The sequence below is a fragment of the Chlorocebus sabaeus genome, chromosome 9 (genome assembly GCF_047675955.1).
Source record: "Chlorocebus sabaeus isolate Y175 chromosome 9, mChlSab1.0.hap1, whole genome shotgun sequence".
Classification (NCBI taxonomy): domain Eukaryota; kingdom Metazoa; phylum Chordata; class Mammalia; order Primates; family Cercopithecidae; genus Chlorocebus; species Chlorocebus sabaeus.
Window position 1 is genome coordinate 119,863,747 of NC_132912.1, and position 275,283 is coordinate 120,139,029.

At 43.1% G+C, this 275,283-nt stretch overlaps 2 protein-coding genes across 2 annotated transcripts; one reads left to right on the forward strand and one right to left on the reverse strand.

Moving 5' to 3' along the window:
- Positions 1-28,002: 28,002 nt before the first annotated feature.
- Positions 28,003-69,021, forward strand: SLC18A2 (solute carrier family 18 member A2). The gene is made up of 16 exons (XM_007964222.3): positions 28,003-28,158; positions 28,609-28,744; positions 30,912-31,263; positions 40,343-40,401; positions 40,980-41,063; positions 41,337-41,429; positions 42,186-42,275; positions 42,389-42,432; positions 42,507-42,567; positions 44,763-44,858; positions 54,442-54,520; positions 54,693-54,744; positions 55,392-55,455; positions 57,701-57,820; positions 57,961-58,094; positions 64,784-69,021. Exons 2-16 carry the CDS (start codon positions 28,624-28,626, stop codon positions 64,886-64,888), a joined length of 1,554 nt encoding a protein of 517 aa, XP_007962413.3. The 5' UTR covers positions 28,003-28,158; positions 28,609-28,623; the 3' UTR covers positions 64,889-69,021.
- On the reverse strand, positions 65,066-172,439 carry PDZD8 (PDZ domain containing 8). Its single transcript, XM_007964223.3, has 5 exons — positions 171,354-172,439; positions 137,980-138,102; positions 112,608-112,710; positions 77,798-77,960; positions 65,066-73,124 (listed from the first exon to the last, which is right to left on the reverse strand). The coding sequence occupies exons 1-5, from the start codon at positions 172,223-172,225 to the stop codon at positions 70,921-70,923; spliced, it is 3,465 nt and encodes a 1,154-aa protein (XP_007962414.1). The 5' UTR covers positions 172,226-172,439; the 3' UTR covers positions 65,066-70,920.
- Positions 172,440-275,283: the final 102,844 nt, after the last annotated feature.

A 275,283-nucleotide genomic window follows, 5' to 3' on the forward strand; every position in this document is an offset into this window, starting at 1 on the left:
ATAATTCTGTGGCATGTTCACTACTGATACTGTCTCCCCAAGTTCCCCAGTGGACCTGAGCCCCAGTTGCTCATCAGCACACCCTGTATTGACCCCCCTTCATCTCCCTGTCTCACTTCTTCACTGCTTTACTGGGGCTTCATGAGAGCACCTCCAAAAGAACCACTCACTCATATCCTTGTCTCAGGGTCACTCCTGGGGACCCCAGACTGGGAGAGGATGTAAACAAGTCAGTATGTAAACTGGTTGGCACACACATGGAATAGCACAAGTCTTTTACTATTTCCCTTGTTGGTTATCAGAAATTTTGTTTTGTTTGCTTTGAGATGGAGTCTCGCTTTGTCACCCAGGCTGGGTGCAATGGTGCAATCTCAGCTCACTGTAACCTCCCTATCCCAGGTTCAAGCTATTCTCCTTGCCTCAGCCTCCCAAGTAGCTGGGATTACAGGTGTGTGCCACCACACCCGGCTAATTTGTGTATGTGTGTATTTATGCATGTGTGTGTGTGTGTGTATTTACATATATATGCATATATTTTTATATATATTCACATATTTACATATATATGTGTATATATATATATTTTTTGAGACAAAGTCTCACTCTTGTCCCCCAGGCTGGAGTGCAAATGGCACGATCTCAGCTCACCGCAACCTCCACCTCCCGGGTTCAAGCAATTCTCCTGCCTCAGCCTCCCGAGTAGCTGCGATTACAGGCACCTGCCACCACACCCGGCTAATTTTTATATTTTTAGTAGAGATGGGGTTTCACCATGCTGGCCAGGCTGGTCTCAAAGTCTTGACCTCAGGCTATCAGCCCACCTTGGCCTCTCAAAGTGCTGGGATTACAGGCATGAGCCACCCACCACGTCCAGCCTAATTTTTGTATTTTTAGTAGAGGTTTCACCATGTTGGCCAGCCTGGTCTCAGACTACTGACCTCAGATGATCTGCCTGCTTCAGCCTCCCAAAGTGCTGGGATTATAGGCATGAGCCACTGCGCCCAGCCTAGAAATGTTTTATGATCTTGCTTGGAAGAATCTTGCAAAAATCACTCTGTGTTCTATGATTAGCAAAATCAATCAGTTCCTGGGTAAATGGTGAACACTGCTACAGGGCATAGTATACAAACTGCAAGAACCAAGAAGAAAATGCCAGGAGGTTCCCATTTGAAAATAAAATAAGTACCTGTCTTTTAAGTCTTCTTTATTTGTCTTAGGTCTTGGCCAATGCCAAGGCTATCTCTCAGAGGGGTCTTTCTGGATCTTTCCCCTCTTCCCTACAACTAGCAGGCTTTCTGCCCCTCCAACCCTTGAAGACCTACCTCTGACAATGGAATTGACAAGGTATAGGCAGGAACCGGTGAAAGACACAAAGCACCAACAGTGGGATTTCAGGGAGTAGTCATAGGCACTAGGGTTTCTGTGGAGTTTCTCGACATCCCTCAGACCACATTAGCCCAATTAAGGTACAGAAAAAACTTGAACCCAAATGCAATCAACACTGGTCACTCAAGTAGGAGCCCATGATCACACTGAAGGGCTGTTCTTTCAGTTGAAACATTCACTGAATACTGGCTATTTTCCAGGCTCAGAGTGTCCGAAGATGAATCAGCAGCATCCTCAGAAACACAGAGGTAAATTCATTACAAGTTGTACTGGACCTCTCAGCCACTCCCTTCTTGAGGCAATAGCAAGTGCTGTTCAAATGCAAACATGGTGGTTGTCAGGGGTCCACATTATGCAAATTAAAGGTCATGATTGTTTGCTTATTTGCTAGTTGGAATTCTTCCATGGTTCTGAGGAAACGGTCCACTGTGCCCCCCTGCCCCTTGTTTCTTGCACCTGCTTGAGCTGTTTACTTCTGGGACCCTGTGCAGACATATGAATTTGTTTCTTCAAGCCTTTGCTCAGTGGTTCTCAACCTTGCCTGCACACTGACACCTGGGGAGTGTCAGACATTTCATGTCATTCCCCTCCCTGCCATCTCAGTGAGTGCAGGCTGCTCTAACAAATTACCATAGACTGGGTGACTTCAAAAACTACAATGTATTCCTCATGGTTCTGGGGACTGGAAGTCTGAGGTCAGAAAGCAAGAATAATTGGATTATTGGTGAGGGTCCTCTTCCTGGGACATGCACAGAGACAGAGTGAGACAGAGGGAAAAAGGCGGAGAGAGACAGGCGGAGAGAGACAGGCGGAGAGAGACAGGCGGAGAGAGACAGGCGGAGAGAGACAGACAGGCAGAGACAGGCAGAGACAGGCAGAGACAGGCAGAGACAGGCAGATCTTGTGGCTCTTTCTCTTTTTATAAGGGCATTAATCCTATTATGAGGGTTCCAACCTCATGACCTCATCTACAGCTAATCATCTACCAAAAGTCCTACCTTCTCATACCATCACATTGGGGTTAGGGTTTTAACATATAAATTTTGGGGAGACAGACATTTAGCCCAAAGCACCCTCCAGGATTCAGACATTCTTCATCTGGGGTGTCACTTGGACACTGGGGTTTTAAAAGGTCTCCCAGGTGACCCAACATGTGGTCAGAATTGAGAACCAGGGCACTAGTGGCTCTCCCAGCCTGAGGTATCCTTCTCCCTTCTGGAACGAATGAAGTCGTACCTTCCAGGCTCGGTTCACATGTCACCTCCACTAGGTGGCATCCCCTGACTCCTGAAAGCAATCACCCTTGTGTGCTCCATGCTCCCACTCCATCCCCTGCTACCCCTTCCTGTTACAGGATAACAAGGTTCTCACCTGTCCTCTCCTCTCCAGACTCTGAGCTGCCCAAATAAAATGATCGTGCGTTTTTCATCCTTATTGCTTTTTTTCCCTTTTAATCCTCAAATCTCTACTCTGAAGCATCTCCCACGTGGAGAAGGACCCTGGGTGGGACTTAGGCGCACAGAAAAACCAAGGAGAGCAGCCAGCGTTTGCTGCACACCTACTTTGCACCAGGCCCTGGGCTGAGTCCTGCGTGTGCCTCTCATCCAATGCTCCCTGCAGCCTCCCGGTGGGGACAGTTTGTAAGGACAGCAGCCTGGGGGAGGTATGAGGGCTTGGGTCCTGGGCAGGGATGCTGAAGCGGGTAAGGCCCTCCAGCCAGCGAGGCCTCCCTCAGACTGGAACTGATCCTGTCTTATTAAGAGGTAGTATTTCGTCTTCTCCAAACTCAGGGTTTCTCTTGGTGATCCCAGGAGACTGCTTCTGGACTCCACTTGGGGGATCACCGTCAACTGTTCAGCAGCACCCGGCTCCATGGGAGGGCCTGCGGGGTCTCAGGTTGGCTAAAGTCCACCTCCGGAAATTGGGGGTCCTGGAAATCGCCCTGGAAACTCCCGGACTCAGGAGGGGAGGGAATTTTGACGGTCACGCGCTGCATCTCCTACTCACGGGTGCAGAAGTGCCCTGCCCCGCTTGCACATCTCATCTCCAGCCTCCCGGTACCTGGACCAAAGCCTTCGGTGCGACTCACCCGGCCGCTGTGTTGGTCGTCCCGTTCAGTGGTCCACCAGCCCTGCATGCCGTATTGTTAGTGCCCTCCCCCACCTTTAAAATACGAAGAAACTGAAGATCAGGGCCAGTAAGAGATTTGTTCAAGATGACACAGCCAAAGAGATGCGGCGGGGGCGGTAGAGGAGGAAGAGGAGTCCCTCGGGGGAGGCCCAATCCCCGGGGACTATAGGAGCTGCGAGAGTGGGCGCTGCCAGAAGAGGGGCAGCTAGTCCAGGCCAGGCGCCCCAGGATGAGGTCGTGACTCGAAGGTCGCGGGGTGCTGGAGCTGATGGAGGAACCCTTCTGCACACGCCCGCGGTCCCTCGGCTCCCGCGGCCCAGTGGGCTCAGGAGAGGTCGTGAGGCCGGGCTGCGCTTTCCCAAGCGGCCACCAGGTGGCGCGGCCAGACCGTGCGGGCCCCGAGCTTTGCGCCAGCAGGTGGCGCGTCCCACACTCCCCGCCTTCGCCGCCCACGACACGAGGAAGGGTCTTCCCGGGAGAGGACATCTCCTGCCGCGGTCCCCGGGGAGGGCTCCCCCCTCCGACTCCAACCTTCCACCGTGGACCCCTGAGAGGGGACGCCTCGGACTCTTGTTCTCACCTCCGTCCCCAGGAGGGGCGCTTCGCACCGCTGTCTCCCCAAGCCCAACTCCTGCCAAACTCATCGCAGCACCCCCACTAGCTTCACCCTGGCCGCCTCCTTCGCGACCCCCCAGCCTCTCTGCGGGCCTGTGGTTTCTCTTGGAGCAGCTCGCAAGCGACACCTGGCAGCTCCTCGTGTCCGGATGTCGCGTCCCACCTGGAGCCCCCTGCCTCAGGCGGTCAGGAGCCAGGTCTAAGAATGGCCGGGATGCTGGGGCGGGGGCTTTGCTTCCCGTCTCCAGCACTGCGGTGATTCTCAGCTGGGGTCGAGATCCCCTGCCTTCACCGGAGCGCTGGGGCCAGGCGAGCCCAGACAGGAAGGGGACTGGAAGGGCCTCGCGCTTCCTAAGAGGGCCAGTGAGAGAGGAGTCACTCGGACGCAGGAGACCTGGCCGTGCCCCTGCCCTGCTGGGTAACCTCACACAAGTGGAGTCTGCTTCTGGGTCTGTCCGGGGTTGGGGAGGGGATGGGCCAAGGCAGTCCCTATGGTCCTGCCTTGTCACCAAAGGGCAGCTGCTACTTTCATGGGTGGGAAGTGGGTGTGGCCTGTCCTCCTAGGGCACTGGCATGTGGGCTGCTGAATGCACTGCTCTGTGCTGGGCGCTGCCTCTGCGTAGCAGGGTGCCTGGCAAATGGGAGGACGGGAAGGAAGCCAACATTTAATGAACTACTAGTATGTGCAGGCTGTGTACCCACGTCACACATTTAAACCTTCTCAGCAGTGCCTGTGTGGTTCTCAGTGCTCTGCCCCTCGCTCTGGCACCGTGCTGGCATGCGGTGGGGGGGGGGGGGGCACTCAGTCAACAACGGTGCACGAATGAATCCCCGTCACCAATCTCCGGAGTAGGTTAATATTGCTGCCTGGGTCAGAGGCTTTGCCCCTGAAGACTTGTGCTGGAGCCCTGCTCAGAACTGCAGGAAACTTCCCTGACACTGTCCCTTCCCCAGTTCAGGTGGGCCAGGCTAAACTCCTGAAGGTGGTGCTTTAGAGAGTCCCTGTGGTCCTGCCTGGTCACCAAAAGAGTAGCTGCTACTTTCATGGGTGGGAAGTAGGGGGTGATCTGACCTTCCAGGGCAGAGATGTCCATTGACTCCCAGCAAGGGAGCTGTTAAGGGCAGAGATTATTTCTGATTACTGGGAAGCTGAGGCAGCTTAAGCTCAGAGTTCCTTGCTTACTTGAAACCTCAGGACCGGGAGAAGCCCTGGCAACACGCTCGCATGATTGTATGTTTCTGTATTTGTTGGCATTGTGAAGTGTGTAGTTTGTTATTTCTCATTCTAAATGAATATTAATGTTCATACCTAATTTTGAATGGGCAACTTCGTAGTTTCTTTTTTTCCTTAAAGAGAGCCCCTCACATTGCATAGGCGGCCACCAGACCTGACCCACTCCCGGCCAAGAGGCATTAAACAGGAAGAAATGCTGTCCCAGAGACAGTCCCTTAAGCCAGCTTCCTGTTGCCTTTTCCAACGTCCTCCCCAGATGGAGGTCCAGCCACATTTCCATCGGGCACCAGGCACCCTCCTGCCACATCAGCCCATCCCCACCTGGTAGAATTAATTTTAGTGTTACCGGATGGAGAGTCTTGACTGAGTTGTCCAGGTTCTTGGTGCGTCCAACAAAGCAACAAGGGAAGGAAGCAGCCAAGGCGCAGGGAGCAAGCTGGAGCAAGCGGCTCAAGATGCCTGATTACGATGGTTGTTAGGGTTTTTATTAAGCTAGAAGAATTTGGTAACACCCCTACCTGCCCCTTAGAGGTTTCCAATTGGTTACACCCTGTGAAGGATTGGCCCTCGACCAATCAGAGGCTGAAGTGAAGACTTTGGCCTTGTTATCAGAGTGAGCACGTGGCCTGGATGCTGCCTAATCTTGCCCAGAACTGGCTGCACCTGCTGTTCTCTTGTTTCTGCCTTAACCCTTGGTTACCTTAATTCCCTATTCTCCTGCCTTATTAGCATGGAGTCACAAACTAACAAGGGCTAGAAAGTGGGCTTGACAGGGATACAGCAAAACTCCATGCCCTGGTTTCTACCATGGGCACAGCTGCCCCGTGTCCAGAGGTATCCAGAGCACAGGTACCTGGTGGATGGGTCAAGCGGAAGGAAGTCAATGGCCAGTCCAGAAGCTTCTCCCAGAGCATCCCTTGATATTGTGCTGACCGGGAAGTGGTGTTGTGCCCTGGTGGTCAAGACCTTTGCCTGTGGAGACAGGCTGCCTGGCCAGCCTCGATGCTCGGCAGGTTTCTTGACCGAGATGTAAGTGAAGTAGATAGTACCTACCTCAAAGGGTGGTTGTGAGGCCCAAATGAGGTAATACATGTAAATCCTGTGGCAGTGAGCCCAGCTGTGCAAGATCTTAAAAAACAAACAAAAAAACAAGCCATCCCCATTAGTATGTTTTTGTTTGTTTTTGAAACTGGGTCTCACTCTGTCACCAGGCTGGAGTGCAGTGGTGTGATCATGGCTTACTGCAGCCTTGACCTCCTGGGTTCAGACGATCCTCCTGCCTCAGCCTCCTCAGTAGCTGGGACTACAGGCATGCCTGGCTAATTTTTTAAATTTTTTGTAGAGACAGGGTCCCATTATGTTGCCCAGGCTGATCTAAAACTCCTGGGTACAAGGGATCCTCCCACCTCAGCCTCCCTAGTAGCTGGGAATACAGGTGTGCACCACCATGTCTGGCTAATGTTTGTATTTTTTGTAGAGATGGAGGTCTCGTTATGTTGCTCAGGCTGATCTTGAACTCCTGGGTTCAAGTGATCCTCTTGCCTCGGCCTTTCAAAGTGCTGGGATTACAGGTGTGAGCCACTGCACCTGGCCCCCATTACTGTTTAGGAGGCAGATAATGGGACGGCTTAGCTTTCTCCAGCACTCAGCTCATTGCCTGTGACGGGGAAAGAAGAGGTAAATTTCAAGGTAAGAACCTCAGGCCTGGTGTACTGAGGAGTGGTTCGCGAGATACTCTCAGTGTGGCCCCCACTGAGGCCCCAGTCTTTGGGAACAGGTAGTCTAGGCAGCCCCCACCCAGGTGGGGCATGCACAGCAACCGGCAGTCACCACATGTTGGATGGGAGACTTTCTTCTGCAGCTTCCGCCTCAATGTTCTGGGCACGACTATCTTTCTTCCCCAGCCTGCGCTTGTCATGTTCTCCTGGCTTTCCAGGCACCACATTTGCCTGGTGCTCACTCTCATCTCCATCACCTGCCCCTTCTTGTTGGCCCGAGTGTTCCACGGCTTATACCTTGGACACTCGGTCTCTTGCTCCTTGATATGGTTCGACTGTGTCTCCCTACCCAAATCTCATCTTGAATTGTAGCGCCCATAATTCCCCCATGCTGTAGCAGGGACCCGGTGGGAGATGATTGAATCATGGGGCTGGTGTCCCCCATACTGTTCTAGTGATAGCGAATAAGTCTCACGAGATCAGATGGTTTTATAAGGAGAATCCCGGCCGGGCGCGGTGGCTCACACCTGTAATCCCAGCACTTTGGGAGGCCGAGGCGGGCAGATCACGAGGTCAGGATATTGAGACCATCCTGGCTAACACGGTGAAACCCCATCTCTACTAAAAGTACAAAAAATTAGCCAGGCCTAGTGGCGGGTGCCTGTAGTCCCAGCTACTCAGGAGGCTGAGGCAGGAGAATGGCGTGAACCTGGGAGGCGGAGCTTGCAGTGAGCTGAGATCGCACCACTGCACTCCAGCCTGAGTGACAGAGCGAGATTCTGTCTCAGAAAAAAAAAACAAAAGAGAAACCCCTTTTGCTTGTTTCTCATTCTCTCTCTTGCCTTCTGCCATGATTGCGAGGCCTTCCCAGCCACTTAGACCTGTGAGTCCATTAAACATCTTTTTCTTTACAAATTACCCAGTCTCGGGTATGTCTTTATCAGCAGCGTGAAAATGGACGAATACATCTGTCTCCACACCCTCACCATGGTCTTATCACTCTGGTGGATAAAAAGGCTGCCTCCCTCCCTGAGTTCTCTCTAGAACTCTGGACTCCCAAATGCCTCCTGGCACCTCTAACCCGACACATCGCAAACCGAGCGCCCCTCCTGCCATCTCCGTGAGTGGCAGCTCCAGCGGCCCCACCCGGACTGTCTCCCTTCAGCTTTCTCCTCCTGCTCTAACTTGAGGAGCACGTGTGCACCTGTAGCCCCCCAGTCTTGCCTGTGCCTCCCAGAGATGCTGATGCAGCCAGTTTCAGGTGGTGGAGCTGGGCATTTCTTTATTTTAGAAGCTCCCAGGGGACTCTGCTCATGATTTCATTCATTAACTCATTCACAAGCCTTTGTTCAGCGACAACTAGTGCCAGGCACTAGAGTGTATCTCTAAGGAGTGACCCGATGCACAGGCCCCCGGTGGCTACTAATGCGTGTTTGCAGGATGACAGTGCAGCCAATTGAGGTGCTGACCCAGACCCCTCTCCCCGCAGACAGAGAGCCAATAAGACATCCTGGATGAAGGCTGGCCAGGCTGAGCAGTGGCCCCTGTGTTCTCTGCCCCACCCAGCTTTCCAAAAGCCAGGCACATGCTGTGGCTGGCAGAGGGCTGGCTGGGGTCCAGTGGCCTGGGCAGATTGGTGGTTGCCATGGTGACTGATGTGCATCTCCGTGCAGCAGAAAACTTTGAAGTTGACTTGGATGTGAGACAACAAAGGGCACTTCCATCTTGGATGCAAATTGTGGCTCCTTTTCATCCTCCCTGGCCCTTTACTCCTCTGCTTTTATTCTTGCCATTAGACCAGGGAATTAAAACCTTTCAAATGCTGTACATTCCAAACATAGGCAATTACAGACCCTGTCTCAGAGGCAAGTCCCTCCTTTAGTCTCTTCAAAAAGTAGTTGCATTTGTAGAAAAACAGAGATGACTGTGCAAAGGCCATCAGCATTGCCTGTGTGTCTCTTCCAACAAATATCATTTATCCAAAAAATATATGTTGATCCAACAAATCTGTATCTGTCCAACAAATATTTATTGAGCATCTATTATGTGCCAGGACTGACTGAGGTGGATGCTGGGGATTCAGTGTGCTGTAAGACCAACCAGGTCTTTGCTCTCTCGTAGCGTATGGTCAGGACTGTCGCTCTGTGCCTCAGTTTCTCCAGTGTACAAGCCGGTGGAAGTAGCCTAGGCATTTTCATGTGGCATTTTCTAAAACCCATGTGCAGATCGGAGTCTCTTATCCCTGATTTGGTCTGAGTAGCTTTGCTTTGCTATGTTTTATATTTGGCTTCCTATAATGTTTTGTTTGAAAAAAGAAGTCCATAATTAAAGACAGAAAGGGTGGGGTAGAACTGAATACCACTGACCAAGGATTCCCTAAAATTTTCCCAGGTGGAATGTTCTGTGATGTTGCCAGCTAAGGGGACTGTAGTTCTCCGGGCTGTTAGGCCACAACACAGGGGCTGATACATGGGACCGGGTCAGTTGCATTTAGGATGTAAACCTGCTTGAGATGGTTGACATCTGCCTTCACTTTAAATAATTCAACAAGAGAGCAAATACTGCCATGGTTCTCACTGAAGTGACCAAGGGTTTCATTTCCAAAGGCATCTGCCTTCTCACGCTCTGGATCCTACCTGGGCCTCAAGGCCCCACCATCACCCCTTCCTCCCGGAGCTCCTTCAGGACCAGCAGCCTTCAGGGACAGCGCCCTTTTCCGGGATGCCCCCCACCCCAGCTGCTCTTGATGCACCTGCTCTGTGATGATGTGGGGTCCTGGCCTCTTTCTCCAGCTGGGCTGCGTGTTCTTCAAGTGTGGTGCTTGTTGAAGGGATGTTAGGTGAGGTACCGGATGGTCTTCCTTACTCACTGAATTGCAGGCGGGAGAGGCTAGTGGCAGCCCACTGGACCAGCCCTCTGCCTCCTTTCCCTCCCTTCTCAGCACCCTCCCTCCTTCCTTCTCAACAAGTGACTGAGGGACACCAGGCTCTGATGACAAAGGCATCCTGACTCTTTTCCAAAAGCCGCATACACTGTCTGGGTGGGGAAACAAGAAGTGGGACCGTGCATTTTGTGGATGATCTTTGGTTTTGAAAGCTTCAGCAAAGCTCTTATTGACACAGGCAAATCAGACAACTGTCATGTGTGGCCTGCCATTGCTGCCTGGGCCTGCTCCAGGTCCCAGCTGTCACTCTCTCCTAGGCTGAGCCGTCTTGTGTTTGTTTCTTTGGGATGCACATTCCTTCTCTCCCTGAAGGCCAAATTCATGCAGAGAGCAAGGAAAGCTTCGGCGCTGCAGAGCAGCTTGTATCAAAACAGCCTGAGCTGTCTGAAGCCTCCCTCTGGTCATCATGGGGCCCACACAGAGATCAGAGGCACCCTGGGAGCCAAGGCTGTGTCTTCTACTGCATTCCACAAGGCCCTTCAGGCTCTCTGTAACTCGCCCATCTAAGAGGTGAATGGCCCCCATTCTCCAGAATCATGGAGGAATCCCGGCTGACAGTGAGGACCACACAGACAGCCTTCCAGGGGTCTGGACAGCTGGGCTCACTGCAAGGTGGCTGGTTGCTGGCCTTCTGAGGTGGGTGGCTACTGATGTCCCTGGCCTTCAAGTGGCCTGAAGATGCCAGCCCCATTTTGCTCAGAACCTGAGGCCTCAAAATTCCCTCTTTGTACCCCTCCTTTGAGTCCACTCCTGTCCTCTTTGAGCCTGAGCTGTTTTGTCTGAGCTGTTTCTCCCTCTTCAGCTCCAACCCACCTACCTCTGCCACGTGATGCAGCCCTCCATGGCTTTAATGTCCCACCCCCGACATGGAGGCCTCTGTCTTGCCCCCAGAGTATGGCGGAGCTCTGTGGACTTGAACGAGCGATTTTTTCCAGCTCTAATTGCATGTTGATTAGTACCCAGTCCCCATGCAGTGTTAGCTCCACGAGGCAGGATGACTGATTGACTCACCACTGTGACCTCAGAGCCTAGCACAACTCCTGGCGCATAATAGGTGATCAACAAAAATGAATGCATGAACAGCAGATGGCTCAAAATGAGCCTTAATTATGTGGTAGGACTACAGGATATAGAAGGCCTTCTAGAGCCCCCTGGTGCTGGGCTGGAAAGCTGAGCCTGGGTCTGATTCTGAAAGGACTCACCATTCACCTGGGAAAAGACCTGGGCAAGGTGAGCCTGGAGGAGAGAGGAGATGAGTCAGAACAGCCTTCGCTCTGTGCTAGTCACTTTACTATGGTCCTTACATCCTTGAATCACCACAAAACATACAAAGGAGGTGCTATTCACAAAACATACAAGGGAGGTGCTATTATGATCCCCAGGACTGAGAGGTGAAGTGACTTGCCCGGAGTTCCCTGGTCAATAAGTGGTAAAACCAGAAAGAGATCCAAATGAGGAAGTTTTCCTCCAGAGCTTGGCTCTTACTTGACCACCCGTCACATGCACTGTGCAGTCTTCAGGTGACTCTTGGTTTTGGCTGCTGTCATACCAAGAAGGGGCCGAACACCTGTCTCCTTACAGTGGGCAATGGATATGTCTGTCATTGCTGTGTTACTGTTGCCTCCTTTCAGAAATAAAGAAAAGTGTTCTTGGCCGGGTGTGGTGGCTCATGCCTGTAATCCCAGCACTCTGAGAGGCTGAGGCAAGCAGATTATCTGAGGTCAGGAGTTAAAGACTAGCGTGGCCAACATGGTGAAACCCCATCTTTACAAAAAGTATAAAAATTAGCCAAGTGTGGGGGCATGCATCTGTAATCCCAGCTACTCGGGAGGCTGAGGCAGGAGAATCGCTTGAACCTGGGAGGCAGAGGTTGCAGGGGGCCGAGATCATGCCACTGCACTCCATTCTGGGTGACAGAGTGAGACTCTATCTCAAAAAAAAAAAGTTCTTGCTGGCTCAACTGCACATGCCACTGGGCCCTTGCCTGGCTAGAGTGTCAACCCCATATGGGCAGGGCCATGGCCTGCACTATCGATGCCCATAGCGACAGGCACCGAGGCCAGCACATGGTAGGCCCTAAGTTAAGATTTGCTGATGGAGACTCAGCCTCCCTAGAAGTTAGAGGGACTGGAAATGCCCTTTCCCCACCTGTTGACATCCCCACCTGCTGCCTGGGGACCAGCAGGATCCTGCCATGAGTCCAGGGATCAGAGGCCTAGGTTGATTGGCACCTACCAACCCTACTCTGGCCAGGCTTTGAGGGTGTGTTGGAGCAGGCCTCCTGGCATTCCAGATGGAGCGCTGGTGTGAAAAAGCATCTCTCCCCCTGCTCACTCCCTTAGCATTCTCTCCCCACTGTAGGTTTCAAACTAGCGAAAATGAAAGTGTGCCCTGGGGACCAGATCAATGTAAGTGTGCAATTGTTTTCTGTCCTCAACAGGATAAGGTGCTTGCACCTGAACATCAGTCAGTTATATCCCCAAGCACACTGTTTAGTGCAGCAGGCAGTTTTTTTGGTAGCAAGCCTTTCTTGATGAAGAATGCAGTGCGTTAACAATTGTTAAAGAAAAAGTTATTCTGACCCCTGTTCAAACAGCAAGGAAGACTTTATTCTGGACTACGCTGATAGGTGTCAAGACTAGCACAACAGGGGAGCGAGATCAAGCTCAACTCAGAATACAGCAAAGACAGCTGGGGACTTCAGAATCTTGCTGAAGGCAGGTCAGGGAGATCAGATAACAAGAGTGGAGAGAGACTCTCAATAAGCTGACTTAGGAGAATTCTTGCTACAACTGAACTAGGGAGGCTGAAGACAGGGCCCCAGGGTGACACCTAGTCAGAAACAGGGCTCCCAGGGGCCAGTCTAAAGTTTGCTCAAAGAGAGTCTTTGCCAAGCTCTCTATCCCATCATGTGCCTAGAATGAGCAGTTGGCCAACTGGCCACTTTGAGGAGTGTTATGGTTGGAATGTCCAAAGTCATGCTGAAATTTAATTGCCATTTTGATGGTATTAAGAAGTGAAACCTTTAAGGAATGATTAGGTCTTGAGAGAGCTCCTCTCATGAATGGATTAATGCTGTTATCACAGGACTGGGTTGTTATCTGGGAGTCTGGCCTCCTTTTACATTGCCACATGTGCCTGCTCACCACGTGATGCCTTCCATCTTCAAACATGGAATGTCTCTTGCCAGATGCTGGGGCCATGATCTGGAACTTTCCAGCCTCCATAACTGTGAGCTACCTAAACTTCTATTCTTGATAAATTATCCAGTCTGTGGTGTTGTTATAGCAGCAGAAAACGGACTAAGACGAGTAACACTGCTCTGAACAATCTCATCCTCATTTCTTTCTTCAAAAGTTTTCTTCCCTTGGTTTGCCTAGAGAAACTTCTAGAAGAATATTGGAAGCTGTTTAATTGGAGCAAGATTCAATGGACAATAGTAAAGAAAAATACAGATTTCTGCCTGAGAATAACAAGACTGAATTAAAACCTTTTTTTTTTTTTTTTTTTTAAGATCGAGTCTCATTACGTTGCTCAGGCTGGCTATGAACTCCTGGGTTCAAGCGATCCTCCTGCCTCAGCCTTCTGAGTATCTGGGACCACAGGCGCAGGCTACTACACCCAGCTAAGACTGAATTTTAAAAAGGAAGAAGAGTTATTTCCTAGGGAAACAAGGGTGTTCAGGACCAGGAGCTGAGCCTGTGAGGCACACTGGACATGCTCCCTGGGGGTTCTTTTGTACACCCCTGGCAGGTTATGGTGTTGGAGACATGACTGGGTGGGAGAGGAGAGACAAGAAGTGGACGGAGGAGAATTCTACATCTACAGTTTCTATTTACCCAGTGTTCTTCTAGAATCTTCAAGGCTATGCTGACCAAGACTCTGGCCAGGATGAACCCAAGGCAGGAACCACCCCTACAGCTGTGAGGCTCCCAGGGCTTCTCCATTCATTGTACCACGTGAGGCAGGAGGGGTGAGAGTCATCTCTTCAGTGGAGGAAACCCTGAAGCTCAGGGGATGAGGGGAGTGACCCTGGTCTTACAGCCAATGAAGGGAAGAAGGGATTCCAGCCAGCATTTCCCCAAGCACCCCCAGCCACTGGGCTGTGCTGCTCTCTAGAAGAAAACAGTCATGAAATACGGGGAAATAGGTTTTTGAAATGGGCTCTATCCACAATGGAAAATTTCCCACTCTTCATCCAACTGTGCCACCACTGGGAATTTCCAAAGGTGATCATTGCATAGGTGTGAAAGATGTGATCATAGAGATTGTTCCCTGTGGCATTATTCATCATGGACAATGGCATTATTCATCATGGACAATAGCATTATTTATCAAACACAAACAAGGCAGATGTCCACTGAAAAAGAACAATTCGATAAAATCTTGTGCATTCACATGCTGAGCTCCTTCGAACGACTGAAAGCAAAGCTTATTTGCAATCTACATAGTTTTGTAGTAAGGCAATCATACAATAAAAGATATATTTTTTTAATTATTGGAATAGTTTGCCAGAAAAGGATATCATTATCAAAAGTAAACTCAATGAGCAATAATTGTGCACAGCTCTGTTTGTGTGCAAAACCTTGTGCTTAGGTCTGTGGAGGGATCAACGTTTAGTGACACCCAATCTTGTCCTCTGAGGATTCACATTTGGAGAAAGCTGGGACAGGGCTCTCCCTCTCATCTGGGAGAGGCAGCGCAAAGCCTTCTGGGGAAAGGCAAGGGTTCACATGGGCTTGGGTTCAAGTTCTTAGGTAGGGGGAGATCAAGGTAAAAACAAAGGCCATACAGTGTACCAGTTGCTGGGATGCCGGTGTCTTCAGTCCGTTCAAGCTGCTGTAACAAAGCACCACGGCCTGTGTGCCTGAGAAATGGCAGACATTACTCACCTGCCTGGAGGCAGGAAGTCCAAGATTAGGACGCCAGGAGGGTCAGGTTCTGGTCTGGTGACCCTCCTGGCGTCCTAATCTTGGACTGGTGAGAGCCCTTTTCTGGAGAGCCCTCCTCACTGTATCCTAACATGATGGAAAGAGGGCTAGAGAGCTCTCTGGGGTCCCTTTAATAAGGGCATGAATCCCACTCATGAGGGCTCCACCCTCATGACCTGACTACTCTTGAAGGCCCCACCTTCTAATACCATCACACTGGGGGTTAGGATTTTAACATACAAACAGGGGGAACTCAAATATTCAGTCCATTGTATAGAAAGTGCACATAGGGGAGAAGTCAGTGGTGGTGATGTTACTTGAAGGAGGGCTTCTTCCCTCTCTTCCTTCCCTCCCTCTTTCCCTTCCTCCCTTCCTTCTTCCTTTCCCCTTCCCTTCCTCCCTTCCTCCCTTCTTCCCTCCTTCCCTTCCTTCCTTCCTCCTTCCCTCCCTCCCTCTTTCCTTCCCTTCCTTCCTCCCTCCTTCCTTCCCTTCCTGCCCATCTTCCTCCCTCTCTCCCTCCTTCCCTTCCTCCTCCTTCCCTCTCTTCTTCCCTTCCTCCCTCCCTCCTTCTCCTCTTCCTTTTCTCCCTCTCTCCCTCCCTCTTTCTCTCCTTGCCTTCCTCCCTTCCTCTCTCTCTCCTTCCTTTCCTATTTCCTTTCCTTTATCCTTCACTCCCTTCTTTCCTCCCTCTGTCTTTCCCTTCCTCACTCAGGAAGCCAAAGAACCTGGAGTCTGATGTCTAAAGGCAGGAGGAGAAAAGAAGCCTGCTCCAAAAGGGAGAGAGGAAGTAGAGAGAGTGAACCCCCTCCTCCACCTGCTTTTTTTTTTGAGACGGAGTCTCACTCTGTTCCCCAGGCTGGAGTGCAATAGCATGATCAGAGCTCACTGCAGCCTCGACCTCCTAGGCTCAGGCCATCCTCCCACCTCAGCTTCCTGAGTAGATGGGGCTACAGGCATGCACCACCATGCCAGGCTAATTTATTATTATTATTATTTTTTATAGAGACAAGGTCTCACTATATTGCCCAGGCTGGTCTTGAACTCCTGATCTCACAATCTTCTCCCCTCAGCTTCCCAAAGTGCTGGGATTATTTTGCTTCTGGCTGGGCTCCCCCAGCCAGGGGCAGGAACAACATCCTAGGAAGACAATCTGTCTAAGCAAACACTCAGCATCAGGAATGAGCAGAGGTTGGGGCATGGGGGGATGGCCACAGCGAATGCTGGGAAAGGAGGGGACATAAATGATTCTATTATTGTAGCTTTAATGAGCAGAGACAGTATTCCCTTGTTGCATCATAAATTGCCTGGGTTTCATGGTCACTCAGTAATTGATGGTGGGGAAAATGTTTTCCAAGCCCAACCCCTCTAGGTGGAAGTCTTTGTCTCAGCTGGGCCCCAGCTGATTGGATGGTGGCCCCCACATTGAAGACAGGTCTTCCTCCCTCAGTCCACTGATTCACATGCTAATCTCCCTTGGAAACACCTCACAGACACCTAGGGCTCCATCAGCCACCCAGGCCTCCAGCCATCAAGTCAAGTCAACGTGTAAAATTAACCATCACAGAACTTGTGGTGAATAAAACTTCAAAAAAATCTGGGTGGGCATACGTTTACAACTGGGAAGTGAAAAATCTTCACCCTGGTAAACTCTCCCCTCCCCATGATTTTTATTCCCTGGAACTAATTCTTGTCAACACCATGGTGGGTTGAACAACTTCCATTCAGAACTGGTCTGTCAGCATTTGGCCCGGACACATGTATTACAGTCTTTTGAAGAAATTTATTTGTTTACCTAAATTGGATCATCCCAGACATGCTGTTCTGTGAGCTTTGGTTTCACTGAAGAATAATATGTCTTCCATATATTTTCCCATGGTAAACACTGAGTTAATGTTCTCCAGTGGTCACGTGGTGTTCCACTGTTCAGGTGGACGTCGCTTAGCTTTGCAGGTCCCTGTGGGCAGGATTCTGGAGGTTTACCAGGTTTTTCCCATTGCGATTCTGAAGGCTACTCAGGAGGCTGAGGGAGGAGACTCACTTGCACCTGGGAGGCAGAAGTTGTAGTGAGCTGAGACTGCACCATCACGCTCCAGCCTGGGCAACAGAGTGAGACTCCATTTCAAAAAAGAAAAAATGACTTGATATTTGATATGGATTGACTCTGTGTCCCCATCCAAATCTCATCTTGTAGCTCCCATAATTCCCCTGTGTTGTGGCACAGTCCTGCTGGGAGATAATTGGATCATGGGTGCAGGTCTTTCCCATGGTGTTCTTGTGATAGTGAATAAGTGTCATGAGATCTGATGGTTTTAAAAATGGGAGTTTCCCTGCACAAGCTCTCTCTTTGCCTGCCGCCATCCATGTAAGCTCTGACTTGCTCCTCCTTGCCTTCCACCATTATTGTGAGGCTTCCTCAGCTATGTCGAACTGTGAGTCCAGTTAAACCTCTCTCTTTTGTAAATTGCCCAGCCTTGGGTATGTCTTTATCAGCAGCATGAAAACGGACTAATACAACATTCAAATATCTTAACCAGTTGTTGAAAGGTTTCTCACCCTGAAGTATTTTCTCCTATTCAGGGTGGGGATTGTCAAATGCCTGGAGTTGGAGGAGGCATTCAGTCCCTCCATGCTGCCTTTGAAAGAGATTCATGCTCTGCTCTGCCCATCTAGAACTTCCAAAGTGAGACCCAGGAAATCACCCTATCAATCACATCTCCGGCCGCCTGTGAGAAAAGTGTAAACCAGAACCTTCCCAAAAGTCTCCTAGGAAAGAAAAAAACCTGTGTGTCTCTGTGAGTGTGTTTCCCTGTGGTATTCAAACAACAGTTTTGCAGGGATTCAATATCATCTACATCAAGCCAACAGTCAATATAAATCCAATTGGACCTAATGACTGGATTTCTCTCCCCTCTCAGCAATGGTGACAGTGATTTCTCAGACGCCTTTTAGTTACAGACAAGTTTCTGAACAACATAATTAGGTTTGGGTCTTTGCAGCCTGCCCTATCAGACTATTGATTATCCACTAAAATCTTCTGCCCTGCGGATGTCTGGATGTGCAGTCGGCATGGCAAGTGGGCGAGGACAGCTTTGAGCAGGGGGGTGTGGGAGCCTCCACAGGTCTGTGTTCCGAGTCTGTGGTCCCTTCCAATGTCCTCTGCTGTGAAGGACCACCTGTCGGTGCCCACCTATCGGCCCCAACAGTGTCAGACATCATCTGCCCCCAAACCACCAAGGTTCAAGAAGCAGAGCTCCAGTTCTCACCACCCTGCACTTACACGGGTGTGACCTTGGGCAAGGCACTGTCCCTCTCTGGGTCTGCTTTTCTGTGTGTCAAAGGCAGCCACTAGACTTAATAGCCTCAAAGATCCCTTGCAGCGTATAGTTGCTACCTGGTGCCATCTCACACAAATAGTTAACTTACAACTTTCTCTCAACCACATTTTAAAAAGCACAAACAAACAAACAGATACAAAACCCAGATGAAATTAGTTCGGTTGAGCCCAGGAGGTCAAGGCTGCAGTGAGTTGTGATCATGCCACTGCATTCCAGTCTGGGCAATAGAGCTATTCCCTTTCTCTTAAAAAAAAAAAAAAAAAGAAGAAGAAGAATGAGCCCAGATGAACCTACTGGAACATGGACACGGCAGAGGCCTGTAAATACTTTCTCAGGGCTTTATGTGTTCTTATAGGTCGAAGCCCAGGAAGGCTGTGATGACCATGTAAAGCTCAACATTTACAGCAGACAGAGGACTTGAGTTGGGCTGTGGGCTAGGAATAGGATTGGAAACGGTGGAGGGATGAGGCAAATAGCATGACTGATAACTGTTTCTGGGGCATGGAGGGGCCAGTGTGATTCAAGCAGAGGTAGGAGTGAGGGGTGGCGTGGGGTGGGTTGTGGATGATCTTGGGAGCCAGGTGGGAGAGTGTAGATGTGAGGTATTAGGGAGCTATCTTAGGCACCTGAACAGGGGAGGAGTTTGTTGGAAGAAAGTGGTGGTACATGGAGACCTACAGAGTCACAGATAGACTGGAGGCAGCACATGCTGCCGGGTGGGGCAGAGAGGAGGCTTGTGGGATAGGAGTTGGTGGCAGGGACAGGAGTGGGGATGAAGAGGGAACAGGAACCATTCAATAGAGAATTGGAGGGTTCCTGTGCCATGCTGTGGGTCTTCAGCTTTGATGGCACAGCTGGGATCATGGGAGGACATCTGGGCATTTTGCTTCTGGCTGGGCTCCCCAGGCTGCGGTAGGAACGACATCCTAGGAAAACGATCTGCCTAAGCAAAGACTCAGCACCAGGGATGAGCAGAGGTTGGGGCATGGGGGGATGGCCACAGGGAATGCTGGGGAAGGAGGGGACATAAATGATTCTATTGATGTTAATGAGCAGAGACAACATTCCTTTGTTGCATCATAAATTTCCTGGGTTTCACGGTCACTCAGTAATTGACGGTGGGGAAGAGTTTTCCAAGCCAAACCAGGTAGGAAGAGGTGAGGGCTTGGACAGGTAGAAGAAAGGGAGTGGATGTTCCAGGTGGAGGAAGTTACTTAGGCAAAGGCATGGAAGCTGGCCTGAGCAACAGCAGATCACTGGACCCACAAGGAGACAGCCAGCGAGGGCTTAGCCTCCTGCGTAGTGGGTGCCTGATGGCATTGGTGAGTTGCCTGGGATGGTGAACTCACTTCATAAGTGATCAGGGAACTTGGATCAGCCACAGCATTTACTGAACTCTTACTCTGTGCCAGGCTCTGGGGACGCAGGGGTGAATAAGACACTGAAGCCCCTGACCTCACTGAGCTCCCAGGGAGAGGGACCCAGAAGCCCAACATTAATGACAGTCATATTAGTAACTTTGTGATTATGATGAGAAATACCAGGACTGGAAGGTTTTGGGATCTATCAATATGGCATAGAGGACATATGCTCTGGTGTCAGGGAAGGCTTCCCTGGGAAGAAATACCTTCCCATCCATTGACTTTCAACCTACCTGTGTTTTGACCTAGGATGTAAAGGCCAAGGGAGAATTAATGAGATGAAGGTAGAAGAGGAAAGGACATTTTGGGCAGTAGGAATGGCCTGAGCAAAGGCCCTGGGGTAGGAGGGAACATTGGGTATATGAGCAGATGAGAGGCTAGGAATGCAAACAAGATAATCAGACGAAAAGGGAGAAGAGCTCCCCAGGCAGAAGGAACAGAGAGCAGAAAGGCCCTGAGGCAGAGTGCACTTACTGAAAAGAGCCCAGTGTAGCTGGGTGGGGAAAGGGAGGGCAAGAGGGAAGGCCATGGGCAAGTGGTATAAGAGGAGAGGAGCTCCCAGGCCAGTGCTTCTCAGGCTGGAATTCTGGGGCCCTGCAGATACACAAAGACATCTGAAGCCATGCAAGAGCCCAGAGAATCATAAGGGAATCTGATTTGAGATAGACAGCAAGGACAAATTAAGATGGAAAGAGTGGGCAGGGCTGGACCAGGCGTGTCCCATTGGGCCACATGGAAAACTTTGGACATTATCCCAAGTGAGAGGCCATTGAAGAGTTTTAGACAAGGAAGTGGTGTGACCATGTTGTTTTTTTGCAGCTGTCTCTGGCTGGGGAGGCAGGTAGACTGTATGAGGCCTGGGCATGCTGGGAGCTGACATGGGGGTAGGAGTGGGAGAGGGGCAATAGTCCAAATGAGAGTGGAGGATCAAGGCATGAAGCGAATGAAAACCTGCTCTTCACAGCCAGCTGGCTCCTCTGCAGCCTTCAATGACAGCAAATGTCCTCAGACAGGTTAGTGATTCTATTAAAGTAGCCAAACCTGGAGACCCTCATTTACAGATAATGCCACATGAAGCCAGTTAATTCAGTGATTGAATTATTAAGTTAGAGCATCTATGACCTAATGTCATTGGTAGTCAGGGAGGCATCCTTCAAGTAAATTGACATTTGCCTTCCCATTCCCTCTTAAAATCAGAAGAGTCGATTTGGTTAAATTTTATACAGAAAATGTTCTTTTGCAGCTGCCTACGCAGAAAACCTCAGAAATGCGTGAGAATGAAATATATTCTTTTTCTAATCATAGTCTCATTATTTACCTGTATGCTAAACAACTGATTGAGTTGGCGTCAAGTAGAAAACAACTCTCCACCTGAATGAGACCGATCTTGGAGGAGACGTTCCATGTATTCTTGAAAACAATGTGAAGTCTGCTGCTGTTTGGTGTAAATAAATACCAATTAAGCCAAGGTGGCTGCTGCTATTGTTTTGATCTTCTATGGCTGGTGATTTTTTTGTTCAGCTGTTCTATCAATTGTTGAGAAAGGGTGTTCAATTTCCCCACTTTGATTATAGAAATGTCTATTTCTCCCTTTCATTCTGTCCATTTTTGTTTCATAGATTTGGGGTCTTATTATTGGATGCATATACATTATGACTTCTATATCTTCCTGTTGATTGACTCCTTGTCTCATAATGAAAGCTCCTTTTTAGATCTCTGTTTCAAGTTTTGTTTTTGAAATCTATTTTATCTGAAATTAATACACTCACTTCATCCTTCTTAGGCTTACAGTGTACATGCATTGTATTTTTTTCATCCATTTACTTTCAACTGATCTGTGTCTTTATATTTAAAGTGTCTCTTATAGACAACATAGAGTTGAGACTCTTTAAAATCATTTCTGACAACGACTTTCTTTTATTTGTAGTGTTCATTAATGTTTAATGTAATTCTTGATTTAGCTGGGTTTCCTCTATCATTTTATTTTTGTTTTCTGCCTGACTCCTCTGGTTTTTGTTCATCTGTTCCTCCTTCCCCTTCTTTTAAAATGACTTGAATACTTTTTCTTAGAATGCATTTAGTTTTAATTTTTCTGTTAGCTGTTTAGCGATTCTTTGCATTATTTTTGACAGTGGTCGTCCTAGGATTCCATCATACATCCTTAACTTTTTACAGTCCATTTACAGTTAATCACAGGTCCTTCACATAAAGTATGGAAATATAGTCTCATTATAGCCCCAGAACCACCCCCATCCCTTAATAACGGTTGTTGTAAGTAATACATCTGCTTACGTCATGAGTCCCTCAAGATGATGTTATGATTTTAATTTTAAACAGTTAAAGGTTTATAAAGGAAGTTAGAGGGAAAAGGCAAAAAACAAAACCACAAAACAAAAAAGAATCCATCCAAGAGTCTTTTGCCTTGAGCCAGACTTAGCCCTTTTCCGATGTTTTGCCATTGTTTTCTGGGGAAGGAAGTTTCCATCTGCTATCACTGCCCTTCAGTCTGGCTTGAGACAGCACATGGCCCTGCCTGCTCCCCAGGAGGCATCTCCCTGCATGGCCTGTGTGTTCAGTGCAGCCAACGCTACATTGAAAGTGTTTGCCTTTTCTAAGTGTCTATGGTGACAGCCTCTTTATCACCAACATATCCTTTTGGCAGGGGTGGCAGTGGTGGGGTACCTTATGTACAGAGAGGTGAGTTGATCCTCTGCCCGGTTCTGAGCAGACTGTGGTGCCCGTTTCTTGGTTTCTTTTCACTTATTTCCACTTCATCCTAGATCCCCACTCCTCGCCCCCTCCCAGAGAAGGGGATCCACTTCCAATGTACTTGATTCATACCCTTGGATGGGAACGAAGCCTCCAAAAATGTAATGGTGCCTATGTGCTTGTCATGTACCCACTTGGAATTATGCTATAGAACTTACTCTCCTCCTCCTCCCAAGACCCAAGGCCTCCTAAAATCTGCCTGTGGAGATGTGTGCAATGCAGTGCACAGCTTCCATGGCTCCATGGTACTCTACAGTCGCGTCCTCCACATTTCACCTACATCTTCCCTAGCGAGGGAAACCCAGGTTGCCTCAATTCCCCACTGCTGCACACGACATGGCAATGACCATCCTTGTCCATGCCCCTTAGGTTCTGAGTAGGGATTTCTCAGAGACGAACAGGACAGAGAGAGACAGAGAGACAGAGAGAGAGAGAGAGAGAGAGAGAGACTGACTGCAGCCTACCTTCAGGTCCCTGTTCTGGGCCCTCTCACTTCCTACTCTCCAGCCACAGCGTGGGGAGCAGGCAGACCCTCCCTTAAGCCACGTAGTAATCCTCCCACTAGCACCTTGTCTTTGCTCTCCTAGGAGGAGATTGGCAAGGAGCTCTTGAGGGTCTTGCCCAAAAGGCACTAGCTCTACCCAGTCTGAAGATGATGCAAACAAATCATGTCTAGATGGAGCCCTCCTAGGAAAGTTCAGTTGAAGCTGCCAGCCCTGGAGATTCAGGGGACTGAGATACAGGCCATGGGAACCACCTGGGGCTATGTACAAATGGGATGGAATTTCCCACAATGCGCAGTGGTAACTGTCTCAGCGACTTCCCTGGTGTGCCCTGAAACCTACAATGTATCCTACATTTACCCAGCTCTTCCTGGGAACAGCTCTTTGTGCAGGGGCTCTTCTGTGGGTAGCCTCTGGGGGGCTTTTACATCTGGCTTCTTGGTTTGAACAGAAGGTGGCAGAGAGAGAACTCTGGATCAGAGGGTGGGCACTTACTTAATTCCACCAAAAAGTTCCTGATTGCTCTCCAGAAAGGCTGCACCAGTCCCCATGCACCCCAAGGAAAGTACCCTTGTTTCCCTATATTTTCACCAACAAATGGCCTCACCCAACTTCCTATTGTTGCCAGTGCTCCTGGTGTAGGGCTGCATCTCGACCTCATTTTAATAGGCATTTCTCTGATTACTAGTGTGTGAGTGTCTCTTCATGAGCTTGGTAGCTATTTGGTCTCCCCCTTCTGTGACCTATCTGTTCCAATCCTGTGCCAGCTTGCTGGCTCCTGCCTGGCTACTCTACTCTCCCTTCCTTCCCTGTCTGTGTGATAACTAGTATGCCAGGTTGGGCTAGCCTAGGAACCATTGAGTCTCTTGGGATGGCCTTGTTCGTTTCTGCTCTGACCCATTACTTGCATGTCACAGCTTAATGCCCAGGAGTTGAGGGTACTATCCTTGTTTCCAGGTTCTCTGATGGGGGAGCACCTGAGGATTTTTTCCCCAGGAAACACCTACACCTTCCCTGTATCCAGCACTTCCCATTTTCCAGTAACAGAGAACACCTAATGGATATCAGGTACTAGGCAAGGCCCATCCCACTTTCTCTCTATAACTACGCTGGGAGGGAGGGACTGTTAACCTGCTGGAAAGACAGATAAGAAACTGAGGTGTGTAAAGGTCAAGCAGCATGACCAAGGTCATGTAACTTGTAAGGGACCCCACTAGGATGCTGTCTACAGCTTAAACTCCTGTTAGTGTATCTCCAGTAATGTCTATTTCAAATAACTGCTATGTCCCAGGTGGCTACTTCCTAAATAGAATTTAGAAATTATCATTCCCAAATATTGAAATGTAATGAAAAAGTCAATCCTGGTACCACCTTTGTACCTCCCCAGTCTCCAGTGTCTAAAAAAGGTGCAAGTGAGTGGAGGGAGAGGAGGGAGAGTTACTTCCCTCTAGAGAGGAAGTAACTCTAGAGGAAGTAATGCTTCTTTGAGGGTTACTCAAAGGAGGAAGTGAAGTAAAAAGAAGTAACACCTTCATGAGGGTTTGTAAGGGAGGGGCCTGTCTGATGCTGGACCGCATGCTTTCCTCCAGGAAGCGATGCTGGGACTGATAGAGGAAATAACTAGAAAAGAAGAGGAAGAGGAAGGAAAATGTGCAAAGGCCCTGCGGCAGAGAAATGCTGAGAGGAACCACTGTGGCCAGAGGGGGAAGGCAAGGGCTGAGAGGTATCAGAAGTGGCTGTGGAGGCTCTTCAGCCTGGAATGGCAGGACACTGAGTGTATATGAAGATGTCCCAAGCTTTTGAGACCCTCAGTTTTCATGTCTTCCATTTTAAAGCTCATCTGGCTGAGATGGACCTGCGTGGGGACATGCACATGTTCCTGCATGGCCTCCCCTCTCCACAGTCTCCCATCTTCCCCTGGGCAAAGAAAGACTCCCTTCCTATCTAACCTGAGTCTGACCCCCTTCCTATGTACAGTGTCCTGAGGCACAAAAACATCCTCGGCACCAAACAGAGACTTTTGGTGTCTCTTTCATCAAGGCTCCAAAAATCCCCTCCCTATGCGTCTCTTAAGTAATGCACTTTTAATACAATTTTCCTTTTTATGTTTAATAATTATTTATCAAAATGCATATTTGTGTATGATGTCTTGATCATTTAAATACCATTAATCATTGGTATAATCAGACAATCCTAAAGAGAATTTTAGAGCCTTATGGCCATAAGAAAATATTTATTTATTTATTTATTTTTGAGGTAGGGTCTTGCTGTGTTGCCCAGGCTAGAGTGCAGTGGTGTGATCATGGCTTACTGCAGCCTTGACTTCCTGGGCTCAAGTGGTCCTCCCAACCCAGCCTTCCAAGTAACTGGGACCACAGGTGTGTACCCACGCTCGACTAATTCTTAATTTTTTTTGTAGAGGGTCTCACTATCTTGCCCAGGTTGGTCTTGAACTCCTGGCCTCAAAAGATCCTCCTACCTCAGCCTCCCAAAATGCTGGGATTACAGGCATGAGTCACTGTGCCTAAACTTTTTTTTATAGTTTCAACTTTTGTTTGGGGATTCAGTGGGTACATGTGCAGGGTTGTTACATGGGTGTATTGAGTGATGCTGAGGTTTGGGGTATAATCGATCCTGTACCCCTGGTAGTGAGCATAGTACCCAAGAGTTAGTTTTTCAACCTTTTCCTCCCTCCCTCCCTCTCCCCTTTAGTAGTCTCCAGTGTCTATTGTTGCCATATTTATGTCCATATGTAGAAAATTTTGAAAAGCTAATGCATAGTCACATATTTGTCATAGTTCACATAATAGATAATGTGATGAACACAGATTTTAAACGATAAAAGCATAGGATAAAAATATGTTGGAAACAGAATGGAAATATACTTTAAAGGGGTAAAGGACACAATGTAAATATTTTGACTATTAAAGGGTTACTTGTTTATATTTTTAAGTATAACATGGCGGTTTTGTGTTCTTATATAAATTCCTTTGGGTATATTTAAAAGAGAGTTATAATAGTTTTATATATAAAGGTCAATAAATACAATATGCCCTATTTAAATATATGATTAAAAAACTCATTTTAGATGCCAACTTGAAAATGTATAAGGCAAACATATTGTTAAACATTTTTTAGAGGGTTTCAACAAAAAGTCTGAAGACCCTGTTATAGGCCATACTGTTCTAGGGGTAGTGGCAGTGATCAGGACGTGGGAATGCTGGGCTGGCATTGTCCTTGGAGCCATCTACATCCAGCTGTCTGGGCTGGAGTTTGGTGTGGCTTCCAGTGTTCACTGCTATGATGCTGCTATCAGGTCAGAATGTCAGCAGGGATTTGTCTGGACTTTTACTGTCTCCCCAGCATTAACCACAGTGCCTGGCACATAGTAAGAACTCAACACATATTCACCGCATGAATGAGGGGCCGGCACTTACAGAGCTCTCACTTTGTGCCAGGCACTGTGCTAAGAGCTGTCTATGCATTCCCGTGGAATTCTCACAACCACGCTGCAGTAGGTCTGGTGAGTATCGCCATTCCAGAGATGGTGAAACTAAGCCCGAAGAGGATACATAACCAGCCCAAGGCCACCAGTCAAGGAAGTAGCAGACTGGGACCTGGGCATGTTGGTAGGCACCCTTTACCATGATGCTTCTCTGTCCCCATGGTGCCTAGGGTAGAGTCTGCATCTTAGGTTCTGAAACTCCAGAGCAAGCACTCTGGGGCACTCCGTGAGTGATACCCTCCTGCCATCTTAAACGGCTCTCTGCCATCTGCTTCCTCCTCCTAAGTGGTTTTCCTTCTGTCCTCCCTGTTTAATATTTAAGTTGCGTACATCCTGCGACATCCTGGAGACCCATGTTCCTGACCTACTTACCTGTTCAACCATTTCTTCTCACACATGGGGTAGCAATGGGAAACACAGGGGGTCTCTGCAACGGAGTAGGGAGGCGGAGAGAGCGGGGACAGCCACACACCACACTGCTGTTCTCAGTGGCCTCCTGCTGACAAGCTAACATTAATAAAACAAGGCCACTCTTCTGCTAAGAGACTGTGACAGGGTAACATTTATTCTAGGTGGCTTTCCAAGAAAACAGCTCCTGCTCCCATGGTCCCCTCGGAGGGCCTGCTGAGCTCCAGCGATGTCAGAGGGCATCTGTGCAGGCCCTTAGCCCTTGGCAGTGAGGATGACAGCTCTGCACCAGCTACACACAGGCCCCTGGCTCTAGGAACTACCTCTCACCCAGACGCCCAGGCACAGGACCGAGGGGCAAGAGTACAGGACACAGGGCCTAAGCCTGCTGCCCCACCCACAACCCACCCTCTAGCCCTTTCTCAGAGGCCAGGGGCACTCACCTAGCCTCCAGGGTCCCCTGCTCAAGTGGCCCCAGAGGCCCAAACCCACTGCTCCCACTTTCTGAGACCTGGGACCCTCACCTCCTCAGCTCCCACCGTAGGGCGACACTGAAAGGTATCCCCTTTTTCCCCTGTCACCAACTTGAGGATGCCCAAGACTCAAAGGCTCCTCCGAGTGGCACCCCCGCATCGGGGCTGCAGAGGAAGGAGAGGGGAGGGAATGGTGGGTACAAAGCGTGGCTTTCTCAGGAAAGAGAAGCCTGTGCCTGGCTCCCAGCACCTGTCACCCCTGGCGATCTTACCCCACGGCCATCATTCCCGTCCTCAAGGCCCATTTCAGGGACACTGAGGCTCAAAGAGCCACCTGATTTATTCAAAGCAGCTCGTGCCACTACTTGGACCCACAAGAAAGCCTTGTCTCCTCGCCTTGGTCCCTGGCCCTTTACCCTTCGTCCAGGGTCTCTGACCTCTTTCCCTCTGCGCCCCTGCCGCTTCCCCAGGCCCGGGTCCCCAAGGCAGTCGGCCACGCGCAGGGTCCGGAGAAGAGGCGCGGCCGCGGCCGAGGCGGGGACAGGGAGGCGGCGGCCCCTCCTGCGCAGCGACGGCGCGGGCGGGCGGAGACCGGGGCGCCCCAGCCCCCCGCCCCCACTCCCTCCGGCCGTGACGTCAGAGTCGGAAGGGGTAAACTGAGCGGCGGCGGAGGGGCGCTGGGGCGGAGACTGCGACCCGGAGCCGCCCGGACTGACGGAGCCCACTGCGCTGCGGGCGGTGGCGCGGGCACGGAGGACTCGGGCAGGCATAGCAGGCGACCCCGAGGTAACGCGGCCCCGGCTCCCTGCTCGCAGGGCGCGGAGCCGGAGGGGAGCGGGGCCGGAGGAGGCAGGGAGGCAGGGAGGCCCCCAGAGCTACGCGGGCGGGGCTACGGGGACCCCGGGGCAGCCCGGGCGCAGGGCGTAAGGTGCACGGAGCCGAGCGTGCAGTTTGGGAAGTGGCACAGTTGGGGGCGGCGGGGATCCGGGCAGCGTCCTGGGGGTTCCAGGTTGGGTCCCCAGATTGGGTCTCCGACGGCGCTCGCGGGCGCTGTTTCCAGGGAGCGCAGGCGCTCGTGGGGACGTGCTCCAGGCAGGTGAGCCCAGGCTGGGGCGCCCGGGGGTGTCCCCGGATGCCGGTGCGTGCGGCTCCCTGACTCTCCCTTCCGCGGCCTGGGGGGCGGGAGAATGGGGGTCCCCGGCCGCCTTGGGTCCTCACCGCGCGCCGCGCCCGCAGCGGAGCCCCGGAGACATGGCCCTGAGCGAGCTGGCGCTGGTCCGCTGGCTGCAGGAGAGCCGCCGCTCGCGGAAGCTCATCCTGTTCATCGTGTTCCTGGCGCTGCTGCTGGACAACATGCTGCTCACCGTCGTGGGTACGTGCGGACAGGGCACCCCTGCCCCGGCTACCCAGTCCCAGCGCCCCTTCCCCGGCACTCCGCTTACCCCAGCGCGGTCCCGGAGCTCAGCCAAGCCCTGGGAAAGTTGGAGAACTCGCTTTGCGAAAAAGACATCCCCTCTAGGCTGCCGCGCCCGGGCTAGGAGGAGCCGCTTTGGTGGCTTCGCTTTCCTGATGCTCGGGTCAAAAACTGTGACATCCGATAAGACCCAGAACTTATGTTTCCCCCTGATAATTTCCCGCATCCTCTTGCCTGCTTTCACTGCGATGAAAAAGATTTCTGTTCCAGAAGAGAAATTCCTAAAGTTCAAAATTACGTGTTAGAATAATTATTGGGCTACTCGAAAATGCAGGTTAATAATTTGGTGTAGTACCTAAAAGAGCAAGTTTCGATCCCTAACTCCAAAAAAAAAGACATTCAGGTATATTGTATTAGTGAATGACTTGAGATGGAAATATTTCAGGAACCATTGCAAGAGCGATTTGAACAATGTTGGTTTTATTCTTTTTCCTATAATGGAATTTTGAAAAATTAAGTAATTGAAATTCAGATCTCTTAATTAAGCCCATTAACAGAGAAGGATTTGGTATGCATTTCCTTAAAAAAAAAATCCCAGTTTTTAATGAATGAAAAAAAATCACGACTCATTTAGACTGTAAGTGGTGGGAGCTGTTTCCTTTCTCTCCATTTGCAGGTTTTCTCACAGCGGTTTTGAGAGCATCTGATAGGTTTCATCTTAAGGAGTTATCAGAGCCGTGGAGCTCATCCCTGTTCAGTACCAAGGGTATTAGTTCTGCTTAGGCTGGAATGCTCCATTGGACACATGTGCTCACAGCTTCGATTATATGTTTCACAATTTAATTGGTATTTTTTTTGTTGTTGTTTTTTGTTTTGTTTTTTTTTGTTTTTTGAAACGGAGCCTCACTCTGTTGCCCAGGCTGGAGGGCAGTGGCACAATCTTGGCTCACTGCAACCTTCACCTCCCGGGTTCAAGTGATTCTCCTGCCTTAGCCTCCTGAGTAGCTGGGTTACAGGCCTGCGCCACCAAAGCTGTCTAAGTTTTGTATTTTTGTTAGAGACAGGGTTTTGCCATGTTGGCCAGGCTGGTCTTGAACTTGTGACCTCAGGTGATCTACCCGCCTCGACCTCCCAAAGTGCTGGGATTACAGGCGTGAGCCACCAAGCCTGGCCTGTGTCACAGTTTTGCTTTTTCCTTGTGAAAGTCTTAGGAATTCTTAAATCTTACAAGTTGTAGGAAAAATTGCAGATTCCCACTCACATAATGGAAGGATGAAGTGGGCTTGTTGCAGAATTTCCAAGTTATTACTTCCTGCAGGTTAATTTTTTTCTAAGACACATAATGAAATGTAGTTTTCTGTTTCCTTGATTCATTCATTTGAAAGTCTTTTGGGCCTCTCTTTCTTAGAAGCACCGGTTGACCCCAGGTCAATACTGTGTTGACATCAGACCACATTTTGCTTTTCTGAAATATTCCTTGAAGGAACAATGTGGAAGAAACCCACAAATGACAGAATCTGTGGGAGCAGTCAGTTCAGCACAGCAGCTGCCTTTGAGAGGAGACAGTCAGGGCCGCTGGGGGCTTGGTTCTTTCTAGTGAGCTAAGGAAAGTGAACTTGCTGCAATGTCATTGTAGACATCTGGCACAGGGCTCCTGTTTTTGGGGTAGACCTGCAACCTCTCTGGATCTCTTCTGGCATTTGACACAACCATAGTTTTGTTGTTGTTGTTGTTGTTGTTGTTTTGTTTGTTTGTTTGAGACAGAGTCTCACTCTGTCGCCCAGGCTGGAGTGCAGTGGTGCGATCTTGGCTCACTGCAATGTCCACCTCCCAGGTTCAAGCGATCCTCCTGCCTCAGCCTCCCAAGGAGCTGGGATTACAGGCGGGTGCCACCATGCCCAGCTAATTTTTGTATTTTTAGTAGAGAGAGGGGTTCTCCATGTTGGCCAGGCTGGTCTCGATCTCCTGACCTCAGGTGATCCACCCGCCTCAGCCTCCCAAAGTCCTGGAATTACAGGTGTGAGCCACTGCTCCTGGCCGATGCAACCGTAGTTTTTTGCTGACTTTTTTTCCTGGAGAGGGTTTCAGTGTGATCACCACCTTGCCATTCTGCTCTCATCCCCAGTCCCCATCATCCCAAGTTATCTGTACAGCATTAAGCATGAGAAGAATGCTACAGAAATCCAGACGGCCAGGCCAGTGCACACGGCCTCCAGCTCAGACAGCTTCCGGAGCATCTTCTCCTATTATGACAACTCGACCATGGTCACTGGGAACGCTACCAGAGACCTGCAGGAAGGGCTGCTTCATCAGACCACCACACAGCACATGGTGACCAACGCATCTGCTGTCCCTTCTGACTGTCCCAGTGAAGACAAAGACCTCCTGAATGAAAACGTGCAAGTTGGTCTGTTGTTTGCCTCGAAAGCCACTGTCCAGCTCATCACCAACCCTTTCATAGGACTGCTGACCAACAGGTAGGGCAGACGACTTGAGTCAAAGAGTTTGATATTTGTATCAGTCCTAGCTTATGTCCTTCCTGGAATTCTACCTCTTATTCATTGGTGAGAGTCGGAAAATCCATGGTGGGTGAGCTGGGGAAAACCCAGTCTCCTTCTCCTATGTCTCTGTTCCCAGGTAACCACAATTTCCTATTCTATTCTCCCTTCTGTTGCTCAACAAGTAAGAAAATATTAAAGAAGACAGAATAAAGAGAGCCTCTTTTACCGAGTGGGAGGACTTTGGCCAGTCTAAATGCCAGGTTTCATAAGGTGCGTTTGTCAGAATCGCCCTTGGCAGCGAGGAACTCTGCAGCCGCCATGGCTGTCATCCTGTTTTAGGAGCCATGTGGCCTCCTCTTGCCTTCTACCTCAGGCCATGAACTTCTTTGTAGAGAGTCAAGGTGTCTTCTTTTGGAGCTGGCATGTTAAAGGCTCTCATAGATACTGGGTAGGGAGTGTGGGAAAAGGTCGGACGCACTGCTGCATAGTTTGGACTCCAAGCTGAGGCCAAGGTCACGGGCTGTGTTCTTCCCTTCTGGTGGTTACATAGCCATGTCCACGTGCATGAGAGGAAGAGAAATGAGGCTATTGTCTGGATAATCCAAGCTGCCTAAACTAGCTTCAGATGAATCAGGCTGTTCTAGATTTTTTTGAACCCACATTGTTTGGAATAACTGTTTACTTCTCCACTGTTGGTGAAGTGTTTGTTCTTCTACAGCTGAGGTGGACCAGTTCTGCCTGGTCTGTGGGCGCTCAAAGCTCAGGACAAGGGCCTTGCAGCTGAGAGGAGGAGGCAGGCCCCCAAGGTGTCAGTGCAAGGAGCGGGAGCTGGTACAGTTGAGTGTTGGTGGTGGGCTGCCAAGTGCACAGTGTAGCTACCTAGGTGGAAATGATACGTGTGAGGCATACCTATTGTTAAACGTCAGAAATGGTGGGGAGGGGCGTGCCCAGAATCCTACCTGCAGACCAGGCCCAGAAGCAGGAACAAAGACTAGACTAGAAATGGAGGAGATGGTGGTGAGGAGAGGGCGGAACTAAGGAGACAGGGGAAACCAGGGCTGGGCTAGGCTGTAAGAGGCCCCAAGTGCTGGGCTGAGAAAGGAGTGGGATTCTACGTGGGGCAGTTGGGAGCCATTACAGATACCAAAGCCAAAGAGAATGAGTGAATCAAGCACAATGTTAAGCAGGGTAAGTGGGCAGGGAGCAGGGAGAACTTCGCATTTCCTCTGCCTTTGGCATGGGGAGTGGGGCGCGGACTGGCTACATAATTTGTGGGGTTTAGTGCAAAATGAAAATGTGTGCCCCACATTCAAATATTATGAAACACTTCAAGGTGGCAACAGAGCGTTAAAGCGACCAAGCTCTGAGAGCAGATCCCTGTGCGACTCTAGGGTTAGGGGCACTGGGAGCTGAGGAAGCCTAGGGTGGTGGCTGGGGCTCAGGGAGGGGACGACAGATCTGGCCTTCCACCAGCACAAGTTGCCCTTGGACACATGGAGCTTGAGTCGGACAGGAGCACTTTCTCAACATCTGCAGTTTGATTTTCTGGAACGAAGGGTGCCATTGAATTGATTTCAACAATCTCAAGCCACGTCCAGCCCTCCAGTCTGTGCAGTGCAATATTCTAAGGTTGCTACATAAAATATGCTAAGCAAATTAACCCAGCAAAGGACTGACTGTGAGCCCATTAAGAAGGTGACATTCAGTGGCTCCTCTGTTCTCAGGAGAAAAACCAAACAGACCTCAGTAGTTGCAGGATTGTTTTCTTTCCTTTTTTCAAGACTAAGAACGCTTCTTAAAATGCATCTGGTATAATTACAGAAAATAGCTCAGGGTTTTGTATTCTGAGAAAGCAAACAGCTCAAATACTGTATGTGAAAATTGAGGACATTATCGTAATAATGCCTTGCCAATCACTTGGGTGGAACGTTGCTAGCTGTACAGTGTAATACTTAGAAATTCGGCTGAAATGATGTGAGTACTCCAATCTTCCAAACGCAAATGGCAAATGAAAAGCTTTTTGAAAAATCCCATTCTTACTTTTAATTCATTGCTTCTGTCATGGGGAAGAAGCTTGTCTAAAACCAGTGAGCCCTTTCCCCTGTTAAATACTCCAAAGGCTTTGAGGCTGTAGCCACACCAGGCTCATGTTCGGGACTTCAAAAACATTGCCTTCCATTTTGTGACTTGTGAAATTTAGTCTATTCTCATGGTGAGTAATCCACTTTGAAAGTTATCTGGAGCAAAATTGTAATCCTCAACTGTTTTGCCCAGCTACCCAGCAAATTTGAAAATGATTTTCTAGTACTGCCTGGTAATATGGAAGGGCAATTTTTTTTTTTTCTTTTCTTTTGAGATAGAGTCTTGCTCTGTCACCCAGGCTGGAGTGCAGTGGTGTGATCTTGGCTCACTGCCACCTCCTGGGTTCAAGCAATTCACGTGTCTCAGCCTCTTGAGTAGCTGGGATTACAGGCGTGCACCACCATGCCTGGCTATTTTTTGTATTTTTTGGTAGAGATGAGGTTTCACCGTGTTGGCCAGGCTGGTGTCGGACTCCTGACCTCAGGTGATCTGCCCACCTCGGCCTCCCAAAGTGCTGGGATTACAGACATGAGCCACTGTGCCCAGCGAGCAAACACATTTTCATATTGTGATCCTGATTTGTGATTTGTCTCATAATTTCCAAGCCCGATAGCTATGAATTTGGGGACTGGGCAGCTCTTCTGGACACTCCAAGATTCTACTTCCCACCACAGTTCAGATGGAAGCAGAGAAGGGACAAATGCATTCCATTTGCCTTTAATCGTCTTCAAGGAGTTAACCTGTGAGCCATTGCAAACAGTCTTTTGGTGTAAACTGTGCCAATCACATCCTCCATGAGCAAGATGTATGACTCAAGTCTTCAGTGTTGTAAACAAATGTGTTTAAAAGCTTTTTAAAATTGGTTAATATGTTTCTGATTAAAGAGTAGTTTAAAATATGGAGCATCAGCACTTGCAGAGACTTTTCCTGAAAGCTTTTGGGCCAGTCCTAGCATTTTATAGGCAAAGGAGTTTGCAGTTGAGGAGGAGAAAGCATTTACCACGACAGTGGCGGGACTGCAGCCACATGTCCTGACTGTCCGGTTTCAAGCTTTGTTCTTCCCCACTTCCTGTTCTTTCCACCTGCTTACAATTATACAGCTTGTACTTTTAGCTACTAGAAATAAAGAATGCAGTTCAAAATCCGTCTTTCTTGCACTGACTTGGGCTCTTCCTGGTTGTACCAGGCAGAACTGCTGAAGACCCAGTGAGTTGCTGATTCCTATTTTTAATCAATGAGCAGAGAGTTTAGAAAAGATCAGTCTGATTCCTGTGGACATGGACCCTCCCTGGTCCCAGAAATTTTCAGTCTTTTTCCAGTCCCTGGTGTGAACTGGTCCAGCCTCGTGCATCCCTAAAGATGTGTGGGAAAGCTGCCTGTAGCCAGGCTGGGCAGAGCTATTCTTTTCCAAAGCTGCTTGTTTCAGAAGTGGGACCCACTCTGAATCGAGACGTTCTACAGCACACCACACCATACTTGGACTCCCCTATTCACAGTCATGATGGTGCCATGCGAGTGGCTTTTGTGGGTAGGAGACACAAAAGGTAGGCTGCCTGTTTGTTTATTTATTTATTTATTGAGACAGACTCTCGCTCTGTTGCCCAGGCTGGAGTGCAGTGGGGCTATCTCGGCTCACTGCAACCTCTGCCTCCCAGGTTCAAGCAATTCTCCTGCTTCAGCCTCCCGAATAGCTGAGACTACAGGTGCATGCCACCACGCCTGGCTAATTTTTTTTGTATTTTAATATAGAGATGGGGTTTCACCATTTGGCCAGGCTTGTCTCGAACTCCTGACCTCAAGTGATCCTCCCGCCTCAGCCTCCCAAAGTGCTGAGATTACAGGCGTCAGCCACCACGCCTGGCCACATCTGTTGTTTTTAAATATTTGATAAGTTCTCACACCAAACCTTGAAAATACAGAGTAACAATTTTTGGGTTCATTTAGCTGCTAATAGGATGCACATTCTTCCTGTTTCATTTGTTATTCAGATACTATATTTCTACTGAAAATAGATGATCAGATAGGTGGCAAAAAACCTTTGATCTGGGTGTGTGTAGTGATCACCTGGCCAATAGCACACTTTCCAACAAAGCCTGAGGATGCTGGGTTGACCTGATTTCCATGTTGGAGCCTCTTGCCTCTCATTTTATAATTCTGGCTGAACTATTCATTTCATGAGTGCAGTTGTGTGCAGGTGGTAGCAGAAGTTATACTAGTGATGCTTGGTCATCATTTGGTCTAAGAAGCAAATTTTAGATATATATGTACATAAGAGGAATGTTCCAGGCAAATGAACAATGGAACAACACGTTTACATTTCTCTCTTCCCTCAGTCAGGTAATGATGTGACGTTGTGGTCTTGCTTAGCATAAGGTTTAAATAAGAGTTGCATCTTCAGAACCGAAAGATATTCCACACCGAACGACTGGCTTGGGAAAGAGTTAACTTCATTGCTGGGGACCGTTTCCCTTGGCTTCCTCCTTAGCTTGTCATTGTCTCGGTGGTCTGCTTTTTATCAAGCCAGCGTCAGTGGCTTAATTTATTTCCATAGTTACTTAGTATATTTGAAAGCAGTTCTTTTTCCTTGCAAATCTTAGCTAACATCTGAACGACAAGGAGGAAGCCACAGGGCATGAAATCTCTACGAAATCTATGGTTTTATTTTATTTTTTTTTGCTAGCTTCAGCCAGTGGGTCTGAAGTGGGCTTTGTAGGAATAAGCAGTGACCTTTTCAGCTTCTCTATGGACAGGGAAACCAGTTGTTCCGAGAAGGGATCTCCCATCCTGGATGTGGTTAGGATGGTAGGCAGGGTTTGATGAGTCTTTGCTTCTGAAATCAGAGGAAACTGGCTGTGGAATTAGAACATTCCTAGGAGAAGCAAAGCCTCCGTTAAGCTGTGTGTCAGAGAACAGGGCTCACGCCCAGGAAAGAGAGAAGTACATGCCCCCTGGAACTCTCCGGTAGCTGAAAAAGACAAGCAGGACCTAAGAATTTTGACAAGCGAAATCGAAGAATTTTGTTTTATCTACTAAATGATTGACACACCTCCTACTATATCCAGGCAAATTGAAAATATCAGTCCATTTACTGACATTCATTTACTGCACACCTTTTAGGAGTGTGTAGGGATCACCGGAAGGGAGCTGTTGTCTCTTGTTGCATCTGGTGATAGTTTGCACCCTTCGGGGCTCCGTAGTCTGTATCCTTTTGTAATTTACCATGGTAGAGGAAACTATGGTTTTAACAATCGTGAGAAGAGAGCTTGCATTAGTCTCCATGGCAAGGATAAGCTAATTATTAACACTAGAGAAGTATTGTCCTCACTGACCATTTCGGGACAGATGGGGTTTCTGCACTGACTAAGTATATATAATTAACATAACTTTTATTGTTTTACATGTTGTTCTAGGGATTCAATATATGATTTTTAGTCTTACTCAAATTGGATTAACTGCTTCGTGATTCTCTGTAGAGGATGACCATGGGTCAGGATGACATTTGGCTAAAGGTTTGTCGAATCAGATCTAGCTCTGCTTAGCAATACTTTGAGATGGCCCTGAATTGAGACAAGGGGGGCAACTCAGACACAGATTGTGACTATTGTCAGTTGAGTTTCTGTCTGTTTAGGAGATACTGTGGGGAAGCAGAAAGGGTTTGGTCCTTCTGCCCACCACTCAATGACTAGGGGCACTGGACAACCCTCCTCTATGGTGGGTGCTCGAGGGGCCAGAAGAGTTTGAGGGCGGAGACCCAGGAGCTTCCCAGGGTGTCTTCTTTGCCTTGAAGCCGAGCTCTGGGGAAACATGATGCCCAGCGCTTACCACTGAGCAGCCCCTGCAGTGGCTTGGCCTGTGTTGAAAGTGCAGGCACAGGTGTGTCCGGTACCGAGAAGGCGGCAACATGAGCCTGGTTGTATCTGAAGCCATCGGCTTGCTCTGCAGCCAAGGGCGAGCCACTCTGTCTCTGAACCTCAGCTTTCTCATCTAAGGTGAGGGTTTGGACTGGCTAGCCCCTGAGTTTCCTTCTAGCTTTGATGTTCGTTTATTCCATACATGCATTGTTAAAATCCCAAAGAAAATTAGAAAGAAAAACAGTAACTGCAGTGTTTCTAAAGGAAACACAGCACCTCAGATGGTAAAAAAGAACCCTCTGTGGGCACAAACCCTGTGGTTTTCAGTGAAACTGTGCACCCTCCATCCCATGTGCTCTGGTGTCCCCACCCAGGTGCACATCAGCAGGGCCCAGCACATGTTACCACACTCAAGGTATGCCCGTAGCCTTGGATTTGGGGTAAGTAATTCACCTCCCCAAGCCTCAGTGTTGATCATCTGAAAAATGGATAAAACCAGCTACCCTCCCTTGGAATCTCAGGCCACCCAGCATGTTGGTTGGTTCCCTGCTTACAGTCGTGGGAATGTCTGAGTCTTCAGGTAGGGAGGGACCTCAGTAGCTTCCAGCCCACCCCAGCTGTGCCCTGATGGGTGACCTGGCTGGATTGAACAGTGGGCACAGTACGGCTGGTGGTTTGGGGGTCACAGCCAGGGGTTGTCACATTTTATTGAGTTTTGTCCTGAAACCACCCATTGCTTCTGCCTACAGTCTGGGAAAGGGCCACAGATGCCTTATTTGGCTTCAGGGATGTCCCTGCAGTCTGAAAGGTTCCATATTAGAGCCTTAAAAATAGCCAAAATGAAGAACTGGTGAAAGAAGAGTGAGGCCCTAATTCCAACAACTTTGACACGTATTGGTACTTCAATGACTAGATTTTCCAAATATATGTTGAACGGTGGGAGAAGCCTGTGTTTATTCCAGGACAGTCAAGAAGATTGTCATATGCCTGTTCTTTCGTGGGACAAACTGTAGTTACTGAAAATAAACTGCCTGTGAGTTCTCCTCTCTGCGCCTCCTGGACATTTCCTGATTCAGTATCCCACAGTGCCATGTGAGCCCCTGGCGCTGGGTTTCTTTTGTCCATATAAATAAGGGGCACAGAGAATCAGCTCTGGGTGGGCTGAGACAGGAGAAGCTGCCACCCAATGGCCATCTGAACTGCAGGTCAGAATCCTGGCATCTTCTCTGGTTTACCCAATTTGCTTGGAGCCCCACTTTGTGAATTACAAGCTCACCTCTGTTCACAGCAGGGGAATCTTTGCATGGTTTGTGGGAGGGGCCTGACTCTCTGGGAATCTGTCATGCTTGTGAGTTACTCTCTGTATTTTTGGTATTTGGTTTCTGGATACAGGGGAAGCAGTTAAAAAATATTTGAGTATGGTCAAGAAAACTTTTGGAAAGATTCTATTTAATGCTGTTTGGGTACCAGAGGAAGTGGTATAGTTTACAAGGAAAAGCCATGTGGGAATGGCCCAAGTGAAATTAGTCTGATGACGTCTGATAAGTAATGACAGATGTCATAATGTCATGCCTCAGTTTCCTCATCTGTAACATAGGGAGGTGAAATAGGGCCCTTATTAAATCATGACTAAATCTGGCGGGTGTAAGTGCTGGGATAACTGAGTTTAAACTTTAAATGAAGGCGATATGATTATGATTTTTTTTTTTTTTTTTTTTGAGACAGAATCTCACTCTGTCACCCAGGCTGGAGTGCAGTGGTGCGATCTCAGCTCACTATGACCTCCCCTTCCTAGGTTCAAGCAATTCTCATGCCTTAGCCTCCCAAGTAGTTGGGATTGCAGGTGTGCACCACCGTGTCTACTCATTTTTTTGTATTATTATTTTTTTAGTAGAGACAGGGTTTTGCCATGTTGCCCAGGCTGGTCTCGACCTCCTGAGCTCAGGCGATCCACCCACCTTGGCCTCCCAAAGTGCTAGGATTACAGGCATGAGCCATCATGCTCAGCCGATTACAATTTTTTTTTTGTTAAAGCCTAGAATGGAAGAACCCTTCCAGGCTGTGCCCGGAGCTCAGGATGCTTGGCCCTTCTGCCTTCCTGGATTCATTTGATTCCTCTCCAGGTTCCTGAGGGTCCAGAGCTAGAGACAGAAGAGACTTAGAGATGTCAGGCTCTTCTGGGTTGGAGCAAACCTGCAATTGGACAAGAGCTCAGCCACCGTTGGCTTCCTCTCAAGGCAGAGGGGCTGGGAAGCTGCCGGTACCCTCATGCCCCACCCACAGAGCAGGGACCCAGCTGTCTGCTTGATTCAGCAGAAACAGAGGACAAAGAAGGAAGAGAATGAGGGAGGAGATGACATTTCTTAGGCACCTTCTATGCTGTAGGCACTGGTGTTAACAGTTTAACATCCATATCTCTTTCCGTACTCTAGTACTGGGAGGTGGGCGGTGGTCTCTCCGAGGGGCTGAGAGGAGACCTCCCTAGATTAAGTGGCAGGGTCACGTGTCCAGCCAGACATGGCATAGGGAAATGCCAGGGTCTTTCCACCGGCCCTGTTGAGCTGGCGCCAGAGCCCTAGGTGAGCAGTGGTTTTGTGGAGCAATTTGGAGTTTGAAATTTTGCACAGAAAATGAGACTTTGTCTTTGTAGGTTGGCCTCATGGGGTCAACAGGAAGGAAGATCTTAACATCTTGCTTCCTAATGCCTCTTAGACATACTGCAGTCTGCCAGTTGAATCACTTGATGGCCTTTTACCCGAATCATTTGATTGCAGTGGCTCCTTTGGGAGAGCTCTAGCAAAGACTATAATTAAAGGAATCATTTTTTAAAAATGACAGAAATAGGGGCCATGTATTTTGGATGTGTTCTGAGTTACTTGCCAATATTGTGTTAACATTTATTCCGGAGAAATTTCTGTTCACAGTGGCAGTCCATAAATGTATTCACGTTCTAAGACAAATACAAAAAGGTCACATAGGAAGCACCGAGTATATGAATTTTCAGAAAAGTCCACCAAACACTTATCTGTCTAATCCCAAAGGGTAGCCAGGAGAAAATCAATATAAAGCCTTAAAAAAATAGCCTGCAGTCACCAGATTTGTGTGATGTTTGTGTTTTGCAGAATTGGCTATCCAATTCCCATATTTGCGGGATTCTGCATTATGTTTGTCTCAACAATTAGTAAGTGTCTGGTGTTTTCCTTCTGAGTGTGGGTCTCATCAGGGTGGGCGTGGATGCCCATGAGCTGGGAATTAAGAATACAACCTGGGGACGGGGTGCGGTTGGCTCATGCCTGTAATCCCAGCACTTTGGGAGGCGGAGGCGGGCGGATCACCTGAGGTCAGGACTTAGAGACAAGCCTGGCCAACATGGCAAAACCCCGTCTGTACTAAAAATACAAAAAGTAGCTGGGTGTGGTGGCATGCACCTATAGTCCCAGCTACTGGGGAGGCTGAGGCAGGAGAATCACTTGAACCCAGAAGACGGAGGTTGTAGTGAGCCGAGATTGCACCACTGCACTGCAGCCTGGGCGACAGAGCAAGACTCCGTCTCAAAAAAAAGAATATGGCCTGGGAGGTTTGTGTACTGGCGACAATTGCGGAAAGGAATTGATAGAGAGCTTTTTATGGAACAAAAGCACAAGGTGGCTAACATGCAAATGCTCCACCGGGTTAAGGGGGGCTCCTGAAATGTCCCTGTTTGGGACGGTTGCGTCCCAGTAGCACTGATGTGCGGTCTTGGACCCCTTCTCTCGGCAGTGTTTGCCTTCTCCAGCAGCTATGCCTTCCTGCTGATCGCCAGGTCGCTGCAGGGCATCGGCTCGTCCTGCTCCTCTGTGGCTGGTAGGTGTGGAACGCCTGAGTGAGTTCGTGAGGGGCCCCTTGCAGAGTGAGCTGGACTCATTCAGGGAATTCGGGTATTGGTGGTGGTTGGAGTGCTGGGGATTCTTGGAGAAGGTACCCACTTTCCTCTTGGGTTCTGCTTGGTCTTACATTTTAGTGAATCTGACAGGTTTGGGAAGATCACAAGGCTGGCTGGAGAGGGAAGGCAAGTCACGCATTATTCTTTTGCTGTTCCCCAGAGCTGGCCTGTTGACCATTTCTTTCCGTGTGTAGGGATGGGCATGCTTGCCAGCGTCTACACAGATGATGAAGAAAGAGGCAACGTCATGGGAATCGCCTTGGGAGGCCTGGCCATGGGGGTCTTAGGTGGGTAAGGCCCCTGTGTAGGCGAACTGGCAAGAGGGGCTTGCCTGGTGCTGGACAGCGGCAGTCCTCATCCCATGACCCTGTCGAAATTTGCGCTGACACAGAAATTCCCTTTTTATTTCTTCCTTTCCTGCTTTCATGAAGACTTTGAAAAATGGTAGGAAGAGCCCTGAGCTGGGGGTGGAGGGGATCAGGATTACCGCTACCTCTGCCCCAAACCTCCCTGGGCGCAGATGGAAAACCAAAGGTTGAACAGGATGGTCTGCCAGACCTTTTCCTCGGGAACATTCAGTGAGTTGTAATCAGGGAGAACCTTGCCTTCTGGGTCTGCCTCCCCCACCTGCCCTGGCTGACTTCCCAGACCAGGGGGCAAACATCTTCCCTGAGAGGGATTCAGAGCCTTTCCCTTCCTCTCCCGATTGCCTGTGCTGTACAAGGAGCGAAGTCCCTGTTTACACATTTTCTTGTGCAGAAAGAGTGCAGTGGAAGCAGCCCAGCCCTGGGCCTGGATCTTGTTTCTCTCGGGCCTTTGCTTTCAGGGTGACCTTTATAGACTCTTGCCCATTTCTTAGGAAAAGTCACTTGGAGGAAGTTACCAAGACAACTGAACTCTAACTGAACAGAACAATAGGGCAGACACCCCAAAACCTTATTGGAACAAAGTAGAGGGAGAAACACAAGAGTCAAAGAGATGGTTCTAGTACGGGCAGAGGGCGTGTGTCCCAGGGGCGGTGTCCCCACTTTCTCTCCCTGCAGTGGGCCCCCCCTTCGGGAGTGTGCTGTATGAGTTTGTGGGGAAGACGGCTCCGTTCCTGGTGCTGGCTGCCTTGGTGCTCTTGGATGGAGGTGAGTGAGTCCATGTGGGCACCTTGCCGTGACCTTGGCATCCGTGCCGGCACGCGCTTGGGCCACACCTGCTTTCTGAAGAGGGGCTTGTCTTTTTTATTTTTATTTTTTAGCTATTCAGCTCTTTGTGCTCCAGCCGTCCCGGGTGCAGCCAGAGGTGAGCGGCCGGGAATGAGGGCCCTGGGGGAGGAGGCACGGTCATGCTTCTGACGTGTGCTTTTTTCTTGACAGAGTCAGAAGGGGACACCCCTAACCACGCTGCTGAAGGACCCGTACATCCTCATTGCTGCAGGTGGGGCTCTGTGGGTTTTCTCCGTCAGGGCAATGCGAGGTGATGGCCGCGTGCTGGAGGCAGGGGTGGATGGCCGGGGCTGATTTTCGTTTTGCTGCTAGAAATGTTGGGCCATAGAAAAACAGAAAAGGCAAAGAGGCTACAAGTCAAAGGAAATGGTTTTCTTCCACCATTGCTTTCTGACACTCAGCCAAGGCCCTTTTTGTCTTATTTGGGGAACATCGAAATGGTGTATGCTGGGCTCTGCAGAGCTGCCTGGGTCCCCGGGGACGCCTGGCTGGGTTTGTTTGGAGCTAAGCTTGCCTACTGTGTTTGCATGGAAGGCCATCATTGTTTGACCTTGAACTTTCTGGAAGGAGTCCTTGGCCTCATGGCAAGGGTCCCAGGTGGGCAGTCTGACTCACTTTGGTGTGTATGAATAGAAACTGACAGCAGAGCCCCTCAGGGACCAGAGGGGCTCCCTTCTTGCAGAGAGCATCCCTGCCGAGCAGCAGGGAGGCCGCTCAAACACCCTTTGGCTAAAGGACATGCTTCAGCCTAGAGGGGCTAAAAGAAAGCACTGGGGTTTTGTGACTCTTGGGAAGGATAATGGTCTGCATCTACCCAAGGGACTGTTCCCCAAGACTGTCCCAGTGGCAGGAGGCTGCCTGCTTTGGCAGGCCCTGGGCTGCCTAACCAGGGACCAGCCTTGTGAAGGTGCTGCTGGGCCTGAGTACCGAGGTAAGCAGACCCTTGGGGTCAGGCCAGGAGAAGGTCTGGCCGCATGCTGACGTGTTGGTTTCTGGGGCAGCCTGCACTATAGCACTGGACCCAGTTAGGGTTAGATGTGTCTAAGCAGGGCTCCCTAACACAGGTAGGCTGGAGGGTGCCTGGGAGAACTGGGCACCAGTAGTTAAGTTCAGCCTTTGTCAACCCTCAGGCTGGTTGTGTTTAACCCTTCTGCTGCTGGATTTGATTAGGGCAGCAGGTATGTAACCCTGGCCAAGACCCTGTCTATCATGCTTGTTGGCCAAAGGGATATGGAGCTGGCATGGTGACTTCTTCATGCAGTGAAGTCTGCAAGATGCAGGGGCATCCCAGAGCTCAGATGCTTCTGGAACCCTGGCATCCAAGGTAGGGACGAGGAGGTATGGTAAGGGATGGGGGCTCCAGAAATGTGACTCCCTGAACCTTGGGCACATCTGGGCAGGGCTTTGCAGCCTGGGCCTGTCCTGTCTTGGGCTTCCCTGGAACCTCACTGTCTAGTCCTTGCTTACAGGAGACACAAAGGTGCTACGCAGCACTCCTGGACTGTCATCGATACTTCCAGGCAGCCTCGACTGGGGGAGGGAGTTGAGAGCCAAACTCCCTCCCCCAGTGTGTGGGAGGGGAGTCCTGCCATTGATATGCTCTGCCTTTAAATGTCACATCGAATGAACAGATCTTTCTTCATTATATGTGCACCTTCATCACGATTGCACAATATTCTTTGAATTTGTTGTAGCAAATTAGAGGTTCCAAGAGGCACAACACAGGAAGTTCCCAGAATGATGGAGAACAGTTCTGTGGGTCTTTTTCCAGATAGTTCTATATTTACAAAGGGTTCTGGTTAACAGAGTGATCACGAATATTTGCGTAGATACCGTTGTATACAGCTGACTTTTGAAAAATCCCCCGATGGCATGCCTATACTGAATGCACCTGATCCTGCTTCGAAAAATCCCCCGACGGCATGCCTAGACGGAATCCACCTGATCTTGCTTGGATTTTCTGGCGTTTCAGGGTATCATTAGAAATGCCCATGTTTATTGCACAGTAAAACACAGATGTGAGAGCCTCAGGTTGCCCCTAGACTGTGTGTGGTCTGGAAGTGGCCTGGCTGCTGGGTGGCCCCAAGCAAGCTACTTCATTAATAAACTGTGCTCCCTTTCTTCATTGATAAAACCATAATTGGGTAGGTTAAACCAAAGGATCTCTAGGGCTGCCTCCAGTCCAAACTTTGTCTCTGGGATTCTAGCTGTTTTAAATAAGGATGACGACGATGGTGATGATGATTATGGTTAACAACCTTTGCTGTCCTCTTGATACGCGATTTATCCTTTACTTAATGGAAGTAGAAGTTGCAGTTATCTGAGCTGTAGGTGCATGGAGTCTAACTGTGTCTGGAAATGAGAGAGGAGGCAGAAGCCACTACAAAGCCCTTCCCTCCCTTACAGGCTCCATCTGCTTTGCAAACATGGGCATCGCCATGCTGGAGCCGGCCCTGCCCATCTGGATGATGGAGACCATGTGTTCCCGAAAGTGGCAGCTGGGTAAGGACTGGGGTGGGCTCTTCTGATTCAAAAGTGTTTGTCCTCAGGGCATCCCTGCTGAGTTGCCCTTATGGGGATGATAAAGTGATTGCTTCTGTTTGACTCTTAATGGGGTCATTGCTTAGGGCAGCCTTGGGGTCTGTTTGTTCTCTGGTTTATCCATCATCCCTGAGGGGTGCAGAACTCACACAGACACATCAGATCTGGGCAGAAATGAGAGGAAAAGTACAGTTGTCATCTTCCCCTGTTTTGGAACTGGACTAACTGTACAGCCATAAAATTTATGTGAAAAGACTAACAACAAACCAATTGTTAAAAGGATTAATTCCTAAAAAGTGTTTTTAATTTCGAAAAGTAATACATGCTTATTATAACAAAATCAAAGTATGCTGATTGAGGAAGTAAAACATTTTTAAATTTCATACTCATCTTTCCCCCTCCCCCAGCCCATCCCCTGTGATATTCATTGTTAACAGTTCTGTGTCTTTTTCTAGATGGTTCTGTGTTTACCACCCTATTGCATGAAATGCCTAAAAATCCAACCAAGTAAATTTTGCCATTTACATCACTGTGTGACCTCTTGTTTTTCCTTCATGCAATTTTGTGGCTGTGTTTCCATGTCAGAACACGTAGATTTGCTTTTTAAAATTAATTAAATTTTATTTTTTTATCAAAGTTACACATGTACATAATTGTAAGTCAAAGATAAAAGAATTATAAGGAAAAACAGCTGTCTTTTTCCCACACCTCTTGATCCCCAAAGCCCTTCAGATTCCATCACCTTCAACTCTTTTAGATCTTTCTTCTGCTGATGCCATTATATCTCTTAATAATATGTGTACACCCCTGACTTTTTTTTTTTTTTTTTGAGACAGAGTCTCACTCTGTCACCCAGGCTGGAGTGCAGTGGCACGATCTCCACTCACTGCAACCTCCGTCTCCCGGGTTCAAGTGATTCTCCTGCCTCAGCCTCCCGAGTAGCTGGGATTACAGGCACCTGCCACCACACCTGGCTAATTACACCCCCTTTTAAAAATTTTTCCAATTTCTGACATTGTCCACCAGCTTCCTAATACAGTAGATGGGGATTATTTAATGCCGTTGCAGCGCCATATGAAAATATCAGACAACCAGCTCACACATTTTCCCACCTTCTGTCCTCCCCGAATAATTCGAATAATTGCATTACAGCTTCTTGTTAGACTGGCATTCAGCACTGACATTAGTGTGACTGGGTAATTATTGTTCGCAGCTGACTGAGCTATTTAGGGGACTGTGATTAATTTCCTTTCTTTTTGCAAATTTAATTTTCCTGGAGTTAGTTGTTGCCTTGTCCTTTCATTTTCTTAATGTTTTATGTAGTGTTTATGAATATATCCACCAAAGTTTCGGGCAAAGATGAAAAGTTCTCCAAATGCAGTCAAGTGTTGGCAAACCTGACCTTTCTGTGTATTGGCTCGTTTGTGGATGTCTGTCCTAGGTCTTCGGTCTAGACTTTCCTTTCCCATCACCCCAGCATCTTCTGTGCCTCTCTTCTGTTTCCCGTATTCCTTGCCCTTGACTGACTTCCTCATTATTGTAGAGCACAGCCTCCCACAGCTTCCTGAGAGTGTGCGTGGCAGGTGAAGGTCTCTGAGACCCTGCATAGTTGCAGATATTTTACCCTCATCCTACACTTGGTTGACTTTGTCTGCATGTATAATTCTTAGTTGGAAATCATTTTCCTTGGGAGTTTTCAGGCCACTGTCTGTTGTCTTCTAGTGTCCAGGGTTGCTGTGGGGGAGGCCAGTGTTGCCCTCATTCCTGAGCCTCTGTAGGATCCCGAGGGACCTTTACTTCTTCTCTACATTATAAAAGTCCGCGTTGATGAATCGCAGTGGGGTCTGTTTTCCTCCTCTGGGCTGAATACTTGCTTAATCAGCCCTTTCACTTGGGGAACCCCATGTTACAATTCCAGGGAGACTCTTCGTATTATTACTTTCATGAATCCCCCTATTTTCTCTCCTCTTTTACTCCAGTTGGCTGAATGTTAGACTCCCTACTTTTATTCTTGTAATTTCTTGTCTTTCCCCCCTTCCATTGAGTTATTCCTCTTCATCTTTTAAACTGCCTATTGAGTTTTTAAAATTGGTGCTATCATATCTTAAATTTAAAGAGCCGTTTGTGTATACCCTGAGTGTTTGGGGTTTTTTGGTGAGGTCGTTGTTATTGCAATAACACCCTCACACCACTTTCCTGTTTCAGCCTCTTTTGTTGCCCCTGGTTGCCATGCTGCCTGGGGTCCCTGAACCATTCTGGTTAATTTCTCTAGAGAAACTGTCTCCTGCCAGGGTGAAGGCTGGAGTGCTGGGGGTCCCACTGCTCTTAACACAACCTCTCCTCCTGCTTTTGTGTTGACAGCCCCTTCTCTCAGCCCCACCTTCACAGTACCTGAAGCTTCAGTTCCTTTCTGGATGTGAGGCACAAAGGCTCTTGCCTTTTTCTGGCCTCACCATGTGCAGATGGAAGATTCCAGCATTCTCTGTGGTGGCCTCTGCTCGCTTCTTCCTCGTACTGTCCCTTCTCCTCTCCCACACTGTTTGTCCTCAGGAAGGTTTGTCCGCGGGAGGAGGGTGGGCTGTGTGTCTAGAATTTTCTCTTATTTCGTTGCTAGCATTTAAATGGACTTTGGGGTGGGAGTGGAGAAAAACCTATAGATTCAATCTGCCGTGTTTAACTGGAAACGCTTTATTCTTTTTAATGGTTGCATATTGTTTTATTGTTAAAATAGAACAACATATAACTATTGAAATCCTGAGTCAGTCCCTATTATTGGGCATTTGGGCTCATTCTGTTGCCAGAAAAGGGGTCTCAATCCAGACCCCAAGATAAAGTTTTTGGAAATCACTCAGGAAGGAATTCAAGGCATGTCACAGAACACAGTAAAAGAGACAAGTTTATTAGAAACAACTCTGTTAGAGCAGGGCGTCTTCAGAAAGCACATCTGGACTTTCTGCTGTTGTAGGAGAGTGTCCTTGTACATTATCTTTAGGCTGTTTCCTTAACCTCTAAACATCTCATGACTATGGGTCATAACTGGCAAGGAATGTGCTTTGCTAGTTGTAAGATGGAGCTGAGCTTAAAATGGCGTAACTTCTGCTTCCCTAACAGTTCCAGTTTTTGCCATTAGAAACCATGTGGCAGGCTGGGTGCGGTGGCTTATGCCTGTCCCAAAGCGCTGGGATTATAGGCATGAGCCACCGCACCCAGCCCTCACTTTAATTTATTTTTACAAATTCTTTTTTTTTTTTTTTTGAGACAGAGTCTCACTTTCTCGCCCAGGCTGGAGTGCAGTAGTGCGATCTTGGTTCACTGCAACCTCCGCCTCCTGGGTTCAAGTGATTCTCGTGGCCTCAGCTTCCCCAGTAGCTAGAACTATAGGTGCGTGCCACCACACCTGGCTAATTTTTGTATTTTTAGTAGATACGGGGTTTTGCCATGTTGGCCAGGGTAGTCTCAAACTCCTGACCTCAGGTGATCCACCTGCCTTGGCCTCCCAAATTGTTGGGCATACAGGTATGAGCCACCACGCCCAGCCACAAATTCTTTATGAGTGAAATCGAGCATGTTTTCATATGTGTATTAGCCATGTGTATTTCTTTTACCATGAATTTCTTATGAATATACTCTGCCCATTTTTCTATGGAGTTATTTGTCCTTACGGATTTTATGTGTTCTTTATGTATTAAGATAATAATCTATTACCACATGTTTTATAGATATTGCCCTCATATTGTTCTATGTCTTTTGACTTTATGGATTTTTCTTGAATGGATTTTTTTTTTTTAGCCAGTCAAATATTTAAAATGCCACTAGTCAGGTTTAGCAGGCTTCCTTTTAATGTCATTGTCATATCAAGTCAAGCTCAGAAAGGCCTTTCCCATGCGAAGCTTATTTTTTTAATCGCCCATGTTTTCCCTTAATACATTTCTGATTTGTTTTTCACATTAAAATCTTGAACCTATATGGAATTTATTTTGTCCCAAGACATGTGTAGGAACCTAGTAGTTTTGTTCCCTGTATGGCCAGCCAGTTGTCCTAGGACCATTTCTGAAGTAGTGGATCTGATTCTTCCCATTCTCATCATTTTCTTAAGGACCACAAGTTCTTGGCTCTCTTTCTGGATTCCCTCTTTCATCCCATTGATTCATTTGCCATTCCTGTTTAGTTACTGTAGCTTTAGAATGTGGTTGCATATCTGGAGGGCTAGTCCTCCCCCACACACCTTTTTCTTTAAGAATTTATTGACGGTCCTTCCTAGAGATTTATGTTCTTTTTATAGTTCTTTCAAGGTACGTGTGGATAGCTTCAGATGGAGACTCTCAGTTCTGAATCAAGCAGACATTTTCAGTGTCCCCAACCCTTCTTCAGGTGACCTTACTCTCACAGGCATCCAGCCCTGGGGAAGGGTGGTGTCTTGCCAGAAGCTGCCCCCTGGCTTAGACTTTCCCTGTTCTGCCTGCCTCCCTGCAGTTGACCTGGCCTGAGTACCAGTGTCTTTGGGTTCTACATTGAGTTGCTATGCTGTTTCATTGAACAATACCTAAAAAGTTCCAAATGGCCGGGGGAGAGGGGGTGAGGATGCAGAGAAACTGCTAATGGGGTGTGAGGTTTCTTTGTGGGATGGTGACAATGTTCTGTAATCAGATGGTGATGATGGTTGCACAACTCTGTGAATACACTAAACATCACTGAACCGTGCACTGTCAAAAGTTGAATTTTCCTTTTTTTTTTTTTTTTTGAGATGGAGTCTCAGTCTGTTGCCCAGGCTGGAGTGCAGTGGCACGATCTCAGCTCACTGCAACCTCTGCTGCCCGGGTTCAAGCAATTCTCCTGCCTCAGCCTCCCGAGTAGCTGGGATTACAGGTGCCTGCCAGTGCACCCAGCTAATTTTGTGTTTGTAGTAGAGACGGGGTTTCACCATCTTGGCCAGGCTGGTCTTGAACTCCTGACTTCATGATCCACTCGCCTCGGCCTCCCAAAGTGCTGGGATTATAGGGGTGAGCCACTGCATCCAGCCCAAATGGTGAATTTTTAAACCATGTGAATTGTGTCGTAAAACAAAACCCAAACCAAGCCTGACATCAGAAGAGGTATTCAGTGAAGGAGGAAGGATTCTTGGAACTAAACAAGAATGTTTCTTAGGCAGAAAATTTAGCTCTGAACTCCCTAGCAGCCAAGATAAAAGAGGAAGCCCAAAGACCTTCAGAGCTCCTAAAGAAGGCCTGCCGCTCAGCAGGAGGGGTGGACTTGGATCTGACACCGAGTCAGCAAATAGCAGATGAGAAGACACCCTCCGGCCTTGTTGCTCATACCCACGGCTGACGCTGGAGAGACCGTTTCCCAGCTTTTCTTCCCTCTGGTCCTTGACGTGATATGGGTCTCTCAGTGTTTTCAGGAGGTGCCCGCTGTCCAGGTGGGGTGTGCGCTGCTGAGTTGAGCTGCTGTGTTGACTTTGCATGCACTCTTGAGCTGAGAAGCTCTTATTTGTTCATTTATTTTTAGAGATAGGGTCTCGTCCTGTCGCCCAGGCTGGAGTGCACTGATGTAATCATGGCTCACTGTAGCCTCGACCTCCTGGGCTCAAGCTGTCCTCCTGCCTCAGCCTCCCAAAGTGTGGGGATTACAGGTGTGAACTGGGTCTCTCAGTCACCTAGCTGAATTCTCATCCTCTTTGAATGTGTCCTGGCCATGTGCAGGACACTTAAGATGTTTTGTGCTCATCGTCTTCAGACAAAGCCTGAGGCTCTCTTTATAAAATCTTTAAAGTCAGCCAGAAGCTGTGGGCCATCAGGGCCAGATAGCAGAGTGCAGGCTGCCTGGATCTCATCAGATTGCTGTGTGGGGCTTATCACCAGTGCCAGACATCCACTCAACCAGCTTGCTGCACATTTCCACCACCGAGGTTCCTCCTTTCACTGGCCCCAGAGATAGACATGTCTGTCTTCAAAAGAATCGGGTTTCTCTACCTGCCTCCTGTGTCAGCACCAGCAGGAGGGAAATACCCCGCCTTCCCTAGGTCTCTGTAGCTTTCATCTCATGGCTCCCTGAGCCTGGGGATGGGGTACTGTGAGCGACGCAGTGCAGAGGACCCAGTGCTGAGGGCGGGGAGCTGCCCCTGCAGCCCAGCCTCTGGTGTTCAGGAATCTTCTGTGAGCCCACTCCAGTCCAGGGTGAAAGGGAGGCTGTTCTGCCTTTATGCTTCCCCTCACTGTTTCTGGAGAAAAACTATGATATTTGAAGTCAGGGCAAACAATCTGATTAGCTGCACGGGTGACGCAGGATTGCTCTTGCTGAAGGTATTGTTTTTGGCCACATTTTTAGGGGCGGTAAAGATGGCAGCCCACCCATCTTCCATGTGGCTCCCTTGCCAGCCTGCCCCCCCCAGTTCCTCATCTGCCGCTTGAGGGGAAGCCCTGGGCTTGAGTGGGTGGAGAAAGAATAATTTCATGGTGTTTTCTCTATACCTGAGTTCTAGGTCAGATGGCCTCTCTGGACACCTTGAGACTTAGGGACTTAGAGTTCGGGGTGAGGCCTACAAGCCCCCAGAGGGAAGCTGAGGCCCTGGGCACAGGCCTCAGACAAGGATGGAGCCATACTCTTGTCTTCTGGTTCTTCCAGCCCCTTTGTCTTTAGTGAGCTGTGGGGATGTGAAGTGGGATGGAGGGTAGGAAACAGGTCTGTACCAGAAGACAAGAGGGAATGCCAGCCTTTGGTGGCTGTGGGATGCGACGACTCAGGATCCTCCTAAGCCTGCCATAGGACAGGGAAGACCATTGCCCCTATTCTGGTTCTAGGCCGAGCCCTTGGCCTTCATTCAGGGAAGGGTCATCTGGAGCTTGGAGGAAACCCAAGGACTCATTTTCACCTTCGCTTCCGGGGCTGGACGGCCAGTTCAGCTCCCCGCAGGCTTCGTGATGACCAGAGCCTCTCCCTCACTGGCTGGCCAAGGCCGTGGCTGAAGCCAGGTTGTACCAGAATCACAAGGGGTGATAGAAGCTCTCCCTTCGGTGAACTTTCTGGTGTGAGCAGAGATATGCGAAGAGCATTGCCCCGCAGAAGGGAGGGTTCCTGCCATGGCCCAGGGCACTGTTGCAGGCCAGTCCCAGCCAACACTTTTCTCACTGAGTCGGGAGAAGCCCTAGAAAGAATTCTTGCTCAGACTGGGTGCATGGATCATGCCTGTAATCCTAGCACTTTGGGAGGCTGAGGCAGGTGGATCACTTGAGCCCAAGAAGCGGAGGTCGCGGTGAACCAAGATCGTGCCATTGCACTCCAGCCTAGGCAACAGAGCCACTGACATTCAGCCTCCATTGAGACTCCATTTTAAAAAACAAACAGGATCTTCCAGTACTGGAACTGCAGTCCCTCAGGGGAGTGAATAGCCACAGAGAGTGGCGTCTGCCTTCTAGATGGAGTCTGGGCCTTCTGGGTCGCCACAGACCTCTCTTCCCTCCATTTTTCATTTTCTTTCTCTGACACTGAGGCTGAATGTCAGTGGCTGTTTATCATGGTATCTGCACTGTTATTTTTGCTTGCAATTTGCTTGTTTTATTCATTTATACCTACCTGGCCCTCAGGGATTCTTATCATGAGACAAAGGTTGTCATGATATCTTACTATCCGGACTAACAGTCTCTAGAGCTGGTAGGAAGTACTACGACACAGCTTTTGAGGCCAGGTTTAAATACCATCTGCTCTGCGGAGCTTGGCCAGACGCAGTTCCAGGTCCCCAGAGTATGGCACCTGGGTTTTTGTTATGTGCCTCACTTGGCCAGGTCACAGTTTAAACGTCATCTGCTTCTTTCCTTCAAAACACTTGCATCAGGACGAGAATCACGTTGTCATTGTCTTTGCTGCAGGCCAGTGCTGTGCTGGGCACATGGCTGTCAGTAAATGTTTGCTCAATCAGATTACACTGAACAATTATTTGACCACCATATATTGCTAAACATGACAGAAATAATTCCCTGGAAAATGAAATGAGATTGCTCTTTATTAGTGTTTCCCAGAACCCCCATGTCTAGAATGATCTGGTTTTGGATTTAGCTCATGGAGCCGTTTATTTGGAAGTCCCTGCTGTGTTGGAAGACTCAGCCTGTTTCTGGGTTTGATGGTAGACAGTCGTGCTTTATCCTAAAGAGACAAGATCACACTTGCCCATGAGTGTGTGGCCAGCTGCTGGGATGAGAAGGACCTCCAGGCCCCATGCATTTTGAGTGTAGCAGACACTCCGTCATCTGATATCTACCTGCATGTCTCACTTATGCAGTCCTCTGACTGAGAGCAAAGTAAGTTTTACTATGTGTGAGCAAGGCTTGGAATCAAGTCTAGTATATCTGATTTCAAGGAAAAAATACTAAAATCACTAGGAGTTTGAAAAGCAGTCTCTCATAAAGAGATTGTCCTGTGGTTCTAATAATGGATGAGGATCAGACAGAGCTGATGTGGACAATTCTCCTGGTAGCCAAGCTGGGTCTGATATGGCTAGAACTTTCTGTTCAATGCGGAGGAGATGTTCAAGGCCACTGCTGCCACCACCAGCAGGAAATCACCCTGGGCACATCAGAACCTGGGGGATGCAGGTGCCCTCTATGGGGAGAGCATTAAAACTTGGATAGGAGGCCAGGCGTGGAGGCTCATGCCTGTAATCCCAGCACTTTGGGAGGCTGAGGCCGGTGGATCACCTGAGGTCAGGAGTTTGAGACCAGCCTGGCCAACATGTTGAAACTCAGTCTCTTCTAAAAATACAAAAATTAACCAGGCATGGTGGTGCATACCTCTCATCCCACCTACTTGGGAGGCTGAGGCAGGAGAATCACTTGAACCTGGGAGGCAGAGGTTGCCAAGATCGTGCCACTACACTCTAGCCTGGGCGACAGAGCGAGACTCCATCTCAAAAAAAAAAAAAAAAAAAAAAGGTCTGACTTAACCACAAAAAATGACCAGGTAGACATTTATGTTTCTGACATAGAAAAATGTTTGTAAAGCTAAGTGAAACAAGCAGGATAGAGTATAATCCCTTTTTTTAAAAAAATCAAAACACACATAAATATGTTTGTATATGTAAATAAACTTACAGGGGAAAATGACTGTGGTGATTAGCTGAGTAATGGATGGGGTTTGGGGTAATTTTAACTTTTTTCTTTTTGATTATCTCATGGTTCCCTAATTCTTTCAATAACTGCGTCTTACTTCTGTGGGATGAAATCACACATAAGGTTGCAGGTGCTGAGCTCCCAGGCAGGAGCTGTTCGTATCAGCCCACGTGTGAAGCCCACCACCAGCCAGAGATGGAGGCGAGATGAAGGAGTTGATAGAGAAAGGACTTTCATTTCTGGAGTGTCTCAGCAGCTTTGTGTGGAGGAGAAGCCACGTGGATCGAGACCGGATCCGGCAGGCGCCGGATATTAGCTGCTGGGGTGTGGGCCCCGGAGCTTCATTTCATCTGCTCTAATCAACGTTGTGGTGTCTACAGTTATTAGTTTTTCTAACATATGACTGATACCAGCACTGATAAGCTCTTCTTTTCATAAATTTACAGGCGTTGCTTTCTTGCCAGCTAGTATCTCTTATCTCATTGGAACCAATATTTTTGGGATACTTGCACACAAAATGGGGAGGTAAGATGATATGAAAACAACACTCATTCTGTTATAATAATGTAGTTCTTTCCAAAAATTCTAAGTTGTTTCTGCCTTCGCTGTTACAAGTAATTGTTTTGATTTCCACTGAAAATTTGGACTGGAAAAAAATCAAATGATCATTTCTTAATGGTGCTTTTTCTTTTGATAGGTGGCTTTGTGCTCTTCTAGGAATGATAATTGTGGGAGTCAGCATTTTATGTGTGAGTAAAAGATGGCATTCGACAAGTAGGAACGATCCTTGAATAAAACTTGGGCTTTGGGCAAGAATCACCAAGAAACATTTTACGTTTGAGTTTGTTGATATTTTATTACAGCTTTCATTTTATTCTAATTTTTTATCATCTTAAAAATGTTTGGACAAGACTTTCCAAGGAGTGTATTTTCATTTTATGTCAGAAATTATTTAAAATGTTTTATTTCACGCTTTATGTTTAACTTTCCCCTGCATCATCTTCAGCTTGACAGTGTCTTAAACACTTCAGGACAACCAACCTGAAACAATAGCAAAAAAAGATGTTTTTCTAGAATAAAATCTCTTCCACCAATAGCCAATAGCCGTCCCTCATGAGGCCTACTTGTTCTTGTCAAAACTTGAGGGTGGAGTGGGCTGATCATTCACATATACTGGTGACAAGTTTTTCCTGGTGGCCATAAAACTTGTCTCAAGCTTTGACTTTTAAAGATTTGGAGCGTCCGGTTCTTCACAAACCCCACCCCTCTTCCTCCTCTTTTCTTCAGAAGGGAACAGGCGTACCATGCCCAGAGAAAAAACAAGTTCAGGGCTTTCCGAGATGATTTAGAGTTGGAACTCTTGTTATTTTAGCGTAACATTTATTTTCTCTTACAGATTCCATTTGCGAAAAACATTTATGGACTCATAGCTCCGAACTTTGGAGTTGGTTTTGCAATTGGTAAGTCACACGAGCCTTGTGCCTACATTGGAAACCGCTTTTCCACTGGGAAGGGCTCTTCTTCCTCTGGTAGACTGTAGTTTCTCAACCTAAATTTCTGGAATCTTGGAAGGAAGGCTGCAGGCAGCTTAGCTAAATTACAGCCTGTCGATTCTCCGTGTAAAGACATCTGCTTCTATGCATTGGTCGTTTATTTCCTGAAAACCAGTATTCTTTAAAAGCTGATATTACAGAAGGAAACTGATGCTCCACTGCTGGGGCTGGGAAAACAAGTGAATCCCTTGCACAGAGCTCATATGTGTGGACTCCTCCCTATGAGCAGGTCTTCTCATGAGACTGGGGGCAAAGGCTTCACATATATGTTTTGAAGAGGTTTTAGTACAGACAAAGCAGACTAATGTGTTGATGACCACCTGTGCTGCAGGAATTTCCATAGGCAAGGAGATGGGCTTTTGTAATGTTAAGAAGATAATATGTTAGGAAAAACCTTGTCACTATTTTGAGTGAATGGTATACTTTTATCTCTTATTTATAATATACCAATTGATCATGATAAAAGTAAGTGCTCAGTCCACCCCTGTAGAGGCAGGAACGTAACCTTTGAGTGGGTACAGTAGCACAGCACAGCTTTCACTGAGGACAGATGGTAGAAGGCTGCCGAGGCTGGGGTAGAACCCAGTATGGTATTCCAGGTCCTTCTCAGGTGACTGTTTGCCTGTCCTCTACCTTGCCTCCCCTTGTCCTCCACTGTCTGGATGGCCCATCTTTTTGGGGAGGGTGCCCAGTCCTCTGGCAGCTCCCCTTGCCATTCTGCAGGCCTGGCAGAATGGGCCCCTGGCCTGTGTCTTTTGGTGCTTTCCTGCTTTGCTGTTTTCTGGTTCACTTGTCCCTCGCCACTAAGCACACCTGCATGCCTGACCCACCTCCTGCTGGTCACACCTGGGCCACACGCTTAGACTATGAGTGTTTCTAAGGTGGAGAATAATAGGGGGGACCAGAACGCCCCAGAAGTCCAAGGAGTCTGAGAGATCATCTGGCACTGATCAGAAGTTATGTGTGTGTATGTGTGTTTATGTGGGGGTGTATGTGTGTATGTGTGTGTGTATGCATGTGTGTCTGTGTCTGTGTTGTATGAGTGTGTATGTGTGTGTTGTGTGTGTATGAGTGTGTGAACTGAAAGAAGTTAGCTAAAACACATATACATACACACACATACACACATATAACACACACATACACATTCATACACACACACACCACACACACTGACAGTCATACACACACACATACACCCCCACATGAACATACACATACACACAAATATACATGCACACATATGCATACATACACACATACACATACACCCACCCACATACATATACACACACACCTACACACATATATACACATACACAGACATACACAAATACAAGTACATACACACATACATACATACACATACATACACAGATACATATATACACATAAACACATACACATAAACATGCAAAAACACACACACACATACATACACACATACATATATACATATACATACATACACATAAATACACACACACACACACACACATATATACACAGACATATACCCCAGCAACAACCATGACCAGCATTAGAATCTCATCTCTTGAATAGTGGGGAGCAGCTAGTGTAAAGAGGGTGTGTGTTCAGAGTTCCTGGCTCAGACTCCCCGGGCTCAGTGAGTGTGGTCAAGCCTCGCCTGTCTGAATATTGGTTTCCTCATCTGTAAAATGGGGATGCTCATGATTGGCTGCTGTGAGCCAGTGTCTGTGAACACACTGGCAGGGACTCAGAGGTTGGTGCCCTCCCCTCCACATGTGTCAGTGGCAGGCAGATGAGGAAAATTTCTTTCATCGAAATGGTGCTTGCGGCTTCCTAAAATGTACAAGTGCTGGGGATATGGGTGAACAAAACCAACAGAAGAGTTGGGCATTTAGCAAAGAATTGAAGAATGAATGACAATTGAGATGACGCTGTGAGAGAACATCTGTGTGCGAGGGGAACCTGACCTCCTCTGGGGGGTCAGAAAAGGCTTCCTTTGTTCTTTCTACTCAAAGATTAGTATCACCCCAAGACTTGCAGGTGGTGATAACAGAAGGGGAAGAGCTGGCAGGGTTGTGAGTTTAAGGCACAGTCCCTGATATTCAGCCCATTTTGGGTTTACATCTGTTTGCTATACACTGTGTTCCCTGACTGTCCTCAGGAATGGTGGATTCGTCAATGATGCCCATCATGGGCTACCTCGTCGACCTGCGGCACGTGTCCGTCTATGGGAGTGTGTATGCCATTGCAGATGTGGCATTTTGTATGGGGTATGCTATAGGTAAGGACATTGACTTTTCATAACAACCTTTTCCCTCAATACACAATGGATAATGTCTACTAAAATTATTTCAATCTTTGCATCTTTCAGTCTACAAGACATTTGGAAAGAACTTTATCTAATTCTCTGTTTTTTGAAAGGTCCTTCTGCTGGTGGTGCTATTGCAAAGGCAATTGGATTTCCGTGGCTCATGACAATTATTGGGATCATTGATATTCTTTTTGCCCCTCTCTGCTTTTTTCTTCGAAGTCCACCTGCCAAAGAAGAAAAAATGGTAAGAAAAATTTAGGATGCAGTGAGCATTTCTTGGTAATTTTAGCATGGCTTTCCTGATAGCTTCCTTGTGGTTTCATTCTAAAGCCTCCAAACAAAAATGGTGAGAATTCCTTTTTAGTTTGTATCACATAGAGCAGTTACTTCTTTTATTTTGTTATTACTGTGAGAGTTATTTCTTTCAAGCTTATGTTTATAAACTGGGAGAATGAAATTATTTTTGTACATAGATGAGCATCAGTGTTGCTCTTTTGTTGACCAAGCATAAACCTAGAATCATTCAATTTGATTTTCTATGGTTCTTGAACATCTTGGACACAATCTTTCTGCCTCCTGTACTTATGCCCAAGGTTAGCCATTTGTGGTGCTGTTGCTTTTCTCATAACCTTTACAGCATTCAGTAATAGTTGCTGTCTTGTCTTTACTGTAGGTAGGATTTTGAAGATGATTTTATGATTTTTATGGAAAAATCATTGTGTGTGCACTTTGGGGTATATGTGAACATATAGAACCATTTAGTTTATAACTTTATGACCAAAATTACAGCCATAGGCAAGATGTAGAGTATAAAGCATCCCTCTTTTGAAAAAGTTCAAATTAATTGGTTCAAAATTTGAATTTTGAAATGAGTCATTTTAACCTTTCTAAGGTATTTACCTTACCCAGCAAGGAGAAGCTCAGTGTTTCTGATCATCTTTCTTATCTGGCTTTGCCAGTTTTTAAAACAGCAAATGCTGATAGGTACTTGTCCAGGGGAAAGGAGAGTGTCTTGGATTAAGGATGAATGAGGTGAACAAGAGGACATGCATTTTTGTGTTTGTGAATAGATGTGAGGTTTGTTTGTAATGTTCTCTTGGAAGTACATCAGAAGGTCTTTCTGACAGTGGAACTGAATGCATCTTAATGCTTTGGCATTTCCTGAACTGCCCTTTGATGGTTTTCCCCAAAAGGAGATTTAAAGACAAACCTTAAAATAAGGTTATGTGCAGCCTGTGTTTGTCTTGGGTGTTTTTTTACATTCATTAATTCATTCCACATATTTTAAAATATATCAAGCACTGGGCACTGGCCTTGTGCCCTTTATTTTAAATAGGATTTAACTAGACACTTTTGAGTAATGCATGGCCCATCTGACTCATGGAAAAGGTATGGAAGGTGCTGTGGAAATAACTCAGGAGCCATCCCCTTGTCCTTCCTTCCGCTTGCTTAAATGCTTTCCCAGCTCTGAAAGCCACATCACTTTCTCAGACCTGTCTTAGAAGACACCTGCTTTCCAGCTTGGGTGTGTAAATTCCAGATGCATCTTTGCTTGGCTGACCCTAGCAATACCTTGCTCAAATGGAGTCAGAAAATTCTCAGCACAACTGCAAACTGCCATTCTGTTGCCACGATATCAGTTTAAGGTTGAATGGAGGTTACGCTCAATGTTTTTGACCAAAAAAAAGTAGATATGTGTGTATACGTGTATGTGCGCACGTGTATAAAATCACCTACAAATCCTCCTGTAGCCCAGGAGACTGAAGACTCCTGGGAGATAGTTAGGGCTAGCGTGGACCTGGGAGCCAAACTGGCCCCACCATGTAGAGGCTTATGAGTCTTGGTTTCCTTCTCTGTTGCATGGAAAAATGATAATGTCTACCTCATAGGATTGTGAGGATTAAATGGAAGAATCCCAACAGAGTGATTGGCCCTGTGGCTCAAAAAATGTGTTCCTATTTCCAATATCACCCAACTCTTTCCTGCTTATCTAACTCTCTGGCTTCCCCTGTCAGTCCAGCAATACCTGAATTTTCTCCCTTTTTCCTCCTCTGTGATGTGAGAGTTTCCTTTTGCTATACAGACCCCAAAACAGATGAATGGGCTCCCTTTGCCAAGCCGGCCAACATCAGTGGCTGTTGTGATGTCAGTTTGCGAATAGCAGCCTGATGGCTTATCTGTGGCCGTGGGAAATGAATGAGGTCAGAGGACGAGCAGGGAAGGTGCTTGCCCAGCCACTGTGTTCTGCAGAAGGACTAGCAGAAGGCGGGCCTCAATACCCCTCCTCTTTCCCAATTTAAACAAATACTTTAGTTCATTTTTTTAAAAAAAATGCTGAAGGAAGTGGAAGAGACGGTCCTGAAAGGCAAAACAGTAAGAATTATAGGTTTCCAGAAAGCCACTTTCATTGCAAGATGTTACAATCCTTAATAAGCACCTAGCAAGATAAATCATTAAAAACTTGAGAAGGCGTGCATCTCGCTGCCCATCAATGATGCCCATAATTGAAGGCATCACGTCGGATGCCATTCGACTGGCCTAATGGTGACATTTGAGAGTGGTGACTAGCAGCTGCTGCCTACTCATTGTGTAAGCAGAGCAGGAAGCCAGCGGTGGCGGCCGACAACACCTAATGATAAGGGGGCATGCAGGCAGGACAGCAGTGTGTGAGGGAGGAGGAAGAATCAATGACCATGCAGTTGAGAAACCCCAGAGCAGACAAGTGCTGGCGTTCAGGATGAGCAGTTGCCAAATGCTGGGGGATGTGAGGGCCAGAAGGCATATGACCCTTAGCAAATCATTCTTCCATTAGACAGCATCCTTATAACAAGGTGTTTGGACTTAAGCTGTTTTATATTGTAAGGTATAATGCTGTTTTAATGGATCGCCAGGGATAGAATCAGGAACTAGTTTATGAGCATGTGAGTTTGTCTTCCATTTGGTTTACTGGATTTCCATTGTTTATAATCAGCATTATCAGTATAGGTGGAGAAAAAAACCTGTTACTCAAGTCCCTCTGCATACAGGAAATATCAACATCACCATTTGAGGAAAATTGTGTTATAAGACAGTTACATGGTAGCGCTTCACTCTCAAAGTTCCCAGTTGAGAAGAGCTGTATTGTGGATTTTTTTTTTTCCAGGTTGAAGAATTATTTTTAAAGACAAGGCACGCTTCTTAATTTTACTCTTGAAGTTTCTAATTGTTGCCAAGACAAGAAATTAGGTGGTTTGAGGATTGCAGCTTTCTTTTCCTGGATGGCTCTGATAGTTGTTCCATAAAGCCCTTCCAGCAACAGCTCTGTTTTCTGGATGCCATGGGTGGGGCAAGGATGGGGTAGCCGGAGGCTGCTGAGATAGACCACATTCTGCATATTATAAGTTGTTTATGGAATTTGCCCCTTTGCAGGCATTTAAATAGTGGGTGCAAAACCATCATTGCTTTTCTAGTTATGTTAAAGAGAATAAAACTTGCCTACTCAGAGGGCCTGGTACCTATCAAAATCTCAAAGACTGGCACTCTTATCTTTTAATAGCTTTTATGGGTTCACTACCCCAGCTTTGTATTTATATTACTTTTACTTTTTATTTGGTCCACCATGTTTGTTTGTTTGTTTGTTTTTACCACTTAGGAGATCCTAATTCATGAAAGGGGCATTTGGAGGGGCTGGGGCTCACCTCTCAGTAAGTGGGCTTTGCTCTGAATTCAAATGCCAATCCCCTCCTATTGATTTTCTCTTCGGTTGCGAGTCAAACACACCTTCCTCACCACAGCAGTGTGTGGAGAGCAGGTTTAATTTACCTGCCTGCATTGTGTCCACCCTGCTTGTTCCCCGGGCACCTGACTGACCCGCTTGATGCTGTTCATGCCTTTCTTCATGGCACTTTTGAAACATTACGTGCCACCTGGCTTATTTAATTGTGTATTTCTTTAAAAAAGTACAATTATTGCACAATAAATCTTTCAAGAGAGGTTTGGAAGCCAGCGAGCTAGGTTTTAAAGGCTACAGAACGTTTAAAGGAAGAAAACTTTACCTGAAACAGGCTGTTAATAAATATGGTTTGGGTGAATTGACAAATGCTGGTCAGTTAAGCCTGCATGATGCCAAATAATCGGTCTGACTGAACTGCTTTTCCTGCAGTGCAGTTTTTTGGTTGTGTTCATATCATGTGCCCAGTCCTAGGTTCTGGGGTCCTTAAAATGACATATTCATACATTCAGGTCTAATGTGGATGAGCCAAGAGATGGAAGGCAATTAGGAATAAGGTAGTGATGACCGTTCTTTATAAGGTGACCTGCCTGCCTGGGGGCCATGCAAGGATCGAGGCCCCATGCCCTGCATTCCAGTTGGGTGTCCCAACTGGTATCTCACGGTGCCTCCTCAGCAGACGTCTGTGGTGGCCAGGGTGGCTTGCTTAGTGTCCTGCTTGGTAAATAACTCGTTTTACTCATTGTCACCTCCCTTGCTGTCCAAATCTTTTCCATCTTTCAAAGTTTACCTCAACTCCCGCCTCTACAGGATAGCTTTCCCTGGGCACTGAACCAGAAGTGAGCACTCCACCCGGGACCCTGGAGTCCCTGTTCTTGCCCGTGCAGGGAGGTAACTAAGATGCTGGGATAGGACCTTAAGGGCACTGACATGCAACACCTAATAGGTGTCCCATCAGCTGTTGTCAGCCAGATGACAGTGCTATAGTCTTAGATAATGCCATGTAACTAGGGCAGTGTTTCTCAGTTTGTTGACACCATTGTCACGAGAGGACCATTGTCAAATTTCATGTTTTAACCTGCTCCATCTCTCCACCCCTACATTTCCTCGAGAATCATTAATCTTGGGGTGATGAGACATCTATTGTTAGGGGGGTTAAACCTTTGTGTTACGTGGGGAGAACAGTCCTGGTGTACCAAGTCTAATGCCGCCATTATTTTAAAAATTGAGCTCTTTATTGAATACAAGTATCAATTCATTTGGCAAGCAGCATAAAAAGAAACAGTTAAGTTAGAAGCTGACAGGTTGAGCTGGCAGCCTAACTTAGAGGGTCAAGGAAGTCCTTATCTTCACATGTTACACAGATCACTGGAGAATGTCTTGGGAAATGATCAATGGGTTAAGCACTGAGTGGAGTCTTATCTGGGGACAAGAGCTGGGAGTAATAGCTAACAGACAAGATGGGTTGCAATAGGCCAACATCAGATACATTTTTATCTATTTAGATTTGCAAACTGCAAAAAGAAAATATTGGGGGAGTAGTTCACATGGAGAGAAACTCAAGACATACCTGATAATTTATTTTAGTTGCACATGACGCCCCCTTGCTGTCCTCTGTGCTCGTCTAACTACCATGGAGTGCTGCGACTCCTGTCTGCCCCATCCTAGCTGTACACCCCTTGGTCAAATTCTTTAACTGCTCCGTGCCTGTTTTCTCACCTCCCACAGAGGGTTATTGTGATGCATTTTCTCTAAAATGCTTAGCATGCTCTTGGCATGATAAATGCCAGCTGTGTTATCAAATATAAGCAAATACTTATTTGACAATCTGGTTTGAAAGCAGAGCAGCACGTTTTTGTCACAGTTTTTAAATTTTCAGTAACAATAAAGGAGGGCATGAGAGTTTCATGCTCATAAGAAGAGGATTTTTAAAAAATCATATATTTAAGCTAGAGGAAAGCTAGGATTGGGGAGAGGTGGTCTGGAAATCACATGTGTGAAAAAAGAATAGCTCTAGCATGTTTGGCCTGAGAAAAAAATCTAACGGGCCATGATAATATGGTCTTAAAAGATTGGGGGCAGGCATGGTCACTTGCACCTGTAATCCTACCACTTTGGGAAGTTGAGGCAGGAAGATCACTTGAGCCCAGGAGTTTGAGCAACCTGGGCAATATAGTGAGATCTCATCCCTACCAAAAAAAAAAAAAAAAAAAAAAAAAAATTGAAAATTAGCCAGGCTTGGTGGCATATGCATGTAGTCACAGCTACTCAGGAGTCTGAGGTGGAAAGATGGCTTGAGCCCGGGAAGCAGCAGTGAGCTGAGATTGCACCAGTGCACTATGGCATGAGTGAGACTCTGTCTCAAAACAACAACAAAAGATTGTAAGGGCAGCCTGTGAAGATATCAGAACTGGCCAGGTGCAGTGGCTCATGTCTGTAGTCCCAGCACTTTGGGAGGCTGAGGAGGGAGATCACTTGAAGTCAGGAGTTTAAGACCAGCCTGGCCAACATGATGAAACCCTGACTCTACTAGAAATACAAAAAAAGTAGCTGGGCGTGATGGTGCACACCTGTAATATCAGCTACTTAGGAGGCTGAGGTGGGAGGATTGCTTGAACCCAGGAGGTATAGGTTGCAGTGAGCCAAGATCATAACACCACGATCCAGCCTGGCTGATGAAGCAAGACTTCGTTTCAAACAAAAAAAGAAAAAAAAGAAAAAGATATCAGAACCAGATTCATGAATGCAAACAATGGAAACGGGTTGTTCCAGACTTAGGTACATTTCTCACACGTGAGGGCTTCTTTCGTTAAGGAGAGAGCAAATCTTTTCAAGGTGTGTTGCCACAATGATGTCTGTAAACAGAAGTTGGACTGGGTGACCTCCAGGATCCCCATTCCCCAATTCCAAGATTCTAAGTATAACAAACCTAACCTGCCTATCCCTTGCTTCATAGAGTATAAGTTCCCACAGTGGACTTATGGCCCCTGACAGATATAATGAAAATACTGCAGGGACCACTTCTGCTGTCTCCAATTGCCTGGAATTTTTAGAGTGTAGAACTACAGGTCTTTTAGGTCAGGCATCTGGCAATTGCTCCAAATGACTGGTAGCAAGTAATACTACATAGCTTTCAAATTAATAATCCTTAAAAACAGTAGGTTAAAACCATCTTATCTTTATGAAACAAGAAGTTAATATACTTGCACTTTGCTCTCTTTTAGGCTATTCTCATGGATCACAACTGCCCTATTAAAACAAAAATGTACACTCAGAATAATATCCAGTCCTATCCAATAGGTGATGATGAAGAATCTGAAAGTGACTGAGACCCTCAGAAATCGTCCAAGTGTTTAATTGTATAAAACAGTGTTTCCAGTGACACGACTCATCCAGAACTGTCTTAGTCATACCATCCATCCCTGGTGAAAGAGTAAAACCAAAGGTTATTATTTCTTTTCCATGGTTATGGTCGATTGCCAACAGCCTTATAAAGAAAAAGAAGCTTTTCTAGGGGTTTGTATAAATAGTGTTGAAACTTTATTTTATGTATTTGATTTTATTAAATATCATACAATATATTTTGATGAAATAGGTATTGTGTAAATCTATAAATATTTGAATCCAAACCAAATATAATTTTTTAACTTACATTAGCAAACATTTGGGCAAAAATCATATTGGTAATGAGTGTTTAAAATTAAAGCACACATTATCTCTGAGACTCTTCTAACAAAGAGAAACTAGAATGAAGTCTGAAAAACAGAATCAAGTAAGACAGCAAGTTATATAGTGACACTGCATGAGTGTTATTTAACTTGTAGTTACTATCAATATATTTATGAGTTAAAGAGCTAGTTCTCTCAAGTGTAGAGGACAAGAACTTGTGTCAGTTATCTTTTGAATCCATAAATCTTAGCTGGCGTTAGTTTCTTATGTAATCACCTACCTAGAAGAGAGTTGTAAATTGTATGTTAACACGTTATCTGGTTGGCAGCAGACACTAAAGCCAATAAGGGGAAAATAGTAAATGTTCTGAAAGCAGAGAAAAGCAACCAAACATATTGTTATGAACTAAAAGCTTTCCCTTTAAGATGCATACTTGTCTTACTGGATGAAAGAAAATTGAGGGTACATGTACCTTACACTGTCAAGGTTGTTTAAACATGATAAGGTTAATCGCCATCTACTTCAAGTTTTAGAAAAAGAAACGAGGCTAAAAACAGATGCTCTGACTTCAATATCTGACTGTATCTTTGATCTGTGTGCAGATCATCCAAGTGTTTTCTAGGAATATGTTTATTTTAGGTTGTCTGAAACTATGATTTTTTAGACTCCTGAAAGTTGTTCACATCAATGTGAAGACAACTTTTAAATGAAAATGAGGAATGAAATTATGTCTTGAATCATATATTAAGAAGTAAAAATAATAGTGATCAGGCAGAAAAGAAAAATGGAACATCTAAAAATGTATGTGCTAACTATATCATCCAGTGTTCAGTGTCGTGTATTTTTCTAAGCATGACAACATTGATGTGCCTTTTCAGTGTAACAGCAAATACTGTTAGTGAACATTGTCAATTTATGTCGTTTTGTTAAGAGATACGACTGGAGTGTGCAGTGTGGAATGTCTCTAATAATAGTTGTTAATCCTGCAGTTCCATAATCATAAACAAAAATTACTTAGTTTTGTTAAGCTAAGATTGTGTTTGTGTTAACTTGGACATCAAGGAGCAAAGAACTTTAGAACAAAGACTCCTCAATCTTGTGACTTTCTTATTCTCTAGGAAAGTAACACTTCCTTTGTTTCATGAAGCTTTTCTGTGGGGCTTCGATTATTTCAAGTCTGGTTTCCAACTGCAGTGCGTTTGAAGCAAACAAACTTCCAAGTCACTTATTTGGCATTGGTCAACTTGGCCAAGTCTGCTACTTTGGAAGATGGCTCTGGAGGAAATTCTCATGTGGCTAAAAAGGCAGGCTAGTTTCTTACCTCTACAGGGGTAGAGCCTTAAAAAAGAACGTGTTACAAATTGGTTCTCTTTGAGGGTTTCTGGTTCTCCCTGCCCCCAATACCGTATACTTTATTGCAATTTTATTTTTGCCTTTATGGCTCTGTGTCTTTCTGCAAGAAGGCCTGGCAAAGGTATGCCTGCTGTTGGTCCCTCAAGATAAGATAAAATATAAATAAAACCTTCAGAACTGCTTTGGGAGCAAAAGATAGGTTGTACTTGGGGGAAAAAATTATAAGTCATAGAATAGAATATGACTAATATTCTTGGTTAGCAAGACTGAAAATTTTTTTTTTTTTAAATGTATGTACCAGAACAAATAACATACAGTTCTCTGAACATTTATTTTTTGAACAGAGGTGGTTTTTATGTTCGTACCCGGTAATACAGATACAAAAACCTGAATGAGGTAGCAATGAATATTCAGCTGTTTGACTGCTAAGTGCATCTGTCCATATTTTAGCAAGTTTACTTAATAAATCTTCTGAATCATGTTTTGTGCCTGTTTGTATTCCTTTATAAACCAAATGTTGTTGGAATAAAATACATAAGGTATCATTTTGACTGTGGATATTTAATTAAAAACTATTCTTCTGTGCTTGTAGGAATCAGGTAAAAGCCACTCCGGGTTAGCTTGACCATACTTTTTTGGCTTCCCACAATTTATTTTAAATTGAGATATGTAACTAGACACATTCAATGTGGAAAAAAACCAGTAAGTTATCCTTGCATCTATAAACACTGTTGTCCTGTTGGTTGTCAACAAATAACCATACCTGATGAAAACAGCTATAATATCCACCCATTTGACATAAACCCAGGGGAGTTCCGTAAAACCCTTGAAATCTGATACATTTTGAATGGTGTGCCAATGGGTATCTTCCTGTGGTGAAAGTCCACATCTTTAATCAGATCTTAAAAGGGGATCTATGGCCCAAAAGGAATTAGGGGAACCTCTCCCCTTTTTTTGGTAAGAAAAGCTGTTATGTCAATTTAGAAGTTAAGGAATATTTTTAAAAGTAGGTATTTAAAATTTATTCACTTTTAGGGAACTTAAGATTTTATTATTTATCTCATTAGTAAGAGCCAAATATTTCCAAATTGCTTTAAAAAAATTAAGCTATACATTTAGAACTTGATAGTACCCCTCAAAATTTTTAGGTTGTTTTCTCCTCCCAGCATCACAAAATAGCCACTTATTTCAAGTACTTCTGATACTGAATGTAAGGCTTGATATGAAGAAATATAGCCTATTATGATTGCTAATAATGCTAAAACGTTGCTCAGTTTGTCTAAACCATTCATTCAGCTAACACTAACGTAGAAAATGTTTAAAGTCTAATAGTCAAAGAAAACCCATAAACTTGATAATCCATAAGGAAACAATAGTAAAAAAATATTTTGGGGCAGTCTGCAAAACAGTAATTTTGTTTAGGAAAAGTGGACTTTGTTATGCTTTTCTGCATGGCCAAATTATACCATAAGATAATTCCATAGAGATGCAGCAATCACCTTTTTTAAAGATGTCATTAAATGAAGATATTCTTGTTTTCTGTGGTAGTCTTTATTATTATTTTTTAGCTATTGATACATAGCATGGCAGCAAGATTACATCAGTAATGTAATATAATACAGCTTTTTTCATTGAAGCTTTATACCTTACTATACTCTAGGCTATTTGGAGTGTTCCCCCGCTTGCACTAAAGTACAACTATGATGTCTCTACTGCCTCTCCCAGTGAAATATAAAAATATTGCACTACATTACAGATATAGTTTACAAACGTCATTAGCAGCATCACTGAGCTTTCTATAATTGTGGTCTACGTAGTTAAATACTTTTAAAACATGAGTAGATTCTTATAAAACCAAAGTTCTGCATTATTTCAACAGCTCTTTCAAATGCATCAGTTTCAGCAACATGCTTGGGTATCATGAAAACTTCCATGGTTTAATCAGTAAACACCAGCCACTTACAAGTAGTCCACCTTCCAGGTTATCAATGGTAAGTTATTTTTTATAAAATCAGTTGTGGTTACACACTGAGCAGACTGCTTCAAGTGTAAGTTATAGAACAATACTTTAGCTTTCAGGGAATCTGGTGTGTAAATTCTTCTATAGCAGTGTTCTTTTAAAATAAGATCATGTGGCCGGGCACAGTGGCTCACGCCTGTAATCCCAGCACTTTGGGAGGCCGAGGTGGGTGGATTACGAGGTCAGGGGATCGAGACCATCCTGGCTAACACGGTGAAACCCCGTCTCTACTAAAAATACAAAAAATTAGCCGCAACTGTAGTCCCAGCCACTCGGGAGGCTGAGGCAGGAGAATGGCGTGAACCCGGGAGGCGGAGCTTGCTGTGAGCCGAGATCACGCCACTGCACTCCAGCCTGGGAGACAGCGAGACACCATCTCAAAAAAAAAAAAAAAAAAAAAAAGAAAGAAAGAAAGAAAAAGAGATCACGCTTAAATAAGTAATGAAGTATACTGGATGTTTTTGTTATAAACTTGGCTAAGAAAGGTATTTAGTACCTGAAATTTTCACTTCCTAAAGTAACAAAAGGCATGAGACTTGGCTATTGATTTTTAAAGTCGAATAACTTTTCTACCCTCAAAAATGTCTTTCTCACTCATATAAATAATGCCTTTTACTTGTATATCTTTTTACTGTTCAAAGCACTTTTGCAGTTATGCTATTGTTTTCCTCACAACAATACTGTGAGGGAGGGAAAGTAGTATTATTCCCATTTTAGAGATGGGTAAACTGTGGGATGGAGTCCTTTTGTAACTGCCTATGCTTGCACAGTTCGTTAATGGAAGGGCTTGAACTTAAACTCTTTTATGGAGTCCTGGACTCTAGACCTGGGCCCCAATCCTTAATATTACACCATGCTTTTTCCTGCCAGCAATAAAAGCTGCTCCATCTAGTTTTAAACTCATGTCAGTTTCACTATATAGCAATCATCATAGCAGTTACCTACAAAAGGGATAAACATATACTTGTCTATTTTATAGATATATAACAGACCGAAACTATTAAGGTACCCCAACAGCAGTCAAGCCTACTTGTTTTCCCTCAGTCATGTGTTACTGGAATCCATAAAATGGACCCAGTATGAGTATATCTTCATTTTTAGAGAACTGGTCCCAATTCCTATGTATGAATACTGTCTGTTTTTCTCATTCTTTTCTTAATGAATACTTACACAGAAGTATTCAGAATGATCACCATTCCTTTACAACTGTGAGATGCCAAAGCAATAAGTATATTTTGCATGATTCCTTTCCTTCACAGAATACTCCTACATTAAAATGTTTCTAAAACAAAACCAGCCCAAACTAGTTATCAACACAGTCATTTTAAAAAGAGTCCTCCAAAACTTTAAATACCCTTTCACATGCTTTATTTCCTATGGGAGAACTGATAAGGAAAATTATCATAGATGTTTAAACTTTTAATCATAAAATTTAAATTTCCATTTAAAAGGAAAGCATCAATATTTTAAAAGATTATATTTAAAAATGCTATGTGACTGTTTTTCAGTAATTAAGTCTTGTTATCCTCTACAAAATTCTTGACCAACTGCATTCTACATTTATTTCCTATTACATTGTCTTTCAGTGTAAGCTCTTCAAATTAATCACCATGTTTACCATACAGCTGCACAAAAGCTTTAGAAAAAAATTTCACAGAAGTATTGAAAGCAAGCAATATATGTAAAAAAGTTTTTTTTTTTTTTTTTTAACTAAATCAGCATAACAGACTAAAGCTGCAGCATCTGCTTTCATGTTATGTTTGGCAAAAACAAAACAAAAAGCACCCCCAAACCCCCAATATAACAAAAATCTCAAGCAAGTAGAGACGATAAACTTCCTAACACAAAAGATTCAAAAACCTGTTCCCTCAATGATTGCTGTTGTCAATTTGGGCATGCAGCAAATTTGTTATAACCATGATGGAAATGAAAATATTTTAAGAATCTAGACAGTATTCTATTTAACACTAATTCAAAAACCAAGAGGAAGGAAAATAACACAAGGGGACACTATACATACATAAACATGAAAAGTTAGCTTATATAATTACATAATTAGAAAAGTTAAAAATAAATTAGTAAAAATAAATTCCCAGTATAAACCCAAAAAAGCATAGCTATAAATGCAATCCAAAACAACCAATTAGTAAGCTGGTCATGTTTTTACTGGAAAACAACCTTTTTCATTTTTGTTCTTACACAAGCAAGTAACTGGAGAAGCAGGCCAGAGTGCATAAGAGGATTTAAACATGGTTGTATCTGTGGTACTTTAGATGCAACTTTACCCCGTTGATTTGAAAGTTTAAATAGACCTGTCTGCTACACAGACTCGGATGGGCCAAATAAGTCATCTGATATGCTGCTGAATGGCTGAGAGTCTATTAGTTGGCTTATTTCATTATCAAGGTCTTCTTCTGTATCATCTGCGTACTTGCTTATTTTTTTGGAGTGTTGGTCTAAAGACAGACTTTCTAAAGTTTCTATATCTTCAATGCCTGCTCTGTAGTGGATCATAAGAAGTGTTAGAGCTTGTAGCCTTTCACCTGATTTTGCTAAGGCAGCAGAAAGAAGTGATTTTTTCCTCGTATCAGTTGTCTCTTTTTCTTCTCTAACAAGGGAATTATTGTGTTCCAACTCCTGATCAATTTCATTCTGTAGCTTATCCAACATGAACTCTAGTTTCTGGATCCTTTCCTCTGTAGGCAAGCCCCTGTACAGATCACGACCAATTTCTTTAACTGCAATGAAAACACTGTCATCCAGACCACCCTCTTTTCTCACTAACTTTATTCCTGTGCTGTTTCCCCGTTTAGAAGGACTGTTTGGACCACAGACCTCCGTGTCACTGCCTTCGTTGTCTGACGTGTTGGGTGTGTGTTTTGGTGAAGGTTCTACGAGATCAGTTCCTGGTTCAGAAAGGCGAGTTTTAGAGACTTGACGCAAATTTAATAAACGAGAACTAGTATTGATAATATGCCTTGTCAAACCTGTTGTTTTATTGACTGACTTGCTAGCTTCAGCATCAACACGAGGAGGCAGGCCTAAGAGGGTTTCCTGTCCTTCAAGCCTAAGGTTTTTCAGGGTCCTGTCTATTCGCCTATCAGTTGCTCCACAAACAGAAGTCTCAGCTAGACACTTTTCTTGACATTTTTTATGGCAAACATAAGCACAAAACATACACTGGGAAGCTGCTTTAGTCCAAACTTTTTTCTTACAGTAGTCACACCATGTTGGGTTCTGGAATTGAGTATCCTGGAAACTGTGTTTGTTTTCTGTTAAACCCATCTGTCCAACAAATTGCTCCTCTTTAGGGAGAACAGAAACTTCTTCAACCAAATGGGGTTCTTTTTCTTTCTCTACGTTAGTAACTACATGGTGGTCTGATTCTCCTTCTTTCAAATATTTGAAGTGAACAGTAATGTCACCATAGCAAAATTTGTCATTGAATCCCTTTTGCATACTCAGATTACGCAGAGCAGTTCTAGTGACTATTGCCTTAGGTGAGGGGGCTTCCAGTCTCAATTTGGAAAGGTATTCCATGTTTGATGTAGCTAGGCATCCTAAAGCCACATCTTCAAGTTTTAAACTAACATGCCCCAAACAGATGAGACCTCCCAACTTAAAAGGATCCCTGCACCACAGTGCAATGTTTAGGTACCTGTGACAGGCTTCTATGTCAAACAAACAGGATGCTCTGGTTCTTGTCCATTTTCCTAGCTTATTACGATAAAGAATTTCTGATGATTCCCATGTTTGACGGTCATCCGAACTGTCCTTAGTAGGGCAGGAAGTTTCTGAAGTGACATCTTTGGCCACTTCTTGCTTTGCTAAAAATTGCTTAGATGCAGCTGCATCATCTATGGGATCCACATTTTTTGCTTGCTTTTCAGCAGATTTATCTACAAGAGGAGGCGGCGGCACCTTCTCTGGCTTTTCAACAAGAACATCTGGTTCTGCCTGATTTGGAGCATCAGTGGAAGGCAAAGGAACTTTCACTTGTGGTCGTGGTGGCACGGGTGGTTTGAAAGTGGATCCTTGGGTGGGTTTTGACACTTGTGCTGGGTCTGTTATCTCAGAAGTTTTTAGGGGTGGATGTTTATTTCCATCTTTGGACTGAATTTTTGGTGGTAGTGGGTGACTTCCTACAGCTAATTTACGGTTTAAAACTGGTGATATAGCTCCAAGGGGTTTAATAGAAAGTGTTGTTGGAGTACGTTTGGGACTGTGACTTAATGATTGTGCCTCATCTTTGAACTCATTTTGTGCTCTGACATCACTTGCCAAGTCTTCAAATTCAGAATCCAGCTCTCTGCTTTCAGTATCTACTGTCAACCCGGCAGCTTCCTCTTCGTAACCTGATTGGCATGAGCTTGACAAAAAGTTTTCTTCCAACTGGCCAAAGTTATCTTGCAGCACTGCACCTTGATTACTCTGGCCAACAGGCCTTTCATAGTACACCAGGACTCGGTCACCAGCCTGCTTGATAAGTTTCAATACTTGCAGTGTTGATGTAATTTTCACACCTGGTTTAAGATTTTAAAAGGGAAAACATGTAAATTACTGCAATAGAAATTACATTTGTTAAATATATTTAATTAAATATATATAATTGCCATTACCTCTGGTTATTTAACTAATAGAAGAGTAATAGGAAAACCTCAACAATATCTTATTTAGCTTTTTGATGAATTGGTGTGCTAATTCTCAAACCCTGAATGTGCTGATATCCTGGAGATGTTTATCTTTTCAAACCAGATGATGACACAGGATCCCTAAAAGAGTGCCACGATGCTAATTCCTAATTGCTTTTTATCTCTTCATAGGTTAGATGACATCTCTCAGTTTGAACTGAAGAAGTGAACAGAGGGAGATCTATTTAAAGGCTTCTATTAATGGCTATATCAGACTTAGGGAAAGCTGTGATTCCACTGAAGGAAATTCTAAAATACTCCAGGGATTACAAGACCTATAATGAATGATTCAAATTAAGAGACTAGTGCTTGAAAATAATGTAGCAAAATACTATACTATGAATAACATACTTTTACAGATTCTTTTTATCAACTCTATCCATCACATTCATCTTTTTCAAAACCAGAAAGAACAAGTAAGGGACAAACTGCTTTGAAGTTAAACAAGTTGGTTACTATCTGTATCTGTAATATCTATGTTAAGTTTTGATTTTTCTAACTTTTTAATTGTTACACGTAGTTTAAAATTCGAAAGGTATAAAAAGATGTACAGTAAAAAATATTCTTTCCACTTCTATCTCCCAGACATACTGTCCCTTCCCTGACCTTAGTAGCTTCTAGTGTATTCTTCTATAGATATTCTAGGTGTGTTAGCACTGAAAGGTGCTACTTGTTTCCTGTCACTCTTCCCACACTCTCTAAAACAGCACTTGCCCAAGCTATCCCTTTATGTAGAACTTAGAGAAAGAATAAGAAGGCTCTTTGTTTTCCAAAGATCTTAGGGCCATCCTAAATAAATCTAAGTAATACCACCCCCTTCTCATAACTTGACTTCAGGGTTCCTCAACCTGTGTCCTCTTACATTAGCTGTCTGGGAAGATCAGCCTTTAGACTTGGTCATCACTTGGAACTTGTCCACATCAAAGATCTTTCATTTTCAATTACTCTCTGATCACAATCTCCTATTTTTCACCTCTTACAATCCTGTCTGCTTACTACTTCTAGGCAACTTCCCGGCCCAATCATTCCTCTTTTCTTCTCATGGTCCTGTTGGTCTCCTGATACCACTTGCTCTTCTATCAAACCCTATGTCTCAAGATTACAGTGATATTCTTACCAATATTTTATTGTCTTGTCCTCGTGTTTTTTGATCCCTAGCTTTACTAGCCCCACTATTGCCCTTTCCTGCTCTTGAGCTTGCCACCTGGATCTGCATGAAGTTAGCCATCCATCTTTGGTAAGGTGTTCAGGGCTGCTTAGCATTCTTTTGATTGGTCTCTAAACAACTAAGTCTCTCAAATATCAGCTGCAAACCTTTCCTGTTTCCCTAGAGTCTACTCTCCCTACTCTCTTTTACTCTGTGGATGATATCACCTTATTTGCCAAAAAGATCATGAAGCTACCTTTTTTCCCTACCAATCATTTTTAGTATTATCTTCAGAGGAGAAAGTATCCCTGTATTTGTATACTTACTTTGGATCCAATCCTATCTCCTTCCTGACTTTGCTCTATCAATTATCCTTATACTTTTTCTTCCTTCCTGCTTTTTCTTTAAAATTTTTCTTTTTCTTTGTTTCCACAACACTTTACACAATTGGTTCTGATCATCTCTCCTCTAGTTTCTTTTTCTCCACCTATACCACGTGCACCTTATATGCAACTGTTACCAAAGTTTGGCACTAGTTCTCTCACCCTTTTTTGCTTTCTCCCTGGTAAATTACAGCTACTCCAGTAGTTTCAAAAACTATCAACTTTTTCTTTGGTTTCCCTTCTTCACTCTAGTTCTACATTCCCAACTACTGGACTTCACCACCTGGACGTTCCTTTGGGACTAAATTTTCAGCAGAGCTAAAATCTTTCTTTGACTGTCTCTCTGTCCTCACTACTATCAATCAACTTGCCACTCCCAGTTAACTTAATCTGAATCCTAGGGATAGCTGACTCCCTAGAAACATTCAGCTGTCAACTCAAACTTGTGATTTCAGCCGATTTTCCTTCCCTCTTCAGATCCTCCTGATAACTGGCCTTCACTTTAGCAATAAACAGCCCTTTACTGCAATCTCTCACTCAGACCTTCCCTACTTCAAACACCAAACATATTGCTACCAAATTTTCCTAAAGCGTTTGCCCTTTTAGCCTACAAACTTATCACATGGAAATTCAGAGCTTTCTAATATGGTGCTTCATTATTTATCTAGCGTTAAGTTCTACTATGTCCTTCTAACTACACTATGTCTCAGCAAAATTATAGTTTGACATATGCATAAATGAAAAATGAGTCCATCTAATGATCTACAGTAGGCAAAAACTTCAACTCAATCTGAACTCATTTTTTATGACTAAAAATCTGCCCTCGTCTCATCTATTCCTCAGTCATCAGGTGTTTTGTGGAGATGGCCATGGCAACTCTCTCTCAGGAATACACTATTCAAGTCTGGATTTTTCTTTTGGAATATTTCAAACATACTCAAAAGTTGAGGAAACAGTAAAATGAATTCCATTTTGAGTTTCAAATATAATATTCTGCCAATCTTATTTCAATTATCACCAATTATATACCCATATAAATGAATCAAAGCTATATAAAAATGTTTTGAAAAATATCTGTTGACATGGGCAAAGTTTACAACACGCTGAAAGAAATAAAGACTATTACAAAAATGCAGTTTAGAAATTTTTGTTTCCTAAACAAAAACTGGGAAAGGCATATATTTATGTACAGAAAAAAACAAAAAACAAGAGACATACAAAAGTTTTTCTGTTATGTCCCCAGGTTTCAAAAAAAAAAATTGTATATTGTATCTGCCCTTCATCTTAATAAATATTATTATTATTATTATTTGAGATGGAGTTTCACTCTTGTTGCCCAGGCTGGAGTGCTGCAATGGTATGATCTCAGCTCACTGTAACCTCTGCCTTCCAGGTTCAGGCAATTCTCCTGCCTCAGCCTCCTGAGTAGCTGGGATTACAGGCACCCACCACCACACCCAGCTAATTTTTGTATTTTCAGTAGAGACAGGTTTCACCATGTTGGCCAGGCTGGTCTCGAACTCCTGACCTCAGGTGATCCGCCCGCCTCAGCCTCTCAAAGTGCTGGGATTACAGGCGTGAGCCACCGAGCCCGGCCTATTGTTATCATTATTAACAAATGTTAGATGTCAAGGGATGACTTTTGCTTTTTCATTCTGTATACATTTATATCGCTTAGGTTAATTAATTTATTTTTGATAATAGGTATTTACTACTTGTGTAATTGAAACACAACCCCCAAAAAAGACCAAAAAAATTAATTCTATCCTGTAGGTAAAACCAAAATATTAAATATTAATATAATGAATGATGTCTATTTTATGCCTCCCTAAGAGTTTATGCATGAGCATCATCATTTGGGAGGAGTTTGTGAGAAATGCAGAATCTTGGGCCCCACTACAGGTCTCCTGATTCAGAATGCACATTTTAACATCAGGTCTGGGTGACTGGCATACATGGGAAAGTTTGAGAAGCACTGATTATGCCATGATCAGAGAGATTCCATGTGAAAATATTAACTTAATTGGGCTCCCAGGTATGCAACTAAATAATTTTCATTATTTTATTGTCAAGATGGATTTGAATCAAAGGCAGAGTTTCTTTGACATGTAACTAAGGACAACTGCACCTTGATTTGGGAACTGTTCTAACTTATTTATTGTCTAAGCTGCGAAAAAAAATATCACATTGCCCTGAGAAGATCAACTGTGACCAACCATATGTTCAAGAAATCTCTCAACAAGCCTAGAATAGATGGGACAGGTACTACAAAGGTTGAAAAGGCTTGGACTTTCCCTCCACTGCTGTGCACAGTGAGTCCTACTGCTTAGACATTTATATACAAACAAATAATCTGCTAACTTTGGAGAGTTTTTACTGTTAACAATCCAAGTGATAGGAAGGCATGTAAGTGACACATTTTTCCACCAGTGATTTGGGCTGAATTCTGAGCAACAACATACTAACAAATGGCTGGCCATTCAGATGACACAGGGTCACAGGACAGTTCAGATGTGCCCTCCTGGAAAAGGAATGTTAGTTCCTCTGCTGCTCATTATCTAGTGCTAAGTGATGGGGGCAGTAGTGCTAATATTACCAATTTTAGGTTCAGAGTAGAAATGGTGGTAGTCATACAGAAAGATAACCTAACTGTTTATTTGTCCTTACTTTCACATTCAAGAAAAAATATAGTAGTAGAAGGTGGGAAGGGAAGGAATAGAGTGGTTATATAAAAGTGGTCTAAATAAAGTATTTTAAAGATTTATACATTAGAACTAAAATGGCATGTATGTTTTAAATGTATTTTGAAGGCCTCCTTCGAATGTTTATTTATAATAAAGTTTATTACTTTATTTCATTATAAAAGTAATATATGCATATTATAGAAACAAGGAAAAAGGAAGGGAGGAAAAACCTCACACCTACTTTGCAGTTTATCTGTAAAGGTAAAGTATAATGCATATTAGCATAATTACCTCCAATGGCGATAAGTCGATCTCCCCGCTGAAGATCTGCAATTGCAGCAGGTGAGTTTGGAGCCACAGTTTCAATGATGACGTGCCCAGCATACCCATCAGTTGACTGGACGAGACGAAGTGTAAGTCCAACACTTTGTAAATTCCCTTTTATTAATTCAACCTTTGATAAAGGGGAAAAAACGAAAACGGATTCAATGGATTCCTAGAAATAGAGGAAGAAAACAGTAACAGACTGTTCTGTGCAGAGAGCACCATGGCTGGATGCTGACTTCTGTATCATGGTGACTATTATTAAAGACAAATAAAGGAGAAAATCTTTACTGTAACAATATAAATTAACTATCCTTAGACTACACATTTAAATCATATAAAAAAAATTAAACACTTTATCTTCAATGTGTTTTATTATTACTCCTTGCTCCATGCTCATTGTAGAAAATTGGGAAATAAACAGAAAGGCAAAATAAAAAGAAAACCATTCCTAATTATACAATCTAGAACTATCCTATGTATTTTCTAATATATATTTAACACAAAATTGAGACTTGTCTCAATAAAACTGAGACATGAATCATGAATATAATTCTGAATCTTGCTTTTTTCAAATATAATGAAAATGATCTATGCCATTCATTATATGTGCTTTGGAAAATCCATTTTTTATGCTGTATCCTTTTCTTTTTTTCTTTCTTTTTTTTGAGACAGGGTCTCACTCTGTCACCTAGGCTGGAATGCAGTGGCACAACCCTGGCTCACTGCAACCTCCACCTCCAAGGTGCAAGCTATTCTCTCACCTCAGCCTCCCAAGCAGCTGGGACTACAGTTGTGCACAACTACGCCCAGCAAATTTTTGTATTTTTTGTATAGAGATGGGGTTTTGCCATTGTTGCCCACGCTGGTCTCAAAACTCCTGGGCTCAAGTGATCCGTCCACCTCAGCCTCCCAAAGTGTCAGGATTAAAGGCGTGAGCCACCACCCCTGGCCAGTGTATTCTTAAAGTTTCTTTTTTGGGAAGAGGCAAAGGAAAAGAGTTTACATTTATAATTTAATAAGAGTTATCGGCCGGGCGCGGTGGTTCATGCAGGTAATCCCAGGACTTGGGAAGCTGAGGTGGGCAGATCACGAGGTCAGGAGATTGAGACCATCCCGGCTAACATCAATGAGGAGATTGAGATTGAAACCCTGTCTCTACTAAAAATACAAAAAATTAGCCAGGTGTGGTGGCAGTGTCTGTAGTCCCAGCTACTCGGGAGGCTGAGGCAGGAGAATGGCATGAACCCAGGAGGCGGAGGTTGGAGTGAGCTGAGATTGCACCACTGCACTCCAGCCTGGGTAACAAAGCGAGACTCCACCTCAGAAAAAAAAAAAAAAGGAGTTATCATGTGGTGGGGATGGTGGTGCACACCTGTAATCCCAGCTACTCAGGAGGGCTCAGGTGGGAGGACCATTTGAGCCCAGGAGTTCAAGACCAACCTGGGCAACACAGTGAGACCCCATCTTTAATTTTAAAAAAAAAGTTACATTGTTAATGAGATGTCCTGTTCTAACCCATCAAGATCATTTTGTTTTCTAAATAAACCTGCCATCCAATTTTCAGGAATGTGGATACCAGATTAACATCATCTGTGAATTAACGTCATCATCATCATACTATTTGTCCTCATTCAAACAACTGATTTAAAAAAAAAAAACAGGCAGAGTGCTACATCCCAGCTGATGACAAGAATTCAATTAGTGTTTATGGCGCTCAATTACAAATCAGTCTAATTGTATTATTCTGCAGTCCACATTTCTTAAGTCCTATTCTTCAAGGATATCTCATGAGGGACTTTGCCAAATACCCTAACATCCAAATATATCACTGGCTGTATTGCTTTAATATATAAATCCCACTTGGACAGAAATTCAATTTTCCTACCTAATGATACTGGCTGGTAAAAGAACCCTCACTGGAAGTTGTTCTTTAATTTGGGTGTTAACAAATTTTGTAAAGTTGTTATTTTAAGGAAAATCTTAATCATACTGTGCTCAAAAAATGGGATAGGTGGTCAAATTCTGAATTACCTAAAGGTTTACAAAACACAAAGCCCCTCCAAAACACGTAATTTGTGTTTAAATCTCCCAAGACATTTGTCCAATCCCTGCCTTATGACACAGCAATTAATCACCTTACAATGTAAAGTGCTGTACACGATTAAGGCTTTTAACAAAACCCTTAAGAACATATTCTCTCAAATCCAGGAAAATAAATACATTCCTAATATACAGATTGCCAAAGCTGAAATTTGGAATGTAAGTTTTTCTAACTGCAGGAAGCTAATGATAGCAAATGGGTACAAAACCTAAACAGCGTAAGTCTGAGTACTGTAAAGTTTAAAAATTAACACCTGCATTTGGAATGTGTTTTTTTGTGATTTACTCTGCTTTTAAAAGTACAATGGAGATTCAGGGGGTAGGGTTAGGAAGTGAATTGAGGCTAGTGTAAGGTATTAGTGTAATTTAGTTTCTTAATTTATTTTCTATCTATAAATCAGAGCTTTCCCTTTGGTTTTCTTAATTCAAATGATACCTGAAGTAAACATTCTAGATGCAAAAAAAAAAAAAAAAAAAAAAAAAAAAAAAGAAAAAAAAAAGATAGGGTTTTCAGTAGGAATAATTAGGGCCAATATTACATTACCTCACTTTCTCCCCAATTTTTACTCATTATTAGTAAATACTCTTAATTTCAAGTATATACAGGGAACAGAACATTAAGACACTGTTTCTTTAACTTCTTGTTTGTTAAAAGCTGGTTTTTGTTTCCTTTTAAGCCTGCACACCACTGACCTAATTTTAGATTGTAATTTCAGCATTCCCTGAAATGAAAATTATCACCTTAATTTAAGTTCTGCATGATTCAGGAGTTTCAGAATATAAAAACACCTCTTGAAAACCTGACAAAACAAAGCATTTAAAAACAAGTATTGCATAAAAACACTGTTATTTTAATATAAAATTTAAGATAAGGTTCAAGACCATCCAATGATACATAACTTTTGGAATAAAACTGATTTTCCATGAGGGTAAAACTACTATTTTAAAACCAGAATAGTAAAATAACATATAATATATAATTCTCTCCCATATGTATGCATCTATATTTTAAAATTATTTATGACTATTGGATATGCCTTGCCCTACAAAACATATGCCAAAATAGAACTTTTAAAATGACAATGTAAAAAATAAACATAAATAGAAATCCTAAATATTTTTCCTGTATACGGTGAAGCATGCTGTGGCTTCAACATGCATTCCCTGGAATATAATATCACCTGAGAGGGTTTGGTTTTTAAGATTTTATTACAGAAAATTTCTAATATATACAAAAGTACAGAGAACAGTAAAATGAACTTAGTGGTAGACCATAAAACATGGTAACAAATTCCTCCTATCCTTACAAGCGTTATCTCTTTGCAATGTAACTTTACTAAAGCTGCTGCTAGAGGTATAACTTGCTTTCTTCATCCCTCTCTCAGCAACCAATATAACCAGAAAAAATAAGTGGAGGCACAGGCAACCTCAACATCATCAACCTTGATTTAACTGACACTTATAGAACATTACACTCAACTATGGCAAACTACATTCTTTTCAAGTATACATGATTATATCAATTATATAGATTAAATTCATAATTATAAGCCTTGCTTTCCAACACACAAAAACCTCCCTCTCCCAGTTGGGCTTCATTGGTGAATTCTGAAAGAAAAAAATAAAACAAGGCAAACATAAAACAAGAAAATAGAAGTACAGACTAATCTCTCTAATGTTCAAAAAGATACAAAATTTAACAAAATTTTAGGAAATTCAACCCAGCAATATATTAAAAAAGATAATAATCATAATGAAGTGAATCAATGTAATTTATCATATTAACAAAACAATGGAGAAAGCCATATTTCAATAACTGCAAAAAAATTAACAAAATCCAATATTCATTAATGGTAAAAGCCCTCAACAAACTAGAAGTATAAGAGAACTTCCTAAACCTGATTAGACATCTACAAAAATCTACAAATAACACAAAACTCAAAGATGAAAGATTTTGTTTTATAACTCAGATCAGTAACAAGGCAAGGATTTCTGCTCTTACCACTTCAACACTGTACTAGAAGTTAAAATCAGTGTAATGAAAAAAAAAGGAAAGTGTAAAGATCGGAAGGCAGGAAAAAACTGTCTTTATTTGCAGATACTATGATCCTATACATAGAAAATTCCAAGATATCTACAAAACTACTATTAGAGCTATTAAGTGAAATTAAGTCACAAACTACAAGGTCAATATTCGAAAGTCAAATGAGTGTCTATATATCAGAAAATTATTACAATTACAATTATAAATTATAGAATATATGGAATTATAAAGAGAAAAATTAAAAAAACCCCAATCTATTACAATAGTATTAAAAATATTTAAGATTAAGTTTAGTGAAAGATGTCTAAGACCTATATGCTGCAAATTACAATATACTGCATTATCATGAGAATTTTAAGGGAAATTAAAGAAGACTTAAATAAATGGAGAAGATACCATGGTTCATATATAAGATTCATTATTGTAAATATGCCAGTTCTTCCCAAATTTATCTACAGATTCAACACAATCCCAGTCAAAATCTTTGCAGGCGTTTAGAGAAGAAATGGACCAAGAACAGCCAAAACACTCTTTAAATATAACAAGGTTGGAGGTCTTACACTACCTGATTTCAAGGCTTGCTATATGTTAGATAAATCAAGACAGCGTGGTATTGGTCTAATGACAGACACATGAAATAATGGAATGATAGTCCACAAACAGAACAACACTTATATGGTCAATTTATGTTTGACACAGGTGCTAGATTAATTAATAGGGAAAAAGGTATGAGACAAGTGGATGTCTGAATAGGGAAAAAAGTGAACCTCAACTCACACACTATATAAAAATTTATGAGAAAAGGAAAATGAACCTAAACTTAAGGACTAAAACGATTAAATTTTTTTTTTTTTTGAGACGGAGTCTCGCTCTGTCGCCCAGGCTGGAGTGCAGTGGCCGGATTTCAGCTGACTGCAAGCTCCGCCTCCCGGGTTTACGCTATTCTCCTGCCTCAGCCTCCCGTGTAGCTAGGACAATAGGCGCCTGCCACCTCGCCCAGCTAGTTTTTTGTATATTTTTTAGTAGAGATGGGGTTTCACCGTGTTAGCCAGGATGGTCTCGATCTCCTGACCTCGTGATCCACCCGTCTCGGCCTCCCAAAGTGCTGGGATTACAGTCTTGAGCCACCGCGCCCAGCCAACTATTAAATTTATAGATGAAAATACAGGAGAAAATCTTTATGACATTGAGTTGGGCAAAGATTTCTTAAACAGGACAGAAACAGTATAAATCTATATAAGAAAAAGGTTATAAAATGGATTTCATAAAATTAATGACTTTTGCTCTCTGAAAGACAGTTAAGAAAATGAAATGATTAAGCCACAGATTAGGAGAAAATATTTGAAAAACATTCATCTGAGAAAGGACCTTGATCCATGAATATACAACTCTTACAACTAAACAAGAAAAAGCCCAATAAAAAGTGGGCAAAATATTTGAATAGATACTTCACAAAAGAAGATACATGAATGGCCAACAAGCATATTAAAAGATGTTCAATTAGTCATTAGGAAAATACAAATTCAAACCATGAGATATTACATACCTACTAGAATGACTAAATTAAAGATGGACAATACCAAGTGTTGCTGAGGATGTGAAGCAACTGAAATTCTCCGATGTTGCTGGTGGGAATATAAAATGGTAGAGCTACTTTGGAAAGCAGTTTGTTTTCAAGTTAAACATACCCAGCAATCCTACTTTTAGATATTTACCAAAGAGAAATGAAAACATGTCCACACACAGACTTGCATGCCAATATTCACAGAGCATCATTGGTAAGAGCCAAGAACTGGTCAAATGATGAGGTGAACTCTAACACAAGTAGCAGATGGTCCCTGACTTATGAGGGTTAGACTTACGATTTTTTGACTTTACGACGTGGGAAAGCAATACACTTTCATGTGCTCCTCAATTTATTACGGGGATACATCCGGATAAGCCCATAAATTGAAAATATTGTTAAGTAAAAAACACACTATTTTCAATTTACAACAATGGGTTTATCTGGATGTAACCCCAATGTAAGTTGAGGAACATCTGTAATGGATGAGGTGATAAAATCATTCTCTATCTTGACTAAGGTATAGGTTACACGATTGTATACAATTACGAAAATTCACTGTACTCTTAGTAAATTTTATTGTTTAAATTACACCTCAAAATAAAGCTACTAAAAGTAAAGCAAAAACAAAACCTTAAATATGCCAATTTTTGTCCTAAGATGCTTAAATATGCAAATCACTAATTCAGATAACCTTTAGTTTTCCAATTTACCTAATTTAATAAAAGACAACTTGGTATGAATTTAGATGACCCTTAAGTTAATAAGGAAGAAACGTAATATATATGGTTTTTTTCATTCAGCTTATGTCAATCAAATGTATACTGACTCTGACCTACACATAACTGGAATTACTGGGCTGTATATACAGAATGAAACCAGATATAAGAAGCAAGAACAGTGTGTCTGAAAGAAAAAAATGTAACTCAAGTTTTTATTGCTATTAAAAAGAATCAGAACTTGTAATTATCAAATATTTGCATGTGGTTAAAAAATCAAATATAGAAAAATAATGTAAGAGCAATAGTCCTGTCTCCTCAAGTCCCCGTTACCCCATCCTCACACCATAGCAATTGCTTTTAAACTCTTTGATTTTAGTTGTTTTGGGGGTTACCTTTTTTCTCTAGATAATATGCATACATAGTCATTTCTTAATATACCAAATTTTAGACAATGTTGTCTAAATATAATATACCAACTTTTAGAAAAAAGTTGACTTCCTACTATTACAGACAAGGAGGCTACTCATCTTTCCCCCAAATTATAGGAATTACAGCACTGTTTTTAGTTCTACATAACTTCTTTGTAACTATCATCAATAGAGTTATACCCCTATATTTCTTATTTATCAACTACAGACAATATCTATTTGATATCAGGACTTTATATTCTTCCCTCCTTCTCTCCTCCTTATACTTCTACCTTCTAAACTCTACTATCAAAGTTGACAACTATTACATTCCTTTCGTAACTATAGTGAAGCTACAAGGTTGATTGGTTCCAAAAGTAAAAATCACCATATTATAATGTTTACGATATTGTGACTACATATTGTTTACTGCAAAGCTGGGCATCATTACATTCTGTCTTGAACAGCCTTTTTCTTGAAAGTTTCTTTTCTTTCAACATAGCTTTAACAGTCGGCCCTCCATATCCACAAGGGTTCCAGGACCCCACTCGAGGATAACAAAATCGGTGTATGTTCAGATACATATGCAATGAGGCATATAATGAGGCCTTATACAAAATGAGGCAGTACAATCAGCCCTCTGTATCCATCACAGTCCTCACAGTCCTAATCCACAGCTACTGGGTTTCAGTCCATAGTTGGCTGAATCCTGAGATGTAAATCTGGGTGCTTCCCTATTCCAAAACATAACCCACAATTAAGAAAAAGTTAACATCTATACAAGTTTTCACTCAAAATCTTCATAGATGGTGAAAGTTTGCCACCATTTACAAATTTAGTAGTTTTAATTCTCTTTCAGAAAACAAAGAAAATCTGATCCTTCACCATCCACGGTTGGGTTTCAATCCACAGTTGACTGAATCTGGGGATATAAATCCATGGATACAGAGGGCTGACTGTACTTTAATTGTAGAATTTATATATAAGTACTGCTTTCGTGATTAGCTAGTAAATGAATCTATTCATTCATCACATATTATTTAGCACCCAGTTGAAGGGAAGTTTTACTTTACCTCCACTCCTGCTAAAAAGAAGCCATTTAACAAATGCAGAAGGAATGATCAGATAAGAACAATTAGTACACCCCACCCCTCCCAAAAGGTAAAGGGATTATGTATTTTAGATTTTAAAAAACACAAGATGTAATAATTCAAGGTAACTTTTTTTTTTTTTTTTTTTTTTTTAAAGACAGAGTCTCATTGCCAGGCTGCAGTGCAGTGGCATGATCTTGGCTCACTGCAACCTCCGCCTCCTAAGTTCAAGTGATTCTCCTACCTCAGCCTCCCAAGTAGCTGGGGTTACAGGCATGCGCCACCACGCCTGGCTAATTTTTTGTATTTTTAGTAGAGATGGGGTTTCACCATGTTGGCCAGGCTGGTCTCGAAGTCCTGACCTTGAGTGATCCACCCGCCTTGGCTTCCCAAAGTGCTGGATAACAGGTGTGAGCCACTGCGCCCCAGCAGGTAACATATGAATCCTGATCATATCCTAGGTTTTTTTTTTTTTTTTTTTTTTAGTACAAAAACATTTATAGGACATTTTAAAATGGCTGAAAATGAGGTGAAATTAGGGAATTATTAGCTTTTTTGTCTTGTAATTGTTATTGTGGGTATGTAAACTTTTTATTTTCAGAAGCTTCAAACTGAAATACTCAGGGTAAGATATGATGTCTACAAGAATGCTTACCTATGACTTTAGGCAAATGTTAACCTCTCTGAACTTCATTTATGAAATGGAATAATACCTATCTCAGATGGGGAGGCTATGAAAAGGCTCAGTACTTATTATTACTGTTATTAGTACAACTTAGCACTACTAGTAAACAATGGGACTGCAAAAGGAAATTTTTTAAAAAATCAGTACGCTGTGAATAAATTATCTGGCTGTGGAAACAAGGCAAACATATTATGAAATGGACATCAATGCAAGACATTAGAATTTTCAGACTGTGTTATAGTATTCAAAGATTATTTTTATAGGTTCAAGATTCCAAAACTAAAACCATTTTACAATTATTTGATTTTTAAAAATCTGTCTTATTAGAAGAGACAAAGATGGTGACTTAAATTTCAACATTTAATAAGCGGAAAACAACCCATTCAAACCCACTAGAAATAATTATTTCCAAAAAGCAGAAATTACACCGATCATAGTAGATATCTACTTTTTCAGAAAGTTGTAACTTTCATCCCATCGAAAAGTTCCCTCTATGCAGGAGACTAAAGAAGTATCATATTTAGATATAAATGAAAGGAAGGGGGAAAAGGAATAGCAGGAAGAAAAAATTCTATTTCTTATAGCCACTTATCCAAATAAAAATAGAGGGAAGAAAAAATGAACACGGAACAATATAATACTGTCCTTTAAACTGCTGATCAGAATATCTTTATTTAAAAAGAGCAAAGGGGGTGAACGTAGAGAGAAAGTATCTGTGATATTATTACAAATACAGATTATGGAAGAGACCCTTGATCAGTTCCAACAATGATCAGTAATAGCTTTTCCTTTCTTATGGGAAGCCAACTGGCTGTTTCTAAGTTCTATAAAAATCTGGGTGCTCCTCTATTCCAAAAGATAAGCTACAATTAAGGAAAAGTTAACATCTATAGAACTTCTCACTCAAAATCTTTATAGCTGGTAAAAGTTTGCTTTCTGTGTTTCTTTCAGAAAACAAAGAAAACCTGATCCCTCACCGTCAAGATTCCTGTGATGAGGGAGGTAATAAATGGGGTCATGGCACTTCTCCCCTTTGAATAGTCATCTGGTTACATCCATGGAATTTGTCTGGAAGTTTCAGGCCAAACCCTGCAAGTCCGAATCTGTGGTGATGTAACCCATATAAACTCCAAGGTCCTGAAGCTGTTCAGATCACAAAGACCCTACCTTTTGAGACCGATATCTAAATATTGGTTACCAAGATTTTAGAAAGTATCTAAGCTATACTCTAAGACTAAAGCTTATCGTGCCACAAGACATGTATGGATAAGGTACAATAGGAATACAGGAGAGGCAAACACTGCCTCTGGGTGAGTGGTCTGGGAAAGCCTTCCTGTAAGGGTATGACATTTAGGTTATGTCTTAAAGCATGAGAAAAATTTCAACAGTCTAGGAGTTGGGGTGGGACATGTGGGATGACTTGAGAGAGGCTATCATTCTGGGCCACAGTAGCATTGTTAGAGCAAAGAGATGGAGGAACATCAAGAAATTAAGGCTGTTCATGGTTTAATGTCAGAGCTTTAGGAAGCTGAGGTCGGAGGGGCGTGGTTCGAGACCAGCCTGGCCAATAATAGCAAGGCCTTGTCTCCACACACACACAAAAATTTAGTTGGGTGTGGTGGCATGTGCCTGAAGTCCCAGCTACTTGGGAGGCTGAGGTGGGAGGATAGCTTGAGTCCAGGAGGAGTCTGAGGCTGCAGTGAGTTATGATCACACCACTGTACTCCCACCACTGTACTCCAGCCTGGACAACAGAGTGAAACCCCATCTCAAAAAAAAAAAAAAAGAAAAAGAAAGAAAAAAAGAAATTAAAACCATCCTGATGATATCAAGTGAGATTTAACAGAAAACTCCTACGCTAGTTAGAACATGTTTTACTAAGAAAAAGCAGCAGCATTTCATGTAACATATCATAAAATCCTACATATTCTGATTATCTAATAAAGGTCCTATGTTATCTTGCAATAAATATGTATGGAATTTACAAGACCTATTAATATCTATTTGCTAAAATACGTTCTTGAAACCTGTACTTTGTGGCATAATACTTTGTAAGAAAAAGAGGAAATAAAATTAACAATGCTTATTAAATATTTACTATATGCTCAAGTAAAATATACACCAATGTTTGCCAAGCCCTTCCCCAGCTTTGGGACTATTTCTGCAACCCTCTAATTCCATATATGGTAATAGTAGGAACAGCCAGGCTTATATAACATGGTTCCATTGCCCTGCCTCATTAGATAGTCCAGGGGTACACACTAGACCCAAGCAGGACCAGATTTCCTTCCTGGATGTTTGAAATTCAGATTCAGAGCTTCCTTGAATCGAATAAAAACACTGTAGCTGAGCTGTCTTGTGTGTGTATTCATGGACTGGGAAATGGAGAGTGCCAGTCTCCAGAGTGAAGAATAAAGCACACAAACAGCCAGGAGCAGAGAGGAAACAGAGGGACTAGCCTAACAGTGGTTTAGTTTCTCATTCTAGATTGTTTCTAAGGCCTGGCTGTACTACTGCTTAAAGTTGTGCAGAGGCTAACCCACACAACCATGAATAGTGGCCCTGATGCTTGCCTGCCCTTGGGGTCCAGGAAACAACCTAATATCCTTAGAATAAGTACCTTTTTTTGGCTTAACTTTAGTGAGTATCTGTTTCTCTCTAACATGTTCTAGCTTACCAGGCATTGTGTTAAAGACACAAATACATTATATTCAATATCTCATTAAGCTCAAAGTGCTATATATATATTACAAATACATTATAAAGGTAGGTTGTACTTTCTGTGGTTTATCTTGTACCAATAGGCTTCAATTTTGTTGAAATCAAGAAGATTTCTGTGGGAAGAGAAATACTGTTTCTACAACATAAAAAAGTTTTTATCAATTGTCAACAATTGCCGACAAGCCAGGTATGGTGGCACATGCCTATAGTCCCAGCTGCTTGGGAGGCTGAGGTGGGAGGAATGGCTGAGCCCAAGAGTTCGAGGCCAGCCTGGGTAACAGAGTGACACCATTTCAAAAAGAAAGGAAAAGAAAAAGAATTGCTGACACATGCTAACAGCAATTACATGAGTTGAATCACAGGGGTCAATACCTACAAGATTACAGACAGCCTGCATTTAACTTCACCAATAATGTCAGTCACAGGTTAAAAAATTCTAGCCGTATGTGCATCTCTCTTGTAGACAGCAATTTACTAACAACATCAGGATAGTCTTTAAGAGCTCTCACACTCTGACATCCTTTCAGCCCTTTGTAGACCCAGCTGAGGCACATTTTCTCCTGGGGGAAAAAATACTGATTTTTAAATCCCTTCCTAACATGGACATAATTTTATGTAATAGAGAAGAACAAGTTATATTTAAATAACATCAATATAAGTCATTTATTTTACAAACTGTTCTTTCCTACACACAGTTCTAACATTGAGTAAAACCCCCAAATCCGAAAGTAAAAAGATCACTAAGTGAAGATCCTAAATTACTGTGACAGGTATATTTTGAACATTCTTCCATCAGCTGGTTTTCTGAAAAAGACATAATGATAACTAGTTCTAGCTTTTTTTGTTTTTTTGTAGGGTTGTGGGGCAGGGAAGAAAGAAATGTGACATAAGACACAATAATCAGCACATGTATGTACAAGATAAAAATATAAAATTGATTTTTCCGTGTGTGTGTGTGTGTGTGTGTGTGTATGTGTGTGACAAAGTCTTGCTTTATTGCCCAGGCTGGAGTGTAGTGGTATAATCCTGGCTCACTGCAAGCTCTGCCTCCTGGGCTCAAGCCATCCTTTCACCTCAGCCTCCTGAGTAGCTGGGAATGCAGGCATGTGCCACCATGCCTGGCTAATTTTTTTGTAGTTTTTGGAGAGACAGGGTATCCCTATGTTGCCCAGGTTGGTTTCAAATTCCTGGGCTCAAGCGATCCGCCTGCCTTGGCCTCTCAAGTGCTGGGATTAGAGAGAGACGTGAGCCACGACGCCCAGCCTAACACTGAACTTTTACAGCAGGCTTTAAATGGAGATAACCATTCACAGTCCTGGCCCATACTGTAAACCAATACCTATTCTAAGAGAATTCTCACTCTATTACAATTTTAAAAAAGATGTCCATGATATTCAGAAATATCAGTGTATTATTCTGTAACGGTCTGTCTTCTAAGTGGAAATAGTGGTAATTATTTTCCACTTAGAAAAATCACTAATGTTGACCTAAGAAACACATGTTTAACAAAACCTTTAGCAAAGCTACTAAGGAAGAAAAGCAATGGAAGGAAATGCACTAGTTGGAAGATGGTGGATAGGAGACAGGGCTAACATGTAGCTCCCATATGCATGGACAAAACAGCGTGAAGAGACTCACACTGTGATCTTTTGCTTCAAGAACCACCACGGGAACGAACCGGCAAAACCGAAAGAGTTCACAGATCCTTTGAAAGAAGTGGGCACGCCACTGCAAATTCCTCAAAGCAGGTAAAAAACTATGAGTTCTCAAAGTGTGAGGGGGGAAAACCTACCTCGGAACACACATCCCTACTGGGGAATCTGAAAATCCAGATGACAGGAGAAGGATTTAACCTTCCCTAGGGCTGAAATGGGTTTAGGAAGTCATGAGAAATATAAAAGTACAAGTAGCAGTGGGAAGTGCCTTGAAAGCAATCTCAGTCTCCAGCTTGAGCCCCAGGAAGCCATCTGTGACTATATCTCACAGGGTCGCTCAGGGAAGGCAGCTAGATGAACTGGGGAGGGGTCATGGGGCAAAGGAAGCTCTCAACTGAAATTCGTAGTGGGTTCAACCGGGCACAAATTTTCTTAAGAGTCTGGAGGACAAGCAGGAGCTGCTGTGGATACAAGTGAGTAAGCGAGGGCAGAACACATGAGCCCCCACTGACCCAGTGGGCAGATGGGGAGGGGTGAGGTCCAAAAGCCGTAGCAGGGTAGCTCACGGCCTGTGGCAAGGTTTGAGCAGGGCATTACAGGAGTGAGACTGGCTTCGCCAACTGCCTGAGAGCTGGGTGAAGCCTCTCACTACTGACTATCTGCCACTTCCCTGGCAAACTATATAACACAGTAGAGGCAGTGAAGATCCCCTCTGGAACATAATCCCATTGGCCTGAGAACCACCACCTGCCCCCTACAGTGGCTGTGGCAAGCCCCACCCAAGGAGAGTCTGAGCCCAGATTTACCTAAACCAAACCCATCTGATAGTATTTCCCTACCCACCCTGGTAGCCAAACACAAACACAGAAACTCTTGGGAACTTTATGGCCCCACCCATCACTGGAGAAACCAAAATACTTACCCTGGCCATCTCAGCACAAGGCTTGGATGGAGCCACCTACTAGTACCAAAGCTGACGCTGTCCTGAAAGTGCCACTTCCTGGCTGGAGGCCAACCAACTCAGGCCATTACAGCAACCCAGGACAGAATAACCCTGATCCCAAGAAGGAGAAGACAATACCTAATTCCACTGTCTGCAACATCCTGGCTAACCAGAGGTCCTGAGGGTGTCCAAGTGACAACTTCATTGCTAGCATAACCAGCATTCAAGAAAGCTAGCACACTAAACATACCTACAACCAAGGACTCTTACAGAGTCTACTTTACTTTTCTGCCACCTCTCCCAGAGCAGGTGCTGGTATCCATGGCTGGGAGACCTAAAGATGGATTACATCACTGGATTCTTTGCAGACATCCCCCAGCACTAGCTTGGAGCCTGGTAGCCCCACCAGGTGGCTAGACTCAGAAGAGCAATAACAATCACTGCAGTCCAGCTTCAGGAAGCCCCAACAATCCCCCTTGGGGAAGGAGGAGAGTGCCAAATCAAAGGATCGCCCCATCGGACAAGAGTTTCAGACCTCTCAATTAGTCTACCCAAATGAGAAGGAACCAGAAAAGTAATTCTGGTGATATGACAAAAGAGGGTTCCATAACACCCCCAAAAGATCACACCAGCAATAGATCCAAACCAAGAAGAAATCTCTGAATTGCCAGATAAAGAATTGAGGTTGATATTAAGCTATTCAAGGAATACCAAAGAAAGGTGAAAATCAACTAAAAGAAATTAGAAAAAAAAAAAAAATAGGATATGGATGAAAAATTCTCCAGAGAGATAGGTATCATAAAGAAAAGGCAACCACAATTTCTGGAAATGAAAGACACACTTAGATAAATACAAAATGCAGTGGAAAGGTTCAACAACAGACTACAACAAGTAGAAGAAAGAACTTCAGAGCTGGAAGACAAGGCTTTTGAATTAATCCGATCAGAAAAAGACGAAGAAAAAAGAATAAAACAAATAAACAAAGCTTCTAAGAAATTTGGTATTATGTTGAATGGAAAAACCTACAAATCACTGGTGTCCCTGAGGAAGAAGAGAAATCTACAAGTCTGGAAAACTTATTTGAGGGAATAACTGAGGAAAACTTCCCTGGCCTTGCTAGAGATTTAGGCATCCAAATAAAAGAAGTTCAAAGAACACCTGGGTAATTCTTTGCAAAAAGATCATTACCTAGGCACATAGCCATCAGGTAATCTAAAGGCAAGATGAGGGAAAGGATCTGAGGCGCTATAACAAGAAAGTTTACTGCAGGAGGGTTCTTTTTTGAGAAGCATGGTGATAAAAGATGGTGGACGAAGGGCATCTGGCTGTAGAAGAGGGGAACCTTGAGGAAGAATTTCTTTTAGTTGATTTTCACCTTTCTTTGGTATCTCCTTGAATAGCTTAATAATCAGCCCCCTGAATTCTTTATCTGGAATTCAAAGATTTCTTCTTGGTTTGGATCGATTGCTGTGTGATCTTTTGGGGGTTTATAGAACTTTGAGGAAGATATTTCTTACTCAGTGCAGGACTCCTGTTTTATTCAATTACTATTGCACTTGTGGGCAGTGATCTTGTTGCCCACATTTTAAAAATAATGGAACCATCTCTTCTTTCAGCTATTACATGGGTTTTTGTAGACTGGCCAGGGAACCTACATGTTAGCACAGGTTATATGAGAAACCCCACCATGTTTCTCTCAAATCAACACCTCTACCCTCTCCTCCTGCAGGTCTCTTTTCAGTACCAGGCCAGTTCTCTAATTTCACCTGTTTTCTCACAGGTTAAAAAAATTTGTCCTGCTTTTGCCTCATTTTAAAAAGTTGCCACCAGTTAGGGTTTGTTCTGGCTTCCTAATTCCTATTATTCCAGAAAAATGCAATATTTTTGTTTCATGGCCCTCTGGCTGGATAAACATCCTAAATAAGCAGGAGTAGAATTAGACTAATAAGTACACAGACTCTTAAAAAATTTGCTTATAGAAATCAAAGTTTTGGAAAACATGTCTGAAAGTAAAAATATTTGTTGATGCCAATCAAATACTCTGAATATTCTGGGATTATTCAAATTTTAAAATGGTCTTCAAAAGCCATTCTATAATGTAGCATCCAAACATTTCTGTCACAAAGTCTCTTAAGTTTATAAAATTTAGTCCTTCTGCTCATGAGAATATAAAAAAGCTCCTTTGGTAGAAGGAACCAAAACTCTACATGCTACAAATCTTCCAAAGGCGACTGCTATGAACTGAATATATGTGTTCCCCCATCCCCAACCTTCTACCAATTTATATGTGAAATCCCAACCCCCCCAACATGATTGTGTTAGGAGATGGGGTCTTCAGGAGATGATTAGGTCATGAGGGTGGAGCCCTCTTTTATTAGTACCCTTATAAAAGAAGCCTGAGAGAACACCCTTGTGCCTTCTGCCACGTGATGACATAGGGAAAAGATAGCCAGCTATGAATCAAGAAGCCAGCAGACAGTGAATCTGCTGGTGCCCTGATCTTGGACTTCCCAGCCTCCCAAACTGTGAGGAATACATTTCTGTTGTTTACGAGCCACTCCGTTTGTTATTTTTGTTACAGCAGTCCAAAGGGACTAAGGCAGTGACTAAAAATCATTTTTTTTTTTTCCTTTTTTGAGGCAGTCATGCTCTGTCATCTAGGCTGGAGTGCAGTGGCACAATCTTGGCTCACTGCAACCTCCGCCTCCCAGGTTCAAAGAATTCTCATACCTCAGCCATCAGAGTAGCTGGGATTACAGGCACATGCCACCACGCCTGGCTAATTTTTGTATTTTTAGTAGAGACAGGGTTTCACCATGTTGGCCAGGCTGGTCTTGAATTGGCCTCAAGTAATCCGCCCACCTCAGCCTCCCAAAGTGCTGGGATTACAGGTGTGAGCCACTGCGCCTGGCCAAAAAAATCATCATTTTTGAGGGACCAGTGTACAAATCACCTTTGTTTGGCTTGCTTTTGGCACTTGGCAATTGAATTCTGAATATCAGGAACCTGGGCCATTATGATTAAAGTATCAGAGAATTATTTCCAAATTTTCAATTACAATTGAGAGGTCAAGATTTCTAAAACTAAAACGATTTTTATATTAAATAAGTTACTCAGCTGTTTACAAGGTGAACTTCTATGTACAACATACTTGGCAGAAAATGTGTTAGAAATGTAACTTTGGTTACATTTTCTGAATGAGCAACTCTGGTTATTTCAGTAAATACCAGATGTCAGATTAATTTGTTTATGGTTAAAGGACACAATTTACTGCCAGGTGAGGGACTACCAGCTTACTGTCCATCCCAATTAGAAGGAGCAAGAAAGCTGTTGAATATCTAGGGCTAAATTTCCTATTATACCAACCATCACCTTTAAAAATCACAACCATAATTGATGATCCCAACTAACTCCATTAGTATTAGGCTAAACAGAAAGAGACACACATATGTTCTTGTTCATTTTCGTTCTCTCCTCCCTCCCTTTTTCCTCTCATACCTGCTTCTCTACCTCCCCTGACAGCCCCCACAAACACCCTTGAGTCTAAGGTAACTCAAGTAACATTTGGTTCAATTTAGAAGTGACTAAGTTAGAACTAGAGTACTATTACTCAATTTCTGTTTATAAAGCATATTTCAGTAAACTGTAATTCTGAAAAGTTAATAAAACAATTTCTAGGTTCTAGAATAAAACAAAGAAAACACATGAAAAGAAATAAAACACTGAGCTTCTGAAGGGTCCTTCTGGTATCAATCTAATTTACTTCTAAGCCAGGCAGTTTTAACAGCACAAAAGATATAAACTGAAATACTTCATGGGACCCTCAACTACTTGGAAACGACATACCTTGTTCCAAGGAACCCACTATATTCTCAATCATTTTCCACTTAGTTCCATCACTTTAACAGAAAAAAAAGGAGATACCACATTTACCAGGTGTCATCTTTGAAACTGTCTTACCAGCAAAGAGGATTCACAATTTGGATGCACACAATCACACCATCTTTTTCAAAGTAAGTATAACTCTTTGCAACAGACATATGGCAAATGCCTTGTTTTTATCTCTCGGCATAAAAATTACTATCAACTTCCACAAAACTTTTCAAAAGACCTGTCACTATATTTAAACAATTCATAAAGGTATAAAATCAGAAAAGTTCTTAAACTCATAAGCCAGATAAATGGAAAAGAATCTATCAACTAAAGAGAAATGCTGTATCTCAATTATGACAAAAATTATATATACAGTTGTGCCTTGGTATCTGATACGGTTTGGCTGTGTCCCCACCCAAATCTCAGCATGAATTGTATCTCCCAGAATTCCCATGTGTTGTGGGAGGGACCCAGGGGGATGTAACTGAATCATGAGGGCCAGTCTTTCCTGTGCTATTCTCGTGATAGTGAATTAAGTCTCATGAGATCCGATGGGTTTATCAGGGGTTTCTGCTTTTGCTTCTTCCTCATTTTTCTCTTGCTGCTGCCATGTAAGAAGTGCCTTTTGCCTCCCGCCATGATTCTGAGGCCTCCCCAGCCATGTGGAACTGTAAGTCCCATTAAACCTCTTTCTTTTGTAAAACGCCCAGTCTCAGGTATGTCTTTATCAGAAGCATGAAAATGGACTAACATAGTAAGTTGGTACCAGTAGAGTGGGGCGTTGCTGCAAAGATACCTGAAAATGTGGAAGCGACTTTGGAACTGGGTAACAGGCAGAGGCTGGAACAGTTTGGAGGGCTCAAAAGAAGACAAGAAAATGTGGGAAAGTTTGGAACTTCCTAGAAACTTGTCGAATGGCTTTGCCCAAAATGCTGACAGCGACATGGACAATAAGGTCCAGGCCTACGTGGTCTCAGATGGAGATGAGGAACTTGCTGGGAACTAGAGTAAAGATGACTCTTCTTATATTTTAGCAAAGAGACTGGCGGCATTTTACCCCTGCCCTGGAGATCTGTGGAACTTTGAACTTGAGAAAGATGATTTAGGGTATCTGGTAAAAGAAATTTCTAAGCAGCAAAGCATTCAAGAGGTGACCTGGGTGCTGTTAAAAACATTTGGTTTCATTAGGGAAGCAGAGAATAAAAGTTTGGAAAATTTGCAGCCTGACTATGCGTCAGAAAGAAAAACCCATTCTCTGGGGAGAAATTCAAGCCGGCTGCAGCAATTTGCATAAGTAGCAAGGAGCCTAATGTTAAATCCCAAGACCATGGGAAAAATGTCTCCAAGCCATATTGAGACCTTCAAGGCAGCCCCTCCCATCACATGCCTAGAGGCCCAGGAAGAAAAAACGGTTTCGTGGGCTGGGTACAGGGTCCCTTTGCTGTGTGTAGCCTAGGGACTTGGTGCCCTGTGTCTCAGGCACTCCAGCTGTGGCTAAAAGAGGCCATCGTATAGCTTGGGCTGTGGCTTTAGAGGGTGGAAGCCCCCAAGCCTTGTTGAGCCTGTGGGTGCATAGATGTCAAGAATCGAGGTTTGAGAACGTGCGCCTAGATTTCATAAAACATAAGGAAATGCCTAGATGCCCAGGCAAAAGTTGATTGCAGGGTTGGGGCCCTCATGGAGAACCTCTGCTAGGGCAGTGTCAAAGGGAAATGTGGGGTCAGAGTCCACCACACAGAGTCTCTACTGGGGCACTGCCTAGTGGAGCTGTGAGAAGAGGGCCACCATCCTCCAGACCTCAGAACGGTAGATCCACCGACAGCTTGTACCATAAGCCTGGAAAAGCTTTAGACACTCAATGCCAGCCTGTGAAAACAGCTGGGAGGGAGACTGTACCCTGTAAAGCCACAGGGGTGGAGCTAAGACCATGGGAACCCAGTTCTTGCATCAGTGTGACCTGGATGTGAGACCTGGAGTCAAAGGAAATCATTTTGGAGCTTTAAAATTTGACTGCCCTTCTGGATTTCGGACTTGCATGGGCCCTGTAACCCTTTGTTTTGGCCAACTTCTCTTATTTGGAATGGCTGTGTTTACCCAATACCTGTACCCCCATTGTATCTAGGAAGTAACTAGCTTGCTTTTGATTTTACAGGCTCATAGGTGGAAGGGACTTGCCTTGTCTCAGATGAGACTTTGGATTGTGGGCTTTTGGGTTAATGCTGAAATGAGTTAAGACTTTTGGGGGACTGTTGGGAAGGCATGATTGGTTTTGAAACGTGAGGACATGAGATTTGGAGGGGCCAGGGGCGAATGATATGGTTTGGCTGTGCCTCCACCCAATTCTCATCTTGAATTGTATCTCCAAGAATTCCCATGTGTTGTGGGAGGGACCCAGGGGGAGGTAATTGAATCATGGGGGCTGGTCTTTCCCATGCTATTCTCATGATAGCGAATTGTCTCAAGAGATCTGATGGGTTTATCAGGGGTTTCTTCTTTTGCTTCTTCCTCATTTTTCTCTTGCTGCCGCCATGTAAGAAGTGCCTTTCACCTCTTGCCATGATTCTGAGGCCTCCCCAGTCATGTGGAATTGTAAGACCAAATAAACCTCTTTTTGTTCCCAGTTTCAGGTATGTCTTTATCAGCAGTGTGAAAACAGACTAATACAGTATCTGTAGAAAACTGATTCCAGGACCCCTGTGGACACTGGGTCTGCTGATGCTCAAGTCTTACAGTCAGTCCTGTGGAACTCATAGATACAAAAAGTCATCCATGTCTGTGGGTTCTGTATCTGACAAATACTGTATTTTTCATCAGCTGTTGATAGAATACAAAGATGCAGAACTCTCAGATATAGGGCATCAACTGTATATTTTAAAAAATATTCTTGGCTGGGCGTGGTGGCTCATGCCTGTAATCCCAGCATTTTGGGAGGCCGAGGTGGGCAGATCACCTGAGGTCAGGAGTTCGAGACCAGCCTGGCCAACATAATGAAACCCTGTCTCTACTAAAAATACAAAAATTAGCCAGCATGGTGGCATGTGACCATAATCCCACCTACTTGGGAGGCTAAGGCACGAGAACTGCTTGAACCCGGGAGGCAAGAGGATGCAGTGAGCAGAGATTACACCACTGCACTCCAGCCTGGGCAACAGAGCAAGACTCTGTCTCAAAAACAAAAAACAAAACAAAACAAACATAAACACACATATATACACAAACACACACACACATACACATATATATATAGAGAGAGAGAGAAAGAGAAAGAGAGAGAGAGAGAGAGAGAAATTCTTAAATGGGTTCATTTGAATAGTACAAGGAATGAATCCTAAATTATTTCACATGTTGAAGACCCCAAATCTGGAAATCTGAAATCTGAAATATTCCAATGAGCATTTCCTTTAAGTGTCATGTCGGTGAGAAGAAGTTTCAGATTTCAGAGCGTTTCAGATTTTTGGATTTGGAATGCTCAACTTGTATAATGCCTACATTTTCAGAAATTAACATTTAATGGAAAGCTAAGAAGCCGCTGAAGTCAACCTCTCATAAGAACTAGGGCAGATTTAAAATTAGTTTTTGAAGAAAAACTTCAATGTCATCTAGCATGGCTTTGTTCTAAGAGTTGGGTTTGAGTTCTGGCTCTAACATTTACTAGTTTTGTCACCTTAGGCAAGTGATTTAGCCCCTGAGAGTCTTAACCATACAACGGTGACACCTGATATCTACCACACTGGGTTGTTTTCAACATTAAATGAAACTGTTGGCATAAACATCTGGCGCAATCTAGGTACAGGTACTTCTGTTATCTCCGCTCATATTTCTTTCTGGATGAAAATACAAGTGACCCCCCCTCAGTCTTCAAAATAGAATGCCAGCTTGGCCATTGGATAACTTGGTTTCTAAAGCAACTGGATGGTAAATCAGGAATGCATCCATTGGTCACCTCATCTACGAGACAACAAAGATTTAGAAGTATAATATGAAAAAGTAAACTGTATTATACAAATATAATCAATCTAAGAGATCTAAGGAATAAAAATGATCCTCTGCTCAGGTTCAAAAGGCTGTTAGGAAAATAATTACATCCTACTGATTACCTTGCAATATACTTAAGGTTTCTTCTTTTCTCTCTCTTTTAAAATGATTGATGTTTTGATTGGAAATAAATTTAAATTTTATAAAACCATTCCAGTAAAAGTTCAGAAAAACATGCAAAGGCCGCCGGGCGCGGTGGCTCAAGCCTGTAATCCCAGCACTTTGGGAGGCCGAGACGGGTGGATCACGAGGTCAGGAGATCGAGACCATCCTGGCTAACACGGTGAAACCCCGTCTCTACTAAAAAAATACAAAAAACTAGCCGGGCGAGGTGGCAGGCGCCTATAGTCCCAGCTACTCGGGAGGCTGAGGCAGGAGAATGGCGTGAACCCGGGAGGCGGAGCTTGCAGTGAGCTGAGATCCGGCCACTGCACTCCAGCCTGGGCGACAGAGCAAGACTCCGTCTCAAAACAAAAAAAAAAAACAAAAAAAAAAACATGCAAAGGCCGAGGTTGTCAGATGAACAATAGAGTAGAATGCTCTTGTCTTTTTTAATTCCTCTGTTAAATAATATCACTCTACTTCTGCAGGTGACTTACATCTTACTAAGGAAGTGTGAGAGCCTTAGGTACAGATAGGGTTTTTTGTTTTTTTGTTTTTTTTTAATAAATAAGTTTTTTTAAATAACTTTTTTATCTTGAAATAATTTCAACCTTACAGAAACGCTGCAAAACCAGTAAAGAATTCTCATTTATCCTAAACCCAGATTTTCTGATTATTAACATTTTGCCACATTTGTTTCTCTCTGCATATTATTTTTCTGAACTATTTGAAAATAAGTTACACATATGATGTCATTAACTTCTAATTACTTAAGTGTGTATTTCCTAACAAGGACATTCTCTCACATAACCACGGTACAATTACCAGAGTTAGAAAGCTAACATTGGGATACTATTATTATCTAATCTACAGACCTTATTCCAGCTGAAATATTATTTGAAATATGAATCAATAGCCTTTTATTTTTGCATAATCTTTGACCAAGGGATTACTTACATAAGTAGTAAACGATTGCCTGTTGGCTACTTATGCTTTAAGAACACACAAGCATATTTGTATGTGAATAATGGGTGTATGTGTATATTTATAAAGTTTTTCTAAAAAGTTATAACAGTGATCTCTCTGGGTAGTGGAATTATGGTTGACTTTTGTAGTCTTCTTTATAGGTGTCTAATTTTTTTTAAATGGGGGAAAATTGCCCATACCAATTTCTAAACATATATAACTTATCTTACACAGGTTGATTTTGTTAAAATATGCAAGTTTCTGCACACAAATCAGTGTATCATCAGAAAAATTAAAAATCTGCTTCATACTTCCTTTTGCTCAATGGCTTCCTACTTAAACTTCTGACAACACTCTCAGTATTGATCAACTTACAAAAGATAATTCACACATCATTCATTTAGGAAAAAAGTAATCTGTCCATACTCTAAGAATTACCAGATAATTCTTTAAAAATACTTTAAAAATAAATAAAAATACTTTTAAAAAATACAATGAATTATCCAGAAGTAGTCTTATTTACAGTGGTTAATAAAACATCCTTATCTCTTCCAGCATAGGGTACATTGTTTATATATAAACAACTTTCAAATATAACCACCTATTTCTCTAGTACAATCCAATATCAATGTAAACCAACATGCTTACAAATGGGAAACACAGCTGTTCCCAAATTGACTTTAAACTCTACTCATGTTCAATATTTAAGTTGAGAAATATATAACCTATGAAAATACTACAAAGACAGGTTTAACAAGACACACAAATTAAGTGTTGCTGTTGCCACCCCTTTCCACTTACCTGTTTGAAGGCGAAAACAAAAATTTTAACCTAGTTTTACTTTTAGCTTATTCATTTTAAAGTACCTTCATTTAGTACATTATAGAACTTTACATTTAAAGAAAATGCAAACAGGTGAAAGCTAGAGATCTCAAACAGTGTAGTATCATGAACTACTTCCTAAAGGTTTTAAAACTTTCTGTTATTAATTACAAATATCTGGAAGCACTAACACCCATGCTATGATATTAATATTCTTTATTCCTAAAAAGTTCTTAATCTCTTATCTTAAATACTCCTGATGAAATATAAATGTTTGCCCATATTTTATCCTCAGTTGAGATGGGCAGCAGCTATTGATCTCCATCCTCCTTATAACAGCTCTTAATAAACTTGCTGATATTCTCAAGTCATTATTTGAGAACACAATCTTCAACAACAACAACAACACTATCTCATGACTGAGGAGGATACTCTCCCTGCCCTCCTCACATTGTTACAGGAAGGATTTAAAAGGGTCTTATAAACTTGTACAAGAAAAAATAAATAAATAAAATAAAAGAGAGTATGTGTAGGGGACTTATAAGGACATACAAAATATATCCACTAAAACCACAGGAACAAAAGAGGTCAATCAGGTCAAGTTCAATAATAATAGATATTAAGTGCCAGGTATTACACTAAGTGTTTTACATATATTTAACCTTTACATCCTATAAGGCAGTTACTATTACCTCTACCGTAGAGATTATGAAATACCTTGCTCATAGTCACAGAGCTAGAGTGGAAAAAGCTAGATCTGAACCCAGGCCTATAGGACACGATTTGTGGAAATGATATAGTACCAGTTAAGAACATCAGCTGTGGAATCATACTGCCTAGGTTTGCAGACTGTTTTTACTGCCAGCAAGCTGGGTGATTTGGATAAATTACTTCTGTCCTTGTATCTCAATTTCCTCATATATAAAGTTGAGATAATAATAGTGCCTATTATCATGGTATTATTAAATGAGGATTAAATGGTTAATGCATGTAAAATCTTAAAACTGTGACTGGCACAGAAAAATTGCAGAAACATTGTAATTGCTGACTACCACTGGACTGAATATATGTGGATAGGGAGTTGAATGCTACTGCCAGATCTCTCATATACTTTTCTAAAGTATTTCCCATCTCTCTAATACTTTCCTAAAGTGTTTATGTCCTAGTTCTGCAACCGTGTATGGCTCAGAAAATCAGTTATTTGGCTAAGTGGATTTTTACAGGAAGGTGCTACTGTGCCCTGAAAAGGATGTTTTAGCTAGTGAGAATGTATGGACTGTGTGAATCAGGTTTATTTGAATCACAGTAAACTGCAGGATTCTGAGAAACAGAACCTAAAAATAATGTTTAAATTTTATGACTGTTACCTCCTTTAACTTGCTCTTTAAAAAAAAAAAAATTTAGATTCTTACTACAATACTGTGAAACTACTTTGCTTTTCTTTATCCTATATATTAAAAAAGAGAGCTTAAAAACATAGCATAAACCCCAAATAAAGCATTCAACTTACTAGTTAAAATACTAGAAGTTGAAATAACAGCAGTGAAAATTTAAAAAAAAAAAACAAAAAACCAAAAAACATATCTACACGAAAAACATTCCATCTCTAGCCTGGCCTTTGATAGTCACTATACCTCAAACAGCTTGTACAGAATGAGATCCTCTTTCTCCTTTTCCTTCTCCCTCCTCATAGCTCATCTTTCTGACTTCCTTGCTCACTCCAAAACCCCCTCCATTCCCAGTGGTATCCAAGCCACACAGACTCTATTTTCCATTTCCATTGCTACCTTTCTAGTTCAGACTTTCATTACCCTTCACCTCTTCTTTTTCAGGCCTTTACCCTATCAAATCATCCTTGATTTTATCCACTGCTGCCAGATTCAATAAACATATTATTGACGACTATGTGCTAAATACTGTGCTAGACATTTTAATATATATAATCTCAATTAACCCTCATACAACCATATGAAGCATCAGTCCCATTTTATAGAATAAAGTACTTGTGGATGAAATGGGTTTGGGGACTCTTGACTAAGGTCATGTTGGAAAAAGTGGCCTAGCTGAGACTCAAATCCAACTCTAAGTCTGCCTGAAGAAAGATTCTGATATCACTTGCATTCTAAAAGCCTCCAGAGGTCCAACAGTCTTGGAAAGTAACAGCCAAACTTCTTAGTGTGGTATTTAAAGTACTCTATAATGTGGTCCATTCTTTTTATTCTTGTTTTGCATAACTTCCTATGCTACCATATTCTTTAGCCAACTTGAACAACTCACTCTATCTCAAAGATACTCAAATAGTCTCACTCTTAACTGGGGATTTTGTTATGTCCTCTTCTTGAAATGGCCTCTCTGCCATCTCAAAATCCTATATATACTATGAGGTTTGGTTCAAATGTCACTGCCTTAATACATTCTTTTCTTGTTTTCCCAAAAGAATGTTACTTCTCTCTCACTGGAACCTCACAGTACTACTGATACTCATAGTACTGTTGATCTTATTTCCCTACTACTTATTTTCCTTGAAGGGAAAGATGATACAAGGCCTTAACACCTCATATTCAGTTTCCTGTTCTCATACTCATAGTGCCTTCCACTGATTTGATATGGAGAGTTTATGTTTGTATATTTTAACGTAACTTCCTATTCTTTTCCCAGCATCTTAGAATCATAGTAAACATACTTAGAAAATCTAAGACAGAGAACTACATCCCTTATTTTTAATCAAGATGAACTTTAAGAGAAGAAATGTTCCATAGGATTTACTTTTAAAGCTCAAAGGCATTTAGTTTATTTAAAGAAGCCAAACTATAGAACATTATATATGGTTAAAATTTCATTGATCCCTACTGTATTCACAAGTATTATCAAACTGAACTAAACCTGAGTTTTCATAAAAACTGACATTTTGAAAAAGGCTTTATTTGCTTTAATCTTTCTCTTCCTTTTGATAAGATTAAGACTGTAAATGGCAAATGGTTAAATAGGAGTGCCAAAATGCTATCTGCAAGGCATCTGGCCTTAAAAAACACACCAAATGCCAACTCTGAGACATCTGGCCTAACATTATTTGTAAGTTTGTCTGTCTCAAATGTTCTTACTTGAGATCACAGTTCTTTAGGAAGCTCTTTTATACTCTTTGTATGTACATTCAACAATACATGATACAGCTGGACTTTGCAGATGCATTCAATTTCATTCAGCAAGACTTCTAAAACTCTCCAAAACTGAAGGGAAGTACGGCAAGTAAAATTTTAGATTATACCTAGACATTTTATTTAGGCTACATTAAACTGTACACAGAGTAAGAAACGTTTTTGATGTTTTCAGTAACGCCAGAAATAAAATACTATTAGCACCACATCTGTAAACGAAAATCCTCACTCTAAAAATCAGGCTTTTCACAAAATTAATATTGAGCAATAAATCTCTCATTTTGTGGAGTTCTTTACCCTCAACATTTTTATTTGGTTAAAACATACATCAGGAATAGTCTTGAAGATGGAAAGGAAACAGAAGTGTGACTAAAAGTCACGCTAAAACTTTGAAGGTCTGGAAGAAGGGTTGAGGTTGAATGAAGGCTCATGGTCAGACAGCCAGCCTTAGTCATACCAAAAACATTTACTGAATACCCACTGAATGCCACGTGCTATGAGCAAAACAATCATGGTACATGCTGATACGGAAGATTGGTGGAGACAATACTGATCACATTATCATAGAAATATAAATGCAAAATCCCAACTGTGATAAGCATTACCAAGGAGTTTCATGATAGTTAGGAAAGGTTTCCAGAGGAAATGATGATTACTGTTTTATTAATAGGCTCTAAGAAAACAGAAAACTGAGTATTTAATATGGAAGGCCTTTAAACCAGAGGATGGCTACTTGGTGACAGAAGAACTGAGTACCAAACAGGAGACAGTGAGGAAACTCAGATACGAGTAACAGTTCCAAGAAATTACTATCAACCTTTGGCTGGAAGGAAGAGGGGTGGGGAGGAAGAGTTGGTATTAGTAGAGGCCAGAGACTACAGTATCAAGCAGAAGCTGGAAGTATGGTGGGCCTGTCCTGCCAGAAGCATGGCACCACGAAGGAGAAAGAATGGCTGTCAGACACATTGTCCAATGCAGAGGGGAAGAGGAAGAAAACTCTGGCTTTCCGAGTTCAGTCCCATTTCCCATCGGTGCTTTACATTGGTCAAACCTAGCTGAAATACAGCCTGCAAAGGTCAGCCCTCTCATGGCATACAGCAGGGAAGGGACCAAGAATGTATCTGAGGGCAAACAAGCTAAGGTCTAACACAAGCACAGATCTGACGTATGGGTTAACCAAGGTTTGTATGGGAAGAAATGAGTTGGGGGAAGGGTGTACATGTACCATGGCCGTGTAGAGGACAGAGAGTATGGCAAGTATGGAGGAGTGAAAGATGGCCAGTGTGGTTAAACTGGAGAATGGCAGGGGAGAACGGAGGGCTGGAGAAATAGATAGGGACCAGGCCTGTGAGGGCTGGAATTTGTCATCCTACAATATGCAATCAGAAACCACTGAGGCAGGCAACTGATAAAATCAGATTTGTATCTCAAAAGTTCATCCTCCCCTTTTCCTCCCAGGGCATTCACTAAACTGCAACAAGCCAGAAATTCTACCAGGTGCAGGATACATAGCATAAATACAATACAGCATGTTTGCGCTCTGTGAAGTCTACCAGCAAGTGTTTAGCATGCTGGATTATCGGAGACCTTTTAAGTATTATTTTAGCAAGAATCATTTGATTATCATCAGGAACATGAGATTTATCTTCATTGCTCCACAGATTTAGTTCCAGTAAAGTTGCTGATTATCCTTATTGTTTACTTTTTGTACTTATATGCTTCTATTAGTCATTTACCCACCTTTGTCTTTTTGGCTGAAGAACACTAATTTTTTTTCCCATCCATTTATCATTATATGGTTGTCTCATTTCCATATTAATTTTAATTATTTGTTCTTGCCCTATCCAGTTCTGTTTTAAATTCCTTGTATTATAGCAACCATAAATGCACAAATAATTTATTCCCAGAGAATTTCACAGTTTTAAAATAAGTATATAAAAAGATTTCATTTTGTGACATCGCTCATGAAAAGTCAAATTTCTTGTTTTGGAAGCACAGTGACATATTGACTACTTCTTTTAAGAAACCTAGATCTCATATTTTAAAGTAGAGTTTGGATTTCTTTCTTACATACTTGTCCTGAGAGCTCTTCTTTCATATTTCACCTCTTAACTTGGCACTTCTCAGCTTAGTGCCATGTGTAAATCTGAAGATTATACTGTACATTCCTTCTTCTAGATCTGTGCTGTCCAATATGGTACCCACTAGTCACATGCAACTTCTTAGCACTTGGAATGTAGCTGAAATTTAACCTACGCTATAATTATAAAATATATACCAGATTTCAAAGACTTTGTGTAAGGAAAGAAAGTAAAATATCTCATTGATTTTTATGTTGATTACATGTCAAAATGACCAGATTTGGGATATATGGGTCAAATAAAACATTACTAAAATTAATTTCACCTGCTTGTTTTTTACGTGTCCACTAGAAAATCTAAAATTACGTAGGAGCCACATATTATATTTCTATTAATGCTGTTTTAAATCATTTATGAAAACTGATCAAAGTCTCGGACTCAATCATTCAGGACACTTATACCTGATCATCCTTACCCTGTTTCTCACATCTTTAAGCCAGATCTAATTGTGACAAAATAGTCTCCTAGGAATTAGATGTTGGGAAACTTTGGTATGGATCTTCATCAAAAGCTTTCTGAAAGTTGAAAATGCATTTACTGTTTTCATTTCTTCTATATGCTCCTTTAGCATCTTCATATTAGATAGGAATGATTTCCCTAAATACTGTTTTCTCTCCCAACTGATTACTTTTCCTTTACACTAAGTCTTTCCTGTATTCAACTGCCCTAATCATTACTCTGGAAGTAAACAAAGACTCACTGGGCTCTATAATAAGCCAGACTGTCTCTGAATCAGGCTTAATCTTACGCAAGTGAACATGGCTGATCGTATTTTGAAGGCCCTTGTATTCAAATCCCATCTCCCCATACTTTCAGATCTCTTCTTAACTCTGTTCTAAAATGATTCCATTATCATCACTAATTTTTTGAATACCATTCAGAGTCCAGTTTTTGTTAGAGGTAGTGGGATTTAATCAAACAAGTAGAGATCTAATAGTCAGAAGACTTTAGCTCTTTATATATGGGAAAACTATTTCATAGATTCTAAAGTGCTACATATGTTAGATTTTTTGCTTGCATATCTTGTTTCTTACCCTGGCAGGTCTTAGAAAATAGGTATCATCTCCTCAAATATCTCTTTAATTGTATGGGTATGTTTAAAAATTGATGGGAGCTTGATATCATGATTTACCTTATCAGATTAGGCTTTGACGAGAAAACAATAGCTTTCTTTTCTAAAGAGAAGAAAAAATACCATTCAAGTCAAACAGAAAGAAAAAGTCCAAAATCTAGGAGGTGAATTCTTCAGGCTTCCCAATTTTAGATAAGGCTGACCTATCTAAAGCCCTTCTTATAATGGTTGCCAGTTAATACCATGAAACACTCAGAAAGAATACACTGTTCTGATTAAGAACTCCCATATATCACTTACAGATTCTCCCCAACTGTTAGCTGAATGCTTTTTCAGGGATGCATCACTTCTTGCTTTTTAGGTAGATCTGAAGTAGCATGTCATCTCCTAATGCCTTTAACCACAGTTCTCTCCGGTACCTGCATACTGGGCTACAAAAGGTATGAAGTATTTCTACTCTTTTATTTATACTGAACAAATGATTGTTCTCTTTTCTGCCCATCTACTCTAAATAAGGAGACCCAAAAGCTTCTTGTATAATTTCCTCTCCATTTCAAAACAGGAAAAAATTCATATTCATCTTTCCTTTCTGATAGTAACACATTTATATACCAATATTGTTTGGATTTTCAACCTCGTGTCTCTAATTGCAAAACGAAATACTTGGTCTCTTATGAAAGGCAACTGCTGTCAAGTACCTGAATGCAGAGTGTGGTAGGTTGAAGGAAGATGGAGAGTAGGGTTAGCATCAGAAAATGTACATAAAAGCTTATTTCTAAAAATCAGAACTCTTTATATGCTTTTATTCAGAATGAAAGAATAGGTGGGTGTTTGTACTAGCCCCTACTGGCTTTTCCTCTACACCAGAATTGCCAGATTCAGAAGTCCCAGAGCCCATTTCTATGGTGCCTTCTCTTTTCCCAGTGGCCTCAAACATTCCAAGTTGGAAGAATAGAGTTGGAAAAGAACAACCTATTTGAAGAATCAAGTAAGTCAGTGTGGATAAATGATGAAGAGACGATACAGAAGGCACAGGCAGACTAGCTAAAATAGGGAGAGAGAGGGAAAGAGAACAAAATTTTTATTAATAATCTATTTTGTGTCTGAGGTTGGGCACAGTGGCTTATGCCCATAATTCAAACACTGTGGGGGGCCGAGGCAGGTGGATCACCTGAGACCAGGAGTTCGAGACCAACCTGGCCAACATGGCAAAACCCCATCTCTACTAAAGATACGACAATTAGCTGGGTGCAGTGGTGTACGCCCGTAGTCCCAGCTACTCAGGAGGCTGAGGCAGGAGAATTGCTCCGGGAGGCAGAGGTTGCAGTGAGTTGAGACTGCACCACTGCACTCCAGTCTAGGTGACAGAGCTAGACTCTGCCTCAAAAACAAAAACAATAATCTATTTTGTGTCTGGAACTAGGGGTAAAGCAACTGGGTGGTCAGTGGCAAGAAAACTCCAATTCTGGGAGGGTAAAACTTAGGATCTCTCTCTTTCAAACAATGTGTGCTAATGTGACATTTATGTGTTCTGTGGCGCTAACCAGGCACATAATAATGATTCACATGTGCTTTAATGTATGTCACATTAATTCATTGTGAATTTTGTTTGTAAGCACTATACATTCTACAGATATTTATAGATCGTTTTTATAGTTTATTACTAAAATATCATGGCCTGAAACTTTTTAAAATCTGAAACTCCTTAAATTTCTTTCTTGATGAAAGTTAAGCAAAGTATGATCACCAAACCTGAATACTGCAATGGACCCGAAATAAATCACAAATTGCACTGTCTCTTTCTGGTGTGGTAAAGAAATTTTTAGTATTTTCTCTGTCATCTCTTGTAAGATAATCCCCTAATTTTTGTTTAAGCCTAATATCTAATTTACTTATACCTCAGCTATCTTGGCTCATAGGATTCTCAAGAGGAATCTTTACTATTTTCAAAGAACAAACACAACCACAAGGTACCTAATTTATCCTGTGAGTTCTTTTATTGTACGAATGAGCTAAGCAGGGCACTGGTCTGAGTGACTTTGCTCCAAACTTTTCTTGGATTTCTAATAAGGTATTTCTAAAATGGGCTTTATGTAGGCTATTTGCTAAATTATTCTTTGTAATTTCTCCCTTATATCCCAATTTATTAAAAATTCCCTTAAAAATAACAAGTCATGGCCAGGTGTGACAGCTAGTCCCTTTAATCCCAGCACTTTGGGAGGCTAAAGTGGGAGGACTACTTGAGGACAGGAGTTCAAGATCAGCCTGGCTAAGACAGAAAGACCCTGTCTTTAACGAAAATTAAAAAATAAAAATAAATAGATGAGTGTAGTGGTGCACACCTGCAGTCCCAGCTACTCGGGAGGTGGAAGCTGATGTGGGAGGATAACTTGATCCCAGGAGCTGGAGGCTGCAGTGAGCCGTGATTGTGCCACTGCACTCTAGCCTGGGTGACAGAGCGAGACTGCCTCTAAAAAAAAAAAAAAAAAATCAAAAGGTCATCAAATAGATTTGAGTTGTTTTCTTGTGGACTGGCTACATAAAAGCCATTTATAACTCCTGTTTCTCCCTTGCCTTCCACTTCTAAAAAGGCAGAAAAATTAAAATGGCTTCTCATACTGTACTTTCTTGCTGCTGAGGAGGCCATATGACTCACTTCTGGCCGATGAGATATAAGTGGAAATCCCTGGGAGGAACTTCCAGGAAAGTTTTAAAAAGAACATGGCTGACATGTGCTTTTGGCCAGCTTTGGACCACACCCTTTTTCTTGAAAGGTAAAATCCTAAGGATGCATTAGACATCTTGCAACCATGAGGGCAAAAATCACATGCTAAGGAAGATGAAGGAGGAAGCTATGTTCCTAGATTACAGTGTTATACTCCTTTAAAAACTCAAGGCACATTAAAAGTATGACAGGAATTAAGTTTCTTTTGTTCTGCATATTCATTATAATTAGTGACTAACTTCACTGAACAAATTTCAACATTAAATACTGTTTTAAACCTAGATTGTATTTACACAAAGATAGCATCCTAAACTCATCAAATAATTTAGCGTAATTGTTTTTAATGATGTTCTAGTTTCTACTCATATTTGTAATGTATTACAAATTATCGAATCCTACTCCCTGATGTTTTATGTTGTCTTAAAGAACATAATAATTCTCCTCCCTAGGAATATTAAATTCAGACATTCATAATTTAATGCCTATAGACACTGTTGCTGACATTTTCAACATCAGATATAATTAATAACCTAGAATTCTTTCCTCAAAACTACTTATGACATATGCTAAGATCTAAAATAATGACAAGATTAAAGTCTTAACAACTTTCGCTATAAAATATTAGAACTGTCTAATCTCATATCTTTGCAAATATAATAAAGGATATTGAAAACGCCAACAGCAATGGCAAGTTATGACCAAGTCAAAGTAAAGGCAAAAATTTAGCTGGACAAAACAATAATGCTTCTTCAGGTAGTTATGTATTTCAAAACAAATTCTAATGCTACTTCCTTCATTCTTCTGAGGAATTGCTTCAAATTGTTTGAGATATAACTTAAAGAAGGTTGGGGCAAGAACAGCCACCAAAGAAAGGGGAAACCTTCCATGAAACCTCTATTTTGACCATGTCATTACCATGCTCAAAATCTTCAACAGCTCCCCACTGCTTTCATAAATCCAAACTCTGTGGGCCAACCATCCTCCCTTTCCAGTTTTACTTGTCTCTCCTTCTCCATTCTGATCAATTACCCTCTTTCTTCCAAAATAATTTCATACTGCCTAATTTTTATATAAGGATGTTCACAACAGTTAATACATAAATAAATCAGAAACAATTTAAAAGTCAAAGGAATATCCATAAAAATACTACATAGTTATCCATTAAAGACTTAGCAGGATTTCGACTGTTAAACCCGTAGTACTGGTTACATGCTTCTACTAAAATCATTATTCACTGTTTATCTGAAATTTAGATTTAACTGGGTGTCCTCTATTTTCTCTGGTAAGCCTGCTCCAGTGTCATCTCTTTAGAGTCCTATTATCAACAGATGTAAAGATTCTCCTTTATCATAACTTACAATTTCTCTGTCATATGCCTATTTTCTTCACAGCACCTGTGAATCTTTGGGAATAGCTTCGTTCACTTTTTCTGTTTACCATTTGTTACTGAGTTCTATCTTTACCCTATAAAACGTAGATCACCTCCTCCCTCTTCCAATCCCCACACCACAAATCTACCCCATGTTAGTATCACAAGAATAGGGGCTTTTATTGTCTTGAACAGTTTCTCTTCAATCTAAAACAGTTCCCACCACAAAGTAAGTGCTCATAAAATATCTGTCCAATGAATGAATAATGAATACTCTGATTTCACATGTACTTGAAGGTGTAAAATTAGTTCCTTCTAATTTTATAATTGAAGCAATCTAAACGTTCTGAAAGGAACGCTAGTCAGATTAGGTTTCTTATGCAGGTAACATGAATACTAACTATAGTTTCATGTGATTTACTTTATCAGTGTAGTTGTATTGTAACAAGACAAATAAATAAGAACTGTTCATAGCTATTTGCACATGACCAAAAATAACTCTGGGAATATAGAAATAGTAATAAACGCATGCTTATAAAATAGAACTTTATACAGATATAAATCACTACAAATCCATTTTACCGTCTTAATAGAACTCCTCTGTTTTTCTTCCCAAACACTACTGCTTAACTCAAGTGTGCAATGAACATTTGCCTCTCTGTCATAGGATCCAAAAATGAGTAACCTGCAGAATAAAACAAAACAAGGGAGAGTATCATACCTGTTATGTTCATTAAAATTTTTATTTCTGATTAATACAACAAGAAACAGTACATTACTCCATTACTATCATAGCTTTAGTAACAGAAAAAAAATTAAGTCAAATATTTTATACACCCTCTAGTGGAAACATGAAGTAAAGCTAAATTTGGTGAGATTCCAGGATATGCTGTTTTTCAGTGGCTAAGTCAAACAAATACAAAGTGTTATCTACTCATTAGGTAGAGAAATTGACCAAATATTTATATGTAGCAGCAAGAGCTATACATCTTCAAAACAGACTGTTGAATTTAAAAACAAACAAGATGCAGAATAATGCTAGTATACCATCAACTCTGTAAAACACACACACACACAAAAGTGCAATATAATTGCTTATAAACACACACACACACCATCTACTAATGTGACCTCAGGCAAATTATTTAACTTCTCTAAGCTAAGCCCACCTCCTCCTCTGGAAACTCTGGGCAAAAATAGTACTTACCTCTGAGAACTGCTGTGAGTAAAAGGCAATGTACACGAGGCATTTAGCACAGTGCCTAGCAAACACTAAGTGCTCAATAAATGTTATCTCTATTATTGTCTTGAAAACAACTGTCAAGGAATATTGGCATCATGTAATTTTACTATTTAATATTTAGATCTAAAAAAGATATATGAGGTCCAATCATGAGATTATATAATATAGTTTTTAATGCTGAAGAAAAAAGGTTACTCATGTGTCCAACTTCTGTATTATCTATCCTCAAAATCAGAATGTAAATCTGCCAACTTGTTTCAGGAGTAAGTTTGAGAACAGCTTTAACACTAACGAACATGTTGACTGTTACTCTATTACTTTACCTCCCTATGAAGATCATGAGGTAGTAGCGAATACTGAAAAAGTGGATAAAACACATAAGAGAAATTTTTAAAAAACTGTGTCTGCAAGTTAAAGGCCTCAAGCAAATCATGTCCATACTCCACAAACTAGACTCACAAACAGAAGCCTGAACAAACTCATGGTGAAAAATCAAACCAAAACAAAAATAAACCCCTAAAATTCTAAGCTCTAAACAATTCTTAAATACTCTTAAAAGGAACGTTAAACTTAGTGCCTAACAACCTATTATCAAAAAGAAGGCAGTCCAAATACATACAGGATTCTTAAAACATAAAATACTAAGTTTAGGGAAAAAAAATGAGAATCTACATTCATTAAAGCTCTGCTGCCACCAACTGTTCAAAGAGTAAACTACCTAAGGGCCTTTACTATCTTGCAGAGAAAAATGCACCAGCTAGTGTCCCCAAATTCCTGACAGGTATTAATCTTCAGAACTCAGGAATGAAAAAGCAAAATTCTCAGTAATTCTCCCCTGTAATCATAAGTTATTCCATATTTTTCACAGCACTTTAAAAATGCTTTCAGAAAGAGTAATAAAAAATTTAACAAAAATTAACTCAAAATGGGTCACAGACCTGAATATAAAAGCTAAAACTATAAAATCCTTAGAAGAAAACATAAAAGCAAATCTTTTTGACCTTGGACTAGGCAATGGTTTCTTAAATCCAACACCAAAAGCATAAGTACCAAAAGAAAAGTAGATAAATCGGACTTCACCAAAGTTAAAAATTTTTTAAAGTAAATGAGAAGACAACCCACAGAATGGGAGAAAATGTTTGCAAATCCAGTAATTGATAAGGGCCTAGTATCCAGAAAACATATGAATTCTTTACAGCTCAACAATAAAAAGACAAATAATGCAATTTTAAAATGGGCAAGAAATTCAAATAGGCACATCTCCAAAGATGCACAAATGGTCAACAAGCATATGAAAAGATGCTCAACATCATTAGCCATTGAAGAAGGGCAAATCAAAATGACTTTTTATCCACTAGATTGGCTATAATAAAAGAGACAATAACGAGTATTGGTGAGGATATGGAGAAATTAGAATCCTCATACATCATTGATGGGAATGTAAAATGATATAGTCACTTTGGAAAACAATTTGACAGTTACCTAAAAAATTAACACAGAGTTAACAAATAGTTCAGTAATTTCACTCCTAGGTGTGTAAGCAAGAGAAATGAAAGCATATATTCACACAACATGCATGCAAATGTTCACAGCAGCATTATTCATACTTAATAGCCAAAAAGTGGAAACAAGCCAAATATCCATCAAATGATGAGTGGGAGAAATAAAATGTGTCATATCCACATAATGAAGTATTATTCTACAATAAATGAAACGAAGTATTAATACATGCTACATACACTATGAATGAACCTTGAAAAAAATTCTAAGTGAAATAAGCCAGTCACAAAAGACTGCATATTGTATGATTCCATTCATATAAAATATCTTGAAAAGGCAAATTTATACAGACAGAAAGTTATTTAGGGTTGCAGGAGGAGTACTAGAGGAAAATGGGGATTACTGATAATGGATAAAGAATTTCTTTGAGGCGGATGAAAATATTCTAATATTAAACTCTGACGGTGGTTATACAGTCCTGTAAATATATTAAAAAAGTTACTTGTATACTTTAAATGGGTGAATTGCATGGTATATTAATTACATCTCAATAAAACAATTTAAAGAAAAAATGAATGATCATAACAATAAATAATGAATCATTTTTCTGTGGAAAGGTTACATTTAAAGTTTCAAAGGTTTTTTTAAAAAAGATGTAATAATAAATGATTGGTTTATTACGGTTATAAGTCAATATATTGTGACAAGATTATAAACTTCAATAAAATGTAAAACTGCTCTTTATTTGATACAGATATTTGATAACAGAAAACATAAAAAGGGTACTTTGAAACCAAATAAATTAAAAAAATTATTAATTGTGAAAAATAACCATATATATTAATAATATTCTTAACAATAAAAATTTAAAGCATATAAAGCATTATTTGCCCTATTCAAACTCTTCATTTTTGTTTTGTGACAAATATCACAGAAAAAGTTTTTGTTTTGAATTGTTATTGATTCGTTCAATTGTAATGAGTATTTCCAAAATCATCTCCAGGTTGGGTGCACTAAACAAACATTATGGGAGGCCATTATACTGAGCTCCTGCACTAGATCCTAGTAAGAACAAACCGAATAAGAGGCCCAAACAGACTTATAACTGAATTTGTTGTAGTTTTGTCTTTTGACAGTTCTGGTGGCCCTATGAAGGGACATGAAGGAGATTTCTGATGACCCATGACCCAGAGACCTCTTGAGGAACATGGCAAAGGTGCTGCTGAGCCCCCTTTTGGGTCCTCTGTCTTCCTCAGGAAGCCCTGAAAATTGTTAAGTTTCTCACAAGCTTTGCTTTCTTTTGCCCTGAGTTCCCTGGTCTCTGTGGTTTGGGGTTAATCTGTGCTGTGAGAAGGCACTTGACTTTTGGATTTGCAGTAGCTGAGGAGTCACTGGCAAGAGCTGCAGTTTTAAAGGTAACTGACAGTGGTTGAACTAAGTGGTTATTACTGCAGGGGGTACGAACTCTAGTTTTCAGAATTTGCAGTTACGTTGGTTCTATATTCTTCATTTTTCTTGTACACTCAGGTAATAGAGGCCTCAGGTGTCTGGTTCACAGAGAAATGGGAAAATCTTTGGCTAGGTTGATGATCAGTGGAATGTCAGAGCCAAAGCCATAACCTGACTGGTGGACCTGGGTGAAGGCACGTAAGAGCTATTAGAGCAACCCATCACTAAAAAATAAGACTACCATGAGAAGATAAGCGTGGTCAGGGAATGGGTCAGTTAACATAAAGTTGCCCAGCAGCCACAAGAAAATATCCATGCAATGAAGCACACTGTAGAAGCATTACAGGACTCAAACTCATGGCATATCCCTCTTAGGTTTTTATCTTGGCTCTGGGAGACCCAAGACTCAATGTAAAAATAGGATCCTTAATTTCTGAAGAGCTGAGTACTCGGTCTTCTGGCTACACCCGACTTTCACATGTATGAGTATTAAGCCTGAAAGCTGCATATACTTACAGAAGTGGCAAAATCTTATTAAAGATAATTCAGAATTACAATGGTCATATGAAGACCGCTCCAGAAGAACAAGACCATTCATCTAAGAAATGTACTTGAATTCCAAGCCTCCCAATTAATTGGTAGAGAGAATGGGATTCTCCTTTTAATTGGTATTCAGAAGCCTTAAAGAAACAACAGGATTCAAAAATAGCTTTTACAAAAGATTCACTGCAAAAAGCTAATGAAAAGCTAAAAATGCAAGATAATCCTCATATACCAAGGACAGTAAGACTGGCCTGACTACTATTGCTCCTCTCTATCCTACTTTGCCTGGATATTAAGTCTACTAACAGTTTGAACTACATTTCTTTTCTGAAAAAGCAGTTAAACAGCTTTTTTATAAAATAAAACCCCCTGAAAATTCCAAAATGATCCCCCAGTAACTTATACCTCCTGGACAAAAGCATAGAGAATTTTCTAAATCCAGGGAAGAACTTCAAAATTTTTCTGAAGAATTCATGGTCTTAATTGGAACCTATGACCTGTTATTACTGACCTCTACCAACTAATACACTTTGTCGAAAGGGACCTGAGGAAGCACAAAAATGAATGGAAGAGGCAGAACAGTATTCTCCTGAGAATGGTATCAGTGGCCCAACAAGCCCTACCTGGATCTACTTACGGGCAAGGCAGAGCCCCCAAAACTGCAAATGACTTTCTGAAAGCCATTCCTAAAGTGTTTCCCCATTTGCACTATGTGGTCTATCGTCCAGACCTGCATGCTAAAGAAATATGAAGCTGTTACTGACTTGAAAATTCACTTGGAAGCCCTTTTGGTAAGGCATTCCAGCTTCCCCCAACTTGATGCAGGCTCATAAAAAAGACAAAAGACAGGCTGGGAGCAGTAGCTCTCACCTGTAACCCCAGCACTTTGGGAGGCCAAGATGGGTGGATCACTTGAGCCCAGGAGTTTGAGACCAGCCTGGCCAACGTGGTGAAACCCTGTCTCTACTAAAAATACAAAAATTAGCCGGATGTGGTGGCGCACACCTGTAATCTAAGCTACTCAGGAGGCTGAGACAGGAGAACTGCTTGAATGCGGGAGGCTGAGGTTGCAGTGAGCCAAGATAGCCCAGCGTGAGCAAGATTCCATCTCAAAAAAAAAAAAAAAAAAAAAGAGACAAGAGGCTACAGGACCGAGCTAAACTAGTAATCACAGCAGAACATTTCAAGAGGACCTTAGAGCAAAATAAGAAACAAATGACTTCCAAATTACGGCCTTCCAATTACAGGAGCAACCAACAACCCAGAATGACCTTTGGGCCTGTCCGTAGGGTGCTTCTACAATAAAGGAACCCTACTGTCGCAGTTTCCAAAGAAACACTGCCACTTGTGCAAACAACCAAGACAGTATAAAAAGGGTTGCTCAAAAAAATTTCTAGGGAAGTCCCTAAGAACAAGCTTCTGAATTTTCTCCTAGGTTCATCTGTGTACTTCCTTGTAAAATTCTATAGTGAATTACTATAATTCACCATCTACATCTCATCTACGTGACACACCTGAATCAGTCTAGGTTCTCCTAGAGAGTGTCTATTTTGAAAAGCCTGTCAGGGTAGGGCTAGAGTTCAGTGCCACTCTCTAGAGAGAAATCTCAAGAAAAAATCAGGGGAAAATGAAACAAATTCAGTTCTGGCAGATATATACTTTGTTCATCCAGATGAGACTTGGAGATACTCAGATTTAAAATGTAGTTCATCTGACAAATCGACCTCTGATAATAGGCAACATGCTCTAAGCTCATTCTTATAAAAATTTGCATTCTTTCTCCATGCCTCTGAGATAAAAAATTTCTATAATGTTTTACCTAAGAATCATCCCTTGGAAGTGCAAATTTAGGGTTGCCAGGTTAACAACTGCTTAGGGGAATGGAACAGGTAACTGAAAGACTGATAGTTTACAGGGGGGAAAAAAACCATGTGGAAATTGTCAAATGAAAAATTTTGAAAGCTGTAGAATCTGCAAGAAACAAGCAATATGTGTTTTTGGTAAGAAAAGTTACAGAATTTTCTTGGAGGACTGATCTGTTCTTAATAGGAAATAGTGAAAGATTTTTCTTTGCTTTTTAAATAATTGCCTAGGAAACAAAGATTTTGTGTTTTATCAGGATAATTGTTAGTGCTTCATGTTATCTTTTACTAGGTATTTAATTACTTGAGTCTTCTCAATATTAAAAGAGTTAAGTTTTTGTTGACAACTGTATAACCCGTACTTGTCTTTAAAATCTTTCTCGATTAAATACATAACAAGATCATATTTAGTTAAGGTTTAAAACATTTTGATATTTTTGACAAACTTACCAAAACCAAATTCTAAATTAAGCCTCTTTGACCTTAATTTAATTTTGGAATTTCCTAGTTGGGCCCCTGAAAACCCAAAGACTGTGTTTCTCACCTTGTGAAAGAGAGATAACTAATTAGGCTTATGTGATGAAATTATATGGGAAGCATTGTCAAATAATAAGTGATATTAAACCTTCTTTATATTATGTTAACGGGTATGTTATTGATACGAGTATTCTAAAATTTGTATGAGATTACTAGAAATCTAATAGTTATCAGTCATAATTTTTGATTATGTTAAATGTTACAATGCTATAGCAATAACCAAATTTGTCAATTGCTGATTATAGCACTAAAACTAAAACTCTCATCAGATTTTTAGCCATGGCCATTCTAACTCTCGATCATCCACAGACAACAGTTTTGGTTCTTCCCTAAAAGCATGTGCAGTCAGTTACAGTCCAAAATTGCTTATTCGTCAAGATTCATTACAAGTACTCTGGAATACAAGTTTCTGATAACTTTAAGATCATACCATTGGCCTGGGTAAGAATTTATAAAACTCTAATGAAGAAACTGATGGCTTCATGAAACTGCTACCAAGATCTGGCAGAATAAGAATAAATTACACGGAACTGAATAAACTGATGAGAATTTTTTTTAATGATTTTTTTATTTTAAATATTGCTGATTCTTCAGTGTTTTGTTTTCCAGATTTAAAGCAACTGTTTTTTTCTTTTAATCTATAGCTTATAGCAGTGTGGTAAAGTTCGCTTTTGTGAGCAAAATTTGAAACCTTTACTTTTTCATTCCATTTGATCCCTACAGATTTTGGAAACTATTAGTGAGTATTCTTAATTTTATGGCAATATAATCATTTACATATGTTTCTTAAGAATCTGTTCTCCTTGTAAAAGGACACAGTTGGCAATGGTACCAAGCTTTGACTGGAATCTCATATTTTCAGATATGACCAGACAACTCCAAGGAATTAAAGTTGACTTTATGGCACCATTAACACCTCTGTCACCCCTTTCCCCAACTGCCACTATGGAAAAACTGGTCTGGTACCTTGAATACAACAGCTCAGCTGGTGGTCTTATAGGAGGGATGAAGAATGTCGCTTCCTGACAGGCCCAGGAAACTCAGGATATTTTTGGGACCTCAAGGAGACACCCATAATCTATTACGTACTATAAGTGACATTTAATGGTGAGTCCTGGGTTTGGCTTCACAGCCTTCAGAGTCTTGTAAGTCTTATTTGAAATTACCTATAAAAAGTTCCAGAAAAGCAAACTTTTTTTTTTTTTGAGACAGAGTCTAGCTCTGTCACCTAAGCTGGAGTGCAGTGGTGCAATCTCAGCTCACTAGAACCTCCACCTCCTGGGTTCAAGCAATTCTTGTGCCTGAGCCTCCCAAGTAGCTGGGATTACAGGCACATGCCACCATGCCTGGCTAACTTTTGTATTTTTAGTAGAGATGGGGTTCCATCATATTGGCCAGGCTGGGCTCAAACTCCTGGCCTCAAGCGATCTGCCCGTCTCAGCCTCCCAAAGTGCTGAGATTACAGGTGTGAGCCACCATGCCCAGCCAAAACTATGGAAAAAAAAGCCACACTTTATCTGTTAGATTGTAGCTCAGTTCATTTGTAAGTTTTTATTATCTTCCTATAGACTGAACTAGATCCTGGATTCTAGTTTCCTCCTGATATGGTTTGGCTCTGTCTCTCCACCCAAATCTCACCTTGAACTGTAATCCCTATAATCCCTATGTGTCAAGGGTGGGACCAGGTGAAGGTAATTGAATCGTGGGGATGGTTTCCTTCATGCTGTTCTTGTGACAATGAGTGAGACTCACAAGATGTGATGGTTTTATAAGTGTCTGGCATTTCCCCTGCTCGCACTCAACCTCACTCCTGCCACCTTGTGAAGAAGGTGCCTGCTTCTTCTTCCCCTTCCGCCATGATTGTAAGTATCCTGAGGCCTCCCTAGCCATGCAGAACTGTGAGTCAATTAAACCTCTTTTCTTTATAAATTACCCAGTCTTGGGTATTTCTTCATAGCAGCATGAGAACAGACTAATAAACCTCCACTATCTGGCTCCATACAACTCTCCAACTAAGAATAATAACTGCTTTGTTCTTTAACCCCTATACGGTGAAGCTAGACAAATCAATATAAATTTCAAGAGACAAGTTTCATACCTAATGTGTGGGCCACACAGAGTTCAGCAAATCACCCTATGCCATAACCAGAGACATTACAAAAGTGAACCAGGACAAGAAGTTGATAGTTCTGTGCTGTGGACAGCTTTTCCCAAGACTTTGGAACAAGCCTCCTTATCATGAGACTCTTACCTCTCTTAATGCCTTGCTTAAGCTTTCTTCTTTTGCTTGGTGCAGGATAATGCTGTAATCAAAATTCCACAATCAAACAGCTTCTGTGGGTAACTTGATGAAGAGATGGATCTGTTATGTCAAACCCAAATCTTTACATGACCTAAGAGATCCATTAATATACCTAGTGGTTATCTTTAGCAACATCTCTAATACAACTGCTTGTTCAAATTGAACTAGCGGTCTCTTGCATAGAGTTAGACTTCTAGAACCACTTGTTCTCAACTCCTTGTTTTAAATTAGCACAGTCATAGAAAGCTGGATAATAGAATTTCTACCTACTAACTGAACAAGGAGGAATCTGTGCAGTTGCAGACACTTCTTGTTACACACAGAAATATACATCTGGTATTATAAAGACTGAGGTACAAAAAATTAACAAAAGGCGACTTGGTTAAAATGGGTAGACTTCTAATATAGCTCATTCTTTGATCCATCTGATTTGACTGGTTTGGTTCATGGGGACCTTGGTTAGGGAACATACTCCAAACTCTGCATACTATCCTTCTGATAGTAGTAGTCTCCCTATGCACTGTATTCTCTCAAATGCTTTGAATGTTTATATGCAGCCATCGGTCAAATATCAAATGGTCTCTCTTGGCTGGAACAACAAAAACTCAAAGAAATGAGTGACCATGAGGACACTGTAATCTATGAATGGCATGTTGAAACTGGCAATGCAGAATGATAAAAACTGCAAGTAGCACTAATGCCTAAGTTTTGGTCACACTCTCACCTAGGGGTACTAAAAGATCTCACCTAGGTGAGAGTGTGACCAAATGAGGGGAATTGTTAAACAAAAATTATGGGAGGCCAGTGTTTTGGACTAAGCTCCTGCATTAGGCCCTAACAAAACAGACCAAACCAAAATAGAGTCATTTTAATGCTAAATGTCATATAAGCAAATAGATTCCAAACAGACTAGTTTTTCCTGAAAATAGGTGATTCCAGTCTACCTGAGTTAGCATAAGTCAGTCCTCTGTGCTTTAACCTTTACCAAGAAGTAACTTATGTTAACCAATCAGGTTTTTTTTCTATTGTTCTGTTTCCTTGTTTCCACCTCACCAAACCTACTGTTCTTTCTGCCGTTGTCCAGTGGAAGTTTTCATTCTATTTGCAGAACAGAGGCTGTCCTGATGGATGAATCATGAATAAAAGCCAATTCGATCTATAAGTAAACATTTATAATTGTCTTTTGACAGGCGTCAGGGTACACATTGCTTCACGTATGTTTACTTTTTTCCATGAAAATATTTTGTCCAATTTTTCTGAATTTGGTTTTACCTTTGAAATGGATATGGCTTTTACTAATTCTGATTTTTAGATTACTTTTTTATTCCGTCACAGAATTATGCAACATTCACATCTTCTCTTTACATTTCTTCTGTTGAAGTATATATAAAGAGCTGTAGCTCTAAGTGGATATTCAAATACTGGAAAACACCAACAAACATTATCATCACTCTAATAAAATTAGAGTGTCTCCTACAAAGGTTAGCTTCACTACAGAGAAGCATCTGTCAAATCTGCCAATTTAAGGATTTGTTTTGCTCCAAAACTTATTTCTTGGGAATAAAAAAAAAAAAGGATTATTTCTTAGGATTAATATAAAGTATAATACGTGCACAAACTTAATTATTTTGTTTGCAAGAATGACTCCCATTACCAAAGTTATACTCAAGATTAACTGTTCAGAATGTGATTGTTTCTCTCCTCCAAGTTCCAGATTTGGTTTCTGGGACCTAATTTCCTATGTCAGTGCTTCCTGTGCCTGATGGATTCCTTCAACCAGCAGTGTTTCTATGTTGACTGTCAAGCTTTAATTCTCAGAAGAATTACAATAGTCCCTCCTCCCCTGCATTTTCCTGATTTTTTAAGATCATTCTTTTTTTTTTTGGACACAGGGTCTTGCTCTGTTGCCCAGGCTAGAGCACAGCAGTGTGATCATGGCTCACTGCCACCTTGACTTCCCAGGATTAAGCAATCCTCTCACCTCAGCCTCTGGAATAACTGGGACTACAGGCACAAGCCACCATGCCCAGCTAATTTTTTTTTCTATGTTTTTGTAGAGAGAAGGTCTCACTATGTTGGGTCAAACTCTCTTTACCAAAAAGTAACTTATGTTAACCAATCAGTCTTTTTTTTTTTTCTATTGTTCTGTTTCCTTGTTTCTACCCTACCAAACCCACAGTTTTGCCATTGCCCAGTGGGAGTTTTCATTCTATTTGCAGAACAGAAGCTATCTTAATTCATGAATCATGAATAAAAGCCAATTAGATCTATAATTAAATATAATCCTCCCTCCTCAGCCTCCCAAAGTGTTGGGATTATAGGGTGGGCCACAGCACCAGGCCTTGACTGATATCTCCTCCTGATATTTGAAAAATATGGAAATTTCTGAAGAAATGCCAGAAAGGAGTTTCCACTGGAAACGTGAGTACCAGCCAGTTAGGTGAATATAGAAGACATTTGCTTTAGCTTAAGATGAACTATAATCTCTACATTTAAACAAAAGGGTCAATTTTCATTTTACATTTCTTACAGTTCAATCTTAAACAAAGATAGGCTTTCCATTCAAATTATATAATGACCAGAATCAAGTAGTAACAATCACTGGCTAATAAATATTTTGCATAAATATAAACTATCAACATGTGTTAAATAAGCAAGAAATGAGTATAAATAAATGTCTACTATTACTACTTCCAAAGGGAAGTCAGTACTACTAAACAAAAAAGCAAAAGAAATTGCCTTTTATCTCCTCTAAATTGCCCTCTATCTCCTGAAACAGCTATTACCTCTGTGAAATTTCTTACCAAGCTCAAAGTATTCTTTTAAAGGCAAAGGTATGCCGAAACCTTCCAGTAAGCACAAATACAAACACCACCTAGAAACACATTAAGATTGTTTACGTGATTAACCCATTTATACCGGAGGTTGCAAAATTTTTTTGTGAAAAATCAGACCTTGGCGATGACGTTGAGTAGTAGGATATAAATCACTCCCACAAGCTTAGAGGTCCAATAATGGAAGACTAGGTATAAATGGATTAAAGATCAAACCATTGAGAAAACGAAAGTAATTCCCAATGCTCCTGCTATAAGAAAGTCATTTCTACAAAGAAAAGTACAAAATGGTGGGGCATGGTGGCTCGTGCCTGGAATCCCAGCACTTTGGGAGGCCAAAGTAAGTGAATACCTTGAGGCCAGGAATTCAAGACTAGCCTGGGCAACATGGCAAAACTCCGTCTCTACAAAAAATATAAAAAGGAGTTGGGCATGGTGGTGTATGCCTGTAGTCCCAGCTACTTGGGAGGCTGAAGTGGGAGGATTGCTTGAGCCTGGCAGGTGGAGGTTGTAGTGAGGCAAGACCAAGACACTGCACTCCAGTCTGGGTGACAGAATGAGACCCTGTCTCAAGAAAGGAAGAGGGAGGGAGGGAAGGAAGGAACGAAAGAAGGGAGGGAGGGAAAAATCTGTTTTTTCTTTTTCCCTTTGGTGACTAAACTTAATTTGAAAGGAAAACCCTGCACCTGAAGGGGATCAAATACCACTTCACCTGTTGTTAAAAGAGTCAGGCTTCGTTGACCTTTTATACCTGCTCACCTCCTCTCTATATTCCCCACCCCCCTCAGAAACATCCTCATGCAGAACTCAATTTTCCTCAATTTTCACGACTTCCAAATCTAATCTACAGTCCTCATTTTCCCCCTGCTACCTCTAAAACCCCAAGAGTTTGCAGAACACTCCTACAGGGAAATCTAACCACACCTTACTACTTAAGATATGTAAAATCAAATTCATCTGCTTTTGAAATGAGTACCTCTATTTCCCCCTCTAGTCCTGGAAGGCAACTGTGTCTTGTTCTTTCTATCCTACAACATGCAGAAAATGATCAGTACTTGCTGAGCAAATCAATACCAATGGATACATAACTCTCCTACATTCAGATCCTTAGAGTTCCTTTGCCTCCCCTGCCTATCAACTCAACCATATATTCAGTCACTCACTAAACCCTGTCCTAGTTATCCCACGTGTCCCTTCCTTCCTGTTCCTATTAACACATATCTATGAGGCATTTACCTCCTCACCTTTAACCCACAACACCTCTTAAATTTGTCTCTGGGGCTTCAATCTCTATATATACAATCTACTCCATAAATATGCAGATTTTTCTTAATATCACCTTCAATAACTTTTCTCTGATTAAAGGATCACCATTGTAACTTCTTTTGCCAGTAAATTTGGTCCTGAGACATCTACACTTCATTCAGACAAGACGTGGAAAATACTTTACAATTTTAATTCTCTTTTATGGCTCTTTTTCCAATTACCTAAAATCTACAATCCATCTATCTTCCTGTATCTTATCCATGAAGTTTTCCATGGTAGTCTCAATTCAAAAATACTTCTTCCTTGCACTAAGTTTCTATACTACCTATCACTTAAGCCTCAATTCAAATTAGACAGCCTCATATAGTTGACTTATTTATGCATTTGCTTTTGTCTGTTAGTCCTAACTACATTTTAAGTTTCTAGAGGGCAGACACTGAGCTCCAGATTTTTTGTATTCATCATAGTACTTAGACAAAATGCATTCACTGTTGATGTTGGAATGACTAGTGGTAGTGTGGCGGAAGCAGTAGTGGTGGTGGTAGCAGCAGTAATAGTTGAAGCAGCTAACATTTACTGTAGGGACAATTCTAAGAGCTTTACATTTATTACTTCATTTAATTTTCACAATTACTCAAGGAAATAGGTAATATTACCCCTAATTTACACATTAGAAAACTGAACACAGAGAGGTTGAGTAACATGTCAGACATTACATAGCTAATAAATGAAAAGTCTGGACTATATAAGTTGAGACAAATGAGTTGAAAAAATTTTGACAGAAAGAGAAAATAAAGGCAGCTATCTTTTGGTTAAAATCATAAATGCTACCTGCAAATAAAATACATTAAAAGCACTGATTATCAAAGACACAATCCTCTTTTAAATTATTTTCTGACCACAGTTCATTTTTCCTGAAGGTATTATATGAGTGTGTAGCATACCAATACAGCATTTAAAACATTTTGGAGTATGGCATTTTAAAAAAGAGCACTGGTGTTATGTCAGCTGTATTCGTACTTAGTTTTCTTGCATTATTTTACAATTCAGACATCAGAAGAATTAAGGCGCTATATTTGGTAATATGAAACAGTACTGGATGTATACAATTACAAAAGAAACAAGGCTATTTTCCAGCATCATGACCTTAGGGAAAAGGATATGGGGAAGAAAAGAGAACCTACATAAACATAGGAGGGAGAAATTCCAAATTCGGAATCTTTTGAAAAGTCTGCATCTAGTTAAAAGCAACCTAATTGTACGGAAGATTCTTTGTATCTGAGAGAAATTTATAAAAACTAACGGAAAACATCACTCAACTTTTATTTAACTGCATACAGGATGTCAAGTAAATAATAAATGCAAACATAGTCTCAAAATCTTTACAGGAACTTGGTTCATCTAGTAGAGTTATGTCTAAATTTACACAGACTTACATAGCTTTAAAGACTTGGAGGAAATAAATGGTGCTGGGAAAATTGGCTAGCCATAAGTAGAAAGCTGAAACTGGATCCTTTCTTTCCTCCTTATACGAAAATTAATTCAAGATGGATTAGAGACTTAAATGTTAGACCTAATACCATAAAAATCCTAGAAGAAAACCTAGGTAATACCATTCAGGACATAGGCATGGGCACGGACTTCATGTCTAAAACACCAAAAGCAACGGCAACAAAAGCCAAAATTGACAAATGGGATCTAATTAAACTGAAGAGCCTCCGTACAGCAAAAGAAACTACCATCAGAGTGAACAGACAACCTACAGAATAGGAGAAAATTTTTGCAATCGACTCATCTGACAAAGGGCTAATATCCAGAACCTACAAAGAACTCAAACAAATTTACAAGAAACAAACAACCCCATCAAAAAGTGGGCAAAGGATATGAACAGACATTTCTCAAAAGAAGACATGCATACAGCCAACAGACACATGAAAAAATGCTCATCACTGGCCATCAGAGAAATGCAAATCAAAACCACAATGAGATACCATCTCACACCAGTTAGAATGGCAATCATTCAAAAGTCAGGAAACAACAGGTGCTGGAGAGGATGTGGAGAAATAGGAACACTTTTACAATGTTGGTGGGACTGTAAACTAGTTCAACCATTGTGGAAAACAGTATGGCGATTCCTCAAGGATCTAGAACTAGAAATACCATATGACCCAGCCATCCCATTACTGGGTATATACCCAAAGGATTATAAATCATGCTGCTATAGACACATGCACACATTATTCACAATAGCAAAGACTTGGAATCAGCCCAAATGTCCATCAGTGACAGACTGGATTAAGAAAATGTGGCACATATACACCATGGAATACTATGCAGTCATAAAAAAGGATGAGTTTGTGTCCTTTGTAGGGATGTAGCTGGAAACCATCATTCTCAGCAAACTATGGGAAGAACAGAAAACCAAACACCACATGTTCTCACTCATAGGTAGGAACTGAACAATGAGATCACTTGGACTCGGGAAGGGGAACATCACACACCAGGACCTATTACGGGGAGGGGGAAGGGGAAGGGATGGCATTGGAAGTGATACCTGACATGTAAATGATGAGATGATGGGTGCTGACGAGTTGATGGGTGCAGCACACCAACATGGCACAAGTATACATATGTAACAAACCTGCACGTTGTGCACATGTACCCTAGAACTTAAAGTATAATAATAAAATTAAAAAAAAAAAAAAAACTTGGAGGAAGAATATTCAGCAACAATTCCAAGTAATTCCTTCTGATTTTCAAACGCATTCATTTTGGGTGCAACTTTTCCTTTATACAAATTTAAATGTCTTATGCTTGAGCTAATTTCCTCTTATCGCTTCCTCCAAGAAAACAAAACAAAACAAAACAGAACTACAGCCTTCAACTAAAAAATACTTCATTATTATGCACTCTGCATCCCTGGATCTTTCTGAATAGGTAATTTATTTTAAAAATAATGCGCTGCCCTAAAAAATGTTAAAAATTTCCAAAACCTACACTTCTAACATACTATAAAAGTTTTCAGAACCAAAATAATTTTTATTCTGTAAGTTTTTTTTGAGACGGAGTTCTGCTCTTGTTGCCCAGGCTGGAGTGCAATGGCGCCATCTTGGCTCACCGCAACCTCCGCCTCCTGGGTTCAAGTGATTATCCTGCCTCAGCCTCCCGAGTAACTGGAATTACAGGCATGCGCCACCACGCCCGGCTCAGTTTTGTATTTTTAGTAGAGAAGGGGTTTCTCCATGTTGATCAGGCTGGTCTCAACTCCCGACATCAGGTGATGTCGGCCTCCCAAAGGCCTGGGATTACAGGCGTGAATCACCGCGCCTGGCCTCTGTAAGGTTTTTTGAAAAAGGATATGGGCCAGGCGTGGTGGCTCACGCCTGTAATCCCAGCACTTTGTGGGGCCAACGCAGGCAGATCACTTGAGGTCAGGAGTTTGAGACCAGCCTGACCAACATGATGAAACCCCCGTCTCTACTAAAAATACAAAAATTAGGTGGGTGTGGTGGCCAGTGCCTGTAATCCCAGCTATTTGAGAAGGTGAGGCAGGGGAATCACTTGAACTCGGGAGGCAGAGGTTGTGCACTCCAGTCTGGGCAGCAGGGCGGCTCTATCTCCAAAAAAAAAAAAAAAAAAAAAGGGATATGGAGGCAGAATAAGATTACAGAAAGACTGAGGAACTCTGGAGTTAGACAAAACTAGATTCAAATTCCAGTGGTACTGAGCAAGGAACTTGTGGATCTCAGTTCATCCATAAAATGGATATAGTAACACTAATCTTGTAAAGATGCTCTGAGAGCTGGAATTAATAAATGCAGTAAAGTATCTACATATTGCAGATAATAAATAAGTACAACTAATAATACAATTATTTGTAGAGCCATGCCCCAAATATCTTCAGATTTAGCTAGATATTTTTCCTTAAAAAATGTCAAAACATTAAAATAAAGGCAGGTAATAAAAGAAGCACCCACGTACCAACTACTCAGGAAAAAAGCAAATATTATTATTTAGCCTTATTTGCTTCAGATGGATTTTTTAAAGTTATACTCAAGCCAAAATAACCAAATAAATTTAATCAAACTCAATGCTAAAATAAACGCGATTCACAGACAAATGCAAACTGGAAATATTTTGAAGTTATAACTCCTAAAACAGCTCCTCTTGTAAATGAATTTCAAAAGTTCATAATATTAACAGCCTTCCCTACAGAACTAAACATTTCACTTTAAAATATGAACATAATGCTATTTAAAGGATTGATTCCCTATTTCTCTCTTCTGTCAAACTTCTACCTTGAAAATGCTTCACACCTAATATTTGAATCAAGACCAGGTGACAACAATAAAAAAGAATTTAATCACATAATTAAATGATTTTCTTTGCCTTAAAAGGTCAATGTAAAACTATGTATTTCGGGTTCTAGAATGATGTCAAGAGTGGTGGCACCGTTTTAAGTTTCCCCAAAACCCCCCCCATAAAAGGACAAAAAGCAATGAGGAAAACAAAAGCAAATTCAACAACATGTACAACAAAATGAGGTGGCCAACACTTGAACAGTAGTGAAGTAGTCACTCAAATTCTCCCACAGATTGTAATTATAAAAACTGGATAAAAATTTTTTAAATCACATTTAAAGACAATGAAAACCTTCCAAATGTAGACAGAAGCCTGCTTTGAGATTAATATTTCAATTATCAAAAAACTGCAGCTGCAGGCAGGGCACAGGGTTTCATGCCTGTAATCCCAGCCCTTTGGAAGGTTGAGGCGGGTGGGCTGCTTCAACCCAGGAGTTTGTGACTAGCCTAAGCAACAGGATGAAATCCTTTCTCTACTAAAAATACAAAAAATTAGCCAGGTGTTGGTGGCACATGCTGTGGTCCCAGCTACTTAGGAGGCTGAGGCAGGAGGATCACTTGAGCCCAGGAGGTCAAGGCTGTGGTGAGGCATGATCATGTAACTGCACTCCAGCCTAGGTGGCAAAGCAAGATCCCGTCTCAAAACAAAACAAAACAGACTCCTGATGTGCTCAGATGTTAGATTTAGCAGATCGAGGCTTCAATGCAGCAATCATACATATATATAAAAACTGACAGAACATTTGTTCAAAGAATTAAAGGAAAACATAATGAGTGAACAGATAGTAAATATCAACATAGAAATGAGAACTATACAAAACAGAAATTCTAGAGCCAAAAAGTATAATAAACGAGATTAAAAATTCACTAGATGAGCTCAACAGAAAACTGGAGATAGGAGAAGACTCAGTGAACTTGAAATAAGATCACGTGAATTACTCAAGCCAAAGTATACAGAGAAAAAGAATTTAAAGAAACAAATAAACAAGCAAACAAACCAAACCTCAGGGGACCTATGGGAAAATGAAACAGCCCAACATAGTATGTAATCTAGAATAAGAGAGGTGGAAAAAAAGGCCAAAACAATTGAAAAAATAAGAATAGCCCAAGCCCCCAAATTTGGTTGTAAACATTAATTCATATGTCCAAGAAGCTAACTGAAATGGAAGCAGGAAAAAAACACAAAGAAAGCTCCCCTAGACATGGTCTAAGTGCTGAAAGTCAAACATAAAGTAAAACGTTGGAAAGCAGCCAGAGAAAAACAACATGTTACATATGGAGGAAGAATAAAACAAGTTGCTAACTTCTCATCAGAATATGGGATTGACATAGCCAAAGTGCTGACGGAACAGATGAAAGGAAAGTAAATTTCCAGGTAAGCAAAAAATGAGACAATCTGTTGCCAGCAGACCTACATAACAAGAAGTGCTAAAGGAAGTTCTGCAGGGTAAAGGGAAGGAATGCCAGATGACAATTTTGATACAAAAGAAGAAATAAAGGGCAACAGAAATGGTAAATATATAGTAAATGTAAAAAAAACCCACCACTACCAAAGTTTGTTCTTCTTTTAATTTCTTTAAAGGACAGATAACAGTTGAAGGCAAAAATAACACCACTGATGGTTTAATAACCTATATACCAACTGTATATCTTTTTGTATAGTTCTGGGTTTGGAGAAGCATGTTAATACTCTACATATTTAAAAGCAAAAATCAGGAAGGATGAAGAAAAGTAGGAGTGGGGGGAGACTAAATCTGAAACGAATAAACCCAACTATATTTTAAATGAACACCATAATCACACCAAAAAGGAAAAAAGAAATCTAAATAATTTAAGAACACAGTACTTGACCTCACATTCCCTCAATCTTGGGCAGCGTCAGGGAGAATTACAAAGGAATCCTGAACTCCTTGTAGTATGTTTTTTGTACTTGTATGAACAACGCAATTCTGAAACTAATTAAGATTATTATAGGACTGAGCAAATGAATAAAAGTGCTGATGTTGAATGCCATGAAGTAAGAATTGGGGGAAGAACCAAAGCAAGGAATAATTCCATAAGGATGAACTAGAATTGGAGGTACAGGTTTGAGCATTCTTTATCCAAAATGCTTAGGACCAGGAGTGTTTCAGATTTTAGAATATTTGCTTATATTTAATGAGATATCTTGAAGATGAGACCCAAATCTAAACACAAAATTAATTTGTTTCATATACACTTTATAGCCTGAAGATAATTTTATACAAAAATATTGTTTCCTGCATGAAACCAAGTTTGTGTACAGTGAACCATCAGAAAGCAAAGGTGTCAGGTGTGTATTTTCCACTTGTGGCATCATGTCAGCACTGAAAAACACTCAGATTCTGGAGCATTTTGGAGTTCAAATTTTTCAGATTAAGGTTGCTCAACCTGTATTGGGTGAACTCATGACTTCTAAATTACGTGTGTGTATGCATGTATAAGTACTGATACATGAATGTATTTCCTAACTGTCCTCTGAAGAGGTCTATGAATATATAAAGTAGCAATAAACACACCCAACATTCAGATCTTGGTTTCTATTAATAATACCATCCTTTACTAAAATGAACTAGGCAGCTAGTCATGGTGGTACATGCCTGTAGTCTCAGCTAAAAATAAAAAGAATTGGGGTTCTTTGGAAAAATAGTTGGTTCTGGGACCGTGCCAGAGAAGACAGAAGATAAATGCAGAACAGCTTGTTAAATCAGAAAATAATGAAGTCTCAAAAAAAAGAAAAAAAAAAAGATGGGGTCACATCACACACAAGATCCATCTTGAGGGGGTTCCTACTGGCCAAATCTGAGACAATTTAGACACCAAAATAATTAAGGACAGTAAAGAATTATAACCATTGAGAAAAATAAAAATTCATGGGTCAATGGGGACAATAAACTAAGAATAAGGGAAGACTCTTGGTAATAGAATAGAATGTCAACTGCTGTGGTTTTCTGTTTGTGTTATATTTAACATTTAAAACTTAAAAAAAAAAAAAAAAGATGTAATTTTGAAATCCAGTGAGACAAAACACCCTAGAAGCTGTTGAGAAAATATAGGCTTTACAACAGCATGAGTGTAACTCAGTAAAGAAATAACTAATTAGAATCTCCTTCTACTTATAATAAGTACAAGCTAGACTAAATGTACTGCTTTGGAGTATAGTACTCTCACATACAACAAAATTTTATAGCCCTTGCCTTCGCTGACTATAATCTTATTTGTTTTTTTAAACTGTAACTGGTTGATAATATTAGCTCCCAAAAAAGTATTCACTACATTATTCAATGTCTTTTACATAAAGATCCATGAAAAATCCCTCTTAGAATTTGGAGCCAGAATTTTTCTCCTAAAGAACATGCACAGTTTATCAGAAAATAAGACCTAAGTGTATGTGAGGTGATGCATATGTTAATTAGCTTGATTTAGCCATTTTACAATGTATGCATATTTTCAAAATATGTATATTTTGTAAACTTTAAGTTTTTAAAACAAACTAATTGTTTCAGAAATGAAAGTAAGATCTGGCCAGGGGCGGTGGCTCATGCCTGTAATCCCAGCACTTTCAGAGGCCGAAGTGGGCGGATCACGAGGTCAGGAGATTGAGGTCATCCTGGCTAACACAGTGAAACCCCTTCTCTACTAAAAATACAAAGAATTAGCCAGGCATGGTGGCGGGCGCCTGTAGTCCCAGCTACTTGGGAGGCTGAGGCAGAAGAATGGCATGAACCCAGGAGGCGGAGCTTGCAGTGAGCCAAGACTGTGCCACTGCACTCTAGCCTGGGCTACAGTGAGACTCCATCTCAAAAAAAAAAAAAAAAAAAAAAAAAAAAAGAAAGATCTAACTAATCCATCAAGTTTCCTTTGTTGCCTTAGCTGCCAGAAAATTGATCTCTTTTCCATGTTTTTGATCTAATATATCTTCTGCTTAAGTACACATGGTTACATGTTCTTTGCAAAATACCTCAAATATCTTCTATCCTTTAAGATATAAGATAGACTATAAATTATAAATTTAAAAATAATCATCTTAACAATATGATTGCAATACTAATGTGAAATAATTTCACCTAATAGCAGTACCACAAACAGCCACTGCATTCATCTGTGGTTAAAAAAAATCAGCTTTCATCAACTCAGAAAAACATATGATTGTTCAGAATGATTGCTTTTTAAAAAATACTTGACAAAAGCAAAATGTGAAAACCAATGTTTACACACAATACTGCCTTTCCACCCTCAAGCTATTGCTTGGGAAATGCAAAACAGTATTTCAGATAATTAGGAAAGAACCTCCCTTTACAATATGAGACCTTTTTAAAATAATAAAATTCAAATTCCAATTCTCACAAACAAATATGCAAGAAAAAAATGCCGTTGTTTAAATATTTTTTCTTCACAGACACTGCAATGATTATCTTGAGACATAATAATAGAAGCTACATCTACTGTAGGCGTCCTATGTGGTAGGCACTGTGGGTAGTTACCTATCTCTGATTACAATTACCAGCAAGGTAGCTCCCTTGCCCATTTTACAGATGTGTAACTAGCGTAGTGACACTACATAAGGGCATATAGCTAGGCTGAATTCCGTGCTTTCTATAACTCAAAAGTCTATGTTATTCCACTTTAAATGAAGTAATAAGCATTTTTTTGGGTCCTTTTTCCGAAAAGAAAGCACTGTTATGTGTGCTTTCATTTTCTCTAGTGCTTCTTTTTGCTTCAGGAATTAGAATAAAACACACAAGTTGAATTTATATTCAAATGAGATTAACAATTGAAATAAAAATGCTTAGGTTACAGTAATATGTTCTCTTTAGTTTGAATCCTATAAACTTAAAATCTACCTGAACAGAGTTTTCTGTTTTTATACTAAGAAAAAAGTTTACAAGAAAAACAATAATGTAAGTTTTTAACGGAAAGAATGTTAGGACTTAATACGAAGACAAAAAAGCAGGAATGAGTTGAGACTTATTCTCTCCTTCATAAACAAATAATCCTTAAACTATGTAAACAATAACACAGCACCATAACACTGAGTAACTTTTACATGCTTGGATTTGTAAAAATGGTGCAAGGAAATCTCTTTAGATAGTGGACTTGTTCCCGAGATGAATCTATCACTTGGGGAAAGGTGCTGGCTATATAACCTAAGCCGATAGTTACATAACTTAAGAACAGACATTAAAAAAACTATTTTTCCATGTTTTTCCCTTCAGCCTAATTATGTACTCTCTAAAAATACTGGACCTTAATTTTTGACCAGGTGATAAGTAAAACAACATAAAACAAGTTTATAGGGAATAGTTGGGCTATCACCTATTGACCCCTGTCTATCATCATCAACCCAGTTCCTTCCCTGTATACCCTATAAAACTTCTTATTGGTTCCTCATTTATCCTTTCAGAGATTTATTACACAGTTCCTTATTAAAATAAAGTTGGCTACAGGTACTTCACACATTCTAATGCTCTTCTTTTCATTTATCTCAATTTAACATGACCTAAAGAATGTCTGGCTATACTTTCTCAATGCCTTACATGCAGTCTTTGACTCCTCTAGCAAGGCTTTAAGTGAGCAGTACTGCAGGTAAAGCAAAAATGTGGTGAGCAAAGCTGACACCAAAGCTAGTGGTAAAACAGCTACAAGCTGACAGACATATAATCAAAACCTAACCTTACCAGCAACATTAAGGCAAATGAATTAGTATTTTCTAAATACCTAGCATAGTACCTATTATATCTATTTTACTATACAGTGCAGTTCCTTTTACAAAATAGACAACATATTTAGTCTTTTTTTAAAATTTTTTTAAAAAAGGGATTTTTTGTCTACCAGGCTTTCTAACATAATGATACACAATCCTAAATCACCCTGGACTTAACAACAATAACAAAAAAGATTAAGTATATTATTAGTATATTGAAAACTAACCTATTACCAAGGATACAAATGTATTAGATATAAAATATAACCTGTGTTCTCAAGTACTTAATTGTATTATGGGTTGGAAATAAAAATAAAAGTCATACGTAACAAGTAAGTGGTACAAACAAGTGTCATAAAAATGTAGCCTGAGGATAGTACACTTGTACTTGGAATGATCAGGAGAGACATTAAGAAGGTAGCTTTTGAGCCAAACCAAGAAAGGTTGGCTTCATGGAGCAGAGAAGGGGGCCAAGAAAGCAGCAGCCAGTCAATGCAATGGGCTTGGTGCTTTAAAATATTTAAGTAGGGAATGGCAAAATACAGCTCATGGTCTAAATTCAGTCCACTGCCTGTTCTGTATAACCTGTGGGCTACCAGTGGTTTTTATGTTTTTAAATGGTTGAAAAGTATCAAAAGAATATTTTATACCATATGAAAATTATGAAATTCATATACAAAGTTTTACTGGCACACAGCCACATTCATTCACTTGCACATTATCTGTGACTGCTTCTGTACTGCAAGGCAGAGTTGTATAGTTGCAAAAGAGATCATGTGAATCACAGCCTAAAATGTACTATCTGGCCCCTTAGAGAAAAAGTCTGCCAACACCTTGCCTTGGGAAGGCCTATGTAGCTGAAGCATTATGAATGAGGGGCTGGGTGGAGGATGGTGAGACTGAAGCTGGAAGAGCTAAGAGGAACCTGTGTGTCATGGTGAGGATTTGAGTTCACATCCTAAGAATAATGAGGAAGCCGTTAAAGAGTTTTAAGTAGGAGACTGACAATTAGATTTGCATTTTGAAAAGATCATGCTGGTTGTTATTTTGGGGACCAGCGAACTAGGAGATATGAAGGCTAGTATAGTTCAAGCAAGATATGAATATAGCTTAAACTTTGGTGCTGGCAAAGTAAAACAAGGAGGCTAGGCAAGATTATTTCTGAGATCTCTTCCAGTTCTAAAACGCTAAAAAGCCAGTGGTTCAAAGTCTAGTTTTGCAGCTTTCCTGAGTGTTTCCAATTATCACGAACAATTCTCAAAACTGTTTTGCTAGGTGACAAAGATTCTTTGCCAGGCCAAACTTTGTTGAGGTTTTTGAATCTTCTGCTAGGCCCATCTGTCCAGTTTTAGCAAAGAACTCTGCTAAGTCAGTTTAGCAAGAAACCCCTATTCTTTATATCTGATTGTCCTTTACCATTCTCCATGATGTCTGATCACCCTGGACTGTTTTTTAGCAAGAATCCTGCTAGGTTGGTTTAGCCAGAATCCCCTTTACCCTTGATGTTTCCTCTTAGTAAGTTTCAATCCACTGATCCCACATTGCTTCTTGGCTATAAATTTCCACCTGCCCATGCTGTATTCAGAGTTGAGCCCAATCTGTCACCTACTTCAAGATCTCACTGCAGTGGCTGCTATACTTACCATGACGGTCCTGAATAAAGACTTCCTTACTGTGCTTTAACAAGTATCGTTGAGTAATTTTCTCTTTAACATAGGAACAGCTCCCCAGTAGGTAGAATAAGTTAAAAATAAGCCAACAGAGCATTATGCATCTAAAGAGTGTTGGAATGACTACAGAATAAATGCCCCTCCCTCCATTAAAGCACTTTCTAAAATATGATTTATATTTGTTAAAGTTAGAAAGAACTACTTTTTTTTTTTTTTTTTTTTTTTTTTTAATGAGACGGAGTCTCACTCTGTCACCCAAGCTGGAGTGCAGTGGCCAGATCTCAGCTCACTGCAAGCTCTGCCTCCCGGGTTTACACCATTCTCCTGCCTCAAGTCTCCTGAGTAGCTGGGACTACAGGCACTCACCACCTCGCCCGGCTAGTTTTTTGTATTTTTTAGTAGAGACGGGGTTTCACCGTGTTAGCCAGGATGGTCTTGATCTCCTGACCTCATGATCCGCCCGTCTCGGCCTCCCAAAGTGCTGGGATTACAGGCTTGAGCCACTGCGCCCGGCCAGGACTACTTTTATGATATTAAATTTACAGTTAAAGAATTGACAGGTAAATAATACAATTTAAATGAACACACAACACAAATACTGCTTAGGAACATTTTCACTGCACTGTTTTCCCCACAACTTAGTAATGACAAAACAAAGAACATACCTGCTACATTCTAACAATGTAACTTTAAGACGGCCTTCAGTAAGTGCCCATTGTTGTATATGGATATGCTCTTCATCTTCTTCAAATCCTTGCAAGGTCTGGTATGGAAAAAACGGCTTAAACCTGACAAAAGTAAAGATAAGTCTAAATGTCTGAATAATAAACACCACAGTTTAAAGCATAACAAAACCCACCCATACAAAAACACAAAGCAAAATGAACACCTAATACTACATGTGCTCTACAAAACCAAAGCTTACCACACTCCCCCATAACTGACAGCAAATGGTGCCTTCGCTATGGCACCCATAAGTCTTGGTTTTTTGGTATGCTCCCATTGATAAGGCAAGAGAGAACAAAGAAAAGAAAAATCTAGAGGCAGCAAGTAGGCCATGAAGTTTAGGTGAGGCAGGAGAGAGACTGTGAACCAGATGGATAGTGTTCCTACAGTACAAGATCAAAATTCAGAATGCATGTTTCATGGAAATAATATACAGTCCCCTTGGTATCCATGGAGGACTGGTTCCAGTACTTCCCAAGGATACCAAAATCCAAGGATGCTCAAGTCTCTCATATAAAATGGCCCAGTATATATATTATGCACATTCTCCAATATGTTTTGAATCATCTCTAGATTACCTATAATACCTAATGCAATGTAAATGCTATGTAAATAGTTGTTAAGACTATATTGTTCAGAGAATAATGACAAGGAAAAAAGTCTGTACATGTTCAGTGCAGATGAAATTTTTAAAAAATATTTTCAATCCACAGTTGTTTGAATCCATGGATGTGGAACCCATGAATGTGGAGCCCACGAATACAGAGAGCTGACTATAATAGATAGTGATTAGTACATGATAAAGATGATTGTAATAGCAACATTAACAACAATTAACACAGCAGAGGTATTCATCAGAGATGTTTACTATTTGCCAGGCAGTATGCTAAGTGTTTTATACATGCATTATCTTATTTAATGCTCACAACCCTGAAGAGGGCAATATTATTGGCTCCTCTCGCCAGATGAAAAGAATGAAGCTTAGGAAGGTTAACAAGTTTGTTCAATTTTACAAAGTGAATGGCAAAACCAGAATTCAAGCTAGTCTGATTCCAAAGTCCAACTACATAACACCTCAGTTACTTATGAATTATTCAGGCATTCATATGCTCATTGCTAATATTGTTGTTTTTATGGAGAAGTTTGTGCTGAGTTATAAACTGTAGGTTTTAAAAAACTTGTAATTTCAAACACAAATCATACTCCTCCATTAAAGCTAAAGAAAAAGAAAATGAAAGAAAATTGGGCTTAAAGTCCTGTGGTTTTCAATTCACCCTACACATTGTCACTTGCCATGATATCTACTTGCTCAGAAAGTTTTAGTGACTTCTTACTGACCACACACACAGATACAGACACACACACGGTCAAAAGTTCTTGGTTTTACATTTAAGGTCCACCACAATTAATCTTCCTTTTTTATTTTTATTTTTTCTTGAGACAGGGTCTTGCTCTGTCGCCCAAGCTGGAGTGCAGTGGCAGTCTTGGCTCACTACAACCTCTGCCTCCTTGGTTCAAGGTATTCTCTTGCCTCAGCCTCCCAAGTGGCTGGGATTACAGGCATGCACCACTACACCTGGATGATTTTTGTATTTTTAGTAGAAACGGGATTTTGCCATGTTGGCCAGACCAGTGTTGAACTCCTGACCTCAAGTGATCTGCCCGCCTCGGCCTCCCACATGGCCTTCCAAAGTGCTGGGATTACAGGCCTGAGCCACCACACCCAGCCCACAATTAATCTTTCTAATCACATATTCCCTTAATATAAACATTACAATCTAGAAAGTCACCTCATATGCCCAGAAGACACTATGAATATTCCTGCCTTCAGGCCTTTCATACCAACTGGAGGTTGTCCCAGATTCCTCAAAGCCTCTCCAAATCCTCCCCTCTTTCACACTCTGCCATACATGCTGCTTTCTTCTCTATCTTGCAGTCTTCTAAACTGCTGTGCATTTATGCCTTAAAATGTCAAATATGACTTAGTCTCACAATTCTCTGCATCCATCACATACCTGACAGGATGTTTCACACACTATCAGGATTTGAGTATGTGTTGCACTGATTTACAAAGTTAACACTAAAAGTGAAATAAACACTTAGAAAATATCAATAGCCTACTATAGTTTATACGGAAAGATAGTAATAGAGGGGGTTAAATGCTGTTTTATGTTTTCCCAGTAAATAAGATTGAAGAAAAAAAATTTTTAAGGAAACGTTAAGTAGGGACACAGGCAATGCTCAGTGCTTTTCTCCTGTTTCTAAACTAGTATGGAAAGCAGAAAGCCCCCTCAGTTTCTCCCAACTAAAACGCTAATTTGCATTTGAAGTCATTTGATTCAGACAGACTGGCACCAAATTTTTAGAGGGAAAAAAAATAGTAGCTAAATTTATATCAATATCATGTTGTAGCTGGGTGCTTTTAACACAGGCCTTATGACTCCTGAAAAACATATAACTCTGTTACTTTGCAAAAAATTATAATCATCATATATACTAGAAACTTGGAATTTAATAATCCAAGTTAGCTAAATCACAACTGCTCTAAGAACCAGCTTTTCTTGTCAAATATAAAGTCAAAATTCAGTTAAAAAATTTCTCACAGGAGTATGAGTTGAATGTTATATGGAATAAAGTCTAACAGGGGGTTTTGCTAAGAGTGTTTATGCACAAAAATAATTTGAAATCAGAACAATGTATTCCATTTTAAATGAATATACTAAACGGTGGGATAAAGCATGAACATGTTCGGCAAGCCAATAAATAGAATCCACACATTAAAATTCTCTAAGAACATTTGGTTTTCAGAACTTTTAAGTCCAAGTCTTTAAGTATCCCAAACCCATAAAGAATCCAAACAATGAAGCGGGCTACCTCTATCACTTTCTTTTATCTTCCTATTCCATCATATGATCTTTCTTCAAAATCCATTAGTGTTTATTTCCTAATTAACCTATAACTCAAAAATGTCAGTTTTTTCACTCAGGCTTCCCCCCAAAATAGTCTTAACAAACTACCTGTACTTCCTCCTGTAGAAAACTTAAAAACCCAAACTAGGAAGATCAACTTTAAGGATGACAGTATGAAGAGCCCTGCTGATCTGCTCCCCAGTGAAACTGGTGAAAATTATTTTAAACCAAAACATTTACAGTCTCTGGAAATGGTCTTAAGAGCAAACAGCAAATTTTTAAAATCTACTTAAGAAAATCTACGAAAATTTGGTAAGAAAGTCAAGTCTGTGGTGTTTGAACCCTGTTTCCCCAACAAGCTCAGGGTGGCAGAGACTACATGCTAGACTTATTTTTTATTTTTTATTTTTATTTTTTGAGATGGAGTCTTGATCTGTCGCCCAGGCTGGAGTGCAGTGGCATGATCTTGGCTCACTGCAAACTCTGCCTCCCAGGTTCAAGCCATTCTCCTGCCTCAGCCTCCCGAGTAGCTGGGACTACAGGCGCCCGCCACCACACCCAGCTATTTTTTTGTATTTTTAGTAGAGACGGGGTTTCACCATGTTAGCCAGGATGGTCTCAATCTCCTGACCTTGTGATCCGCCTGTGTCAGTCTCCCAAAGTGCTGGGATTACAGATGTGAGCCACCGCGCCAGGCCACTCCACGCTAGACTTCTACTGCCATGAACACAGGGCTCCCTCATCCCACAGCTCTCATTTGGTGGGCTTTCTCCCTGGGAGGAGGAGGAGGAGGATATGAACACTTCTCATCCAGCCTCCAGTCACCTGTTACTTCCAGGCAAGTTCGGTCAACAGGAGGGGGCTTCCTTCATTGACCCAGCCCCTACTCATGGAATGGAGGGTCTACCTAGGGCACAGAACACTGAGAATACTGGAGCCCTGACTGTCTTGCCCTGGCTCATGAGGAAGTGGTTCCATAGTGGAAAAGGCAAGCCAAGAGGACCTCAGGCCAATCCATCCCCAATCTAGCACTCAGCTCCTAGAGTTGTGGTATCACCCAGAGAGAAGCCTACGGCCGTCTTCACCCCTACCTCCAGAGACCTGGTTCTGATTATTTTGCTAAGGGGAAAAGGAGAGGGAGAGGCAGGTCAGAAAACAGATTCTCCCAATCTCTTCCCAAAGGAATTAATTTCATTTACAATAGTCTGTGAAGAAGCTCAAACCTAAAGGTACTATCAAGAACAATGGAGGTTGTGGTGAAAAGCACATGTCTTCCTTCAAGGATTTAAGGAAGACATATCCTAGGCTGCAGGCTGCTGTGCTCCTAGTAGAGAAACAGGAAATAAGATAGCTGGGAGGAGCCCTCCTGGGGTGAGAGCAAGTATCAAACACTTAACCAAGGTAACTATTCCTGAAGGAGGCACAATTTGATTGGAACAGTTTGTAGAACAAGTTACACCCCTGGGTGCTATTAAAAGCAACAAGAGAGTTAACACTAGTGGTGGGGAGGGGGTGAGTGGGGTGGGTGTACTGTACTAAAATAATCCAGTCAGCCAACCTAAAAACAGATAAGCAAATATCAAGCTCTGGGTAAGGGGAGACCAGTATCTAAGGTTGCTACAATATATTATCTAAAGTGTCTGGTTTCCAAGAAGAAGTTATGAGACATACAAAGAAACAGAAAAGTACGACCCATACAGCAAAAAACAAAAACAAAACAAAACAAAACACACACACACACACTACTACCTGTGAGAGGGACCAGATGTTAGATTTAACAGAAAAAGATTCAAAATTTTTGGAGACCAAAGTTCTTATTTACAGAGGAAGCCTTCAGGTAGTAGGCTTCAGAGAGAATAGGTTGTAAAACGTTTCTTATCAGACTTAAAGTCTGTGTCGATGTTAAATATGTCTCCATAAATATGTTCATGGAACAAGACATGATTAAAGAACTATAGGGGTTCAGCTATTGGGGTTCGGCCAGGCGTGGTGGCTCATGCCTGTAATCCCAGCACTTTGGGAGGCCAAGGCAGGCAGATCACCTGAGGTCAGGAGTTCGAGACCAGCCTGACCAATATGATGAAATCCTATCTCTACTAAAAATATAAAAATTAACCCGGGCGTGGTGTCACATGCCTGTAATCCCAGATACTCGGGAGGGTGAGATAGGAGAATCGCTTGAACCTGGGAGGTGGAGGTAGAAGTGAGCTGAGATCGCACTCCAGCCTGGGCAACAAGTGCAAAACTCTGTCCAAAAAAAAAAACAAAAAACCACTATAGGGAGGTATTACGACAATGTTACATTAAATAGAGCATACCAATAAAGAGACAAGAATTGTAAAAAAGGAAACTATGAACCAAAAATAAAATTCTAAGGCCCACCCAAACCATCTGATTGGACTTCCTCCTCAGCCAGGGCACTCTTAAAATTTAATCTAAAAGAATGGTTCAAGCCATGATGGCAAATGGGGGTCGGACATGCCAGAGATGCCTCATTATACCCCTCCAGTACTAATAACACAGAAGTTATTCATAAGTAATTTTTAGGCAGTTAGAAAGGGTGAAAATTCTCAGTGGAATTTTCCTTTAATAAAAAGCAGCCCCCAAACCATTTCTTCTCTAACAGAAAGCAGCCACAGAAGTCAGGTATAATATACAAACTAGGAGCTTTTATATGTAAATGCAGCTGTACCTGGAAGCCAGGTACATTCAATATGGTGTTTCCTGCCCTCTTTTCCTTCTCTCCTGCCCTTTTCCTTGTCACCACTTTTAGGGTCTCATGGCAGCCTCCTGGTAAAACCATGTACAGGCATCATGGCTGCCGCCAGGTGGAGGCCTCATTTGTATAATAAAAGACTAGGGTGGGAGGGTCAGTCTTTTTGGGACTAGGTAAGTAGCACACCTGGTCAACCCAATCCCCTGAGCCCTATGTAAATCAATCACCGCCCCCCTCAAGCCTCTGTACAAAACTAATTGCTTTCCACCGTAAATCAGAGACCCTCTTTTGGGCGACCCACTTTCTCAGCATGAGGAAGCTTTTTCTCTCTCTTTTCTTTTTCTATTAAACTTTCCTCTTCTAAACCCACCCCTCGTGTGTGTCCGTGTCCTGAGTTCTTTCTCCACCAGACCAAGAACCAGGGTATATACCCCAGACAATGGAGCCGTTTCATTAACATCAACACAGACAGGACAGGCCTCATCATACCCCTCCAGCATTAACATGGACACAGACTTTAAGTCTGATAAGAAACGTTTTACAACCTATTCTCTCTGAAGCCTACTACCTGAAGGCTTCCTCTGCAATAAATAAGAACGTTGGTCTCCACAATTCTTGATCTTAATCCAGACATTCCTTTCTATTGATCCCAGGTTTTAGATAAACTCAACCATCAACCAGAAAATTTTAAAATCTATCTGTAAGCTGGAAGACGCCTCCCTCGAGTTGTCCTGCCTTTCTGGATCAAATCAATATATTTCTTAAATGTATTTGATTGAAGTCTCATGTCTCCTTGAAATGTATAAAACCAAGCTGCACCCCTGATCACCTTGAGCACATGTTCACAAGACCTCCTGAGGGCTGTGTCGAAGGCCACATCACTCCTATTTGGCTCAGAATAAGTATCTTCAAATATTTTAGAGTTTGACTCTTTTTGTGGACCAAAAAAAAAAAAAAAAAAAGGAAATTCTGTAGTCAACAAGTACAATAAGTGAAATTAAAAAATTACAGAGGGACTCATAACAGTAGGTACGAACTGGAATAAGAACTAGTAAAACACATAATGGGAGAACCAGAAGGAGAGAAAAGAGGCAAGGGAGTAGGAAAAAATATTCCAAGAAATAAAACACGCAGCTAGTATGTCCTGAAGCCACAAGGGTCAGATATTATATGATTCCATTCACATGAAAATCCAGAATAGAAAAATTTATAAAGTACACGAGGCGTTATTTAGGCCTGGGGGTAGGTGAGGGATTAGGAGGTAGCCAAAGGTTATGGGTTTTCTCTCCCAGGTGATAAAAATGTTCTAAAACTGACTGTGGTGATGGCTGCACATATATGTGAATATACTAAAAGCCAATTAAATTGTAAGCTTAAACAGGTGAACTGTACGGCATATGAATTACATTTCAACACAGCTGTTAAAACGAAAACCAACAACCCCGCTACCCAGAAATAATTTTTCTTGTCACTGCTTTGATGTATAAATGTTTGGTTAGAATTATCTGATAAAATAATAAAATCATAAAGTGGCACAGCTCCATTAAAACAAATTATAGTCCCTTTTAATGCTTATGAAAAACAAACATTTATTGAATGGCTACCAAACCAGATACTGACTGTATAAAGCACTTTATTCGCTCACTTAATCCTTACAACCTCCAAACTAGGTATCAGCACACTGTACATAAGGAAATAGTCTTGAGATCTCACACCTAATAAATGCTAGAGCCGAAACTGGAACTTGCGTTAATCTGCGATGGCTTCCATAACAGAACTCTGAGTGGCTCTGGAGGCTGGAAGTCGAAGATCAGGGTACAGACAGGGTTGGGTTTTGGTGAGGCCTTTCTCCTTGGCTTGGCGATGGCTGCCTTCTCACTGTGTCTTCTCACAGCCTTTTCTCCATGTGCATATTCCTGTTCTCTCTCCCTCTTCTTATAAGGAAACCAGTTTTATCGGATTACTGCTCATCTTTACAATCTCATCTAATTAACCCCGATTACCTCATTAAAGGCCCTATCCCAAATAGAGTTGCATTGAGGGTTGGGCCTTCAACGTATTTTATTAATTTTTGAGGGGAGCACAATTCAGTCCATAGCAAAACTCATATGTAACTCCAGAGCCTGATCTACAGTCCCTTGACTGACTTGATTATCACCCTGTTTTCTGCTGGAATACAAGTTCTAAACCAAGTCTGAAGGAGCCCGACAAAGGAGGCTCACAGTTTTACATACATTACTATATTTAATCCCCACAATAACATGTTAAGGCAAGAATCTCAAATCATTTTCTCATTTCACATAGTTCAGGGAGAACAAAAAGCTTGCTGAAGACTACATCCTTTTATTAAAAAGTTACATGAAGATACATGCCCAGAAAATAAGGGCATAAAGCAAGACTGAAGAAAGTGATCCAAAAACAGTGAATCTAAGTCAAGAGAGCAATGATGTCCTAAACCCAAATGACTGGTGTGTGACAAGCCAAGAGAAAACCCATTTGGGGCAGGTGATGAAAGCTCCAGGAAAGAAATCTCCGAGAAATAAGAGGAAATAAACAGGAGAGGCAGAAGGAATGAGAAGGGAAAGGAATACTCTGAAAATCTGAGTAAGGCAATTTGGTAAGAGAAAAAAATATTGCTTTGAACGGCACTAAGGTTACAAAACTGGAATATAGAGAAGGAAACATAATCTGCATATAAGACAGTTCTATAGATAAACAATACTTATATAGACATAATAATGTAGAAACACAGACCAAGGAAGACTTAACTATGAACAGAACATGTTATCAATTATATAAAAATAAGAAAATAAGGATGGCCAGGTGTGGTGGCTCATGCCTGTAAATCCCAACACTTTGGGAGGCTGAGACAGGTGACCTGCTTGAGCTCAGGAGTTCGTGACTAGCCTGGGCAACATAGCCAAACCCCATTTCTACAAAAAAATACAAAAATCAGTTGGGCATGGTGGTGTGCCCCTGTAGTTCCAGCTACACTGGAGGCTGAGGCAGGAGGATCACTTGAGCCTGGGAGATTGAGGCTGCAGTGAGCTGAGATCACAACTCTGCACTTCAGCCTGAGTGACAGAGTAAGACCCACTCTCAAATGAAAAAAAAAAAAAAAAGATGTAGGTCAGTGAATGAATGGAAAATAGTAATAAAACTATATCCAAAAAAAGGCAAAAGAGAAGGTGAGAGAGGATACTACTTAGCAAAATCCTTTATCGTCTGAAGCCAATCAATAGTCACTGTCTAAAACTTCTGACTCAAGAAGAGCTATATGATACTGGTTAGTAATACAGAGATAACACCATTATTATTAGTATAGCTAACACTTATTACATACTTAGCATGTGAAAGGCATTATATTAACTTAATTCCCAAAACAATTCTATGAGATAGGCACTATAATAAACCCCATTTTGCAGATGAGGGAACTAAGATGCAGAGAGGTTAAGTAACTTGCTCAGGGAAACACACCTAGCAAGTTGTAGAACCAAAATAAGAATCTAGGTAGTCTAGCAGTCTAGCTCCAGAATCTGTGTTTTTTCTTTCTTTTTTTTTTTCTTTTGAGACGGAGTCTTGCTCTGTCCCAGGCTGGAGTGCAATGGCATGATCTTAGCTCACTGCAACCTCCGCTTCCCGGATTCAAGCTATTCTCCTGCCTCAGCCTCCCAAGTAGCTGGGATTACAGGCGCCCGCCACCACGCTCAGTTAATTTTTGTATTTTTAGTAGAGACGGGGTTTCACTATGTTGGCCACGCTGGTATTGAACCCCTGACCTCATGATCCACCTGCCTCGGCCTCTCAAAGTGCTGGGATTACAGGTGTGAGCCACTGCGCCCGGCCCCAGAATCTATGCTCTTAACCAATGACTCTTAAAAGTTGTTAAAAATAGAAATATATAGGCCGGGCGCAGTGGCTCACACCTGTAATCCCAGAACTTTGGGAGGCCGAGGCGGGCAGATCACAAGGTTAGGAGATCAATACCATCCTGGCTAACACAGCGAAACCCTGTCTCTACTAAAAACACACAAAAAATTAGCCGGGCACAGTGGCAGGCGCCTGTAGTCCCAGCTACTCAGGAGGCTGGGGCAGGAGAATGGCATGAACCTGGGAGGCAGAGCTTGCAGTGAGCAGAGACTGTGCCACTGCACTCCAGCCTGGGTGACAAAGCGAGAATATATAGTTAGAAACGATTGCTTCTGAACAGTCTAGTTTAGGGCAGAAAAGTAAAGGGTTTAGGGAGGCAAGTGCTGATTTTCATTATAACTTCTTCTGTTTTGATTTTTAAGTTATATGCATTAAGTAAAATGAAAGGACAAACAATGCCAAATGTTGGAGAGGATGTGAAACTGCTGGTTTCAACTATTAAAACTACTTTGAAAATTGTAGTAATATCTACGAAGGCTGTAGAGATCCACCCGATGACTCTGCAATCCTACTCCTTGATATATCCAAGAGAAATGTACACAAATGTTCACCAAAAGGCATATATAAGAATATTCATAACAACACTGCCCATCAACAAAAATGGACAGACTGAAATACATTCACACAGTGGAATACTCCACAGCAAATATAATGAACAAAGTGTATCTATATGCAACAACATGGATTAATCTCACAAACTACTCTTGAGCTAAAGACAACAAAAATGAGTATATACGGTATGATTCAATTTATACAAAGTTCAAAATCAGGCAAAAAACAAACACAAAAAAATCTAAAAATAGTGTTAGAAATCAGGATAGTAGTTACTTTTAGGCAGAGGAGGGGAAGGTAGTGACTAGGTAGCATATAAGGAACTTTTTGGTTGCTGGTGATACTCTGTTGCTTGTTTTGAATGCTGATTTGACGAGTTTGTTCACTTTATAGACATTCATGGAGCTGAATTTTCTGATTAGTACACTTTTCAGGTGGTGAATTATATTTTAATAAAAGTTTAAAGAAAAAACATGTTTTTTTCTTTTTTTGAAGACAGGGTCTTATTCTGTTGCCCAGGCTGGAATGCAGTGGTGTGATCATGGCTCACTACAGCCTTGACCTCCTGGGCTCAAGCAATCCTTCTGCCTCAGCATCCCAAGTAGCTGGCACTACAAATGCAGGCCACCACACCCAGTTATTTTTTGTAGAGGTAGGGTCTTGCTATATTGCTCAGGCTGGTCTTGAATTCCTGGGTCCAAGCAATCCTCCTGCTTTGGCCTCCCAAAGTGCTGGGATTCTAGGAGTGAGCCACTACACTTGGCGTGTTTAATTTTTAAATGTGCATTACTTTACTAACGCTTAAAATACATATTTAAATTCTCCTGTGTAGATCTGAGAGAACCTTTTGTAACATCTAAAATATGTTTTACTTTAAGATGTCTCTTCAAGTTTGCTCTATAAGCATGCTGAATACCAGCTGGTGACATCTCCATCACATGGCAGCAGTAAAACTGTTTGCAAACACTGTGATCTTTAGAGAGAAAGGTTTTACTACAAACCCAATGTAAAAATACGCAGAGGTCTAGATCTACTGTTAACTGTAGTTGAGCTTTCATGTTCTTGCTCAAGTGATAAATCTGCTAGAGTTTTCAGATCAATACGAGAAAACGTTGTAACAATTAGAGCTAGTGAAAAAAGAACATGGCTTTCTCAATATGTAGTAGCAAGCCTCTATCTCTAGAAATATTCAGGCAAAGGTTAGATGAGGATTTGTCAAGGAGACAAAAAAGAACACAAAAAAGAAGACAAAAGAACACAAAACTTAGAATCATATATAAATATAGATTGTTGTCCCAACTTCATCACTGATAAAGCAGGTGATATTGGAAAAGTCTTTTATCTCCTTAAACTTCATTTTCTTGTTCAAAAAGGGAGGAGGGGAATAATACATGCTTTTTGTTACCTATGAGAGGGTGAAGTAAAACTAATTCATGTGCCAGCATCTCTTAAACTACAAGGTATTGTAACCACCTGAGGGGTTCTTCCTGCCCACGGCATAAAGACAGACCATGGTGGCATTGTAGTAGAGAAAGGGTTTAATAGACACAAGGCTGGCCACAACACAGGGGAGATAAAATGTGTACCCAAATCACTTCATTCAAAGCTCGTAGGTGAGGGGTTTTTCAAAGGCAGTTTGGGGGAAGGAGTGGGGTGGCCGGGTAATAGGTGCTTGCTGCTGATTGGTTGAGACAGAGATGAACTCATGGGGGTTGAAGCTGTCCTCCGGTGTGCCAACTTGCTTCTGGGTGGAGCCACAGGAGTGGAGTTGTAGTAAGTCCTAATACAATGCCACTTTTACTAAAACACATTTCCTAATCTGCATTGTAAAGCTGTATAATTTCTATAAAATCACAGTATCTCACTTTTAATGGTTTACAGAAAGTAAATGCTAGTGTTAATCATGGGCTCTCTATTAAGTTTACTTTAGATATCTAAAACAGTACCTCTTGTCTTCCAAACTATTTTGTCTAGGTTATGATGCTGAGTAAAATATAAAAAACTCAATAAAATTGTTCAGCAATTCTATTAATACTGACTTGGAGTCCTAGAGAGAGTGGAAATCAATAATAATGGGAATGACCTTCCCAGTGCAGTTTGATGGCTCTCAAACTTTCTCATCCTAGTCCTCCAAGAAAGACCCATATTAGTCACAATATTTCAGAAGGAAGGGGTAAACAAGTCCACGTGGTTAAAAGATCAATGAATCTCTCTCTGTTCTAATAAAAATCCATGCTAGTTTATTGTAAGGAACACTATGAAATAGTCATTTCTGAGAATCTACACCTTGATGTTTTCTAATTTGGGGATATAAAAAAATGATCCTAAGCTAGACGTTAAAGAATTATTACTTTTTAAAGCTTTGATAGTGGGATTATACTTTTTTTAAAAAGACATATTGATGTTACACATAAATTTTGTTTCGAAATAATCGGGGGAGAGGTGTGTGGCAAGATACAGATGAATAAGAGTGGCCCTAAGTTAATTACTGGCTACAAAGCAGGATGAGGGAGGGGGTGAGGGGGTGGGGAGCGGCATTTACTGAACTATTTTCTTGACTCTTAAGTGAAATTTTCCAAAATGAAGAATTAGAAAAATTGTTCTGTATACTAAAACAACGTGGTTTCTGTCTTCCTGTTTCCTTTCTCTAACTTCCCTGAGCAACATCACTTGCTGTTGCTTTTATCACAGTTCATACATTGGTACCTAAAAATGAATTAAACACTCTTTCTTCAAACTTGTACCCTCCTCTCCTGCTTTCTCTTACTGGCACCACCAATTTCAAAGAGACTTGGAAACGTGGAGGTTACCTTTCACTCCTCCTCACAACCAATTAGTTCTATCCCCGTTTCCCTCCATCCATTTACCGTTAAAATGTCTCTTCTGTTGTTCTGTGTTCCTCATTGGCCTGGTTTAGGTTTTCATTGATTGCTGAGAATGTTGGGATTTTTGAAATTGTTTCCTTTTCTTAAAAAGAGTACTTTCTTAAACCAAAAACAAAGCCACTACTTTTTGTGGTTGTAAATAAAAAGCTACCTCACAGGACTATTACAAAGATTTAGAGTTCACACATGTGATACACCTAGTCAAGTTCATGGTATAAGCACACAAATTCTGGTTTTCTTCTCTTCTTTATGCCCAAGTATTATTATTTCAAACTGGCTTCCTCACTGAATCCCTGAAGATCCTACAAGACCCTCATTCTGTTCCTTTGTGATTTCTCCTACCCACAGTATGCTCCTATCCCATCTCCCAATGTCTAAAGCTAAACTATTCTTTAACAGTTACCTCAAATACCATCTCATCTGTTTAACAAACAGGCTTACTTGATAATAGAGAGACCGGTCAAAGTTAGATACTCAGATACTGCAGTCATATTTCAGGCTCAGGAATACACACAACACTATATCCTTTCTAAGGGAGAGAGTGGAACGAGCGGCTATAAACCGGCAATTGAAAGTCCTATATGGTTTATGCTTTCAGTCGGAAAGTTTCGGCTCTATCACATCAGGAACTAGCAAACATAAATGTTCTCTTCAAATTCTCCTACACCAAATATATAAACTAGATAACTCAGTGAGTGATCATTTTCAAAATGTTTCTTCATTTATTATGCTTCAGAGCCAGTACTCCTTCAAACAATGAATTCCCCCTGCTGCATTAAAAGTATAATTTTCAAAACCTCAATTAGTCATAACTTTTATGGCATACATTAACATGCAAACTATTGCACACTAATACAAAACTAAGTATAAGCCAGAAAGAAAACAAAGTACAATGGTTCAAAATACTCTTCATTTTCTGTATTGGTAAATTATGAATCTAAATTTCGAATTTTCAATTTTACTTAGACACTTCAATTGATATTACATTAAAAGGACAATTCATACACAAGACTCCTCTATGTTCACCAAGGTTAGTACTACCGTATTATTTCTCCTGAGAAACTGTACCTGCTAAACACTCTGATGCCATACGTAGTCTAGCCCTACGTGGTAAGCTTTTCACTCCTGAAGTTCTACTTCAATCACCTCCTCTCTGTGACCTGTCCCTCTACTCTACCATCTGGTAATTGTTTCCTCACCTGTGTTCTAAAAACACTTTATATACGCTCTGTTTTGCTACTAGCCATACTATTTATATATCTGTCTCCATCTTTCTAGTTCTCCTGAAAGATCCTCTCCTCCCAACTAAATTGTGAGTTGCCTGAGAAAAGAAAGCTTACATTTATCAGCCATATAGAATAGAGATTAAGAACAGACTCTGGAGCCAGATAGCTTGGCTTGGAATCCTACTGTGCCACTTCCCAGCAATATAACCTTGAGCAAACTTCTGACCTTGACCAAAATCTGAGCCTCGGTTTCCTCAGAGGCAAAAGGAGGATAATAGTTACACCTACCTCACAGTGCTGTTACAAGAATTGCATTGAATAATGAAAAGCACTTAGTACCATGCCAGCAAACACTCAATAGACATTAGTTATTATTACTGTTCAGCTTAAATTCCTGGTATTTAACAAAATGCCTGGCACATAAACTGGCATTTAGTATATCTCCACTGAAATAAAGAACCTATTTAATGACATGAAATATACTTTAAAATGGCATACTTTTAATTATACTACAATACTTAAATTTTTCTGAAAAATTTCAGAAGTTTCTAGAAGAAATACTATTAAGGTGTTGTTAGTCTGCTCTATTACAATCATATTCTATTTTTAAAAATTCTTAAGTTATTATATGCTCATTTTTCTCTTTTCTAAGACCACAGGAGCCTTAAGTCTTAGAAAAGATAGTATCTGGATCTCATTAATCTTTAAGTCATTATAATGAATAGCTCCAGATCTCAGTCTAATTTGTAAACTATCAACTGGTTGATTCCATCTTCAATCCTTTTTTCTTCTGTGAACTGAGAGTTTCCTGCAGATTCTATTTTTAGAGACAACTGTATTAAATCTAAAATTGCCTAATATTTAACATAATTTTCTTAATATCATTTAATAAGTTAAAAAGAGATGCTGAGACATTTATGACATAAAAAAAGAAAAATAAGAAAAATTTAAAAAGGAAAAACTCAATTTGAAGATTACCATTAAAATTTGAAAATAACTAAAGCAAAACACACACGAATACTAATTTATTCCACAGGATGAAAGGTAATTCCACAGACACCCAAATATTTAAATCCTTTCATTTTACTCATGAGAAATAATCTAATTACACCTGAGTCTAAAAACACAGGTATACTCACATCCAGGTCCATGCTCTTTTAGGAATAAAGTTATATTTAAATGTTCCTGACTAACAATGTTAACCATATTTGGCAGAAGTTATGTTATTGTTATTCCTAACTGCATTTACAAATGCTAAATTAGGCTGGTGTGATAAGAGAATAATATGTACTTTACTATTAATCTATCATTAAGGTAAGCATCCTAATCTGGGACTGGGGAAAGGGAAGTAATCAACGACAAACAAATGAGAAAAAGAAAAATTAAAAATAACCCAGATAGCTTATAAGTCAGGGGTAATTACTGAGATTACTGTCTATTTGGAAAATAAGTTCATGTTGGCCTCATCTAAGGTTTTGGAGTACTCCCTGCCCCACCTTTTCATGATATAGAATATTCTTTCCAAAAAAAAAAAGGTATTTTAAAATATAGCATGTTATTAAACTTACAACTTTTCATAGAGACAAACTTTTTTTCCCAGTAAAAGCAATAAAGCAGTGAAATGTTTAAAGATAATAAAAGAATGCATTAAAGTCTAAATTAATTTACAAAGTTGAAATAAAATATAAGATACTGCTTATGTTAAACTGCTATTTAGAAAATCAGGTCCGGACATGGTGGCTTATGCCTGTAATCCCAGAACTTTGGAAGGCCACGGAAGGTGGATCACTAAAGGTCAGGAGTTCGAGACCAGTCTGGCCAACACAGTGAAACCCCCATCTCTACCAAAAAATACAAAAATTAGACAGGTGTGGTGGCATGCACTTGTAGTCTCAGCTACTTGGGAGGCTGAGGCACTAGAATCACTTGAACCTGGAAGGTGGAAGTTGCAGTGAGCCAAGACTGCAGCACTGCACTCCAGCCTGGGTGACACAGTGAGACCCTGTCTCAAAAAAAAAGAAAATCAGGATACATTGTTGAACAGAGCATGATCACTGCTATGTAAAGCAAACCAAAAGTCTGTGATTTAAAAAGCCTACAGGGGCCAGGCGCAGTGGCTCACGCCTGTAATCCCAGCATTCTGGGAGGCAGAGGTGGGCAGATCACTTGAGGTCAGGAGTTTGAGACCAGCCTGGCCAACGTGGCGAAACCGTCTCTACTAAAAATACAAAAATTAGCTGGGCATGGTGGCACATGCCTGTAATCCCAGCTACTCAGAAGGCTGAGACAGGAGAATCACTTGAACCCGCGAGGCAGAGGTTGCAGTGAACCCCAATCATGCCACAGCACTCCAGTCTGGGCAACAGAGCAAGACTTCATCTCGGGGGGAAAAAAAAAAAAGCCTACACGATCAGGAAAATGTGAACGCTACTTTGATATTTAATGACATTAGGTATTACTGTTAAAATTTATTTTATATTTGATAAAAAATATGAGAGCTACATACTTAGTATTTATGGACAAAATACGTGGCATTTGCTTCAAAATAATCTATGGGATTAAGGAGGAAAGGGAGTTAGAGATAAACAGGATTGGCCGTGAGTTGACAACTGTTGAAGATGAGTGACAGATTATGAGTGTTCATCTTACTATTCTTTCTACCTTACAACTATATTTGAAATTTTTCATAATAAAAGGTCAAATAAAAAAGTTCCCTGTTTCTTAAACTGTACACTGGATATCATATAAAAGCATGAGTTCTGCAATCTTAGAGACCTGAGTTTCAATTTGAGCAACTCGTTTAACCTTTTGAATCTGCACTTATTCATTTATAAGTGAAATATCACTATTATGGTTTTACTGTGGGGATTCAATGGATAATATGTATATAAAAGTATAGTATCATCCCAGACCAAAACAGTAGTTCACTAAATTTATTAGGGTGGTACAAATATAATTGCAGGTTTTGCCATGTAAAAGTAATGGCAAAACCACAATTACTTTTGCACCAACCTATAGTCATCTTTCTTTCCCCTCCATCTCCCGTCTCTTCTTTCATGGACTCTTGCTTTTTTACTGATTGCTAACCCTTAATTCTCGCTGCTGCATTCCACACCTATTTTTACTACCCACCATCCCTTATCTTTCTCTTCCCTCTGATTTTCTTCTCCTGGGTTTTCATTTATTTATTCCTCACTTTCAGCTTCTTTTTGACAAGGCAGTTTAAAGTATTAAATCAATACTTGGTCTTGAATTTTGGTTCTAATACTTACTAGCCTTGACACCTTGGGCTAGTTACTTGGAACTCTGAGACCCCGAGTTTCTTCACCTATGAAAGAACAGTAATAATAGCACCTATTTTATAGAGTTACGTAAGGAGGTGAGAAATTTCTCATAAGGCATTTGGCCCAGTGAGGTGCTCTAGAAATATTTCCTATCAAATCTTCTATTTATTTATATTAAGGATGAACTCCTACAGACACGTCAGGTAGCAAACTTCTTCTCTTCCACAAGGAACCACTTCAGGATTCAGCATTCACCATGTATGATGGTCCCAGTTCATGGCTGTTTGTCTTCCTTGGGCTTCAGATTCCACGTGGCGATGATTTCAGTTCCATGCTAGTTGATTTTTTTTTTTTCTTAATTGTGTGCTTTGTGATAATATCATTTGTTAAGTGCAAGAGAACAAATTAACAATAGTCAGGGCCAGGTGTGGTGGCTGACGCCTGTAATCTCAGCACTTTGGGAGGCCAAGGTAGATGGATAGACTGAGCCCAGGAGTTCGAGACCAGCCTGGGCAACATGGCAAAACCCCATCTCTACAAAAAATACAAAAATTAGCTGGGCGTGGTGGAGCATGCCTGTAGTCCCAGCTACTGGGGAGACTGCGGTGGGAGGATCACTTGAGCCGGGCAGTTGAGGTTGCACTAAGCCATGAGTGTGCCACTACACTCCAGCCTGGGTGACAGAGCAAGACCTCGTTTCAAAAACAACAGTAGGCCGGGTGCGGTGGTTCATGCCTGTAATCCCAGCACTTTGGGAGGCCAAGGTGGGCAATCACTTGAGGTCAGGAGTTTGAGACCAGCCTGGCCAACATGATGAAACCCCATCTCTACTAAAAATACAAAACATCAGCTGGGCATGGTGGTGCGTGCCTATACTTCCAACTACTTGAGAGGCTGAAGTGGGATAACTGCTTGAGCCCAGGAGGCAGAGGTTGCAGTAAGCCGAGGTCGCACCACTACACTCCAGCCTGGGTGACAGAGTGAGACTCCGTCTCAAAAACAAAAACAACAAACAAAAAGTCAGCACGCCTCCCTACCTTAGTTATTGCCTTTGTATTTCTGCATCAAGTTTTATAACTAAGCTTATATTAAACTGAATATATTAATAAACTGACTTCAGGAAACCCACAGAAAATTGTTCTATTTATGAAATTCCTTGAAGTGTACTATACTATTCTTGGGGAAATCATTTTAATTTCTGCATTCCTACAGAGAAAAAAAGTATTCCTGAATAGTTATGAAATTAATAAGAACAAGGATAACAAATACTGTTACAAAAAAAAATTTCTCCTGCTCATCCATATATCCTCTACCTAATATAAAATGCTCACTTTTAGCCAAGTTCCTATTTCTGCATAGAATGATCAAGGTCCAAAATGCCTCACAATTTTCTAAAGCAGTTTTATATATATGCTGAACAAAATAGTGATAATCAAGGCTGCAGGTCTCTCATAACAGAATTCAAAGAGCTGGTGACTGAAAGATGAGTCAATGTTAACTGATAGCCTATGCACCAGAGAGGCAAGTTATCAAATGAGACGAGTTGTTCAGGGAACCAAAGTAATTCTCTTGACTATGTCTGGCAAATCTCGTATAGTCTTATGTTCATCACAACCCACAATGTAAGGGTCCCTTACCATGGCCTATGATCAATCAAATCAAAATTCGCAGCTCTCACATAGCTAAAAAAAATGGGCAAATCCAAACTCCTATCCTTTCCTGTTCTTCTCTACTAGCCCCCCAACACACACCATTGAATAAGAGAATACAAAAATGACCACTTTGTATATTTCTAGCACTTCTGTAAATTATGCAACTCTGATATATGTCCTTGATTCTCACAACTCATAAGAAGGTACAGTATTATAAACATTATTTTACAAAAGAGGAAGCTAAGGCAGCTTGTCTGTGATCACATAGTAAATGGTGTAGTCAAAACTGTAACAAATCCACTCAACCTTGTGTCTTACAATACCAACGTGTACAAGCAATACTAGATAGCAACTGAAAATAATGTATATATTTAATATTTATTAAAGCTCACTGAGAAAGTGAGGCAACAGAGGTGGCTCCTTTACATATGGTAAAAATAAATAAACTTCAGGTCAGACTAGCAGTTCTTACACATTTTCTTCTTAGGACCCCTATAAACTTTTAAAAACTATTGAAGATCCCAAAGAACTGCTGTTCATGTAGATTATGTCTATTAACATTTCGCATATCAGAAATTACAAATGATAAAAATTTTGAACATAAGAATACACAAAGCTCACATTCCATTAGCTGTGAGGGTGATGGTGTCATCGCATATTTAATTTCTGTAAAACTTCACCATATATTTGTGAGAGAACAAGGGTGAGAAAGGCAGATAACATTTTTGTATTATTATGAAAATAACTGACTTGACTTCGTAGACCTGCCAACCCCTCAAAGGTCTGGACGATCCAAATCACACTGTGAAAACCACTGAGTCAGACTGTAACGACTCTGAGTCGGGGCAATTTTTAAAAAAATTCTAAGTTGTACCCCATTACCTTACTTTAAGTATACTTTCTCACTACTAGATTTTTAAAAATACCTTGAAAGGACTGTGTTAATTTACTCCCTGTTAGCACTAACTCTCTCTGCAGTGTGTTGCTCTCTGGACAAAGATGGTGTTAAACATTTACTGAATAAATTGAATCTCTTCTGAAGTCTTGTGCACTCTGGACAAAGATGGTGTTAAACATTTACTAAATAAACTGAATCTCTTCCGAAGTCTTGTGGACTGAAAAAGAGAAAATGCTTTAAAGCAAAATTACTACCTCCCTACTATGGTAAAGACATGAACAATGAAGTTTATGAAACAGAAATCTGGTGTTCTTTAGCTAGTCAGATGTATCAAACAGACAAAAATTCCTTTCCAAACATGAAGGAACAACAAAAAATCTGAACAAGACAAATAAGAGGAAGTTAACATAGTCAGCCCTCCACGTCTATGGGTTCTGCATCTTCGGACTCAATTAACCCCAGATTTAAAAAAAAAAAAAGACTGTTGCGACTGTACTGAACTTGATGCAAAGATCTTTTGTTCTTATCATTATTCCCTAAACAATACAGTATAAGAACTATTTATATAGCATTTACATTGTATTAGGCATTATAAGTAATCCAGAGATGATTTAAAGTATACAGGTGGATATGCTTAGGTTATATACAAATACTATGCCATTTTATATCAGGGACTAGAGCATCTGTGGATTTTGGTATCCTGGTAGAACAGGGAGGGTCCTGGGACCAATCCCCCCATGGATACTGAGGAATTATTATGTTTTAAGGTTATAATTGTCCAGCTTTGTCCTAATTTTTCCCTATCCAAATAAAAGTAAAACATCTTCTAAAGTACATAAATGATTGTAATACTATCTGTATCTCTGCATCTGTTAGTTTATAAGTACCTAACTCAAGTTAGAACTTATTAAAGGAAAATATTTATAAGATAAACAGCTTGTATATCCTTATTTGAGAGAAATCCCTACATTAAACCTATGCCAGGATAAGATGCAGCCTGCTGAAATAATAGCAAAGTGAATAATAAATAATGCCATCTTATATTTACAAAATTCTTTTATCTAAGAACTTTTAAAACTTTAGATTTTCATTTCATTTAGTCTCAAAAACAAGTTGCATGACTTGTCCAAGGATATACTAAACCAACAAATCAGTAGTAATTCCAGAAATAAAACAGGAATTCCTCATCTTCTAATCCTACTGTTTCAGGGCAAGAGGCCAAGTTACTTTCAAGAGAAACCATAAGAGCACCGATATCCTCTAGACTCTAACGATTATTACTAAGAGTCTGGTTCAATAAATGCTTGTTGAGTGGCATGATTCTCAGAATTATTGAGTCCAAATCCTAACTCTGTAGTATTAAAAAGTTCAAATATTATGAGTAAGCAACTTACTCAAATATTTTAAGTAGATAATTTACTCACTTTACGTAAGCAATTTACCTAAAATGGGCTGTAATTTAGATATACTGTATTCATTGACTTCATTTTACAGACTAAGACTGTCAAGAATTTTCTCTTTACATTTCACTAATCTCAAAATATCTGAAGTAAATTCAGTTTGTACTACCTACCACTCCAGCATTAGTAAACAAAAGGACACATATTTTACTACAAATATTTAGTTAAATTCTTCCCATGGCAAGAGTTTGCCATTCTGGTCCTGATCAAAATCCAAAGAGTTAAACATTAAGAACTAACAAGATTTCCAAATACTGAAATACATCAGCTATCACCTGTCCTAAACTTTACAGAAAACAATATTATACTTAGTAATGGTGAGAACAAAATATGATTTTCAGTGCATTATAAAAATAATTACCATACAAATGAAATTTGCTATAACAGAATGGCTCTTATTTCAGCCACAGCAGGTTTCAGAGAACAAAAAGCTTTGAATTATTTATTTGCATGACCAAATGACTAAGGTAGTCAGCAACCACATCCTTAGTAATAAGTGTTAGTATAATCCAGCATGTATGAAAGACTATTGTGTAAAAAGGGCAAAAAATTAGCATACAACACAAACACCAGATGCACTATTCAGAAGATATTGATGTCTCTATGAAAGTTGTATCTGAGAACAGAACATAATCATTTTTCAAAATAGAGATTCTTGTAGCCAGCTAATAAACAGAAATTGTATCTCCCTATCACTACTACTTAAGATTTCACAGCAAAAAATAATAGTCACTTATAATTGTAGATTATACAGGTAGGATATTATAGAGTTCATCCTAGGAGAAACGTCATTTCTAAAAAGTAGTTAGGTTGCAAGTATCTGTTTAACTGGTACCTTACCAATGACCCAAGTATACATAATAGGTACTTAATACAAAAGAATAAACCCAATGAGGATATTTTTACTATGCTATTCAAGCATTTTTGTTTTTAAATACATAGCAACAAGAACTATTAATGCTGGGAAGTGAAAAATATTCTAGCTTTTCTATCAAAGTTATGCAAATCAAAGCCCAGACATTCAGTACCCCACCCACCATATCATCAGCTCCATTCTCCCTACAATACATGAAGAATTCACAGGCAGAAATACTCAATGTGCTGATTAGAGAATAAAGAGAAATGTGTTCTAAAACATTCTGATTTCATTAAAATTGGCAATTACATACCAGACTAGTAAAAGCAAGCTTGTTATTCTATATCAATCCAAGAAAAGTATAGTCTACAGTTTATCAATATTGACCTTTCTAAAAAGTGAAATGAAAAACCAAGTCTTCTGGAGCGTCAGAGAAGGTTGCAAACACATCTGTATTTAGTATTTTGTTTGTGTGTGGGAATGAGAGAAGGATATTGTGCCAGTATGGTGCCTGGATAGACCTTGAATTCAACATGGTTAATTGCTGGAGATCACAATCAACATAATTTATGGGGGGGTGGGGTGTGGGTTTGTGTGTGTGTGTGTGTCTGTCTGTCTATAAAGAAGGCACTCTCCTTCAATACTGATTTCACAATAGTATTGGGTTACATGTCATCAGCCTGTGTTTATAATGACAACGTTTAACCATAAAAAAAGTTAAAATATGTTCCATAAATTATGTTTAAGAAACCCAGAAAATACAGGTATTCTTTAGAGAGACTGAATTCAAAATCACAGCACTCAGATAAGTGTTTGAGTTCACTTTGTGAAAAATTCACCCTTGTACATTTAGGAGTGGGACAGTTTCTGTACACACACAGACACACACAGACACACACACACACAGTATTTCCATAAGAAGTTTGAGCAAAAAAAAATTCCAGCATTTAAAGGGTTAACCCACTTTTTTTTTTTTTTTTTTTTTTTTTTTTTTAATATAATATGTTGAAAGGTGATATTTAAGAGGGACCTAAAAAATGTTGGAGTGAGCTCTTTGGCTGTATGTGGGAAAACACTCCAGAAGAAGGAACAGTAAAGGCCCTGTGGTGGGAGCATGCCTGGGGTATGAGAACAGCCAAGGAGGCATGAATAGATTATGTGAGAAGCAGTGATGAAAGATAAGGTCAGAGGCAGAGAGAATGGCTGAGAGTAGAGCAAAGCAGTAAGTAAGTTGGATTTATACCTATTATCTGAAGGGACATCCATGTTACACTTCACAAAATAATTTGCAGGGTCACATTCATACTATAATCTCATTTTACTAAGGGCAGAAGGAAGGAGGGAGTGAAAGTGGGGGCAGGAGGGAGGGAGACGGAAGAAGGTAAAAAGAGGAAGGGAGAGAGGCACCTCCTCAACATATATGAGGCTTGTATATGTATGTTTGAGCATACAGTTAGGTTTAGACCTCAAACTTAACATGGGTATATCAGAGGATGAAATCAAAATGGAGAGGAGTAGATTTTTAACCTCTTTATGCTCCTCAATACTATATAAATATATGCCAAAAAAAAAAAATGGCCAATACCCAACCCCCAAAATAAAAAAAACAACAACAAAATCTACTATCTACACAGAGATACAGGTAGAAGGATGTTTGCGGTGCCATTATTTACACTAGTGAGAAACTGAAAAATCAACAAGGAATTGGTTAACTTATGGTACTAACGGCCAATGTAATTATAAGCATCTGTTAGAACAAATGAAGTAGGTATATATAGAAAATCCAAGATACAGTAAGTTTAAAAAAGAAAAAAAAAGATGCTAACAATGAAGTATTGAGTATGATCCTGCCTTTATAAATAACAAATTATAATACATTTAGAAAAATATGGAATAGTTCCCAAATTTAACAATAGTTTTAAGAAAAGATATTACAGAAGATTTTCACTTTGATACTACATATTTTTTAACAGCTTGAATTTTTAAAGTGAGTTTGTCACTCATTTGAAAGGGAAAAGAATGTAATGTGTCACCTAGAAAATATCTGATATATATCTAGTAAAATTACTACTACTCATCTAAAGGTAAATAATTAACATGCATACCACATTTTTCCCTAGTACAAATACAGGAAGTATACAGTTTTATGCCAGTCTTACCAATTTGGCTAAGAGAGACTTTGAAACTACTCTGTAAAATACCTGCTAATGACCAGGTAGTTGGCTTTAAAAGTTTCCAATTAAGTGTGATGTGCTCTGATGCTGTGTCAAAAAAGTGTCAGTATGTCCTATGACTCCAAGGTAAGAACAAAGTCATTTAATAATACTTGTTTCCTGGTGACACTGTTCTGAGAAAACAGAGAATATCATGGGAAGAAATGTTGAATCAGTATTTAACTTTTAAACAAGGTATTTAGTGATAAGAACTCTAACTTGAAATTTCATATATTCTTATTGAACTACTGATCTAGAGAGTGCCTCAGCCTGCTATAGGGAATCCTAAGAGGAAAAAAAAAAAGAAAGAAACAAAAAGACATGATATATTTCACAGGATAGAGAGAGGGATTACCCCCTCCTCCAGCATTTTTAGAAACACCTGAGTCATATGAATCCTATATACATTTTAAGAAGGTAAGCAAAATAATGAAGTGGTTAATATTTATTTTAGCATGTTAGTTTTAGTTATGTTTATGGTAACAAAGTTGTATACGTCTGTCTGTGTTTATTTTTCAACCTAGAGTCTAAGGACCCTAAAAAAGCTCCAGGGGAACTATGAAATTGAAATTTTTTTTAATGCAGAAAATTTGCTTTCTGCAGAAATTTTCTGCAGGTTTCCAAAGGACAGGACCCTCAAAGATTTAAAAGTACTTTCAATGTACACATATATAGCTTCTTTTTTTGGTAAACATTAAAACAGGTTGTGGGGGGTGTATTTTGAGGGTTTTTTTTAAAGTTCAGAGCAGGGATCAGTGAATCTTTTCTGTAAAAGGCCAGATAGTATTCGTGGGTACATAAGGTCTGTCACTACCACCACCACCACCAGGACTTCTTTTAACAACTTCAAATATAAAGTTGAAGAATGTAAAAACCATTCTTAACACAGGGCCCTAATAGCAGCTAGTTTGCAGACCCCTGGTTTAGAGTAACAGTTGGTTTATCTCTGAAGAAATAACAGAGCATGAGATCTGGAAGTCCAGGACCTTTCAAGTTCAGGACTTTATGTCACTAATCCTCTGAAAATCTCATATTTCCACATCTGTAAAACTGAGATACTAACCTCTCCCACACAGGAGTTTTAACTATTGAGGTTGCAACCGCATGGAAATGCCCACACAGTGCCTAATGAATACTTCGCAAACAATGTTTTATTACCCCCACCCTGCTCATATGATACATTGTTAGTAATACTTGTAAATCAACATTTAGTGTTTGATCAGGCATGCTCCTTCAACACAATCTACTTTATAATGATCTGCTTTGGCTATTTCCAGAAGACACTGTGGCTTTTACTGATTTGAATTTATAGCCTCCCGGCAGGAGATCCACACCTGTAATCCCAGCATTTTGGGAGTCTGAGGCGGGTGGATCACTAGAATCCAGGAGTTGCAGACCAGCCTGGCCAACACGGTGAAACCGCGTCTGTACTAAATATATGAAAATTAGCCAGGAGTGGTGGCATTTGCCTGTAATCTTAGCTACCTGGGAGGCTGAGGCAGGAGAACTGTTTCAACCTGGGAGGTGGAGGTTGCAGTGAGCCAATATTGCGCCACTGCACTCCAGCCTGGGCAAGAGTGAGACTCCGTCTCAAAAAAAACAAAACCAAAACAAACAAACAAAAAAAACTATAGCCTCCTCAAAATGATTACTCTCCCCTCAATGAGTAAATCAAATTTCTAGAGCAAATATTTGTAATGTATCAACACATTATTCTCCATCTAAAGTGTTTTAAAAGCTGAAATTAAAATAATTCAAAGCAGCTTGAGGAAATCCAACGTGCAAGAAGTAAAATCAGCACTAAACTGGGTATTTAGGTGGAGTACACTTAGGTGTGCTAAAAGAAAGCTAATGCGGTATCTCACGCCTGTAATCCCAGCACTTTGGGAGGCCAAGGCAGGCAGAGCACCTTAAGTCAGAAGTTCAAGACCAGCCTGCCCAACATGGCAAAACCCTGTATCTACTAAAAATAAAAAAATTAGCTGGGCATTGTGGTACACACTTGTGGGAGGCTGAGGCAGGAGAACTGCTTGAAGCTGGGAGGCGGAGGTTGCAGTGGGCTGAGATCATGCGCCTGTACTCCAGCCTGGGCAACGAGGGAAAAAAAAAAAAAGCTAGGGTCACATTGTATTATATACAGTACCACAGTAATCAGGTGTTTGCCTTAGCAGAGCAGAGATATTGATCTCTCCTGTTTCAGTTTCTCACAAAACTGAAGGGCTTAAATACTTCCAGTGCCACTAAAATGAGCTTTACATGTTCTTTGTTTTCCCTAGAAAGACTAACCCTGTAAGAGCATGAATTAGTTTATAACCATTTTTATCACTTTTACTATACTCACCACAACACTAGGTAGTATGCACTAAGCACTTACTGAAAATCAATGACTATTTTTAAAATCACATAATTATTCATCTCTAAGAGACAATGATCTGCAATTCAACTTATATAGAGGTATGACAAGAGATATAGAGATATGAGCAACAGCACAAGAAAAAGCACAATAGGTTAAAAATTAGCTATTACAAGATTATTCCAGCATAGCTAGAGTAATGCACAATGTCATTGTCTATTCTCCCCAAGTATTAAAGGTTAGTTAGAATTCCTATCAACATTAGTAAGTAAAACTATCATTATTATAACCACCAAGGAATTTTAGTAGCTATTTTAAAGTATTTTCCAATGTGTAATATAAAGGAAAAAAGTATGAAAAAGTAAATAAATACAACATATTACACTTGACTTTACAAATGATTTTGTCAGTTTTCAGTTAATTTACTTTGAGAGATTTTGAGATATGGATTACTCAGTTCATTAAATTCAAATATATTGTCAATAAGTTGATGCCCCCCTTTTTGGAGATCAGTGAAGTAAATGCTTATCTAGTTATTAAGGACCCAACCCACTAAAGCAAACTATCCACCAAACTCGAACAAAAAGGAGCCGCTATCTACTTACTATCACTACATGGTAGAAAAATGGATTGCATTTCAAGGCATTTTTTTTTTTTTTTCTGGCAGAATGACTTTTTAAAATTCAACATTATATTGACAACGTTGTTTTTTTTTTTTGAGACAGTCTCACTCTGTTGCCCAGACTGGAGTGCACTGGCACGATCTTGGCTCACTGCAACCTCCGCCTCCTGGGTTCAAGCAATTCTCATGTCTCAGTATTTCCGGCAGCTGGGACTGCAGGCGCGTGCCATTTTTAGTAGAAGCGGGGTTTCACCATGTTGGTCAGGCTGGTCTCGAACTCCTGACCTCAGGTGATCCACCCACCTTGGCCTCCCAAAGTGCTGAGATTACAGGCATGAGCCACCACACCAGGCCTGACAATGTCTTTTATTTATTTATTTATTTTTACTTTTTGAGATAGAGTCTTGCTCTGTTGCCCAGGCTGGAGTGCAGTGGTGTGATCTCGGCTTGCAGCAATCTCTGCCTCTCTGGATTCAAGCCATTCTCCTGCCTCAGCCTCCTGAGTAGCTGGAATTACAGGCATGTGCCACTATGCCCAGCTAATTTTTGTATTTTTAGTAGAGATGGGGTTTTGCCATGTTGGCCAGGCTGGTCTTGAACTCCTGACCTCAAGTGGTCCGCCTGCCTTGCCCTCCCAAAGTGCTGGGATTACATGAGTGAGCCACCGCATCTGGCCAACAATGTCTTTCAAAAAATAAAATTGCTCAATAACAGTCCCTTCAAAAACGTAATTAAAAGAAGGATAAAAATGATCACCCTCCCTCTCCACTCCAGCTATTAAGTCTTCTCATTTTCACTAATTAGCAACAGTAATGCTCCCTATTTACTCCTCCAGTAAGAGTCTCAAATTCATATTATTCTAGGCCGGGCAAGTACCATCAGTTAAGCACAGCAAATAAGGGGGGACTATAAACACCACCTAGGAGCTTACACACTGAGTTTCAACCCCAAAGCTGCTACTACAGTCCATCTCTCCATCCTGTTATTGCTCTGAGAAATGCAGAACTGGCGCTACAAGATATTCCAACTTTTCCTAACAGAAGCCACAAATCCAAATCACACAGAATCTTCCATTTTTTAAACAGCGCAGGCCAAATAAAAAGTACCTGCAAACTGAATCTGCTCATCTGCATACAGTAATACTCCGGGAACAGAAGCATCAGTAAGAATCTCAAATATTTGACTCCTAAACCCTAAACACAGCTCCCCACCCAGAGACTATTACTCAGACTTCATGTTGAAGATGAATTATCCATGTAGTAAAAGAACATTAGTGGTAATCTTTCTCCCTTGAGGATGGATTCTGAGGTTCATATTTTAAAAAATATTACTATTATAATATACTAAAGTATTTTAATAAAAAAATCAAAACAATTAACACTGAGGTGGATGAATGAAATTCCAAACTTGAATAAATCTGTAAACATATTGTCTACATATTATAATTCATTTTGTAAAATAAAATGTTTTACAAACATTATAAGTTTGTTAATTTGGGTAAAATGAAGTGTCAATCAGCTGGGTCCTCAGAAAGCAACTACTTGAGCAACTTAGCATCTCTAGGTGAAACATCAGGAACTGGCAGTCCAGACAGGCTGCTTCACTTTAGCAACACGAAAAAGGCAAAATAAATAAAGGGGCAAAGAAGTAACAACAATGTTAACTGGCAAGATATTTCTGTTACATAATGATTACAAATGCCAAAGGATCCTAAGACTCCATACAATTCTCTTTACTGCTTTAGCTCTACTAAGAAGATTAGACAGCTAAAAAAGAATAAACTAGGCCGGTCACAGTGGCTCACACATGTAATTCCAGCACTTTGGGAGGCCAAGGTGGGCAGACTGCCTGAAGTCAGGAGTTTGAAACCAGCCTGAACAACATGGTGAAACCCGTCTCTACTAAAGATACAAAAATTAGCCGGGTGTGGTAGCACACGCCTGTAATCCCAGCTACTCAGGAGGCTGAGGCAGGAGAATTGCTTGAACCTAGGAGGTGGAGGTTGCAGTGAGCCAAGATTGTGCCACTGCACTCCAGCCTGGGTGACACAACGAGACTCCATCTCAAATAAAAAAACAAAAACAAACAAACAAAAACACACTAAGAAGGATAAAATAGCAAGACCTTCTATTTGGAAACACGATCTGCTCAATTAAAAAAGAAATGCTATGTGGGACAGTACCCAAAGAGCCTCATGATTTACTTTTAAAAGGATCCTCTAAAATGACCAATTTAAGAAAAAAATCAGCTTTATAGTCATACTCTTCTCAAGAGTTCTAGGTTAGTTTGGAAAGATATCCCACATATTTATTATATCGATGGCACGCTTTAAAAAAGAATCACTTAAAAACAATACAGTTTGTGTGTTTGTGTGTGTGTGTGTGTGTTTTTAAAGGTGGCCTGGCCTTATCAGAGCTGGGTTTCGCCACTTGAAAGCTGTGTGACTTTAAGCAAGTTATTTAACTACTCTGAGCTCCATTTCCTCATCTGCAAAAAAAGATGAACACTAGCTAGTTTAATTTTCCCTATGAGAAGTATGCTGTATCTTAGATGTATTGTAATTCATTCTCTTATCTGAAACTTGAATCAGTCCCACACCATCACCTGTTTGTTTATTTATTTATTTACTTATTTGTTTTGGAGATGGTGTCTCACTCTGTTGCCCAGACTGGAGTGCAGTGGTGCCAACTCGGCTCACTGCAACCTCTGCTCCCAGGTTCAAGCCATTCTCCTGCCTCAGACTCCAGAGTAGCTGGGATTACAGGCGCCCACCACCATGCCCAGCTAACTTTTGTATTTTTACTAGAGACGGGATTTCACCATGTTGGCTAGGCTGGTCTCACACTCTTGACCTCAAGTTATCTGCCTGTCTCAGCCTCGCAAAGTGCTGGGATTACAGGTGTGAGCCACTGCACCTGGCCCATCACCAGTTTAAAACACTGGACCGAACAGCTACACAGACAAGAAGTCAACACTTGCTGAGGCAGCCCTTATCATCGTCATACTTGTTATTTTCTTCTGCTAAGCTAAAACCAGCTTCCTAGTTACTTCAACCCCATCAATCCCACCCTAGTTTAAATCTTACAAAGAGCTGGGCAAGGTGGCTCACACCTATAATCCTAGCACTTTGGGAGGCTGAGGTGGGAGGATCAGTTAAATGAACCCAGGAGTTCCAGACTAGCCTGGGCAACAAAGCAAGATCCATCTCTACAAAAAAAAATTTTTTTAAATTAGCCAGGCGTGGTGATGCACACCTGTGGTCCCAACTACTTGGAAGGTTGAGATGGGAGGATTGCTTGAGCTCAGGAGGTCGAAGCTGCTGTGAACCGCGATCCTGCCACTGTACTCCAGCTCTGGGCAACAGAACAAAATCCTGTCTCAACAAATAAACAAAAAACACAAAAAAATTACTAAGTATAGCTAATTCAATTCTCACTAGACTCTAAGCTTCTTGAGGGCTGAGTTCAAGTATTGTTCAGTACTGAAATTCCAGCACCTGCAACAAGGAAAAACATATAGCAGGTGTACAATAAACATTTACAGATTGAGTGATACGCTCTGTGCAGCTGACTGAGCATTGAGATGCCATCTAGTATAAATAGCACAGATGTGTGTACTTCTGGAAATTATCATTTAATGCTTCATGTTTAGAAGTTGAAATATCATAACCAAATTCATGCTGTGCTTTTAAAAAAAACCCCTTCAGATATAAGTGAAAAGCAGTTTTGACATACTTTTAAATGACTGTTATTCAATGATACAGATCATAGTTTTTCAAAGTAATAAACTTCTCAATGCCTCCGTAACTCTTATTCATAACTTATTTCAGATTTACCTAAATTCCAAGTCTACATTAAAAAAAAAAACCTCAAAATGATATGTAACCTCACTGTCACTGGCTATTCCACAAATTTCAAAATAATAATCTAGTCAAATTGTATTAACTGAAAGCTACTAGAAAACAGCATAATTGAAGTTGTGATAGAATACCAAAATCTCTAGCAACTTTTTCTCACGACTTTTTTGGTAACACACTGCTATAAACAAACATCTCTCACTGCTTAAACACTAGAACCCAGTTATAATTTAGTCACTGATATTCCAAAGGTTAAAAGTAGGTTTCACAAAGTATATTCTACTTCATAGAACACCACCCTCCATAAATCTATGGAAATATTTCCATTACAAAGTAAATTTCTCCTGCCACTCAAGTTTTAAGCTGTCACTCTGTGCTGTTAGCCTAAACAAAACGTAATTGGTAAGGTACATCTGCCACAAACACAAGCCAATAATCCATTCCAAACCCAAAATATTTCTGAACTATCTTGCTCCTGAAAATTGACACTGGTAGAAAATTGGTGATCCAGAAATAGGCAACTTCCACTAAAAGGCAAGTAAAATTAGGTAAGTAAAATACAAGACTGATTTAATTTTATAACAAAGGGCAAAATTTTAAAGGCTCAAATGTCTTAGTGAATACAAAATTAAAGGAGGACAGAAAGAGAAATTAAAAATTCAGCTTTTTACAAAAGAAACAGCACCTTCCACTCCGCCTCTAGCCCTAAAAAAGTCTTTCCCCTTCCACTCCTACAATATTAAAACAAAATTTATATACTACTCAAAACTGTATACTACAAACTTCAAGCCATCAGATGCTGGGGGGCTTAAAAAAAATTAAAATCACTACCCAGCATTAAAATACAATTTGCACAGTGATTTCAGGTCCTTTGAGAGAGGAACTTACAGTCACAGAGAGTAAATGCTTGATGGGCCGAGTCTGGATCTGTGTTCTACAATCTACCCAAAATGGGCAAATGACATTAATACAAAATGTAAAGTACACTACGTACCGGCTCCCAACTCCTTTCCCATCTGCTATGGAAAGTATTCCTGGGCCGGGCACGGGGGCTCACTCCTGTAATCCTAACACTTTGGGAGGCCGAAGCGGGCGGATTACTTGAGGTCAGGAGTTCGAAACCAGCCTGGCCCCATCTCTCTACTAAAACACACACACACACACACACACACAAAATTCAGCCGGGCGTGGTGCCATGCGCCTGTAACCCCAGCTACTTGGGAGGCCGGGGCAGGAGAATCGCTCGAACCAGGGAGGCAGGGGTTGCAGTGAGCCGAGATTGCGCCACTGCACTCCAGCCTGCCGCGAGACTGTCTCAAAAACAAAAACAAACAAAAAACCACAAAAGGATTCCTTTGCAAGAGCTACCACCTCTGCCTTGAAAGGTGTCAAACCATCAAAGCAAAAGTGGCTTGCAATGGCAAATGAGCACAGACCTGGGCTATAAGCACACCCTTCACGCGTGTACTGTGTCCAGGAACAATTTCTCAACGCGGCCAAGGTGATGCTGCAAAGCCAGTGACGCGGCTGCCCTCAATGCAGCAACCACAGAGAGGGAGAGTTTCTCAACAGTCCCAGAAGCGACTCCTGGGGATTAGGGCAGGCTTCCCTTCCATTTCCAATATGCTGCTTATAAAAGGAGACGATTCTGCCCGCGTTGACAGCACCTTGAGTCCCCACGAACACGCGAAAAGGTTTCTACCTCCTATCAGTGCCGTTCGGAAGCAAAGTAAGTGTTCACTACTCGCCTTGATCTGGGGCCCTGTCCAGGGTGGGAAGACCCCAGAAGCAGGCGCCAGGACAGAAGAGAGCCTTTGCCCTTCCCAATCCACGCAGCCAGCAGCGTCCCGCCCAGGCCGGGGTTCCCGGCAGCCAGGCCCCCTCCCCGACCTCGCGCTCACCTGATCTTGTAGCTCGGCAGGGTGTGCTTGCGCTTGATGATCTTCTTGAGCTGGTTGACGATGATGGAGGTGAGCTGGGGCATGGGCCGCCCTTCAAACTGGGAGCGCACCTCGAAGTCGATCAGCGGGTCCTCCACGAAGGAGAAGAACCAGTGGGTGAAGGGCACGCGCGTGAAGACCAAGCGCAGCCTCCCCACCACGCGGGACAGCTTGACAAACAAGTAGGCGGACTTGCCAAAGACCAGGTCCACGTCGATGGCCAGGTGGAAGCCCCCGTTGTACTCCACCTCCGCCTCGAAGGCCAGCTCCTCGGGGCAGGCGGCGGGCAGCGCCTCCCCTTCGGGGCCGTCGGGCTCCCCGGTGGCCGAGGGCACGACGGGCCGGATGAGCCGGATGGTCTTGATGAAGGGCACCGTCTCGCCCAGGAACACGTCCCGCAGGCTCAGCCCCTCCAGCAGGCGCCCGGCCGTCTTGGTCTGCAGCAGCTCCTCGAACTCCACCTTGATCTTCTTGGTGACCCAGCGGCGGGTCAGCGCGGTGTCCCGCAACTCCCGGAACAGGAATAGGATAGTGGCGTTGAGAAAGTAGCAAGTCTCCCGCGTCGGCGGGGCGGGGGTCTCTGGGGCCGCGGTGGGGGTCGCGCTGCCCTCAGGGGCGGCTCCGGAGGGCTCCTCATCCCGGCCGCCGCCATAAAGGTACTCCCTCAGGAGCAGGCCCGGCACTGGCTTGATGTAGCGGAAGCCCTCGCCCGCGCGGGCGGCCTCGTCCGCCGGCGGCTCGGGCTGCCTGCGGTACAGCAGGAGGAACTGAGCGAGGAGCGTGAGGAAGGAACCCAGCACGGCCGACGCCAGGATCATGAGCAGCAGCCCCATCCCGCCACCGCCTCCGCCTGGGCCCCTGCTCCCGCGCCCACAGCGCCGCTTTCTTCACGCCGCCGCCCCCGCTGCCTCCATCTTGAGGACATCGGGCGGCTGGGTCGGGACAAGCGGCTCCGTGGGCCTCGTCCAGAGGCTCGGGCCGGCGCGGTGCGGCGCCCGAGCCCGCAGCGGCCCGCGCCTCCTCAGACGCTCCCGAAGGGCCGGTGTGGCGGCGGAGGCGGCGGGGCGGGGACCGGCACCTCCCTCAGGCCTCCGCTCATTGGACGAGCGGCGCGTGACGTCCGAGGCGTGCTCGCTCCCGGCGGCGTCGCCCAGCAGTCGGCGCCCGGGCGCGCGGACGCGGACCCTCCTTCACCTCTCTGCGGCCCTTCCAGCCTCGCTCCCCCAACGCCAACATTCCAGCCCCCGCGGCGCGCGCCGCCACCCACGTGGCCGTCGCTTCTGAAGCTGCGGTCGGGATCTGGGAGGACGGCTGGGGACGCGGGCTGGTAAGGAGGTCCAGCGGAGCGGGCCTGACGCGTTCCGGTTGCCGGCCAACCCGTTATCCTCTGCTGCACCCATCCCCCGTCCCTGGCCGCAGTCCCCGCGGTTACCTCCGCAGCGGCGTCGCTCATCCTGCGGTGTACTTCTTCCACTCGCGGCCGTGACAGCTCGGCTGGCGGCGGCGCTTTCCCTCCGAGCAGCGCCGCAGAAGATCTGAGCGGGCCTTTCGGACCCTTCCCAAGCCCACGGAGAGAGGGGACCAACTACCTCAGAGGCCGCCATCGCGGACCGGCCGTCCCCCCGGCAGACGCTCTGCGTCCGCGGAGGGTGGGCCCTGGGAAGGAGGGACGCAGGGAAAGGGCGCGCCACACGGAATGACTTTCCCACCGAGGTGGATCTTCGAAATTTCAGGGAGGAGGAAGTTGAAAGGACAGCCGGGAGGAGAGATGCGGAGTGAAACGAGTTTGCCAAGTGATTGGAAGATTAATATGCGACTCGCCGTCAGTCTCTGGTTAAACCGGTAGTCCGTCTATGAGGCAGTTATTCACTGTTATCCCCCACCCACTTGACAGATGCCAACACTGGTGCAGACAGCCTGGGGAGGTTGCGTGGGGTCGCAGAGTGGACCCTGGTTTATCTAACACTAAACCCTAAGCTCTTGGTCACTACTCGCTACCGTAACACAGAAACTGCAGTTATAAGGAGGCCGGTGGGTTCCCTGGTGTTCAGGAAGGGAGAACTGGGGAGGCGGATTAGGGAAGACATCAAGGAATTTTGCATAGAGTAGTACCTTAACCAAAGCCACAGAGCTAAGCCAGGTTGCCCAGCAACAGCGTTACTCCTCATGCCCTCTGACTACTTAGTGGTTACATCATAGATGCTTATCCCTCCAAGCACGTGGAGATCCAGTCCTGCGGGAGTCAGGTATCCGTACGTTAAACGCCGATTCTGGCTGTACCTAAGAAGCCAGAGCAGGGCTCCTCTCTAGTCCTGGAAAACCTTCAAGCCAGCCTGGCGTGGTGGCTCAAGCCTGTAATCCCAACACTTTGGGAGGCCGAGGCGGGCGGATCACGAGGTCAAGAGATCGAGACCAGCCTGGCCAACAAGGTGAAACCCGCCTCTACTAAAAATACAAAAATAACCGGGTGTGGTGGTGTGCGCCTGTAGTCCCAGCTACTCAGGAGACTGAGGCTGGAGAATTACTTGAACCCGGCAGGCGGGGGTTGCAGTGAGCCAAGATCATGCCATTGCACTCCAGCCTGGGCGACAGAGCAAGACCCTGTCTCAAAAAAAAAAAAAAAAAGAAAAAAGAAAGAGAAACCTCCAAGCCAGGGTTCTCTTTACTCTAGGTGATTCTACCATAAAAACAGACCTGACCCAGCTGGGGTAGGTACAGAACTTTGGAACCAGGCCTATCATGCCCAGTTATGAAACCAGAATGGCTTCCATTACTATGAAGACATAAGATAGGTGTCTGCTGAGGAACCATGCTCAAACCATGGCTGAGATTTTTCGGAGATCTTGGCAACTTCTGTTCTCTGGTCACCTCTGGTTCCTGACCTCTGCTTCTGGGCGGCCCTCTGGGGTCTACACTGTTTCAACTCAAATGAGAAATGTAGACCCTTCTATGATATCCACCATAAACCGATTCATAACATTCATGCACCATTCATATTATAAATGTTACAGAAGCTGGAGGTAGGGTGGCATGAAAGAGAAGTTACTCACATTCCTGAGATATAAAACCTTCAAACTGTATATTGATCCATCCCAAGTTGCAAAATATTCTTCACCCACCTTGCTCCTCAACAAGGAAAGTTTGTGGTCTTCATGGGAATGAGTCCTCAGTTTCTTCATCTTGCAGACTCCTTTCTTTTCTCTCCTCCTCTCACTTCTGTACTCCTCAGAATACCTGTGAGAATCTCAAATCTTCTCAGTTTGTTTTACAGAGCCAGAGTCATTGCATTCCCCAGGAAAACTTGTACCTTTAGGGACACACTTCAAATCCGTGAAGGAGCTCAGCAAACCTTTTGGGAAGGTAAAAATATTCTCCCTTGTGTGAAAAATGACTAACATTGATTAAACACTAATAATAGTAATACAGAGAATTGACCATGTGCCAAGCACCATGTTAAGCATGTTATTTAGAAATGTTTAAATATTTTAAACATTATTTAGAAATCAAAATGTCATGAGTTTTTTAAAAAATCTAATGTGCAGTCGTGTACCACCTATGGATGTTTTTGTTAATGACAGACTGCCTATAGGGTGGTGGCCCCATAGGATTATAATACCATATTTTTACCATGCCATTTCTATATTTAGAGATGTTTTGATACACAGATACCATTGTGTAATGGTTGCCTGCAGTATTCAGTACAGTAACATGCTGTACAGATTTGTAGCCTAGGGACAATAGGCTATTATACCATATGGCCTAGATATGTAGTAGGGTTTCCCATCTAGGTTTGTGTAAGGACACTCTGTGATATTCGCACAATGATGAAACTGCCTGAAGATTCACAACTTATGTCTGTTGTTAAGCCACACTTGACTGCATTTGATGCTTAAATTAGGGGATAATGCTCTTGATAATATTGGTGTTAACATGCCCTTTATTTTATGAAATTATACTATGTTAATAGAAACATATTTGTTTTAATGCTGTTTTCTGGAAGAGGATAAATTCAGCAACCCTTCCCTTTTTTTCTTATATTAATGCTGGTTCATAGAAACTCAAAAGCCTGAGAACCACTGGCCCCAGCTCTGAAGATCGATGATTCTGAATAGGTTTTTAAAGGAAGCAGTTGTGCTTAGCCTGCCTGCTGACTTTGTAATGTGTTTTAAATGACATCTTTGAAATTAAGCTGCCCCAACAGCCTTCATGGAAGTATCTATTTCAAGGTTAAAGTCAGTTGAATACTGGAAGATGAGTTGCATATAAGACATTCTCACCAACTAGAGGGATGCATGGACCACTGGTTAACTATGAATTATTCCTGGTGACCGCCAAAAATAATGAGAAAGCCAAACCATGTAAATGTACAAAGTTTGTGAGTAGCATGAAAGCAAATTTGATTTTTTGAAAGATGTAAAATAATGCAAATATAGTAAAATATGGAGGGAAACATAGAGTTTATAAGGTTTGCCTAACAAATGATACATCATCAAACCTTTTTGTGAACTTGGAGAATTCAAATTCAACAACTATTTTTTGAGCGTCCAACAAGTACTAGGCTCCAGAGATACTGAATGAACAGGGGCGCTGTTCCCCAGGTGGAAGCAGACACACATCTGCATAACTCTGATGAGAGGAGATAATGCTCTAGTAGAGGCACATGGAAGATACTATGGGAACAGAGCCTTCTGGTTTAGGGGCAGTGACAATTGATTGCAAGGAATAGCAGCTACCTCGGGCTAACTTATAACTAAAACTGGGTTCATGTTAAGGATGCTGGAATATCTCCAGGAACTCAGCTGCAAGATGTTCATAGAAACCCCAGAGTGAGAAAACTGTCTCTCACTCTTATTTCCTCTGCCCCACCCCCACCCAGTACCTTATTTCTGCATCTCCCTGCAGGTCTGTGCCATTTTACTCTAGAAGGCTCTTGGTTTCTACTCCCCCATTGCCCTCAGCACACAGGTGCTTTGGAAGGCACCAGCTCTCTATCCAGATCTAGAGGGTCCTATGTCTCTGATGGCTAATGTAGCCTGTGAGCTCAATCTCAAATCCTGGCAGAGAAATCTCCAATTGGCTCTGCTACTCCAATAATTTATGACCAAGGAGCTTGCCTCTTCTGGGCTGCTGGTGGGTGGGGCAACTTCTTCAAGGAGTGGGAGAGGATTGAGAAGACATGATGGGCAATGCTAGCTCAGTACGTGATGAGAGATTCTTGCTTGGGAAGGTGGGAGGCTTTTGGGGCAAATGGAATTTGCATTGGCATTTAATGGTTAGAAGGGTATTCTAATCAGAAGGAGATAAAAACTCACAAGTTGGAAATCCAACAGTTGGAGAAATTGAGACCAGGATGATTGGAAAAAGGTGGTATGAATAGGTTGGTGCATCAAGGAGAGAAGGGAGATGGAGGTAGCATAATAAAGTAGACACAAACCAAATTATGGAGGGATTAAATGTCAGGGCAAGTTTTTATTCTATTTTGCACTTTTTGTGAAGTCTTCAAAGGTCTTTGAGCTAGAGAATGGCATTAACACTTTTCCTTCCATCTACACCTGCAAAACCTCAACCCCAAATGAATCCAACTATCTACCTCCTCCCCTCTACATCTATAATGGTCTTCATTCTTACTAAGGCCCTCAAGGCAACCCAGACATTTTTCTCCACTACCACCTTTATCCATTTTCTCTCCATTACCAGCATCTTCTTCCATTTCCCATAACAATGCTATTAAACCTCAACCAGGCTCAGCTCTTTGATCATGCTCAGGGGAAGACCCTCCTCCCACTTCAGGGAGAAAAAACAGGCCCTTAGGCTGGCCTTTCCTCCGCTGCTTGCTTCCCTGGTCCAAGCTCACCTGCATGACACTCCCATGTTTTCATGCTTCTCTTCTGTGGCAAAAAGCAACCAAAAAACAAAGCAAAAACTTTTTTGTCCAAGGGTAATCCTGGTAATCCCCCTACTTGTGCTGTGGATTCCATTCCTCTCCAGGGTCAATCTCCTCTCCCTCAACACATAAACCAGATTCACTCTCCCCATCTTAAAAAATGAAAACAGAACAAATCCAAAGACCATCTTCCCTTAAGCCTTCCAACTTCCACCTTTTCTCTTTCTTGCCCACAGAGTCAAGCTGTTTAAAAAAAGTAGACAATTCTGTCTGATTGCTTACTTCCATTTACTCCTTAACACTCCGTAAGTTGACTTCTGCCTGAACACCTCCACATCTTGCCAAAGGCCAGCAAGTACTGTATGGCCACAACCAATAGAGTTTTTTGGTTCTTATCAGAGTTCTGAGGAACATCTGACAATATGAGCCGTTCCTTCCTTTTTGAACTCCTACCCATTCACACTGAAGAGTATCCAATCAGGTCAAACTTTAAACACATTCTTCCCTTTTTCGTTGTTAGCAAGAGAAATTACCACTCTGAAGTTGCCTGCCACTTCTGTGTCTAGAGCTAGTGATGTGAAGTTGCCTTGGAGAAAATCTGTGAAGAAACCTCTGGGTATAGGGTGACCAACTGTTCCAGTTTGCATGAAGAGGGTTTCTGGGAGCAAGACTTTCAATGCTAAAATTAGAAGTCCTAGGAAAACTAGGACAAGTTGGCCCCCCTACATGGATGGTATCTTTAGGAATGAAAATAATAGGTGAGTTGCTTCTTACCCTTCTGGGGAAAGAAAGTAGGCCATGCTGGCCCATACCCTCATATGCGTAAGAGCCAAGGGACCTCCTGGAATTAAGGAGATCAAGACCCTGACTCCTATCTTTTTGCTTTTTTGCTTTTTAAAATAACAGCTTTATTGATATATAATTCATATATATATATATATATATACACCCATTTAAAGTGTACAGTTCAGTGGTTTTTAGTACGTTTACAGAGTTCTGCACCCATTGCTACAATCAGTTTTAGAACATGTTCCCCACCTCAAAAAGAAACCTTATGTTCATTAGAGTCATGCCCTTTTCCTCCCTCCAAAACCCCTCAGCCCTAAGCAGCTGAATTTACATTCCATCTCCATGGATTTGCCTATTCTGACATTCCACATAAAGGGAATCATACAATATATGGTATTCTGTGACTGTTCTTTCACTTAACGTAATGTTTTCAAGATTCATCTATGTTGTAACATGTATTAGTATTTCATTGCTTTTTATAACTGAATAATATTAAATTATATGAATATAACACAATTTGTTTATTCATTAATTGGTGGACATATGGGTTCTCACTTTTTGGCTATTATGGATAATGTTGCTATGAACATTTGCTTACAAGTTTTTGTGTGGACATATGTTTTCATTTCTCTTGGGTATATACCTAGGGATTAAATGCTGGGTTCTATGGTAACAGTAGTTCTTAGGTTTTGAGGAACTGTTAAATTATTTTCCAATAGTTTGTGTGGGTTTTGTGGGTTTATGTGAGTTTATGTGGGTTTTGTAGTTTATGTGAGTTTTGTAGTTTTGTAGTTTATGTGGCTTTTGATTTTTCCACATCCTCACCAACACTTGCTGGCATCTGTCTTTTTTATAATAGTCAGCCTAGTAAGCATAAAGTGGTATCCCATTATGATTAATATTTGCATTTCCCTGATGGCTAATGATGTTGAGCATCTTTTCATGGGTTTATTAGCTGTTTGTATTTCTTTGGAGAAATGTTCATTTAAGTCCTTTGCCTATATATATATATATATATTTTTTTTTCTTTTTTTTTGAGGCAGGGTCTTGCTCTGTTGCCCAGGCTGGAGTGCAGTGGCATGATCTTGACTTACTGCAGCCTCTACCTCCTGGGCTCAAGCAATTCTCCCACCTCAGTTGCCTGAGTAGCTGGGACTACAGGTGCATACCACTGTGGCCCACTTGGCCTGTTTTTTAATTGAGTTATTTTTCTTCTTCATTATTGAATTGTAAACATTCTTTATATGTTTTAAATACAAATCCCTTATCAGATATATGATTTGCAAATTTTTTTTCCGTTCTATGGGTTTTCACTTTCTTGATGATGTCCTTTGAAGCAAAAAGGTTTTTAATTGTGATGACCAATAAAGCAGAAAGATGTTTAATTATGATGACCAATTCATTATTATTATTATTTTTTTGCTGCACTTTTGGTGTTGTATCTAACAAACCATTGTCTAACTTAAGGTCATGAGGATTTATGCCTATGTTTTCTTCTAATAACTTTATCATTTTAGTCCTTATATTGTGATCTTTGACCTATTTTCAGTTAATTTTGGTGTCTGGTATGCGGTGGGGTCCAACTCTACCTTTTGCATGTGGCTGTCAAGTTGTCTTGCACACTTGTTGAAGACTATTCTTTCCCCCATTTAAATGTCTTGGCACTTTTGTCTAAAAATCAATGGACTGTAAGTGTGAGGGTTTTTTCCTGGACTCGAAACTCTATTCCACTGACTTATGTGTCCAGCCTTCTGCCAGTATCACAGTCTTAATTGCACTATAGCTTTTTAGTGTGTTTTGAGATCAGGAAGCGTGAGCCCTCCAACTTTGTTCTTCTTTTCCAAAATTGTTTTTGGCTCTTCTGACTCCTCCCTTTTGAGGCTCAACATTATTGACACGTCACTTATGAGTGGAAGTGGTCACTAAGGGCCAATGAAAGACTCAATAAATATTTGCTTAATGTCTGAAGAAAGACTCCGACCTGGGGATCCGGGTTCAATGCTGTGCCTTGATTGCTTTGTAGGGAGGCTGGTTCAGGGTACTGGGTATGGCTAACACTGGGCCCTCCTTCTGGCCTAGTCATCCTGACACTCTCCGTGTGTGTACATGTGTGTTTGTATGTGTGTATAGGTGTGTATAGTATGAGAAAGCCCAGCCAGTTCTAGGGTACAGTAAAGAAAACATGAGACATGCCATGAGGTTAGGGGAACATTATGAAATCCTACAGCCTTAAGGAAGAACAATCAGTTCAAACTTCACTGGCAAATCCTGAACAAGAACTGGCTCTTGGGAAAGGTCAGATAATACAACACCCTACAGCACTAGCAGCAGAGAATGGACGCCTGCATGAGATGTCTGACTTTGTTGGTAGCAATAAAAGCATAACAGCAATGATGAGCTCCAAGCATCTGGTAGCAAACTGTGTAGCCCTCCAACCTCAAGGGATCTTAGAAGAGTCTTGGCTTCTGTGATAAAAGGAGAGCAAACAGGACCCAATGACTAAATTCAGTTAGCTCCTGAAATTCATCCTGGAATAACAGGATGGGTGCTCAGAATGATAAGAATTATAATATTAAAGGTTATGTACCATATTTGTATGGGGTGGTGGGGGCACCATTATTTCCTACTTTTCATGTTTCTAAGTGAAAGGACCTCAATCGACAATAACACTTCTATCGTTTCTCCACTGCGTTGATCTGACTTATCTGATTGGTGGGTTTAGGAGAAAATCCGGGCATAAGTGTCTCCACCCCTTCTGAGTTCTCCTTGAGACACTCTGTCTGCAGCAGGCATGTGTTCTACTCAGCGGTGCCATGTGAAAAGGGTGGCTGTGCCTGTGGTTGTTTAGTTGGGCCTGTGCCTGTGCCTGTGAATTTAATTCCAATGTGCATTTTTAAGCTACCTCTGCCAGTCAGCCTTAAACTAGTAATAAAGCTAACATTTTGAGCTCCCTCTACTTGATGCCCATGCTGACTCTTAATCGGTTCAGAACTCAGCTCAGGAAGAGGAATGCTACTCATCGATTGATCACTAAAACTATTTACATTATTTTATACCCTTAAGTGATTAAACATTACTAAAACTCCTGTCTGTTTTGATTTGGTTTCATGGCTTCTATTCCTCTACTAGCCCATAAAGCATTAAGTGATTCTATGATCCTCAACTAAGCCATCGTCTTTTTTTTTTATTTTTTTGAGACGCAGTCTTGCTGTGTCGCCTAGGCTGATGTGCAGTGGCACAATCGTGGCTCACTGGAACCTCCACCTCCCGGGTTCAAGCAATTCTCCTGCCTCACCCTCCCAAGTAGCTGGGATTACAGGCACATGCCACCAAGCCCAGCTAATTTTTTTTTTTTTTTTTTTTGAGACACAGTCTTGTTCTGTCCCCCAGGCTGGAGTGCTGTGATGCAGTCTTGGTTCACTGCATCCTCCACCTCCTGGGTTCAAGCAGTTCTCCTGCCTCAGCCTCCCAAGTAGCTGGGATTACAGGCACATGCCACCATGCCCAGCTAATTTTTGTATTTTTGGTAGAGATGGGTTTTCACCATGTTGGCCAGCCTGGTCTCAAACTCCTGATCCCAAGTAATCCTCCCACCTCGGCCTCCAAAGTGCTAGGATTACAGGAGTGAGCCACGGCACCTGGCCAGCCGTCTTCTTTTTTTACTCTACATCCTTTACCTGGATGATGACATCTTCTCCAAAGGCTTCAACTCACACTTCTCCAGCCACTTCTTTCTCCTGCCTATTCCCAAAACATCTCCAACTCAACCTGACTGTTTTGAAGTGGGCAGGTCTATGCAAAGCTACTCCCAAAGTCTGAGAAAGCTGAGAGGCCAAAGAAAGAGGCTGACATATCCAGTTCCTTAGAAAAAAACATTTACTAGGGTCTTCAAACAGAAGCCATGTCTGTGCCTCAAGACAAGATAGTGGATCTCAGTGCTATTACCACTCCCATCTTCCCACCGCCAGGGTTTATATTCCATAGTAAAAGGGTGATTCGGAAGGGATGAGTAGGAAAAGGTAAATACAATAACATCAAGGTTGTTTGACCTAAGGGCAGGATTTACTGTAAGTACTAGTTCCTCAACAAAGAAGAATAGATAAATGGGAAATCTTAGAGGTCTTTCTGGAACTGGAGTTAATCAGAAGCCAAAATGGTGGATTCAAATCTAAGATGGAGTTGCTTTAGTCTCCACACTGCCCAAAAAAGAAGTCTCCCTTCTAGCAGAGACCACTAGTTGCCTGCCCAGTGTCCATTCTCCCCTCCTTTTTTAGTAGCAGAACTCCCATTTTATCATAAATGCCAATGCACCTAGCTAAGGGACTCATTCCTCAAACTCCCTTACAACTAGATATGTCCATGGGACTGGTTTCTGATCTGTAAGAAGTGTTGTGGAGGGCCTTCTGGAAGTCTCTTAAAGGGAATTGACTCAGCTGGAAGCTATACCGTTTTGCTCTTCCCTTTTGTTCCTCCTTCCAGCTGTCCGGAATACAGTCAGGATTTTGGGAGCTCCAGCAGCTATTTTAGACTATGAGGTAACTTTATGATGGAAACCATATGCTAAAGATGGCAGAGCGGAAAGATGGATGGCTGGATCCCTGATGACTTCTTGGAACTATCATAGCACCCCGAATTTTCTGTTTTATTCAAACACAATCTGAATTGTTTCACCCTGTAACCATCCCTCCCAAGCTGTCTCCTCCTCTGTGTTTTCTGTTTTCACTGATGGTCGCACCATTCACCCAACTGTTCAAGCCTTAATTGTCCTCCTTACTCCTCCACATCGTTTTAATTCTGTCTCATTAGGATATCTCAAATTTGTCCCCATTTCTCTAATCCCATCACTAGAGCCTTATTTCAGGCTCTTTTCTTTTCTCTTGCAATGAACTTTACTTCTTTAGTTGTATCTTAACTGGTTACTCTGCCTGTCTTGCTTTCCATACTGTTACCAGAGTGGCCTTTAGTGCAAATCCGATCAAGTTACTTCACTGCTAAAACTCCTCCAATGACTCCCCACAGTCGTGTTAATAATAATGGCCATCAAACAAGAGCACAGTGAATTGGAAATACTGTGCTAAGCATATTAGAAGCATTTATATTTTCATAATTGCCCTTTTGGGTGAGTATTAACATCTCTATTTTATGGATGAGGAAACATGTACTTACGTGGACAAATAACCGCCAAAGATCACTAAGGTAGTAAGTGGAGGAGCAGAGTCTTGAATAGCTCTAACCACAGAGCTTCTTATTTTAGGGCCATATTCCTTGAGGATATAGTCCAAAGTCATTAGCCTGGCAAAATAGACCCTTTGCAATCTGACCTCTGCTTCCGCTTCTGCCTTCTCTCTCACTACTCCAGAAGCAGATTTTAAAGCTGTTATTGATGAATTTCCTTCCATTAAAGTTAGGAAAATGAAATTATAATAAACTCTGGTTTTGGTACAAATAAAATATTTAACTTTAAAATAATGTGAATATACCAACTTTTAAATTTTCAATATATTGTCAACTACTTTAATGTTCTGAAAAAATAAGCCATTAAAATGCATAAAGGAGTACACATTTTTCCTTTTGTCTCAGGCTCCAATATTCCCTAACATGGCACTATCAGATCCTGTTTATATTTTTCATGGATTTCTTATTTTTATTTAAGTATTTAAGACGTTGCCTTAAATATGCTTTATCCTGATGACTGAGTTTTTTGGTGCCCTCTTAAATTTTGTGCCCAAGGTGAGTGCCTCACTCTTCTCACCCAATCCTGGTCCTGCTTATCAGCCAAAGGACTCATTTGCAGCCCCTCTCTCCAACACACAAAGATCTGTCTTATCTTCCTTTTGCCATTCTTGCCTAGCGTATAGTGGGTACTTCATAGGTATTTGTGGGCGCATGAATGAATGCTGTTTCTTTCTACCACAACAGCCATTGGTCACCCACTCCCCTGCCTATTGCCCAAACAACTCTTACTTGGCCTTTTTCAAGATTGAATTTGAGTGTCACCTCCACCAGGAAGCTTTCCCTGATTGCCTAGGCCTCCTTCTCTCCTGACCTCCTCTAAGTCTGGATAATGAGCTGCTCCATTGTACTCAGTGCACCCTGAACGCACTTAGGAAATAACAGTCTTTACCATGTTCTGAGGTTCCCTGTTAGTTGCTATGAACCACGAGTCTATTTGTGAACTCCTCAAGAGCAAAGTTGGGGGATTTCTCATCTCCACATTCTAGTCTCAGTACCTTCTAGGGAGTATGCTCATAGGATGGGTGGATAAATGTATGTATGTATGGGTGGATGGATGGGTGAATGGATGGAAAAGTAAGATCTGTTTCATGATATAACTGGTAGTAGACTGCAAGGGAAGTCTGTATTGAAGGGGAATGAATGAGACTCATGTGGAATCTTTGCTAGAATCCAGGTAAGAGTCAATCAGGGCATCAACCTGAAATAACAGAAAGGATCCCAATCCAGTTTTAAAGAGTTTATTCAAACACAAAGCTGAGAGTAGCCATTCAGGTAACACAGATTCCAAAGGAATGGGATCAGTGCTCCAAAGTTACAAGTTAAAGTCTTGCTTATACAGGTAGAAAGCAAAGAAATTAGTAGGATTACAACATTTTGTACATAAGGCTGGTTTATGAGTTGCAATAAATTGGTTACTTACAGTTTGTTTTCTTTTCCATATGGCTTGTTTTCATTTCCTCTCTAATTTAAAATAATATATTTAACATTCCATCTCAAGACAATGTGATAGTCATAAAATATTTGTGTGAAGGGAAGAAGGAAGTTAATCTATAATGATGATCAATAGAGAAGAGGGAAGAGGTATTCCCTGGGACTCTTTAGTCATTTGCAACATTTTATAAAACAACATAGGTAAGGAAGAAGGCTAATCTATAATCAGAGAAACGAAGGTTACAGCTGCCTTCCTTAAAGCTGCCTGTCACATGGCTGGGACCCCATAATCACATTCCTTTAAGGTTCAAAATAACTTAAAGTTCCAACAGCTCAGATTTTGAATTACTTATTTTCACAGAGCCCAGACTAAGGCCGTGGCAGTAGGTTGGATATAAGAGATATTTTAGAGGAAGAATCAATAGAATTTGGCTGGGAATAAAGTGGATGGAGAAGGATTCAAAGGCAACTGAGATTTTGCAACTGAGTAGGAAGATGAGGGTTCCCTTATCAAAGACGGTCAATGTAGGAGGAGCAGACCTATCTCCCACACATGGACACTAACCCAGAGAATGGGGATGATCTTGGCAAGGAAACCCAGAGAGGTGCTGTGACCTCTCTTAAGCTACCCAGCAAGACAGTGTCACAGACTGGATCAAAACCCTAGGGTCCTAACTCCTGGTGTCACTTTTTCTTCCTGTCCTCATACTTTTTCCATGCTTGCTTCACAAAATATTGGTTATTTTCTCTTTCTCAATGGAAGTAAAAAAACTGCCTCTAATAATACTTTCTAACAATAGCTGTAAATTCTATCTGCTTTACACTTTAATACTGTTACTCACCAGTCTCCAAACTGCTTATCTGTCATTTGAGGCTGCTTGCTAATTTCCACTCTCCTTCACTACAATTCAGAACCTGAACTAACCCTGGAATTGTAAGGCTTCTCAGAAGGTCATTTTGATGGGTCCCCTTCCTGGGACAACGATAATCAAATGCTTTTTAGATAGACGAGGCCTTAATTTTGCATTTATATTCCTCCTAAATTGTTCTGCAAGCCAGTCCACTTCTTTCCAACCCCGGAACTAGCCTACCCTGGTCTCAAACCCCGGACTGGCCAGGCAGGTCTCAAACTCCTGACCTCAAGTGATCTGCCCGGCTCGGTCTCCCAAAGTGCTGGGATTACAGATGTGAGCCACCGCACTGGGCCAACATTCCTTTCTTTTGAAAACTTCCCTCTCCCCTTCTAGGCTGTTCTGAAGTTCTCAACTCCAGGCCCATCCCTTGGCCTTAAGGATAGGCATATGACCCAGGTCTGGCCAATTTATAGCACCAGATCCCTCTGAGAACAATGATTGTTCTAGAGAGGGTGGGCATGTGACCTGAGCGGAGCCACTCACAATCTAACTCCAAGATGAATGTACAGGCTGGGGGAAGGAGACACTCTCTTTCTGCTGGGGAGCCTAAACTGGGAAAATATGAACCTGGGTTTACTCAGTGGAGCATGTCTGTTTGTGCAGGAAGCCAAGCAGGATTAAGCAAAGATGAGAGGCAAATGGAGAGATGGTTCTCCATACAGTGAGTTCCTGGGCCAAGGGTTATGGACTCTTTTTTCTGTTGCTCTTTCTTGGCTTCTCTGAATCACCTACTGCCCTTCCCAGCTATGTGAACCAACACATTTTCTTCCTGCTATATAGCTGGTTTATATTGTCTTCTGTTATTTGCTCCCAAAGGATTTTGACCAATATAGGGTCTTAGGTAGAAAGAAACTGACTGGTGCCACTTGCCACAGGCAAGAAAGACATATAACCCATTTATGAGGAGATTAATGCCACAATTCTCTTATAGGGATCTTTGGAAGGACTGGCCTGGCCTGGGACATCCTGACAATCTAAGTATATATTCAACTCCTGAATGTTCCTCATGAAATCCGATCCTGTTATTCCCTGTGCCCTTCAGTCTTAAAGCACTCTGATGGTTTCCCATAGCTGTTAAGACAAGGTCACAGTCATCAATGGGCCTGCACAATCAGCAATGGGCCTGCAAGGTCTGACTTCCACTATCTGGATCAGGGGTCTGCAAACTTTTTATTTAAAAAAATAAAACAACAAAAAAACAACTATTTTACGTATTTTTTTCTTTTCTTTTTTTAAATTTTTTTTTTTTTTTTTTTTTTTTTTTTTTTTTTTTTTTGAGACAGGGTCTCACTCTGTTGCTCAGGTTTGGAGTGCAGTGGTATGATCACAGCTCATTGCAGCCTCGACCTCCCAGGCTCAAGTGATCCTCCCATCTCAGCCTCCTGAGTAGCTGGGACTACAGGCTCATGCCACCACGCCCAGCTAATTTTTTTATTTTTAATTTTTTAGTAGGGATAAGGTCTCTCTATGTTGCCTAGGCTGGTCTCGAACTCCTGAGATTAGAGATCTTCCCACCTTGGCCTCCCAAAGTGCTGGGATTGCAGGTGTGAAACACCGCCCCGGCTGCAAACTTTTTCTATAAAAGGCAGAGAGTAATATTCTAGGCTTTGTAGGTCATAATGTCTCTGTTGCAACTATCAGCTCTATCATTGTAGCTGAATTCAGCCCATGGGCCATAATTTGTTGACCTCTGGTCAGGAATGGTCAGAACCTTTCCTCCAAACACACATCCAGCCTCACTGGCCTTTTCTCAGAATCTTCGTGTTCCCACCCATAGGCTCCCTCTCCTCATGGGGCCTCTGTTCAAACTATTTTCTCAGCTTGGCTATTCTCCCAAACCTGTGTGTGGTTAATCTTATCACCTGGATCTAATGACAGTTTTCCAGGGAAGTTTTCCCTGACACTCTGAGACTGGGCCAGATTCCCCTGGCACACAAACACCTTCTCAGCATTCTCTATCTCTCCTTTATGGCATTTACTAGTTGTAATCTTTAGGATTTTCATGTTGTTTTGCCCTCTGTCTTCCCACTCTTTGTGGAGCCCCATAATGATTAGGCACTGTCTTTTTTGTTTATTACCTAGCAGAGTGCTTAGTACATAGTAGGAGCTCAATATATATGTGAATGAAGAAAGAAAGAGAGGGAGAGAAGAAAATAGGGAGAGAAAGAATGAGAAAGAAAGATGGAGGGAGGGATAAAGAAGGAAAGAAGGAATTAGCCCTTTGAATTTAAATTTACCTGTTAAATGACTGAGGATGAGCATTTAAAGTAATAAAAGTAAATGGATTTTTTTTCTTTTGCTCACCTGTTGCTGAAATCAGAAGAACATAAAGAATTGGTAAAAACTGGCACTGCCTCCTACCCATCCAGATACTTGGTAGCTTTTGGTGCTTGGGTGATGTTTCCTGGAGGTGACATCAGATCTCTAGTCAGACTAGAATCAGGAGGCCTTCTCCTCGCCACCCTTCCTCCCAACACCTGTTCCTCCCAGTTGCCATTATGTGTCCAAGTTCCCCATCAAGGTCACCTCTCCCAAAGTGTCTTTTCCCAAAATTACTCAGGCCTCCTGGGGTCAGATCCCAGCTCCAGGGCTTAGGGGTTGTGTGACCATGAGCGAGTCATGGAAACTCTCCAGGTGTATGGTTCCTCTCCATCAAGTGGGGATACCATTAAAAAATGGGCTAAGGATATGAACAGACACTTCTCCAAAGAAGACATACATGTAACCAATAAGCATGTTAAAAACGCTCAACATCGCCAATCATTAGAGAAATGCAAATCAAAACCACAATGAGATACCACCTCACACCAGTCAGAATGGCTATTACTAAAAAGTAAAAAAAATAACAGATGCTGGTGAGGTTGTAGAGAAAAGGATATGCTTATATACTACTGGTGGGAATGAACATTAGTTCAGCCATTGTGGAAAGCAGTTTGGCGATTTCTCAAAAACTTAGAACTACCATTCAACCCAGCAATCCCATTATTGAGTGTGTAGCCAAAGGGATAGAAATTGCTCTACCACAAAGGCACAGGCATATGTATGTTCATCACAACACTATTCACAATGGCAAAGATATGGAATCAACCTAAATGCCCATTGATGGTAGACTGGATAAAGAAAATGTGGTAAATATATGCCATGGACTACTATACAGTCATAAAAATAGATTAAGATCACGTCCTTTGCAGCAACATGGATGGAGCTGGAGGTCATTATCCTACACGAATTAGTGCAGGAACAGAAAACCAAATACCGTATGTATTCACATGTGGGAGATAAGCTCTCACAAGTAGGAGATAAACACTGAGTACACATGGACACGAAGAATGCAACAGTAGACAACACATATTACTTGAGGGTGGAGGGTGGGAGGAGGGTGAGGATAAAAAAACTACCTATGCTTATTCCCTGGGTGCTATGCTTATTACCTGGGTGATGAAATAATCCGTACACCAAACCCCCGTGAGACGCAATTTACCTATATAACAAACCTGCACATATGTCACAGAACCTAATGTAAAAGCTAACAAAATAAAAAATAAATAAAGTGGGAATAACGACATAGGGTTATTGGGAGGATTTAATGTGATAATATGCAGAAAGTACTTAACACAGGGCCTGGAACATATTTAGTGTCAGTAAGTTAGCTGTTATTAGTCAAAATTTTTAAAAAAGACTATCTGATTATCTGATTATAGCAGTCAGGCTCATCTTTAACATATGTGGAGCCGGGGCTAGAGTACGAATGGTTAAATATTTAAAATTATAACTAAGTGGCATGCATTGTAGTCCCAGCTATTTGGGAGACTGAGATGGGAGGATCACTTGAGCTAAGGAACTTCAGGCCAGCCTTGGCAACATAGGAACCCTCTCTCTACCAAAAAAAAAAAAAAAAAAAAAAAAAAAAAAATTTTAGCTGGGCCTGTTGGCTCATGCCTGTAGTTTTAGTTACTTGGGAGGCTGAAGTAGGAGGATTGCTTGAACCCAGGAGTTCGAGGCTGCTCTGATTGCACCACTGCACTGCAGCCTGGGTAACAGAGTGAGACTCTGTCTCTAAAAAAAAAAAAAAATTAAAAACTAAAATAATAATAACAAAATAGAAAATTATAAATCAAGCTGTAAAATAAATTTTTCTCCTACTACATTGACAAATGTGACTTCATAATGGAAATTTTCTTTTAAAGTTGGAAAACTATAGTTTTTATCTGACTGAAAGCCTACAAAATATCAAGAGCAACTGAATTCAGTTATTACCGTGTACTTGCTATTGATGGCCCAGAAATATTTGAATGAGTGATAAAATAAAGACATATTTCATGAATCATTACATATTTCATAAATTTTTTTCTTTCATAGCAGGAAAAAAACTAATTATATAATTGTAATCAAAATATACAAATAATTTACATTCCATTGATATGATCCAAAGGATTAAAACACATAATTATATTCAAAAAGTATCAAATCTGAATATATTTCCACCAAAAATGTAAAATGAAAGTAAATGTAAAAGTTAAAATTCAGTATTTTTGAAAAAAATTTTTAAAGCATGAAAAATATTTACATTAAAAAGCAAAGTAGAGTGTCGGGCCTGGTGACTCATGTCTGTAATCCCAGCACTTTGGGAGGCTGAGGTGGGCAGATCAAGAAGTCAAGAGATCGAGACCATCCTAGCCAACATGGTGAAACCCTGTCTCTACTAAAAATACAAAAATTAGCTGGGATTGGTGGTGTGCGCCTGTAGTCCCAGCTACTCGGGAGCCTGAGGCAGGAGAATCACTTGAACCCAGGGGGCGGAGGTTGCAGTGAGCCGAGATCGTGCCACTGCACTCCAGCCTTGCTACAGAGCAAGACTCCATTTCAAAAGAAAAATGCTGGGCGAGGTGGCTCATGTCTGTAATCCCAGCACTTTGGGAGGCTGAGGCAAGCAGTTCGCCTGAGGTCAGGAGTTTGAAACCAGGCTGGCCAGCACGGTGAAACCCCGACTATACTAAAAATACAAAAATTAGCTAGGCATGGTGGCAGGTGCCTATAATCCCAGTTAATTGGGAAGCTGAGGCAGGAGAATCTCTTGAACTCGGGAGGCAGAAGTTGCAGTAAGCCGAGATCGTGAGATTGCACTTCAGCCTGGTAAACAGAGCGAGACTCCGTCTCAAAAAAAAAAAAAAAAAAAAAAAAAAAAAGGCAAACTAGAAATTATAATTAATGAATGTAAAAATTATAAATGAAATATTTCAATAAAGCTACTTTTTTTGTTTAAAATTTTAACAGTGGAGTTAAATCATAATAAATACTTTTACAAAAATAAACTATTCAGTATTCTAGCATTCACCCTTTTAACTTAGTTGCCAATACAAATAATCAGTATTACATGCCACTCATTTCATGCCTAAAATTACAAATATACTTAAGAGTAATATGAATGGTTTAATATTATAGTATGTCTCTCAGCCACCCATGTGCATTTTTTTGTGATTGTGCTAATTCATGAAGAGTTTAGGAACAACAAATGAAAGAAATAAAAGGAAAAAATAAGTTCAGCATGACAGGGAATGATACTATGCTAAACAAAAATCTATTTTATTCATGCTCTCTGAGAGGAATAAATTGACAGGTTAATTAATTTGCCTTTTCTCTTCTGAATGGTCCCTACCACTAAAATGCTCTCTGCCCTCTGAAACTGCGTCCATCTCTGATGTTGGCAGCAGCAATCCATAAACCTTTATGACATTCAGGACAGGTAGCCTTTGTTTTGAGGATAAAAGGTAAGAAATATGGAAAAGTGTTCCCTAGGGCTTGAGCAGCATTGGTGCCAGGAGCAGATGTTTAGGATTAGGGGTAGTGATATGCCAGTGCTGAGCACCAGGTCCCATGTGACAAAGGATCACACATGTTCTTTAAGAAGTGTGTATATGTGTGTATTAGTCGTTCTCATACTACCAAGAGGTCTAATTGACTCACAGTTCTGCAGGCTGTACAGGAAGCATGGCTGGAAGGCCTCAGGAACTTATAATCACAGCAGAAGGTGAAGGGGAAAAAAGCATGTGTTACCATGGCATAGCAAGAGAGAGAAAGAATAAAGGGGGAAGCGCTACACACTCTTAAAACAAGATCTCATGAGAACTCATTTACTATCACGACAACAGCAAGGAGTAAGTCTATCCCCATGATCCAATCACCTCCCACCAGACCCCTCCTCCAACATGTGGGGATTACAGTTTGACCTGCGATTTGGGTGGGAACACAGAGCCAAACCACATCAATGTGTGTGTGATATTAGGGGGTCACTCTTCTCTTTCCCAGGTCTGAGGGCAATATGGAAAGGAATATCCTGGATAATTGACGGATTGATAGGTCATTTGGGGTATTTGCATTGTAAATAAGCACTTCTGCTTAGTCCCCAAAGAAGCCCTGGGATGAAGGGGGCCTTAGAAGGTAGTTTTGAACTGAGACACTTCTTGCCTACACTGGCCCTTTCTGCTCGCCACACATCAGAAGAATGGGGTTCAGCAGCTGGGCATCTCATTCTGAGCCTGCACTCCGTACACTTTTGCTAAGGAACAGTAGAGTCACATTTGTTAAGAAAATACATAGCAATCAAGTGTCTTAATTCTTTTTTTTTTTTTTGAGATAGAATTTTGCTCTTGTTGCCCAGGCTCAAGTGCAATGGCTGATCTTGGCTCACCGCAACCTCCACCTCCCGGGTTCAAGCAATTCTCCTGCCTCAGCCTCCCAAGTAGCTGAGATTACAGGCCCACGGCACCACGCCCAGCTGATTTTGTATTTTAGTAGAGACAGTGTTTCTCGATGTTGGTCAGGCTGGTCTCGAACTTCTGACTTCAGGTGATCTGCCTGCCTCGGCCTCCCTAAGTGCTGGGATTACAGGCGTGAGCCACCATGACTGGCCTAAGTGTCTTAATTCTTAATTACCTAATAGCAGAATTTCGGGAGAATACTTTGACAAATAATAATAAACATATCAGAATGAAACAACTGATAGAAAAGGATAAGATCCTGATCTTCAGAAAATGCCAACCCTTTTTTTTTTTTCTAAGTCATAAAAGAAATCATGAAGATATACTGCTCATAAAGTGCCTACATATAAAGGTACCTTTTATGGGCACAATACAACAGGCTAAGCCCTCTGATAAAAACTGAAGGAAGTGTAGAATTTTCATTTTATAGAGAAGGAAATGGAGGCACAGAGAGGCTAACTGGCTTGCACAAGGTCATACAGCTGCTAACTGGCATGGGCAGTATTCCAAGCCAGCCATGTCCAGATTCTGACTGTGTAAGCACCATGGCACACCAGCCCTTTGCTCTCTTCCACCATGTATCCAAAGGAATCAGATAGTCAACATTAGCAAAGAAAAATTCAGTGGGACCCCTAGCTGACCATCTTTCTTCTGTGCACCCTTCAGTTTCCCCCAAAAGACAAATAAGTCTTTTTAACACCATGTAAACATTTAATAAGCGTGCGTTAATTTTTCAGTTACAAAGTGTAAAGCAACAGTTAGGGACCTACTTTCCTGTTGGGTAAAAACTTGACCACTGAACCTTGGACTACCTCTTCCCTCTAATTGCAAAATGTTGACTTACTTCATTTTTTGAAGACCAATGATCTTTGCAAGGTATGTTAGAAAAAAAAAAAAAAAAAAGTGCCTTCAGGGCCTTGAGTCATAAGATGGGAAAACATGTTGTAGTGCTACAAAAATACTGACAGAATCTCTATGATTTTTCAGTATCTTTATGATTAATGAGACTTTAAGGCTGGACACGGTGGCTCACGCCTGTAATCCTAGCACTTTGGGAGGTCAAGGTGGGCCGATTGCCTGAGCTCAGGAGTTCGAGACCAGTATCCGGAGCAACATAGTGAAACCCTGCCTCTACTGAAATACAAAACAAAAGAAAAAAAAAAAGAAAAATTAGCTGGGCATGGTGGTGTGTGTCTGTAGTCCCAGCTACTGGGGAGGCTGAGGCATGAGAATTGCTTGAACCCAGGAGGTGGAGGTTGCAGTGAGCCGAGATCACACCACTGCACTCCAGCCTCTGTCTCCAAATAAAACAAAACAAAAAACCAAGATTAATGAGAACAAGATTAATGAGATTTTAAACAGCCTTATTGAGATATTTTTCACATACCTTAAAATTCACCCATTTAAAGTGTACAGTTCATTAGTTTTTAATATATTCAGAGTTGTGTCACCATTACCACAATCTAACTTTATAACTTTTTCAACGCCCTAAAGAGAAACCCATATCCATCAGCAATCATGCCCTATTTCTTCCCAACCCAGCAACCACAAATCACCTTCTGTCTTTATGGATTTACTTAATTTGAATATTTCATGTGAAAGGAGTCAAACAATAGATGGTCTTTTGTTACTGGCTTCTTTCACTTTGCATAATGTTTTAAGGTTCATCTGGTTGTAGCAGTTATCAGTACTTGATTTTTCTTATGGTCAAATAATATTCTGTTACATGGATGTATAATTTATTTATGCTTTCATCTGTTAAATGTTTAGGTTGTTTCCACTTTTTGTCTATTATGAATAATACTGCTATGAACATTTGTGTACAAGTTTTTGTGTGGACGTGGGTTTTCATTTCTCTTGGATATATACCAAGGAGTACAATCCCTGGATCATATGACTTTATAGTAGCTCTATGTTTAACCTTTTGAGAAACTGCTAGACTGTTTTTCAAAGTAGCTCTACCATGTTACTTTCCCACCAGGAGAGTATGAGGATTCCAATTTCTCCACTTGTTTGCCATCACTTGTCTTGATTTTAGCCATCCTAATGGATGTGAGGTAGTATCTGATTATGGTTTTGATGTGTATTTCCTTAAAGTCTAATGGTGCTCTTCTTTGGAGAAATGTGTATTCAAATCTTTTGCTCATTTTTAAATTGGGCTATTTATCTTTTTATTACTAAGTTGCATGGGTTCTTTATAAATTCTGGGTATGATTTCTTTCTCAGATATATGCTTTGCAAAAATTTCCTCAATTTTGTAAGTTGTCATTTCTTACTTTGATGGTGCTCTTTGAAGCATAAATGCTTTTAATTTTTTTTTTAAATGACACAGGGTCTCACTCTGTTGCCCAGGTTGGAGTGCAGTAGCATGATCATAGCTCACTGTAGCCTTGACCTCCCAGGCTCAAATGATCCTCCCACCTCAGCCTCCCAAGTAGCTGGGACTACAGGTGTGTGCCACCATGCCTGGCTAATGTTTTGTATTTTTTGTAGAGATGGGGTTTCACCATGTTGCCCAGGCTGGTCTCAAACTCCTGGGCTCAAGTGATCTGCCCGCCTTGGTCTCCCAAAGTACTGGGATTACAAGTGTAAACCAGTGCTTCTGGCCAATGTTTTTAATTTTGATAAAGTCAAATTTATCTATTTTTTTTTTCTGTTTCTTGTGCTTTTGGTGTCATACCTAAGAAGCCATTACCTAATCCAAGGTGACAAAGATTTACTCCTGTGTTCTTCTAGGAATTTTATAATTTTAGCTCATACATTTAGATCTACAACACATTTTGAATTAATTTTTGTGTATGGTGTGAGAGAGGGGTTCAACTATTCTTTTGCATGTGGGTGTTCAGTTGTCCCAGAACCATTTGTTGAAAAGGCTGCTTTTCTTTTTTGAATTGTCTTGGTATCATTTCAAAAACCAATTGGCCATAAATGTGAGGTTTTGTTTCTGAATTTTCAATTCTATTCTGTTGATTTCTACATTCATACTTCCAGCAGTACCACGCTTTTTTGTTTTTTTGTTTTTTTTTTTGAGACAGAGTCTAGTTCTGTTGCCCAGGCTGGAGTGCAGAGGCATGATCTCAGCTCACTGCAACCTTTGCTTCCCAGGTTCAAGCAATTCTCTTGTCTCAGCCTCCCAAGTAGCTGGGATTACAGGTATGTGCCACCACACCTGGCTAATTTTTATATTTTTTAGTAGAGATGGGGTTTCACCATATTGGTCAAGCTGCTCTCAAACTCCCAACCTCAGGTGATCCACCCGCCTCAGCCTCCCAAAGTGCTGGGATTACAGGCATGAGCCACCACGCCCAGCCCCTTCTTTATTCTTGAATATGTTCTGTCCTCTCCCCAGGCATTCTGACCATCCCTTCCTTTGGACCTCACTGTTCTCAGTACACATTCCTACCCTTGCCTCTGTCACTCCACTGGTTCCTTAAATTTGCTGATATGCCTGTCACTCCAACTAGATTGTGCTCCTTGAGGGCAAGGACTATAATCTTACCTGTCTTTATAACTCCGGGCCCAGGAATTCAAAGTGTGTTGCGTGAATGAATTGGATACATTTGGTATATATGAACTCCTGTGGGTAGAAGAGCACACTCTTGGGAGGCTGAGGCAGGAAAATTGCTTCTTTAGCCCAGGAGGCAGAGGTTGCAGTGAGCTAAGATGGTACCATGGCACTACAGCCTGGATGACAGAGCGAAACCCTTCACAAAACAGAACAAAACAAAACAAAACAAGAAAAAGGAGAGCACACTCAAATTTTACAACTGTTAACCCTGCAAGGCATGTCTGCGGGCATGTTTTTCTTTTGCAAACTGAGGAGAAGCTTTGATCATTACTGGATTTGTTGATAGGTACTGGTTTATTAACAGTCTTGTTGGGCTTTGCACATACCTACTTAAAATAAGTTTATTTCAGGACCTGAATTTTCTCAAATGCTTGAATACATTGATTAAATAAACCCATGACTGTCAAAACTCCTCTTTTCCTGGAACTCTATAGAAATTGACCTAGACTCTCATTGAATCCCCAGCAAATTTTGTTCTCATTTGCGCAAAAGCCACTTTTCTCAAACCACGCTTGGGCTCTTTATATCCTCTGATACCTTTGGATGAATAGATGGAAGATGCTTGTGTGTTTCAGATGTTTTTACCCTTATTGTCTCACTTCCTGGCTCAGACCAAAATATCTTTGGAATGAAGACAGACCAAGAGCTGACCTAAGAACGTTGATCCTGCCCATTTTAGACCACATGGCTTTTTATAGTCATCTCCATCAGCATGAGCATAATTAAGAGCATCTCTAGACTGAAGAGTGTTTTGTTCTTTCCACAAAATTGCTTAGCTGGGCAGACCTTTTTCTTCCATGTTCTTCAATTGCCTCAAAAGACTATAGGGGTGGGGTTGGGGGATAGATCCCTTTCTTAAGAGGAGCAAGACTGTCTTTTTGACCAAGGATGATTTCTCACTACAGCATTTAATATGCAATTCACTGACTCTAATGAACAAAACTGACACGTATTTCCAATGTAATATGAAGATTAGGAATCATCTACTTGAAACTGTTTTACATGTCTCTGTTTTGCAAAGGACCCTTTGTATCACTTTTAACCACAAAGCCATGGCAGAAGACCTTGCGTGCCCTCCCCTGCCCCTGCACCCTTGTTTCACAGTCCAGAAGTCATACGCATTTTGTTTGTGAAATCAAAAATTCTCTTTCCCTCTACTTTAGACATAAACTTTTTATTTTATTTATTTATTTATTTTTTGAGACAGAGTCTTGCTCTGTCGCTCAGGCTGGAGTGAAGTGGCATGATCTCGACTCTGCAACCTCCGCCTCCCGGGTTCAGGTGATTCCCCTGCCTTAGCCTCCTGAGTAGCTGGGATTACAGTCACCTTCTACCATGCCTGGCTAATTTTCATATTTTTAGTAGAGGCAGCGTTTCACCATGTTGCTCAGGCTGGTCTTGAGCTCCTGACCTCAGGTGATCTGCCCGCCTTGGCCTCTCAAAGTGCTGGGATTACAGGCATGAGTCACCACACCCGGTTCTACTTTCGTCATAAACTTTTTGTATTAAAGGATCCCTAATTGGGCTGGGTGCGGTGGCTCATGCCTGTAATCCCAGCACTTTGGGAGGCCAAGGTGGGTGGATTACCTAAAGTCAGGAGTTCAAGACCATCCTGGCTAACACAGTGAAATCCCATCTCTACTAAAAATACAAAAAACAAATCAGCCGGGCATGTTGGCGGGTTCCTGTAGTCCCAGCTACTCCGGAGGCTGACGCAGGAGAATGGTGTGAACTCCGGAAGTGGAGCTTGCAGTGAGCTGAGATCGCACCACTGCACTCCAGCCTGGGCAACAGAGCGAGACTCTGTCTCAAAAAAAAAAAAAAAAAAAAAGCATTCCTAAGTGCTCATTCTGCTGTCAAAATCGTTGCGGGGTCAAAAGAGAAAAATTTCAGGAGAGAATTTAGAGCTACAGCCTGTAAGAAACAGCAAAAAAATGAAAACCAAAGACCCACTTAGGAAGACCCTCGTTGAAGAGATGGGGAGGAAGGACCTGAGCCCCTACTCCATTCCACAGTCATGTAAGTCATTCTTCTTTCTCTTGCCATGGAGACAGAGCGAGGCCAGCAGCCTTACTCTGATATCGTTTATTTCCCATAGAAACATAAAAAGACTCACCACTCCCCAAAGCACTTTTTTTTTTTTTTTTTGAGATGGAGTTTTGCTCTTGTTGCCCAGGCTGGAGTGCAATGGCGTGTTCTCAGCTCACCGCAACCTCCGCCTCCCGAGTTCAAGTGATTCTCCTGCCTCAGCCTCTTGAGTAGCTGGGATTATAGGCATGAGCCACCACGCCTGGCTAATTTTGTATTTTTAGTAGAGACGGGGTTTCTCCATGTTGGTCAGGCTTGTTGCAAACTCCCAACCTCAGGTGATCCACCCGCCTCGAACTCCCAAACTGCTGGGATTACAGGCGTGAACCCCTGTGCCCGGCCCAGGTGCTTTTAGTCAGATAATATTGGGAAACAAGGGTCAACATTTAATAAGCAAGGTCAGTCTGATTTCCTCATTGCAGACCAGGGAGACTGTAATTTGCTTATGTGCCTTGTGATTCTCGAGGGAGAACATGGTGTGTGGTTTTCTTTAAAGGCATTTGGCCGTGGAGCATTTTCTTTCCAGATCAGCTCTTCTCGAGGTTAGTGTTCCAAGGCACAAGCTTTGAGAAATGCTGCCTGACAACTTTTACAAAAGTCTAAGCCCTGGGTTTGCATGTTAATTCATATTTCTCTACCCACACCTGGGAACCCACCTCTCAAAGCACAGTCACTGCCAAGAAGGAGGAATGTCTGTGCTGTGCAGGGCATCTGTGGTTTAATTCAGGGAACTGTCACTGTGCTATTTGGCCAAAGCTAAGCCACATCCTCTAACACAGCTTTTTCAGTAATAAAGATGAGATTTTTATTTCCATCTGTCTAAACCCTTTGTCCTCAATTTGTTCAAAACTCAGGCAGAAATTCTTTTCTGGGCCCATCAAAATTCTAACAGGGTCCAGGCGTGGTGGCTCACGCCTGTAATCCCAGCACTTTGAGAGGCCGAGGCAGACGGATCACTTGAGGTTGGGAGATCAAGACCAGCCTGGCCAACATGGTGAAACGTCGTCTCTATTAAAAATACAAAAATCAGCTTGGTGTGGTGGTGCATGCCTGTAATCCCAGCTACTCCAGAGGCTGAGGCAGGAGAATCGCCTGAACTCAGGAGGTGGAGGCTGCAGTTGAGCCAAGATCCCGCCACTGCACTTCAGCCTGTGCAACAGAGTGAGACTCCGTAAAAAAAAAAAAAAAAAAAAAAATTCCAACAGGAACCATTAAGCTGGGGTTCCTCTGGACACATTTTGAAAACCACTGCTGGAGGCTCATGCAATGCCAGAATGGAGATTTTTGCCATTTGCAGGTAGAGGAAGCTGCTTGAGGCTTCCTGCCAGGTCTCTGACCCCATGTGTAGGTAAAAGAAAATAATGCAAACAAAAGCAAAGGAACAACAAGATCAAATTAAGAACTGATGGAGGGCTGGGTGTGGTGGCTTACACCTGTAATCCCAGCACTTTGGAAGGTTGAGGCAGGCAGATCACTTGAGGCCAGGAGTTCAAGATCAGCCTGGCCAACATGGTGAAACCTTGTCTCTACTAAAAATACAAAAATTAGCCAGGCGTGGTGGCGTGTGCTTGTAATCACAGTCACTCAGGTGGCCGAGGCACAAGAATCACTTGAACCCGGGAGGCAGAGGTTGCAGTGAGCCGAGATTGTGCCACTGCACTCCAGCCTGGGTGACAGAGTGAGACTGCATCTCAAGGAAAAAAAAAAAGGAAAAAAGAAAATAGGCCAGCGCGGTGGCTCACTCCTGTACTCCCAGCACTTTGGGAGGCCGAGGCGGGTGGATCACGAGGTCAGGAGATAGAGACCATCCTGGCTAACATGGTGAAACCCTATCTCTACTAAAAATACAAAAAATTAGCCAGGCATGGTGGTGGGTGCCTGTAGTCCCAGCTACTCGGGAGGCTGAGGCAGGAGAATGGCATGAACCCGGGAGGCGGAGCTTGCAGTGAGCCGAGATTGCACCATTGCACTCCAGCCTGGGAGACAGAGCAAGACTCCGTCTCAAAAAAACAAAAACAAAAACAAGCAAACAAACAAACAAAAACAAAAAACAAAAAACCCCAAAGAACTGATGGAGGCAGAGAGACCTGACCAAGTCCAGGAGAGAGATGCTGGGGACTTAATCCAGGGCAATGAGGGCTAGGGAGAGGGGACGTCACTGAGAGGCGGATAGGTAGGCAGGACTTGATGCCCGATGGCTCTGGGGCAGAGGGCCGAGTGGAGCTGAGGAAGACGTCCAGGTGGCTGACTTGGATGACTGTGTGGATGGAGCTACGCAGGGAGGAATGGAGGGGGAAGGAAAGTTGTGATTTTGATCTGAACTCCGTGTCCTCAACTCTTAGGGAGAGAGGAGGAGGGGAAGCAGTACTATTGGCAATTAGAAGGAAGAGGGAAATTATGAGTACAGCGTGAGGCTTTTGAAAGGAAATCCTCTCCTGGGGTTGGGCTGGGAAATTACTAAGGTGAAAAACTTGCCTAGGGAAGTTTTAAACTTTCTCTCTTGGGCTCGCCCTTGGGGGCTGCTTTACTTCACTTCCCTTCCAGACCCACAGCTTGGGAGGTGAGATTGGCAGCTTCTCAAGTAAGAAGAACATTCCAATTCAAGGGGTGCTTTGTCACCTTCAGTTTCCAATTGCCATTCTCTTGTCCACATGTGTCATGTTTCTTTAAGTTATTGCAAGTAGCTCTGTAGGGGCTGATCCCCCTGGGCCCACAGGAGCTGGAATATCTGAGACTTTGTCTCACTGACTGCAGCAGGTTATGTGCATGAGAAGCCTTGGTTAGTGGGATCGGCCTTCCTCTAATTTCTGCACTGCCTCCCTCAAGGAGAAGCTGTAAAGATCACGTGAGATAACAAACATAGTGCACCAAATGTATTGACTGGCACTTGGCAGGTGCTGCCCGCATTAGATCTTTTAATATCCATAGCCCACAAATTGCCAGCCAGATCTTGAAAAAGGCCATCCTGGTGGCTTAAAGCACTGACCTACTTGGGTGTGACTCGTGGGGATAATAATCCCACCATCAAAAGATCATGGTAAAGATTCGAAGTGAGATGCCATATAAAGAGCTAAGTACAGGCCAGGCAAAGTGGCTCACATCTGTAATGCCAGCACTTTGGGAGGTCAAGGTGGGCAGATCACCTGAGGTCAGGAGTTTCAGACCAGCCTGGCCAACATGGTGACACTGTGTCTCCACTAAAAATACAAAAATTAGCTGGGTGTGGTGACGCATGCCTGTAGTCCCAGCTACTTAGGAGGCTGAGGCAGGAGAATCGCTTGAACCCTGGAGGCAGAGGTTGCAGTGAGCCAAGATCGCATCATTGCGCTCCAGCCTGGGCAACAGAGCAAGAGTCTGTCTCAAAAAAAAAAAAAAAAAAAAAAAAAAAAGCCAAGTACAGCAGCTGGCACCTAGCAGTATATCACAGTGGCCATTACACTACAGTTATTCTCATCAATCCAAAAGAGACTGGAGAAGATGTGACTTCAGATGTAACAGACCAAGGCTTCACTCCATCCCAGAATATTCAAAAACAAAATGCCACAAAACACTTTTCCCATTAAAAAAACTCCAATTGCCTTATTCACATATCATCCTTTAGAATCTATAAACAGTTTATGTTGTGGGCTGTGCATCAGCTGATCGCTCACACTCTGCGAGGCTGCTCAGGAATATTTGGTAAACTCATCTTACGGCCCAGTGGGCTGCAAGGTATAGTGAGTTGAATGATGGCCTCCAAAAAGATATGTCCAACTCCTAACTTCTGGTCTCTATAAATGTGACATTATTTGGAAAAAGGGTCTTTGCAGATACAGTTAAGGATCTAGGTCGTTCTGGATTAAATAGGTGACAAGCGACAAGAGAGAGGAGAGGAGAAGACATAGGGACAAGAGGAGACGGTCATGTGAAGATGGAGGCAGGACTGGAGTTGTGCAACTGCTAGCCAAGGACTATCTGGAGCCAGCAGAAGCTGGAGGAAGCAAAGAATAATCTTCCCCCAGAGGCTTAGGAAGGAGCATGGCCTTCTGATGCTTTGATTTCAGGTTTCTGGCCTCCAGAGGTGTGAGAGAATAAGTTTCTGTTGGTCAAAGCCACCCAGTTGGTGGCAGTTTGTTACAACAGCCACAGTTAGCTAATTTACAAGGAACAGAAACACTTAACTAACTTTGACAACCAAAAAAGTGGAGGAAGGGCACTTTCTAGGAGGACTCGAGGGAATATTATGAATTCCAAGGACGGGAAGTTCAGGCTGGCCTCATAACAGACAAGGCTCAGAACCTAGACAATTGGGAATGGGGTGGCCATCTTGACACCTGACCGTTCCTCGTTTGTCATTTCTCTCTCTCTGCCTGAAGGCTGGCTCTCTTTGGTTCTTCACTCATGGGGCCAGTCATTGAACCTGACCTATCTTCACATCCCATTTCAAGTGCCTAAGAGAAAGGCATATGGCTCTGTGGCCTGATTCCAAATTCCAGGGAGAGAAACTCACTCAACCTTGGCCCAATCAACTCTTGCTAAGGGATGAGCTCTTGTGTCTGGGGGCCTTTGTCCAAGGGTATCTGTTGCTGTCAGATACCCTTGGAAGTTCCTACTTGAAGGCCAAAGATAATTTTGAAGGGCAGACAACCCGCCAGGTAAGTTCCTTTCAGCCACCAACTTGACAGGTCAGGGAGATTCTAACCTTCTTTTCAAACCTTCCTTCCTGCTTTAGAAAATGTCCTTAGCCCTCTAACTTTCTGTCTCTGCCAACTCTTCCCTTTGGTATAACCACATCATATTACTGAGAAGGAAAAAGCAGAAAAGCCTTCCATTTAGATTCTCTTTCTGTTCTAAGCATGAAGTTAATCTACTGGAACAAAAACATTATTGATTTTTACCTATTGTAATCTTCTCCCTGAAACAACAAATGTATACTGCTATTGGTATAATATTTGGCTTATTTTGGATGTAGACCTTAATAAAAATTATGGTTCATTATTTTGTCATATTGCCTTTGCATGCCTCCTTTAGACCCAGTGGCACATGACATGTTTGCAAGTTGAAAGACTTTATATTTGACTATAACGCTTTTGATCAACAAGGCAAAGCCTGAAACCAAACAGAAAGCCAAACCAGGCAGGAGTGTGGGGACAACAGGAGAAACAGGTTCTGGGGAGAGTCTTGTTCCTTGATGTTCATTCAAAAATCAGTGAAAGTTTGTTGAGTACATAACTAAGTTCTGGGCATTTAGCTAAAGCTAGGATTACAGAGGTGAAAAAGCTGGACTTCTATTTCTCACATGGAGCTCATAGCCAAGGGAGAGGCAGGCAGAGATAAAGGAAAATGATGCAAATAAACGCATATTTTCAAGCTTTAACAAAGGCCTTGGAGGAACAGTGCTTTGGCACAATGAGCGTGAGTATGAGCAACTCAGACAACCAGCCTGAGGGGGCAGGGAAGGCTTCCCTGAGGAAGGTTATTTCCTTGAGATCTGAAGGGTGAGTAGGTGTTTAAGTGGGTGAAGTTGAGAGGTAGAGGCTGGGAGGTGGGGCATCTTCCAGACAAAAGGAACTTTGAGTATAGATATTCATTATGCCATTCCTGTAGAAACCTATAAAATGTAAATCTACACACACACACACACACACACGCACACACACACGCAGACCCACAGAATCATGGAGGAGTGAGCCGTCGGGCAGTTGTGCTCTGCTTTTTTTTTTGCCATCTGCAGGTAGAAGAGGCTGCTTGAGACTTTCTGCCAGGCCGCTGACCCCATGTGGATCTCCCTAGATAATTTTAAGAGGATCCTGAAATCCTTGGTCCTGTGGAAGCCCCCCAGGGCTCTCTCTGTGTCAGCCTCAACTACAGTGTATCAAGGAGCTCTCAAAGGAGCCTCAGCAAACAGAAAACAGGACACTTTATCAGAAAGAAAATTAATTTGGAGCTATCTTTAGTTTTGTTTTACAGTGTCTCTAAAGGGAGAAGATGGGATTCTTTGGGCATAAGGAGATGTCCACCTGGGATCTTCCCATCTGCACTCTGCCCATTGAGGTCTGCTCATCTGAGAGCTGCTCGCTGAGGTCTGCCCATCTGAAAGCTGCCCATGGAGGTCTGCTCATCTGCCAGCCCAGCTGAGGGTTGCCCATCAAGATCTGCTTATCTGAAATCTGCCCATCTGAGGTCTGCCAGCCCTTCTGGGAAGGCCACCTGGAGGAATATGTTTATCATCCCAGGAGCAGGAATCAACATGGGGTAAAATAGAGGGCATGAGCAGAGGGCACCTGGCTTCTCCCCAGGACACCTGTTTGGCTGTTTCTAATGAACTGTTCCTTCCTGTGTGTCGCAGGGGCTGGGGTGCACCTCTCTGTTACAGCCTGCTATATAATGCTTTACCCACCTGTCTGTCTCCCCAACTAGTTGCTGGGTTCCTTGAGGGACTGTCTCTTTTTCAGTTTCTGTTCCATGCCTACTGTCTGGCATCTACATGATCAGCATTCAATCAATATTTCTTAAAGGGATTAACACATTAATTATTAAATTTTACTCTGCTATCAGTCCCCAGGCATTTTGGGGCTGAACAGTGTTACTTAAAAATAGGTAAACGGGATTAAATTAATGGTATTCTTCACATGGCCTTGCACATAGCTCAATCATGACATGTCGAATGGTGGTTATCAATGTCTCTGTGTTAATCCTCTGGAACTTACATGTAGCACAATGTATTTCTTAATGGCATTGATTTTGTAACAAGGCAGCATTTTTTGGGAGCATTCACACATCCCTAAGCTGCTTATTTCAGTGAGTCAGAGATCTCTTCAATTACCATTCTCTTTGTACATAAGCGTCTATATTTCTGCCCTCTCATTAAAGAGAGGATGTTGGTCCTTTGGCTGGCACCAACCCTTGTAGGTCAGGACAATTTTTCATTTTTATTTTTTGTATTCAGGAAACAAAGGCTAAAAGTCCTTCAGCAATGGCAGTTGAGGTTTCTGTATCTCCTCCTTACATAGTGAGTCCTGCCAGTTAGGACTGCACGAGGGTGGGAGGAGGTGGCAGCTAGCCAGGACGGCCTGTGGAATTTTGATAAACAGACATCAATATTTATCAGAGCTGCTCTGGTGTGCTTCCTTGGCTGCAGGAACAGGGAGCCCTCCCTGGGCTTGTATATTGTTTTCTCTGTATGAGATAAATGTTTGGGGCCATTAAAGAAAAAAAAATGTTTGTACTATGCTCCCCAGTTACCTAGGCTAATTTACCTCACTAGGAGGCCTTGTAGTTCATTAATAATATACAAATACAAATCAAGGGAAGAAATTGCCTTGTTAATTGACTTCTGTGATGGTAATCTAAGACTCATTGACTTTAAACATTGCCCAACAACTGTGTTTATACCACACTGGAAGGATCAACTTTGGAGAATGCAGAAAGTTACCCAAAGCAGATACTTGAAATCGTTGCTGCTCGGCTTTGTAAACAGACACTCCATTTGTTCTCTTCAGGCACCTGGAGGCAGAAGACAGAAAAGAGACTAAGAGTGGGGAATAGACTCAACCATTCTAGAATACAGCCCAGATGGGTTACAAGTTCCTGCCTTGGAGTCCTTGCGTAATCAATGTTTGTGCTGTGCTGGGCTGGGCTGTGCTGGGCTGGGCTAGGCTGGGTTGTGCTAGGCGGTGTTAGGTGTTGCTAGGCTCCTGCCCCGTCCCAAATGGTTGCAATAAGATTGATTAGAAAGAGTACCATTAGATTCAGCTGACTGGTTCAATGAGAAGCAAGGTTCATCACTCTTAATAAATCAAATCTCTCACTATGTCAGTCTTTCACTGACATCAGGGGCTGGACTTGTGTCTCCTCTTCTCTTCTCTGATCATTGCTTGTGGAGAAGACATGGAACTTTTGTCTGTTCATTAATAGAGTCCAGTGGTAAGTTTTCCCAGGCCATGCCTGGCGGTCAGATGGCTCTGGATTCAATGCCTACCCATTCTCTCCTCACCCTGCAACCACCAGTCCCCCATTCCTACAAGTCTGGAGCTGGTTTCAAGTTCATGAATGTGATCTAGACAGTAGCAACCTCCCAGCCTCTGGCGTAACCTGTGTTCTCTTTGAGTCTGTTTGGGCCACTTGGATAACAAATCTGGCTCCTCCTTGAAGCAGCCACTCACCCATCAGCAGGGGGAGCCATGCAGATTTTCCTGCAGATTTCACAGGGGAGACAAAGAGGAGTTTGTAAGTTGCATGCTTCACAGCACACAGCCTTAATCCTCTTGTTTCATTTTTAAAATTCTCCCCAAGGTCCTCCTTAATTGCTTTGCCTCTGGGACTCTTCCTTTCTGATCTGGCCGTTTGACATCTTTTAATTCCCCTCATTCATGTCTTTCTTGGTTAAAATAATAAGAGAAAAAAAGCTGGATCTGGAGTGTGAAGCTTGAGATTCATTTTTCTGTTCTGTAAAATGGGGATGATAATAATTCCTACCTCATAAGGTGATAAGGGGAATTAAATGAGAATTAAGTAAATATAAACTCTAGTGTTTTGCAAATATGACCCATAAAATCAGTTTAATGGGTTGCTACCTGCATTAACATGAAGTAAAATAGAATAGAAAATATCAGCGTGTATTGCATGTAGTAAGCATAAGTTTTGTGAATCTTTTCTTCTGATTTTGTATGTGTACATGCATGTGTGTGTATGTGTGTGTGACCACTGGCAATGTAAAATGGACTCTTTGCTGTGAGTTACGGTAAAAAAAAAGTTTCAAAAGACATTTCTCTAAGAGTTACATGGTTTAGGTATTTGTCGTTAAAATTTGTCTTCAGCTTTGAAGTTGAAAGATGAATGTTGAAAAGATCAGAGATCCTCATTTACCCCCATTTAGGAGATGACATGACCTCACACAAAAAACATAATCTGGCAGCCTGGGGACCTAATTCTGTTCAGGCAATTTTTATTAGGCTCACAAGCATTTATTTTTAAAATTTGATCACGCCTGTAATCCCTGCACTTTGAGGGCCAAGGCGAGCGGATCACAAGGTCAGAAGATCAAGACCATCCTGGCCAACATGGTGAAACTTCGTCTCTACTAAAAATACAAAAATTAGCTGGGCGTGGTGGCATGTGCCTGTAATTCCAGCTACTCGGGAGGTTGAGGCAGGAGTATAGCTTGAAACAGGGAGTCAGAGGTTGCAGTGAGCAGGGATCACACCACCGCACTCCAGCCTGGCAACAGAGTGAGATTCCGTCTCAAAAAAAAAAAAAAAAAAAAAAAAATTGAATTAATTAGTATCATTTGAAAACCAAGAGGTTGGACATAAGCATCTAGATTTTCCATTTCTCATGAAAATTTGGAGATTTGGCCACATCACATATCTTTCCTCCTTTATCTCCTGCCTAGGCTCTGGAAACTTCCCAGGCTTTGACTCTTGGATGACTGTATGGGGCACATTTCCTGCTCCTTCCTTGCCCTGGAGTCTTTCCCAATCAATGTTTGTTTTAAAGAACCGCAAAGCTGGAACGTCCCTACAGGTTCTTTGGGTTCAAACCCTCATTTGTCAGTGGAGGAAAGAGGCCTAGGGAGGAGGAAGTGACTTACCCAAGGTCATGTGGATCACCAGTGATGGGGGTGGGAAAAGAACCCAGGTCTTCTTCCTCCTGGTTTAGCGCTCCTGTTCAGCCCTTGGGAACAAGTGGCTGTCATCCTCCTAAAAATTGAGACCTTCTTAAGAGATGTGTTTGATTCACCTCAAAGGTCATCAGCCCTCACTTTTGTTCCCTGTCTCAGCCAAGGCAAATGTTTATCTTGCAAAAGTGAAATTAGATCCAGAGTGGTTCCTCTTGGCTTACAAGTATTTAAATATCTCTGTTTTTGTCCTCTGTGACTTTTCCTCATGGCCTTGCTGTGGTTGCAGCTGTTTAAAGAGATGCCTGCACAAAGTCATTCACCTAAGTGGGAGTTCAAAAAGGACACTTATATTCAATTTTGGCTGGCTGCTTTTTTAAAGTCTTTTAGCTCAAGGTCAGAGAAAAACAGCTTGGGGTGCATTTTTTGTCAAGCATGGTCACAGATAATACCAGCATGAACAGCGTGACATATGTGTAATCCCTCAACTGTCCCAGAGAAAAGATGCAGGGTAGCAGCCATGAGCCATTTGCAGAGGGGGATGCCACACTGCACTGGGCACTGGGCCAGGAGCTTAGCCGATATTTTCAATTGTTTTAATTTTTTAAAATTTCTTTTGCATTAGAAAATAGCCGAGCATAGGCCGGGTACGGTGGCTCACACCTGTAATCCTAGCATTTTGGGAGGCCGAGGCAGGTGGATTATCTGAGGTCAGGGGTTCGAGACCAGCTTGATCAGCATAAAGAAACCCCATTTCTACTAAAAATACAAAATTACCCAGGCATGATGGCACATGCCTGTAATCCCAGCTACTCGGGAGGCTGAGGCAGAAGAATTGCATGAACCCGGGAGGCGGAGGTTGCGGTGAGCCGAGATTGTGCCATTGCACTCCAGCCTGGGCAACAAGAGCAAAACTCCATCTCAAAAAAAAAAAAAAAAAAAGAAAAAAAAAGAAAATAGCCAAGCACACACAAAATTAGAAAAGATGGTAAAATGAACTTCCATACATCTATCACTCAGACTCAGCATTTATCAAGATTTTGCTACATTTGCTTTCTAGTCTGGTTTTTAACTTTTTCTTTGATGTATAATTTGTACACAGTAAAATTCATCAACCAATTTAAAGCATATAGTTTGATGAATTTTTAAATTTTTATTATTTTGAAATAATTTCATACTTACAGAAAGTTGTAAAATAATACAAAGAATTTCCATATACCCTTGACTAAGACTCCCTGAGTGTTAACATTTTATCATACTTGTTTTTATCATTACTTATCAAACTTTATCCACATATACAATTGTTAATATTTTTCTGAATATACTCACTGTTAAAGAAACAATTATGCCAGGTGCGGTGGCTCACACCTGTTATCCCAATAGTTTGGGAGTCTAAGGTGGGAGGATCACTTGAGCACAGGAGTTCAAGACCAGCCGAGGCAACATAGTGAGACCTTGTCTCTACTGAAAAAGAAAAATTAGCCAGGCGTGGAGGCTTAAGTGGGAGGATTATTTGAGCCTGGGTGACGGAGGCTGCAGTAAGCTATGATCGTGCCACTTCACTCTAGCGTGGGCATCAGAGTGAGACCTTGTCTTAAAAAAAAAAAAGGGCCACTGTAACAGGGTCTTGCAGTGAGGGAGAGAGATTGAACTTAATTCTGAATACAACACGGGCAGGTGGGAATTTACAGCCAAGAAGCACTGTGGGGTCGATGGATGGAAAACTAAGAGGAAACAGCAAGGGTAAGGGAGATTCTAGCTAAATGAACCTAACACTATTCTTGCTAAAGATAGGCCAACTTGATCAGACATCACCTGGGGAATGCTGGAGGTTGGTCAGATGTCAAGGATTGGGGTTTCCTGCTAAACTGACTTAATGGGGTTCTTTGCTAAAACTGGACCTTATAGGAAGCACACAGATGGGCCTAGGAGGAGATTCAGAAGCCTGAATAAAGTTTGGCTAAGGAAAGATTCTTTGCCAACATGCTATTATTATTTTTCTGAACCATTTGCAGGTTAATGAATTTTTTCTTTTCTTTTTTTTTTGAGATGGAGTCTCTCTCTGTCGCCCAGGCTGGAGTGCAGTGGCATGACCTCCACTCACTGCAAGCTCCGCCTCCCGGGTTCACACCATTCTTCTGCCTCAGCCTCCTGTGTAGCTGGGACTATAGACGCCTGCCACTGCGCCTGGCTAATTTTTGTATTTTTAGTAGAGACGGAGTTTCACCATGTTAGCCAGAAAGGTCTCCATCTCCTGACCTCATGATCCGCCCGTCTAGGCCTCCGAAAGTGCTGGGATTACAGGTGTGAGCCACCGCGCCCGGCTGGTTAATGAATTTTTACAAATGTTTATGTCTGTGTTATTAGCAGTCAAATCAAGTTGTAGAACATTTCCAGTACTCCAGAAAGTTCCCTGATGCCCTTTTCCAAAGGCAATCAATGATCTTTTTTTAAAAATCATTATAGATTAGTTGTGCCTCTTCTTGACCTGAATGTAAATGGAATAATTCCTGTCTTTATATTTGCTGAATTACTTTAAAGCCCATCCTAGGCCTCATGTTATTTCATCTCTACATGCTTAGTAAGGATTTCTAGAAGTTATAGGCATTTTCTTAAATAATCATGATGCCATTGTGGTTATATAAAATGTCTTCATAACAAATGCCTATGATTATTTCCTTTTTTTTCTGAGACAGAGTCTCGCTCTGTCGCTCAGGCTGGAGTGCAGTGGTGTGATCTCGGCCCACTGCAACTTCTGCCTCCTGGGATGAAGCCATTCTCCTGTCTCAGCCTCTGGAGTAGCTGGTATTACAGGCATGCGTCAGCATGCCTGGAAAATTTTTGTATTTTTAGTAGAGATGGGGTTTCACCATGTTGGCCAGGCTGGTCTCTAACTCCTGACCTCAGGTAATCTGCCCACCTTGGCCTCCCAAAGTGCTGGGATTACAGGCGTGAAACACCGCACCTGGCCGATTATTTCCATTTTACAGTTGAGTACACAAGCTCAAGGAGGTGGTAAAATGTGCTCAGGGTCACCCAGGAAGTGACTGCGGAAGCAGGCAATCTCCCTGCAGAGCCTTACTGGACACTGCTTAGTCTCTGCTGCTGTCCTCAGTGCAGTTCCCTGGCAGAGGTTTGGCTGCCTGGGGGACCAAGGAGAGGCTGACATCTCTGACGACCCTGTCTTGTGCTTTGTGTGGTCCCTCTCAGCTGGGCCCCTATAATGCATGACAATCTATAAATGCACTCACAGTGGCCCTTTGAGCCCCCCAGCCCACAGGCACACTCACTTATGACACTATTTTTAGAGATGCCACCTGCTGCCTCTCTAAAGACCAAAGAAACGAAACAACCCTGCAGTGGCCAAACAGATGGAGACCTGGTGGATGTGTTTGAAGGCTGCTGAGAGCTTCGCATTCCCACAGTCTAGACTTCAGAAAGGTGCCGAGACAAGTTAAGCCATCAAAATGCAGAAAAGACATATTCCTTTAATATTTTAGATTGCAGTTGCAAATATGTCCTAATAACACACAAATCCCCATTTGTACAAAACACGAAAGTAAAACTGACAGTAACCTGTTCTTCCAGGAGACAGTTAGGTAGAAATAAACCTAAAAGGGTATGTTTTCCCCCCCTTGGAAGCCCAGCACAGAACTCACCAGGAACAAGTAAGTAATTATGAGCCTGAGTCAACTGTTAGTAATCACAATTTTATTCTGTCTTATCAATTGTAAGGTCCATGTAGCAACTAGATAAGTCAAAGACTTAAATGTATTCACAAATCAAATCTTACACACTTCCCAGAGGATGTATTTGTTTGATAAAAGCATCCTTAATGCTTGTTTCTAAAACAGAGCTGGATGAAGCTGTTTGAATGGAAATGGATTTTGAGCAAAAATATATTTCCCAATTACTTAGAAATAGCTTCTCCGCCCTCCACATGACAGGTCTGTTGACTATTACAAGGTTTTCAAGTGTTTTCTTTCTTGGCACAGTGGTCAAAAGGAGGACCTTTGGACTAGGGGGTCAGAGAGGGGAGATAAAGAGGAATGGTTGGGACTGTAGTATCTCTTCCTTCTTCCTTCCCTCCCTCCCAATAAGCTACCTGGCTCCTTTTTAATCTGTTTTATGGACTAAACTTCGGTGTAAGATTACCTTTGGAAAATGACTGGCTTCATTTATCTCTTCTTTCTGTAGCATGTGAGACGCTAAGAAAGGTAACAGGATGGTGGGTAATTCCTACATTGTCAGCACCCTGAGGGCCTAGGGGGTGGCCTTGGGTCCTACAATTGTCATTCTGGTCTGATACCCGGGGACTTGTCACTGTGTTGTTCCTCCTTCCCCCTCCCCACTTACTTCTTGGTATCCAGAGAGGAAAATCATGATTTTAAATGGGGACAGAGGGCTGAGAGGACGTTAGAAATTCTTTTTCTCCTCTTCTTCCTCCTCCCTATTATTATTGTTATTACTGTTACAGGTTGAGCCTCCCTAATCCAAATCCAAAATCTGCAACTTTTTGAGTGCCCACATGACAACCACAAGTGGAAACTTCCACACCTGACCTCATGGGGTGTCTTGCAGTCAAAATTTTGTTTCATGTACAAAATTATTTAAAATATTGTATAAACGTACCTTCAGGTTATACACATATGGTGTATATAAAACGTAAACAAATTTCATGTTTAGACTTGTGTCCCATCCCTAAGATATCTCATTATGTACATGCAAATATTCCCAAATCTGACAAAGTCTGGAATCTGAAACACTTCTGGTCCCAAGCATTTTGGTTAAGGGTTACCCCACTTACGTAAAGCTACATGTTCACTGAAAAATTAATAAAGTACAGAACAGTAGGGAGACGTAAAAAAATAAACAAAACAGAAAAACTCCTTCATCATCTACTTCCTAGAGACAAGAAGGTGTATTTCTGACTTAGAATTTTTTAGGTGCATTTTAACAATATAGCTCAGATAGTAGGCACAACTTTTTACCCTGCTTTTTGTCACAGATCCTTTTCAACACAGGTGTTTGACTTAGTGTTTAATATCTCACTAGGGGATGTCTACAAGATTTCCATCCAAGTGTGGTTTGAAGGAGGAATTTTATTCTTTATTTATTTCTGTTCTCTGACATGCTCTTTAAATTTCTCCTGACGTCTCACCAGGGAGCTCACTCTTCCCTCTCTCTATGGGATGAAGTAAAGAGTGCTTCATTGTGCACTGAGCCTGTGCTCTGGGTGATAGAGAAGTCAGCCAGCTAAGAATGGGCTTCACATAGACTCTAACGCAAAGACTCTTGGCATGGAGCACAGTGTGGGGGACGATGAGGTCCATGACCCAGAAGAGTGCCCTGGAATTCTCCCTGTTAGTGGTGCGAGAGCTTTTCTGTACTCCTGGAGCAAATCACGTCCTTGGAGCAGTTTCAGGAAAGCTTACTGCCCTCTCTTCTCATGAGTACTCGGTGTGCTTCAGGCCCCCGAAGTCTTTCCCAAACCTTTATTAGTCCCTCCAAAGAACCCAGAAAAGACCAGTTGCGGTGGTTCACATTTGTAATCCCAGCACTTTTGGGGGTCAAGGCGAGGGGATCACTTGAGGTCAGGAGTTTGAGACCAGCCTGGCCAACATGGTGAAACCCCATCTCTTCCAAAAATACAAAAATTAGCCGGGATACATGCACCAATAATCCCAGCTACTCAGGAGGCTGAGGTAGGAGAATCGCTTGAACCTCAGAGGCAGAGGTTGCAGTAAGCCCAGATTGCACCATTACACTCTAGCCTGGGTGACAGAGTGAGTCTCTGTCTCAAACAAACAAACAAACAAACAAACAACCAGAAAAAAAGACCCTCATCTTCCCTCCACCATCAGAAGCCATGCCCTACGATCTAGCACTATAGAATGTAATGTCCAAAAAGGAACCACCAAAATATTTGCTGGATGTTGTCGTTGCACCAGTCATTGCGCCAAGGAGTTATACATCTGAGATTTCATTTCCTCCTCATGGCCACCTCATGAGGCAGGAAATGTTCCTTCCACTTTGCAAATGAGGAAAAGTGAGACTGACTCACAGAGAGCTTGAATCACTTGCTCAAGGCCACCAGATGGCAGGGACAGAACTGGGACTGAGACCCATCTCCCTACCTTGAATCCCTTATCCTGTAACCCAGCCTTGTGGCCATGGTTTCCACTGCATGGCTTTTTCAGCTTTAGTCAGTCAGGGATCTCTGCCTCCATTCTCACCTGGATGCTGTCCCCATTAGAGGAAGGAAGGACTTTTCTCTGCCTGCCTCTGGCTGGAGGAGCCAGCTTGCCTTCTCCTAACCCTTCCTAGCACCAAAGACAGAGAGGCACCCTTCACCTCACAAAAGGCCTTACGATCTTCCTAGAGCCTGATGGTTTTCAGAAAAATGGGGCAGAAAGAACCCTCTGGAGACAGGGCCTTTTTATTTTATTTCATTTCACAAACACAATGAAAAAAAAATCCTGCTAATAGGATTGCCAACTCAGCAGGCCTAGGCAAGCAATTCCAAGCAAATAGAAAGCATCCTGGCACACCTTGAGATTGATTACAAGTCAGGAACAATGACGGGCAACCAGAAACTAATCAGGAGAGTTGCCTTTTACTAAAGGGAGGGGTTGGAGAGAGAGAGAGAGAGTGCCAGGGCGCAGCCATTACGACCAAGTCCTATCGATTTTGTGCTGGTTTCCCAGGGACCTCCGTGGCTCCCAGGAAGCACAGGTAGCAGCCAAGTGGTTCTCTGGGCTGCCTGACTGCATGCAGCTCTGATGATATACCAGCCTCTGGTTGTGCTGGCAGCCAAGGAGGGGCTTCCTTTGGTCCAGGTATAATAAACCTGGTCCTGTCCCTTACTCCACTGGCCTCACCAGAATGGTGCAGTGCCTTCTCGGCCAAAAGTGACCCTGCCTTTCTAACCTCGGCCTGGCACCAGCAGCTCTAACTTGGGGTTGATGGCCTTGAAACTGCTACCTGCCATCTCCCTAGCTGGGCTGATCGCACCTGGATCTTCCACCTTGTGCCCTTCCTGGGTCTGATCGCTCCCCTCTGTCAGGCAGCTTTCTGCTGTTAAGGGAGCTGGCCAGAGAGCAGGCTAGGGTCTGATGGGGGAGGCAGCTGCCCTGAGGGAAGGCAGAGAGATGCAGACCTGGCTGTGCCCTGGGGCCTGAGTGGCTCACAGCCCCTCCTCTTCCAGGTCACAGATGCCTCCCTGGAAAGTGATCTGTGGTTGCCCAATTCTTACAGGTGTAGTCTAAACTCGTCGGATGACATTCAGGGCTGTTGTGAACTTGCTCTTGACCTCACCTTCTCTTTTTCTTTCCTTCCACACCCTTCTCCATACTCCAGCCATTTAGTTCCTAATTACTACTCCTTCCTCAAGTCCTAGGTCATTTCGCTTCCTCCCTGGCTCTTGGGAGGCCTTCCCACGTGTAATTCCCACTTGCTCTGTTGGCCCTATAAATATCAGGTAACTGTCATCCACCTACTGCTATATACTTTTTTTTTTTTTTTTTTTGGAGATGGAGTCTTGCTTTGTTGCCAGGCTGGAGTGCAGTGGCGCCATCTTGGCTCACTTGAACCACCTCCCGGGTTCAAGAGATTTCTGTGCCTCAGCCTCCTGAGTAGCTGGGATTACAGGCATGCACCATCACACCCAGTTAATTTTTTTTTATTTTTAGTAGAGATGGGGTTTCACCATGTTGGCCAGGCTGGTCTCGAACTCCTGACCTCAGGTGATCCTGCCTATCTTGGCCTCCCAAAGTGCTGGGATTACAGGCTACTGCTATATACTTTTAAACCCAGTTCAGTGCCATACACCAAAGAAAGAAAGGCCTGATACAGGTGTTTTGGGCGTCCCTTGGGGGAATACAGGCAACTCTTAGGGGTAGCAAGCACTGGATCCGTATTGAATCTCAAATCTTGTTACAGAGGCGCCACTCTGTTTCAATTTTCTTTTGTTATTTTAAAGGTCTCCCTGAGCCTCGAGACCATCATTAGAAACACTTGGCTTCATTCATTTATCTTCATTTTATGACCCAGCAGTCACTACTAAAAGTATTGACCCCTGTTGATAGGAAGCATCAACTACTTCCTTAATTTTCACTGTCTCCATTCTTCCTAGCAAAGGGCAGGACTGCGGTGTTGGAACAGTCTTTTGCATGTTTAGCTTTCACCGCAGCATTTGTAGTCCAATGGTTTCCCCCTGTTGGTCACAATGCAACCGAATTCATCCTCTCCAGCCACGGTTCTTCTTCAGACCCATTGTGGTCTCTGGGCACCTATCTTTCTGGTTGGTGAGGAAAGAGCAGAGGAATGCCCAGGTTTGGGAAGAACAGTGAGACCTGTAGAGAAATCGCCATCCAGAAACTATGGAAGGGTAGGAGTTGGAGGCTCTTGAGAAGTCAATCAGCTCATTTCTGTCTTACCACTTAATAATGCTGAGAGGTTGTAGGAGTTTGTATTGTTTTAATTTATGAAGAGCAGGAACCTCTTAGTGCTATGGAAGTAATTGAAGCGGCAACATGGCTATGAAAATTATCAGGCACCAAACAGCAGTGATATTGATGGGGTGAATACCTACAATTGCCCCTTCGCAGGAGGAGGCTCAGATACACAGGAGCAGGACTGAGTCTGGGATATGTGACCCCACCCCTGTGCCACACCCATGCACTTGAGTGGTCCAGTAGTGGGCATTTGACCCAAGCTGAACCAATCAGGGTTCGTCCCTGAGAATTTTGCAGATTGGAACCATTTGGAGGTAGGAGGCATTAGGATGTGAGACAGAAGCTGTGAGTTGGCATGTTCTTAATCGTGCAGAGAAAACTGGGCTGCAGTGAGAGAGTGTAAAATCCACAGGCAGAGGAAGTCAGCTTTTGAGTCCCTGGTTTCATAGTTCCTGTGACTCAGCTGTGGCTCTCCCCTTCTTTTTGGTTTGAGCTAGTTTGAGATGCATTTCTGTTACTTGTGACCAAAGTATCCTGACTCACAGAAACCAAACTATATCAAGCATCTGACATGGCAGGAGCTCTTTGTCCTTAAAACCCCACACCTGCACCTTAAGAAAGACCATTGCTTCTGCAGGAGATGTCATGAGAGAGTGCAGCAACTTCAAAGTGACTGAATCGAAGTTACATTAGGCCCGCAGGGAGAGTTTTACAACTAAATAAGTGCAACATTTGGGTTTCCCCAACCGCTTCTGTTCTTTAAGCTTCCTCATTGCTGCTTCTGTTCTGCTATTCTTCATCTGGCCTTGGCATGTGTGTGCTGAGATGGAGGAGCACTGGACTGCGTGTCCTGATTCTGCCCTTCCCAAGTCACATGATGTCAGTCTAACCATGGACCTCTCTGAGAGTTTGTTTTCTCATCTATAAAATAAGGATAATAGTAACACCCAACTTATGACTTTACTGGGAGGCCCACAAGGCAGTGAAGTTTCAAATTCAAGTGCTGTGACTTTCTCTTGTAAAATAAAAATCAGATCACATGGCCTTACGGCTCTTTGATCATTCCATCCCATTCCATTCCATTCCATTCCATCTAATAAATATTGCTGAGTGGCCACCATATACCAGCTCCATTGAGAGCTGGAGCTCTTGTAATAGCAGGACAGATGAGGGCTGTCTTCATGCAGCTGACATTCTAATGGGGACAGCAGAAAATAAACAGGTAAACCAAGAAATGAGCAACTAAGACAATTTTGAATGTAGAGAAGCCCAAGGAATAAAACAAAATGGGATGTAGAGTGAGTGGGGTATGTGCTTGAGAGGAGAGCAGGGCAGGCTATTTCAAACTGGGACAGTTTTAGAAACTCTGGAGTATGTGTTGACCATGGATATAAGCTGTCTTGTTAGGTCCTACGCCCATTATGCAGGTGTTGGGCCCAGGGTCAATGAAGGATGTGTGTGAATGGCTGAAGGACTCCACATGCACACTGCCTTGCCAGCTTTGGACTCTGCAACCTAGATAATTGATATCCAGACTCAACATTTGTTGAACCCTAAAAAAAAAATGCTAGCTGAACAATTGGCTTGAGCAGGGGAAAACGTTCACTTTGGGCTCACATTTTCTTCACTTATTTCACTTGGTATTTCTTTGCTATGGATAATATCCTTTTCTTTCTTTCTTTCTTTCTTTCTTTCTTTCTTTCTTTCTTTCTTTCTTTCTTTCTTTCTTTCTTTCTTTCTTTCTTTCTTTCTTTCTTCTTCTTTCTTTCTTCCTTCCTTCCTTCCTTCCTTCCTTCCTTCCTCCCTCCCTCCCTCCCTCCCTCCTCCTCCTCCTCCTCCTCCTCCTCCTCCTCCTCCTCCTCCTCCTCCTCCTCCTCCTCCTCCTCTCTTCTTCTTCTTCTTCTTCTTCTTCTTCTTCTTCTTCTTCTTCTTCTTCTTCTTCTTCTTCTTCTCCTTCTCCTTCTCCTTCTCCTCCTCCTCCTCCTCCTTCTTCTTCTTCTTCTTTTTTTGGGCAATTGAAAACCATCCAGGTCAAGGTTGACTTGACATCAGCTCTTTCCTTGGACAATTAGGCCTTGCTAAGTCTGGGGGCCCAGCAGTTTGGAGTTTCCTGCTGCTGACATCTTCAGAAAAGACTTCCACTCTGAGGTTTAAAATTTTTCTTCCATAACAAGTCTAAATGGGAGGAATGTGCCCTAGGCATTGTACTAGGCATGTTATATCATGTAATTCTTAAAGAATTGAACTTGTGGAGTTTTTAAGAATTGACCCAGGACATCAAGCAAGTTACAAGCTGATCATACCTGCCTCTAAGTCCTGCCTGGGTTCACTCCACAAAGATCATTCACAAATTACAGCAAGCATTGCATAGTGTGCCTTAAACAAAGCCACCTTACAGGAGCTCTTTTGCATCCATTATCAAGGGATCTGCACAAGAGCTCTGTGAGGTGTTGTGGATGCTTTTATTACGACTTACTTGTCAGTACCTCTTACCCTCTTTCTTAGCTTTGCTCTCCCCCTCAAGGAATAGCACCTTCTTCATTTCAGCAAATTGGTTCTAGGGCTATGGCGATATCTTGCTCCTCTGGCTGCAGTGATTGGCCCAACAATGTACTTGTGGCCCACACAGGGTCAATCAGAGTCGTTCTTTGGGTTCTTATACTTTGAGCTAGAGGAGTATACTCTTCTTCCTGGGCAGCCACTGCATATGAGAGCCTGAGGGTAGCTGTGTTGTTCCAGCTTTGCACAGAAAGCTGGTCTGGGAGAATGAAGCCACAGGCCAAGGAGAGAATGCAGAATTCTGAAGTGTTGAAGGCCCTTGTTTTGATTCTGCCTGTACTCCAGTTTGAGTTCAATTTCTAGGACATGGATTCGAAGAACTCTCACTGAGAGGCCCGCAGGAATTAGTTTCTGAGGCGGCAACTAGGGGCAGCAGTTGCACACGGGTTGTTTTTTTTTTTTTGAGGCTATAGAAGAGGAAAGCCTCTGTGGATGATATGCAGAAAGGTGTTTTTCTCTGTGCCAGACCTCTTTATGATGCAAATGACAGAAAATCCCAGCTTACACTGGTTTAGACAATAAAGCAAGTTTAAAAGCTAATGTAGGGCCAGGCACGGTGGCTCACTCCTGTGATCCCAGCACTTTGGGAGGCCAAGGCAGGTGGATCATTTGAGGTGAGGAGTTCGCCAACATGGTGAAACCCTGTTCCTACTAAAAATTCAAAAATTAGCTGGGTTTGGTGGCAGGCGCCTGTAGTCCCAGCTATTTGGGAGACTGAGGGATGAGAACTGCTTGAACCTGAGAGGGAGAGGTTGCAGTGAGCCGAGACTGCACCACTGTACTCCAGCCTAGGCGATAGAATGAGACTGTCTCAAAAAAAAAAAAAAAAAAGCTAATATAATTTAGAAGTCTAGAGACAATCTACCTTCAGGTGATGCTTGACCCAGGCTCTAATGGTGTCCCTGAAGGAGTTTCTTCACCTCTCTAACCTGCCTTCCTCAGTTTTTGCAGAATGGCCCTGAGAAACTTTAGGCTTCCCTTATCGCATCAGCATGCCTCAGTTTCAGATCTTCAGAGAAGGAGGGTTTCCCACCGCCATGGATTTTGCACGGTGCAGAGATTTGCTTTTCCTTATTGACCAAGGCTGGGGCAGATGCCCAGTTTTGATTAAAACACTGGCTGGGAGAGGGTGCTGCGTTGCAGCGAGGGTGCTAAGCAATCCTGTCCCAATTCCATGGCAGAGAAGGGAGGAGAGAGCATTTTCTAAAGACAAATGAGAATACTGTTGGGGAGAGAAGCAGGAAATGGAGGTAGTAGATGTAGTGGTGTGGCAGGTCAGGTCTCACTAACGCAGGCCTCCCTGACAACTGTTTCGTACTCACTGAGTAGTTAAGTCAAATATTAAAAGTGGAAAGAGTCAGTGTCCTTATACAGACTGGAATGTAACAAAAGCCCACCAAGAGTTTGGCCTAGGTCTTTCCTGGGCCTTAAAACATGACAAAATAACAAGAGAATTCTTAACAGGACCCATTTAGGATTAAATAACAAGAGAATTCTTAACAGGACCCATTTAGGATTAAGTTTTATTGAGGGTCTGAAGAAACTCCCCAGGCTTCCACAAACAAGTTTACTGGGGACTCCCCAAACATTTATGATTCAGCAGGAGACAAGATAAGGATAATCACCTCAGCACCTGGACCCATTTAGGTTAACGAAATTTACTGAGGCTCCAGAGGAAGGTCTTCGGGACTCAGACCTTAGTTATACATTAAAAAGTTAATCACTGCATCTTTAGATGAATGCACACTTACATGTAGACATGTAGCTTAGAAGGTATATAAGCTCTGGAAAATGTAATTTGGAGTTGGTCTGGCAATAATTTCCAGGCCTTCTCCCTGTAACCCATTGCAGAAATAAAAACTCTCTTCCTCCCCAGTTCATCTGCATCTTGTTATTGGGCCACAAGAAATAGCAACCTGACCCTCAGTTTGGTCCAGGAACAGTGGCACATGGCCACTGCAGCTCGTATTGCTAAGGTCACTGTGTATCCAGGTGAAGGCTGGGATTGGCTGAGATGCTGGAGGAATGAGGGCAACTCAATTTGTATAGACAAACTGAAGTGAAGGTTTTAAACACAGCTGCAGGCTGCGATGGTGGCTCACACCTGTCAACCCAGCACTTTGGGAGGTTGAGGTGGGTGGATCACTTGAGGTCAGGAGTTTGAGACCAGCCTGGCCAACATGGTGAAACCCCATCTCTGCTAAAAATACAAAAATTAGCGGGGCATGGTGGCACACACCTGTAATCCCAGCTACTTGGGAGGCTGAGACACGAATTGCTTGAACTCAGGAGGTGGAGGTTGCGGTGAGTCGAGATCATGCCGCTGTACTCTAGCCTGGGTGACACAGCAAGACTGTCTCAAAAAAACAAAACAAAACAAAACAGAACAACCAGCTGCAGATGAAACACACTTTGGGGTGATCTGTAGCACACTTTGCCAAACAGCTCCCTTCATCTGGGGACCTAGCAGATGATGTGTGACACAGTCTTCCTGCTGCCTCCCCCATGTGGCAAAGTGGGATTCTTAACCCTAGCTATCTGACACCCCTGGAATCCACTGCCCATCAGGGTCAAAGCCGTGTCCTCTCTCCTGCTCTCCTGGCCCTTTTTGCTTCACCTCCTTGGCCCAAATGCTGACTAGCTGTGTACTTGCAGAACAAGACCCTGTCTGCTTTTTGCAAAGGGCAGACCCCTTAGGGATAGAACTTGGGACAGTGGGGAGGGGCGTTTTTGAAACCATCATGCTGACAACTGAGGCTCCATCAATGTCTGCTGCATCAACATCTTTAGGGCTTAGGCTATTGTTTGTTTGTTTTTTTTTGTCTTAAAAAGCTGTCTAAATGGATCCTCCTGACTGCGTGCTAATTAGAAAGATACTGCTTCAAAATGTGGTGCAGATTTTTCACTTCTAAACATCTAACCTTTCCAAATGCCTGAACAGCTGTTTCTTTTGCATTATGCATAATAGGGAATAATTAGAGATGACCTCAGTGTCCATCAGGTAGGGCATCTCTCCGATAGGACACTTAGCAGCTCTTTTTAAAAATGAGCTAGTCACATGTCCTCCCATGGAAAGATGTCCAGGATATGTATTCAAGTGACAAAACAAATTGCAGAACAACATGTAGTCCAACCACCCCCCTTCCCTGGCAAACAATGTACAAAAATCACTGAGAGGCTACACTCCAAACTGTTAATAGTGATTCTCATTGGAGAACTGGATTGAGGTAGTAAAACATTCATGTTTCACTTCATTTCCTATTTTTTCTTTATTATTTATTTATTTATTTTGAGACGGAGTCTTGCTCTGCCACCCAGGCTGGAGTGCAGTGGTGCGATCGCAGCTCACTGCAAGCTCTGCCTCCTGAGTTCATACTATTCTCCTGCCTCAGCCTCCCAAGTAGCTGGGATTACAGGCACGTGCCACCATGCTCGGCTAATTTTTTTTTGTATTTTTAGTAGAGAAGGGGTTTCACTGTATTAGCCAGGATGGTCTCTATCTCCTGACCTCATGATCTGCCTGCCTTGGCCTCCCAAAGTGTTGGAATTACAGGCATGAGCCACCGCGCCTGGCCATTTTTGGTTATCTTTAACAGTTAGGCAGCCAGGCACCCTTAGATAAGATTTGGAAGGTGTAAGCTGACAAGCTTTGCTTGGAGGGGTTGGGCTTTATTGGGGCTGTGTTAGCAGAGGTCTCCTGTCTGATTACTGACTTTGTGGGGAGGTTGCAGAGCACCATTTGCTAGTTTGCATTAGAGCAGCTGTGATGTGGTTCTGCAACCACTTCGGCAGGAAGCTTTTCAGTTTAGCAGGTAGCTTTCTGATGGTTAAAGAGCTAGTTACTCTCTTGTAGCCTGATTTTGCTACTGGATTCTGTGGCTGGAAATTGTACTTTTATTCAGCCATTCCTATAATTCTATAGACTATTTGTGATAAACCTCTTTTGTTTAAACTAGCTAGTGTGGATTTTTTTTTTTTCTTTACAGATACACTGATATGGAAATCTGGAAAAAGCAGCATAATATTTCTTTGTGTTCAAAGCTGTCTGATCCCTTAAAAAGCGTGAGAGAATTGCTTTTTTGTTTCTTTTAAATTAAGCTCAACTAGGAAGACTAAACTTCTTAAAGATCCACCCCCTGCTCCAAGTAGTTTATGAAATCTATTGGCACAAATTGAAAGAGTCAGAAGTGTGGTCTCCAAGCCTCCAAAATCATCTCTCTACATTTCCTCTGTGTGCACACACCATTTCTCTATCTCTGGTCATCCTATAATTTCATTTAGAACCGCTTTGCAAAACTAGCTTTCCTAGACCAGATGCTAGACCAAATACCAATAGAAACACAATAAAAAAATGATGAGGGAGTGAAAAGTGCGTAGTCTATTCCAATTGATATTAACAATAGCTTCCTTTAACATAGAATGAATGATGACTCACATTTTTCCTTCGGGATAGGATTCTATTCTTTTTTGAGACAGTCTTGCTCTGTCACCCAGGCTGGAGTGCAGTGGCATGATCTTGGCTCACTGCAAAGTCCGCCTCCCAGGTTCAAGTGATTCTCCTGCTTCAGCCTCCTGAGTAGCTGGGATTAAAGGCACTTGCCACCATGCGCCGCTAACAGGATTCTATTTTTAAAAACCTGTTTGATATGCAATTTTCGAAGTTAAGTGGCCTTTGAAGTTACTTACCAACGTTTATGTCAGAGATTTGAGTTCAGAGAAAAATGAGGAATGTCCTTCTCTGATGAGGTCATCCTGACGGTCCACGACAGAATCTCTGAGGCTTGAGAGAAATTGGAAACCAGAAGTGTAATTTGTCATCTGGTCATACCTCCATCTGGCCATAGTACCTCCAAGTACCTCCTCACCAGTTCCACTTTGCCCTACCCTATCCATCAACACCTGCATCCCGGCAGCCCCAGCTGTGCAGCACTGTACAGTTTACAAAACTCTTTTGCATATGCATTCCCATTTGGCATCACCACAACCCTATGAGGCTGGCAGAGCAGTGGCATTAACCTCACTTCAAAGAGGAGGAAGCTCCCGTGAAGAGAGCTTAAGGGACTTGCTGCAGGTGACACAGAAGCAGCACCAGGTCTTGAGTCAAAGTTTCTAACTCAAAACCCAGTATGTTCTCTAGAAGGCTATGGGGCCACTTGTGTTTTATTCTTTTTTGAAATTTATTTTTATTTTTTATATTTTTAGAGACATCATCTTATTCTGTCACCCAGGCTGGAGTGCAGTGACATGATCACAGCTCACTGCAGCCTAGAAGTCCTGGGCTCAAGGGGTCTTCCCACCTCAGCCTCCCGAGTAGCTAGGACTACAGGTGCACATCACCATGCCCAGCTAATTTTGTTTTATTATACTTTAAGTTCTGGGATACATGTGTAGAATGTGCAGGTTTGTTACATAGGTATATATGTGCCATGGTGGTTTGCTGCACCCATCAACCTGTCGTCTACATTAGGTATTTCTCCTAATGCTATCCCTCCCCTAGCCCTCCAACCCTTGACAGGTCCCAGTGTGTTATGTTCCTCTCCCTGTGTCCACGTGTTCTCAGTGTTCAACTCCCACTTATGAGTGAGAACATGCGGTGTTTGATTTTCCGATCTTGCAATAGTTTGCTGAGAATGATGGTTTCCAGCTTCATCCATGTCCCAGCAAAGGACATGAACTCGTCCTTTTTTGTGACTGCATAATATTCCATGGTGTATATGTGCCACATTTTCTTAATCTATCTATCATTGATGGGCATTTGGGTTGATTCCAAGTCTTTGCTACTATAAATAGTGCCACAATAAACATACGTGTGCATGTGTCTTTATAGTAGAGTGATTTATAATCCTTTGGGTATGTACCCAGTAATGGGATTGATGCCCAGCTAATTATTTTTATTTTAATTTTTTGTAGAGATGAGATCTCACTATGTTGCCCAGGCTGGTTTTGAATTCCTGGTCTTAAGCTATTTCCCTGCCTTGGCTTCCCAAAGCACTGGGATTACAGGTGTGAGCCACCATGCCTGGTGTGTTTTATTCTTTATGGTCGCACCCCCTTACGAGGATGGCCCCCATTTCTCCTCCTGGCTCTTGGGTCAGCATTCAAATAACCATAGACATCTTGCAAACTGGCAAGGCCTTGACCTGAGTTACTTGGTATCTGACTATAAGTTGCACAGTTCTCCAAAGTTAACAGCATTGGTAGCTGTCATTTTTCGCCACTCCTTTCTCTGTGTGAATGCCCATTCATTTTTGGGAAAAGAAAAATGAAGAGCTTCAGGCAGATAATTCTCTGTGACCACTGGATGTCAGTACTGATCTATGCTTGGTAAGTGATCCTCTTCCCAGGCCAGGCAGAGCCATCAGTGCTTGGGTTTATGATGAAGCAGGCGCTGTACATTGACTAAAACCAAAATGTACAGTGACTACATATTTTAATTAAACAGCTGGGTTCCTCCTGCTCCCTCTCTGACAGGCTGCTGTTCTTGGATCCTTCCTCTAAATTGCTTGATTGAGCTGTTCTGGACCCACTCTCACCAGAGTGAGGGAAGAAACAGCTTTGCAAACACAAGCTTAGATCATCTGTGTTGTCTGATTAATTCCCTTTCCAAGAATGGCACAACTTCAGGGGTATCAAAAGTATTAAAGAGCAGAGAGCCTAAGTGGTCCTTTGAGATGGGGAAAATTGGAGCAGCAGCCTTGTAGAACTATGTGATTCATTACACTATGGGAATGTGTGGCTTTAAAAATAGAAACATAGAAGTGTGATAAAATGGCTACTAAATGGGGAAGGAGAAAAAGGAAGAGTAGGAAGGAAGGGCTTATGGATTGGACACAGTGGCATTGGGTGTGAGGATTTTGGGGACCCTGGACTAGAAGCTCTTGTTGCATTAACTCACTCATTCCTTCTTTAGTTCTATAGCAAGCCCATGAGGTGCCACTAGATGAGGAATTGAGGTTTAAAGAGGTTAAGTCCAAGGAGCCAGTGAGTGGTGAGACTGGGCTTCAAACCCAGTCCTCTATGATTCCAGAACTCATGCTCCTGACCGCAGTTATCGTGTTTCCTTACACCTTCACCCACGTGGTCTTGGTGACTTGTCTACCATCACACATTGTTTGGGGATACAGGAAGTGGAGTGGGGCAGAGACTAAGTCTTGGGATTTCCTGATGGTCTCATATGTTCTTCCCATGGCCTCACTGGGCGGAGTCCAAATGTCTGCATCAGAAAAGAGGTAAGGTGAGACCAAGGACCCCGCTCCCTGATTGAGTCTTGGGGAGAGGCCAGATGACTGTGGCAGCCATTTCGGAGAGGGAAGTTAGGCTCAACGCCTGACCCCCTACCCCCACCCCGCACCCACCAAGCACAGTTCTGAGCAGCCCAGTGGGTAACTCACAACTCCTGGGACCCTCTGGCCTTTCCTCAAGTAACTTGCCCCATCCCCCGACCCTGGACTTATTATGATATTCCCAAACTGGCAGGTGACTCCCGTCTTCCCCATCCCTCCACCTCTGCTCCTGGGAGCTGATATTAGTTCAAGGCAGCCTTCCAGGCCTCTAATCTCCGCACATTGTAGGCACATTGTCAGGGGCCTCTTTCTTGTAGACTGAAGCCTAGCGACAGAGTCTGCACATCAAGTACGTACCCTGGTGACTGGCAGCTAATCCAGTCACCCTGGGGCACTGGAAGGTTTCCAGACTGACCCTGGAAGATTTCTTCAGACTGCTTGGTGGTCCAAGTCAGGAAACTCAAAGGGAAGAGAAGCCCCTCAATCCCCCATTAGTGACAGGCAGAAGCCCCAGACTCTTCATTGTCAAATGGCAGGACAGAGCTGAGGGAACCTCCATGGCCGTCAGCGCTAAAGTTCCGTGTTTCCAAGGTAAGTTGAGTTTGGAGCATGGCCTGAGCAGTCTCACTGGGCTGATGGCATTCACCATGACAGAGGTGGGCAGAGTCTCGGCTCACCCTCGACAGTGGGTGAGAGTGATTCTGTGGTCTCAGATGGCAGATGGGTGAGGTCTGGGGAGTAGAAAGGTGATTTTTATCTTTAACGAAATGAAAGTTCCTACCCACGTGACAGTTTTGGTTTAGGGGGTGAGAAGGCACCCTTGAGGTGATGACAAGATTGATAGGGAGGTTGGGCACCTTCTAAATTCATTGCTGTCTCAAGGGAGGCTCCTAGGAACTGGCAAGAGGACTTGATAGGAACCTCATCATGGTGGAAACAGATGTGGCTGAGTGTCAAATTTGTGAAACGGATGGTACTGTGGGAGAGTTGTAGGAATAAGCTCCACGCGTTGAGAAAGACATAAAAGGACATTTAATACCACAGCGTGCGCACACATGTGTGAGTGTGTGTGTTTTAAACTACTATAGTTCCTGGTTTAAAACACACACACATGTACATGCATGCGGTGGCGTTAAATGTCCTTTCTGTCTCAGCCGCCCAGCTGGTCTCTCAGCTTCCCCACTACACCCGTTTTCCTTTCTGCACAGACCGAACAACCTAATGCTCTGTTTTCAACTCATTACTCCCAGATCTTCTGGGACGAGCTTCCTATCTGCTCAGACTTCAGGCCTCCCATCCCTGGCTGCAGCCTTCCAGCCACCTTTGTTCTTTCCTGCTTCCTATCAGCACCCTACCCCCCACCACGGATTCACACTCACACGGATCTCACACGTTTTTACCCACTGGCGATTTTCTCCACATTCTTGCCTGTCAACCTATCCACATTCTCCCCTTTTTAAAATAGCTTTATTGAGACATAATTCACACACCATATAATTCATCTATTTAAAGTGTAAGAGTCAGTGGTTTTTGGTTTTGGTATATTTACAGATATGTTCATTCTTCACCACAGTCAATTTTAGAATATTCTCATCATCTCAAAAATTAACCCTATACCCCTTAGCTATCACCTCCCAGGTCCCCCAGCCCCATGCTGGTGCCCCAGGCAAGCACTAATCTACTGCGGGTCTCTACAGATTTCCGTGTTCTGGACATTTCATATGCACAGAATCATACGTGTGGTATTTTGTGTCTGGCTTCTTTTGCTTAGCATAATGGTTTCAAAGTTCATCCATGTTGTAGCTCTATTGATACTTCATTCCTCTTTATGGCAAATATTCTAATTTCCCCATCTTTCAAGGGTCAGCTTAATCCTCATGTCCTCCAGGATGCTTTCGTTAACTCCTTGGGCCCTCTCAATGGCTCCGCCAGGGATATTTACAGTGTGGCATGGGGTTGTCTGCATCCTCTGTGAAAACCTTTCTTCCCCACTAGACTGTGTCCCAGGACAGTTCCCTGGGAAGCAAGTTCTGAGAAGGAGATCTGTGTTCAAGAAGATTCTTGAGGATAACGCTTGGGGCCTACATCATGGGGGAGTGACCGATGCAGCAGAGGGCAGAGGGAGAAGCTGAGCTGCAATGCAATCCCAACAAAGGTCTCAGCCACCCTCCAAGTGATCTGGAGCTGGAATGGCCCTCAGAGTTGAGTGAGGGCTAGGTTGTAATACACCCGTATCAACAGTCAACAGTCATTGGATGCAGCTGCTTCAGGAAGGTTGTGTCCTTGGGTTGGTCATCTCATTGCAGCCAAGGATGAGCCCTGGTGGCACTCCCAGCAGCCTAGAGAATGAAGACACCATGGCATTCACTGTGGGCTAGAAGACCCTTGAGGACAGGGGCCATGTCATCCCTCCTGCTTGCCTCTCCCCTTCCCTAGCACCTGCATTTTGCTTGAATTCAGGCCTTGAGGTCAAACAAATGTGAATTCAAATCCTAGCTCTGCCACATATTAACTGAGGAACCATAGAAAGTTACCAGATCATGTGGGTCACACCTGTAATCCCAGCACTTTGGGAGGCTGAGGTGGGCGGATCATTTGAGGTCAGGAGTTCAAGACCAGCCTGGCCAAAATGATGAAACCCCGTCTTTACTAAAAATACAAAATTAGCTGGGCACGGTGGCAGGCACCTGTAATCCCCACAACTGGTGTGGCTGAGGCACGATAATCGCTTGAATCCCGGAGGCAGAGGTTGCAGTGAACTGAGATTGTGCCACTGCACTCTAGCCTGGGTGATACAGTGAGACTCTGTCTCAAAAAAAAAAAAAAAAAAAAAAAGTTACCATATCTCTTTAAGCCTTAGTTTCCTTATCTGCAACATGGAGATGATAATAGTCCTCGTCTTATAGAGTTACTGTGAATATGAGGGAGTCAATGTATGTAATGCATTTAACAGTGTCTAGTACATACTAAGCTCTCAATAAAGGTTAGCTTTTGTTATTCTTAGTAGAGTCTGGAGGCCATCTGATAAATGACTGATTTAAAGGGGTGGAAGTTAATATAAAGTTGATAGCCTTGGAAAATTATTTTTCAAATCAAAAAATATTTCAGACATAGAGAAAGACATAAAGAGTGATTTACTGAACACCCATGTTTCTACCATCCAACTGGATTTTAAAAAATACGAATATATTAGAAAACTTCTGTGCATCCCTCCCCTGCTTCCGAGGTGAATTACAAAGGTGATGTTCATCATTCCCAGGAATATCTTGATGCTGTTGCTGTTTGTGTATGAATCTCTAGGTAATACATAATTTTTTATATGTTTTAAAGCTTTGTGGGCTGGGCAAGATGACTTATGCCTGTAATCTCAGCACTTTGGGTGGCTGAGGCAGGAGGATCACTTGAGCCCAGGGGTTAGAGACCAGCCTGGGCAATATAGTGAGACCCTGTTTCTACAAAAATAAAAAATGTGCTGCATGTGGTGGTACATGCCTGTAGTCCCAGCTACTTGGGAGGCTGGGGTGGGAGAATCACTTGAGCCTGGGAAGTTGAGGCTGCAGTGAGCTGTGAGTGCCACGGCATTCCAGCCTGGGTGACAGAGCAAGACTCTGTCCAAAAAAATTTTTTTTGGTATGTAAATAACATCATAGTGTATCATTCTTCTGCTTTTTCACTCAACACAATGCTTGATGTCAAATGTGAGATTTGCAATGTTTTCACCTGCAACTCAAGTTCATTTATCTCCCTGCAGTGTATGACTGAAAATCCTACTCCCAAAATGTAAGAAGTGGAGGGAGAGAGGCTCTTTGTGACTGAACTGCTTGCCCCTGCTTCTTTCCAGCCATCCTCATCTTCTGGAGAGGCAGCGTAGCCTAATGGTGAAAGCCTCTAGAACTGGTTTCTTTAGGCTTGAGTCCCAAATCTGCCCCTGGCTGGCTGGGAAACCTTGGGTAAGCTACTTAACCTCTCTGTGCCTCAGTTTCCTTGTCTGTAACACGAGAACAGTAATGCCTTCTACCTACTTCACAGCATTGTTTGTAAAACACTTAGTGCAGTTGCTGGTTTGTAGTGCAGTATCGGTAAGGTTAGCTATTACTCTTTTATTTGAGTTGTTTACAAGTAGATGGTATGGAACACAGCTCCATGGAGTGTGGTCCCAATCTCTAGGGCCTGATCCCTGCCTTTCAGGGAAGGGCAGCTACACAGCCTGGGATTCTCCACATTTGAGAAAACTGGGAAGCTGACATTAGGAAAGCTGATTGTTCAGTTGTTCTGTTTGATATTTTGCCAGTGGGTTCTGGCACAGCCATGAAGAGAGGGTTCCCAGTTTCTCGTCCATCACCATCTTTGATCTACCCGGCTCCCTCAATGCCATCTTTATTATTGTTCCCATCACACAGATGAGTAAATGGGCTCAGAGATGTGAGGTGATCTGCCAATAATAGGTCTCATCCCTGAGACTTGAACCAAGTCTGCTCATTCTTAATCCTGGGGCCTTTAGCCATAGAGTGGGCCTCTCCAACTGCTACTGATTGTTTTCAGCCTGCTGTTTTCTTGCTTGAGGTCAGGGACAGGACCCTGGAGCTCAGAAAGGAAGAGAAGCACTTTTCAGGGCCTCTCACCCAACCACAAGCTGTTGGCCTTGTGTCCCCACCGATCAGATGGTAGAGAGCCAGTTTAGAACTAGAGGGAGCCGGGCACCGTGGCTCAAGCCTGTAATCCCAGCACTTTAGGAGGCCGAGACGGGCGGATCACGAGGTCAGGAGATCGAGACTATCCTGGCTAACACAGTGAAACCCCATCTCTACTAAAGGTGCAAGGAATTAGCCAGGTGTGGTGGTTGGCACCTGTAGTCCTAGCTACTCGGGAGGCTGAGGCAGGAGAATGGTGTGAACCTGGGAGGTGGAGCTTGTAGTGAGCTGATATCATGGCACCGCACTGCAGCCTGGGTGACAGAGCGAGACTCCGTATCAAAAAAAAAAAAAAAAAAAAAAGAGAGGGGGTTTTATATGTGCTTTTTTTCTCTTTCCTTGAACATTTTAGTCGAGTGGTTTAAGTGTACCTTCTGGCCAGGCGCGGTGGCTCATGCCTGTAATCCCAGCACTTTGAGAGGCTGAGGTGGGCGGATCATGAGGTCAGGAGATCAAGACCATCCTGGCCAACATGGTTGAAACCAGGTCTCTACTAAAATACAAAAAATTAGCTGGCCGTGGTGGTGCGCACCTGTAGTCCCAGCTACTTGGGAGGCTGAGGCAGAGGAATTGCTTGAACCCAGGAGGTGGAGGTTTCAGCGAGCTGAGATCGTGCCACTGCACTCCAGTCTGGGTGACAGAGCGAGACTCTGTCTCAAAAAAAAAAAAAAAAAAAAAGTGTACCTTCCAAATTCCTAACAAGCTGCATGGCAAGCAGGGCAAGTGTCAGGGGAATCTGTGGGTAGGTGACGACTGTGGAGGCGGATGGTGGTCAGCCCATGCGGCTTTCATTCATCCAGACATGCAAGTTTCGGCTTGCCTCACCTTGAGCTGGAATTTTCATGGAGGAAAATATGTCAAGGTAGACAGATTCTCTCCTTTATGAGATGTCATATGACCATTCTTGCATGCAGTTATTTCTTTTAAACTAATTCATAATGGCAGAGCTCACCACCATAATCAGTTTCTGTTTCCATTATAAATCCAATTTTGGAGGGTAATGGTGTCTGCCATTTCATATTGCTTAGGGCTTCAGCTTTATTTTCTCTCTCTCTCTCTCTCTCTCCTTTCTCTCTTAAAGGAAGCAGTTGTGTGCATGTTTAAAGAAACTAAAAGCTTGGGCATTTTGAGGATGGTTTAGCAACAGGATTTGAGGCAGGAACAAGGATAACAAATAGGTATCCTTGTGGACTTTAATCGGTTAGTAGTCAATGACTGGAGTGTTGTGTTGAGAAGGATTCTGAGGCCATATCCAGCATCAGTGCAAAAGAGCTGTGACTGACAAGTGATGTCTGTGATGAATCCCTGCAAGTGGGAGTGGAGAGTAGTGGAGAGAACCCTGCAAACGGTCATCCATAAACCAGAGGAAGCACATTAAATTTTCTCTTAATAGCAGCTCCTTACCTCTTTACAGCGTTGGATAGTTTCAAAAGCATTTTTCATGTGCTTTGTTTTCATTTAACCATTGCATCACCTGGGTGAACTCAGTAGGGCTAATCTGTCTTCATATTAATTTATCTGTTAAATGCTTATTGAACAATTACTGTAGTAGGCTGTGGGTGACAATCTCAAAGAATGACTGCTGCCAGTTTCTTCCCTTCTTGTTGGTGCATGCCACCTCTCATTTAGAAGTGGAGTCTAATTCCCTTCCTCTTTTCCTTTTTTTTTTTTTTTTGGACACAGGGTCTCACTCTGCTGCCAAGGCTGGAGTGCAGTGGTGGGATACAACTCACTGCAACCTTGACCTCCTGGGCTCAAGCGATCCTCCTGCCTTAGCCTTTTGAGTAGCTGAGACTACAGGCACATGCCACCATGCCTGGCTAATTTTTTTTTTTTTTTTGTAGAGATAGGGTTTTGCAATGTTGCCCAGGCTTGTCTCGAACTCCTGGGCTCAAGCGATCCTCCTGCCTCAGCCTCCCAAAGAGCTGGGATTACAAGAGTGAGCCACTGCGTGCCTGGCCCCCTTCTTCTTAAAGTTGGGTTGTTCTTAGTGACTTTCTTGGTGAACGGGATACAGCTGAAACAATGTTCTGGGACTTCCAGTTTAAGGTCTTAAGAAGCCTTTCTGTTTTAGCCTTGGTTTCCTTTAAACATTTGCTTTTGGGGCCCTAATCTGCCACATTCAAAACATGACTGCCCATTTGAAAAGATCACATGGAGAGGCTGTGAGGCCAGAGAGAGGGGCCTGGCTGAGCCTGGTCTTCCAGTTGTTCACTAAGGCTCCAGTTGTGTGAGAAGACATGTTGGACCTCTCAGCTAAGCCTGGTGGCCAGATGAATACCCCTGAGTCACCCCCGTGGAGGCTGTGTGGAACAGAAGAATCACCAAGCCAAGTCCTGCTGAAATTCCAGATTCACAAAATCAGGAGGTGAAAATATTGTTACTTGAAGTGACTAAGCTTTGGGATGATTTTCTGGGCAGCATGTTATGTAGCAATAGTGTGTTATGTAACCAGAACATTGACACTGGGCTTTCAGGGATGAGTAAGACCCAGTTTCACTCCATAGAGAACTTCAGGTCTCCTGGGAGAGATGGACAGATGAACAAACAAATCACAATTCAGTGAAAACAAACATGTGCAAGAAAAAATGGTAGCCCAAAGAGCAGATGGAGCAGGAAAGGCTTCCTGAGGGAGGTGATGTCTGTCTGGTCCCTGGCCCCATTGTTCCTGAGAGACATGGCCCACAGAAAGTCATTTTTTTCTGGGGACATCCCCAACATGAGAAATGGGTCCCCAGAGTCAGTTTCCCCATATTAGGTAACTCTGTTTTCCTGGCCATAGCTGATAAATCTGAAGGTGGATGAGTACTCAAGATGGGCCAATCAAGTTTTCTCTCCCAGTAAACTGAAATCTGGAATGGAGAGTTTCGGAGGCTGGGCATCATTGGAACTAAATCATGGTGATAGGAGCTCTCTAGAGCAGGGTTTCTTAACCTTAGCACTATTGACATTTGGGCTGGCTCATTCTTTGCTGGGGTGAAGGGCACTGTCCTGTGCATTACAGAATGTTTAGCAGCATCCCTGGCCTCCACCCAGTAGATGCCTGTAGCATCCCACTCCTAGTCACGTCTCCATTGCCAAATATCCCCTGGAGGACAAAATCACCCCTAGTTGAGAACCACTTCTCTAGAGTGACAGCTCCAAAATGCATGAGTGGTCCTATCTCTGCCCTCGCTGGGACGTGGCAATTCAACTCTTATACCCGTGAGGCATCCCAGAGCCTTCTGATCATCTAGAGTCAGTTTCTATATCATGCAACCAAAATAACCTTAGTTCATACAGTATTGAAGGTTGGAATGGAGTTTGTTACACAGTTGGGTCTTGGAAGGGCATCCAGGGGAGTAGAAACTGTTTGTAGGGAGCAGGAAACAGCAGTATGATGCTGTTGGATGTGACTGGAGGGCTGCAGGGGCACAAGGGCCAGCCCATGCTTGGCAGACCACACTTAAGTCTGCAGACCAGGGGGTGGTTCCTCTGGGGACTGCCATAATGTACCCAAGTCTGTACTTTCCATAGAAGCAAAGGCCTCCCACCATCTCCCATTGTCTCAAGTGGAAGGAAGGTTCTTCTTCTTCATTTTTAAATTTTTTGATATAGGGTCTTGCTCTGTCCCCCTGGCAGGAATGCAGTGGTGTGATCGTGGATCACTGCAACCTCAAACTCCTGGGCTCAAGCAATTCTCCTCCGGAGTAGCTGGGAGGAGCCTCTGGAGTAGCTGGGACTACACGGGTGAACTGCCACGCCTGGCTAATTTTCGTATTTGTTTTTTAGAGATGGCGGGGGGGGGTCTTGGTATGTTGCCCAGGCTGGTCTCCCAGCCTGACCTTGACCTCCCAAAGTGTTGGGATTATAGGTGGGAGCCACTGCATCTGGCAGGAAGGTTCTTAAATGGCTAGCCTTCTAGAGTTTCGGACTCTAGAGGATGATGTTCCACCTATAATATTTCTCCTTGATGAAGAATCAATTGCTGTTAGATTTTATTTTATTTCATTTTATTTTTGGAGATGGAGTCTCACTTAGTCGCCCAGGCTGGAGTGTAGTGGTGTGATCTTGGCTCACTGCAACCTCTGCCTCCCGGGTTCAAGGGATTCTCCTGCCTCAGCCTCCTGAGTAGCTGGGACTACAGGTCCCTGCCACCACACTCCAGTAATTTTTTTTGTTGTTGTTGAATTTTTAGTACAGATGGAGTTTCACCAAGTTGGCCAGGCAGGTCTTGAACTCCTGACCTCAAGTGATCTTCCCACTTCTGCCTCCCAAAATGCTGGGATTATGGGCGTGAGCCACCGCGCCCGACTGCTGCTAGATTTTAACCCTGTTCATGTTTCATAGACAAACTAAAGTGAATAACTGAAGACATTAAAACAGATTAGGCTGGATCTCCCATATCTCCTCAGTGTAAGGCAAAAGTGGAGTCCTTTAGGCTTGAGTCAGTCAGATAAGTGTCCGATCGCCTCCTTGGCTATGAGTGCACGCGTTTGGATGTGTGACAGGGATATTCTGGGTCTCCAAGAACGGAGACAAATTCAGATGATTTCCAGCTACAGGGCACATTAAGAAGCACCCCTCAATCCTGCCAGCAGCCATGCCACAGCCACCTCACCCTTTCCTCTGGAAATTTAGCTCTTCAGCTTTGGTTTCCACTGTTCTTGCTACTGCCTGGTAACAGATTTTATGCAAGTCTCAAGTTTGAGATCTCTGGGAGAAAGTCTGGTTGGTTTCAGCCCTGATCTAGGACAGAGTTTGGCTCTTGGCCAACTATAAACCACTGCTGTTGGGGGCTGTGTCTACCCTTGGTTGAACCAGATACAAACCCTGGCGGGCCCTTTGTGGAAGGAGAGTCTCAGAAGAGGGTTTTGAGGAAGTGAGACCTCTCAGCTGCCCCAGAAAGTGAAATGTCCTTGCCAGGCACCATCCTGTGTGCCTGAGTTATGGCTGAGCACTATCAGTCCCCCTTGTAAAGTACAGGCTATGGTTCCGGACCCAGAATTTCTGGTTTCTGACCAATTGGCCAAATCCAGGAGCCCTCGACAAGGTGCACCCAGGGGAGGGCACTTCTCAGGAGTGAGCTTCCAGGAATAAATTCCCTTGGGAAACTGCAGGCAGCTTAAACCTCAAGAAAGTGACTCATTAGGAGCTTGGGGAGCTGTTAATTGCCCTGTCCAGCCAAGATCCAGTGCCGCTGTGCCAGCCTGCTGAAAAATAATGAAGTCACTAGAAGTTCCAGCTCAGTGTCTGTCTGCCCAACTTCCCTCCTGTTTCCTCTTCTTCCTCTCATCCCAGACACTGTGTCCCCCTGCTGCTCCACTGCCCAGAGACCCTGACTGTGATGTTGAAACAGAACTGCCCTCTGAGGGACCTATCACTGCGGCAATCACATTCTCAGAAAGAACATCCAGGAAAACAGAACCTGGCAAAGGCTTGTTTTGCTGAACTGTAAATATATTCATTGGAAAGCTGTGTTTACCAAGGTATAAGGACTAAATCACATAGAGCTACTACTTATCCCTTCTTAGAAAAATGTGAAAGCTCAAGAAATTCATCCAGTCTTTGAAAAGCTGTGACTTCTGGTCGCCATGGCAATGCCACGTCTTCCGACTCTGGGTCCTACACTGTCATAGGCCAGTCGCAGGCAGGAGGACATTGGCTCGGGGCAGGGAGACCACTGGAGGGGCAGCTGGGAGGCCTGTGTGCAGCCCTGGCGCCAATACTAACCAGCCCTTCTGTGCTTCTGGATCGTTGAGTGTTGAACTAGTAGGTTTCAAAAGTCTTTTCTAGAAGGAACATGCCACAGTAAATTATCTGAGTGCAGGGAACCTTAGACCCTTTTAAGGGACCTAGCATGTGAAACCACTTGGTACTAGGGCGCATTATTCCACAGAGTGGGTTAGGGTGGGAAGGGCCCCCCAGCTGCTGGAGGAAGTGAGAGTGGATCGGGACAGAGGCAGTCTCTGTGCTCTCGGCCACCAGGGGGCAGCACCTAACCTATGCTCCGGTAACTGATGCTTTCTCCTGGTACTTTCAATCCTGAGTGTGACCCAAAGAGGTGAGCTCAGGTAGAGGCTATTCAGGGCCGCAGCTGAGGTGCCAATGCAGTGACCGGGGTGGGGAGCCGTGCCAACAGTGTTGCCTTAATCACGCTTTTCCTGTGTCATGAACGTGACTGTTCTCACTGTTAATTTCTACGGTCTTGCCTCTTTTGTCTGCTTCTTGTCAAATTTGGTAAGCAACTCAACGTTTTCAACAGGGATTTAGTGTTTTCTTTTTAGTTGGCCAGGGATGATTTCTATTGTCTGAAATCAGGAATCTCCTCCAGAACCTTGGTGAACTAATTAACCCAGAGTTTGCTATTTATGATTGAAAGAATTTTAAGGTCTTACCTAATCCCAAAGGTGCTTATATGGCTTCAAGGAAGTTGCTGGTATCAGCAATATCTCAACCCGAGGCTGCCATATAGACACCACCTCACCTGCCAGTCCTGCTCAGTTTGCAGTGGCTTTGTGGGGCACTGTGTTGAGGAGGATTCTGAAGCCAAAACTCATTAACAATGTCAGCCAGTGGGAGACAGTTGGCAGAGCCCCTACTAACTTTCAGGGGGTTGGGAAGATATATGTTGATTTGGTTTGGCTCTGTGTCGCCACCCAAATCTCATGTTGAATTGTAATCCCCATGTGTCAGGGAGGGGCCTGGTGGGAGGTGGTTGGATCATGGCGGCAGATTTCCCCCTTGCTGTTCTCATGCTAGTGAGTGCATTCTCATGAGATCTGATGGTTTAAAAGTGTGTGGCTTTTTCCGCTCTCTCTCTCTCCTGCTCCACCATGGTAAAGTGCTGGCTTTCCCTTTGCCTTCTAACATGATTGTAAGTTTCCTGAGGCCTCTGAGCCATGCTTCCTGTTAAACCTGTGGAACTGTGAGTCAATTAAACCTCTTTCCTTCATAAATTACCCAGTCCCAGGTAGTTCTTTTTTTTTTTTTTTTTGAGGTGGAGTCTAGCTCTGTCGCTCAGGCTGGAGTGCAGTGGTGTGATCTTGGCTCACTGCAACCTCCACCTCCCAGGTTCAAGCAATTCTCCTGCCTCAGCCTCTCAAGTAGCTAAGATTACAGTGTGCACCACGATGCCCAACTAATTTTGTATTTTTTGTAGAGACAGGGTTTCACCACGTTGGCCAGGCTGGTCTTGCACTCCTGACCTCAAGTGATCCGTCCACCTTGGCCTCTGAGAGTGCTGGGATTATAGAGGTGAGCCACTGGGCCTGGCCTCAGGTAGTTCTTCACAGCAGTATGAAAATGGACTAATACATATATTATGGGGATGGTGATAGTGGGGTATCCTGGATCCTCTTTACCCTGCTGCCTCTGTGGAAGGCAGCTGAGTGTCCTTTGCCATCATCCTTCAGTAGGGCAGCCTCTCTGACAAACCAAAACAATCAGGTCAGCCTCCCTATGGACCCTGGCAGAGGCAGACCCAGCATATGCTGTTCCAATGACTGTAGCTGCAAAGCCCGAGGAACAAGAGCATCAGAGCTGGTGGATCCCTTAGAGGTCATCACACCAATGCTCCTATTTCACAGGTGGGAAAACCAAGGCCCAGCAAGGGGAGGGCTGACTTGCCTGTGACTGTGCAGTTAAGTTAGTGGTAGTTGGGGTTTCACTCATCATTTGGCTTTGAGGCCAATGTTCTTCCTACATTGCCACCACCTCATAGCCACTGGCTTCCTCCTGATATTTAGTCATCCCTATCTATAGAACATCCCACTGTATTGGTTTCCTATCGCTGTTGTAACAAATGACCAAAAATGTAGTGGCTTAAGGCAGCACAGACTTATCTTAGAGTTCTGCAGGTCAGATGTCTGACATGCATCTCACGGGGCTGAAGTCAAGGTGTCCGCAGTGTTGCTTTTTCTTCTGGAGGCCCTGGGGTCAAGTCCATTTCCTTGCCTTTTCCGGCTTCTAGAGGCTGTCCACATTCCTCAGCCTGTGACTCCCTTCCTTCATCAGTAAGGCCAGGCTTGGCCAGTTGAGTTTTTCTCAAATCTCACCTCCTGACGTCGACTGTTCTGCCTCATAGTCATACCTGTAAGGCCCATTGTGATTACACAGGGCCCCCTAGATAACCAGGGATCATCTCCCTATGCTAAGGTCAGCTGATCAGCGCCCTTAATTGCACCTGCAATCTGAGGTCCCCTTTGCCATGTAAGGTAATATATTCACAGGTTCTAGGCATTAGGACAGGGACATCTTTGGTGCCACCATTCTGTCCACCACACCTACCTTCTCTCTGAGGTCAGGGTTTCTCATCCTAAAAAACCATTTCCTTGATCTTACTGTTTCCCTCCAGGTATCACCCAGCGCTCCTTTTGGATCCTCTGCCAAGCACCTCCACAGAGGCTCGATTCTTGCTGCTTCCCTTCTACCAGCCCCCACTTGCTTTTGAAACTGAGATCATATTTACATAATGTAATATTTCCCCTTTGAAATGTATACTTTAAGCCAGGCACGATGGCTCATGCCTGTAATCCTGGCACTTTGGGAGGCCAGCGTGGTCAGATCACCTGAGGTCAGAAGTTCGAGACCAGCCTGGCCAACATGGTGAAACCCTGTCTCTACTAAAAATACAAAATTTAGCCAGGTGTGGTGCTGGGTGCCTGTAATCCCAACTACTTGGGAGGGTGAGGCAGGAGAATCACTTGAACCCAGGAGGTGCAGGTTGCAGTGAGCCCAGATCTTATCATTGCACTCCAGCCTGGGTGACAGAACAAGACCCTATTTCCAAAAGCAACAACGACAACAACAAAACAACAAAGTACGCTTTAGTGGTTTTTAGTGTGCCTGCTGTGTTGTGCAGCCACCACCACTATCTCATTCATCACCCTGAAAAGAAATTTTGTACCCGTTAAGCGGTCACTCCTGATTCCGCCTTCCTCAGCAATCTCTTTCCTGCCTCTGTGGATTTCCCTATTTGATCCTGGATACTTCATATAAATGTCATCATAGAATATGTGGCCCCTATATCTGGCCTCTTTCACTTAGCATAATGTTTTCAAGGTTCATTCCTTCTTAGGAACCCTCCCTGCCACCTGGCTTCTGTGAGCTGCCCCACGCCTTCTTTGCTGAGCTTGCCAAAACATCCATTATGCAGTTCCCAAATTCCACAGCCTTTATCAATGCACTGGTGGGAACTTCCTCTGAGCATCCTTCTTCCTTGGTTTCCACCATGCTGCCCCTTCTTGATTCTCCTTCCATTTATATGATCTTTTCATTCTGGCCCTGGCCCTAGTCTTTCTCCTCTTGTCTCCTGAAAATGACCTGTCTCCCAAGGATCAGCCCAAGTCTCCCCTGCTGTTTCCTGTGTCCCAAAGGTTCTAATATTCCATGACTGGGCTCTTTGATGAGATTCCCCCACCTTGAACTTGTAGACAACCTTTCCTGCATCCATCCATAGCTTTCCATCAGCTTCTGAAATGTGTATATGGATGGTAAAGTGTTCAAAACCAGCTATGTAATCTTTCTGCCTTTGAGAGCTGAGTTAGCTAAGATTCTTTGGAGTGCAAGTGATAGAAACCCAATTCAAGCTGACTTGAAAAGAGAGAATTTAATGACTCTCATGCCTGCAGTAGCTCAACGAACTGAAGGAAGTGCTGTGGAAAGCACAGAAGCTTTGGGAGTTTCTGAGACTAGAATCAGGAACACGTTGCAGTCAGGATTCTCTTCCTCTCTCTTTCTCAGCTCTGCTTCCTCTGATTGGCTTTATTCTCTCCAGCAAATTAGCTTTCTTCATATTCCACAGAAGATGGCCCCTGGCATGTCTCAATTCCTTCCCACTCGGGGATGCAAAAGACAAAGCCCCTTCTTTAATTCCAAATTGAAAAATCCCCAGGAAAGACTCTGAGTATCCCATGCTGAGTCATATCTTCCCCACTACAGCAATCACATGGCCAAGGGAGCTGCCTGCTGGGATGACCAGGGGTCCAGGCCTCTTATCTCCCCTTGCATTTTATGGGGACTGTCAGTCCTGCAAACACTCATGACGGCAATGGAGGAGGAGCAGTTGTTTGAAGGTGTATGTTATGCTGGACAGTCAAAAATGGCATGTGTCTCCTACCAGACCTCACCCATGCCCATCGTGTGTTCAACGACCACCTGTGGATGACTCCCACAGTCTCCAGCTGCCAGGTGCCTACTGATGACTACGTGGTTGGGCCACTCGTCTCCCAAACAGAGTATCTTTGGTGTCCCCAGTGGTTGTCAATGGCATTACTGCCCACCAAGTCTCCCAAGCTTCTCCCAGTTCCTTGCCTTCTTGAATGGTGATACCCCACCCCTCTGCAGGGAGTTGCCAAGTTTCATTGATCTTAGCACTTTGGCATCTTTCCCAGCCATTGTTCTCATCTGCAATATTTCATTAGTGCCCCTGGCCTAAGCCACTCTCCCAGTCTCTTCGTGGATCCCTCTGCCTCCAAGGCAGATTCAGTCACTGGCTATGGAATCCCATGTAAAAAAATCCTCATCACAGTTACATGAGTGGGATAGTGTTAGCACCACTTTACAAGTTAGGAAAGTGAGCCTCAATAAATTAAGGACTTGCTGAAGAATGAGAGGTGGTGGAAGGATTTGAACTTGGGTCTCTAATTCCAAGTGTAGCATCTATTCTGGTTCTCCTCCATGCCTTAAAATAGTTGCTGAACGAATTTATGAAAGCTGGTTTTACGGCGATTTTTTCTTTTGCATCACACAGCTGTTCTGAAGCCTTTGGAGTTTACAAATAAGAGTCTTCAAGGAGTCTCGGGCCTTGCCCAGTGCTCACAAAGTGAAGGGCTGCTAAGCTCACCCTGGTATCTGGGCTCCTCTGAGAGACTTTTCAGCCCTTGTCTCATTGTGGGCACCTGAGGGTAGGGGGAAAAAGCCTGTTTCCGAAAGGAGTTCAGCAGAAGAATCCGAGCCAAACGCTTAACACTGAGCCTGGCCCCTGATAATCACTGAACACGCTCGGAGGCCCCATGAGTTCATCATAGCTGGAAAGCAGAGCCCTGGGGTTGGGATGGAGTGGGGCTAAGGGTAGGGGGGCTCGCATTGTCCCGGCTGCACCATGGAGGGGGTGCAGTGTGGCCTCCTCTGGGCTGCTTCTCCAGCTGAGGACAACTCTGTCACAGGCTCCCTTCTCTGTCCACTCATTTACATGTTCATTCTCGGGCTCTCTATGCTCCCCTCAAAAAATCTCCAAGCAAGGACCCTGCCTGTTTTCTTCTGCACCAGTGCTGGATACATGAGTAGCTGCTCAAGAAATAATTGTGGAGTGGGTGGGTAGATGGATGGATGGATGGATGGATAGAATGGAGGGATGAGGAAAAGAGTTTCTAGTGAAAGTCCTGGAATGAGATATTCTGAATTATTATAACATCTAGTTATTCCACTCAAGTGATGTATTTTCTACCAAGTTGACCAATGTGCCCACATAGGGCAAATCCACAAGGACGGGCTCTGTAAACACTTACTGAAGGCTCCATGATAAAGGCCCTCCCCAGGCCCCTCCCACAGTTGGACTTCCTGCTACAGAACACTGGGCTGCTCTAATTGACCTTGAATGAGATGGTGTTTACAGCTGCGACTTAGCAGCCATTGATCTTGAATTGATTAAGCGAGCATTTTGCAAAGGAGAACTACAAGAACAGGGACAAAGAGCCTCATGCATTGAGGATTTCATGCCACCCATTCGCCCCCTTTGCTTCACACATCTAATGTGTGTGTGCCTTAAAAAAAAAATAAACAAACAATGAATGAATTACTATAAAGACAGAAGAGGAACCGGGTCCAACTTTCTCTCAGCAGGAGGGCAAATTGGCTGCCCAGGGCCCTGAAAGGGCATTCCCAGCCCTCATTAGTTTTAACCGGAGGGGCCTTGTCCAATTCCCCTAGGAGCAGGCAGCCCATCAGAGCTTGGTGGGTTGGGACTTCGTCAGCGATTGTAAACTCTTTGGATCGGCTTTTTTTGTGTGTGGCAGTTCCAGCGCTTGGCAGGGCCCCCGGAAAGAGCAGAAAACTTGGGTTCTCCTCTTGGCTTTGCCTGGCTGAGCTTGACTGGCAAGACGTTTTGGGGGCCTCAGATCACTCATCTGTAAAATGAGGGGGTTGGACAAGAAAAGTGATTTCCAAACCTTTTATTTTTTTTGTACTGAAATCTGTTCTTTCCGCAAAGCCTAACTGGGCCACCTCTCCCGCTACAGTAAGTTAAAACAAACTTGGAAAAAAGATGAGGTGGGGAGAGGCAGCATGGTCCTTACTCCTCCCATCCCTGATCTCCAGTCTGAGAGAGGGCTTCATAGGATCCCTGAGCTCCTGCAGAATGCAGTTTACAAACCACTTCAGGATCTTATCCAGCTCTGATCGGAGCTGCTCCCCATCAGGAAACGACGCTTGCAGCAGTTAGGAATTGCGCATAGCTGCTAATAGGAACCTGACAAGTGGGGGCTTACACAGATTACGGGGTTATTTATTCATTTGTTTGGTTACAAGAAGTCCAAAGGCAGGCGGCCCAGGGCTTGTACGGCAGCTGCACAGCGCCATCTGGGAGGAAAGACTCAGGTTCCTTTTCTCTTTCTCTCTCATCATCCTGGGCACATGACTATCATTCTCAAATTGGGCTCATGGTCCAAATGTGGCTGCTGAGGCTCCAGACATCACATTCACATTCTAAACAGGAAAAAGGAGGAAGGGGAGAAAGGCAGACAGGAACATGGCAATTCAGTCTGCTCCTTTTACAAAGCTTTTCTGGGTGCACTACTCACGATTCCAGCTGTCATCTCCCTGGCAAGAGCTGTGTTACATGACTTGTTTTGGCTGCAAGGGAAGGCAGAAAAAGCTACTATTTTAAAACTCAGGTTATATTGGAATCCAGCATAAAACAAGGGTTCTGCCAATAATAATGATGAAAAGGATGGCGACTGGGTACACCCAGGAAAAACACAACAAGTCAAAATCTGTCAAGCACTTACCATGTCCCAGGCAACATGCTAAGAACTTGGTGTGAATGAACTTATTTAATTCTCATAACTGCCTAATAAGATAAACTCTCATTCCCATTTTACAGCTGAGGATGTTGGGACACAGAGAAGTCATGTAACTTGGCCAAGATTCCACAACAAATAAGTGACCAAGCCAGGATTTTAACTCAGACATTCAGATGCTACAGCCCAGACCCTTCACCACCAGATTACTCCTTCATTGTGAGGACCATAAAGTAAATTACGCCCTGGACCTTTCAATGCTGTTTCAGCATCTTAATTTAATTATAATTTTATTTTGTTTTGAGATGGAGTTTCGCTCTTGTCTCCCAGACTAGAGTGCGATAGTGCCATCTTGGCTCACTGCAACCTCCGCCTCCTGGTTCAAGCGATTCTCCTGCCTCAGCCTCCTGAGTAGCTGGGATTACAGGTATGCACCACCACACCTGGCTGATTTTTGTATTTTTAGTAGAGCTGCAGTTTCACCATGTTTGCCAGGCTGGTCTCGAACTCCTGATCTCAAGTGATCTGCCTGCCTTGGCCTCCCAAAGTGCTAGGATTACTAGCACGTGAGCCATCGCGCCCAGCCATCAGCATCTTTAAAAGAAAGGGGATACAAAGTACCCCACATGGAGTGCCAGAGCCTGCACCCCAGTTTCCTTATTGTCTTTCTCCTGGCACTAAGGCAGCAGTGACAGGCCAAACTGTCCACGTTGCATTTATGAGGAGGTAAGTGTTTCAAATACCGTTTGGAGGGATTTCAGGGGAAACATTTTCAGGGACTTGACTTGCAGGAATGATTTATGAAGAAAGATGAAAGAGCTAAATATATATGGGCTGGCAAGTATGAAAAGAGCAAGAAAGGAAGGGAGGAAGGCAGCATAAATTAAAACATGCAGACAGCCTGAGTGTTCCAGAAATCCAGGGGAGGAGGGCCGCAATGGGAGGCAAAAGGAGGCATGACTCAGATCCAGTTGTAAAAGGAAACACAGCAAGCCCTTGGCTCCATCCGTCGAATGTGTCTCAGTGCTCACTCCATCATCAGCTCAGGGATGGGAGGTGGGGATGACCTCTGCCTTCATGGCACTTAGGAGCCAGGAGGCAAGCTCAGTGGAAAGACACACTGTGTAGGTAGAACTCCGTCAAACACTTGGCCTCCTAAGGGGAAGGAAGCAATGTCTACACTGGGCTTTACATTTATTTATTTATTTATTTTATTTATTTATTTTTGAGACGGAATTTCACTCTTGTTGCCCAGGCTGGAGTGCAGTGGCACAATCTCAGCTCACTGCAACCTCTGCCTCCCGGGTTCAAGTGATTCTCCTGCCTCAGCCTCCGGAGTAGCTGGGATTGCAGGCGTGCAACACCACACCCAACTAATTTTGTATTTTTAATAGAGACGAAGTTTTACCTTGTTGGTCAGGCTGGTCTTGAACTCCTGACCTCAGGTGATCCACCCAACTTGGCCTCCCAAAGGGCTGGGATTACAGACATGAGCCACTGTGCCCGGCCCGACCTTTATATTTATAGACCACGTTGGCAACATTTTCCTCTTTTAATCATCACTATATTATCCCCATTTGGCAGATGAGAAAACGAAGGCAGAGCCAGCTTAAGTGACTTCAGGTTCAAGTGACATCACACAGCCCTAGTCAGTGACAGATCCAGGAATGGGGACAGCAGTGTTTCCACTGGTTGTATTTTCAAAAGCAGCATCTTCATTTGGCACAGAAGCTGACACAATAGGCGCACAATAAATGCCATCCCTCTTTATTTCATGTTGCTTGTAACTAAATGCATGATATGACCCCCTGTGGGTTGTGATTTTTCTAAAGGGAAATTCACTTTCAGTTTCAGCTCGTTCATCAAGAGAAACACTTACCAGTATTACCAGAAACTGAAAACGTAGTCCTCTAAGAACAAGGAGTGATGCAAACTAAATTCTCATGAACCAACATAGAATGAAACAGCTCCTAAGCTGGGATTTTATTTTCTAATCAGACTCTTGTTTGGCATGAGGTGGTCTTTCTGGGGTGTTGGTTACAGTCTATATCATGATTCATTTATGAGATTTCATTGAGCTCTATCATCTATATCCTTTTTTTTTTTTTTTTTTTTTTTGCATATACTAAAAGTTTCTTTTAAAAAAGCAACATCTGGTTGGGCGTGATGGCTCATGCCCACAATCCCAGCACTTTGGGAGGCCGAGGTGGGCGGATCACCTGAGGTCAGGAGTTTGAGACCAGACTGGCCAACATGGTGAAACTCCGTCTCTACTAAAAATACAAAATTAGCCGGGCGTGGTGGTGCATGCCTGTAATCCCAGCTACTCAGGTGGCTGAGGCAGGAGAATCGCTTGAAACGAGGAGGTGGAGGTTGCAGTGAGCCAAGATCGCGCCATTGCACTCCAGCCTGGACGACAAGCGTGAAACTCCATCTCAAAAAAATAAATAAATAAAATTTAAAAAAATTAAAAGGCAACATCTTCAGCAATTTAGTGTCCTAAGCCAGCATGTTGGTTAAGACTATGATGTGGCAGAGACCACTAGGGGTCTCCCAATTTTGTTCTCCTTTTCACATAGCCCGTTGGAATAAAAATGACATCTTCTAGCTTCTCCCACAACTGGGTGTGGCCTTGTGACAAGTTCTGGCCAATAGGATGTAAGGGAAGCATAGTGTACAACTTTCAATAAGTCACCTTAAGGCAGGTGACATGCCCTTCTTTCCTTCATTTCTCCTTTTTTGCTGACTTGAAGTAGATGAGATGGCTGGAGCATGGCAGTTCTCTTGGTCCAGGAGGTAGAAATGGTGCTGCAGGTGGCAGCTCGGAGATGGCTGGTCCTGGGGACTGTGGAGCTCCCACAGAAGCCCTGAACTGCTTCCCTCCAGCTCTCTTGTACCAAGGGTCAGTAAACTTCTAGCTCTCTTGAGTAACTATTTTGGGTTTTCTGTTATTTGTAGTCAAACTTAATACATATGATAGGCACAAGAGTCAGCTGATTTTGAGGAGGGGGAAGAGAGAATGGATCAGCTTCAACTCCACTGGTAAATGATTTGTTTCTTAAGCTGAATGGTGGGCATGAAGGTATGAATTATGTTATATTTTCTGCCTCTTTTGCATATCTAAGAATCACTTATTAGATCTTTTAAAAAGGCAATGGTAGAAGCAGTGTTAGAGCAAGACCATGAGTAGCACAGAAAAGAATCAAATAGTGGCAACTTTTGGCTTCACCCAGGCTCTGCTCTCAGACTGACTTTGGAGTTAGGGTCGGAATATAGCCTCTGAATAAGCCTCGTGGACAGAAGAAACTAGACTTGAAAGGGCAAGGGTGGGTGTATTCGTCTGTTTTAATGCTGTTGATAAAGACATACCCATGACTGGCCCAATTTACAAAAGAAAGAGGTTTAATTGGACTTACAGCTCCATGTGGCCAGAGAAGCCTTATAATCAGGGCAGAAGGCAACAAGGAGCAAGTCACATCTTACATGGATGGCAGCAGGCAAAGAGAGAGCTTGTGCAGGGAAACTCCCCCTTATAATAACCATCAGATCTCATGAGACTTATTCGCTATCATGAGAATAGCACAGGAAAGACCTGCCCCCATGATTCAATTACCTCCCACCAGGTCCTTCCCACAACACATGGGAATTCAGGATGAGATTTGGGCGGGGACACAGCCAAACTATATCGGTGGGTTCAGCCTGTGGGTACCAAAGCCGGGGTTTGGAAGCAAGAAGGGACAGGGAAACAACCCAAGGACTGGGCACCACTCTTTCCTCCACCTGCCCTACACAGGATGTTCTTGCTGTAGGCAAGTCCTGGAAGTCTCTTTTGACCCCACCCTCCCACCCCATCCTGTTCTCCACCAATCCCCACCTTCATTTTAAGGGAAAAACAGTATTTCAAAGAACACATTTGCATTGCAACCAGGTCAGCCAGATGTGATTAAAGTAAAATATGGACATACCTCCTGGGCTCGAATCCTACCTCTCAGAGCCAGCCACAGTGAGCAGTAGAGCAAGCATAAGGCCAAATCAAAGGCTGGAACCCTAGAGGGACCAGGCAGACGTCTCCAACCACTGGTATCCTCTGCTGGGATCTGCCTCAGATGCCAGAGGCTGCACTGGCTGGGGAAAGGGCTTCAGCTGTAGTACTAGGGGAAGTACTAGGAACTCCTTGAACCTGTGACTCTGCTCACCTCTGGGATCAGGACATTTCGGGGAGGCTGACCTACCTCTTGCCTTGCCAATCAAGATTCCTTCCTGGGGCCGGGGCTAGGACTGGGGCTCAGGCTGCTGTGGAACACACAGTCCTTGTTTCCTGAACAGAATGGGGGTTCTATTCAGCAAGAAAGAATGTAGAGGCACGGACTGGGGAAGGGGATGGTTGTTGGGTAGGCAACCAACGACATCTGCCACTCCTCACCTCTCCTTGCTCAGGAAGGCAGGGGTTCTGGTGGAGTCAGCACAGTTAGGAAATTTCTTCCTTCCTGGCTTATTATGACGGCTTCAATGATGCAATAACTAGCCAGGGGCACACAGGAAAGGAGAAAGTGAGAGAGGGAGGAAATGGCTCCTTTGCCTCAACACTTTTGTGGCTAATGTGCCACATTTCTGTTTTCTCAAAGTGTGGTCTCTGACCATCTGGGCACCTTAAAAATGTCAATTATTGAGCTCCACACTGACCTACAGAACTAACACATCTGGAGGTGAGACCTGAGAATGGCATTTAACAAACACAAGTGATTCTTAATATGCCCTTGAGCCTAAGAACAATGGAATTAGATGCAACAAAAACGAAGAAATGTGCTCCAAGTTTTCCATTTCTCCAGCAGGGTGAATTTAGTTTTCTTATCATTTTCTTTTGGATCCTAGAGATTTGGGAAGATGGAAAATGCTGGCTTCAAAGCTGGCTCATGGGGCTAAAAAGAAGCAACTCTGCACATGAGTGTTCTGTTGCCTGTGGAACTGCCTGGAGGTGTCCTCACTGGAGGTGTCCTCAGCAAGGCCCTGAATCACCATCTGGGGAAGCTGCATGTGCTGGGCCAAGAGGGGTGGCCTGGGACACCCAGTCTGAGGAAGGTGCAGGGCTGGTGTTTGGGGTCACTGTGTGGCTCTGTGCATAAGTGCATGAGCGTGCTTGTGTGTATAGATGTTTGTGTGTGGGGGAGGATGCGGGGGTGGTCCTTTAAGGTTCTCTTGCAATACTGTAAGAAATATTAATTGGTCTCCACTCCTTGATAAGTGGATTTTTACCCTAGAACAAGTGACATGAAAACAGGCAGCTGAACACAGTGACTTTCCAGGCCAGGCCGGCTGCAGCCACTGCGGTCCAGCCTCAGGGCCTCAGCCTCCTGTCTGGTTCGTGCTGCATGAGTGATGAGTCTGATCGTGTCCTGTCCCTGAGTCCCGGCCTCCCCACGGGCTAGAATACCCACAGGTCCTCTGGGATCTGCTCCCCTGAGTGCTCTGGCTAGTTGCTCATCTGCCTGCCCCTCTGCTCTGCCACACGGAATACCTCGTAGTTTCCCAAATGTGTGTCATACCTCTGTGCCACTGCTGACACTGCTTCCTCACCCTGAACTCATCCTCCAGTTCTTAAAATAGGGGCTTCTATCTAAGAAGCCAGTCCGACCTTCTACCCCATGCAGGGATACCCACTCCCACCTTTGGGCTCCAACACATCCATGAAGACTTCTGTAAACCCCAAAGTGACCAAGGCTGGTGTCTCAATTGATTAGAGGTTTATTTAGCCAAGATTAATGACCCATGGAGGGTTGGGGGTGGGGAAACAAATCACAGGAGCATCTGTGATCTTTTTTTTTGGGAACTTCATATTTAAAGGAGAAAGAGCAAGCAGGAGGGGGTGGGGAAGGGTGGGAAGGTAGGCAGTGAGGCAGACAGATATATCCTTGTGAGGCTCTTATGAGCCTCAATAAATCTGCATTTTACATGTGAAGAGAAGGAGTGGAGGAAAAAGTCAATTATGCATTGTCTTGGGCTCAATCTACATTTTACATAAGATAAAGTAAACATGGGAAGGGCCCGGTAGCTCACACCTGTAATCCCAGCACTTTGGGAGGCTCAGGCAGGTAGATCACCTGAGGGTTCCAGACCAGCCTGGCCAAGATGGCGAAATCCTGTCTCTACTAAAAATATAAAAATTAGCCAGGTGTGGTGGCATATGCCTATAATCCCAGCTACTCGGGAGGCTGAAGCAGGAGAATTGGTTGAACCCAGGAGGCAGACAGAAGTTGCAGTGGGCCGAGATCGTGCCACTGCACTCCAGCCTGGGCAAGGGAGTGAGATTCTGTCTTAAATAAATAAAGTAAACATGCGAGAGGAGGTAGTAGAGGAAATGAGGCTGTGACCCCAGGTTGTGAAATTACAGCTATCTGTTTGGGAACAAAACGAAGGCAGTGTTGGTGACTCACTTCCCAAGCTTAACTTCCCCTTTGGCACAGTGAGTTTGAGGGCCCAAATCCCTGCAGTTGCGGCCCTTTTTTATGGGGCTCTAGGGATGTGTCTCCTCTGGCCCTGAAGAGTCCCTTGAGGAAAAGGCTTATCTCTATATTCCTTGAGCCTTCCGACCAGCAGGGTCCCATTCAGAGTTTGTAGACTGACTGAATGAAGTGTTTCCTAGACATCTGTTTAGAGCCAGATCTGAAATGTCAGTGTTGTGGGAGAGTCTCTCCACCTCTCTGGGGGCCATAGCCCAGAGGAAGCGAATCCTCCCAATCACCACCGTCCTCTGATTCCAACAGGCGGGTTGAGGGCAGCCTTGTCCTCGGGTGTCTGGAAGCAATTCAGGAGGGGATGAGGCAGGAAGGACCAGGAAGAAAGGGGACATCATGGGACACCAAGGGGACAAAAACTTCACCGTGCAGCATCTTCTCATTTAATCTTCAGGAAAAACCCTCCAAGCAGAAGTCACTTTTCTCCCCATGTCACAGTGAACACCAGCTCAGTGGGAGAACGTGCCCATGGCTCCACAGCAGGAAAAGGATGCCTGGTGTGGGCTAGTCTCTTTATTTTTGAATAAGTAGAAGGTTGGGCCGGGGGAAGTTGTGACCACTTCTGAATGCCAGCTTGAAAGGGAAGCTGCTCACCTGTGTGGGGAGACAGGTCCACGTGAGCAGGAGGGCGCTCCAGCATGGGGTCACCTCCAGGATGGATCGGCCAAGGCTCCTGGGCCCCATGCCAAGCTTGCCTTACTGAGTACAGGCCAGCCTGGGGCCAGCTGACTAGTCACCCAGGGCATAGAGTCCAGCTAGGCAGGGAGAAGAATGGCCTGGCTGATTTATGAGCTCATTGTATGTAGATGAGCTAGAAGGAGCCACCTGCCTCCCCCTGGTCCCTGAGCCCTGGGTGGAGAAGGTGCTACAATGTCACCCTCGGTTCCCTCACTCTGATGGCTATTGTCTCAGGTCCGTTGAGCAGAAGAAAGGAGACCAAAGTAATTATGGGCAAAAAAAGAGCTAAATGAGGTCACTTTTCAAAGTCTAAGACTTGTGGGTTTCAATAACCTCTTCTATGCCCCAGCTTCCTTCTGGAAGCCGTGTGGCAAATGCCAAACAGACACAACCTGGGCGCTGTGTTAATACCTGCCCCCAGGCCCAGCTTTAGAGTTCCTGAATCAGCTCCTCAGGGCTGGCCCCCACCCCTCTGGCTGACTTGAGGACACAGAGCCAATTCCATGTCCCTTGAGTTTGAACCCTGGAGCTGCAACTGCCATGGCTTCTTAGAGAGGGGAAGCATCACTCACAGGACCGCCCTCTGGCCTCCTCTTCCCAGAAGTTCTGTGTTTTTCCATCAGCAGCTGCATTCTGGTTCCTCCCTCACGATGGCGGTCCTGGTCATGGCCCTTTCTTCCCTGGGGCAGGGCAGCCTGATATGACATCGTCGAGGCAGGTTTGTTGGAATCATAAGATTCCCTCTGATCCAGGAGTTTAGAAAGAAGAGAGGGAGGAGGTGAGAGGGAGGGAGAACGGGAGGATGGGCTGGGACAATGTGTCTGTAGAGGAAACTCCTGGTCGTCTGCAGGGCTTCCTGGGAGAAGGGAGACTCCCGTCCAGCCTGCCCATCCCTCCTGTATTTCCTGAGCCAATGGGGTTTAGGGCCTGTTCTGCCCCTAGTTACCCCATCACCACCTTGCCTGACTCTGCTCATCACACCCCTGAGCTCTGCCTTGTCCCCTGCCAGGAGCACGTGGGCCCCCGACCTGTGTCTACCCCCATGGAGCTCCCTTTTCCTAACACCTGGCACAAGCATGACCTAGTGAGATGCTCACGGCATCTCTTAGAGATCAGTGGCGTTCTCCTCATTCACTTTTCAGATGGGTAAGCTGAGGCTTAGAAAGTTATGATTTGTAAGGTCATGTTGGCTACTAACAGCTTAGACTGAATTGGAGCCCTGTTTATCTGCCTCATGTTCTTAACCTTGACACCTCCCATAAACTCTTTTGACCTGTTTTGACTAAAAAAGAGAATGTTTCAATGACTAGGATTTGTTTGATTTGACCCCGGACGGCTGTAGTAACACAGAACATTTGGCTGAGTGCCTGGCACGGAATAAGCATGACATGACTGTCAGCTATTAGAGTAATGAAAACAACTACTGATATAATAGGAACAACTTCCAATAGGGTCCTGATGTTTGACAAAGGGAAGTTTGGCCTCCACACAGTGGAGCTCTGTGTAGAGGGAAGCAGAGGTCCCCAGGTAAGGTTCTCTGCCTTCCTTCTAGTCACCTTCTGGGGCTATCTTTCCACCTCTCTCAGTGATAACTAGTGAGGTAGAAGTCATAACTCATCCCCACATCATTAGAAAGGTTCCAAACTGCTTTCATGGCCTCTGTCTTATTTGATCCTCACTACAAGCCTGTGAGGTGGGAAGAGTAATAACATTTTGTTCCCAGTTCATGGATGGGGAAATTGAAGCCCAGATGGGTTAAGTGACTCTCCCAACATCACACAGCCTATTTGAAGCTGAGCTGGGACAAGTACTGCAAAGCCTTCCCCCTCTTTGTCCAAATGGGAGATGTTGACTTAGAGTGGCACAGGTTTTTAGAGCAGGGAAGACCCTCTGGGAAATCACCTCATCCAAGCCCTTCTCTGTTCGGATGAGTGAGCCGGAGATCAGAGAGCGTCATGATGTGCCCAAGTTCAAAGAGCTGGCTGGTGGGGAAATGCTGAGGTGTGTGGTGGTGGTGTGATATGAACAAGGACACGCAACAGCAAAGATGATGCTTGCACACACATCTGCTTTAACTACTGTTATAACAAAGCACAGAGCTCTTTAGTTCTGCTGCTAAAGATTGCAAAAGGAAACATATACAACATGAGGCCAGGCGCAGTGGCTCATGCCTGTAATCCCAGTACTTTGGGAGGCTGAGGCAGATAGATCACTTGAGCCCAGGAGTTTGAGATGAGACTGGGCAACATGGTGAAACCCTGTCTAACTTAAAAAAAAGAAAAAAAAAAGCCTGGCGTGCTGGCACATGCCTGTAGTCCCAGCTACCTGGGAGGCTGAGGCAGGAGGATTGTAGCAGGACAAGCTGCAGACAAAACCCCTCAGACACCAAGTTAAAGAAGGAAGGGCTTTATTTGGCCAGGAGCTTCGGCAAGACTCATGTCTCCAACAACTGAGCTCCCCAAGTGAGCAACTCCTGTCCCTTTTAAGGGCTCACAACTCTAAAGGGGTCCGTGTGAGAGGGTCGTGATTGATTGAGCAAGCAGCGGGTACGTGACTGGGGGCTACAGGCACTGGTAATTCAAAGGGAACAGAACAGGCAGGGATCATCACAGTGATTTTTTTTAATGCAAATAACTGATTAGGTCAGGGGTCCGATCTGTAACTACCAGGCCCAGGGTGTGGTGTCTGCTTGTGGATTTCATTTCTGCCTTTTAATGTTTTTACTTCTTCTTTCTTTGGAGGCAGAAACTGGGCATAATACAATATGAGGGGTGGTCTCCTCCCTTAATAAGGCCATGCACAGTGGCTTATGCCTGTAATCCCAGTAGTTTGGGAGGCTGAGGCAGGAGGACCACTTGAGCCCAGGAGTTTGAGATGAGCCTGGGCAACATGGTGAAGCCCTGTCTTTACTTAAAAAAAAAAAAAAAAAAAGCCTGGCATGGTGGCACGTGCCTGTAGTCCCAGCTACTTGGGAGGCTGAGGCAGGAGGATTGCTTGAGCCTGGGAGGCAGAGGTTGCAATGAGCTGAGATTGTGCCACTGCACTCTAGCTTGGGTGACAGAGCAAGACCCTGTCTCAAGAAACTCAGAAAAATCCAAAAAAACAAACAGACAAAAAACATGAGCATGCTAGAAAATGCAGAAGGAGACCTCTCCTGGAGAGGAGAGGCTTTGAAATCAGATGACCTGTGCTTCTCAGCTGAGTGACCATGGGTAAATGACTTCATCCCACTGAGTCTCATGGAAATAACAACGCCCACCTCACCTAGCTATTTAAAAGATTTAATGTGTGTAAAGCACTTAGTTCAAGCTTGGGCCATAGTAGGCACTCAGTGAGTGAAGCTATTATTAATGCTGGTTAGTGTTACTATTGATATATATTTTTGCCTCCTCCAAGCATCCTACAGAGTGCTGAGCCCAGAGAAGGCAGGAACGGTCTCTCTCTCACTCACCTTTGCATCTCTGGTGCTCAGGTATTGCCTGGCACAAAGCCGGCACTTGGTAAAGATCATTGGGTTGAACTCAAGACTTGCTATTCTTCATTGTTATGCGTCTCTTTGCACTTTTCCAAATCCTCTGAGTACAGTATCCCATATGAGCCCTGCCAGATGCCTGTGGGGCAGGCAGGACAGATGATGTTGTCCTTCCCATTTTATAGCTAAGGAAAATTGAGGCTCGGAGAGATGATGCTTCCTGTCCAAGTCACAGGACTGAGATGAGATGGGATGAGTCTTCAGACTCTGGGTTATGTGGCCGCTTTGTGTAAATAGCATCCTTGGGAGGGAGCTCCCCAGAGAGACCATCCCCTTTATTAAATCCAAGGACTTCTTGCCCATAGATTCAAAAAGAGCTTCAGAGAATGCTTGAGCGAAATTCATCAGGTCACACTGATCTTGGCCCCTCTTCCTACCCTGGCTCAGCCCTGCTGTTGAAACTGCGGTAGAGCTGGACGCTCTCAGCCCAGCAAAAAGGACCTGGGGAGCTATGCAGATTTCAGGCAGGGGCTGCCTAGAACCCTCAAAGGAGCTGGAAGAAAGAGGCCTTGCCCGGCCGCAGAAGACACCCAGGTTCTACATCCAGGCCTGGCTGACAGCCTCACTGACAGGTTTATTATCAAGTTTTATGACTTTCAAGCTTAGTCACTGCTTAAGTCAGCCTGCCCAGAAACAAACACATAGCAAAGCCCTGACCCAGATGCTGACACCGGGAAAGGCGCACCCTGCCCCTGGCAGAGCTGGTTCCTGGGGCCAAGTCTGGGGAGATAGCAAGGCTGTGGCCGGTTGAGATGTATTTTGGTGATCCACATGGCTGTCCTTTATTTTCCTCGAGTCTCCACTATCGAGCTTGTGGGGTGTAAGAGGCAGAGGCTGTCTGCCTGCAGAGACAGCCTGACACTTACCAAGGGCATCTGATCCCCTGTTCCCCAGGCCTCCCTTGAGAACTAAGCCTCTGACATACAGCTCACACCCCCTCCTGGCTTTCAGATCACGAGTGAAAGATGGAAGCCCAAACCTTCACCCAAAGCCCTTCAATCTCAGATTCCAAGTCCCGTTGTTCCTCTGCCCACCTGCTTTCCCTGCATGTGGCCTCTATTAAAGCCAAAACTTCCCCAGAATCTCTCCAGCCTTGACACAGCACTGCAGTTCTTCCTCCCTGAGGCTGCAGCAGGCCTGGATGGAGTGGCAACAGCCCCTCTGCCCAGCTGTGTGTGGCAGAGCCCGGGGCAGGGGTGGGGCAGGGCAATGAGGAGCCCTAACAGTGGGGCAGCCTCTCCTGGTGGCTGAGGCTGCAAGGATGTGGGGAGTTGCTTCCTGCTGGTTGCTTCTTCCTCTGGTTCATTTAGGGCCCCTACTCAGGCTGGAGAAGAAATGAGAAGCCGAGTTAACTGGAGACGGGCTCTGGGCTGATTAACTGCGAGAATGTCCTCACTGATCTCCCACTGGAGTGAGAGCCGCACTCCAGCCCCCTGAATTGAAGAATAATAATCATTTCTCCTTTTTCTTTTGGGGATGTTTACCTTATCATATATAAACCATTTCCTTCATTCTCTGTCCCAACATACGCTGACATTTTATTCTAAAAGTTACTCTTGCTCTCTAACTAATTATAATACAGTAAGATCTACTGTAATGCTATTAAATGGGGACTAAAATTTAACACACATTAAATGTGAGGTGGCATTCTTGAGAAGTTTTGGGGATGACTGGGTGAACCTTGTAGCTGGGCAGCTCTGGGCTCTAGAGGTCTGCTGTCAATTGTATCACATCCAAAGTTACATCATCACAAGTGTGCATCAAGGCAGGGTTTTGCGGGAGCAGCACCAGTACTTACATTTTGGACTTTAGCCCCAGAAAGTCCTAGATGTAAATCCCAATTCTACCACTTACTAATTTTGTGACACAAGCCTATGTAGAAACCTCAATTCTGTTTTTTTTTTTTTTCATCTGTAAAATGGGAGAAATAATACTTGCCTCTTAGAGTTGTGAGGTTTGAAAGTGTATCAGCTAGCTATTGCTGTGTAACAACCAGTCATCACCTTTCAGAGGCAGACAGCAATGAGTATTCATTTCTTATGTTTCTGAGGGTTAGCTAGGACCAAGTCTGCTTCCAGTGGCAAGTCTGGCCGGCTTAGGCAGATTCATGGCTGTCCCATGAATCTCACTGTGAGCCAGGCCAAGGTGGCAGCAGCTGCATGGGGGAATATCTCTTTATAGCAATGGCAAGACACAAGAAGAGAGCAAACTCCACTGCTGAAGCACATTTCGAGCCCCTGCTTGCATTTTATTTAGCCACATCCTATTGGCTAAAGCAAGTCACATGGCTGAGCCCAAAACCAGGAGTGGGGAAGTACACTATGACCACTGGTAGACCACAGCAAGAGCATGGATGCAGGGAAGAGTGAGGAATCAGGACTAATAATTCAATCAACCACAGATAGCTCATTCAAAGAATGTCAGCTTCTGGAATGTGGTAGGTGCTTAGGAAACTGCAACTATGATCATTGTATGACTCGTTACAGTTTGTGTAAAGCCACATATCTCAGTCTCATTCTTGGTAAGTAGCAAAGTTAGGAACGGAATCTGGGCCTCAAAACATCTTGCTATCATTCAACATTTTCTAAATTATCCCATCAACAACTTCTCATGTGTGACTTGTCACAGCCTCTTACATGGATGGAGGGAAGGAGATTTGGAAGTGGGGATGTAGAAGGGAGAACTTTGGGCTGTAGTACATCCCAAGACATGTAGAGTGAACATCGAAGGGGAAACTGATGAGTTCCCCCATTCAATTCTCCTTTGCGTAGTAAGGGGCACTGGTTGGCACGGGAGAGAGGGCAAGGTCTTGGGCTTGCGTCTGGTTTTGGAACTGGGTGACTGTAGGCTACCCCAGAAGGAAGCTTTCCTTGAGTCCTTACCCACAGTAGACCCCCATGTCACGGCACCCCTGGACCTTTCTTTACTGCGTTTCATGGGGATGTGTCATTGCATGTTTATTTGTGGGCCTGTTTCCTTAATGCCAGACTTGCTCAGCAGACTGCACAGGGCCCACATCTTTTGGGGTCAGTTATCACCCAGTGCCTGGCACGGTGCCTGGCGTGTTCTGGTTGGATGAATGAATGGACCAACTCAAACTCTCTGAGCTTCACCGTCCTCATGAAATGTGAAATAAAAATATATTTTTTAAAGAGTTTACAAAAACAAATTTAAAGCGAAATGTTATGAAACACCTTCCACAGGAGCTGGCCTGGTCCATGGTATATATATCTTTAATTCTTACCATTGAGTGGTTAAGAACACAAAGTGTAGAAGATGTCCAAAACCGATCTGTGCTCCTAGCTTCTCTTGGCAGCTCATTCCCAATCTCCTCAGTGGGCATGAGAGGCCTTGGTTCTAGCCTCCTGGGGCTGTTCCACTTAGCTGTTGCTCTCCAGCCAGTAGGAAGAACCCTCTGCTTCGAGCCCCTTCTGTCTCCCCTCCTTCCTATTACTGCTCAGCCCCTCGGACTCGGGGCTACTCTTCAATGAGAACATACTATTAAGGCCCATTGTGATTAGAAGATTGAAACCCTCTTATACCAGGTGGCAAAATGCATGACTTAATGAGACTATCAACCACCAAATAACACTGCCCACAGCAGCCCCGAGGAAGTCACCAGGCCTGAGAGTGGTGCTAGAGAGGATGGTGGCAGCCGTGGGAGGTGCCATGTGGGCAGAGGCAGTGAGGGTAAATGCCATACCTGCCCACCACTCCAGGGCAGCCAGCATTGGTGGGTGTGACACAGCAGGAGGTGGATCAGGAGGCCACTGTGCCCGAGGCTCTCTGTGTCCAGACCATGTGGCAGGTGTGTGTTCCCAGGCAAGATGTGTGGACAAGGCACTGTGCAGCTCTGGCTGCAACAGAGCACCAGGTGCCAGGGACTTAGTGACCATCATTCTACTGGGAATGTCCTTGGAAGAGTTTGAGGCAGTCTCCATAGTCAGCCATGGCTCAGACAGGAACTTCCCACATATCAGTTGGTAATTATTACAAGGATTCAATGAATAATTTGTGCTGCAGTGCTTATCACTAACAAGCAGTTTCAGCATATAGTTTCATTTAGAGTATAGGAGGTAAGGTCCTTTAAAATTCTGATTGATATGTTAATGAATTAATTACTACCCAGGTTGTAAATACCTCGCACATCCCCTGACCCTGGGGTGCTCCTGGGAACCCTCTCCATGGGGCTTTTCTTACTTTGCAGTCACTCAGGGACACCTGCATGGGCACCTGCTTTGGCCTCAAGCTGGGACACTGGCAAGACAATCAGGCCTTTGTCTGTGGCTGTCTCTTGCATAGCATTTATGTGTTTTTATGCTAAGTGGCCCATTGTCCCTTCTTTTTCCATCTCAAGCCCTGTGATGGCTGATTTCTCCTTCTTTTTTTTTTTTTTGAGATGGAGTTTCACTGTTGCCCAGGCTGGAGTGCAGTGGCGCAATCTTGGCTCACTGCAAACTCTCTCACCTGAGTTCAAGCGATTCTCCTGCCTCAGCGTCCAAACTAGCTGGGATTACAGCCACGTGCCATCATGCCTGGCTAACTGTTGTATTTTTAGCAGAGACAGGGTTTTGCCATGTTGGCCAGGCTGGTCTCAAACTCCTGACCTCAGGTGATTCGCCTGCCTTGGCCTCCCAAAGTGCTGGGATTACAGGTGTGAGCCACTGTGCTGACCTGATGGCTGTCAACTTGACAGGGCGACAGGGTGCTCAGATACTTGGTCAAACATTATCCTGGGTGTTTGTGTGAGGGTGTTTTGAATGAGAGGGACATGTAAGGCAGCAGACTGAGGAAATCAGGTGGCCCTGATGTGGGTGGGCCTCATCCAATCAGGTGAAGGCCTGAATAGAACAAAAGGTTGACCCTCTCAAGAGAAGGAGGGTCTGTCTGACTGCTTTGAGCTGGGATGTGGGTCTTTTCCCGCCTTTACAAGAAAACGTCTCTCTTCTTGGGTCTCAAGACTGCTGGCTTTTGGACAGGAACTTTCTACACCATTGGCTTCCCTGGTTCTCAGGCCTTTGAACTCTGGCTGGGTCTACACCTTTGGCTCTGCAGGGCTCCGGCTTGTTGATTGCAGATCTTGGGACCTCTCAGCCTCCAGAGTCACATGAGCCAATTCCTAATTATCTCTCTCTCTCTCCCTCTGTGTATATGCAAATATCTCCTGTTGGTTCTGTTTCTCGGGAGAACCCTGGCTAATCCAAGCCCCGATTCTCCAGGTTCCTAGCTTTGGCATATATATGTTGGTGCCTAGCAAGGGCAGAGGAGAGAAGCTTCCCATCTAAGGCAGTTGCGGCTGCAGGTATCTTAGCTCTTAGTTCTTCTGTACCCTTCCTCTCTCATTGCCTCCCCACTGTGTTGATGGGTCTGGCTGTGTGGGCCGTGTGTTTCTGAAAACGTGGTGAACCCTCCCAGAGGCTTCCCCAAAAGCCTTATCAGAGCCACGGGGAGAGTTCCACGTGAGCTGGGTTTGATGGGTGCTGATTTAGGTCGCTTTTCCCAAAGACTAGAGGCTGAATGTCAGGGCTGCTAATCCGTCTCTGAATAGCTCTGGGCTCAATCCGCATGAAATTTAATCCAGAATTAAAATTCAGAGCTTGTTCTGGACTGGAAGGGCAAATTTAGCTCTTTGCCTCAGGGAAAAAGAAAAGCCCAAGGCTGGCTTGAGAAGGCAGTTCGGATCGGGGGTCTGCTGGGGTGATGGACTGTCTACTGAGTGTGGAGAGGAGACAGAGTCCCTGCCACTGTCACCATAGGGTTTACAAATGCAATAGGGGAGCCTGGAGTGGGGATGGGAGGCTAAAGAACCCTCACATAGGAGGCTAAAGAACCCTCAGATAAGAATCCCAACACAGTGGAGAGGCACCCAGTTCCCACCTGTCAGCTCTTCCTGCAGGCTGGGGTACCCACACTCTGTCCTTATAGCTGCCACCTTCTCCCTAGCCTCACTCTAGGTGGCTGCCTGTTTTTCCCCCATTTGCTGTTTCCCCTTCCACAGGCTGCCTGTGTCCATGGCAAGAGGAATGCGTGAGCCAGAGAGAACCAGGTGGAAGGATGGTCTGCTTTCTCAGCCAGCAGAAAGCCTGCTTTCATGCCACTCAGTCACGCCTTAGGCCAGTGTGTAATCCAGGCCTAGGGAACCCAGTAGAGGATCCACTTATCAAAGGAGGTGGCACAGTGGAGTTGACTGTTTGGAGGCAAATCCCAGCTTTACCCTTTAGAAGCTCTCTGACCCCAGGCAACATAGTTCTCTTCTGTGTGCCTCACTTTCTCCATCTACAAAATGGGAAGGATAATGGTTCCCCTCTTTCAGGGTTGTTCCAGTTAATGTCATTAATGGATTAAAAGAATTCATACCATAAAGCTCGGGGCAGGCTTATCATAGGCACTTGATTCTGTTGATTATGAAATCATAATTACTTATGAGTAGTTACAGAAAGGCCACCCTGACGTTTCTGGGTTTTCTTTTCTGTTAAATGAGATGATGCTTGTAGGTTGCATTAACATTAGTTCATTTTCACACTGCTATGAAGAACTGCCTGAGACTGGGTAATTTAGAAAGAAAAGAGATTTAATTGACTTACAGTTCTGCATGACTGGGGAGGCCTCAGGAAACTTACAATCATGGCAGAAGGGGAAGCAGGGCGTGTCTTACATGGCGCCAGGTGAGACGGTACAGGAGAGCAGGGAAAATTGCCTTATAAAACCATCAGATCTTGTGAAAACTCACTATCACAAAACAGCATGGGGGAAACCACCCCCACGAGCCAATCACTTCCCTCCCTCGACACGTGGGGATTACAGGTCCCCCCCTCAACTCGTGGGAATTACAATTCGAGGTGAGATTTGGTTGGCGACACAGAGCCAAACCATTTCACAGGTGTTGCCTTGTACAGGCTCTGGAGCAGGTTCTAACTGAATTCTCATTCCTTCCTTTTCTCCTTTGTCAATGTCTTCTCCTCTTATTGTTGGCTGTTTAGAGACTCAGCGTTAATCGTTTATGCCAGAGAAGTGTCATCAGGAGTGTTGTTGGTCTAAACTGTGGCCTTGTCTTCAAAGTCCCTGCTGCTGGGGGCAGGCCCTGCTTGGTCTCAGGGTTGGCAATGGAAACTGTTGCTCAAATGTCTGCTCTACGAATGGTCACATCCCAGGGCCTGCAGGCCTGACAGAGTTAACTTCTCTGCATGTCATGGTCACCAGCCTGCAGTGGGGCACCCAGTTCTCAGTTCTCCCTTGCTTTGGGGTGAGTGCCACTCTTTCCCTCCTGATTTGGAGATAATCTTTGTCTCCCTTTTCTTTGGGTACTTGGGATGATTAATTTCATATGTCAACTTGACTGAGCCATGGGCTACTCTGATATTCGGTGGACACTGTTCTGGGTGTGTCTGTGGAGGTGTTTCCAGGGGAGATGAACATTTGAATGGGTGAACTGAGGACAGCAGATGGCCCTCCCTAATGTGGGTGGGCTTCATCCAATCAGATGAAGGCCTGACTAGAACACAAAGCCTGCTGCTTCTCCAAGGAAGAGAGAATCCCTCCTGCCTCACTACCTTCGAATGGGGGCAGCAGCATTTTCCTGCTTATAGACTAGAATTGAAACACTGGCTCTCCCTGGGCATCCTCCAGCCTGCTGGCATTTGGAACGGAACAACGCCGTTGACTTTCCTGGGTCTCCAGTTTACTGGCTTACCCTGCAGATCCTGGGACTTCTTAGTTTCCATTATTGTGGGGCCAATATCATAAACCTGTCTTCTCTATGTTGATTTATTTATTTTTTTAAGACAGAGTCTCCCTCTGTCACCCAGGCTGGAGTGCAGTGGTGCGATCTCGGATCACTGCAGCCTCCATCTCCCGGGTTCAAACAATTCTCCTGCCCAGCCTCCCGAGTAGTTGGGATTACAGGCGCCTGCCACCACACTCAGCTACTTTTTGTATTTTCAGTAGAGACAGGGTTTCACCATGTTGGCCAAGCTGGTCTTGAACTCCTGACTTCAAGTGATCCACCCGCCTCAGCCTCCCAAAGTGCTGGAATTACAGGCGTGAGGCACAGCATCTGGGTTCTTTTCTATATGTTTCCATCCTTTTGGTTCTTCTTCTCTGGACAACCCTGACTAATTGGGTGCCCTGGAGTAGTCACCTGGGGGCCCTCCTCTCAGGCTCACAGCCTTTCCACCCTTTCTCCCACGAGGTCCAGAAGCCTCCCTGCGTAAGAAGCTCCTCTGATGTCCCAGGGCTCCCAAAGGGGCATGGATCTGATGCCCCCGTGCCTGTGGCCTCTCCTCACCTTTAAATGCCCAAGTGTTCTGGGAGCTCCGCTGGGCATAGGTGGCAGTGCACCGCCAATCCCTGCTCCCTCCTGACTTCACTGACCAGGAGGGAGCCGCAAATCCAATGAATAAAACCCATCAGAGAGTCCTGACCTGAGTCTTGGTCGGAAGCTCATGTGAGAGACAGCAATGTTACAATTAAGTAAATGGATGACCTCAATTCGGAGACAGTGTTTGTCGAATTGAATCTGCAGTGGGTTAACTTTCCTCATATGAGTAAAAATGATATTTGGGATTAAGTTTTCACTGCACTGAATGCATTACTGGATTTCTGCCTCTCGTCATTAGAAAGGGGACGTAACCTTCACTAAGGCGGTCTGCAGGGACCAGGATGGCTGGCATAAGTGCTGAGTGCTGACTGACCACAGGGGATTAGGGCCGAACACAACTCATTTCACACTGTAAATAAGCTGATTTGTTTTTGTTTTTAAATAAGCCTTATTAAAAACTGGCTGCCACTCATGGAGGATCTGCAGCAATATTGCAGGGCAGGGCTTTGACTTTCCTGGCTTGGCAGACACAGCAAAGCCGCTTTCAAACAACTGCTTCTGCCTGCCTCAAGTTTGGGAATAACCCAGAGGGCCTCCCGGCTGTCCAGGGCCCTGGGGAGTGGTGGAGTGTGGGCAGCTTTGGGGCAAGCAGCTTAGCGCTTGCCCAGGACACTGTACGCAGGTCAGGCGGGCATGGCGGGGTCTCTTGGGTTGTCAGGCAGGCATGGCGGGGTCTCTTGGGTTGTTCTCTCTGTAGCACATCAGCCTTTGCTTAGCTCCTCTACGTGTATTCTGGAAATGTGCGCAAGTTCTTTGGAGTCTTTCAGATCTGTAAAGTCAAAACTGTTTTCATAAGAATATAATGATGTTGCCGAGTGCAGTGGCTCACGTCTAATCTCAGCACTTTGGGAGGCCAAGGTGGGAGGATCGCTTGATATCAGAAGTTTGAGACCAGTCTGGCCAACATGATGAAACCCCATCTCTACTAAAAATACAAAAAATTAGCCGGGTATGGTGGCGCATGCCTGTAATCCCAGCTACTCGGGAGGATGAGGCAGGAGAATATCTTGAACCTGGGAGGTGGAGGTTGCGGTGAGCCAAGATCGCACCACTGCACTCCAGCCTGGGTGACAAGAGCAAAACTCCATTTCAAACAAAAAAAAAAAAAAAAAAAAAAAAGAAAAGGAAAAGGAATATGATGATGTTATTTGCCCTTTTCCCTTTCGTTTTGTCACAAGTGTGCAGTGGAGGTTTTTGGAGCCTATGTGACATGGGATGATGTCATCACTCTGATGATGGATGGAAGTTGCACCTGTGTATTCTTGTTGGTTAAACATTTCTCAGTTTTTATTTAGCATATGGAAAATATAGATAGCTATAAACCACATAAACATGATCTCTTTGGAGTTCTTAATTATGTTTAAGAGTATAAAGAGGTATTGAAACCAATAAGTTTGAGAAACTTGTTCCAGATTTTTTCTTTTTTTCTTCAAGATAAAGTGCCATATGCATTGTGATACTTATATGCTCTCTCACCACTGAACATGTGCAAAACTGTGCTATCATTATTATTAGATTCCTATCTTTTCAAAATATGTAAATGACAGTCTTTGAATGTTACAGATCAACTCTATTATTCCCATGAACCCTGTAATTTTCATTGTGCAATTTAAAAAAATTATTTGTGATTGTGGCAAAATACACCTATTATAAAATTTACTATCCTAACCATTTTTAAGTGTGGAGGTCAGTGGCATTGTGTATCTTCACATTGTTGTGCAACCATGACCACCACCATCTCCAGAAATTTCTTCTTGCAAAACTGAAACTCTTTACCATTAAATGGTAACTCCTTCCCCTCACCTCCAGCCCCTGGTAACCAGCATTCTATTTTCTGTCTGTGGATTTTGCTTACCTCATGTAAGTAGAAATAGACAGCATTTGTCTTTCTAGATCTTTCTTGATTCCCTCCCACCTGCAAAACTACCGAGCCTCAAGGTCCTGGGGGGGGGGGGGCGATGCAATACCAGAGCTGAGAGCTCTTGTCCTGTAAAGATGTGTCACCATGCTCTTCCTCCATGTCACTTGTGTTGTGGTGGCCAGTCCTGTTGGTATTGGCATGTTGGAAAGATCATAGACCTTAGACAGGCCTAGTTTTAAACCTGGGTCCTCTGCTTTTGAAGCTGTGTGGCCTTTGCATGGGACTTAAATGCTTTGAGCCCTGGTTTCTTCATCTCTACAATTAGGATACAGATCCCCTCATTGGGGTGGTTGTGAGAATTAAAAAAATGTGTGGAGGAGAAGGCAGGGGCCTTCTGTGGGTGGTCCATGGTTGCCAAAACCCTGCAGTGAGGGAGAGGAGGCCACAGGTGGGTGAGGAGATGGCAGAAGCTCAGTTTGCCAAGTATAGAGTGGAAGGTGAGGAATTACATCATGGAGGGGCTCATGGCTACTTGGAGAGACTGGACTTTTTTCTGAGGGCAATGGGGAGCCACTGAAGGTTTTAGGTGAAAGAGGACAATCAGATTTGCATCTCAGGAGGGTCATTCTGCCAGTGTGTGGAGGACGCATTGGTGGGGGACACAGTGGGAGATCAGTGGGGACGCTGCTGCAGTGGCCTCGGTGAAAGACGGCACAACACAGCAAAACACCAGAGATAGCCCTCGAAATGCCTTTATTCTTTCCTCAAAGTTTCTGTTTCTTGCTTCATTTTTCCTCTTTCTTTGAATCTACAGTCTCTAGAAACTTCTTTATTATCCCAAGCAATCCCGCTTTTGCTCTCAGCTCTCACCTCTGCTCAATGTCAGCGAAACAGTTAGCTGGATAGAAACCATCTCTTGCACCTCACACGTGGCGCCCTGGGGGTGTCTCCCCAAGCCCATACCCTCCACTCCGAGAACTTATCAAAGCATTCACCCAAAGCAGTCAGCTATTGTGAGGAGGTCTCTGACAAGAGACGGGGAGCTGATATATTCATTCCACATTTGCTCCTGGTTTTGCCTGTTATCAGTAATGCTCCCCGCATTTTGGCACATGGATCATCACCTTGAGAGAGGATCATTAGAGCACAATGCAGAGAACGAGAGCTAAATGTTTGGCTTTGAGTATTGAAAGCCAAGATCCAAGTATGGGAATAAAAGATCTGGAAAACTGTGATTGCCCTGAGCCAGTTCCCCCTGCTCTTGGAGAGGAGAACAGGTATGCCTCAGCAAGGGGTAGGTGGAGGGCAGGGCGTGGGAACACAAGGCTGTAGCTATCTGAGGGCTCCTCCTCTGTGGGCTGGGCCCCTGTGTATTTTTTTTGAGCAGGGGTATTCAATGGGACCTCGAGATAGGTTTGGGGAGCTGAGGGGCAGAACCCCAGAATGAGCCTCTGTTCAGCGTGATGTGAAGTGGAAGAAATATTTGTATAGTTAATGATAACAGTACCAGATGCCCCTCATTCTGACCCCCTTGAAGATGAATGGAACAGAAAATAATTTCGTGTATTCTTTGGGATGTTTCTCTTGCAAGTAACAGAAAACACCCCTCCTGTTGACTTAAATGAGAAAGAGAGGTTATTGGCTCATGTAAATGAAAAACGCAGTGATAGGGTGGTCTTCAGGTGCAGTTTGATTGAGATGTTTCACAGCATCAGTGTGTGGCTCCATTTCTTTCCCCTTCTCCTGGTTTTGCACTTTTCCCCATGCAGGCTTTGTCTTCAGCTCATGCTAGCAAGATGCCACATGCTTCCTTGCTCGTATCTTGGTGGAAACAGAAGAGAAAAATATTGCATTTCTCTCCCTCTAATTATTCGACGAAAGTCCTGAATTTTGCTCTAGTTGGACCAACCTATGTCACAGGACTTGAGCGAGTGTGAGTATGGCCTACCATGAATGAAGGGGAGAGGTTGAGGGGGGTGAGTTCCTGGAGGTGGGCAGGGGCCACATCTGGGGCGGCAGGGACTGGAAAGCCAAAGTAGGGTCTGGACTCTATTCCAATGGCTTGGAGGAGCCAGTGGGGATAGAGCAGAGGTGTGATATAATCTAATTTACATCTTTAAAAGAACACTGTGCTAAGAGTGGAGAATGGATTAAATGAATGAACCTTTTTGGTGTGGAAAGAAGTGAAAACTTTTTGCTACTTACAACCCCTGCTTCTTTTTAAGGAGAATAGAGTCCATTGTATGAAAGACCCTTTTGTCTTGCTCTGGCAAAATCTGGGAGTAAGGGCTGGGCAGAACTGAACTTCACTGTGCAAGAAAACGGAATACTTTTTTTTGTTTTTTGAGATGGAGTTTCATTCTGTTGCCTGGGCTGGAGTGCAATGGTGTGATCTTGGCTCACTGCAACCTCCTCCTCTCAGGTTCCAGAGATTCTCCTGCTTCAGTTGCCTGAGTAACTGGGACTACAGTTGCATGCTACCACACCTGGCTAATTATTATTATTATTATTATTTGTATTTTTAGTAGAGTTAGGGTTTTACCATGTTGACCAGGCTGGTCTTGAACTCCTCACCTCATGTGATCCGTCCAACTTGGCCTCCCAAAGTGCTGGGATTACAAGCATGAACCACCATGCTTGATGGGAAATAATTATTATTGGTAGTTGTTCTTCTGAGAGAGAGGACAGAGTTGTGGGGAAAGAGATGAGGCCAGGTATGCTGGCTCACACCTGTAATCCCAGCACTTTGGGAGGCCAAAGTGGGTGGGTCACCTGAGATTAGGAGTTCAAGACCAGCCTGGCCAACATGGTGAAACCCCCGTCTCTACTAAAAGTACAAAAGAGTTAGCTGGGCGTGGGGGTGGGCCTCTTAATCCCAGCTACTGAGGAGGCAGAGGCAGAATAATTGCTTGAACCTGGGAGGCTGAGATTACAGTGAGCTGATATCGTGTCACTGCACTCCAGCCTGGGCAACAGAGTGAGACTCTGTCTTCAAAAAAAAAAAAAAAAAAAAAAAAAAAAAGATGAATCTAGTTAAGATCAGATATCTAGAGCTTCCATTTCAGAAATGTTTGGGGAGGGGCCATAGGACATGGAGGATGGGGGTGGATCCCTAATGAATAGATTAATGCCATCCTGAGGGAGTGAGTGAGTTCTCAGTCTTCCAGGAATGGATTAGTTCCTACAAGAGCAAGTAGTTAAAGAATGTGGCTTCCCCAGTTTCATTCTCTTTCTTGTCTTGTGATCTCTTTGCATGTTTCCTTCCCTTCTTTCCACCATGAGTGGAAGCTGCCTAAGGTCCTCACCAGATGCAGCAACCCAATCTTGGACTTTCTAGGCATCAGAATTGGGAGCCAAATAAACCTCTTTTCTTAATAAATTACCCATCTTCAGCTATTCTGTGATAGCAACACTAAAAGGACTAAGACGGGGCAGTTTTAGAAACTGGTTTATTGAACTTTGAATTTTAAGTTGTTTGTGTCCTAAGATGTGAGTCCTTCCAGGTCCCCTAAAGCTTCAGTAGTCTGTACACTATGAATAACTGTATGCGAGGAGGGTGTGTGCATATGTGTGTTATAGAAAAGGGCACAGTCCCAAGTCTAGGTTAATGTGGCATGGACGACCACAGCATGTGTGGGATTATGAAATGAACCCAAATGGAATGATTTCAGGCCCCTGCCCACCTCCAGGAACTCACCCTCCTCAACCTCTCCCCCTTATTCATGGTAGGCCATACTCACATTGGCTCAAATCCTGTGACCTAGGTTGGTCCAATTAGAGCAAAATTTAGGACTTTTTTCCAATAATTAGAGGGAGAGAAATACAGTCTCTTTCTCTTCTGTTTGGAGCTACAGTGAGGAGCTAGAAGTGACTTTAAAACTATCAACTCCACCACTTCTCACCCTGCATCAGGAACTTCCACAACGTTGGGTGAGGCAATGGCTTAGGGAAATTCTGTAGAATGGAGATTGGAAGTGCTATTACTTAGAATTTAAGGAGTAAGTCATCACTGGCTGACATCTCAGTTGTAAATGCTTTAGAGTTTATAAACTAATTTCATATGTTTTATCTAAATATAAAGCAAAATCCAAAAAAGGCCTTCCCTGAGAAATTACCACCCTCTGGTTTGGGAGTTGAAGACTTACTCTGAAGGGGTGTGAATTGCAAGATCTTTCTGAGATTTCTATCCGGCAGTGTCTACTGCAATTTGAACTCACATTTCCTCTGATTCATAAATCTTCTAGACCACTTTTAGAACTTTGTCCTACAAAATAAAACTCCCAGTACAGCAGGAGGGATGCACGGTAATTATTACAGGGTCATTTATAATAGTAGAAAACAAACCAACAAACCAATAAAAATCCCCAAACCTGAAACAATTTGAATGTCCATCAACAGAAGACTGGTTAATAAAATCATGGCACATCCACACAATAGGATGCTATGCAGCTGTTAAAAAAGGATCAGAGTCATATCTCCTGAGCTGGAACAATGGCCAGGATATACTGTTAAATTTTTCAAGAGCTAATTGCTTGTCCCAGTTTTGTCTGGGGGAGAAAAGCCAATAGGGGAATGTGTATTCATAAGCAATACATTAAAAAAGCATAAATAAAAAAATTAATGATACACATTAAAATAGTAATCCTGAGACTGGTGGGATTAGAAGGAAAGAGGAGAAGACTATGAACTTTAAAATCTATATATTCCTGTATAAAACTCTACATAGTGTGTGATTTGGTTCTATATTTATACAATAAAGTAGAGAAATTTCCAACTTACTCTGAGGAGGAGCTGCCATTCCAAGCAGTGGGAAGTATGTTTCAGAGCTCTGTGGATGGCTGCTATTTTTCTCGGGGTCAAATCAGGACATCCGAATACCTGATTCTTTGCTCAGCCACCCAAGAAACATTTTCTGCACAACAGCATGTGTGTGTGGATGTGTGTGTTGGTATGTGGGTGGAAGGGAGGCCATTCCTCCAACCAGTCCCTATAAACTCCTCATCTCACACATCTTAATCCACAAAACCTCCAGGATAACCAAAAACAAACAAACAACAAGCATGGGTGGGGGTGCAGAACCCCTGTTGGGAATGGAGTTTCTAAAATGGAGGCTGAGTTTCCATACACACAGGAAGTAGGTGGAAAATTTCACAAAACTCTGGAGATGGCTGGCAGAGACCCAGGAAAAATTAAATTATCTCCAGACTTGAGTTTTTCTAGCAGAGGCTTAAAATCTCCTCATCCTGTTGCATGGGGAGCACAGCTGGCAAAGGAATGTTGTCCAACATTGGCCCCTGCTGGATACTCCACTTCCTGTCCCTCCACTTCCTGTCTCTCTGCTTCCTATCTCTCCACTTCCTGTTTCTCTTCTTCCTATTTCTCCACTTCCTGTCTTTCTGCTTCTTGCCTAATTTGCCTCTCCTTAAGTATCCTAACTCGCTGCCCAATGCCGTGGGGCTGGCCTGGGAGTCCAGACTGCTCTTGGTCTCAGCCCCGGTAGAGTTGGCTCCTTTGTGGGAGAATTGTGCCCAGGTGGCCCCCCTCTGCCTCCACAGAACAACATCACTTGGCATTTGATCAACTGGATTACTTTCCTGGTTTTGTTTACTTTTTCCTTCTCTTTTTAGCACCAGAGTGAGGAGAGGCTAGGAGGAAGACGAGTCTTTGAGAAGGTGCTTCTTTGCCAGGTGAACTAGGACTTGGACTGGAAAGGCAAGTGAGTTTTCTCAACCCTGCAGGTTTAATAGGAGGCAACTGGACACTGTCTCCTCAAATGGTGCCTGCCAGGAAGGTTTCTAAATCACACTCCCTGGGGGCCCCGGACAGAGCCTCAGCAGACTTGGGCTTGGGTCATTCAGCATAAAAAAATATGAAATGAATGATGTCTTTCTGCAAGTAAATGGCAGTGTTCCATTGGGGAAAATTTATTTTCCACTTGAAAAGCTAATGAAAACCAGTTATGGTGAAAAACCCAGCCAAAAAAAGAATTGAGGCTTTCTTTTCTTCATGAGGAGAATAATGCCGAATTCTGGCTGGTTCTTTGTGGAATCCAGATCCCAGGGAGAAGAGGGGCTAGGCCACCTGGAGTCCCTCAAACCCTGGTTGGAAAATATGTCTTGGGGTCAGACAGGAAGCTTGATGGGGTGGGCAAAGGCTGTGGGAGCCCAGGAAACATGCTAACTCTTCTGAGGGGGTGTGGGACAGCCTGAGCAGAGAATTCTGGAACATCTAAATATAGCATGAAAGGGAGAGCCCAAGAGGTCGAGACAGGAACTCCGTGGATTTAATACATCTGACACTTTCTCAGCTGTTTCTTTTTCAGTTTGCCCATGCTGAGGTGGAGGCAGGGAAATCCAGGACTTGAGTCTAAAATGTTCCAGATTTCATGTGCCATATTCATGGCTTAATTTGACCATTGCCTTTTCCTATCAACATGCTACCTTCATCTGAGCATTGGGCCTAACTGGAGTGCCCTGCCTCTAGGAACCTTGTTGGCTCACTCTACCCGTGTTCTTCTCTCCCATCACTCAGAGCCCTGACAATATGGTTTACTTCTACTGACCTGTGATCTTTGAGATGCTCTCTCCCCTGCTTAACAACATTCAATGGCTCCCTATTGCCTCCAGAAGTTCTACTTTTTAGGTTTCTGTTCAAAGCTCTTACTTCTGCCTCCTTTCACAGCTACATCTCCCACCATTACCTTGAAAACCTCTTAGATTTTAGAATTGAGCAAATAGCTCATGCCTCCTAACTGTGTTCTTTTACACCCAGGTGTTTTGCATATACTATCCTGTTCCAGAAATTCCTTGCCTTGCCTGGCCTGCTAGAGACTGAGTCATTTAAGAAGCACCTCAGACACTGTTCTTCCCTGACCACAATCTGTGCTGCTCTGAAGTCAGTCTGAAGCTCCCAAGGCGATGTGTGCAGGCTCTAGTTAGAGCACTTTGGACACCGAGTGGCGATTATTCAGACCTTGGACACATACCAGAGTGTTAGGTTCCTTGTCTGCAAAATGGGGATACTAGGATCTCCTGCATGAGAGTAAGTGAGGATTACAAATGAAACAAAGCATGCAAAGCCCCTGGAAGCCCTCAGTTGCTGAGTGGAATTATATTATTAGATGGTGAACATTTTGAGGACAGGGACAGTGTCTCATTCATTTTTGTATCCTTGACTCCTAAGGCAGGAGCTGGTTGGAGAGTTTTGCTGTGCTTGTTTGTTGAAGAGAGGGATGGCTGTCTTGTGGTGTGTTATTTGTCTCTCTCTCTCTCGGTGCATGTCTCCAACTAGGTCTGAATCCTTCCTGACGATTCTTGTCCTCTTTCCCCCACAAAGTATGACTTACTGCAGGGGCTCAATGAACGTTAGGCCAGCAAAGAGAGGCAGGGAAGGGGAAAGAGACAAATACCCTAGTGCTCCCTTGGAAGGCTCCTCTTCCCCTCCTCAGACACCTGGGGAGGCACTGTTTCTTCTCTCCAGGGAGCCAAGACTGGGGACAGTGACCAGCCCTCCTAACCAGGGCTTTGCTTGATTCTGCAGGGGAATGAGAGGGCCCCTCAGATTTTTTTTTTTTTTCCTGAGATGGAGTCTCACTCTGTCACCCAGGCTGGAGTGCAGTGGTGCGATCTCAGCTCACTGCAACCTCTGCCTCCTGGGTTCAAGCGATCCTCCTGCCTCAGCCTGCTGAGTAGCTGGGATGACAAGCATGCACCACCATGCCCAGCTAATCTTTGTATTTTTAGCAGAGATGGGGTTTTGCCATGTTGGCCAGGCTGGTCTTGAACTCCTGACCTCAAGGGATCTGCCTGCCTCGGCCTCCCAAAGACTCATGCTGGGATTACAAACATGAACCACCGCAGCCAGCCTCCCTCAGATACTTTGAGTCTCCAGCAGGATGAGACAGGGGCAGAAATGGCAGTGGCAAGGAGGCACTTCCTCAAAAGGCAACAGTGCATTTAATCTTTAGTAAGAGAGTAGCCTCTGTGCCCACAGGCCACCAAGCATTGTGTGTACATTCTCTTGTTGACTCTCACAAGTCTTGTGGGGCAGGCACTGTTATCCTGCCCATTTTACAGATGGGAAAACAGGCTCAAAGAGTTCAAGAGGCTTCCTGAGGCCAGCTTGTTTATAGAGGGGCTGGGAGTTGAGCACAGGCCAGCCTGAATCTATAAATTGGGCACATAGATGCCAGATATAGAGCAAAAGGAAGGCATTGTTATACCACGTGTGAATGTACCATGCGGATGGCAAGGGCTTTAACCTGAGCTAGCCCGTTTGCCCATCTGGTGGTGAGGGCTTTAACCTGAGCTGGTCTGTTCGCCAGTCTGGTGGTGAGGGCTTTAACCTGAGCTAGCCCGTTTGCCCATCTGGTGGTGAGGGCTTTAACCTGAGCTAGCCTGTTTGCCCGTCTGGTGGTGAGGACTTTAACCCGAGCTAGCCTGTTTGACATCTGGTGGTGAGGGTTTTAACCTGAGCTAGCCCATTTGCCCAGCTGGTGGTGAAGGTTTTAACCCGAGCTAGCCCGTTTGCCCAGCTGGTGGTGAAGGCTTTAACCCGAGCTAGCCCGTTTGCCCAGTTGGTGGTGAAGGCTTTAACCTGAGCTAGCCCATTTGCCCATCTGGTGGTGAAGGCTTTGACCTGAGCTAGCCCATTTGCCCATCTGGTGGTGAAGGCTTTGACCTGAGCTAGCCCGTTTGCCCATCTGGTGGTGAAGGTTTTGACCTGAACTAGCCTGTTTGCCCATCTGGTGGGGAGGGCTTTAACCTGAGCTAGTCCGTTTGCCCATCTGGTGGTGAAGGCTTTAACCTGAGCTAGTCCGATTGCCCATCTGGTGGTGAAGGCTTTAACCTGAGCTAGTCCATTTGCCCATCTAGTGGCCCCAGGGAGGTTCTTTCCAGCTCACAGATGAAGAAGAGGGGATTTGTACCAGGTGGACCTGTTGCAGTCCAGCTGCATCCAGTCACAGTATCTTCCTTGCAGACCAGGCATGACCTCCCAGGTCCTGGTAAGCTTGTCTTTAAGAATCTGACTCCCACCACCATCCCAGTCACCTCTGAGAGTGCTCGCCTGCTTCCACCTCTCCAGGCTGAACCCAAAGATATAAGCCTCACCTGCAGCCAGAAGGAACTTAGGAACCCTGAGGCTCTCCAGCTGAGCTGCAGGCCAGCAGCCTTCTGGGCTGTGGCCCCTCCTTGAGGTGGGTCTCGGTCACCTGACTCCAGGCATCTCCATCTTCCTTCCTAGGCACAACGACTTAGTTCCATCATGGGGCTTTGATCTCGGGCTGATTCTTTCTCAAGGGTCACAGTGCCTGGGCTCCCGAGTCTGTGTGGGGGTGTCCTGCCCAGTGCTGGGGACCAAACTGAGCCCTGGATGAGCAGGTGCTTCCACTGGACCCCCAGGCCCTGTTTTCAGATTGGCTGCCCTAAGATGTGTCCTTAACAAGAGGTGAAACTCTCCCTGGGGTGCTGGTGGCTGGGAGGGAGTTTCACCTGTGGCCTCTGTTTAGAGGTTTGAGAATGGGCCATGTTTACTTTCATTAAAATTTTAAAAAAGTATATCTGGGTGTTTGAGACTAGGGGCAGGGGATATTGGGGCAAAAGGAGAAGGACAGATTGTCATAGAATGGCAAGGGAAGCCCTTGAATACTTTTGCAAAGTTTAAAGTGTACAGGTAGAAGCTGGGTGTGGTGGCTCATGCCTGTAATCCTAGCACTTTGGGAGGCCGAGGTGGGTGGATGGCTTGAGGTCAGGAGTTTAAGACCAGCCCCGCCAACATGATGAAACCCCATCTCTGCTAAAAATACAAAAATTAGTCAGGCGTGGTGATGCATGCCTGGAATCCCAGCTACTTGGGAGGCTGAAACACCAGAATCACTTGAACCTGGAAGGCGGAGGCTGTACCCCAGCTTGGGCGACAGAGTGAAACTCTGTCTCAAACAAAACAAGCCAAACAAAAAACAAAGTGTGCTAGAGGAACACAGAGCCAGTTAGCTGCTCTGAGCTGGCTGCTCTGAGCCCCACCTGGGACTCAGTGATAGAGGGCTGACCTGAGGACTGACCAGGCAGGAGTCCAGCTTCTACAGCCCCCCTTTGTGTGATAGCCTGGGGTTAGCTGGGAAGGCCCCTGTTAGGGCTGGGACCCCAGGGCCCATCCCAAGGCCAACCCCTCCCATTCTAGAGGAGGAATCTGAGGCCCAGAGAAGGGAGAGACATTCTGAGGTCACTCAGGCAGGTGAAGCCAAGGCTGGCTCAGACCTGGGAGTCCTGCCTGTCGTCATGATACTCTCTCTAATGCCTTGAACCATTCCTGAAGGTGGTGAGTGAAGATGATGAATGATGAAGACGATTAGTAAAGAAGACTCTTGGCCAGGCGCAGTGGCTCGCACCTGTAATCCCAGCACTTTGGGAGGCTGAGACGGGCGGATCACCTGAGGTGAGGAGTTTGAGACCAGCCTGGCCAACATGGTGAAACCTCGTCTCTACTAAAAATACAACAATTAGCCAGGAGTGGTGGTGGGCACCTGTAATCCCAGCTACGGGGGAGGCTGAGGTAGGAGAATCTCTTGAACCCAGGGGGCAGAGGTTGCGGTGAGCCGAGATCGTGCCATTGCACTCCAGCAGCCTGGGTAACAAGAGCGTAACAAGAGCGAAACTCCATCTCAAAAAAAAAAAAAAAAA

Coding starts and splice junctions, on each gene's coding strand:
- SLC18A2 (XM_007964222.3), top strand. CDS start 28,624: ATGGCCCTGAGCGAGCTGGCGCTGGTCCGCTGGCTGCAGGAGAGCCGC. Junction 54,521..54,692: donor CTTGCACACAAAATGGGGAG/GTAAGATGATAT, acceptor TTCTTTTGATAG/GTGGCTTTGTGCTCTTCTAG. Junction 55,456..57,700: donor TGGAGTTGGTTTTGCAATTG/GTAAGTCACACG, acceptor GACTGTCCTCAG/GAATGGTGGATTCGTCAATG.
- PDZD8 (XM_007964223.3), bottom strand. CDS start 172,225: ATGGGGCTGCTGCTCATGATCCTGGCGTCGGCCGTGCTGGGTTCCTTC. Junction 77,961..112,607: donor AGAGGAGTTCTATTAAGACG/GTAAAATGGATT, acceptor CCTTTATCAAAG/GTTGAATTAATAAAAGGGAA. Junction 73,125..77,797: donor TCGACTTATCGCCATTGGAG/GTAATTATGCTA, acceptor ATCTTAAACCAG/GTGTGAAAATTACATCAACA.